This window comes from Cryptomeria japonica, chromosome 3 (genome assembly GCF_030272615.1).
Source record: "Cryptomeria japonica chromosome 3, Sugi_1.0, whole genome shotgun sequence".
NCBI lineage: Eukaryota > Viridiplantae > Streptophyta > Pinopsida > Cupressales > Cupressaceae > Cryptomeria > Cryptomeria japonica.
Genome location: NC_081407.1, coordinates 101,065,384 through 101,353,741, shown reverse-complemented (window position 1 = coordinate 101,353,741; position 288,358 = coordinate 101,065,384).

The following is a 288,358-nucleotide window of genomic DNA, read 5'->3' as shown; positions in this document are numbered from 1 at the left end:
CCTAGGAGACCCTACCTCTTAATTAAAAGAGGTTTCCTATACATTGGTGTAATCACATTGCCATGAAAACACAATTTTGGGATAGGTTGTGGATGGTCTTTGACCAACCTCCTTGTAATAACTTTGAGGTGCCTTTGTATATTTTGAGGAAACTATACTACGAGTCCATCCTCCATGAGATCTCTAATTATTTTGATATGAGAGAGTTCTAGGGAAGAGGTAGAGGCTCTTCCCAATATAGACTAGGGGCTCAACGTGTATAGAATGTTTAGAATCAAGTTCCACATGCTCTAAAATCTTTGGTGCACATAACGGTCCCTATATCCTTGAAGGAGTCTATGGAGATGGAGACTCTTCAGGTAGCTGCATCACTAATTGACACCATTATCCAGCATGGGATGTAGTTCTCACATCCTCTTGGCCTAAATGATGGTACAGGAGCCCATGATGGTGTAGCAATTGACAATCGTGTTGTAGCTATGCCACATATTGGTAGCATGCCCAACAATCACCAGTGCATTATGTGCTTCGAGGTATGCTACAAGGTAGATGACACTACACATGCAAATAGTTCGAGCTACCATCAGTTCACACATTGTGGGGCTAGTTGTGATGTTGGTGGTCCAAATAACGTGGTCCTTATAGATGACCTCATGCAACAAGTCTATGGTAGTCAAGTATGTTGATTTGAATTTATAATAATTTATTTGTAAATAGTTTATATTTTCAATTGTAAATAGATATTTAATTTATATAGCTCAAATTAAACTAATGCAAACATAATGCATATTAGGATGTAGCAAATTTGGGTACGTCATCCACCCCACCTATCACAACTCTTGCACCTGTACCATCATCAGAGGTAAAAAATTTACAATTCATGTCAAAATAGAATAATACCATGAACTCAAATTAATGTTTTATAATTCATATCATTTTTCTAATGTATCTTTGTGTGGGGCTTGACAAGTGTTGATTGTAGACTACCTTTCATAGGTTCATGATGCTATAGCTATGGCCATTTCATTTGGCATAGAAAGCTATACAATATTCTTCTTTGTACATATCTTGTTTATAGTTTTTATTGAATATGCATCTCATTTGAATTTTGATTAGTTAACTTTATGCTAACATTATATGTTTGTGTATATTAATTATGTTACTCTTTTAGGGTATGTCAACTATGGATGATATTTCTCCTTTGCAAAGGACATACTCGAAGACACCCAAGTAGAAAAAGGTAATTGAGCACAATTTTAATCAAGATACAATAGTTTTAAGAGCTTACATGTGTTATTGTAGCATGATTTAGATTTTATTTATTCAAATTATTATGATTATGTACATGTTCATCTAGATTGATCGAGTCTAACATTTTTTATGTTGTACATGTACAACGACGGCTATGATCATTTACGACAATGATGAGTGCACCTAATGACACATTGGAAGAACAAATGCGAGAGGTATATGTTTTCTAAATTTTCTCAATTTCATGATTATATGCATGTGTGAATTCATTGTATTACAATATTATCATTTTACATATATGGGGAATATCGATGCCTATTTCATCAGTGATGACCCCTCCTAGGACAACAGGAGAACCATCAAAGCCTTTGGTACATATTTATTCTAGATTATAAATATTTATTTTAATTTAGAAGTAGATATATATTTATAGTTTACATTGACTTGTATCAATTGTATTTTAATTAGTGCAGCCACCTTCACGATTTGAGCATAGCATGGATCCTCCACCTAGGCGATTTCATAAGACTCCTGTTAGTGAAAGGGGTCAAAGGGGGCCATCATTTCTGAATGAATTTCAGTAAAAAAACCACGATATAAGGTAATCAACAATTCAATTGTAGGGAAATAGTAGTACAGTATAGTTGTTTTGATGTTAATTTGACAACTGTTAATTATTATTGACATAAGCAATCTAACTTGTTGTATGAATTGTTGTTCTGTGGGAATCTACAGAGCCCTGCACTACTTCAAAGAGGCTCGATTTTGATGATCCACTACAACTATAGGATTTTTTTGAGTTATATACTATTAGTGGTGGCCACTGTATATGGATCTTGATATGGCATATATGCCATTGCTTTGTAAAACTTGTATTGATTTGGCACATATGTAATTTTTGTACATTTTATTGAGTTAGCACATATGCCATTTTTTGTACATTTTTTTGAGCTCGCACATATGCCACAATTTTGTAAAACTTTTATTCTATATTTGGATATATAGAAAAGATGATATTCAATCTAATTTGTTCATTGTGTAAATATACATTAAACTATTTATTAACATTTTAAGAATTGTTGTTATGAAGAATGTTAGAGTAATTGGGTCTTTACTTGATTAATTAAACAATATTTGTTTTATTCTTTAAGTTCCCAATTATCTTTTTACATTAGGTGCATATTAATTAATTATTTTATTAATTATTATGTGCAAGCCTAGGGTTTTCCCTTTTTAGGGTTTCTTGACCTATTAGAGTTTATTTTTCTTTTCATTGTATTATCTTTTCACAATACTTTTTTGGTGAATTGGAGCTCTCATCTTTTGAGAATATTTTTCTGTGTTTTATGTGTTCTTCAGATTTTGCTTCATTGCTTCTCCTTGTAACAAGTTATTCAGCTTGTAGAAGATCTTTAGGCTACTATGGGGTTGTATTTCTCAACTCTTATATGGTATCAAAGCTTAGATCTGTAGCTACCTATTCCTGTTTTTTGAGAATTTTGCATTTGAAGCAAATCTGGGGTTTCAGGCATTTATTGTGTGCTTAGGATTAAGGTTTTTTTTTTTTTAGCACTTTGGGCCTAAACAGACCTCACCATCGTGCTCAAAAGGCCCAAAAACCCCTATAGTCATATAAAATTTGTCCATTTTTGACTCCTGAGCATATGGGTGATTTTTTTTCTCCCAACCAGGCCGTACAACCCTGGCACACAAATCGAGAAAAAAATTCGAAGAATTTTTTTTTGCCTTTTTATGGCATGTAGGCTGGATTTTTTTGATTTTAAAAAAAATAAATAAATAAATCACAAAGCATTTCACAAAGGCAAAAAGACAATTTTTTGAGGTTTTTGGGCACCAGACCTGACTGTCGGCATCGTACGATGCCTGCAGACCAATCAGGCCGGCCCCACCAGCCCCGCCGGCCCTCCGGCCACCCTAGCCCTTGATGGCTACACACTCTGGCAGCCCCGCCACCCTTCGTCCACCCCGGCCCCCGCCGGCTGCACACTCCAGTAGCTCCGCCGGCCTCTGGCAGCCCTGTCGGCCGTCCCCTCCAGCAACCCTCTGCCTGGCCAGCGCTCCACTCAGCCCGGGCACACCACCTCCACTCAGTTGCCCCATCCACCTGGGCAGTGCTCCGCTCAGCCCGGCCCGCACCACCTCCGCTTGGACCACCACCAACTCCTCCTCTCTAGTCTTTTTGAGAGGGGGTTGGTTTTTTTAGCCTGGATTGCGCATTCGAAGTCGGATTTTGGCGAACAAATAGGCATCGGAAAGGTGATTTTGAGCTGGACCTTGTGGTGGCATGTTTTTTTTTTGAATCTACTATTTGACTATATTTTTTACCAGTCAAAGTTGGGCTTCCTTTTTTGCACTTCCAGGGTCGTAGAATGAGCAAACGGACTCCATTTTTCGAAAATGAATAGGCATTGGAAAGCTCTCAGAATGCTCTATTCAGATTTGTGATATTTTTTCTCAGAATTTTCACCAGGTATATGAGATATCAGTTTGAATTTTTTTTGCTTATGCACTACTTCCTTCTCATTACTATGTACTAGGGTTTGGGTTTCTCTATTGTGGGGGGGTTTTCTTTTTCTTGCTTTCTGTCATTTATATCAGAAATCAAGATCACCTACACTCTCAAAACAAACAAACCCTTTTGCATCTTCTGTCTATTCTGAAAGATCACATAATAAAAACAACCAACAAGTAGGTGCAGGTGCAGAGTTTTTTTGTTCTCATGGCAGATCTTTTAGTTGAGTTGTTGACTTCACACAACTATCACACCTGGAAGCCCCACATCATGAGGCTTCTCAGAGCTCAAGGGTTGTGGGCTTCTTTGGATGAGGTTCAACCAGTATTGCAGCATCCTTATGAGATTCTTATGCACTGGAACAAACTAGATGAGGCCATGGGTTTGATCTCTTTGCATGTCTCCAACAGTCTTTTGTTTCACCTTGATGAGTTGCTTACTCCTCAGGATATGTGGTTGAAGTTTGATTCTCTCTTCGGGAGGGTCAATGAGATTTGGGCATTACAGATTGAGACAGAGTTGATTTCTTTGTCACCTGATTCCTTTCACACTATTGAGGATTTTTGAACAAATTCAAGACTACTAGATCTATTCTTCAGGGATGTGGAAATAACAAGACTGATACCGAGTACATTCATTTGATTCTTTCAAAGCTTTGGGGTCCCTTTCAGTTTTTTGCCTCTGCTTTCTACTCCACCATGGATGGCTTGGGTACTCATCTCAACATGCCTACCTTTGATGTCTTTTGTGAGTGATTGTCTCATGAGCAGTCTCATCTTTCTCGGCTGGATAAGCTCTCAGGTTCCAAGAACAAAGCATTGGTTGCTCGGTCCTCTAAGGAGAAGGAGAAACAAAAGCAGAAACTGAAGCCCAAGAAGGATTCTGCAAGTAGTGATTCTTACTCCAAGCCACCTCCTAAGTCTGATTCTAAACCTCCATCTACTCCCAAGCAAGGGAAACCTTCACAGTCTAGTGAGTCTTCCTCCAAGACTAAGAAGAAATCAAGAGACACTTGCAATTTTTGTGGCAAGGAAGGACATCCAGTTTCCAGGTGTTGGAAACGATTAGAGGCTTTAGAGGAAGCCATGAAGCAGCATCACATTTCCTCACCTCAGGCGTCTTCTCCTTCCATAGGGAAAGGTCATGCTCTTACTGCTCGAGCTACGACCTATGGGTCCACATGGATTCTAGATTCTGGTGCTTCTCACCATATGACACACACTTAGCAGTTGGTTACTTCTCTAGCCTCTTGTGGTATTTCATAGATTGTAGTGGGTGACTCAGTTCAGCTTTCCATCTTGGGTTCAAGTTCTGTCTCTTTGGATGGGGGTACTCTATAGGATGTTCTAGTTGTCCCTAACATCCTGACGAACCTCCTATCTATTTATCAGATTTGCCACTTTGGCTCTGGTAAGACCGTTGAGTTCTCACCACATGATGTGGTTATTCGGGACCTCGATGACCCTGATTTGGTTGTGGCTACTGGTAATGTGAATTCTGCACCTCGTCTCTATAGATTTGATGAATTTGAGCCCTCTTCGGGTATAGGTTCATCTCTCATAGCACATGCAGATTTAGTGAGTAAGCTTTGGCATGAGCGATTGGGCCATGTCAATTATAGATATCTTCAGTAGATGAGTACATAGGCACTTGTTCTTGGGCTCCCACAGAATTCTTGCACTAATGGTGTTTGTCATGGCTGTGTGCTTGGCAAGCATCACAAAGATCCCTTTCCGAAGGAAAGAGCCTCTCATGCTTTGGCACCCTTGGAGTTGATTCATAGTGACCTCATGTCATTTCCCACTCCTTCTTTTTCAAGGGCCAAGTATGTACTCACTTTCATTGATGACTTCTCTAGACAAACATGGGTGTACTTTCTTAAGTACAAGTCTAATGTTTTTGATTCATTTTTGAATCTTCAAGACATATGAAGAGAAGAAGTCTAGCTATTCTATTTGGCAGATACATACAAATAATGGGGGGGGAGTATGTGAATTAGGCTTTCAGTGATTTTTGTACTGAGCATGGTTTGAAGCATCGGTTTATTGTTCCCTACACCCCTCAGTAGAATGGTGTCGCTAAACGCAAGAATAGAACTTTACGAGAGATGGCAAATTGTATGATTCAGTCTAGGTCCATGGATTCATCTTTTTGGGCTAAGGCCATCAATTGTGCCAACTATATTCAGAATCGGATGTCTCACAAGGCTATTCAACATATGACTCTTGAGGAGGCTTGGTCTCATGACAAGCTTGATGTTTCCTTTTTTCGAGTGTTTGGCAGTGAGGCATGGGCCTTTATTCCTGATGCTTAGAGGAAAGCCATGGAACAGAAAAGCTGACCACTCATTTTTGTTGGCTACTATGAGGATGTTAAGGCATACAGGTTGTTTGATCCTGATTCCTGAGAGGTCCTGTTTTGATGGGATGTTCAGTTTGATGAGCGTCTTCCCATAGTGGATACCCCGACTCCAGTGTCTACTCCTCTACCTACTCCGGCCCCTGCACCCCTTCAGGATATTTTTGAGGATGGTGTTGATGATCCACCATCCCCACCTCCACCATCCCCACCTCCACCTGCTACACCTCAGATTCCCAAGTGGGCTTGCCTTACTATTGAGGCGGCCAGTCCTATGGCTGGTGATCCTTCAGATACTCGTCGCACTCATTCTCATACTATGGGTTCTAGTCTTTTGAGTCATTCTATTTCTGAAGATCCTTAGAAGTTTTTAGAGGTGACAAGTCACCCTGAGTGGGATTGTCCTATGAAGGAGGAGTATTCTTCTTTGATGAAGAATCATACTTGGGATCTTTGTCCTCTTCCTAAGGGCAGAAAGATGGTTAGGTGCCACTGGTTGTATCGCACTAAGTATGTTGCTGATGATTCCATTGATAAGTACAAAGCACGTCTTGTTGCGAAGGGGTTTTCACAGGTTGAGGGTATTGATTACTCTGAGACATTTGCCCCTGTCACCAAGATGAACTCCATTCGCTTTGTACTATCTCTTGCAACTTCTCAGAGTTGGCCTGTTTTTCAGATGGATGTGAAGAGTGCCTTCTTGCATGGGAATCTACAGGAGGAAATCTACATGGAGCAACCTCAGGGATTTATGCAGGACAATTCTTTGGTTTGCAGACTTCAACGTTCATTGTATGGTCTCAAACAGGCCCCTCGAGCTTGGTATGAGAAGATGGATTCTTTCTTACTCTCCACTGGGTTCTCCCACAATCACTCTGATCACACAGCGTACATTCAACTTCGTGAGGGTGACATACCTATTCTTGTGCTATATATTGATGATCTCCTCATCACGGGTAGCTCATCCTCTATGATTCAGCCTATTCTTGTGCTATATATTGATGATCTCCTCATCACATGTAGCTCATCCTCTATGATTCAACATATTCAGTGTGCCTTGATGGATCAGTTTGAGATGATAGATCTCGGTCTTTTGCACTATTTCCTTGGTCTTCAGGTGATTCAGTCTTCTGATGGGATCTCTCTCTACCAATAGAAGTATGCTTTTGACATTCTTCAGCACTTTGGCATGCTTGATTGCAAGCTTGCTCCCACTCCATTTCAGTCAGGGGTTGTTTTGACCACTGCTTGCCCCACTCCTTTGGTAGATTCTACACTTTATAGATAGTTGGTTGGCAGTTTGTTGTACCTGACTCACACCCATCCTGATATTTCCTTTGCGAGGTCTTGTCTCTCGATTCTCCCATGATCCTCATGAGAATCATTGGCAAGCTGCCAAATGTATTTTGAGGTACATTCAAGGCACTAGTTCTCATGGTATTCACTACACATCAGGGGAACCTCACACTGTTGGCTTCACTGACTCAGATTGGGCTGGTGATGTCACTGATCAGCAGTTTACTTCTGGCTTTGTTTTTTGTCTTGGCTCTGGTCCTATCACATGGTCTTGTAAGAAGCAGACTGCTCATGCATTATCATCTACAGGGGCTAAGTACCAAGCTGTTGTGCTCGCTACTCAGGAGATCTTATGGCTTCGACAGTTGATGAATGAGTTTGGTTTTCCTCTTGATAGTCCCACTATTCTTTGGTGTGACAATCAGAGTGCTATTCAGATTTCCCACAACCCGATAGAGCATCAGCAGATGAAGCATATTTAGCTTCACATGCATTTCATCTGCTAGTTGATTCAGGACGGTGTTCTCATTTTGGAGTACATTCCCACTTCCGAGCAGGTTGCAGACATCTTCACGAAACCTTTTGCATTGTCGTGCTATCTTCAGTTGCACTCTATGCTTGGGGTGAAGGAAGTTGTCCTTGGGGGGTCTTTATGAGGCCTTCCTTCCTTCCTTCTTCTCCTTTCAGCATGCTCTTTTATCTCTTTTTGGAGAGGAGTTTTTTCCCACTGGGTTTTCTCCTTTGTCTCCATTTCATAGAGATTTCATTGTATTTGGGTACCTGATCAGGCCTTGTTGTCAGGACCCATCTTTCATGCTTTCAGTAGTTGTTCTAAGTTTTAGCTTCTCCCTAAGTCTAGCTTAAGGGGGGGTGTTAGAGTAATTGGGTCTTTACTTGATTAATTAAACAATATTTGTTTAATTCTTTAAGTTCCCAATTATCTTTTTACACTTAAGCTAACATTAGGTGCATATTAATTAATTATTTTATTAATTATTATGTGCAAGCCTAGGGTTTTCCCTTTTTAGGGTTTCTTGACCTATTAGAGGTTATTTTTCTTTTCATTGTATTATCTTTTCGCAATACTTTTTTGGTGAATTGGAGATCTCATCTTTTGAGAATATTTTTCTGTGTTTTGTGTGTTCTTCAGATTTTGCTTCATTGCTTCTCCTTGTAATAGGTTATTCAGCTTGCAGAAGATCTTCAGGCTACTGTGGGGTTGTATTTCTCAAATCCTATAAAGAATGTATATTGATTTCAATAAGAATGGTTATTTTTGAAATATAGAAATGATATAAGCTAATCTTTTACTTCAGAAAAACAAATGCATTTTGTTGGATTCTACCACATATAAAATACTTACTAATTGCCATCAAGGAATATAAAACATTGCAACTATGGAAAATGATTTGATAAGCTTTCTGAAATATTGAATTACCCATTGAAAACTCCTTGCATCAATCACAATGAAAGCCTCAGATCACTTCAAAATGGATTCCACTTTTACTAAATTCATAACAATAGTTGGCTCTTTGTTCAAGATAAATTTTGATCTCAACTATTTCAAAGAACTAGCTAATCTTTAATCTTAAGACAGAGACAACTATTTGGTGAATTTGGTGACTACGCTTTTAATAAGTTAAATGGACATTTCCCTATGTAATTAGCAATATAAATATAAACAACAAAAAAATATTTTATACAATTCATGGGTTAAATATTTTAAATTTCATATACTCTCTATATATCTATGCTATGGATGTGCACTTAAGTTTTTTTTTTAATTGTGTCTATTTTACCTATTTTTCAAAAAAAATTATACCTTTGGTGTGCCTTTTTTTTCCACAAATAGTTTTTGTTGCTATGATTGGTAAGCATTACAATTGTGGAATATGATTTGATAAGCTTTCTAAAATATTGAATCAATCCTAAAAAACTCCTTGCCTCAATCACAATGAAATTGTTGGATCACTTCAAAATGGCTTCTTGTTTTACTATTTGTTTGTTAACTTTTGATCTCAGTTACTTCATAGACAATTGGTATTATCTAAATTCCTAGTGTTGAATTTGGTTGCCTTGGAAAACTTCACCAAATTTTATGGTCCTTGAGATCAAAAGATGTCAACAATTGTCGATAGTTTTTGATAGTTGTCAATAGTTGTCATTCTCATATTTTGAAGAGACAAAGTCATTCTCTTAGGGCAGCAATTTTTGTGTTGATGCAAATATCATCAGTCACGTGCAATGCAAAGTGGTAAGATAGGGTGAATCTTGATTTTTTTGTCATATTGACCAACCATCAATGCGAGTGCATCAAGGTGGGAATTTTTATTCTAGGAATGGTCTTGGTTGGGTCCCTAGGTCACCCAAACATTCACCGCCCTACCGTCGCAACACCATCTCTTGAGTATCATGAATTGAAAAAATTATTGAATTTTCACGGGATGTTTCTTGGAATTGGGGCCACATACGAGTGATTCGTTTGAGTCCACAAGGTCAAATTAGGCCTCTCTACAATAACCTATCTCATATTCTAAAGAGACAAAGCCATTCACTTAGGGCACCGATTTTTATGTTCATACAAATATCATCAATTGCGTGCACATTTGCAAAGTTGCAAGATAGGGTGAATCTAATTCTGTTTGTTCTATCAACAAATTGTCGACATGAGTGTGTCTAGGTGGGAATTTGTATGCTAGGCATGGTCCTGGTTGGGTCCCTAGGTTGCCCAAACATTCATTTCCCTATTGTCGCAACACCATCTCTTGAGTGCCCTGAGTTCAAAAAAATGTCAAACTTTGACGAGCTATTTCTCAGAATCTGGGCCATGTACACATGACTTTTTTGATACCACAGGGTCATGTTAGGCCCCTCTACAATAACCTATCTTAGATTTTGAAGAGACAAATCCATTATCTCAGGGAAATCATTTTTTATTGATGCAAATATCGTCAGTCGCATGCAATGCAAAGTTGCAAGACAGGGTGAATCTTGTTATGTTTGTCGTATCAATGAACCATCGATGCGAGTACATCCTGGTGGGAATTTTATGTTAGGCATGGTCCTAGTTGGGCCCTGAGGTTGCCCAAACTTTGACGAGTTGTTTCTCAGAAACTGGTCCATGTACGAGCTATCCATTTGGGCCCACGGGGTTGCGTTAAGCTCCTCTTCTATAACCTATCTCATATTTTGAAGAGAGAAAGCCATTCTCTTAGGGCTGTGATTTTTCTGTTGATGCAAATATCATTAGTCGTGTACAATGCAAAGTTATGAGATAGGGTGAATCTCGATATGTTTGTTGTATCAACGAACCATCAACTTGAGCACATCCAAGTGGGTATTTTTATGCTAGGCATGGTCCTGGTTGGGTCTCCAGGTAGCCCGAACATTCACCACCCTACTGTTGTGATGCCATCTCTTGAGTGTCCTGACTGTCATTGTTAGTCGCGTGCAATGCAAACTTGCAAGATAGAATAATGCATGAATTACTTCTTAACAAAAGTATAATGGATGAATTTATCACAAAAAAATATTAAAAATCATAGATAAAAAAATTATCACAAAATTTCATTTATGCATTTATAATCATTTGGTCATTTATATATACAAAATTTGGCCCCTAGATAGGTACAAATTAGCTCATGGCCATCTATATACAAAATTTGGCCTCCGATTACATACAAATCAGTTCATGGCCATCTATATACAAAATTTGGCCTCTGATTACATACAAATCAGCTCATGCATTGTTGGCATTCCAATTACAATGAGAGATTGTAGGCATTTCGATAAGGATATTGAGAAGGTTGTTGATGATTATGGATATAACTGATTAAGGATGTTCACTATCTTAATATTTTGTCATTGATGTCAAGAAATTGATTTTCTGATTTAGTATGATGTTGCCATATATTAAGAAGTATGTTTTGAAAAGAGTTTAGATGTCAGTAAAAGACACAGAAAAGAATGTGATGAATAAGGGGAGGAATAAGTTATTCAATGGGAAACTATTACCGAGTTAGAAAATGATGAGATCATGATGTTTAGATTGTTTTGATATCCTACATATGTTATTGATTGTAAGGTTAATACTATACTATGTTACCAAGCAAAGAACCTAGTTGGTAAACCCTAAGGTTATCGCTATCGGTTAATGAAGGCAGAATGTCTACCGAGTGAAGTTTAGTATTTACAAAGTTGCAACCGAGTAATAACAGAATGCATTAAATGATTGAATGCATTATTTAATGAAGGAAGTTGATGAGATGGAGTTGATTAAATGATTAGTAAGCCGTGCATGAAGTCTGTTAAGGATCTATGGCAATAAAAGATTGGCAAAAAGATCTACAGCTCAGATTGAACTGCCATACCTTAGCACAGGTTCCAAGAAATGTATGCAAGTTCCAAGGCAAGGTAAAACATTTTCAGATCAAAGGATACATTGAACCTGGTCAATATTGAAGATCTGATGGCTATGATTGATCATGGGAAATGCGATCAAGGAGATTAAGCGGTTGGCAAATTGTTTATAAATAAGGAATTGTTGATAAACAATGAATGCGGGAAAGTGTAAGCATAGGGATGCTACATAGTGATTACCGAGCATGGAAGCTTGAAGACTTGTTTTGATAACAGAGTATAGAGCCCAACAGAGAGACAAGATAAGTCCTATGACTAGATTGTATTGAGCAAATAAGAATCTGCTTTAGCATTTTTAGATGTGAAGTTGCAGATATATTTTATTACTGTTATTTTGTGAAGTGACAGAAAATCTCTTAACCAAGTGGACTTAACAGTCTTATTTGTAAAACTCTCTAGCAAGGTGACATTCAGATTGAGTGTTTGAAATCCTTTAACAAGGTGAAGATCCTAACAGATCTGAGGGAAATCCCTTAACCGGGTCACATCTAGCAATGTGTTTGTAATCTTTAATAGGATTTGCTTTTAACTAAGCATACTCTAGAAGAGTATATTTCTTAGTGGGTTTGAAATCCCATAGTGGTTTTTCCCTATTTGAGTTTCCACATTAAATCTGGTGTTATATGTTTTGTGATCTTATCTGTTTATGAGTTTGCATGCTTTACAGTTTTTCTGATAAGGTTACCGAGGTTGAATCTATTGTTTTTATGGAAGATTAAGTTTGTATGATTCACCCCCACCTCTCATCTTGTTAGCTTGGCATCTATACTAAACATTTAGTTTCAGAACTATCAATGCATGCCATCTATACACAAAATTTGGCCTCTACTTACATACAATTCAGCTCATAGCCATCTATATACAAAATTTGGCTTTTGATTACATACAAATCAGCTCATGACCATCTATACAGAAAATTTAGCCTCTGATTACATACAAGTCAGCTCGTGCTTGTCATTTATACACAAAATTTATCCTCTAATTACATACAAATCAGCTCATGGCCATCTATACATAAAATTTGGCCTCTAAATCACTCTACCCTTTTGTAGAATCAATCTAATGAACCTTGTGGATCAGCTCTAACCCTTACTATGTCAAGTATTGCCTTGTGGTCATATTCACAAACTTTTCATTAATTCTTATTGAGCAGTGTACCACAATATTTAATCAAATCAATCTATGTTGCAACAAAAAGGTTAGAGTAATAAATAATATGCCTATGTGTGTGTCGAAGTCCTCAAACAACTAAACATCAATTTGTTTCATACGTTACCTTCAAAGCCAAGTTCCTATTACAACAACAGACCCTATTGGGTACTCAATACCCTCTCCATCAATGATTATGGTTGTCAATTTCTTTTTTGCCTCAATGCAATGACACAAAAAGTAATTTGTCCCTTCTTCATTGTTTTCATCAAAAATAACTGCATACACATGACTTGCATTATTTTAAATGATAAATTAGTACCAAAAATAGTGTAAAATGAGTTAAACTATTCCAATAACTAATTGTAATCCAGCAATACCTAGTTGCACTAAGTCAATTACATGGTCAAAATCCACATAAAATTCCATCTAGTTCAACTATAGTGGTTTGGTAAGTTGATATATATCAATTGGAACTAAAGGTCTACAAGACCATCCATCAACCCACTCATATGATTCACAATCATCACACATTAAATCCATACATGATGAGAAAAAACATACCATTTGTTTAGTATAAATAATTGGTGATCTTGAATCTAAGCTTCTAAATGAGTGCAAGTCACTCAATCATGTAACTATGCAACAATCTATATAGCTTGCAACATCAAATTCATGTATCAACCAAAAATATATAGAAACAATAGAATTACCATGATTACCTAGTCCCATTGTCAAGTTACACCATTGCACAATGGTTGTTGCATCTGTTAAATTGGCACTACCTTCATACTTTAGTTATTCTCTAGCAAGAGATCATTTTACACATGCACCTGCACCATCGTGCTCTCCCTTTCCATGTCCAACCTCAATAAAATTCTAAAAATATTGTACACTAGTCCTCATATGAATCCTACTCAACCAATAGAACATCCTTACATTCTTGAATTATGATGTGCACTTATCTGACCATATGATGTGTTGGTTGTATCTGATATTCCTTTCCCTTAAGTTCTCATAGTAGAGTTGAAAGCATCCTTGCACAAAATCTGTTGAATGACTATGACCATCGCTTATGTAGAAGTGATATTCTCTTACTATCTTTCTATCCTTCTCTGTGATATCATGTGCTTGCATGAATTCTATGCATACAAAAATAGTTACTTGTTGAGAGTGGTAATATTGGGATTGAACTTATTTTGAGGTTGCAACATATAAATCTTTACAAAATCTACAATAGAGACTATGGTATCAAGAGAAAATGTATCCTTATAGATCTTGAATTGCTCATCCAACCATTGTGCTCTATGTGTATGCATTATATAGTCATAAACTAGTTTCTCCTCAAAAAAATGCATAAACTGTGCTACGAGTAAATCTTGACTCACCAACTCACATCTCTTTAACTCTTTCCATCTTTAACCCCTGGTGCAAGAGCACCTAGTTCAGAGCGCACTTTCTAGATTTTGGTGTGTTAGTCTTTATTTTGGTTTAGGTTTGTGAATAATGGACTACTCATAGGTCCACATGTGTGTTGTATATGCAATTGAAGGGTGAAAGTCAACTAGATCATGTATTTACTCAAATTTAGCTTATGAGCCCTTGTAAGCCTAAAATTGTAACACAAACTTGCATTTTGGTGTACAATGTCTTGTAACACCTCATTTGGCATTTAGAAATGTCATTTTAGTGTTTGTAAGTCATTCTAGGTGGTTTAGGATGAGTGGCAATGCATAAAAGGTAAAAATGCACATTTTGGCAAAAGTTGTCATTGTTGCTCGACAACATAAGAGGTGTTTGTGATTGTTTTTAGTGTAGGTTTGAAGTGTGTTATGGATTTTATATTTCTCTTGGCCTAAGCAACGGTTTAATAGCCCAATTATGGTTCCATCTTGAAATCCCTTGAGATTTTCTCAATAACCCTGGGACTCGAGCCATGGAATACTTGTACAATGTAAATAAGTTTTCTTTTGGCTAGGAATTTGTTGAAAGGATATTTGGCATCATTTCCTAGGTGAGCTCAATCATAGCCTAGTTAGGAAAATGAGTGAAATGTTGCATGTGCTTGCAAGGATGATTAGTTATGAAGATGTCAAGTGTTTGGAATAAGTAAGTAATGTGTGGTAGAGCCTATGTGGAAGGTTGGAGGTGTGATAGAGCAGGGAAGATAATAAACCCTTTGAAGAAGACAACAAAGTCCTAAAACCCTTCATAAATGCCATTTTTAGGTTCACTACTTGTACGGACATACATGACTATCTCACCTGATGGATTGAAAATTTCATCCAAAAGGGTACTCGAATCACAAAATAGTTTGGCAGGTTCTTTGAGTGGTTTTTGAACAATTCCTCAAAAACTCGTTAGGTAGGGCTAATTGGGGCTCTAGGGCTATTAGGCCTAGAAAATAGGAGAAAGAAAGAGCGATGAAGAAATGAAGGAAAGCAAATTGTAAAACTAGTTGATTGGCATGGAAATACCTTAAGAACACCTACTACAACCCCTTCATGTATATCTTAGAAGATTTCTTAGTTTGAGGTTGAATTTACCCTTGTGAATCTCAACCATGCCTGAGCAACTATTGAGCATAATTTAATAGGGAGAACTCCTAGAGAGTTTGAGTGTTTTGGTTTGTTGAATGACCAGTGTAGAGTGAAAGGAGCTCACTAACATATCACTCAACTTCATATTAAGAAAGGTGAGACTCTCTTTGAGAACCCCTCCTCATCAAAGTGGTATCAGAGCATCTAAGATTTTGGAAGAAGCCAGTTCATGTCAGGAACTGAGTCAATAAGAGAAAATAGTCTAAGGATGGTGACCAATGCAAAGTTAGCCAAGAAGGTAGAAGATCAAGAGGAAGAGAATAGACTCCTCAGGGTAAGATTACAACAGTTGGATAGCAAACTAGATGAAGTTGAAGACAAGACCGAGAAAGTGACAATCAAGATCAATGAAGGGAAGGGTAAAGAAGTAGTAGAAGAGGATAGCACACCTAAACTAGATCTTATTCTACCTAAAGAACCTTTCCTTAGAGCCATTAAATCCTTATGACAAAAATCCTTAGAAGGAGTGCCAATTTTTTGTGGAAAAATGGAACCAGAAGTAGTCATGGAGTGGATTGAAGGATTGGAGAATCACTTTGAATGTGGTGGGATTAGTGAGGTATAGAAGGTGAAGGTAACCAGATCTAGATTGAGAGGAGAATCCTTGACTTGGTGGAAGTTCATCCAAGAGGAGAGGAAAAAGGAGGGTAAGAACCCAATAGCCACTTGGAAAGGAATTCTAGCCAAGGTGAAAGAGGCATATATCCCTAAAGACTATGAAATCCATGTTAGGCCCAATATAGAAAGCTAATGTACTGAGAGGGGAGGGGTGAATCAGTACTCCAAAACTTTTCTTTTGTAATAACCTTACTGTTATGCATAAACAGAATAGTGCAGTAACATAAAATAAAACTATAATCAACAGATAACAATCATACATGATTCACTCCATAACACATATATTTTGGTCATGCAAAAACTCTTAGTTAGAGAGAAAAACTATAGTGGGGATGGCACCTACAACTTCACTACTGCAATAATAAAGAATGCTCAGTTAAAGCTACATTTAGCTATTTCTAATAGCTTACCCTATTAGGAGTATTAAGATCAGTTAGATCTACCTTACTAAAGGATTTTTACAACACTATATAAGTGTAGCACCTGGTTAAAGGATTTACAATTTGTAGACTTGGTTAGAGTCTTTTACCCTGTTAAAGGTTTCTCTTACAATTTCAAATTATTACAATATAATCATTACAAATATCTGCAACTTTACATCTGAAATGTTAAAGCAGATTCTATGTGCTCTGAATAAGATTACCTAGCTTGTAGCATACCTCGGTAACCCATAATGAAACTTGGTAAACCCTTCTGTTTACTCTGTTCTTTGATTGTTCACTGATAACCTTCTCAGTGACCTCTCTGTGTCTCTGTGATAGTCTTCCTTCATGTATACACACTGCTATCTCATTGCATCTCTTATCACATCATATCATGTCATATATCTAACCCTAGAATCATGTTGTATATATATAGATCTCTTACAATGATGATTTGATTCATTGCTTCGATCTTACAAAAAGATTCTTCGAATGAACAAAATATGTCATAGGTTAGATTGGCCTTGTAATCATACACAATCTCATAGTGCAATTTCCAATGCAAAAACAGTTAGATGTGCCTCGATCTTGTAACATGTTTTCATGTGCATGTCCAGGTTCAATGTATCTAGTAAAATGTTTCACTTGGTGAATATCAACTCGGTGAGTTAACTTTACCACTCAGTAGCCATGAACCTTTACTCGGTAAACAACTCGGTGAATATTGTGTTCTGTGACTGCTTTCTTTAGTAATCGACTAGACTGTTCATACCGACTTCTCTGTGTGTACTGACTGCATGATTCAGTAATACTAACTGACTAGAATATAGTATGACTTTGGATATGAAACTAATGACAATTTGATAAGTAGTAACAATCTCCCCTTTTGACATTAGTTGAGATGTTTGACAAAAACTACTTACAAAGTCATAACTCAAAAAACTATATACTTGACAAAATGACTATACTTGACAATATGTACAATAGTCAATAGTATATGCAGATATACTCCCCTTATCATTATTATGTACATAACTCTGAATTTTGCATGTTCTGTACTATACTTGTGTGCTCTGAATGCTCTGTATATTCTGCTCAGTATACTCCCCTTGTATACAATACTCAAAATTGTGTTATCAAAATTGTACTACTCTCCAAGTGTAGAATTACTCCCCCTTTGCTGGGCTTTCCTCCCCTGTGTAGTAACATAATATTACTCCCCCTTTTTGACAAACATTAAAAACTTAATTTGCATCCGGAGGTGGTAACTGATCAAAAATAGTCTTATACTTGGTTTGGGCGTCAGTGAGGGCGACTGAGAGTGAGTCCTTGAGACTTTCCATTAATGAGTTATGTGCTTGAATATCAGATAAGAGTGATATCAAGCCATCAAGAGTGCTTCCCTCTTGGGTAGTTGATAAGCTTGTAGCTTGGTTAAGCTGCTCTTGGACTGATGAGAGATGAGGAAGGAATAATGTTTGAAGGGTCATTATATCCGTCCTAATTTTATGCTCTTCATTCCTCAGCTCTAACTGTTGAGCCATGAGCTGTTGTAGTTTTTTGTAAAAATTCTGAACTGAATTAGGCTCAGTGGTCAACTTGGATGAGAGATCGGTGATCTCTTTCTCAATTGCATCAGTTTTATTTTTGATGTCATTAATAAATAAAGAAAATGTACACAATTTCTGGAATAAATAAAGAATGTGCTTGAGTTGAGGGGTCAACTCAGCAATGAATTTGACAAGTTTTACCTTGCCAACAGCAATTGATTTTTGGACTTCCTCTATCATTTTTGCTGTGAGCTCTTTATCCTTGAGCTTGCTTAGGTATTCGGATGCATCAACTCTAGATGTTTCAATCTAATTAAGGAGTTCATCCAACTAAATATGGATGGCTGCATCGGTTGACACTATTGCTGATGGTAGCATTTCAGTGAGCAGTGTCCTAACCTTTTGAAGTACCTTGTTCTTTTTCTGTATTGCTAGTTGTTTCTCCTGTTCAACCTTTGCTTTGCATAGTTCATCGAATTTAGTGAGTGCTTCCCCTTTTAATTTGGAGATGTCGACATTGGGCAACACGATCGATTTAGATAAGTCAAATTTAAAACCATGCTTTCTCACCTTTTTCTCTTTTCCTTTTGTCTGGGGCACTAAGACAAGTGCTTGTGAGGCTTGTTGTCCCTCGGTAGGTTGCTCGGTAGATGCAACACTTTGCACTATTCCTGTAGCAGTTGCAGTGTCTTTGGATGGCTCGGTGCTAGGGGTCTCTGTTGTAATATTTGTTGTGCTTGTCTATCCCTGAGACGATTGATCTTTTGTTGTGTCTGTTGCAGCTTTAGACTTGTTACCTGTATCTTCTGCAGCTTCAGATTTGTTACCTTCGGTAACCTGTTCGGTGTCCTTGGGGGCTTCGGTTGGTACTGTTGGCTTCACCGGCGGATAAGGCTAAACTTGTTCTAAGACTGATTCGCTAGACACAAGTTTTGCATAATTGGTTACTTCAATCATTTCTTGCTCTGGTGCAGCTTCAGCCATTACATCTTCATCAATTTGTATTGTGTCAACCGGGTCTGGACCTTGCTCGGTGACATCTGGATCTTGCTCGGTGACATCAACAATTTCAATTTGAGATTGTTCATCGACATCCTTTTGTTTGAAGATCTCCTACCACTTGGCCTTAGTCTCATTTTCCACATCAATATATAGCCCATTCATCAATTTTAAGGCTCTTTGTTTCACAAGAAATTTTGAATTGTATGTGGACAAATGCTCCTTGATTTCAGCTACGAACATGTTAGGAAATAAGTGGACAAGACTTCTTTCTCTTATTTGTCTCTCTGATTCCATTGCATATTTCCATCTGTTATCAATATGTGAGTAGAGTTCACTTGGAAGTGACTTTGCTAGTTCCAATGGTGCTAACCGAAACTTCAGAAGTGTACATATGACAGCTTCTTCAATCTGTCGTTTCTCATCATTGTTCCTAGACTCATACTTAACATATTTGAATCTTGCAAATCCATAGTATTCCTTAAGATTGGCACAAAAGTTTTCAACACTGTGAATGTTTGTCTTTTTTCTCTTCACAATCTGGAATTTGTTAGCATCATCAAACTTTGTATCACTCGACTCTTTTGCCAAGATGAGTCTGGGAGTAGATTTCTTGTAAGTCTTTGTTACCTTAGGAGTGGCAACAGTCTTTTGTTTCTTGCTCAGTGATGCAGCTGATGCTCTGGTGTTGGGACTCGTTGTTGGTGGAGTTGGCAGGACCTTTGTGATGTCCCGTTTCTTTCTTTTTAGAACTTTTCCCTTTGGCAACTCTATGCTCAATGTTATTGCAGCCTCCTGTGCTTTTGATTCTTCCTCGGTAATGGCAAGATTGCCTTTGATAGGTGTAGATGAGGATTCTTCTCCGAATTTCTCAGATAAAGCTTTTATCATCTTTGTAGCTTTCCTTGTAGCCTTAGGAACTACAATGCTCATTTTTACTTTCTCCTTTACCTCTTCATAGGTTCCATACCTTAGTTCAGTTGCATGCCTTGGCAATGATAGGTAGGCATCAATTTGTTGCTGTGTGATGTCATAATCAATTTCATAACCCATTGGTTGCAACGACTGAATCCTTGGTTCAACAACATTTACATGGCAGTAATTAGTGTTGACTTCAAAACAAATATTGTCCTTGTATTTTTCAACTAGTTGTGGTGGGATCCTGTACCTGTTGTACATTTTCTCTTGGAATTTGCTAAAGTAATCATCCATGACATCATTAAAGTTATCTCCTAACTTCTTGATGTAATCATTGATCTGATGGGTGATAGGTCGGTGTGGCTCCCATACTACTTTACCAACTGAGGGAAAGAACTTTTCAAAATAGAAAAACATACAGACAAGTAGTGAACCGAACTTGAGTGTGTTTGCCGAGTTGTTCTTCTTCGGCTTCCTTATTGTGTTCAGGCTCTCAAATAAGTTCTTTAGTAGTACTTCACACAAGTCTACTTTCATTCCCTTATTTACAATTTTGTAGGCCAGGTCCACTGCAGCACATGGCACACTATTTTCCCTTGCATATTGGAAGAAATAGTAACCAATGACTCTGATTGCAAATTTTAGTTCAGCAACAATGACATTGTTCAATTTCAGTCCTCGGTAATTAGATTCTACTCTAGTTAGACTGATTAGCTCCTTTTGTGATATCATTTTCTATGCACGAGCATGATCATAGATGGGATATCTGGTGATCAGGTCAATGACTTCCTTCGTGATCTTGAACGGTTGCTCTTGTAGCCACATGAAATCATCATGTACTCTACTCAATACAAACTTAATCCATTGGGGTTTGAACACATGAGGATAGACTAGGGCTTCAGTTAATCCCTTAATTTTGATATGTTCAAATTTACTATCTAGTTTGCCATCAGTGCATAGTTCATCATATGTGTCACTAATCTCTACATGACTGAGTTCCTCAACACGACACTTGGTAAAGAATGTGACATCTTCTACCAATAAGACTCGATCCAGGATGAGTGAAAATGCAGTTTTATCATTCGGTTCTGAGGCAACTTTAGGAGTTAGGGAATATTTCAGAGATGGCTTCTCCACATTTTGGACAACTACAGGGTCTTGGATCTTGGGCGCCATGGTAGATCTCAAGTAAAAATTCGACGAGTTATCCTTAGGGTTTACAAGTAGCTTACTCTTCACACTCGGTAGACACTAGCAATTTGACTACATCAGAAACCAGCTAAACAGTGTGAATAGATTGATGTAAATACCTTGAAAATTCGCTCTGAATGAAGTTTGGTTGCTTTGATTCGCTCTGCTCTACTTCTCAAAAACTTGGGTGAGTGAAAATGACCACAAAAAAACCTTTTAAGTACTCAAAAATACCTTATCGGGCTCCATGCAAGTTAGGTCATGATATTAAATGCACTCAGTTCACCTTTTACTGATTTACTTCATTTTCTATTTTCACCAAGTATCCAACTTTGATTTGTTAACCGACTTGACAAGTTTCCAGTATAGTATGCAAACTTTTCTAATTGCATCTTAACTATGCAGATTTTGAATTCTGTTCACAATAGGAACTGTTATGATTTAACTTTTAAAGAATGCAGTCCCTTCATACCTTTTCTTGATTAATTTGAAATAGGTACACCTAACTCAGTAGGTAAGGTACTTTCTTCATCTGACATAATTTCTTTCTTTTTCCAAATCATCTTGAATTTTTCTTTTATCTCCTCAGTGTCTCTTCTCGGTTGATCTCTGCAATCTCTAGCTAAATGTCCAGCTTTGTGACAATGAAAACATGACATACCGAGATTTCTCCATGATCTCCGGTTGTTCATTCCAAACCTTATAAAACAGTTGGCACTTATATGTCCATATCTTCCACAACATTCGCACCATATCCTTGTATTGTAATCCCATGGTACTATTGCATATTGTTGGTAAGAATCTGTGTGAGTTCAGTAACCTCCAGTGTTTGCTCGGTGTGGATACTTCATGTAGTTCTTTTGCTTAAACCAACATCTCATGGTACTGTGTCCATATCTATTGCAGTTTTTACAAAACCCTTTGAATTTTGCCTTCTGATGGTTGTTAACAGACTTTGTCCTACATTGATTAGGTATGTGACCATATTTTTTGTAATTATAACAATATCCATTGGACTTAGAGATATTCGATTGCTTACCTTTTCTAATCTGGCATATGTTGGTAGTATGACCTTGATTTCCATAGTAGTAGCAAATAGGCTTCTTCCTTTTGATGTTATTTCTTTTTTCAGCTTGTTTTGATGATTCTCCTCTCTCGGTAGTATTAATTCCTTTCTTGATAGAGTATTTTCCTTTGTAACCGAGTCCTCCATCTTTGTAGAGTCTTCTTGTATTCAGTTGCTCATCCAACATCTTTGATGCTTCATAAATTTTCTCCAATGATTCTTTGGATTTCTTTTTTGTTTCAAGTTCACCAGTCAACCTTGATACTTCAAGTTTCAATGATTGATTTTCATCATTCTTCAGAATTGTTTCATGATGAGCATAACCTAGTTGATCTGTCATATTTTGTTGAATACTAGTTAACCTTATGATTTCATCATCCTTATCAGATACTAGAGCTTCAATTTGTTGTTTCTCTCTTTGTAGATCTCTTGCTTTATCCTCAGCTCTCCTTAATGCATCTAGATTTTCAGTCATTTGTGTATTGAAATGTTCATGTTCTCTTTTCATTGTTTTTAGTTGATCAGCCAATGCTTTGTTCTTTTCTTTCAACATTCCAATCATTTCTTCAGTTTCTTCAGATATACCATTCTCAGATGATGTCTCGATTTGTTCCACTAGCTCTTGAGAATCCTGCAAATCATCAGATAATCTTCTCCTTACTTTCAGTAATTTTTGCATTTGCCTTTGCATGTCTGCAATCACTTGATTGGCATTACCCAGCTCTTCTTGAAGATGCACAATCCTCCGAGATTGTTTGTAGCCTTCCATTGCTAAGATCTTTCTCTTTAGGTGGTTAAACCCTTTTCCAAGATTCAAGCTTTGATACCAATTATTAGGCCCAATATAGAAAGCTAATATACTGAGAGGGGAGGGGTGAATTAGTACTCCAAAACTTTTCTTTTGTAATAACCTTACTGTTATGCATAAACAGAATAGTGCAATAACATACAATAAAACTATAATCAACAGATAACAATCATACATGATTCACTCCATGACACATATATTTTGGTCAAGCAAAAACTCTTGGTTAGAGAGAAAAACTGTAGTGGGGATGGCACCCACAACTTCACTACTGCAATAATAAAGAATGCTCGGTTAGAGATACATTTAGCTATTTTTGATAGCTTACCCTGTTAGGAGTATTAAGATCAGTTAGATCTACCTTACTAAAGGATTTTTACAACACTATATAAGTGTAGCACCTAGTTAAAGGATTTACAATTTATAGACTTGGTTAGAGTCTTTTACCCTGTTAAAGGTTTCTCTTACAACTTCAAATTATTACAATATAATCATTACAAATATCTGCAACTTTACATCTAAAATGTTAAAGCAGATTCTATGTGCTCTGAATAAGATTACCTAGCTTGTAGCATACCTCGGTAACCCATAATGAAACTCGATAAACCCTTTTGTTTACTCTGTTCTTCAACTGTTCACTGATAACCTTCTCGGTGACCTCTTTGTGTCTCTATAACAATCTTCCTTCATGTATACACACTGCTATCTCATTGCATCTCTTATCACATCATATCATGTCATACATCTAACCTTAGAATCATGTTGTATATATATAGATCTCTTACAGTGGTGATTTGATTCATTGCTTTGATCTTACAAAAAGATTCTTTGAATGAATAACTAAACAAAATATCTCATAGGTTAGATTGGCCTTGTAATCATACACAATCTCATAGTGCAATTTCCAATGCAAAAATAGTTAGATGTGCCTCGATCTTGTAACACATTTTCATGTGCATGTCCAGGTTCAATGTATCTAGTAAAATGTTTCACTCGGTGAATATCAACTCGGTGAGTTAACTTTACCACTTGGTAAACAACTCGGTGAATACTGTGTTCTGTGATTGCTTTCTTCAGTAACTGACTAGATTGTTCATACCGACTTCTCTATGTGTACTGATTGTGTGATTCGGTAATACTAACCGACTAGAATATAGTATGACTTTGGATATGAAACTAATGGCAATTTGATAAGTAGCAACAATCCAATTGCAGAAGAGGAGACAAAACTTGAGACAAAGAGACTTAGATGTGAGCAGCTATACTGAGGAATTTCAGAAGTTGTGTCTGAGATCCAAGGTCGTGGAAGATTAAAGCATCAAGGTAGCCAGATACTTGAATGAATTGGGATGGAATAATCAACAAGAGTTGAGTTTGTTATGCCCTAGTACTATTCATAAGTGCTATCAATTGGTACTTAAGGTGGAAGAGAAGAGCAAAAAGAAACAAGAGCAAAGCAACAGAGCCAGAGGTAGGGGATGAGATGGCAGAGGTCATAGAGGTAGCTATGGTGGAAGAAGTGTAGACCAAATATCCCAAGGGGAATTAGAATTGGTAGAGCAAAGTGGGGATTCTAATAGTAAGAGCAGCTATAGAGGAAGGGGGTCTAGCAACTCTAGTAGAGGAAGGTCTAGTGGATTAGGAAGAGGGTCCTATTTCACCACAATGAAGTGCTACAATTGCCATCAACCTGGACACCCAACCTATAGATGTCCTGAGATGTCTTCTTCATCCCAAGGAGGTGAGAGGAGAGTAAATTATGCTCAAGAAGATGCAGCAAACATGAAGGCATTAGAAGTGAGTCTAGATTTAGAGGTTGGAGAAAATCTTATGATAAGATTAGTGTTGATTAAAGAATTGGTTAAGGAGGAACCTAGCCAAAGGATATCCTTGTTTAGGGTAAAATGAAAGATTATGGGAAAAGTATGTAGAGTGGTGGTGGATTCAGGATCCATAGATAACATAGTGTTAGAGGAAGCAGTGAGTAAGCTCAACATAGAAAGAATACCACATAGTGATCCTTATAGGGTTACTTGGCTCAACAAGGGGTAGCATGTTCTTGTGAATGAACAAACTTGGGTGGAGTTCACTATAGGAGGATACAAGGATATAATCTTGTTTGACATCCTTCCAATGGATGCTTTCCACCTACTCGTAGGTAGGGCTTGGCAATTTGACAAAAAAGAAATACACCATGGAGAGAAGAATGCCTATACTTTTCAAAAGGATGGAATCACCTATAAAATTCAGTCCATAGGAGACCAAGAAGAGGGAAGCTCAAAGGGTCCTAATGGGCTACTAGTTGGTGAGAAGGAGTTCATTAACACACTCAAGGAAGGAGAAGGAGTGGGGTTTGCAATTGTTGTAAAACCAAAAGAAGAAAGCAAGGAGAAGAAAGTGTGCATTCCCAATGAAGTGTAGAAGGTCCTAAATCAGTTTAAGGACATTATCAGTGATGGAACACCAGCAACCTTGCCTCCTCAACATGCCATAGGTCACCAAATTGACTTCATACCCAGAGCCTCATTGCCTAATAAGGTAGCCTATAAAATGACACCAGATCAGAACAAGGAGGTAGCTAAGCAAATACAATAACTCTTAGACAATGGTTTGACAAGGAAGAGAATTAGCCCATGTGCACTACCCACCATTTTGGCCCCAAAGAAGGGAGGTACTTGGAGATTTTGCATTGATTCTAGAGCCATAAACCAGATTACAATCAGGTATAGATTTCCCATTCCAAGGATTGTAGATTTACTGGATTATTTAGGAGGTGCTGAATAGTTCACTAAGATAGACCTCAAGAGTGGTTACCACCAAATCAGAATCAAGGAGGGTGATGAATGGAAGACAACATTCAAGACCACAGAAGGACTTTATGAATGGCTTGTTATGCCATTTGGACTCACAAACGCTCCTAGCACATTTGTGAGACTCATGAATGAAGTACTCAAAGACTATATTGATAAATTTTTTGTTGTTTATTTAGATGACATCTTGATTTTTAGCAAGTTTAAAGATGAACATCTCAAGCATATATAGATTGTATTGAGGAAACTATGTGATGAACAACTAACCATCAATTTGGAGAAATGTGAGTTTATGAAATAAGAATTGATATATCTTGGGTTTGTAATCTCAAGTGGTGATTTGAAGATGGATACCTCTAAAGTGGAAGCCACAATCAGCTGGCCTACACCTAAGATAGCAAGTGAAGTAAGGAGTTTTCATGGCTTGGCACAATTCTATAGGAAGTTCATCAAAGGATTTAGTGAGATATGTGCACCCATGCTTGACACAATCAAAGGAGGTGTGAGAACCAAGCTCCAATGGAAAAAGGAAGCACAAAGAGGGTTTGATCTCTTTAATACAAAGGTGACTACTCAACTAGTAATAATTTTTCCAAGCTTTGACAAGATTTTCACCATTGAATGTGATGCAAGCAACATAGTAGTTGGAGCAGTCTTAAGCCAAGACAATAGACCAGTTGCATTTTTCAGTGAGAAGCTCAATGATGCCAAGAAAAGGTATTCCTCTTATGATTTGGAGTTGTATGCACTTTTTCAATCTCTTAGGAAATGGAGGCATTATTGGCTGCCTAAAGAATTTGTGGTTTATACTGATAATCAATCTCTTAGCTTTCTCAATTCACAAGAAAAGTTGAATCATTGGCATATTAAATGGGTAGAGTATTTGTAGTCATATACCTTTACCATTAAAAACAAGAAGGGTCAATGTAATAAAGTTGTTGATGCTTTAAGTAGAAGGTTGCTAATAGTGCAAGAAGTGCAGCTCAAGAGCATTGGAGTGGACAGTTTCAAGGGATTATATCAATATGATGAAGACTTTGTTGTTGCCTACAAGGTTTGTCAAGAGTTTAGAAACCATTTTCATAGTGAATATGTAGATTTCACCTTACAAGATGGTCTTTTGTTTAAGGGAGGACAATTATGTGTACCTAAAGGGTCTACGAGAGAAAATTGATGCAAGACAAGCACAATGGATGCCTAAGTGGACATTTTGGCTTGAATAAGACTTTGGAACTTGTCTAAAGAATCTACTATTGGCCTAAGATGCAAAGAGATATCAGGAAGTATGTGGAACAATGTGTGGTTTTCCAAAGAGCTAAGGGTACCTCTTCCAATGCTGGTCTTTATCAGCCTTTACCTATTCCAAACCGGCCATGGGAGTGTGTAAGTATGGATTTTGTTGTTTGTTTGCCTAAACCCAAATCAGGTTTTGATAGCATCTATGTGGTGGTAGATAGGTTTAGCAAGATGGTACATTTTATTCAATATAAGGTCACTCATGATGCTAGTCATATAGCTCATTTTTTTTTCAAGGAATTTATCATAATTCATGGTTTACCTATCAGCATTGTATCAGATAGAGATGCAAATTTTATTGGTCATTTTTGGAAGACTTTAGGGCAAAGATTGGGTACTAACTTGTCTTTCAATTCAGCCTATCATCCTCAAATGGATGGGCAAAGAGAGGTGGTCAATAGAATACTTGGAAAACTTTTGAGATGTTTGATAAAGGAGTATGGACAAGCTTGGGAATAGATCATCCATCAAGATGAGTTTGCCTATAATGACTGTGAATAGATCAACTGGTAAGAGCCCTTTTGAGATTGTGTATGGCCTTCATCAAAGAGGTGTTTTGGAGCTCAGAGATTTTGGAAAGATGGGACAACATAGTGGAGATGCTATGGACATGGCTCAATCCATGCAAGAGATCCATGAGCAGGTTAGGATAACCCTACTAGACACCTCTCAAATGATCAAAGAAAAGGTAGATGAGAAAAGAAAGGATATACAATTTGTTGTTGGGGACATGGTCATGGTTCATTTGAACAAAGAAATAATTTAGAAAGGTGTCCCTAGTAAACTTTAGATGAGGAGGATTGGACCTTTTAAGGTCTTGGCAAAATATGGCAATAGTGCTTACAAACTAGACCTACCCAAAGATAAGGCTTTATCTCCCATCTCCAATGTTGTAGACTTGGTGCAGTATAAGGGCACACTTCTAGAGTAATGTAGAAGAGTCTCAAAGGTTTCTCAAGCACTTTCAGACCTACCCTTACCACCTACAGCCATGCCACAAGCCGAGAAAGTGTTAGACTCTAGAGTTCTCAAGAAGACTAGGCATACCGCCTATATGGAGCACTTGATCAAATGGCAGTACCTTCCAACATCTAAGGCTACTTAGGTACCTAAAATAGAATTTTATAAGCTTGGAGTTCCCCTTTCTTTTTTTCCTAAAGGAGTCACTTGACTTCTTTCTGATTAAGGGAGTATACTGCAGTAGCACCTAGTTTAGAGTGTATTTTATAGATTTTGGTGTGTTAGTCTTTATTTTGGTTTAGGTTTATGAATAATGGACTACTCCTAGGTCCACATGCATGTTGGATATGCAATTGAAGTATGAATGTCAACTAGATCACGCATTTACTCAAATTTGGCTTATGAGCCCTTGTAAGCCTAAAATGGCACAAACTTGCATTTTGGTGTACAATGTCTTGTAACACCTTATTTGAAATTTAGACATATCGTTTTAGTGTTTTTAAGTCATTCTAGGTGGTTTAGGATGAGTGGCAATGCATAAAAGGTAAAAATGCACATTTTGGCAAAAGTTGTCATTGTTGCTCGACAACATTTTGCAACTTTTGAGCAAATTTTTGCATCTTTGAGCACATCGGTGGCTAGGAAACTAATGGAGAGTTGGTTGGGATCCATATGGAATATAAAATGCTTTGAGAAGGAATGTAAATAGGCTGTCAAAGACCTTGAGCAAGTTTGAATATGTTTTGAAGACTTTTTCTAGATTTTACCTCGCATTTTCTAAATTTTTGAGCAACAATCCGTACTTAATGGACTGATTCTACTACTGTTCTTTCATGATTGCTTTGTACATAGTACTCTAGTTCTCAAGAGGTGTTTGTGATTGTTTTTAGTGGAGGTTTGAAGTGTGTTATTGATGTCTTACCTGTGAAGTGTGCACCTGTTATACCTATAGATGCAACACAAAACACTCAATAGATAATTACAAGCACGGATAATGAATTTAAAGCAAACAAAGATAAAACCATAGCTAAGCGATCTATCACCTCCTCATAAATGCGAGTATAAATTTTGCTCTTAGATCTAATTAGGCAAATTCTAGTGACTTTACTACCTAGATGGAGGATTTAAATGATAAATGATGCATAAGCTAGCAATGATAGCATGATTAAGCTACATGATTTCATGATTATTTTGGAAAATAAGTTAGAATGAAGATGCAATAAACCTAAAATTGAACATGATAACAATGCTAAGAATGATTTGCTAAGAGCTATATGCCTATAGTAACAATTCTTGAATGCAAAATAAGATGGGATGATTAAATCTCCAAAATGGGGTCTATTTATAGGATTTCCAAGGCTAGGGGTGAGGTGGCAGGAATCAATGGTCAAGATTAAGTCTGAAGATATCAATGGTGAAATTGGAGGTTGGAAAAGAGGTTGGATTAAAGGTAACATCTGTCATCTCTATGGTGACAAGTGTCAAGAAGCTTCTAGAAGAGGTTGGATGAAAGGGAACACTTAGTGACAAGTGTCACAAATCTTTTAGAAGAGGTTGGATGAAAGGGAACATGTGGTTAGATGGAATGGGTTACGTTTAGGAATGGTTAGGTTAGGTGGTTAGAAGCTAGGAGAGTTTGAATTTAGAAATTCAAATAATAAGAAAAGGCTAATTAATTTCAATAACTCATAATTGATTTTTAAATTAATTAGGAGATTAGAAGAAATCAATTTGATGGGGAAGAATTAATTAATCAAAGGGGACTATTGAAATGAACCTATTAAATAAATCCTTAGATTTATTAATAAGTAGATGAAAGTGGAAGATTTGATCAAATTGTTGATGAATTCAATTAAAATGGGGAGAGGGATTAATTAAATAATTGCTTATTCAATTAATTATCTTTAGACCATTTTTAGGTGTATACATTTGATTTTATATTGTGCTCAGCCTGAGCAAGGGTTTAAGAGCCCAATTAATGTTCCAGCTTGAAATCCCTTGAGTTTTTCTCAATAACCCTTGGGACTCAAGACATGGAACCATTGTACAGTGTAAATAAGTTCTTTTTTGGCCTGGCAGTCATTGAAAGGCTGTTTGGCATCATTTCCTAGGCGAGCTCAGTCATAGCCCGGTTAGGAAAATGAGTGAAATGTTGCATGTGCTTGCAGGGATGATCAGTTATGAAGATGACAAGTGTTTGGAATAAGTAAGTAATGCGTGGTAGAGCCTATGTGGAAGGTTGGAGGTTTGATAGAGAAGGGAAGACCATAAACCCTTTGAAGAAGACAACAAAGTCCCAAAACCCTACATCAATGCCATTTTTGGGTTCCATACCAGTATGGACAGACCTAACTATCTCACCTGATGGATTCAAAATTCCATCCAAAAGGGTACTCGGATCAAAATATAGTTTGGTAGGTTCTTTGAATGGTTTTTGAACAATTCCCCAAAAACCAGTTAGGTAGTGCTAATTGGGGCTCTAGGGCTACTAGGCCTAGAAAATATGAGAAATAGGGAGCGATGAAGAAATGAAGGAAAGCCAATTGTAAAACTAGTTGATTAGCATGGAAATACCTTAAGAACACCTACTAAAACCCCTACAAGTATATGTTAGAATATTTCTTAGTTTGAGGTTGGATTTACCCTTGTGAATCTCAACCATGCCTAAGCAACTATTGAGCATAATTTGATAGCGAGCACTCCTAGAGAGTTTGAGTGTTTTGGTTTGTTGAATGACTAGTGGAGAGTGAAAGGATCCCACTAACATATCACTAAACTTTATATTGAGCAAGGTGAGACTCTCTTTGAGAACCCCTCCCCATCAACCCCATATGTGATCAGCTTGTATTTTCCATAAGAGACTAGTGTATTTCCAATTTCATGTGTACTCTCTAAATGTATACATTTTTGCAGCTTTTGAAAACCACCACATGTAGAACATGAGCCTTTCAAACACATAATCTTATAAAAGGTGCAACCATCATCTATTTGACATAATACACTTGAAATAAATTCTCTTGATGACTTTGGAGGTGCTTGAATACCACATTCTTGCAAAACATCATTAATGTTCAAAGTACATCATATTTGATGATATATATCATAATACATAGAATTTCAATATGCATTCTACAACAACATGTAGTGTGTGCATGATTTATCTTAACATAAAAGGATTTTTCCATTTTATAAAACCTTTGTTTAATTCTTATTTGAGGATATGTTTGAATGAATTTTTCTCAAAAAATTGTGTTTGAGTCATATCCAAAAAGTGCTTTGGATGTGGCTCATGATTTCTTGATCCGTTTCTCTTTCTAACAACATCTCTTTGATTGGGTAAAACTATTGTGTTTTCATGCCAATTTTTTTTAATTAATTGTCTTAATTCATCGACAACAACTTTGTCTTTTCGTGGAAGTCTACCTAAAAATGCCCAAAGAGAAATATTGTTAGGATCTTCAAGTTTGTCAAGCCTCCCTAAGGCATGGTGTAGTGTTGTTCTACTTATCTTTAATGAGTTACCTGTATTGCTTATTAAACAAGACTTTTTAGTTTGGTTTGTCATTATGGTTGACGAAAGAACACATTGAGTAACATTTGCATCTTTAGAGCATGATGTTGAACCAATTGATTGATATGCATCAAATAGATTTCTTACTATAGTTTTTTCACCATAAATTTTAGATAATCTTAAGCCAATCATTTTCATTTTCTCTCTAAAATTCCTATTTCTTATCATTTCAACAATTAATTGGCATCTCGCAGTTTGATTTAAGCTCTCAAAATATTTTTTTCATAATTTTTGAGTAATTCTATAACAAGGGCATTGGCAAATTTTATTGGGAATTGGCTTCAAAATATTTTCATCGATGTCAATTATATACTTTGGTTTTCTGTGAATAATTCAAGGAGGTGTTAATGTTGTTGCATGTTCTTCGCTTGCGTTAGTACATTCATTTGATCATTGATTATTAGCACTACTTTTTGGTATACATTTGGTTCATTCAATCCATGTAATTGAGTTGGTGTAGATGGTGTACCTTCTCCTCTCAATTTCCTCATTTCACATATTCTTTTCATGCACTCCTGCTGCCTTTCCTTTGCTACCTCTTGTTATTCAATGGTTCCTCGCTTTTTCCTTCCCATTGTGATTATGAATTTGGCACTCAAAAGTATAAATGAAATAAAAAAACATTGAAAATATCAAACTAATAATGAATTTAAATCATTTGAGATCATATAAAATAAAAAGAAATCATATACTATTCGAGAATGTCACGGGTGAAGATAGTTTCAGTGGGTCCTTCACTAGAAATTGTGTTTTTTTGGCCCTTATGAAACCACCTATAATGTGAGAAACTTGTATGCATTCTTATTATAAAAATACCCCATACAAGTTATTGACAATATAGACAAAAGGAGGGGAGAATTGCAATGGTTGTATATAGTGCCAATAACTCGTACATAGTTCTACCACTAGAGACATGGGTGTATAGTGTAGGAAACCCATATGGGGTATTGACACTATAGAAGAGAGGGGAGTAGTGGAACATATTTAGTCACAAAAACCCATATCCGTTATTGACCCTATGCACAACAAGAAAAAAGAAAAAGAGGGAGAGAGGGAGAAAGAGAGAGAGAGGGGGGGCGAGGGAGAGGGAGGGAGATGTGGATAGAGAGAGAGGAAGAGAGAGAGAGAGAGAGAGAGAGAGAGAGAGAGAGAGAGAGAGAGAGAGAGAGAGAGAGAGAGAGAGAGAGAGAGAGAGAGAGAGAGAGAGAGAGAGGTTAGGAGAGTGAGATAGAGAGGGAGAGAAGGAGATAGAGAATGAGGGAGAGAGGGAGATAGATAGAAAAAGAGGGAGATAGAGAGAGGGAGAGAGGGAGATAGATTAATAAAGAGTAAGTGAGGGAGAGAGATGGAAAAAGAGGGAGAGAGAGTGAGAGAGAGAGGGGGGGTGGAGGGAAGGAGAGTGATAGAGAAAGAGGGATAGGGAAAGAGGGAGAGAGATATGTCCCCTTAGAACACCACATGACCCATTAGGACATAATATTGTCCTAAGGGGTCATATGGTGTCATAATGGGTCATGTGTTGGTAATTGACACTCAATTGGTTGGTTTCACTATGTTGTCATTGATGGCAACATGGTAGCTTATTCCAGCTTCATATTTTGGGTCAGTTGTGTACCAGCAATCACTTCACCAGCACTGGTACTGACAGGATGCAAGGATTTCTTTTGTTACTAGCAATGCAGGCCAATATGGTTTAGGTATTGGAGGCCGACATCTCTTGGATCAAACATCAGCAATTGTTTTTTATATTCATGTATTTATGTTATCTAGCCAATATGTATATTCATATTATAAATATCTTTGTAAGTCGACATAAGGCATGATAAATTGTATAGGGTATATAGGTCAGTTGGTTAGATCATTTTTGATATCATCATCAAGTGAATATGTAATTGGAAGGAAATAATGAAGGATATGTGAAATATATCAGAGAGATCATGTATGTGAGGATATTATCGTAAAGGCTTATTCTAGTAAAGGGTTTAGGGTTTTAGACTAGAATAGACAGAGCTTAACTGGAACTGTATTTTGGCATAAGAGATGCTATCTTAGCAATTCACTCATTTCTCCAGATTGTAGTCTAAATTTATATGTAGTCAATGAGGCTCTTTTTATGATTGAGCAATGTGCTCTAGGTTGTAAGCCTTCCTGTAAGTGTAGTCCCCTTATATTTTGTAATATCTCTTCATATGGCCAGTGAATTGATATTGTGGGTCACAAATCCCACCATGGTTTTTCCTCTTTGAGTTTTTCCATGTATAATTATGTGTGTTATGGTGTTCATTTATGTGATTGGCTTATTGGTTGCTTTACTTCTTTCAATTATTTATGTATCGGTATACCGATTGGTGTATGCATGTTTTAATAAGGCTAAAATTGATCATAACGGTAGAACACTGATTCACCCCCCTCTAAGTGTTATTGGATTCCAACATCATGTTATGTACTAGGATTTTAAAATGGGTCATGTCATGTACTATGAATATAGAGAATGATGAAGAGAGGGAGATAGATAGAGAACAAGGGAGAGAGGGAGAGCAAGGAAGAGAGATGGAGAAAGACAGAGAGAGGGAGAGACAAAGAGGGGGGGAGAGAGAGGGAGAGAGAGTGAGAAAGAGGAAGAGAGGGAAAGAGATAGACAAAGAGGGAGAGAGGGCAAGAGAGAGAGAGGCATGGAGTGAAGGAGAGTGAGATAGAGAAAGAGGGAGAGAGGGATAGAGTAAGAGGGAGAGGAGGAGATAGAGAATAATGGAGAGGAGGAGATAGATAATGAGGGAGAGGAGGAGATAGAGAAAGAGGGAGAGGGAGAGAGATAGAGAAAGAGAGAGAGGGAGATATAGAAAGTGCAAGAGAGAGAGAGATAGAGAGAGAGAGAGATCTTATGGGGTACTAAGGGGCCTCACATGTGTTAGAATACCATATGACCCCATAGGACACCATTAAGACATCATATTTTCCTAAGAGGGAGAGGAGGAGATAGAGAATGAAGGAGAGGAGGAGATAGAGAACAAGGGAGAGAGGGAAAGAGATAGAGAACAAGGGAGAGAGGGAGAGTGAGGAAGAGAGATAGAGAACAAGGGAGAGGATGAGATATAGAATGAGGAAGAGAGGGAGAGAGATAGAGAATGAGAGAGAGCGAGAGGGAGGAAGAGAGATAGAGAAAGAGGGAGAGGAGTGTTAGAATCAGAGATCACTTAGAGGGGGGGTGAATCAGTGATCTACCAGAAGTTAAAACCACAAACTTATTATTTATCCACTGTTTAACAATGCATAACAAATATGAACATAAACATGCAAGAATAAAAGCACAAATCCACAACACCATAATTTTTATGTGGAAGCCTAGAAGGGGAAAACCGTGGTGGGGCTGGAACCTACAATATTCATATAGTATGGCCAAGGCTACATAGATATTACATAGATGGGGATTGCAATTGCATTGAATCTCACTTCTTAGAGCTCACTACTCAATTACAATTTCCCAGAGGGCTACAACCCTCAGGGAAGTTTCATTGACTTACAATTTATTTATAATGAGAAAATACAATGTAATGAACTCTTAGAAAGCATCTAATAATGGAAAAATGAGTTTCGGTTAGGCTTTGAATCACTGACTGTCTTTTCTTTACTCAATACCCTATCTCTGTCTCATTCAGCTAATAGTTGATCTGAAACCAAAATGCACACATGAAATTGTGCTTAATCGCACCAAAACTAATCACCACACACATACTAAAAATCAACTGCCAAATCATTCTTATATATCCTATCTTACCGCAAAAACAATCTCCTTCAAGTCGGCTTCAATAAGTGTAATGTGTAGATCAAGGTGGGCATCAATCTTGAATAACCCATATCACTAGACCAAAACATTATAACCAAACACTTCCCAAAGGTCTTTCCAAACACCGTGATTATAAAAATAATTAACAAAACTACCACAATCATAAAAAATCATTCCAGATCAACACGTTACCAAAATACCATGTTTTTGATGATATGATGAATCAATAAGGATCCAGACTACTGAGAGGGGGGGCTGAATTAGTAGATAGAAAACTAACTAAACTTTCACCAAACTCAAAAACAATCTCTCAAGTCAATCTCTGAACTAACTGGTTCAAACATTGAACTACAAACTATAATAGCACTGGCAGTTTTACCAGTTGACTGGCATACCAAAATAATAGCATAAAAACTTTGAAACTCCCAAACCATTTAACCAAAACATCAAAATACTTTACTAACAATAGTAAAATCACATTTTGAATTGCTATCGGTCATCTTATCATAACTAAGTGGATTTAAAAGTTAAGCAAATTAACCATATCAAACATAACCACAAAAACCATTCACCACTTGACACAATGATTTTTGTTGTGGAAACCCAAATGGGAAAAACCATGGTGGGGATGAATAACCAAAAGTATTCTGAACTCTTATGAAGTTCACCCTATTAGGAGCCAAGCTTGTTAAAGCTTTACAAAATGTCCTATTAGGAACAAATCCTGTTAGGGACCACCTAGTTAAGGGATTGACTATAAAGCCCTATTAGAAGCAATAACCTATTAGGAGTAACCTCAATAGAGGATTTGAAATCCAAGCTAATGGATCACTTGGTTAGAGGGTTTAGAAAGCACTAAGCCTGTTAAAGCTTACTTGGTTAAGGGATTTAACTGTTGTAATTGTTAGAGAATAGTAGGGGTTTGTTGATATGGTAAATAGCACTACTCTACTTGATCAGATCCTTTTCATGCTCCTATTTGCCTTCACACATACTGCAGATACTCCTTCTGGTTTGACAATCAATCATATTGACAATTAACCAAAATTTCCAACACTACAACAAAACAACTCATCGACCTTATAAGCAAAACAATAGGTTGGTAACACATCACAAACCTAAGATATCATAGAGATTACAAAAAAATCAGTTCAAGTATGACCGTTAGATTACATAGAAATCATTGCACATTGTTCAAGACAACCTCAACCACTCCTTGATCACCGCTCATCGATTCTTGTAACTCATCATGCAGTTTCCACTTCATGCAATGTATTCACTCATTCCCAAAATAAAGCCGTTATCTCTACATGCCAAAAACCATTTGAAACTTATCACATACAACATGCATACGTGGCATAATCATTACCGATCACCATTTGATCATAAACCAATACAATTGATTCACCAAGCTCCATCAATTAGGGTTTGGCACATCAACAGGTAGGGTTACTAGTTGATCTCATTACTTCTTAAGTAATATCAGTTTCCTTCACTTGCTCAGCTACCAATTGCAAAACAAAATCATTACCAGTTACAATTGACATCAATCACAAAACAATAGTTCATCAATACAATCTTCAATTAAATACCAATAGTTCTACCCTATTTCATTGGTTATCTGTCTACTGGTTAACATCTACTACCATATACAATGAATCATGATCACTAGATTGAAACACCACAAAGAGTTTCCATCAATGACAACCCTAAACAAATAATCAACCATCAGAAGTCTCCTGAAATCACCAGATGAGTGTCAATTGCCAACAATCTCCCCCTTTGGCATTGATGGCAACACCTGTGAAAATGGTCAAGTGTTGAAACCTATTCACATAAGGAAAGAATAAAATAATTCTGAGACTCCCCCTTAGATCAATATTCTACTTCACTGAACTGATTGTACACTCTATATACATTTTAAACCTCATCTCTCCCCCTTTGACAACAATGCCAAAGATGGGATGTTGCCCAAAACTGATACACAAATGAATACTTTATAAATATTTAAATAAATTGACATAGGTATTCTGCAAAAATCCCGAGTCTGCCACCCACTCTTTAGGTTATCCAAAATTGTAATGAATTCATTGAATACTGTGGCATGAATCTCTATCTCTCTTAGGTATGATGGTATAGACTGAGATATTTCCTTCATACAATCCACTTTATTTCTTAACATGGCATCTATCCAGACAACAATCAAGTTCCAGAGCTCACCCACTCTCCTCAAAATTTTCTCCTTATCAACATGAAAACTAGAGATCTGATCATTTAAAGCTATGATGTGTCCTTCAATTCTCTTGGTCAGAGTTACATTGGGATCAAATGATTGTGAAACACTTGCCATCTTACCTTGACAATCACTTATTTTCTTATCAATATCAAAAATAAATGGGCAAAATGAGACATGATTTGTACAGTTTACCGGCTTCTGGCAATGTGTCAAATTTGGTCTATATTCTCTTATAAAATGTTACCCTGTCATCCTCAATCATCTTCAAAAATGTCTACTTCCTAACTTCCTTTCATCTATCCAAAACCTTTTGAATAGTCATCTTCTCCAAAGAATCAAAATTTTTATTTACATTATTAATTAATTGAATCAATTTATCGAAGAGGATGTCTTTTGAATCTAGCTATACCTTTGTATCCACCTTCTGCAAAACATCAATAGACATTAAAATTAACTTTTTATCCTTAATTTTTTACTTCACCACGACTTGGATTGCAACAACAAGCATAAGCTTCTCTGTAGGAGAAAGCTTTCCAAGGTCAACTGATCAATCAAGGTTGACCTGTGGAGAAATTTATGTTACCAGAGGAGTGGGAATTTCCAGATTCTAGATCTTTGTCTAATTCACTCTTCACCGGTTTGCTTCTTTGGGGTCTTCCAGAGGGAGTAGGATCAAATTTTGTCCTCTTGCTAGGCTGCGTTCCACAAAATTGAGGCTTCCTCACCTATCTACCAAATTAACCCTTTTTCTTTTCTCTAGATGTCTCTTCCTCAGACTTAGTCTCTGAGACCATCGGAGAAACTGCAACATAAGTCCTTTTAGGTTTTTCTTTTTGCTTCAACACACCTTTTCCAGATTTGTAGGTTGTGCCAATGGAGCTGGAGAAGACTTAGTTGCCTCCTTCTGTGCATGTTTCTCTTTGGCCTTCTTAACCTCCCCCTTGGTGAAGCCCATCTGAGCAGCTACTTCTTCTGCCATCTTGGTCACCTTTCTCTTCCGGGCAGGGGTAGTAAACTCCTAGTGCAAACTAAGATCTTTCTCCTTGAAAGGACCAGATCTCCCTTCCTTGGGATCCACTGGTTGACTTAGAAGATATTATGCATAATCTTCAAGAGTAATCAAGTCAACTTCATACCTCATGGGAATGATCCAGACAATGTGAGGCTCCACTGCTTCCATTAAACATTTATCCTTCTCAACCATGAAGTAAATGGTTTGCTCATTCTTCTCTACCACATCTTTAGGAATCCTTTCCATGTTTTTCATCGAGGCTTGAAAGGTTTTGAAGTATCCCCAGAGGGGAGATATCCTCATAGTATCATCACCTACTACCTATAGACCTTCCTTAATCTGCATGGCTACTGGTCTGTCATAGGCCCATTGGACCTTGCCATTGATACCAGGTATCTCTTGCAAAAAGTATAATTCCAAGCAAATAAGGAGTGTCTCATACTTGAATGTATTCTTTTTTTCCTGCTTGATTTTCTTCAAATTACTCAATAACTCATTCAAAAGTGATGTGCACAGATCATACCTCTTATCCTCTTTAAGAATCTCATATGCAGAGTATATTGTAGTACCGAAGATGGATTTGTATTGGTTGGACTAGTAGACCTTATAACCCACCACCATAGAGGCAAACTTTACATCATTCTCCAAAATATCCTTTATGGTCATGGCTCTACTATCAAATTTTGATCCAGTTGTAGTAATAATAGTGTCATTTGATACCTTCCTCAGGCTAGACACCATACGGTTTACACCAAACCAGTTACAACATGGATCGCTTGCTTATTAATCTTATGGGGCTTATCCAGCCATATGAAATCATCATGCATGTGGCTCAAAATGTAGTGAATCCATTCTAACTCATCAAACAACGGGAAGTGAACGAATTGCAAGAAACCCTTATCCTGCAGCACCTAATAATCATTTTTTTAGATTTCCCAAATCATCGGCCAAATGATTGTTATAAGATCCAACATATCAGCATTCTTGAGCTCCTCAAGGTCGTAGTGAATGTAAGCCCTGATGTCCTCATTGTGCAGCACACCGTAGGGCACAGATGTAAACACACCTACTAGGTCATCCTCGACCAATTTGAATGGATGTTTCTTGAAGATAGGACGATCCCTCTCCTTGATCTTAACTACCAAAGGAGTCGCAGCACCAGAAACTGAAGCCGCTTGAATTGTAGGGTTTGTAAACACCAAAAAATTTGAACAAATAAGTACCTCGCTTCACAACTAGATGCAAGAAATCACTGTTAAGATTGCCAAGTTTCTTGCTCTCAGTCTACTCTTACTTTCTTGATCGCATTGTGCCAAATGAAGACTTCAAATGCACTTTTATCCTTTGAAAACCTAATTTTCCACTATAATAAATGTAGCAACTAGTTGTTATAATCTTCATGAAATTTCTTAGTAGAGCACAAGATCCATAAAAAAAATTTGGATATCATCTCCACATATGATTTACTCCTTCGAAAATCTTCCAAAATCAATTGCAGACCATCAAAGAGGGGGTTCTTGGAATTTTCATGAAAAGCTCCCCCTAAGCCATAAAGCCCTAGTTACCGAATGAAGATCCTGCACCGGATTTAGGTACAGATCCATTGCTAGCTCTGGATTCATCCTTTCTCATGCACATCTTCTCATGCTTCTCTTTGATCTCTTTTACTTTCACTTTTCCCTTTTCATTTGATTTGTTCTTGTCAACCAAAGCATTGTTATTTCTTTTGTAGTACTTTGCAATGTGACCGGTTTTGTTACATGCATGGCAAACAACATTATTTTTCATAGATCTGAAGTTCATTTGATTCAGTCTCATCTTGCACTATTTAGAAATATGTCCAAACATTCCATAAATATGTCCAAACATTCCACAAGCATAACATCTTTTGTTTCAAAATTTATTAATCACAGCTCTACACGCATATGAAATAATGACTGGTAAAGGTAGAAACATTGTTCATTTTGTTCATCATTCCATTATTCATCCTCTTTCTGCATTGACTTGCCATATGACCAAATTGGTTGCAAGTAAAACATCTACCATTAAATTTGTGAGCATTAGGTTGTCTTACCAGAGAATTCTTGCTCTTCTAATAAGATTCAACATTGCCTTGTCTAGATCTAGAGGATTCACCTTTCTCATATCCTAGACCTCGCATGTCCTTCCCATGTCTCTGACTTTCCAACATCTCATCAAGTCTTGCTGAACTGGCTTTAAATTTGTCTTTGTATTCATTGGTAGTAGCAAGCTCATCACTCATGGTGGCAACCTATCTTTCAAGCTCTTAACGATTATTCCTTGACTGTGTCAGCTCAAGCTTCAACTGATCATTCTCATAGGTAACCCTGAAGCATTCATCAGCTCTTTCCTTCAATGATTGTGCTAGATTTTCTTCATTATTCTTATGCTCCTTAATCTCCTTAGTCAGTCTCATCACAATGGATTGCATCTCATTATTCAAAGCAGCATTTTCTCTCTCAAAGTTTGTTAACCTCATCAGCCTTGTCCTAGAATTCCATGATCTAATCTTCTTTCTCCTTCAATTTGTCCATTAATTGCTTCCTCTTTTCTTTGTAGATCTTTCTTGATCCTTTATCTCACTAATGAATTCATCAGTAGCATTCATATTCTTCTTCAAGGTGCAGACCTCAGTTCTAGTTGCATCAAGATCCTCAAGTTTCACATTGAGTTATCTTTGAAAACCAAAATCCATTGAATCAATCTCCCAGATCTTCCTCAAGTGGTTAATCTTCCTCAGAGGAACTAGGCTTTGATACCAATTGTTAGAATCAAATATCACTAAGAAGGGAGGGTGAATCAGTGATCTAATGGAAGTTAAAACCACAAACTTATTCTTTATCCATAGGTTAACAATGCATAACAGACATGAACATAAACATGCAAGAATAAAAGCACAAATCCACAAAACCAAAAATTTTACATGGAAACCTAGAAAGGGAAAAACTATGGTGGGGATGGAACCCACAATATTCATATACTATGGATAGGAGTACATAAATATTATATAGATGGGGAATGCACTTGCATTCAAGTTGACTACCTAGAGCTCACTACTCAATTACAATTGCCCGAAGGGGTACAACCCTCAAGGAGGTATCATTGACTTACAATTTGTTTATAATGAGAAAAGACAATGTAATGAACTCTTAAAAATTATCTGACAACGCAAAAATAAGTTCGGGTTAGGCTCTAAATCACTAACTGTGTCTGCTCTACTCAATACCCTGTCTTTGTCTCAATCAGCTACCAGTTGATCTAAAACCAAAATGCACACGTGAAATTATGATCAATCGCACCAAAACTAATCACCACACACAAACCAAAAATCAAGCACCAAATCATTCTTATATATCCAACCTTACCATAAAAATAATCTCCTTCAAGTCGACTTCAATAAGTGTAACGTGTACCTCAAGGTCAACATGAATATTGAATAACCCATAGCACTGGACAAAAACATTATAACCACATTCTTCCCAAAGGTCTTTCCAAACATCGAGATTATAAAAATAATCACCAAAAATACCACAATCATCAGAAATCATTTCAGATCATGCACGTTACCAAAATACCCCATTTTGCCCTGTTTCACCAGTTATCTGTCTATCGGTTAACACCAACTACAAGATACAATGAATCATGATCACTAGATCGAATCACCATGAAGAGTTTCAATTAATGAAAACCCTAAACAAATAATCAACCATCAAAAGTCTCTTGAAATCACCGAATGAGTGTCAATTGCCAACAAGGAGATAGAGAAAGAGGGAGAAAATGAGATAGAGAATGAGGGAGAGAGGGAGATCTAGATAGAGAAAGAGAGAGAGAGAGAGAGAGAGGGAGATAGAGAAAGTGGGAGAGAGAATAAGAGAAAGAGAAAGATGGAGAGAGAGAGATAGAAAATGAGGGAGAGAGGGAAAGAGAGGGAGAGAGGGAGAGAGAGAGCGAAAGAGGGAGAGAGGGAGAGAGGGAGAGAGAGATAGAGGGGGATGGAGGGAAGGAGACTAAGATGGAGAAAGAGGGAGAGAGGGATAGATAAAGAGGGAGAGGAGGAGATGGAGAAAGAGAGAGAGAAGGAGATAGAGAACAAGGGAGAGAGGGAGAGAGATAAAGAGGGAGAGAGGGAAAGCGAGGAAGAGAAATAGAAAAAGAGGAAGAGGAGGACATATAGAAAGAGGGAGAGAAGGAGTAGAGAATGAGGGAGAGAGAGAGAGTGTGAGAAAGAGGGAGAGAGGGAGAGAGATCTCCCTGTGTGTATCTCTCTATCAAACTCCCTTCCCCCCTCTATGTGTGTTTATCTCTCTCTATCAACCTCCCTTTCCCCTCTTTTTCCATCTCTCTCCGTCACTCTCCCTCTCTCCCCCTTTCTCTATCTCTCTCCCTCTATCTCTTTCTCTCTCTCTCTCAACCTCCATCCCCCCTCTTTCTCTATGTAGATATATGAATATATGTATGTGTACTTATATGAATATATTCTATGTTAACATATGTGAATTTTAATGAACATAACCCATATGCATTATTATGGAAAAACAATGTGTATGAGTTATTATTACATTCAAAAACCTATACATGTTTTCCTTGTAGTTAGCCTTGGATAATAAGGTTGAGGCTCGGGTGCCTTATTTTCATCCTTTCTATGTGTTTTCTTCTTCCAATTTGGTTTCTCAACTTCATCGCCATCAGGTTTACTCATTATCATGTGGGTATTTGTAAAATTTCCACCATAATTTCATCCATCTTCTGATCTTTCTAACCATATAATTTTTTTTAAAATTGAACAATGTTAACATATTACTCTTGAATTTCTTTTACTAGTGTCTCTAAATTTCTTAGAGACAGACGTGTACCATTTTTTTAATAACTATTTATGTACTTATCCAAATTTGAAAAACAATATATATTGTTGTTCTACACTTCATTCTTTATGCTTTAAAAAAATTGATTTTTTTATTATTTTGGTGCAAGATATGTGACATGCATGAATAGGTACCTCATTTTTAGGATGTGTTCACTTTGAAAAATCATTAAAAAAAAATACTCACCAAAAAACAAAATAAAAATACACAACTTCTAGTGCTCTCTCTTAACTATCTTTCCACCAAAGGGTTTTTTAAAATACTAAATGCAACTATAACTTTTTTTGATGTGCATGTCAGACACTGTTATGTTTTGTTGAAAAAACCAAGGACACTTTTGTGTGCGCACGATATTTGACCCACTTAATCTTATCCAATTTAAAAAACCTTAGTAGTTTGGAAACTAGATTCAGAGTACTACAATCTTTGTTTTTTGAATATCTTCAAATTTTGAGTGGAGAAGTCTCAAATTGCACCTCCAAGTTTAGGTTTAGCTAATTTCAAAAAAAAGGTGTCCACTTAAACCCCCTTTTTGTTCACCATCTTGGTGAAATTACCCGGAAGGCCATAAATACTAAAACAGGGCCTAGATAAGCAATAAATGACATAGGGATGCAATTTACGATGCTACATTTATCCCCCACTTTAGTAGGAGTATGAACCTATGTTCTTACACACAGTAAAGTAGATCAAATCATAAGAAACTCTCATCAAGGTAAAAGAGACAAGGATGATCAAGCCCCTGAGTGACTTGGACCTTATCAATCTAGAACCAAGACAAAAGGAGTAAAACATGAAGAGAGACAGAGAGAGAGAAAGCGTGACTACACTAGCCTAGTATGGTTAAACTTACTTTAAGTCATGTAAAGTGGTGTAAAGGAGATTTGAAATAGTCTAGCAAGTTGTGTTATGCTAGTCAATTCCCCCCAAGGATAAGCAAGTGAAGCATAATACGATTAATAAATATACCAAAGGAATGGTGCAAAGGATATTCAACGAAAGCATTGTATCTAAGGAAATCCACCAAAAGGGAAGACTACAAAGAAAAAGGCACAATTTTTCTTAGTAACCTAAAAAAGACTACAAAAATTCATTGGTGGTGTGTTCATAAAGTGTAACAAAGAGTGGGGTGTATACCCCCATGTTAAAGGAATTGTGTAGGCCTTACTGATGGCATAGCTTTAAGGTAGCATACATGAAGCACGATTCCACTATGATATGCCCCCAACAAATGACAAAATCAAGGGAAATAGAGCACATAAGGGATCCACTAACTTTGGGGTCAATATGTGTATATGATAACTCATGTATATGAAGTATAATTGCATTGATTTGACCTCATCCCCAAAGGTATTGGAACTACAAGCACAATGGAAGAAAAACACATAAGATAAAAAAACAAATATCTTTTTGGGTCAACATAGAATAGACAAAAAGAGATCTCAATACCTTGCATCATCCCCAAGTAGACAACACAAACAATACCACATGTATGACATAACATTGATATGACATATAGAAGAGTTGAGATACAAATAGAGAAATTTCACAATGAATCAATCCATCACCTTGTGTTGACAAAGAAACAAGGGTCGTCTAAATAGAGCCTAACATAACACAAGACATGTCATGCAACACATCATGGAGGAAGTACATTATGAACAAGAAAATACACAAAAGAGAGTCCATGTCACGAATGAAGCTAGTCAAGAAAATCATTTACCAACCAATCTTTCTTAACATCATTTAGGGATGGTGGGAAAGATGCAAGAGGAGCAACATTGAGTATGGTAGATGGAGCTATTTTTGATGAGTTACAAACAAGGACAATGCTATAAAGATGTATTGCTTTGTTTGTCACTTGGAGCTAGGGTTATTGCTTTGGAAAATATTGAAGATATGTCTTAGAATCAACATTATTATAATTTTCATTAACATTATCATCTAAATTAATCACAATAGGATCTTTAATACAAAAAATAAATATCATGCTTAAACACTTTAATTTTCTTAATAGTTTTTCCTCCTTTGAATAGGTCATAGTTTGGTCATATGAAATCAATGCATTAGTAGGTATTTTAGGGGAGAAAATGGTTTGGGAAGTAATCTCACAAGCCTTAACATAGTGTCTTCATCATCAGTCTCAAGCACTATGGTGCTTTTGGTTCATCTTGGAATTTGAGAACACTTGGGATCAATCAACATCGGCTCATTTTCTTCCTTTGTAGGATGAATGAAATGAACCTCACTAGATAGAAAGATAGAGGTTGTTGGATGTTTGTATGATATAAGAGATGGAACTAAAGCATAAATAGTAGGAATGAAAGGTATGTGAAGGATTTGGCTTTAGGATGAGGAGGTGCAACATCTTTAGGTTTTCTCAACTTGGAAACCATTTCATGTTTGAATTTTTGGTAAGTTAAAAATAAAATGTCTTGATGAGGTTGTAATGGTTGAGGTGTTTGAGGCCAAAATAAGTAGAAGAAAACTTTTCCACAACTCGCTAAAGGCTTATAGAGACAATGAATTTTTCATGATAATTTATCCATTGTGAGGAAACTCCAAACACTTAAGGATAAGAGAAACAATAGCTTTCATGGAAGTAAGACAAAGGAGTCCTAATCTTACATGGAATTGGTTAGCGGTTGGGATAACGACAAAGGTGACATCTAAGCACTTCTTACCAACTTCAATGGGAAGAGTTTGATAGAACCATGGGTAGGGCAAGAAAAACCATCCTAAGTCTTAATCATCACATGAGGTTTGTCATAATTTTCTTGGTGAAATTATCTTGTAAAGAGATTTTCTTCAGTTATAAGATTCGCCATACACACAAGGTCAACAAGAACTCCCTAAGATAATTTACCATTAATCCTCACAAAAATGTATAAGGTTTAATTAAGTGCCTTAATAATTTCCTTAGGATAAAAGGTAATGTAAGTTTCATGTTTAGATTTTGGTTTGGGTTTGGGTTGGTCAATAAGATTGAAAACATTGTTGGCCTCAACACAAGTATTATCACTATTCATGATAGTAGGTTTTCTAGACTCAACAATATTGGTAAAAGACAAAGTTAATAAGCTGGTAGGGTCAATGAAGTTGGTAGAATGAGAAGGCAAAGTGTTGGTATAGATGCAAAGCTAGGGGAACTATTTTATACTTGCAATGTCATTAATTAATTCATAAAACTTATTGCAAATGTGAAAAATGGTAATGCAATCAATTAACCAATGATAGCAATGATTCAATTGATTAATCAAATGATTAAACTATGTTATATATCAAAGATATGATTGATTATCCACTAAAATTAAGTATTATATGCTAACAAAATGATGATTAAATAAAGAATGAAAGTACATGAAAGATGAATTTTAAAAATCAATACCTCTAAATCTGAAATTTTTATGAAAACAAACATCAAAATAAAAAATAATTCAAAAATAGTTGAGTGAACACTAATATGAAATGTTGTGGAAATAGATCCTTAGCCTAGAAATACAAACTAGGAAATTTCTCATTCACAATTTTTGATTTAGAAGATGATTTTATTGAGTTTAGGTTCAGCTTCTATCCTCAAGGAGAATTGAACACTTTGAACAATTATTCCTTTTTGATTTGATATGATTGAATATGATTATGATATGAAAATACAAGATCTAGGTTAAATAATAGGAAATTAATAGGATTTAGTTGTAACAAGTAGATATAGAACTAAAAGAAAATACTTATATGTATAGATCTGGAATTAGGAGATAGAGAAGAATTTGTAACTGAAATTCCTAGAGTTGAAAGTGTTAGACTATGAAGATAGGTGTCGTAGTCCTACAATTATCTTCGTCAACTAAGGCTTAACATTCTAGATTAGGATACACTATAGATCTTTCAATCCAAAATTTAGCCAAAACTAGATAGTTAATCTAATTTTGGAGTTGTAGCGTCGTAAATTGTACGCACTTGCTAGGGTGGTACAATTTCACACCTAGTTTAGCTCCCGCCTTGGCACATCTTGCACTTTGCATCGCATTTCCCCTTTGGCACTTAATTAATTAAATTAATTAGGTCTAAGGTTCTATTTTATCATCTTCCACATCATAAAGTTGGGCCCTTTTCATTAAAGAGTGCCCCTTTCATTTTATTCTTCCAATACATCATTTAATCAAAAACCCTAATTAGGTCCTATTTCAAACTTGGGGCCTTGATTTCAGGGGTCAAAACATCTCGAAATCACCTATAACTTTGGGATTCTCCCTAAAATGATCATATCCAATGGCCCTGAAAATTTGGTGAAAAGTTGTCGGGACCATGGCACCCAGAGAGGACCATGGCGCCCGGAGTGCACATGGTCTCGGACATTTTTCCTGAAATTTTAGGAGCACGATCCAATCATAAAATAAAGCTTAACCCCAAGAAATTGGTGGGATATTCAATCTCTAGGTCGGCCAAAAGATGAAATTATGACCTAGGGTTTCATACATAAGAGCTCTCTTTCTTCATTTGAAAGGATCCAGAATTTTGTTTTCAGGACCTCATATGTAGTGAAAGAGCAGATCTTTGAAGACTTCAACAACATTCAACATCCATCCATCAAGCATTCATCAATTTCATTCATCCATTTAGGGCTTTGAAGGCATTGAAGAGCAATAAGGGATCACCGACTGAAGATTGGCTTGTACCCCTCCCTTGGGGTTGGGTATGATTTCATGTTGTTTTCATGTCTTTGCATAAGCCTCATTATATCATTTGTATTCATGCTTTAGATCACTTTGCATCTTGGTTTGGAGCATTTACATTATCATTTACAAGCAATTAGGGTTTACTTTCTAGGTTGCTCTAGTTTGCTTACTTGCATTTTAGGATCTTGCACACACACAAGGTCTACACACACATTACTTTTACAATACAACTTGGCTATTCGTGGAGGTGGAAATCACCGAAGTGGGGGTTTGACTAAGGAAAAACCCTATATAGCCGCCCACCATACCCTTTTTAGATATAAGTGCAGGTTTTGGGATTCGGACGATGCCGCAAGTTGCAGATTTAGGAAAAGCAGGCTGAGACAGAACTTCACACCAAATCTCAGAGCAAAAGACTAGGACAGGGGCATGGGGCGCCCTGGTCCTGCCAGGACAGGGGCACTGGGTGCCCTGGTCCTCCTGACAAATAGCATTTCTGATAGTTTTCTAGAGTGCAAAACAACAGTTTCAGGGGCAGTTTTCGGAACAGTATCAGGACAGTGGCGCCCGTGCCCCCGTCCCGAACATTTTCATTCATATTTTAACACTGGGTATGCATTTACATTCTTGTCTTATCCTTGTGTTTACAGCTTTCCATTGTTTAAGTTCAATTTGCAATCTTGTTATTAGTTCATACTTGCACTTTGGGGTTGGGAATTGAACTTGCGTCATTTCATCTTTCAATTGCAACAAAGGAATAGAAATCCTAATAGGTAGCTCGTGGCTCTCTCTTCCACAAGAAGAAGTAGCCAATTGTGTGATACCTCTAGGCTCTTTCGTATTCCACAGTGTGTGGTTGAAAGTGAGATTAGGGCATGTTTTCTTAGTGTCACTTTTTCTCCTACACATTTTTTGGTGAACCCGACGTGAATTCCAATCTTCTCTAATTCTGATTTATGTTTTCAAAGTTGAGTGTTGATTCAAAAAAATTAAGAGGAAATTTTTGCTAAAACCCTAAAGTTGGACTTGTGGATAGCTTAATTGGGATCAATAATTTCAAATCTGATTTAGGAACTCATTTGAATCATAAATTTCATTTTCTAAATCTACATTCTAAGTGCTTGCATTGGTTAAAATTAAATATCTCCTTCTATTTTGCATGTGTTATCATTTGAAAGAGGAAAATTGTTGTCATGATGCATTCATTTCATAGATGTGATAATGGGTTAGCTTGCCTTGTTTCAATTTTTCCTTCTCCTAAAGAACTTCCCCCTATCTATAACAACATTTTAGTGCCTAAAAGAGTTGTTATCAATCCCTTTGAGACTCTCCCATGCTCTAAGGATGAAGACTTTAAGAGTGATCTTGACAATTCTCCTAAAATGTGCCCTTCCTATTTAGATATCCTAAAGGAAGAGAATGATATCATAAACACCTTTCTTAATGTTACTTCACCTTCCCTACATGATGCCTCTCTAAGTGAAAAGGTATTGATGGACATTGACTTATTTTCTCCTAAAGTTGGTCCTTCCAATGGGGGCATGTTAGTGCAACAAGAGGTTATGAACACTTCTTTCAAAGATCTCCTTCCTAAGCATGAATCTTTGGAGAAATATGTTCATGTTCCTCCTAAAAAACACTCCCTTCATGAGGATCCTTTTGTGCAAGAAGATGACATTATCCCTACATTTCCTAGTGATGGCATTTCCTTTTCCAACAAAATTCCCACTAGAGATGATGAATTAATGATAAATACTTACCCTTCTCCTAAAGTTGGTCTTACCCATAAGCATCCTTTAGAGAAAGAAGATGAAATAATAAGCAATTTCCTTAATTCTCTCTCCCCTAAAGATCATATTGAACATATTTTGAGGAAAGAGGATGAGTTTAACACATCTATTGATGCTCTCCCTCCTAAGGATGAGGAATTAATAAACAATGTTATCTCCTCTCCCGAAATTGACAATACTTCAAACATTCCTTTCAACCACTTCACTATTTGGGATGAACCATTAGAAGAAGGTGTAGATTATTCTCTCTCCCTTGATAATTTCTCACCTTCCTTGAAACTCAATTATTCTCCCTCTCCTCAACTTGGTTCTACTCATAAGGAAATCCTAGTTCAAGGCAAGATGGTTAACATCTCTTTCAAAGATCTCCCTCTCAAGAGTGAGACTTTAGAGAGTAATGTTGATCCTTCTCCTAGAGAGTTTATTCCCCATGTAGATCCTTTGATGATAGAGGATGATATGACCTTTCCTAGTATTACTTTTCCTACTAGAACATCAATGCCTACCCCTTGTCTCTCTCCTAAAATTGATTTAATCCGTGATAAGATTTTAGTGCAAGAGAAGACTATCAATAATTCTTCTAACATTTTTGTTCATTCCTCTAAACCATCCTCAATCAATTTGATACATGTGAATGAGACACCTAACAAACCTCTCTTCACTGTCCAAGGTGCTTGTCCTTCTCAACCTTTAAATAAGCCTATCTTAGTGGTTCAAGGTGGTTATGCTAATGATTCTTTTTGCACTCCTAAGAAACCTGTTATTACTATGCAAGGAGGTTATTCTTCTAAGAGCCCTTATGAGTATGCTAAGCAATTAACTAGAGAGAGTTATAATGCGGTTGCTCATACCTATAACACAAGAAACAATAGGCAACCTAATCCTCCTCCAGTTAGCCCAACTTCACTTCCTCCTTCTCAACCAATTCTTCCGCAAGCTCCACGTATTTCACAAGTTATTGCTAAGGAATATGATCTCATAGAACAACTTAAAGCTACCCCTGCTAAGATATCCCTTTGGGATTTGATCCAAACTTCTTCCGTTCATCATGGAATGTTACAAGATGCCTTGAAAGATTTGAATGTTCCTCCACCTAATACATCTAGTAATATAGTATCTTTGGTTAACTCTGTGATGAATCCTAAAGCTCAAATTGTGTTTACTCAAGATGAGTTGCCTACTAGTGAAATTCAACATCAATATGATCCCTTGATGATTGTGGTTATCATAAATGACACTGTTATAAGACGAACACTGGTAGATAATGGCTCTAGCCTTAATGTGTGTAGCATTAATCTATTGCATAAGATGAATGTGGATACATCTCTTATTGAGCCTGACTCTCATCCCATTCGAGGCTTTGATAATGTGGCTAAGTCTTCATTGGGTATTATCACCTTACCCATCACAGTGGGACCTGTTACTTTGCCTACTCCTATCCATGTTATCTCGAGAAATCTAACATACAACCTGTTATTAGAGAGACCTTGGATTCACGGTATGCAAGCTGTCCCCTCTAAATTGCATAGACAAGTTAAATTCATTTATAACAATAATACATATACCTTGATAGGTGATTGTAAAGCGGAAAATCGCGAGTGAACCCTAAGTGTTCCCCCAACCACTCCGAGGAGAGGGGAAGGAGGTCACTAGGGTTGACGGTTTTCACTTAGGGGAGACTTTACATTCAAAAGAGGGGTTGAAACCCACAAGATCCAATCCCACACAATACAAGATTGGATTCTAAATGAGTTTCAAGGGTTAAGATAGCAAGGCTACCCTCTTTTGTAAAGAATGTAGATAGAAGGATTAAGCTAGGAATGCATGAAAAGTGAGAAAGATTCACTTATAAATAGAGATAGGAATATAGGATGAAGTTGCAGACCTGGAATTAGCAGTAAAATGTCGAGACAGCGTTGTCCTACAAATTTGAGCAAAAGTTGATCGGACGATGGCGCCCGGCGTGCACACGGTCCTCCGAAAAATCCGCAAAACGAAGGGGGATCTATTCGTCTCTGCACAAGGATTCCGGATCTTCAATTACAGCCGTGTACCTGCAACCTACACACAGAAAAGCGAGGATGATTGGGGGGTTAGGGATTAGGGGTTTTCCCTTAGGTCAAACCCTGGTTTTGGAATTAACCAAGAAATGAGAATGCTGTAAATGTAAATGATTGTAATGTAAACAAGTACTTGATACCTTGTTGTAACAATGTTTGTATTCTTACATGCGAAGGTGTAAATGTTGTTGTATGTTATATGTTGTATGTGATCTCCTCTTCAATGGTTGAATCCTTGTCTTGAATGCAACACTTAGCCTTGAATGGAGACTTAGAATGATCAATTGCTTGAAGGAATGCTTGAATGTTTGAATATTGCTTCCGCGTCTTGTACACATATGTCCTTCCTCTTTTCATCTACCTAAATGGGAGAGGAAAATGTAGTTTATATACTGGTCAATTAGGGTTGATAGACTAATTTTTCTGACCTTAGGCCGACCAGGAAAGATTATTTTCCAATGGCAAACATAAAGACCCGAAGCCCCAAAAGAGACCAGGCCCAAAATAGGGCCAGGGACCAGGGCGCTGGGCGCCATGGTCCTGGGGGACCAGGGCACTGGGCGCCATGGTCCTGAAGGACCAGGGCGCTGGGCGCTATGGTCCCACCTCCAGGGACAGCAGGGTGCAAGGAGGATCAGGCCAGGGTGCTGAAAAATGCAGTTTTTGATGTCATGAACAAGTTTCAGGGTCTCCATTCAGGTTCGGTGTTGCGTCGCCATCGTGAAGACCCAAATGTGGTCGAAATTGCAAGTGTCACAATTTTAGGACGCTACATTTAGCCCCCACTTTAGCAGGAGTATAAGCATGCGCTCATACTTCCGGTAAAGTACAAGGAAACAACATTGAAAGACTTTCACCACGTCAAGGAGGCAAGATACACCAAGCCCCCAGTGGACTAAGGATCTTACGACTTCGATTGACAAAGTAAAAGGGAAGATCATGAGGGAGAACCATGACTATCAGTAGTAAGGTTCCCTCACTATGAGTCATGCAAGAGAAATACCAAAAATTTTCAAGGTAAAGCTAAGTTCACCAAGAAATTTTCAAGTATCCTGAAGGGATAGACGGGGTGTATGCCCCCCTAAGTTAAAGTGATCACACATGCCTCAACGGGGGTGATTGCTTTAAGGTAGTGATACACATAAGAAATGAGAAGGGAAAGGAGCACGTTATCACAAAGATTTAGCCCCCAAGTGTGAGATAAACCCAAGGATAATAGACACAAAACACAAAGCACGAGGTGACTTCACTTTCCTCGGGGTCATTATGTTGTATGATAGGTCATGTATATCATATGTATGTATGCATAATTGTTCTTCATTCCCCAATCAAGGAAGGCCACCTAGAAGAAGGGAACACATGTGTCTTTTGAGTCAACATGAGAGAGACCAAAAGAGATCTCAATGCTTTGCATCGTCCTCAAGTAGACAACACTAAGGACAACAAATAGAAGATTGAGAATAACACATAGAAGAAGCAACACAAGAGAGGAGGAGAGAATCTTCTATGCTAATGAAACTAGTCTAGCATGTCATCTACCCCCCGATCTTGCTGATCAATATTTCGGGAAGGCAGGGAACATGCTAGAGGAGGAACATCCAACACAGTAGATGGAGCTATCACAAGATCCAAACAAGGGCTATGTTCATGTTCCAAGCCACGTTGTTCTTGTCTAGGAGATAGGATAAGTGCTTTAGAAAATTCGTTAGATAAATGGTTATCAACATCAACATATTCATATTCACTATCAGAAGCAAGAGAAGTAACATTTTCATCATGAATAACATTTTCATCTATATCATCATCAAGATTTATAAAAATAGGATCTTTAACTCGCACAGGATCAAGATCATCATGTATCTTATGTTTAGGAGATTTTGGAGAAAATGGAATAATGCTTGTCGAAGGTGTTTTTGGGGATTGCAAAGTTTGAGAAGCAGCTGGCTGAGCTCTAAGACGACGCTTTTGTCGGCGTTCACGCGTAGAATGATTTCGTCTAGTCTTAGTAGGAAGTTGAGAAGATTGAGGAGGAGGAATGTTCTCATCCTTATCACTTGGGTGTTTAGGTTGTGGTCTCTTAGGCTGGATAATAGGAGAAGAGGAAGGTCTCTTCTCTCTATAAAAGGAAGGAGGAGGAACTGCTCCGTATAAAGGAGGAATGTTTGGTTTAGGAAGGAGACCAAGTCCATTTTGACGAGGAGGTATAGGTCTACTTTTAGAAAGTTTATTAGACATAGACATAGTCACATCCATAGGGATGGGTTGGGAATCTTCTTGAGGAAAGACATTAGTTTTATCTTTCAAAGGAAGAACTTCCTTCTCAAGAACAATAGGAATATCTAGTTTGGGTGTTCTAGGTTCACTTAGAGATAGGATCATATCTATTTTCCACTTTTGATAAGATTTGAAAAGATGATCACTTCGTGGAGGAAGAGATTGGAATTGTTTAGGCCAAAAATAATCAATAGGAACGCTAGAAGTTCTTTCAGCTGGTTTAAAGAGACTATGATTGACAGTAACAACTTCACCATTATGGGGAAATTTCAAACACTTGTGAATAGGAGAAGCAATATCTTTCATGGAAGATAGCCAAGGATAGCCTAGCTTCACACGAAATTGTTCGGATGAAGGAATAATAGCAAAGTTCACATCAAGGGATTTGTTATGGACCTCAATAGGTAATGTAATAGAACCAATTGCAGGAGAAGAAAATGCATCAAATAATTTCACAACCACATTTGTTTTGTCATAGATCACTTGATTCAATTGTAAAGTAAAGAGAAATTCTTCAGTAATAACATTAACCATACAAGAAGAATCAATAAGCACTCCACGGCAAGGTGTATTCTTGACTTTTGCAACTATATATAAAGGACCATCAGGTGCCCTGATAGTTTCATTAGAATCAAATGTGATGGAAGGTTCTTTGGGGCTTTCTTGCTGCTCTACAAAGTTAATCACATTCGGAGTCATAAACACAAGACCATCAGATGAGAAAGAGGAATCATTAGTCTCAATCACATTAGAGGTATGAGAAGGTAATGGATCAGTAAAAATCTTAAGATTTTGATTAGGAGGAGCTACAGATGTGTTGCTTTTATCATTCACTCCTGAAATAGAGATAGGATTATTATCAATCAAATCTTGAATTTTATCCTTTAAAGCAAAACACTTTTCAGTATCATGCCCAGGTTGACGATGAAATTGACAAAAAGATTTGTTATCAAAATAGGGTGAATTAATCTTTGTAGGATCGATTTTCTTTATAGGAGGGAGAGTAAGCACATTTTATTCCAATAACTTATTCATAATACTATGCAATGATTCATTCAAAGGAGCAAACTTTCTTTCTTTCTTGAAAAACTTAGAAATAGGAGGCACACCTGATGCTGCATTCACATTGTTGTTGATGATGTTTTCATTGAACTTAACGGACTCTCTGTTCGGTTTAAACTTCCCAAATGGTTGTTGACTACTATCACCCTTATCACTCGGAGCCATAGGATTTGCTTGTTCCATTTGACTCACAGTCAGTTGATAATTGTGAAGAGTTGCACACAACTGTTGGAAAGAAGTAAACTCAGAAAACAGAAGTTTTCTCTAATATGTTTTTGTAAATTAGAAATAAAGATTCTTTGAATATCATTGTCAAGCACTGGAAAAGAAATTTGAGTTTACAAATGCTTATATCTACCAATGAAATCAGTCACTTTTTCTTTAACACCTTGTTTACAATGCATTAAATCAATCAAAGTAACTTTAGGACTTATATTGTTTTGAAATTGTTGAATAAAAGCATTTGCAAGTTGTTCGAAAGAAGTAATAGAATAAGAAGGCAATGAGCAATACCATTGTAGGGCCTTATCTCTTAATGTCCTAGTAAACAATTTGGCAAGCAACCTTTGGTCATAAGCAAAATCGGTACATATTGTTTGAAAAGTCTTAACATGTGTTAGAGGATCACCTTTACCATTATAAAGCTCCAAATGTGGGATTTCAACATGTTTAGGAGGGATAGCTTGAACAATGTCAAGAGAAAGTGGGCTCGCAACATTAAATGTGGGCACACTAAACTTAGATTGATTCATAGAGGCAATTTGTTGCTATAAAGAAGAGACAGTTTGTGCAAGATTATTAATGGTCGCTTCAGTCGAAGAGTTCATATTAGACGTGTTAGATTGTGATGGAGGTATTATGTTATTGAAAGAAGGTATTGATTGAGAGTAAGGTGGTGGGACACTATGATAGTTAGTCATAGGAGATGATTGGAAAGGAGGAACACTACAAGGAGGAATGGAATGGTTGAATGAATTGCCCCCTTGTGCCAGGTTCATTTGTGGAGATGTAATAGGAACACTCATTGAAGGAATGAATGAAGAAGTCGGATTGAATGAAGGAAGAGGGTTAATTGAAGAGGAAGGATTGCCCCCATGACTGGTGATCATAGGGGGAATGTCTTGTATAGAAGTAGTCATTATGTTTGATGTAAAGGTAGGTATGCTAGCAATAGAAGTTGTTAAAGGAACATAATGATTGACTTGAGTGGGAGGTTGTGTATAACCTAAAGTTTCGGCACAACTCTTCATAGGCATCACATTCGAATCCACAATGTGTGCAATACCACGCAAAATATCAATTCCATTCTTATCACTTTGAACCATACGTTTTAGACACTCAATTAATGAAAGAGCTTGACTATCGGGGTATTCATGAGACATCCATTGCTGAAAATCATCAAATTGGTTATCCAATTTGGAAAGTTGTTCTACAGAAACCTCATGGAGAGCTTCTTCATCATTAGGAGGATTAGAGGAATTACCCGTGTCCTCGTTAAAAAGGCCATTCAAATTAGGTTCCATCTCCTCGGTAATTAAACCTTGGAAAGACTTAATTCTAAGGCTTCGTCTAACGGGAATAGTGTAAGTAGGGCTTATTGTTGTAAAACTCATGCACTAAAGAGAGAGAGAATATTTTGAATTTTAGAGGTAGCAAATTTCAATAAAATCAGCCAATCTCCTAGATTTAAGCTGTTAAATGCAATCACAACAATCTCCCAAAATTTTGGAAAAAATGTCAGGGACTGTGGCCCTCGGGGTGCACACGGTCCTCGCAACTTTTTTCGAAATTTGCAGGGATGAAAGTTATGATGATTTTAAAGCTAATCTGAAAAAATTGAGTGATTTTACAATCTATAGATAGGCCAAATTAAAGTTGCAATCTCAAAATTGAACCCTACCAAGATTGTTGAAAAATGCAAAATTTGAATTTTGAAAAAGAGAGGGAAACTGAAATTTTGAATTTTATGATTTTAGAGGGAATACCAAAAGCAATGTAAGTTTTGAAAATTAAAAGTTGACTCAATTTCACACAAAATTCAATTTTGAAAGCAGAAATCAAAGTTGTTGTAATTAAACACTTACTTTCAAAAGTCATAAATTGCAAAAAATTTGAATAAAGCACTGAAATTTTGAATGAATGCCGACACACTTTTCAGATTTAGGACAGTAAGAACACAATTTCGACACAAAATTTCAATTTCAACAATTTTTGAATGATTAGAAGCCTCAATCCAAGCAATCACTAGACCAACTTTGACTTTAATTTTGAAAGTGTTGTAATTGATAAAATCAGCCAAAATTCTAGATTTTAGCAAAAAAATACAGTAAGATCTAGCTCCCAAAATTTTGGAAAAAATGTCAGGGACGATGGCGCTCGGGGTGCACACGGTCCTCGCAACTTTTTTCCAAATTTTCAGGGATGAAAGATATTATGATTTTGTTGCGGAATCCAAAGTTACAGCTGATTTGGAGATGTTTTGATCAGTGAAATTGTCAGTCAAAGGTTGAATCAAGAGGGTTTTAAAAATTAGGGTTTTGACACTTAACCACTTAATTTTTAGAATTAAAGCACAAATATGAATTGATGATTTGCAATAGAAGGGTAGATCTGAAACAAGCATTAACAATTACACATTTCGTAAGCTTAATTACTAAAAAGAAAATTTAGGGTTTTTTATGCAATTAACCTCTAAAATTTGCAAAAGATCAAACATGGAAATGTAATCAAGGCATCCAATTTTCAGATCTAACCATGAATAATCAGAAAGGATGTTCACGTCGGGTTCACCAAAATGTAAAGCGGAAAATCGTGAGCGAACCCTAAGTGTTCCCCCCACCACTCCGAGGAGAGGGGAAGGAGGCCACTAGGGTTGACGGTTTTCACTTAGGGGAGACTTTATATTCAAAAGAGGAGTTGAAACCCACAAGATCCAATCCCACACAATACAAGATTGGATTCTAAATGAGTTTCAAGGGTTAAGACAGCAAGGCTACCCTCTTTTGTAAAGAATGTAGATAGAAGGATTAAGCTAGGAATGCATGAAAAGTGAGAAAGATTCACTTATAAACAGAGATAGGAAAATAGGATGAAGCTGCGAACCTGGAATTAGTAGTAAAATGTCGAGATGGCACTGTCCTACAAATTTGAGCAAAAGTTGACAGGACGATGGCGCCCGGCGTGCACACGGTCCTCTGAAAAATCCGCGAAACGAAGGGGGATCTGTTCGTCTCTACACAAGGATTCCGGATCTTCAATTACAGCCGCGTACCTACAACCTACACACAGAAAAGTGAGGACAATTGGGGGGTTAGGGATTAGGGGTTTGCCCTTAGGTCAAACCCCGGTTTTGGAATTAACCAAGAAATGAGAATGCTGTAAATGTAAATGATTGTAATGTAAACAAGTACTTGATACCTTGTTGTAAGAATGTTTGTATTCTTACATGCGAAGGTGTAAATGTTGTTGTATGTTGTATGTTGTATGTGATCTCCTCTTCAATGGTTGAATCCTTGTCTTGAATGCAACACTTAGCCTTGAATGGAGACTTAGAATGATCAATTGCTTGAAGGAATGCTTGAATGTTTGAATATTGCTTCCGCGTCTTGTACACATATGTCCTTCCTCTTTTCATCTACCTAAATGGGAGAGGAAAATGTAGTTTATATACTGGTCAATTAGGGTTGATAGACTGATTTTTCTGACCTTAGGCCGACCAGGAAAGATTATTTTCCAATTGCAAACATAAAGACCCAAAGCCCCAAAAGAGACCGGGCCCAAAATAGGGCCAGGGACCAGGGCGCTAGGCGCCATGGTCTTGGGGGACCAAGGCACTGGGCGCCATGGTCCTGAAGGACCAGGGCGCTGGGCGCTATGGTCCTGAAGGACCAGGGCGCTGGGCGCTATGGTCCTGAAGGACCAGGGCGCTGGGCGCTATGGTCCCACCTCCAGGGACAGCAGGGTGCAAGGAGGATCAGGCCAGGGTGCTGAAAAATGCAGTTTTTGATGTCATGAACAAGTTTCGGGGTCTCCATTCAGGTTCGGTGTTGCGTCGCCATCGTGAAGACCCAAATGCAGTCGAAATTGCAAGTGTCACAATTTTAGGATGCTACAGTGATACTAATTTTCAAGCTTGTTTGCAAACATCTACTTCCAAAGGGAGTTCTTCTAGACCTTCCTCTTCTAGTGATGACTCTTTAAACAAAATACCTATGGATGAATCATCACCCTCTAATAATCAAAATTCTTTGGAGGAGTCTGAAGTTCTTGAAGAAGATCCTTCTCGACTTGAGTCTACACATGAAGAGGCTTTTGATCCTGAGAAGGTTCTCGTAGAAGACGATTGGGGATCTCTTGACTTTAATCCCACCTTTGTAGGTGAGTATAGGGTTCCTCCTAGAGAGCTTAAAGTTACAAAGAAGGAAGAAACTAGAGATCAATCTGTCTTACCTGAACCTATGAGCAATAATTTTGTGGCTACTTCTCAAACTTCTTCTCCTCACATCTCTAATTCTAAAGAATTTGATTCTTTGTCTTATGAAAAACTACCTTCTCTTTCTGAAATGGCTAATCGTTATGGTCATGGTTTTCATATTTTGGCTAAGAGTGGCTATAGTGGAAATGTTTGTGGCACAAATGAACAAGGAATTAAAATTCCGTTAGAACATAACATGCATGAACATTCATTTGGACTTGGATATAATCTTTCTAAGCCCACCAAAGCATCTAAAAGACCATCTCTCAATGTGAATGCTATATTTAGTAGTGATGATGATCTCACTTCAACTAAATCATCCTCTACTTCTATCAACTCTCATTCCCCTCATAAGGAAATCTTGGCGATGAACAAATCTCTTTACGACTCCCCTCAAATTTCTAAATCCACTTATGAATCTTTATCTTCTATTCATCATAAAGTCCTTTCCTCCAGGGATAAGGCTCTAATAAATTACACTCATCCCTCTTCTAAGATTTCTTGTGACTTTTCTTCTTCAATTTTTATAATTTTATACATGTTTTTTATCTCACTTATAGTTGAGCATTTAGCATGTCATATTCAAATACCTCATTCAATCTATCATATCTTTAAATAACATTAATGGCTATTATGTTGCTCATCATTATGTGACATTGGTAGCTCATTTACTGGGGGCTCATTGTCATTCATGATGGTACAATTTCAAGTGCAATCATATTTTTGAAGCAACATGATAGCCTAATTTTCTATGTCATCTCTTGTTCCTATGGGGACAAGAGTGATTTCATACATCTCTTCTTTTTATGGTTAAAATTTCCCTTTGGGGTAATAGTGTGGAAATATTGATCATCTTTTCTTTAGAATCCTCTTTTCCTAGATATGGGAGAGGATGTGTATTCTCTTTCTTATCCTACCCACTTCTTGTGAGGAGCATTTTTACATACACTAATGTCTTGCTTGCATGAACTCATGTGAGTATGTAGTACATTTTGCTTATGTCTAAATCTCTCCCTAGAAGATTGTGTAAGTCCTCATTGTCCTTATCCTTGGGAGGCAATGATCTTTCTTTATTTTTATCTAAGGATCCACTTTTTCCTATTTCATGGATGGTGTGAACTTTATTACTTGATGTTATTCCTCGTATGCATTTGTTGTTGTTTGTTCAAGGATTCTCTCTTACAAGAGGTGTAAGTCCTTGACTACAACCTCTTTTGCACTTGGTAAAATACATCCATAATGAATTCACTCTCCCAATTGGGTTAAAAAGAGCGTCATCCTTCATTAAGAATCACTTTCTCTTTGCTTATGACATAAACATTACACTTTTTGAGCAATAGGTCATTCTCGGAACCAGAGCACAGACTTTTAGAGTGAGATGTCTCCATTTTTCTTTTATGCAAGGTGATTATTCTCAGAACCAGAGCACAAACTCTTAGAGCGAGATGTCACGCTTTTGTACTATACATATACAGGTTGTAGCATACTCGGGCATAGACTCCTATGAGGTGCTTCTAACCTCCCTTACACACACATGCACGAGGTTGAGTGGAACTAGCGGCATAAGGCTAGACTTTCTCACTCTCCTCCCTTACATGGATCACCTAGACAGACTCTAGGGGCTAGTTTTCCATGTCCTTTTTCCCATGGATCACCTAGACAAGATCTAGGGGCGAGAAGTCCATGTTTTCTCTCTCACTATTTTTCTCATGGATCACCAATGTGTGTATTCATTCTTTTTTTCCTTTCTTTTCTTCTCTTTGCATTTTGTTTCCATTTACATCCTTCATCTTGTGTTAGAGAACTCTCAAATCCTAACACTCTTTGTTGTGTTGGAATTGAGATTTAGTCCTCTTTCTTACCAAATGATTCTCCATTAGTTTTTGTTCTCATATCAAATCTTCTTGTGAGCATTTGTCATCAATATTCTTTAACAATTCGAAGTGGTAAACATGATACCCTGTTTCAACTCACTAAAATTAGCAAGCTGAAACAGGGGGGGACATATAGCTACCCTCGAATTTTCATCACCTTCCTTAGTAAGCATTAGGTGATTTTGTGATCTAACATGTGTTTTGTAGGGTGTGGTTCCTAACTGTGTACTGCAGATACCGCTGGGGGCTTCATTCGACAGACTTATGGATATATCCTTTTTCAAATAATGTTTACTTTTCTGTACTTTAGCTTGCATATGCACGCAGTGTTCATATGACCGCTAAAGTGGGGGCTAAATGTAGCGTCGTAAATTGTACGCACTTGCTAGGGTGGTACAATTTCACACCTAGTTTAGCTCCCGCCTTGGCGCATCTTGCACTTTGCATTGCATTTCCCCTTTGGCACTTAATTAATTAAATTAATTAGGTCTAAGGTTCTATTTTATCATCTTCCACATCATAAAGTTGGGCCCTTTTCATTAAAGAGTGCCCCTTTCATTTTATTCTTCCAATACATCATTTAATCAAAAACCTTAATTAGGTCCTATTTCAAACTTGGGGGCTTGATTTCGGGGGTCAAAACATCTCGAAATCACCTGTAACTTCGGGATTCTCCCTAAAATCATCATATCCAACGGCCCTGAAAATTTGGTGAAAAATTGTCGGGACCATGGCACCCAGAGAGGACCATGGCACCCGGAGTGCACATGGTCCCGGACATTTTTCCTGAAATTTTAGGAGGGCGATCCAATCATAAAATAAAGCTTAACCCCAAGAAATTGGTGGGATATTCAATCTCTAGGTCGGCCAAAAGATGAAATTATGACCTAGGGTTTCATACATAAGAGCTCTCTTTCTTCATTTGAAAGGATCCAGAATTTTGTTTTCAGGACCTCATATGCAGTGAAAGAGCAGATCTTTGAAGACTTCAACAACATTCAACATCCATCCATCAAGCATTCATCAATTTCATTCATCCATTTAGGGCTTTGAAGGCATTGAAGAGCAATAAGGGATCACTGACTGAAGATTGGCTTGTACCCCTCCCTTGGGGTTGGGTATGATTTCATGTTGTTTTCATGTCTTTGCATAAGCCTCATTATATCATTTGTATTCATGCTTTAGATCACTTTGCATCTTGATTTGGAGCATTTACATTATCATTTACAAGCAATTAGGGTTTACTTTCTAGGTTGCTCTAGTTTGCTTACTTGCATTTTAGGATCTTGCACACACACAAGGTCTGCACACACATTACTTTTACAATACAACTTGGCTATTCGTGGAGGTGGAAATCACTGAAGCGGGGGTTTGACTAAGGCAAAACCCTATATAGCTGCCCACCATACCCTTTTTAGATATAAGTGCAGGTTTCGGGATTCGGACGATGCCGCAAGTTGCAAATTCGGGAAAAGCAGGCCGAGACAGAACTTCACACCAAATCTCAGAGCAAAAGACTAGGATAGGGGTGTGGGGCGCCCTGGTCCCTGGGACAGGGGCGCTGGGCGCCCTAGTCCTCCGGACAGATAGCATTTCCGACAGTTTTCCATAGTGCAAAACAACAGTTTCAGGGGCAGTTTTCGGAACAGTATCAGGACAGTGGTGCCTGCGCCCCCGTCCCCAACATTTTCATTCATATTTTAACACCGGGTATGCATTTACATTCTTGTCTTATCCTTGTGTTTACAGCTTTCCATTATTTAAGTTCAATTATGCAATCTTGTTATTAGTTCATACTTGCACTTTGGGGTTGGGAATTGAACTTGCATCATTTCATCTTTCAATTGCAACAAAGGAATAGAAATCCTAATAGGTAGCCCGTGGCTCTCTCTTCCACAAGAAGAAGTAGCCAATTGTGTGATACCTCTAGGCTCTTTCGTATTCCACAGTGTGTGGTTGAAATTGAGATTAGGGCATGTTTGCTTAGTGTCACTTTTTCTCCTACATAGGAGTGGCCAAGAACAACCACCTACAAACCACAAAACCTCACAATGCAAATAGAAGAAACTATGAATGATGCTATTTCACCAATAAGAAAAAATCTATTGAGTTGAAGTGAATACAAATATACAAATCTCTTTCTTATAAAAGCAAGAGTCTAAGAGTAGAGATCACAAGATGTGAGCATGTGTCTTAATAGGATGGAAGTGTAGGTACAAACCAACCACTATCCAACTACAAATATTAAATGCAACCTAAAATATTAAATGATCAAAATTAAATTAAAATAGTCCATTACAAATTGAGTAAAATAACTTGTAAATAAATAAAATAGTTTGTTGTACCTAGATATTTTAAATATTAATTGAATTTTTTTTTAAAAGATGTTTAGTTTTGTGTATTTCTTAAAAACTTAAAAAAAAAAAAAACTTTTATTTTCATTAAAAATAAAAATATGTTAAAATTATTTTTTCAACAACTATGAAATTTTTTATCTAGAAGAAAGGTGCATTTAACCAACTATATTAATTTTTAGATTCAGTAGTAGTCACATTTCTTATCGAAAAGAAAGTCATATATGATCAACTATATTAAATTTATTACATTCAATAATCAATTTTTTAATCTAAAAAATGCCATATTCAATTATTAACATAAGATATTTTGTTAAAAAAATAAAGAACTGTCAATTTCTTATCTAAAAGATGAACATGTCTAACAAAATATACTAACCTATAAAAAAATAAATTATAAATCTGAAAATATAATTAAAAATAAATTTTAGAATATATACAATTAAGTTCTTTGCAAATATATTAGAAAGATATTATAAGTTTCATAAATAATAGAACTGTATCATTAAGCATTCCTAATCTAATTGCATCTTTCGAAATTGCCCAAGAGTATTTGACTGAATTTTTAATAATGTTCTTTCTATCTTTAAACATTACCCACTCATGTATTCTTCTCATTCAAAGACTTTGTTTTGTAGCATGTGACATTAACATATATTATTACAAATCCAATAACCAAGATCTGCAATTTTCCCGCTCTTCATTTTTTGTGTCCGCCCCTTTCCCTTGCCGCCATTCCCATGAAACACCTATTTCATCTTCTAACATGGGGATGAATGAGAATTTGGCTAAGTCCACCAATGATAGTTCAACTCACGCTGATACTACCAAAATTAAACTAGTAGACCTAACTTAGGAGGCCATGCCAAAGGAAGAAGACACTCGCCAAGGAGGGAGTATGAGCACCTATGCTAACTGCAAAACTACTACAACAAAATTGGAGGAACTGAAGAATAAGAGAGTGCCAGAGATGGAGAGTAAGATGATTAATATTTCTAGGTTCAACTTGCATGTGATGCACTTGGCCACCTCTATGTGCCTAATGGAAAAGAATTGGGAATAGATGTTGAAAAAGAAGGGAACTATAAGGAGTTTTTTAAGTTCCTTGTTGAAGAATGGAGTAGTGCACTCAAGTAGCCACCGGTTGGCTGATTTTAGATGCTTAGGCTTTTTGTTATATACTTCTAAGCCTCTTTATCATTATATTTATTTTGCTAAGAATCTTATTCTATTTTTGATGTTGTAATTATGTTGTTAGTTGTTAATGCTAGCTTTGGGTTGTTAATGTAAAGGGCCAACACCCTTGTTATGCTTCTTTTATTATCAAAAATAAATTATACACCTAATGTATTTAGAATCTTAATGAAATTTTTTTTGGCTAACAGGGGGTTTTAGCAAACATTGGTCCTTAATATAGGCCATGTTATATTGAACATGTTTGTTATTAAAAAAATTGTGCCCATCATGTTTGATAGAAGATATGTTCAATCGAACCCTAATTTGTTGATCAAACTCCCTTTGATTGAAAATGCTTTCTATGCATCTCCCCCCCAATCTCTCCAAATTTTTGGCCTTCAAAGCTCTAATTAAAGGCTCAAATGGAACAATCTTGACAAACCAAATGCATGACAGTAGTTCTCAAAGCAAAATTTTCAATTATTATAATTTTAATGTATTTTGAGTTTATTATGATTTCTTTTGTTTTTAGTGTAACTAAACATAGGTTTTTCACCAAAGATCAACTTCTCTATTCAATGCTTATGGAAAAATAGTAAACTAATAAAAAAAATTTGAAAAATATCTACGCAATAGGTATTGAAGTTCTCTTTCCAACAAAAAATAATAATTGAATTTTGATACATACACAATAAGTTACGAGTTACCAAATGAACATATTTCTAAATTATAGTTCACTCGACTTCAAAACTTAATAAAATATAAAATACTGAACATAATGTTATAAAACCAATTGCAAACATTAGATATCAATGTTACAAACCTAAACTCAAAAGAATCACATTTTAATCTATTTTAGAAATTAAACTATGCATTACCAAGTGAGTATCACTCTTTAAATATGGCATTTACTATTTAAAACTAGTTTTCGAGGGAGATAGAAAAATGGATACAAATTGATTCAAAAAATAATATTTAGAATCTAAATAAAAAATGTCACAAATCACTAGTTTAGATCATCCACAAATACCTTATAGTTTAGGAGTAATAGTTGTCCAATGTGAAGTTCTTTTTCAAAATGTTTGTTTCAATGTCAAAGTTGGCTAAAAAGTGTAACCCACTATTGTGGGATCACAATCCATTATGCACCATAACTACTTTCATATATGACAATCTATTTATTTATTAATCCAATACAATATAATATCATGTTTATTTTCATTACATCTTAATTTCTTCCATTTTCTATCTCTATATCTCCTTGCCTTACTTCTTACTTCTTTTCTTTCTATATTTCCATTAAAATAGGGACATTTCCTTATAATATTTATAAGGTCTAGATAGTTTCCTAATCAACTATTATAGACCTATTATTTAGGCAATTTGTTGTTATCTAAATAAATTAAAATTAAATTATTATTTTTTCAAAAAATTACTTGAACTTAATGTATTTCTTTGAAAAATTAAATTAAAAAATAAATCTTCCATAAATTCAATATTGTTTTTTAAAAGTTAGAGTGACACAAAATTCATAAGCTAATTTTTAAAAGATAAAAATTGGTTAATAAGATGTAAATATCTGTAATTTTTATATATTTAGATAATTTTACCAATTTTAAATTATAAATTAGAATTATATGATTGAACACAAATTCTATATAGAGATATATTAAAGGTCATGTGGCGTGTTAAATGGATAGCAGTCCGAAAAGAAACGATGATTATTTGTCAAGCATGATTGAGTAGTCCATTGCAAACAAATTCCATTGAAATTGATTAATACGGATGGGATGCACTCATAAATTACAATGCGTATCCGGGACTTTGTAGAAAATAATAGTGTCTAGCCAGATAACCAGAACGAAAACCTTCAAGAGTGTAGAAAACAATGTTCAAAGTCTATTCAAATGTGGAAATTTTTGGAGCGCCGAATAAGAAATATTTTGAGTGAGAAATCTGGTTTCCTTTCAAACTGATTAATACATTGAGCATTATTTTTACTTCTGCAGATTTTCTGCACTGGAAAAGACTCCAAACACTATTTACTTCCGTAGTGAAAAAGACTTCTACGCTTTGAATACCACCATACAAATTTATATTGGTCGGTGGAATTGTCGGTAAGTGTTCGACAATTATATTGATGGTGAGGCATAGTTAGAAAACAAAACTTACGTTTACACCAATTTTTTTAAATGTATCGCAATGCTTGTTGTATATAAAAATCTCATTAATTTTTATTTTTATTTTATTTTTTTGTCTTATTTTTAACTTTCAATTTTCATTGTTGAAGTTAAAGAATTGGAAAAATCTTCTTTTCTGTCATCTATTATATATATATAAAAATATAATTTTTCTTTGGTTTTTTTTCAATTTTTTATATAGATATTCTTTTTAATTTCTTATTTCTTTGTTTTTTGTTTTATTTATCATTTATTTTTTATTTTTGTTTGTTTTATTGATTTTTCCTTTTTTATGACTTTCTCTTTATTTTCTTTTGGTTGCCTTGTTTTTCTTGTAACTAACTCCCTCCCCAGCTTTTCCTCCCTTCTCTCCCTTTTTAGGTTGTTTAATGGTCTGCATCTAACTATTAAATTTCTTATTTAAAAGAGAAACCTATCTAATTAATTATATTAAACTATAAGAAAAAAAATATGTACTCTAAAATATAATAAAAATAATATTTAAATGAGATATCATTAAATTCGTTGCAAATAATATTAATTACAAGTTTAGAATTTCAGAATTCTATTGATTAAAAGAATGGAGATCTTATTATAAGTTTCATAAATATTATTATTATTACTACAGCTATATGGTTATGCATAATCTAATTGCATCTTTCAGATATTGTAATGGACGCCTAGTCCACGCACGGACAGCATTTGACTGACATTTTAATGATGTCATGTCTTGTTTTAATCTTTACTTTGTCGCCGTATGTGACATGATATGACATTGAAGGCCACGGACTTTGTCTTGCGCATTCCCCAACTTTTACTTTTCTTTCACATGTAACGAAGTATTAAAAAAAATCGTACATGGCACTCCATTACAAGACTCTTCCATTTCACATTGAACACGCGAAAATGACATTTCAGTTATTCTGTGAATTTTCCACACTTTTGAACATTATTATTTTCCGATTTTTGCGCCCAATGACACTCCGAAAATTATCTTTCTTGATATTTTCTACACTAAGAAGACTTTGGTTGTAGCTGAGAATTCGAGGAATCGAACGCACAGGGTCAGTGGGTGTTATAAATACTCAACAATTTGCAACCAAATCCATACAAGAGGAATCCAATATTCATAGTGTAGGGGAAGAGCAGTAGTAGCCGTCATAGTTAATTTCGGGCACTCACAGATCCTAAACAATATATCGAATTTCGATTCTTTTTTGGGTTGTCTTTGTATGCGATTTAACTTCTTAAATCTATTGATTTGGCTTTTGGGTAGTAACGATCTGATCTCTATGGGTCGTTATGCGTCGAAAGGTCAAAAAGTGGTCATTTCAAAGTGTCGACCGATACTTGACCTCTTTTGCGCCAATACCCACACACCAAAAGACCAATATCAATTTATAAAATACTTAAAAAGTAATATGTTTTTCACCTTTCTATAAAAAATAATTAACCTAAAAAATTTATCACATGCATATAATTAAAAAAAATGATGAATGTAAAAATGTTTAAATGGGTGGTCAAAAAACATGTTGACCACCCATAACCCCCTTCCTGTGTAGGTATGGTGGCCCCACGTGGCACGAACTCCCGCTATCTTTTTTGCCCTAAAAACTTAGGGAAATAAAGATTTTTTGTCGCATTTTCACTTGCAACTTCACAAGCCTCCGTCAATGGCCTCCTCTGCAACCTCCTCGATGGCTTGCTCCAAGGTAACGATCACTCTTCCTCCTTGCATATTGGATGTCCAATGACGGTTTTGCTCCTTCGCAGCTACATTATGCTTTGTCTATTGATGATTTTTTCGTATGCGATTTAGGGTTTCGTTTCAATGCTCTGTTAATGTCGAAATCCTGACACAGAATGGCAAAACAATTGAATATCTCTTCTTTTACTTCAAAACCCCTTCATTATTTTTCATTTCATTTTTTGGTTGCGCTGTTAAATGGTGTTTCTCTATTTATAATACCGAAATCCTTATAGAGAATGGAAAAACAATTGATTCTTATTCATAATTGTTCGAAACCCCTTCATTATTTATCATTTCTTTTTATGGATGTGTTGTTAAATGGTGTCTCTCTATTTATAATGCCAAAATCATTACAGTGAATGCAAAAAAAATTGATTATTGTTCATAATAGTTTGAAACCCCTTCATTATTTATCATTTCCTTTTATGGGTGTGCTGTTAAATGGTGTCTCTTTGTTTATAATGGAGAAATCATTACAGTGAATGCGAAAAACATTATTATTGTTTATAATTGTTCAAAATCCCTTCATTATTTATCATTTCCTTTTATGGGTGCGTTGTTAAATGGTGTGTCTCTGTTTATAATGCAGAAATCAATACAGTGAATGCGAAAAAAATTGATTATTGTTCATAATAGTTCGAAACCCCTTCATTATTTATCGTTTCCTTGTATGGGTGCGCTGTTAAATGGTGTCTCTCTATTTATAATGCCGAAATCATTACAGTGACTGCAAAAATAATTGATTATTGTTTATAATTGTTCGAAACCCCTTCATTATTTATCATTTCCTTTTATGGGTGCGTTGTTAAATGGTGTGTCTCTGTTTATAATGCATAAATCAGTACAGTGAATGCAAAAATAATTGATTATTGTTCAAAATTGTTCGAAACCCCTTCAATATTTATGATTTCCTTGTATGGGTGTGTTGTTAAATGGTGTCTCTCTATTTATAATGTCGAAATCATTATAGTGCATGCGAAAATAATTGATTATTGTTCATAATTGTTTGAAACCCCTTCATTATTTATCATTTATTTTTATGGGTGCGATGTTAAATGATGTGTCTCTATTTATAATGCCGAAATCATTACAGTAAATACGAACATAATTGACTATTGTTCATAATTGTTTGAAACCCCTTCATTATTTATCATTTCCTTCTATGGTTGCGTTGTTAAATGTTGTCTCTCTGTTTATAATGCCAAAATCATTACAGTGAATGCAAAAATAATTGATTATTATCCATAATTGTTCGAAACCCCTTCACTATTTATCATTTTCTTTTTATGACTGCGTTGTTAAATGTTGTCTCTCTGTTTATATTGTCGAAATCATTACAGTGAATGTGAAAAAAAATGAACTATTGTTCATAATTGTTCAAAACCCCTTTATTATTTATCATTACATGTATGCACACACACACACACACACATGTGTGTGTGTGTGTGTTAAATGGTTAATGTGTGTGCTGTTAAATGGTGTCTCTTTGTTTATTATGCCGAAATCATTACAGTGAATGCAAAAAAAATTGATTATTGTTCATAATTATTTGAAACCCCTTCATTATTTATCATTTCATTTTATGGGTGCGCTGTTAAATGGTGTCTCTCTATTTATAATGCCAAAATCATTACAAAGAATACAAAAAAGAGTGATTATTGTTCATAATTATTCGAAACCCCCTCATTATTTATCATTACACACACACACACACACACACACATGTGTGTGTGTGTGTGTGTGTGTGTGTGTGTGTGTGCACATGGCATGAACTCCCGCTATCCTTTTGGCCTTAAAAACTTAGGGAAATGAAGATTTTTTGTGGCATTTTCATTGTTTGCTCTTCCTTCAATTTGTTAATATACTCACTGTAAATAATATTATTAGGCATACCATACATTACTTCCAATAAATTTCATATGAGAAATACAACATCATTCAACCATTTACTCATTTTATTTTCAGCTATATGGTTATTGTCTATATTATCATGCATACAGAAATAGAGACACAATACCATTTTATTTTGTTCAAAGATGTTCAATGATGAGTTACAAAAATAGATTTGTTTTTCATAATTTATCTCAATGGCATTGAGGGTTTCATTTCAATGATCTATCTCTGTGTATATATTTATACGGTAGCATTTTTGTTGTTGTTGAAAGATGTTCAATGATGAAATTGTTCACTATCTAATAGAATATCAACAATATCTAGTTTTAAATCACATCACAGTTACAAATTTTACTCCTGCATATCATGCTTTTTAGTTTGTCTCCTTGTTATATACAATTTCAAGTTCTCTGCCTATATCATTCAACCATTTACTCATTTGAGAAATGAATCTTCATATTAATACTATATCAACAATATCCACTTTTTAATCACATCACAGTTACATTCTCCATTGATGCATCTCGTGCTTCGAGTTTCTCTCCTTGTTATACAATGTTTCAAGTTCTCTACCTATGTGTGTGTATATATATATATACACACATGACACCATTTTTTTTGTTGAAAGATGTTCAATGATGTAATTGTTCACTATCTAGTAGAATATCAACAGTATCCAATTTTCAATCACGTCACAGTTCACTATCTCGTGCTTCTACTTTCTCTCCTTGTTATATAATGTTTCGAGTTTTGTACCTATATCTGTGTGTATATATATATATATATATACACACACACATCACAGTTACATACTTATAACTCTTGCATGTCTTTTTTGAGTTCTCTGGCTATATGGTTATTGTTATATAATGTTTCAAGTTTTGTACCTATGTATGTGTGTCTACACACACACACACACACACACACACACACACACATCACAGTTACATACTTATAACTCCTGCATGGCTTTTTTGAGTTCTTTGGCTATATGGTTATTGTCTATATTATCATGCATATAGAAATAGAGACACAATACCATTTTATTTTGTTCAAAGATGTTCAATGATGAGTTACAGAAATAGATTTGTTTTTCATAATTTATCTCAATGGCTTTGAGGGTTTCATTTCAATGATCTATCTCTATGTATATATTTATATGGTAGCATTTTTGTTGTTGTTGAAAGATGTTCAATGATGAAATTGTTCACTATCTAATAGAATATCAGCAATATCTAGTTTTAAATCACATCACAGTTACAAATTTTACTCCTGAATATCATGCTTTTTAGTTTGTCTCCTTGTTATATACAATTTCAAGTTCTCTACCTATATCATTCAACCATTTGCTCATTTGTGAAATGAATCTTCATATTAATACTATATCAACAATATCCACTTTTTAATCACATCACAGTTACATTCTCCATTGATGCATCTCATGCTTCGAGTTTCTCTCCTTGTTATACAATGTTTCAAGTTCTTTACCTATGTGTGTGTATATATATATATACACACATGACACCATTTTTTTTGTTGAAAGATGTTCAATGATGTAATTGTTCACTATCTAGTAGAATATCAACAGTATCCAATTTTCAATCATGTCACAGTTCACTATCTCGTGCTTCTAGTTTCTCTCCTCGTTATATAATGTTTCGAGTTTTGTACCTATATCTGTGTGTATATATACACACACACACACACATCACAGTTACATACTTAGAACTCTTGCATGTCTTTTTTGAGTTCTCTGGCTATATGGTTATTGTTATATAATGTTTCAAGTTTTGTACCTCTCTCTCTCTCTCTCTCTCTCTCTCTCTCTCTCTCTCTCTCTCTCTCTCTCTCTCTCTATATATATATATATATATATATATACACACACACATCACAGTTACATACTTATAACTCCTGCATGGCCTTTTTGAGTTCTCTAGCTATATGGTTATTGTCTATATTATCATGCATATAGAAATAGAGACCAATACCATTTTATTTTGTTGAAAGATGTTCAATGATGAATTATAGAAATAGATTTTTTTTTCATCATTTCTCTCAATGGCATTAGGGTTTCATTTCAATGATCTGTCTCTCTCTATATATTTATACGGTACCATTTATTTTTTGTTGAAAGATGTTCAATGATGGAATTATTCACTATCTAATAGAATCTTAGCAATATCTAGTTTTCAATCACATCACAGTTACATATTTTACTCTTGCATCTCATGCTTTTAGTTTGTCTCCTTGTTATATACAGTTTCAAGTTCTTTGCCTATATGGTTATTGTCCATATATATGTATACACACACACACATATATATATACACACATATACATATATATGTATATGTATATATATACATGTGCACATGTATGTACATATATATATGTATATGTATATATACATGTATATATACATGTATATGTATATGTATATATATATACATGTATATGTATACATGAAGAAACACACAATAGCATAATATGTTCTATAATGATGGTTGATGCGAGTTCTCTGGGTATATGGTTATTGTCTATATATATTTTTATATGTATATGGACAATAACCATATAGCCACAGAACTTGCTGTAATCAACAACAGTTTCCTTATTCAAGGGCGGTCATTCAGATTGGTACACATTGAATAACTGAATTCTTTCTACAGTCAATGTTAAATGTTATAAATCTTTCAATTTAAATTATACTGTTTTCAGTAATCTAACATTTCTTTCAATATAGTCACTGTAAATAATATTAACAGCCATGTTGGATGTCCAATGATGGTTTATGCTCCTTCATAGCTGCATTATGCTTCGTATATTGATGATTTCTTTGTATGTGGTTTACAGTTTCATTTCAATGCTCTCTTACAGTTTAGTGTGCCTATATGTTTGTAATCCACACACACACACATACATATATGGTTACTGTCCATACACACATACACACACATATACATGTGTGTGTGTAGAATAAAACTGAACAATTCGAAGCAATGGAGGTCTGCATATTTAATATGACATGAATGACTATTTCCCACAAAATTCAAATTTGAAAATTGCTAGCTACCACAATTGAATGCATTGCACATTCGAATTATATTATAAGACAAAATTTTCCATGTCACTTTGATTACAATCCAATTCATTGCATATTTCTGAGTTTTGCGAATTCCCTTTGCACATTCCTTAGGTAACTATTTATTTGCAATATGTATGTACGTTATACATATGCATATGCATATGTATGTATATGTGCATATGTACATTTCTATGTACATGTGCATATGTATGTAGTTGGATATGTATATGTATGTACTTATGGATTCAATAATGTATGGATGATTTGTTGTTACAACGTTACGCTACCCTCGATTATTGTTGTTTTTTGCAGGCATGCTAGAGAATCAAGCGAAGAACCATACTTGTGGAAGATAATCATATCAATGTAAATGTGTTTATTAACACACTTCAATTCTTTGGAGATTATGCCTTTAATGCTTACATTTTATATTAATTTGTGTAGATATCTTAGGTAGTTATGCATTTCTTATTAAATGTGTTTCTTAACACACCTTAGTTTGTTTTACATTTTGTTGTGATTGTTATGGCAGACAATGATCTAGGACTCACTATGTCAAACACAACAAGCATTCCTCTCAGGTAAAGTCCATATGACTTTACTTTGACAATGATCTAGTAGACAATGCAATTTGTGAATTGTTTATGTTTCAATTTCTGAATTGTTTGTGTTTCAATTTGTTTAAATTTCTCACTTAGTTCATATGTTTCAATCTTCTCTTTGTTGGAATTGTACTTTCGCAATGATCTAGTAGACAATGCAATTTCTGATTTGTTTATGTTTCAATTTCATAATTTTGTTCTTTTTCAATTTGTTTAAATTCCTCACTTAGTTCATATGTTTCAATCTTCTCTTTTTTTGATTTGTACTTTGGCAATGATCTAGTAGACAATGCAATTTCTTATTTGTTTATGTTTCAATTTCTGAATCATTTGTGTTTCAATTTGTTTAAACTCCTCACTTAGTTCATATTAATGCAAGAAACACACTTAGTTCATATTGATCAAAAGGAAGTGCCCTATTTGAGAAAAAAAACCAAATAAAGAATTGTCTTATATTGCCTTAAAAGATGTCTTGTTAGATGCTGCCAAGAAGGATAACTTGGCAGCTAACAAGATATCTTGTAAGGCAGTAGAAAATAGTGCCTTTTTACAAATGGGACACTTCCTTTTATCATTTTGATGCAATGACCTAGTAGACATATTACACATTGCAATTTATATATGATGACTGCAATTTGAATACTTATAATATGATGACTGCAACTTGAATATTTATAAGTGTTCAAATTTCTCACTATCAAAAGAGGACATATCAGTGACATCTGAATAATCAAATGCCATTGATATGGCCTTTTTGATAGAGACTAATTTGAACACTTATGTGGCCTTTTTTGATAGTAAGAAATATATGAGATCAATTCAACTGATATATGAGAAATATCACATCACAAAAAACAATCATATGAGATTTACAACAACACCATCAATTCATTGGAATATCCATCTGAGATATCTGAAAACAACAGAGTTCTGAACACATTACAAAATATGGTAGTATGTCATTCTATAATTACATCACAGTTATATCGAAACTCAAAATCTGCTCTTTGGAGGGCTCACAAAATATAATTCATCATACTCAATCAATTCTCCATTTGGGTATTAAATGGAGGAGGTGTGACAAATCGAACTCCAATGGACTATGGCCTACTAGGGTTTGGCCCACCAAAATTGTTTTCTTCATTGGGAGGGGTTTGTAAGAAACTTGCTATTTGAGCAAGGAATGCCTGGTTTACACCTGAAGTAAGTTGCATGGTGTCTAAGGGTCTAGGTGCAATCCCAACTTGCATAGTTTTAATAGCTGCAAAGGTTGGGGACAAGAGGTTCATCATTTCCATGAGAATTGGGTGTCAGATGGGTAGAGGTTCTGTGACTATGGCCACATCTTTTGTCCTCTTCGCATGCTTGGCTGCCTTTTCAGCTTTCATCCTCTCCTTCTCAAGCTTTGCTTCTGCATCTTTCTTTGCCTTGTCTTGTCTTTGAATGAACTTGTCTTGGGAATCCTGCAATTTTTTGGCCTATTTTTCCACCCTCATAGACTCCTTTTCTCTCGCTTCTACTTCACGTTGTGCCTTCCTCTGTCTCATCTGTTCTTTCTTTTGCTCAGCCAATTCCTCTTCTCTTTTCCTTTCAGCCTCTTTATCTTTTTCCCTTTGAATGTACTCATCAGATGTTAATATTTGTGACTGGCTACTAAGACGTAGAACCCCTTTCTTACCTCCACGTGAAGATTGATTCATTCTTTGCACTGGAAGTCTTAAGAATTGGCTGATTTGCCTTGGCGGTTGCTACCCATCCTCTTGTGTGCATGGCACAAACTCAGGTTCGTCTTCACTTATGTGAACTTCGTCTTCACCATCAGCACCATCTTGTTGCTCCCAGTTGACTGCATTGGTGAAGTAATGAATGACATCTGCTAGATCAATTTCTAGCAGACTTGGCATGGAAAGTGTTACATCATCACAGTTGGCTGCTTCTTAGGTCCACTTTGGTATGTCAGCTTGTGTTGGCAAAGACATGCCTGTTGATGTATTTTCGAAACCCTCATTTGGTTGGTTGGTTGGTTTGTGGGGGCAGACCTGCTTGCTTTGGCAGTTTCAGGTGTAAAACTTGTACCCTCAACCATTTCTTGTGTTCCGCTATGGAGCTCTACAAAATCTTGAATGTGTTCCTCATTAAAACCTGCCAATCGCAAGCACACTTCCACTACCATATACTCTGGTTCTTTATCCCTTGAAGTGGCATCATGTTATGTTCCAACCTCAATTGCCTCACTTTGTCTCATATCATCCTGTAATGCATTTTAGTTAAGTGGCCAAATCCCTATCCTACGGAAGCCACTGATTATATTATCCGGTGTCAATGCTTGGGCAAAGGTCTTGCTTGCAAGAGTTTCCAACTCTTCCCTTCCAATTTCAATTTGTGGGAACTTAGACATCCATATACTCTTTTGGTGTTTGAAATAATTTTTGAAAGGTGAGAATATAGAGACATCAAGTGGCTGGAGTTTGTGGCTTGTATGAGCCGGAAGGGTTACCAAATCAATACCTATCTGCCTTGCTTCTTCAATTGTCTTGAAGGCTACATGGCTACCATGATCATTGAAGATCAGTAAGGCCCTATGTGAGGGTGAAACTCCACTAGGGACTGAACATGAAAAATGTTCCAACCAATTTAAGAACAACTCCTTCGTCATCCATGCATGTTCTTGGACTGCCATGCATGCTCCTAGCTCATAGTTTTCTATGTAGTTTCGGATATGCCTCTTAGATTTGAAAAAATAAAATTCAGGAATGTTGAAACCACATGCACTAACACATGCCAAAATAGTGATCCACTCTCTACTCTTCGAAATTAGGTGCGGTACACACCTCTACCCCAATTTGGCTATCACTCTCATTCCACAATTCCTCCCAGCTTGCATGCCAGTCTCATCACAATTCCAAATCTGATTGCTACCATAGTGATTGAGGTTGTACATTACCTCCAAGTTGTCATAGAAAGAGGCAATAATAGAAGGCCAAAGCATAATAGCCCTATTGGAGTCCACTCCTTTTTCTATTCTCATCATCAAATCAGGGTGTCTTCGTCTAAAACCTACCCACCATGACCTCCTTGGCATCCCATTTTTGAATGGATTAGGCCTATTCTCAGTAATTTGGGCAACATTTGATTGAAGTTGACTGATTTGGAGACCGTGACCAATTTCAGCCATGTCTTTGCACCATTGGACAACTGCATCCTCCTCCTCTGCTGATAAAATGGTGCGTGGACCCCTCAAAGTTGTAGTTGTGGTTCCCATCAGCCATGCCCTCAAAGAGGCAATGGGGATACCATATTTGATTGATGTGCCTCTAAGAGACATGTGCTTATCTTCTATGCATAATATTGCCTCTTTCATGTTAGATATGCTCCATTTTGGTTTGGGATCCTTTGAGGCCACCTGTACTTGTGGTGTTTGTGGAATAGGATTAGAATTTGTAGTAGGATGGTCATGTACAACAATAGTTTCCACATCAATTGCATTGTTAGGTGAATGGTCATCTACAGCAGGAGTCACTGGGTCTTCATTTTGGACAAAATTATCTTCATCAGGGAAGTGCACCCCATGAGTGACTCTAATTGTTCGACGTCTAATAGACCTGTTTCCCTTTCTACCTTGTGCCATTATGTTCAGTGAACTTGTAACAGATCATTGAAATGAAACCCTAAATGCCATTGAGATAAATGATGAAAAACAAATCTATTTCTGTAACTCATCATTGAACATCTTTGAACAAAATAAAATAGTACTGTGCCTCTAGGCTAAGTGCTTCAAGATGGTGAACAAAAAGTGGGGTATAAGTGGCCACTTTTTTTTCTTTTTTTTTCTAAAAACAGGTAAACCTAAACTTCAAAGAGCTATTTGAAGGTCATGCACTCAAAACTAGGAGTTGAAAAAAAAAAAGAATTGTAGTACTCTGAATCTCTCCCTCTCTCCCTCCCCCTCTCCTTCTCTCCCTCTCCCCCTCTCCTTTTCCCAATCTTGCTCTCTCCCTCTCCCTCTCTCCCTCTCCCCCTCTCCTTTCCTCATTCTCCCTCTCTCCCTCCCCCTCTCCTTCTCTCCCTCTCCCCCTCTCCCCCTCTCCTTTCCCCAATCTCTCCTTTTCCCAATCTCCCTCTCTCTCCCTCTCCCTCCCCCTCTACTTTTCCCAATCTATCTATCTCCCTCTCCCTCTCTCCCTCCCCCTCTCCTTCTCTCTCTCTCTCTCCCTATCCCCCTCTCAATCTCCCTCTCTCTCCCTCTCCCTCCCTCTCCTTTCCCCAATCTCCCTTTTCCCAATCTCCCTCTCTCTCCCTCTCCCCCTCTCCTTTCCCCAATCTCCCTCTCTCCCTCTCTCCCTATCCTTTTCCCAATCTCCCTATCTCTCTCTTTCTCCCTCCCTCTCTTCATCTCCCCCTCTCCTTTTCCCAATCTCGCTTTCTCTCCCTCTCCCCCTCTCCTTTCCCCAATCTCCCTCTCTCTCCCTTTCCCTCTCGCACTCTCCTTTTCCCAATCTCGCTATCTACCTCTCCCTCTCTCCCTCCCCCCCTCTCCTTTCCCCAATCTCCCTCTCTCCCTCCCCCTCTCCTTCTCTCCCTCTCCCCCTCTCCCCCTCTCCTTTCCCCAATCCCTCCTTTTCCCAATCTCCCTCTCTCTCCCTCTCCCTCCCTCTCCCTCCCCCTCTCCCTCCCCCTCTCCTTTTCCCAATCTATCTATCTCCCTCTCCCTCTCTACCTCCCCCTCTCCTTCTCTCCCTCTCTCCCTCTCCCCCTCTCAATCTCCTTCTCTCTCCCTCTCCCTCTTTCTCCTTTCCCCAATCTCCCTTTTCCCAATCTCCCTCTCTCTCCCTCTCCCCCTCTCCTTTCCCCAATCTCTCTCTCTCCCTCCCCCTCTTCTTCTTTCCCTCTCTCTCTATCCTTTTCCCAATCTCCCTCTCTCTCCCTCTCCCTCTCCCTTCCTCTCTCCCTATCCACCTCTCTTTTTCCCTCCCTCTCCCTCCCTCCCTCTCTTCATCTCCCCCTCTCCTTTTCCCAATCTCGCTTTCTCTCCCTCTCCCCCTCTCCTTTCCCTAATCTCCCTCTCTCTCCCTCTCCCTCTCCCCATCTCCTTTTCCCTCTCTCTCTCTCTCCCTCTCCCTCTCTACCTCTCCCTCTCCTTCTCTCCCTCTCTCCCTCTCTCCCTCTCCTTTTCCCAATCTCCCTCTCTCTCCCTCTCCCCCTCTCCTTTTCCCAATCTCCCTCTCTCTCCCTCTCCCCTCTCCTTTCCCCAATCTCCCTTTTCCCAATCTCCCTCTCTCTCCCTCTCCCCCTCTCCTTTCCCCAGTCTCCCTCTCTCCCTCCCCTTCTCCTTCTCTCCCTCTCCCTATCTCCCTCTCCCTCCCTCTCTCCCTCTCCCCCTCTCCTTTTCCTAGTTCTACATAGCTCGTACGGGTAGAACTAAGGCCAAAACTTCTAGTTCTACATAACCCGTATGGGTTATGAGAAATTGTGAACATTGACATATAGGTTTCCATAACTTGTACGGGTTATGGGAAAATCTTTATATATTTTAGTCCCAATGGCCTAAAAAATAGCATTACAAGTTGTTTGAAGGCCCCACTGCTTTTGCACATGATTTCCTGGGATAGTAACAGTCAGGTTTTCATATTATTTTGTCACTTTTGCTTTGGAATGATTGATTTTTAAGTTATTTTATAATTGTTACTTTAGATAATAACAAAATCATGATCATTTGTTGTTTTTTTGCTTTGATTATGATTTATTTGTCTTGTATTTTGGTTTTTTTTGAAGTTATTTTATTAATTGTTACTTTAGATTATAACAAAATGATAATCATTTGTTGTTTTTTTGCTATTTGATTGTGGATTGTCATCATGATGTTATGTGTAGGACAATGGGAAAGAATAAGAGAGGAACAAATGAACAAAGAGAGACAGCAAAGGAAAGACAAAGGGAGCGTATGAAGAGATTACGTGAAGGTACATCATCTAATGCACCTAATGAAAGTGATGAACATTCAACAATTGAAATTGATATGATTAATGCACCAAATCAAAATGATCAACATACACCAATTCAAATACTTATGATGAATGCACCTAATGAATGCAATGAACATAGACCATTTGAAAATGATTCGGTGAATGCACATGTTAATGAAATTGAAGAATATTTACCATTTGAATTTGATGTGATCAATGCACATAATGCACCTAATGAAAATGAAGAGCATGCACCAATATTAACACCTCTTAGAATAATTCATAGAAAACCAAAGTTCCTAATAGATATTGATGAAAATATTGTGAAGCCAATGCATGATAAAATTTCTGAAAGAACTTGTAGAAGAATGGTTAGAAGAATTTGGAATAACTATTTTGAAAACTTAAATCAAAGTGGAAGATGCCAGTTAGTTGTTGAAATGATCAAAAATCTGAAATTTAGAGAGACAATGAAAATTTTGGGTTTAAGAACATCTAAAAATAATAGTGAAAGAACAATTGTGAGAAATATTTTTGATGCATACCAAGCCATTGGTTCAAAATCACGCACTAAAGATGCTAATGTTACTCGTTGTGTCCTCACATCAACCATAATGGGAAAGGAAATGAAAAAATCTCGTTTAATAAGCAAAAAAAGCAAGTCATTAAGGATAAGTAGAACCACATTACATATGCCTTAGAGAGGTGAGGGAAAATTGAGGATCCTAACAATAATTCTCTTTGGGAATTCTCCGGTAGACTCCCATGCAAGGACAAGGTTGTTGTTGATGCACTAAGAACGTTAATTGAGAGATTTTGGCATGACAACACAAGGGTTTCACCCAACCAAAGAGATGTTGGTAGAAGGCGAATTGGAATTAGTAATCGTGAGCCACATCCAAAACACTATTTAGATACAACTCAAACATAATTTTATGAAAGGTTTCTTCAAAGCTTTCCTTAGATTAAAATTAGTCAAAGATTTTTTGAGATGACAAAACCATTTTATGTTAAGATTAATCATGCACGTACTACATGTTGTTGTAGGGTCCATGTTGAATTTTTCATGCATTATGGTATTTATCGCTATATCTGTTGTACTTTGCACACTAACGATGTTTTGCAGGAATGTGGTCTACAAGCACCTCCTAAGTCACCGAGAGAATTTATTTCAAGTGTACTATGTAGATGAGATGACAGGTGCATTTATTATAATATGATGTGTTTGAGAGGTTTTTGCCCTACATGTGGTGGTTTGCAACAGTTGCATAGATGCCTACATCTGGATAGCACACATGAAATTGGTAAGGAACTAGTTTCTATTGGAAAATATAAGTCAGTAACATATGGTGTTTAAGATGGAAAAGAATTAAAGAGGTGTGAGTTAGTGAAAAGGGATATATGCGTAGCTGATTTTATGAAGATGTTTCAAGAGAAACTAGTATATGAGTACATAGGTCACACACATAGAGCTAGATGGTTAGATGAGCAATTCAAGTTGTGTAAGGACACTTTCCCCCTCGACACTATTGTCTCTGTCATTGATTTTGCTGAGAATTATACACTAAAGCCGCAAAATGAAGTACAAACTATGTATTACCACTCTACACAAGTTACAGTTTTTGTACACATAGCATTCATGCATGCACATGATAGCACCGAGGAGGACAGAAAGGTTATAAGAGAATATCACTTCTATATCAGTGATGATCATACACATTCCTCAAAGTTTGTGCAAGGATGCTTTACAGTCTTCTATGATATTTTAAGGGAAAGAGATATAAGATACAACCAACACTTAATATGGTCGAACAATTGCACCACACAATTCAAGAATGCAAGGAAGTTCTACTAGTTGACTAGGATGCATGTGACAAGTGGTGTGCAACATTTTTGGAATTTCATTGAGGCATGGCATGGAAAGGGAGAGCATGATGGTGCGGGAGCATGTGTGAAAAGAGCTCTTACCAGAGAGGAATTGAAGTACAAAGGTGGTGCAATGTTAATAGATGCAAAAACAATTATGCAATGGTGTAGCTCTACGATGGGACCAGGTAATGCAGATAAGTCTATGGTTTCTAGATATTTTTGGTTAATAAGTGAATCTAACATTGAAAACTATCTAGATTGTTGTACACTTACTGGATCAAGTGACATGCATTCATTTAGAAGTTCAAATGCAACATCACTAGTTATTTATACTAGACATATTGCATTCTTTTGCTCTTCATGTATGCATTTTTTGTGGGATGAATGTGAATCAAAAGAGTGGGTTGACCAATGGTCTTGTAGACCTTTGCAAACCCTAAATACATATCAACTTCCTAGAGCACTACAAATGAACCGGATTGAAGCATCAGTGGATTTTGACCATGTATCAGACATAGTTGAACCAGGTAACTTAGGTTGCAATGTGCTACAATTTTAAGCTTGATTTATTAGTATTAACTTATGCTAATTTTTTTATTAACTTATATCCTTCTATTAAATGCAGGTCATGTATATGCAGTTATTATGGATGAGAACAACGAAGAAGGAACAAATTACTTTTTGTGTCGTTGTATTGAGGCCAAAAAGAAATTGACTTCTACAGTGGTTGATGGAGAGGGTATTGAGTACCCAATAGGATCCGTTGTTGTGACAGGGACATGACTTAGAAGGTACCACGTTGTTGTGTCGAGTTGTATTGAGACCTCTGAAACTCATTTATTTAGCAGTCATTGTATTGATTTTGGCATTATTCTTCTATAAAATGCAGGTACCCTATCAAAAATTCTAATGCCTGGTTGTTTGAGAACTTTGAGACACATAGATATATTCTTCATTACTCAAACCTTCTTGTTGCAACAAATATTCATTTGATTAAATATCATGGTAGACCTCTTAACAAGGATTTGTGGAAAGTTCGTGAATTAGACCATGAGGCAATACTTGAGACACTAAGGGTTAGAGCTAATCCAAAAGGTTCACTTGATTGATTTTGGGCCATCTACAAGAATAATTCTACAATATGGTAGAATAATTTTGACAATTTTGTATATATCTTTTGCGAAACGTTGTAACTTCACTTTTTTGGATGTGCTCTACATGCATATGAGCTATAATATTCATATGTAGATGCCAAATTTTGTATATAAAAATATCAATGAGTTGTAATGTGCATATCTAGATGCTAAATTTTGTATAAAAAAACAGCAATGAGTTGTAATGTGCATATCTAGATGCTAAGTTTTGTATAAAAAAACAACATCAAGATGTAATTTGCATATTTAGATGCAAAATTTTGTAAATATAAACAACAATGAGCTTGATAGTTTATATAAGATGCCAAATTTTATATATGAAAGTGTCCATGGGGCTGATTTGCAAATTTTCGATATGAATATGCAATTTTTTTTCCAAGTGTTTTGGGAAAGTTTTGAGTTATTATTGAATTACACAATTTGAAGGGCTAGTACGAATAGTCCAAATCTGAGATAGGATTTTGGTAGGCAGTGACAACACAACACCATAGGTTCAAACAGATCATCCATAAGTGCCACGGTCTCCGAATTACGCTACATCAAAGTTTGACCATTTTTTCTGCTTTGAGCGCTCAAGGGAAAACGTCGCTACGAGGTGGCTTGTAATGATCAGACGTCTTGGGGAGAAAGACAAGGGCAGACCTAGCATAAACATGGCCACCTAGATGCACTCACCTTGACGGTTCCTTCCCACGACAAGCAGAACAAAAGATGCACTATTTTACCACCTCTCATTGACAGTTTTGATGCAACAAAAAAAATCTCACCACAAGAAAATGAAATGGAGTTGCCAAAAAATGAGATAAGATTTTGTAGGAAGTGATAACATGACCCCATAGGTTCAAACAGATCATCCATAAGTGCCACGGTCTACGAGTTATGCTACGTCAAAGTTTGACCATTTTTTTTGCTTTGAGCGTTCAAGGGAAAACGTCGCTACAAGGTGGCTCATAATGATTAGACATCTTAGGGAGTGAAAGAATGGAACACCTAGCATAAAAATGGCCACCTAGATGCACTCACGCTGATAGTTCATTCTCACGACAAGCAGAACAAAAGATGCACTATTTTGCCACCTCTCACTAACGGTTTTTGATGCGACAGAAAAAATCTCACCACAAGAAAATGAAATGGAGTTGCCCAAAAACAAGAGAGGATTTTGTAGGCAGTGATAACATGACCCCATAGGTTCAAACAGATCATCCATAAGTGCCACGGTCTCTGAGTTAGGCTACGTCAAAGTTTGACCGTTTTTCCGCTTTGAGCGCTCAAGGGAAAATGTCACTATGAGGTGGCTCATAATGATTGGATGCCTTGGGGAGAAAGAAAAGGGCACACCTAGGATAAACCCAGCCACTCAGATGTGCTTGCACTGACGGTTCGTTCCCACGACAAGCAGAACAAAAGATGCACTATTTTGCCACCTCTCACTGACGATTTTTGATGCGACAGAAAAAATATCACCACAAGAAAATGAAATGTAGTTGCCTGAAACTGAGATAGGATTTTGTAGGCAGCAATAACATGACCCCATAGGTTCAAACAGATCATCCATAAGTGCCACGGTCTCCGAGTTACGCTACATCAAAGTTTGACTATTTTTTCTGCTTTGAGTGCTCAAGGGAAAACGTTGCTACAAAGTGGTTCGTAATGATCAGACACCTTGGGGAGTGAGACAAGGGAACACCTAGCATAAACCCAGCCACCCAGATGCACTCAGACTGATGGTTCATTCCCACGAAAAGTAGAACGAAAGATGCACTATTTTGCCACCTCTCACTGACAGCTTTTGATGGTTTTTTATGCAACAGAAAAAATCTCACCATAAGAAAACGGAATCGAGTTGCCCAAAACTGAGATAGGATTTTGTAGGCAGTGATAACATGACCCCATAGGTTCAAATGAATCATCCATAAGTTCCATGGTCTCCGAGTTACGCTACATCAAAGTTTGACCATTTTTTCCACTTTGAGCGTTCAAGGGAAAACGTCGCTACGAGGTGGCTCGTAACGATCGGACACCTTGGGGAGCGAGACAAGGGCACACCTAGTGTAAACTTGGCCACCCAGACATGTTCACGCTAATGGTTCATTCCCACGATAAGAAGAACGAAAGATGCACTATTTTGCCACCTCCCACTGACAGCGTTTGACAGTTTTTGATGCAACAGAAAAAATCTCACCACAAGAAAATGGAATCGAGTTGCCAAAAACTGAGATAGGATTTTGTAGGCAGCGATAACATGACCTCATAGGTTCAAACGGATCATCCATAAGTGCCACGGTCTCTGAGTTAGGCTATGTCAAAGTTTGACCATTTTTTTCGCTTTGAGCGCTCAAGGGAAAATGTTGTTATGAGGTGGCTCGTAATGATCGAACATCTTAGGGAGTGAGACAAGGGCACACCTAGCATAAACCTAGCCACCTAGACATGCTCATGCTGATGGTTCATTTGCACGACAAGTAGAACGAAAGATGCACTATTTTGCCACCTCCCACTGACAGCTTTTGACTGTTTTTGATGCAACAGAAAAAATCTCACCATAAGAAAATGAAATCGAGTTGCCTGAAACTGAGATAGGATTTTGTAGGAAATGATAATATAACCCCATAGGTTCAAACGGATTGTCCATAAGTGCCATGGTCTCCGAGTTAAGCTACGCCAAAGTTTGACCTTTTTTTCGCTTTGAGCGCTCAAGGGAAAACGTCGCTACGAGGTGGCTCGTAACAATCGGATGCCTTGGAGAGAAAGACAAGGGAACACCTAGCATAAACCTGGCCACCCAGAGGTGCTCGCACTGACGGTTCGTTCCCATGACAAGCAGAATGAAAGATGCACTATTTTGCCACCTCTCACTAACAGCTTTTGACGGTTTTTGATGCAATAGAAAAAATCTCACCATAAGAAAATGGAATCGAGTTGCCTAAAATCGAGATAGAATTTTGTAGGAAGTGATAACATGACCCCATAGGTTCAAACGGATTGTCCATAAGTGCCATGGTCTCCGAGTTAGGCTATGTCAAAGTTTGACTATTTTTTCTACTTTGAGCACTCAAGGGAAAACGTCACTATGAGGTGGCTCATAATAATCAGACACCTTGGGGAGAAAAAAAAGGGCACACCTAGGATAAACCCAACCATCCGGATGCACTTGTGTTGATGGTTCATTCCCACGACAAGCAGAACAAAAGATGCACTATTTTGCCACCTCTCATTAACAACTTTTGACGGTTTTTGATACAACAGAAAAAATCTCACCATAAGAAAACGGAATTGAGTTGCCTGAATCTGAGATAGGATTTTGTAGGAAGTGACAATATGACCCCATAGGTTCAAACAGATTGTCCATAAGTGCCACGGTCTCCGAGTTAGGCTATGTCAAAGTTTGACCATTTTTTCTGCTTTGAGCGCTCAAGGGAAAACGTCACTATGAGGTGGCTCGTAATGATCGAATGCCTTGGGGAGTGAAACAAGGGAACACCTAGCATAAACCCAACCACCTAGATGCACTCATACTAACGGTTCATTCCCACGACAAGCAGAACAAAAGATGCACTATTTTGCCACCTCTCATTAATAGCTTTTGACGGTTTTTGATACAACAGAAAAAATCTCACCATAAGAAAACGGAATTGAGCTACCCAAATCCGAGATAGGATTTTGTAGGAAGCGACAACATGACCACATAGGTTCAAACAAATTGTCCATAAGTGTCATGGTCTCTGAGTTAGGCTACATCAAAGTTTGATCATTTTTTTCGCTTTGAGCGCTCAAGGGAAAACGTCGCTACGAGGTGGCTCGTAATGATCAGATGCCTTGGGGAGTGAGACAAGGGAACACCTAGCGTAATCCCGGCCACCTGGACACACTCGCACTGACGATTCATTCAACTCTTCTTTTATAGTTGATGAAATGATGAACTTCACTCCATAAGCATGAAATGATGAACTTAAGTATGAAATGTCTTAATTGGTTCTTGAAATGATGAACTTCACTCCATAAGCATGAGTTTATGAAATAATAATTTCACTCCAGTTTCTTCATGCATGAAGGACTCAAAGCAAATTCACTCAATCAAAATATAGAATATCAACATTACCGATATCAGTACTTGGGTATACATAATATGAGCAATAGATAGTTTAAAAGTATACACCATATGAATTACAAGTAATGAACAAATTGGATCACATTTCAAGACATATACACAACTAACAAATTTGATCACATTTCAATAGAAAATAACTAAGTTTCAGGAATATCATGTTTCATATATATCAATGAACAAATTGGATCGAATATCAAGTTTCATATATATCAAAATGAACAATAATCATGTACATTTATCAAAATATGGCATAGATGCCAAATCAATAATAGTTACAAAAATGTGGCATGTGCCATGTCTGTCAAAGTCGATATATACATATACAAATGTCGAATATATAAAAAATTGGCCCTTCAATGACCACAACTATAACTATATGTCTCTATCCATATCTATGACTGTGGTGGATCATCAAAATCGAGCCTCTTCGAAGTAGTGCATGGCTGCAAAAGGACAATTCAAATGTCTAATTAGATATATTTTCTCAATATAACATCAAAATAACTAAATACTGAACTCTAAATTGTTTGAAGTTGAAATGTTGATTACCTCATCTTTGTCTTCTACAATTCGGTGAGGCTGAGAATCCGTGGGATGTCCTGCAGGAGGCTGTAATTGGTAAAACAACATTAATACATGTTAATGACATATATGTCAAATAACACATAATAACTAAAAATGAATATACTAAAAAACTAAAGCATATCGGAGCCTTAGATAGATGTGTTGTGGTCATAGAAGGCAAAGTCATAGATGAATCAGTTATGACCATTTCCTATATCCATGGTAAGTGATCCAAAAGGAGTTAACTAGACAGTTTCAACTCCATTGTGCACTTAGTGAAAAGGAGTTGATCTAAGATAGACATACCTTTTGCCTTGGTCGTTTTGGATCCCATAATATATGTGTAGGACTTCTACTGAAATAGAATGGTAGAATAAGAGTAGGAAGTTTGCAAGGGGCCTGTAATAGTTTAAAGACAATCATACAAGTTAATAACCCAAAGTTGTTGACAAACTAGATAAAAAAATATTTTTAACATATGTAGAAAAAATGCACACCGAAGCCTTGTATAGTTTTCCTATAACCTTAGGAGGCCTTGTCAAATCTGATGCAACTATTACCATTTCCTATATAAAAAATGATAACATATGATATAGACATAAAAGGATTTAGTTATTTTGAACAAGCAAGAATGCAATCCAAAGTGAATATGAAGATATCACCTCTTCCCCCTGCTGAACCTCATCAACATCAGGTGCATTCATTAATTTCGTAAACCCCATATGTTTCTATAAATAGAACAAATAAATTAAGTGCATTTATCAATATCTACATATACATGTTTAATCATAATACATTTCCACAATTGAATTTAAATTGTAGTGAATTACCTTCTGTCGTTTGGGTGTCTGAGAGGATATCTTTTTCTACCTCGAAGTGCTAGAGGATGGCTTTCTCACACGAGATGTCCTCGAGGCAGGTGGGGTAAACTAATGGAAAAAAATTAACATAAGGTAAAAGAGCATTTATTTAATATATCACTTAAGTAAAAAATATATAAATCTAAATGGTACTGCATAGCTATCTTGGCCAAAGTCAATGGCTAAAAGCATGATATCATCAAGTTGGGACATCTCAGCCACTGATAAGCCCTACAAAATATCAAGTAATGATACATATAATTAACAAAATATATTTTGAATCCAATGTATTATTATATTTTTAACAAATCTACAAATCTTTACCTCTGGTGGCGAAACTACTTGTGACCGTGGAGTCGGCTGAACAGTATGTGGTGTACTCCCACCACCTATTGCACCTTGCATTGCATTTTATTTATATGTCACTTTAAATTGTTCTAAAAATAAAAATTCATTTCTTTTTATAAGATTTAGTCACTTAATTGATAACATGTCATAAACAGAATTAAATGCACCTATGTCTGATAGAGAGGGTACAACATATTGAGCAGTTCGTCAGTGAGGGCCACATCCTCTACAGTGGAAGCATGGCATCTACTCCCGCAACATGTACACGAATGATATGTCCCACCATCCTTGTCCGCATCAGTGTCTACACCAGAACATACACCCTGGCAGGTGGGGCACATATGCTGAAAGGGCTGGCTCGTGCCAAATGATGCATGAGGTCCTGTTGATGAAGGAGGTGCCGCTGAGGAAGGAGGTGCTACTGATGAAGGAGATGTCACTGATGAAGGAGGTGTTGTAGGTGTTGGTACATCCTCTGCTCTGACCAGTTGTGTCCCATGCTGAATAATGACATTAGTCAATGATGTAGCTCCTTGAAGAGTCTGTAATTCCATAGACTCCTTCAAGGATATAGGGATAGTGACATGAACCATGGGTTTAGGAGTTGTATGCCTCCTATGTTTTGGATCTACCACCCTATGGGCCCCAGGTCTATCATGCATAGAGCCTCTCCCTCTACCTTGAAATTGTCAGATGTCAAAGTAATTCGGCTTCTCGCCGAGGATAAAATCACAATACAACTTCCTCAAAAAATATAGAGGCACCTCCCAATTATTACAAGGTGGTCTGTCAAAGACCATATACCACCTATCCCAAAAAGCATCTTTCAACCTAGCATGGACACACCAATGCATAGGAAACCAAGTCGTATTTAGTTCTACGTTGTTACTGGTAACAGGATCGGTGAAAAGAGCACATATGTCAGCTTTAACTATACCCTTTTTCTTCACTTGATCATATGACAACCCATCCGCATAAAATGTTTGACATCTATCCCTCCATGAACCCCATTTCGTAACCTCCCCAAATACCTCATTTGCACTATTTGCCATTGTTTCTAGTGTTCTGGCAAGGGTTGAGTGGTGCTCAAGCTTAGAGGTCCTCAACCTATTCACCAATATAGAAATTTGGGCACTATTTTGTGTAAGGCGATTGATGAGATCCTCTTGTGTGGCATCTACATGATCTAATGGAGGACATGGAGGGTTTCGAGGTGGTGGTGGTTGTTGAGGAGCAGCATTTTCAAGATTTTGAGGGTTTTCTTGTTGCTCTTGTGCAATGTTAACAGGGTTTTCTTGTGTTGCTTGTGCAGGAGGAGGTCTTTGTTGTCTATTTCATTTTTGGGGGTTGCTTGAAGAATCTGACATCAAATTAATAAAAACAAAACTTAAATCAATTAAAAAACCCTAATTTAATTAAAATACAAAGAAAAATAATCAAACAAATCAAATCTTACCTATTCGACGAGGTGCCATTGTTGAAAATTGCTTTTGATGATGGGAAAATAAAAAATTGTCGCAAACCCGTGCGGGTTCAATGCTTTTTTTGGCTTCTCCTTGCTGTTGTTCCATAGGTTTTGGCATTGAAAATGGCCAAAACCCATGGCCTAAACAAAAGAAATATGTTTTTAGTTTTTTTAATTGTTTTTTCTCTAGGCTTGGTGTTACCAAGCCTAGCACATTTGGTTATGAGTGGAAGATGTAACTGTGATGTGACTAAAAAGTGGATATTGTTGATATAGTATGAAGATGCAAATTCATTTCTCAAATGAGTAAATGGTTGAATGATGTTGTATTTCTCATATAAAATTTATTGGAAGTACTACATGGTATGCCTGATAATATTATTTACAGTGAGTATATTAACAAATTGAAGGCAACGCAAATAATGAAAATGGCACAAAAAATCTTCATTTCCCTATGTTTTTAGGGTAAAAACGATAGCGGGAGTTCATGCAACATGGGCCTATAATGTGTCCATGGGAACGCTGTTATGGGTGTTCAACATATTTTTTGACCACCCATTTTAAACTTTGTAATAAAAGTTGTCTGGCCTGGTGTGTGTGTGTGTGTGTGTGTATATATATATATATATATATATATATATATATATATATATATATATATATATATATAGTCACTGTAAGTAATAGTATCAGGCATACACATTATTGTAATGATAAATAATGAAGGGGTTTCAAACAATTATGAACAATAATCAATTGTTTTCGCATTCACTCTAATGATTTTGACATTATAAACAGAGAGACACCATTTAACAACACACCCATAAAATGAAATGATAAATAATGAAGGGGTTTCGAAGAAAACGAAAAGATATTCAGTTGTTTTTCCATTAACTGTGATGATTTTGGCATTATTAAACATTCTTTGTGAGGATTTTGGCATTATTAAATTGTAAGAGAGCATTGAAATGAAATTGTAAACTGCATACAAACAAATCATCAATAGACAAAGCATAATGCAGCTAGGAAGGAGGTAAACCATCATTGGACATCCAATATGGTTGTTAATATTATTTACAATGACTATATTGAAAGAAATGCTAGTTTATATTATTTATAGTGACTATATTGAAAGAAATGTTGGTTTATTGAAAATATTATAATTTGAATTGAAAGATTTATAGCATTTAACGTTCATTGAACAGAGGGAATTTAGTTATTTTGTGTGTACCAACCTGAATGTGCGCCCTCGAGTAAGAAATGTGCAGAGGGTATTTGTAGAGCTCAGGGATATGCAATGAATTGGATTGTAGTGAAAGTGACATGCAAAATTCTATCTTATAATATAATTCGAATGTGCAATGCATTCGATTGTGGTAGCTAGCTATTTTCAAATTTAAATTTTTGTGGGAAACAGTCGGTCATGTCATATTAAATATGCAGTCCTCCATTGCTTCGAATTGTTGAATTTTCTTCTCTGCTTTGAATGAAACTTGGTATTTTAAATTGGATTTTATGCAAATTCTTGGACATTGGGGAGCCTTACACTAGTTGTTGCAAATGCAGGTACCAAATGCAGACTTATTTAATGTATGAAGTTGTGAAGTGATATTTGGAAGAATGTACACTTGAGTGTCTAAGAAGTTTACAATTGATTGTTTTTATGTCATGTAATGCACCAATAGTTGTGCATATGTAATTGTAATTGGAGTACATTTGTACTCTTAAGCCACTTGCACAAAGTGGCAAATGTAAACATTAAGTTTTTAAAAAAATAAAAATGTTTATTATTTGTGCAAGATGTTTTGTATTAAAATAGCAAATGTACCAATAGTTGTTTATTTTTTTTACTTTTGGGTTTTCAACTACTAATTCATTTGTGAACTTGTATTGGTGTTAAAATAAATATTTACTGGTATTTTTTTATTTATGTACTGACAATTTTTTTTTATGTTTTGGGGGGTCAACATGATATTAAGGTGACAGTTATTGGAACTAGTTCAGCTATTGGTACTCTTCCCCTAGTCCGTATTATTATTATTATTTTTGATATTGAGATTGAGATTGAGATTGAGAGGATCTAAAATAAAGATGGGCAAAGGGATATTGTTGTTCCTGCTGGTGTTGTTGGGCACCTGCTCCTCCTCCTCCTCCTTATGGGGAGGATGCCCTCCTCATGAAAGAAGTTCCCTCATCCTCTTCAAACAACACCTCCATGACCCATATGACCAGCTGAGCTCATGGAAGGGGTTATACTGCTGCTCTTGGAAGGGAATCGCCTGCCACAGGGGCACTACCCACGTGTTTCGTGTGGATCTTATCACCTTGAATTATTACTTATCACCAGTAGTGATGAATTCAAGCAGTCAAATATTCCCTACTTTATTCCACCTGCACCATTTGGAGTACCTCGACCTCACTTATATTGACTTGTCCCCTCTTCCTTTCCCTTCACATCTTCCGAGCCTTAGCAAATTGACACATTTGAACTTGGGAAGATGTGAGCTTACTGGCCAAATTCCAAGTGAGCTTGGCAATATGTGTAGCTTGAAATATTTGGACATCTCCTACAATCTTGATCTTACCGGCCTAATTCCAAGTGAGCTTGGCAACCTGTCTAGCTTAAAAAATCTGCGCATCTCCTACAATCCTGATCTTATCGGCCAAATTCCAAGTGAGCTTGGCAATCTATCTAGCTTGAAAGTTTTGGACATATCAGGCAATTCTCATTTGGAGATGAGGCAATCAGGCTCATGGATTCAAAACTTGTGAGGCTTGGAGGAGCTCTATTTGGATGGTGTGAATGTAACAACGGGAGGTGATGGTGTGGTGGAGAATGTTGCGTCCCTCACCAACCTTACAACACTCAGCATGTCTGGAGTGCCAAGTACAATTCTCTCTTCTCTTGTAAACCTCACCTCCCTCTCCCATCTCAGCCTTTCTGATAGTGACGTCACTCACCAACCCTTTCCCATCTAGATTTCAAACCTTACATCTTTGGTCTCCCTCGATCTGTACAACTATAGTCTCCACGATTCCATCCCTTCCACTATGTTAAGTCTTCCACACTTGAAAAACCTTGACTTGTCCTACAATCTCGATCTCAAAGTAGATCTATCCTTCATTATGCAGCATGCTTCCTAGCTCAGCAGCCTTTCTATTTCTGGTTCAAATGTGGGAGGAGTGATTCCAAATTCTATTGGGAATATGTCCTCGTTGACCTCTTTGGATCTTTCAAGTAACAAATTTGAAGGTGTTCTTCCTCCTGCTATTGGAAATATGACCTCATTGACTCAATTGTAATTTTCTTTTAATTTATTAAGAGGCAACATCCCATGGAGCTCTTTAGATAGACTATCAAAGCTGGCATATCTTAACCTACAATCGAACCAATTAAATGGGAGCTTTCCATCTACTTTTGGTAATCTCTCATCCTTGTTTGGGCTTTTTATCAGCAATAACTATTTGAGTGGAAACTTTTTACTTTCTCAACTAGAAAGTTTCACAAAGCTTAAGGTATTGCACCTTTCCAACAATTTCTTGACAATAGAAATCAACCCCAAATGGATCCCTAAATTTCAGCTCATGTCTTTGCATTTGAGCTCTTGTGATATGCATGGTGATTTCCCTACTTTCATATCCACTCAATACATCATACATGTAATAGACCTATCCGACAATTGTTTGGGTGGAAATATTCCAGAATGGTTGTGGGACCTTACATTCTTGCGGAGTCTCAATCTCTCATATAATCAGTTTGAAGGACCATTGTCCTCTAAGTTCAATGCATTTGATGGTCAATATGTGGACTTACATAGAAATAAGTTACAAGGGAATATTTTTGTGCCTCATCCTAATGTGCAGATTTTTGACATGTCAGAGAATCAATTTGAGGGAATCAGTGAAAAAAGCATGAACAAATTTGGCCCTAGTCAACTCATATATTTGTCACTTGCAAATAATAGCATTGGTGGTGTGTTTCCACATAGTATTTGTGAAGGTCCTTATTTGAAGGTTCTAGATGTGTCAAATAACAAGTTTATAGGTAATTTCTTTGGAAGTTTTAGTAATTGGTCATCAACATTGGAGGTGTTGAATCTTGAAAACAATCAATTGGAAGGTGAGATCAGCAGTATAGTTTGTCTACAAACATTAAAATTAGGAGGTAATAGATTCCAAGGGCCAATTCCAACATCACTTCAAAAGTGCACCTCTTTGGAGATTCTAGATTTGGGATATAATAATATGCAAGGAAAAATCCCAAATTGGATAGATGAATTGGCTAATCTTTGAATTTTAGTATTGAGATCTAATAAATTCAAAGGTGAAATACCATCACAACTAGCAGAACTACAACATCTCCAAGTCTTGATTTTGTTAAATAATATTTTTTTTGGAGTTATTCCAAGTAGTTTAAGTAACTTGAAAGCAATGAAAAATCAAACACAAAGTTCAGATGTCCTTCAATATTCAAATTATTCCAACTCAATATCATATATGGATAAAATAACAATAGTTAGCAAAGACCAAACTCTAGGGTATGTGAAATCTTTGGAATTGGTTCGATGTCTTGATCTATCCAATAACAACTTCTCTGGTGATATTCCTCAAGGAATTGGATTCCTCATTGGCCTAAAATCTCTTAACTTGTCTAGAAATCATCTCAGTGGAAAAATTCCTACTTCTTTTGGAAAGCTTGTGAAATTGGAGTCACTTGATATTTCAAGGAACAAACTTAATGGCGATATTCCTAGAGAACTACAACTTCTCACATTTTTGAATTATCTAAACATATCTTATAATAATTTATCTGGTAGAATACCAATGGGAGATTCCTTACATTCAATGGTGGTTCATTTTCAAACAATGCATATCTGTGTGGATTTCAAATCAACACAAGTTGTTCCTCTTCTCTTTCTCCAAAGTTCATTCATGATGAAGATGCGAGTGAAGAAAAGTGGAATGAAGATGTGTGTTGGGAAGCGAGAATTGGATCAAGCATTGGCGTTGGCTTTTCAGTTGTTATTGGAGTATTATGCTTCAACAAAAATTTTTGTTTTAAATGCTTCAAGATCATGGATGGGATTATTGTCATTCTTGATCAAAATATTGTGAAAAATATATTTTAATAAAGTTAGTTCATTCCCCTTCCCCTTCCCATGACATATTCCCTTCCAATCCCCTTCTCTAAGTGTGAATGCATTTCTATTTTCCTATTATTTTTATCTTGTACTTATTGATAGAGTATTATTTAAGATATCATAATATATAGCACCTTCATGTATGACATGAAATTAAATAGATATTCAAAATTAATTCAATTGTCTATATTCATTTTGTCTCTTGTTTTCCTTAAAGCTTAGTAGTTAACATTATTTTACATAATTATCTATTATGTGATCCTTCTTTAGAATAACATTTGTTGCACATAAACATAGATGTTTCCTTAATTATTCATCATAGTAACAACCAAAAAGTTTGATATACCATGTAAAGAAATACAAAATTAAATCATTTAGATAAATTTAATGACAATAAAATTAAGATGCCTTTTTATGAAAGAAATCAAATGAAATAAGAAATGCACAACATTCAATTTCTTGTTCACAAGAATTAATTTTTATAATGCATAGATATCATCAAAATTTGTTAGTTTCAAATATTTTTTATTCTATAAATTGGTAGATATAATAGTTGAATTATAATGCTACATATTTAATTTCTATATTTGAGATGTGTTATTATCATTGCTTATTTTTAAAAGCTTGGAGGTCGAGGATCACCCTAGTTTGCACAGGTACCCAAGATACCATCTGCTGGTCACTGGACTAGGTCATGGGGATACCTACTACATATTAAAAAAAAAATGCTTATTTTTAAAAAATATTATTTAATATAAATCAAAATGTATTATTAAAAAAAATTAGTTTAAAGATATTTCTGAAAGAAGCTTTTGAATGTGAGATTTTCTTATTAAGAATAAATATGCCTAACATCTAATGTCTATGAACTAATCACAAATCTAGATTAAATATATGCAATATTCATTATGCTGAAGTAAATTACAAACAAGTTAAGTTATAAATTAAGTTAAGTTATTTATTTAAATTATAACTGTAAAATTAATAATAATCTTAATTTCAATTAATAATTATTTAATGAATATTTTAAAATATCATTATTAATAATAGATTTATGATTATATATTTTGGGTAATGTTATAAATATAATTTAGATAAAAAATAAATATGTTAATAATATTAAATTGTTTATTCAAACCTTAATCTCTTATTTTCTTATATTTTAATAATTTAATATATTTAATCTTACTAATATATTATTGTATACATATGCTTTGTTAAAAATTGTTTAGTGGATGTGTAGAATTAACTTTTTATATTCAATATTGGAGTATAAGTAGTTCAGTCTAATTCTTTTGCTACAACTTCTGTGCACTTTTGCAGGAAATTGAAATTATCATCCCTTTATGGACTACTCTTGCAGTAAACATAAGCATGCTTTATCTTTAGACAATAAGCATGGTTCTCTTGCAGTAAACATCTACTCTCACCACTCATGTCTACTATCATAATTTGGCTCTTCTATAATAAAATTTATTACTCCTATTCTCCAATTGAAAACAGGAATATTGCAGAGTGAAGGACTTATGTACAATACAAAATAGGAATTGAAATGGTTCTCTTTATTTGTAATCTATTTGAATGATCCTGCTTATCAAAGATATGGTGCAGAAATTTGTGCTTTTATTTATTTCTTTTAAGCTTTATCTATCAGCTGCTTGATTATGTTCTCTTCGACGAGATTTAATTCCTTATCTGCAAATATGACAGGATTTTTGAAGTGTCATTTTTGACCAAATATTCATTTGTAATTCAACAGTAAGTTAGAAACCATGCATGAAAGTGGATTTATACTTAAGTTTTTATTTAGAAGGACTCAATGTTGGGATTTCAAATATATATCTTATTTTGGATGTTTAATCATAAGTTATATAATCTTTAAAGAATCTTAGTTGTGGGTAAAAAAATTGAATTGCTCAAAAAAGTTGTATATGAGTTGTTGTTTTTTTTTTTTTTCAATAAAAGTGGCATAGCCACTAAACTTTATTATTTTTATTTTTAAATAGTTTTTACAACGGGTTCAAAAAAGGCATACCGGTAGGAAAGAACCCACAAGAAAACCTCTGGTTATCGCCTAAAGAAAAAGAAACTAAACTACCCTTTACAAAATAGCTGGATCCTGATGACCCAAAATCTCCCCCATAATCATATAGTTGCCCTATGTACAGAGATCCTATAGGATATATATCTCAACTAATTAAACACTCGGTTGGTTACAAAATGAAGGGCTGAATCAAAAAAAATTTCAACAAGAAGATCTAGGGGCCCATCAGCTGATATGAGCAGCGAGATACAAAATGTGGAGGAACATGCCGAGGTACCAAGGAGACCAAAGGATATGAACCAAAGGAGGACCGAAACTGAAAAAGGTCGAATATATCCAACTCCAAAAATTTGAGTTAATGAGAATTGCCCAAAAAACCATCTCATGATCAGCCTGCAAAAAATGTGAGATATATGCAAGAAGTGAAATTAGTTAGTCAAAAAACCAATTACTCGAACTTTCCTCCAGAGGAGAATGCAGAGCGTCATAAGGAACCAGAGACTGTATAGGAACTGCGGGGAGAGGAGTAGCAGATGAAGCAAAACAAAAATTGATCAGAGCATGTAGACCAATTAACACACCCCATGCTCTGGCCAAAACCTGGGGAGAAATAAAACCAAACAAACTCTCCACCGCTTTAAGAGCTTCATCAATAGTGTCACAAATTAGGCCCATTCTAATCTCAAAGAGAAAATCTCCATAGTACCCATCTTCCAAAAGATTTTGAAGAGAAAGGAAGCCCCCATAAGGAAGAGTACCCATATCAAAATTGTAACTATCCAAAGCTGACCCAAGATGATGCATATCAAGCATTGGAGGTGCCACAAATTTTGACGCAATAAGTTCGACCAGAGTCTTATCCCACAGAAGGTCATAACATATAGTAAAAAAATGAGACAAAACTTTTGAAAAAGAGATAAAAGAAGGAGAGAGAAACCAACGGTTACCCACCACCCTGCGAATTTCAGACTCCAACTCCAGATTATGCAAAACAAAAACTCTCCCAAGCTTTTCAGAAACATAACCATAATTGTCGACAATGTCTACCTCAGGAAAAGATACTAAAACATGATAAGTCGGAAGAATATTAGACATGAGAAATAGATGCCTTTCCCACAGAGAGAAGTATTCACTAAGTCACCCTCAATGCAGATAAACAAAAATATTCTGCACCAAATTTAATATATAGCCGAAGCAAAAAACCAAGCATAACATAAATTAATTGGCCACCATACACCGTAATGAATGATTCATCCGTGTGAAAAGCCAGGAAAAAACATGCCGAGTGATGCCTCCTGTTCGATCAAATTAAACCAAAGGCCTATAATAATTTAACCACCTTTCATAATAATGAGTGATCCGCTCATGTGAAAAAAGGCAACCATCCAAAAAATCATTTTAAGAGATGCATCTTGGATGAACCACAGTATGCCATTAATGATTAAACCTCATAATCACCTCTGTGAAAAGTACCATAATATCTCCACTGAAGCTGAAAAACAATATGGCAATAATCAATACAAAAGAGGCCATGGCACGTCATAATTAACAAATCATGAAAACAATATCCCTCATATGAGAGAAACCTCAGAAAAAGCTATGAGAGAAAAACGATAAACAAAGCAAGCCGCCACTCTCAAAAACTTTTTGTAGATAAAAAGAACGAACCAGAGCCAATAAACTTAGTCACCCTTAATGCTTATGACAGCTCACAACCAAACTATATATATGATAACAAATTACCACATACAGAGTCAGATTACTAGTTGAGCATAAACAATAAACATGCCTATCCTGACTGACAATAGAGGGTCAATTTATCAAAAGTCAGAGACCAAAAAAAAACCTCATGTTTATTGCAAGAATTCCAAAACTGAAACAGGAATTTCAACAGAGCTTATATCATGAAAAATAGCATTACTATCGATAGCAAGATTAGCTAAAAAATATGCTACTCGATTAATTTCTCTATAACAATGAGTAATGAAGAAAAAATCAAAGAATTCCAATTGTTGAAGAATAAGATCAAGAAGATATTGCAATTGCCAACAATGAGATTTCTTTTTTAACACACTCTGAATGATCACCAACGAGTCCCCTTCAATAATGAGGTCTTTAATTCCTAGGGAAATAGCCAATTCCAGACCTAAAGACAAAGCCTTAAATTTAGCAAAATTATTAGACTGAATACCAATTGCATGACACCTAGCATGAATAATATGAGTGTGATGATCAAAAATCACCATGCCTACCCTAGCCAAACTAGGATTTCCACGAGAGGGACCATCAAAGTTCAACTTAAACTTACCAAGAGGGGGTGGTCTCCAAGATGCCAACTTTCTTTTATTTAAGGCATCACCTTTTATCAAAATTGATCTATGAGAGGGAAGGGCAGATAACATGCTCTAAACTCTAGTCACCCTACTATCCCAATGAGAAAAAGAAGTGAGATTATCCAAGTTCCTACTTATATGCGACAAAGCAACCTCAAATATGGATGATTCAATCTTTAGTAGAACCTTAGAGAGAGAAGAGCTAGTGTTTCTAAAGATCTTGTTATTATGCTCTAACCAAATATTCCATATTAAAATAGATGGAGAAATAATCCATAAACATGCATAAAAGGATGAAGTAAACAAAAGTGGCCAAGAACTAAAGAAGGTAATCAGGTAATTTCCCATAACAAATGTCAGATTCAATTTATCGAACAACCACTACCAACATTGATAAGTAAAGTCACAATGTAAAAAGAGATGGGAGGAGGATTCCAAGTGTTTTTTACATAACACACATGTGAAGGCAACAGTGATACCCAACCTATCCAATCTCATGCCTGTGAGAACCCTATCTTGAACTGCTAGCCAAGAAAAAGCACCGGCTTTTGGCAAACAGGCCGGATGCCAAAAAAGCTTATAAGGCCAAGAAGGGAAATCATTATCTTTCATGAGGGAATTATAACCATCCCTCACCGTATATTTGCCAGAAATATTCTTAGTCCAAACTAGTTTGTCCTCATTATCCGAAAGGATAACCACCCTCTCACTCAAGACCTTGGTATAGTGCAATTTCAGATCCTGATCAATATCCAAAAAGTCAATCGACTTCCATTTAGCCAATCTCACATTTCCACTATATATTATTTTGAAGTAATCTACCATAGAGGTGCCCCAAAGGGAAGAAAGAATGGATATTAGGGGGGACCAATTCCTTAGACTTCGTAAAGGGGGGTGACCATTCCACCTTTCTTCCCAAAATCTAACCTTTGTGCCTTTATGGACAATCCAAGAGAGATTAGGCAAATAACAGATCTACATTTACATATGAAGTTCCACATAACAGATCCTGAAGGTAAATTAGAAATTTGGAAAATATACTCCCTAGGACCATTATTAAGATATTTAGCAAACATAATCTGAGCCCATAAAGAATCAGACTTCTCAAACAAATTCCAAACCAATTTAGCCCCCAAGGCTAAATTTTGCTTTTCCATGTTTTTGATCCCTGTACCCCCTAGGTCCTTTGGTAAGCAAACTTTATCCCATGCCACCAGAGCCAGTTTTTTCCTCCCATCTTTATTGCTACTCCAGAGAAAAGACCTTAGAGTATCCTGTAAGCTTACCAACACATCCTTTGGAGATCATAATACTGACATAAGATAAATAGGAACTGCATTCAGCACAGACTTAATGAGAACAATCTTTCTGGCTAGATTCAACCACCTATGGTTCCAAGAAAGAATTCTCTTTGAGATGGCCGAAATGATTTTATCCCAAAAGCTTGAATTATCCTGTTTAATAAAGAAGGGTATACCCAGATAAGTACATGGTAGTAAGATAGGCTCAAAACCCCAAAAAGACAATAATCTAGATTGGATTAATTGCAGGGTATGAAGAAAGAAGATTTTTGACTTCTCAGAATTTACTTTTTGCCCTGAAAAAGAGGCATAATTTTGTATAACTTCATTTATGACCAAGGCTTCTTGCATAGAGGCTTGACCAAATAACAAGGTATCATCTGCAAAAAGGTAGTGAGATATAGATCCTGGTATGCTTGGGATTTTCACCCCTAGCCAAAGGTCTTTCAATTTCGCAGCCTTAATAGCCCAGCTAAAAGACTCAGCTAAAAGTATAAACAGAAATAGAGAAAGAGGATCTCCTTGTCTTAAACCACTAGAGGAGGAAAAAAAACCACAAGGGGAACCATTTATTATAATCGAGAACCTTGCAGAAGAAATACAAGCAATAATCCATTTTATCCAAGCCCTAGAAAAACCTAACCTTTCCAAAACAAGACCTAAAGCCCTCCATTCCACTCTGTCATAAGCCTTTATCATATCAAGCTTTAAGATCATGGTCAAGGATCTCTGAAGGGAGATATAATGTAGAACCTCATGAGCCACAATAGCTCCCTCCGACGTCTTCCTGTTTGGTACAAAACCACCTTGTTCTACTGAAATTAGTTTAGGAAGGATTTTGGATAGCCGAATGGATATTGCTTTAGTGAAAATCTTATATAAAGTATTACATAGAGAAATAGGATGGAAATCAGCAAAAGATTTAACAATCTCCTTTTTAGGAATAAGAGCCACCATCGTGGTATTAAGTTCCTTTAAAATTGATTTATTTCTCCTACTTTCTTCAAGAGCTAGGAGCATATCTCTACCCACGAAGTCCCAACATTTCTGAAAAAATAAAGGAGTGAACCCATCTGGACCTGGAGCCTTATCATGACTCATAGAAAAAACTACCACTCTTACTTCTTCAAGGGAGAAAGGAGACATCAACATTTTTTTATCCTCGAGCAAAACTAAAGATGGAATGCTAGAAATGAAGTCATTTTGAAAATTACCGCCTTCAGAAGAAAGCAGTGTCTTGAAAAAACTTACTGCCTCCACAACAATCTCCTCAGGTTCTATAAGCAAATTCCCTGAAGAATCCTCTATACAAGAGATCCTGTTCCTACTCCTTTTTAATTTAGTTGAAGAGTGAAAAAACTTAGTATTTCTATCCCCATCAGGCAACCATACCTCTCTAGATTTTTGTCTCCAAAAAATCTCTTCTCTAGCCAGAATTTCTTCAAGTTCTATCCTTAAAGATTTTAACTCATCAAAAACCAGGGGAACCATACCATGATCAAGCACATGCTTATTAAGAGTTTCAATCATATCTTGAATTCTCTGTTTTTCCTGAAAAATATTTTTAAAATGTGAAATATTCCATTCTTTAATGTTCAATTTTAAGAACTTAATCTTATTAATAAGTTGGAACATACGAGAACCTGCATAGAAGGGAGCAGACTCCCACCAATTTCTTAGGAGAGGTAAAGAGGAGGCATCTCTGAACCACATAGGTTCAAATTTAAAAGGAGACCGAAAGGGGGCCTTGTCCTCCAAAATACAAAGAGAAATCAAAAAATGATCAGAACCTGACATAGGCAAAATGGAGGAAAAAAATTCAAGGTCCAACTGCAACCAATTTCTGAAAGTAGGAACTGATCTAATCTTTCTGCTATTTGTGAGAAATCCCTTCTCATATTTGTCCAAGTAAAAATCCCATTTTGAGACTTGCAATAAAAAAGACCCAAGTGTAGGATGAAATTCCCAAAATCCTCCATGATTTTTTTGTTTGGGAAAATCCCTCCACTTTTTTCACTAGGATCCAAAATCACATTAAAGTCCCCTCCAAAGACAACAAGAGACCCCTACCTCAAAGGAGAAGCCACCCTACACAAGTCCCTCCATAACTTCTTTTTACCTTGAATCCCAGAGGGAGCATATATATTGAACAACCAGACTTTCACCTTAGAGACCTTGCTAGTAACCAAGAACAACATCCAATGAATTGCCGAAGAGACCAATTGTACCTCTATATTATAAGCAATCCATAATAAAGCTAACCCCCCAGAAGCACCATTAGAAGAGCAAGAGAGAAAGTTCCATTTTTTCCAAGATGTAAAAAGCACAATAGTAGATTCATCAGACAATTTTGTTTCCTGAAGCATAACCAAATCACACTTGATTAAATCCAATTGCGATTTAATCAAGCGTCTCTTGTTAGGGGAATTTAAGCCCCTAACATTCTAGGATATAAGTTTCATTTCTCTTGAGGGGAGGTCAAAACTCCCCTCTTCTCAATATCAACAGACTTAGTAAAATCTCCAAAGCACTTCTACAAGTTCTTTTTGATAGCCCTCAACCTAGTCATAGGGGGGCTAAGCATTTGAAGCTTATCCTTCTTCCTATTACCTAGGGAAAGCGAAATCTTCCTCTTATCAATCCCAGGAGAAAGGGACAGAGTTTTCTAGATCCCAATAGCAACTTCTAGCTTAGTTCGAGAAGCTTTAGGAGGCCTACCTCTTCTTGGAGATCCAAAAGGAGGGGACAAAACCAAAGAGGTTTGAACAATTGGCAAGTCCTTACCATTATGTGAAGGGGAAATCAGTTTATCCGTCAATCCCTCATCCTTAGAACACAAAATGTCAAAAGGATTTGAAGTTGCAACAATAGGAAGAGACTTAATTTGTCCTAAATCACTATCAATAGAGAAAATAACTCTATCCGACACCTCCATCCCACCAAGGGGGGCATGATTTTCTAGCAGCTCATTCACCTATTGTACTAGCTCTAAGTCAGGCACAACTACCTCAGATAACTCATTAAAACCTAGATTTGATTCCTTGTCTAATGTTTGTGGACCAAGATGAGAAGAATTAGAGGTTAAAAGTTTAATCTGAGCAATTAAGGATGAGTCAAATAGAATCTCTCCTTTAGAACCCTTTCCAAAAGAAACCATTTTAGAAGCATCTAAGGCTACTGGATCAAAAGGAGAAGGCACAATTTTATTTTTTGAATTGTCCATAATATCTAGAGGATTTGAAATAATCTCAGAGTCCTTCCTAATAAAGTTAGAGATGGGATCTGAAATTTTTAATGTTTTGTTCATGGAAGGAGAAACATCAACTTGAATAGAATTCAACTGAACCTCTTTATTCAGGTTTTTCCCATTGGAAGCCATAATCTGTTGAGACTATATTATAATGTTAGGGTTCACATCTATTGCTATTGAATCCATCACCTGATGCTTTTTCTTAAAATCCATAAACAAAGGAGCATCTATAATAAGGGGGGATTTTAAAAGCTTAGATTCCAATTTCTCAATAGTTTGGCACCAAATCCCATCATGAGACTTGATATTACAAGTACGAGGATAAACAGTTTCGGGAATAAGTAAAACACAGATTTTTACCAGAACCTCCCCCTCCACAAAATCCAACTTGGATGTGACAAAGGTACCAAATGAATTACCAATTTGTTGCAGAACATAGGGGTCCATGAATTCAAAGGGAAGCTTAGGAAGACCAAACCAAAAGGGAGAAAAATTACATTTTGACCAAGCAGGAACATAGAAAGGTTTCCAAGTAGTAACAGAAAGAAAATGCTTCCCAAACCAATGGTGAGGGGAATCCAAAACCCTATCCCGAAACATATTAGAATCGAAAACAATAATAAATGAACTTGATGAAAGGAGCTGAAAATAATGAATGTCTGTCCAATGTTTCTATAATTTAGTAAAAAGTTTGGACAAACAAATCTGGTCCCCCCAAAGTTCCCCAATAATAGCATTCGAATGAAGAAAAAAAGCCTTTTTATCAACATAAGAAACAAGGAGATCAATGCAAGGAATAGGTACCCAAGCATGAGATAGAGGAGCAGTAGAATGACAAACCTTATCCTTTTCAGGACTAGGATTGTTAGGATTTGAACTTACTTGACCAACCACTGGAGTCGCAGAGACAAAAACCCTAGTTTCCATCGCATTGGTACCCATTTTGCCAGATGGATTTGCCGAAACCCTAGCTTCATGTTCCACTCGTCGAGAACCAACAACTCGAGCAAATGAACGATTTTTTCCATAAAAGGATCCCCAATGAAAGGAGGGATTCCAACGGCGAGGCCCTTGTTTCCCATGAATTTTAGACCGCCGAGTGTAATTAGCCCTAGAAACTTGCCTTCAAGGAAGATTATGATGTGGATTAGAAAACCCCTGAAAGTAGGTAGACATAGGCCTAAACCATTTAGTGCAAGCTGGTTGATCTGGTTGCGAAGACGAAAGCGCCTTATCCTCCCAACGGCCATTAGTAAAAACCCATTGCGGGGTGTGCGACGGATCATCCCAAGTGACATTTGCCCAAACCCCTAGTCACCGATTGTCCTCCATAGCACTGAAAAATTGTAGAGCTCCTATTAAAAAATATATATTATTTTTTAAAATGTAATTTATTAAAACAATAACGATTTTTTTTGTTAGTTGTATATGAGTTGTTGTTAACATGTTTAAATTTAGATTTTTTAGGAAGTAAAGATAATATGAAATTTACTATTGTGGAGTGAATCAAAATTGAACATATCCCATATTCGTAACATTCTATTTTATGACGTCTCTTTGATGCATTATGTCAAATAGTACATATATACTTTGTCTATCATTACACATTTTGCATACGTGTGCACAGAGGTAGTTGCAACTATAACATCAAATAAATATCCCCCTTTCTTTACGCCTTCATATATTTATGTACCCTGTTCCAAAGCTCCTATTTTGGCATAAGTAGGGATGACTCTAGCCAAGGTAGTTGAATTTGGATTCACACCTAAAATTTGCATTTATTTGAAAGTTTTCAAATCCTTTCAACAAAATTAACCATGCGAATATCATGAAATTATTGTAATTGATGAAACCATATATATTTGAACCATTTTTTCAAATAGTTCATGTCTTTTATTTCTATATTCTTATAAATATCCACCAAGGATATTATAGCTTATCTAACAAAACTATCCCTTCCATTATTCTTAAATAGATGTTCATACCCTACTCAAAATATTCTTACCCAATATATTACCCAAGGCATAATCTTGCTATCGGCGTAATCATTGCACCTTATTGGGGTGAAAGTGCTAGTTATTTGCTATGCAAACATGAGTTGTATGTATATTTAGGTGTATAGGGTTTCAAACGAAAGCTCTACTGACTAGATCTTAATATTACAAGAAGTGTTATTTTAATTCAAAGTTATGCTACTCTACCAGTCTTTGTGTAGTGTTTCGTGTAGTAAATTGCCATTTGATCACATGTTATGGTGTTTTCTTTTGCATACATCATTGGTCAAGTTCAAGGTGTATAAATTGACTAAAAAACTATTTTACCATTATCCATTGATGCATAATATTTAAGTGGTTAGAGACTCGCCAATCGCCATTACAGTAGCAATTTAATACAGGGATTTTTTAATTTCACAAATAAATTTTCTTAGTTAAGCATTTTAGATAATTTCAATGAAATTTTAAATAATTTTTATTTAGAAGGATTCAAAGGTGGGATCTCATTTGAGTTGATGATGTTTTAGAGAAGGGTGAGGGAAAATTTATAATTATATAGGGGATTAAAATTTATAGAGTTTATGAGGCTCTATAATTGGTCATTGTTCTCCATCTGATGAATTGATTTTTTAAGAAATATTTAATAATTTTTTTTGGTATACTTGGATTAATAAAAGTGGGATAGGCTAGTACCATTACATAACCGCAAAGTGACACCTACTATGCATGAGGGATGCACAACTAGCAAAAAAAAATCCACCACGAACAACAAAAACCCAACAGGGTAAATTAAAAACCAACAACTAAACTAAAACACCTACAAATAGAAAAATTGAGATAGCCAAAAAACACATAACAACCACCCAACACAGACACAAAGAGACTATCCATTGCGTGGGGTTACCCTTACCATTTCAATCTTGGTATAAACTAAGAACTTTATCTAAAAAAGAAACTCTTTTACTCGACCTAATGTCAGAGCTAGAGGAAACCATCGTGGATTTAGGTGTTGCTTTGACCACAAAAGTCGAGGGACTAGAGATAGCGACCATGGGTCCATGCACTTTCTTTTTTTTACCTTCCTCTTTTTCATTTTTTCATGAATACCCTGTAGAGAGGTATTTTACTTACTAGTTGCATTCCTATAGGAAAGGTTGAGCTCCTCAATTTTCTTTTAAGGGACTCCTTGGTTTTCTTCATCTCTTCTAGCTCAAGCTTGGCCCCTACCATCTTAATCCTAGAATCCAAATCATCAATCTTGCCACCCATCTTATCCCAATGATCCATAATGCCAATAAGATCATTGGCAATTCTCTAGACTCTATCATCATCCAAATAATCAACCCAAGTGTTAGCCCTCACCTCTACCTTGGTTGCCGCTTCCAACCAATTGATCATTTTTATGGTCACATTCATCTATGCATCTAGAGCCATTTTAATAGACCATCCTATCTTTGCACATCCTCATGCAGGTCCTTAACAGGTTTAGTTAGGAATGAGATAAAGCTCAAGGGTTTGGTATTAGTAGAGGAAGGAGCATTTATGGGGGGAGGGCTAGGGCTAGCATCAATTTTAGTAGGGGACCAATTTGACCTCATGTCTGAAAAGTCTAAATCATTTGAGGAAAGAGACTCAGAGCCATAATTGTTAACAATTTCCACATTTTGTTGCATCTCATGCTAAACATCCATATCGTGGTCCTTTTTAGTGGCAACTATGGCCTTAAATTTGGCCATTCTAGTAGGGTTTTCTCAAGTGAGCATTTTTGAACCCAAAAGAGTAACTTCTCTAGAATTAGAGGGGGTACCAATAAGGTCCATATATAAATTGGGGTCATAAGTGTACACTGAATCTCAAAAAAAGGGAGCCCACTAGAGGGAGTTAAAGCTAGGTGCTAATTAAATACAATCTATGACTGAGGCACTAATGGAAATGGGGTTTACCTTTAACAATGGCTTTAAAAATAGATAGAGACAAAGATGAAATAACCCAGAAATAAAATTCATTCTTTCCCCATGATGGAGATAATTTAACATGGGAAAGATCTGCAAATAGAACCTCATTTTCTTATCGTCTAAGGTGAAGTACCTCATACACAACAAAGTCATGTCTTTCCAAATTCCTCACAACTCCTCCCTGTTGTAACCACTTTGAAGCTTGGAAACCCCTTCATCTGGTTCAAACAACTGATCAAAGTCCTCCTTATAATTCCTTTTAGGTTTCTTGGGAAAAGAAACGTCATCAAGGGTCCACCTGATCACCTCTGTGATAATATCCACCAAAACCATAAAAGTGGCACTACCAATATTCACATTACCATTATCCCAGGCTTGAACAAACATAGTAGAAAGCATAGGATCGTGGTTGGTCATTCCCTCAACATAAGTATCCAAATTGCCTTTAATCTCCCTATCCCAAAGCTACCCATTATTCTTAAATTTGGAGCATTCATCGAGTTCAGTCTGAATCAGATCTCCACCTATATCCATAGAATATAAAACCAGGTAGATACAAAGACAGGTTTGGGGAATACAATGGTAAGTGGTACCAACAAAATTTAAATTATATTGCCTTAAATAGTAAGGAAAGGAAAAGGCGATAAGACAAGTACCAAAAAGGAAATATTGGGTTTATTCATCATTAATAGACAAGTCTTTCAAAATCATGGCATGAGCCTCAATCGGGATTTCATGCAAGTGAATCCAGATTTCAAAATCTTTAGTGTAGGCACCTAACCCCAGCAACATGTCTGCCACATAGTTTCCTTCCAATTGCACATGGCAGAACCTGACATCACCAAGAGTATGAAGAACAGAATGAAACTTGGCAATGTGAGGTATAGATTTCCAATTTGGCTTGGCCACCCCTTTAAGCATCATGATTTTATTTCTAGAATCTCCTTCAATAATAATACAATTAAGCCCCTTATCTCTGGCTGCAATTAGCCCGTGATAGATCTTTTCCACTTCAACAACACTTGAAGTTTGGATTCCAAAATTTGCCACATTGGTGAGGATGAGGCTTCCACATGAGTCTTTGATCACTCCACTCCCTCCCGCCCAACCCAGGTTGCCATGAGAAGACTTATCAAAATTTAGCTTCAACCAGCTAGTTTCGAATTGTATTTGGTATGTTTGATTTAGGATTTTCATTTTAAAATATATTTTAAGAGGAGAATGTTATAGCTTGATTTATTTCAAATCCCCATTGACAAGCAATTGCAGTACACATTGGTGAGGTACGCTTAAATCTTCACGAGATTTTATTTTATTTAAAAAAAAAATCATGTTAGGATTGCATCCGCTTTAATTTTAGGGGTTTGAAGCAAAATTTGTCTGTGTAATCATGAATTAATTGAAATTCAGGCCTGCATCGACTGCAGATTCTTTTATTTGATCAATCATGGAGTCGAACAAAGTTGTTTGATCAAGTATTCGAACTAAGTCGGTATTTCTCTGTGCTTTGACAGGAAGAGAAGATGAAACTTGTGTTGAATGAAAGTCATTGACGTTATACTCTGTATCAGGCTGAAGCGCTTAACCCATCTGTGACGTCACAAGGTCAGAAATTTCCTTTTAGGTTTTGGAAAATTCTCTCTAGACAATGTGTAAACTCAATTACATTAGTTTTAATTTTGATTTGCGCAGGGGATTGGAAGGAAAGCTTCTATATTTGTCCTGAATTTCCAGAAATGAGTGGCGACCAGAAAAACAGATTTTACAGGCAAAACAAGTGGCCCTCAAATGGTATGAGTTGTCCTCACGTCTTCTCTCAATTATATTTTTAGATTTATTAAGATCGGTTGCAACATTACCTAGATCGATTTTTGTGAAGCTATCAATCAAAAGTAAGTCATCTTTGAAGCTTTATTCAAACATTGTGCATTGATTCAGAATATGTATTATTTTTTATGCTAATCAAAACAATTGTATGAAACATGCATCCTTTCAAAAATAATATTATAGATTAAGGGTTCTTTTCAATGCTCTGTATTTTGTCTCTTTATTTTCCATGAGAGAGCATTTCTAACATATTATCAAAATGATTTATTTTGAAGTGATGGTTCTTAATGTAGTTTTGTTAGGTATCTCAAAGTAGACTTGGTTAAAGGTTTATATTAATGTAGCATATCATGAATCTTTGAAGCATTCTTCTCTACAACAACAATTTAACATTCCTCGTAGATTGAAAAGGAAGATGCTTGCATAAATTGCTAGCAAATTGTGTAATATAGCTTCTTTCATTCAACAATGGCTTCACAAGCATCTTCATTACAGGCTATGGTCGACATGAGTATAATTCTAAAGCATCGAAAGTGCTTGTACAAATGCAAAGAGGCAATGTTAAACCTAATCGGTTTATATTTTTAAGTGTTCTTGGAGCATGCGTTGGTGTTGCAACTGTGGAAGAGGGAAAATAAATCCAGGCAATTGTAACAAAAGTAAGATTTAGTTTCAAAGCATTTATTATAGCATTCAAAGTTTAGCATGTCTAATGTACAGATTCATTCCACTGCAATAATCATTCACACGTTAAAAATATTCTCAGGACAGGGTAAGCGTAGTGGAAAATTATCAATTCTATTTATAGAAAACCATTTATTTTTATTGACTTGCTTGCTGCAACTCAGTTTGTCTTTTCAAAATGTTGGAAAGTTTGATGATCAACATGTGCAATTGTTTTTTGAACCATCAAATAGTGTTTCCCCTTTTTTAACCAATTGAAAAAGAACATTAAATTCTTTGTGACAATTGGAATATCAAAATCTGCACCAATTGTTGATCAAATAATATACAAGACTATCTCCTCTCAATAAAACTTCCACCATTGCATAACTCTTTAGATCAATGGAGGAATCTCTGGAGCTGGGTTATAGCTTTGTAGATTTGTCCTTTGAAGAAACGTTTTGTTAGAAGTTACAAATGCATGTGAAGTGGAGAATATCATTTGACAGCTATAAATGCATTAGAAAGTGGAGAATATCAAATGATATCAAATGTATGGAAGTTTAAAATATTTTTGATTTCACTAATTCAAAGCGGTAAATAAATTTCAATTTGAATGGAAGTGTAATAGTTTTTGGTGAAGAGTATCAAAAATTTATGTTTAGTGATGTTTGATTTTGCAATGCAAATATTGAGTAAGTACGGTATAGGAAGTTAGGTTTGAATTTTAAAAGAGGAAAAATCTCATAATACAGTTTGGTGTGTTTTCCATTGTTTGATTACAAAGTTTGGCATGTTTCTCACAATAATGGAATTGGAGGTGCAGTTAGAAAGATATGATATGATGTGTTTATTAGTTGACAAAATTTTGAAGTAAAATGAAAATAATAAAGGAAAGTTTAGATTTTAAAAAAAAGGAAAAATCTTAATTTTCAATTTAGAAAGATGAAAAAGAATTTTAATATTTCTAAATTTTAAACTTAAACTCTAAAAATCAAAGTTCCATGCATACACAAATAGTTGTAAAATAATATATAAATTTTTATTTTCAATTAGAAAGATCAAAAAGAATTTTTTATGTTTCTAAATTTTAAAGTGTCTAAATTAAAAAAATTAAAGTAAAATTAGTATATAAACACTTCCAAAATAATATATAACTTTAAATATATAAAAAATATTTATTATGAAAAGTAATTTCTAATTTATCATATAAATTATTTTTTCTAAGGAAACAATTCTAATTTTCAATTTAGATAGATGACAAATAATTTCTATGTTTCTAAATTTTAAACATAAATTTAAAAAAGTCAAAATTACATGCATACACAAATACTTGCAAAATAATATATAGTTTTTTATTTTCAGTTTGGAAAGATAAAAAAGAATGTTCAATGTTTCTAAATTCAAAAGTCAAAGTAAGATTCAAACACAAATATTTATATCTTATTTATCTCTAAGTTGAGTTTTAAAATTTATTTGTATTAAGTTTTTTTAAATTAGTTCCATTAAAATAGTTTTATATAAATTTTGATTTAAAATTCTTAAAAATATAGAAAATTAAAAGAATGAAAAAATATAATATAATTTTCAATATATGTTTTAATTATTATTTAACTTTTTATTAAATGTTACTAATTATTCTATAATTATGAAAATTAACAAAAATAAATATTTTTTCTAACAAAATAATAAGTTTTTAATTTGAAAATAACTTTAAACATGTAGAATTTATGCTCAAAATACATCTATTTTTTTTAAAAGAAGTATTTGACCTATTTTCTCCTTTTCAATAAACTACCAAATCCAACCAAATCAAACTTGAACCCTAATCATCAACCTAATTGAATTGTAACATTTCTTGAACCATAATCTTTTTTTTTTAACACAAGGTGGTGGTGCCACTTAATATATTTTATTATATAAAGCTGATTCAAAGAGCTCCCAGAGAAAATAACCAGTAAGAAAAACTACAATCCTTGCTCTACAATACATAGAAAGGTTGTGAGATGTAAGTCTCAAATATGCCAAAAAATACAATATCTTATAGTGTCCAGAATACCGAGTGTCATAAAACATCCCCCACTATTGAATGTTTTCTGGAATGTATTGAACAAGATGCAGTCTAAACCAAAACATCACGAGGGCTATGCACATTTACATAGCAGTCCACAAACTGTCTCACTTATGAATTTATCCAACTTACCTTCCAACACACTTCTCAAATCGATATCCCTTCACAATATATAGATGCAACAAAACCACAGGACCCTGCACTTATAATATCACACATACCAATTTATATCATTATGAAAAAGACCACTATATAGCTATATGTAATATTATCCTGTACCCATATCCTCCAAAAAAATTGCCTTAAGAATTGGATAAGAATCAAAATCACAATTCGGACCCATCATATTAAGTTCCTCCTTGGAACTTCCCATATTTGCCAAATGGTCTGCAACCCGGTTCCCTTCTCTATACACATGTGAAATGGTGAAGTTTGTAAATGTTCAATTGGTGTCCATGCTTGTTCAAGTAAATATCTTATCTGCCAATTATCAATATTTCTCTTTATGCAAGCGTTGATAATAATAACTGAATCACCTTCAATGTGTATTTATGAGATGTTCATTTTTTTATTGGTAGAATACCTTCAAGTAAAGCATATGCCTCTGCAAATTTGTTAGTACATGGAGGAATAAAAGCAGCTTTCAAAGCTAAAACACATCCTATGTGATCCCTTATACATACTCCTATCCCTGCATCACTTGGGTTCCCTTTGGAGGAGCCATCAAAATTTAGTTTGAAATGCATTGAGTCCGGAGGACACCATTTCACTTTATTTCTATCAATTTTACTAGTTCTCACTCTCGAAAGACAAGGTGATACAAGAATAGAGATGCCCTTCCAGCAGTTAATAACTTGACCATCCCAAGAAGTAAATTCCCTATTTGAATTGAATTGATTTGAAACTTGAGCATTAACCGGTTATGATACTGATTTTTCAATATAATTGAAAACTTCAAAAAGAGGAGATGTTTGCTTTCTAAAAATACACTTATTTCTATCCCACCAAAGTGACCATACTACTATGGATGGGATCACTTTCCAAATAGATGCAAAAAAAGAGGATGAGTATAAGATTGGCCTTGACTGGAACAAATCCCATATATTATCTGGAAGAGGGGAACCATAATCTTAACACTAACCATAACCCTAATTTTAAACATAAACCTAATCATAAGTCTAATGCTAAACCTTAACCCTAACCCTAACCCTAATCATGGTATAAACCCAAACCATATCCATAATCTTAACGATTACCCCAAATCCTAATCCTCACCATAATCTTAACCTCAACTCCAAATAAGATGATCTAAACTATATCCCTAACCATAATCCTAAGCCATAAATATAACCATGATGTAAATCCTAACCGTAATCTTAACCTTAACTCCAAACAAGATGATCTTAACTATAGACCTAACCATAATCCTAAACTATAAAACTAACCATGATGTAAATCCTAACATTATCCCTAAACCATAATTATAATCCTAACCCTAATCATGATGCAAACAGTAACCCTAGGTGAAATCTAAATGACAACCTTAAACCCTTAGCCTAAACATGAACTCATCTTTGGTCCTTTGCTTTGGAAAACAACCCCAATTAGGCCTATTAGGTCTGTTCCAAACAGAGTTGTTTAGGGGCGCAGGAATATGATCAAGTCTTAATTCCTTGGAGTCTTCTAGAAGTCCCAAAAGGGTGTTTGAATCTATAAGGGGTTTGTAGAGTCCTTTGAAGAAATCTAGAGATATCTAAGGAAAACTAGTTTTGGAGGCCTAATTCCTACTAAGTCTATTTGTGATTCTGAGACCCTAAGACCAGGATGAAGAGTCTAACTTGTGGACTTGGTCAAGATAGGACATCTTGGACCTAGAGTACCACTTTCCACTCTTTGGACAAGGTTGAGGGGATCGGATTGGTGCTTGGCTTGTAAAGCCAAGTGGAGGGTTGAAGAAAGACTTAGGTTCTTGCCGACAACATCCTTTGACTTGGGTTGCACCAGACCTTCTAGTTGCTCACTCTGCATTAGGTGGTATCAAAGCCTAGAAGAATATAAAGAGAATTGAGTTTGGGAAAGATCTTAGAAGGAGATGGTGACAATAATGGACATCCACAAAGAATGACTAATGTGGAATTGGCTAGGATTGTAAAAGAACAGTTGGCCGAGAATAGGGCCATGAAAAGAGAACTAGAACGATTGAAAGGTAAGGTATAAAGAAGGAATAAAGTAGACCCTGATGATGATGATGAAGAGGGGCATGGAGGAGAAGACCCTCAGCATGAAAGAGAAAGGATACTTGTAGACCAAAGAACATTCATTGAAGCCCTTGAAAAGGTAGGGAATAAGAATAATAAGTCCAACTTGCCTGAGTTCACTTGTAAAATGAACCCTTAAGAGGTTGTGGAATGGTTAGAAGCCCTAGAAAGCCATTTTGAATGCAATGAGGTTCCAGAAAACCAGAAGGTGAGGACTACTAAGTCTAGAATGAAGGGTCCTGTATTAAGCTAGTGAAACTTCCTACAAAATGAGAGAGTGGAAGAAGGGAAGAACCCTATATCCTCATGGAAGAGGATGAGTGTAGAGATCAAGAGGCAATTTGTGCCTGGGGAATTTGAGGTGATGATGCATAGGAAGTTGTAGAACTTAAGACAAAAAGACTTGGATGTGAGTACCTATACAAAGGAATTTCATAAATTAACCCTTAGAGAAAGAGTACTTGAATCAGAGAAACAAAAGTTGGCAAGGTATCTAAATGGTCTTAAATACAACATCTAAGATAAGATCAGTCTCTTTAACCCAGAGACAATACACAAATGTTATCAGGTGGCACTAAGAATTGAGGAGAAATTGAAGAGGAGAGGAGAATAGCAAAACAAAAGTGGAGGAGGAAATTTCAGAGGAAGAGGCAGATTTGGTGGAAGAGGAACATCTCCTAAACCATAAGGGGAGTCAAGCAATCAGGAGAATGTAGGGGATTCAAGCCACTGAGGTAATTTTAGGGGAAGGATACCTAATAACAGAGGTAGATTTGGAGGAAGGGGATCCAATGTTTTTACAAGTCGATGCTTTTCATGCAATCAAATTGGTCATCAATCATTTAGATGCCCTGAGAAGCAAGGATCCAATAGTTGAGGGGGAGAAAGAAGAATTCATTTGGCACAAGAGGAGGACACACAAAGTATGAACTCACCCTCAAGACCTGTAGATCCTGAACAAGGAGAATGTGTCATGCTCAATAGAACCCTTTTAAATGTACCAACCACAAAGGAGAACATTGTTTAAACAACCTGCAAGGTAGGTGGAAAAGTGTGTAAGGTAATTGTTGATTCAGGGTCAACTGACAATGTTTCCTCAATAGAAATTGTGAGTAAACTTGGATTATAAAACATCCCTCATCCTTACCCCTACAAGGTCTTTTGGTTGAACAAGGAGCAACAAGAACTCATTAGTGAACAAGTGTGGGTGGAGTTTCCGATTAGGGAATACAAAGATAAAGTATTGTGTGATGTAGCAAAGATGGATGCTTGCCATTTTCTCTTAGGGAGACCTTGGAAATATGATTTAAATTCCCAACATGATCAAAAAAATAACATCTACACTGTGACTAAAGATGGTGTGAGCTACACCATGACTCCACTCCATGATGACAACAAAGACAAACGTTTGGTAGCCTGTGTCATGTTAGTGAATGAGAAGGAGCTTATGAAGACCCTCAAGGAGGAGAATGCTCCATGCTTTGCAAATGTAGTGAAGCCTAAAGCAGTGATGAAGGAGAAGCCAATAGACAAGGTAAAGGAAAGGAGTGTAGGTCCCAAGGAGGTACAAGAATTGTTGAGCAAGTACCAGGGTATAGCTGCAGGAAGTACACCAGATACATTGCCACCTCACAGGGATGTTAGCCACTATATTGACCTCATTCCTGGGTCCACATTGCCCAACAACGCTATCTACAAGATGACCCCAGAGAAAAATGAGGAGGTTGCAAGACAAGTCCAATAATTGTTGGACAAAGGATTCATAAGGAAGAGTATAAGTCCTTGTGTTGTCCCCATAGTCTTAGCCCCAAATAAGGAAGGTACATGGAGGTTATGCACCGACTCTAGGAAAATAAACAAGATCACTATAAGGTATAAGTTTCCTATGCCCCAGATAGAGGATTTGATGGACTATCTAGGAGGATCCAAGTACTATTCTAAGGTGGATTTGAAGAGTGGGTATCACCAAATCAGAATAAGAGGGGAGCTGAGTGGAAAAATACATTTAAAACCAATGAAGGTCTTTATGAGTGGTTGGTCATGCCATTTGGTTTTTATAATTCCCCTAGCACATTCATTAGACTCATTAATGAAGTTCTCAAACCTTTCATCAATCATTTTGTGGTACCTTATTTAGATGATATCTTGGTTTTTAGTAAGGATGGGGGTGAACATTTAATGCATCTTGATTTGGTCTTGAAAAGGTTGCATGAAGTGCAGTTGAAGATAAATTTGGAAAATTGTGTTTTCTTGCAGGAAGAGTTGATATTCCTTGGTTTTGTGATCTCCAAGGATAGGCTAAAGATGGACCCCTCTAAGGTAGATGCCATCCTCAATTGGCCAACACCTAAGAATGCAAGTGAGGTAAAGAGCTTCCATGGTCTTGCAAGTTTTTATAGGATGTTTATTAAAAAATTTAGTGGTATATGCACACCCATGATAGATACTATAAAAGGGGGTAGGAAGTGTTAGTTTGCTTGGACTAGTGAAGTAGATAACTCCTTTGAGTATTTGAAAAAGAGAGTGGTAGACCAAACTATCTTAGTGTTTCCTGATTTTCACAAAGTCTTCACCATTGAGTGTGATGCAAGTAACAAGGCAACAGGGGGTGTCTTAAGTCAGGAAGGCAGACCAGTTGCCTTTTTTAGTGAAAAGCTAAATGAGGCCAAAAAAAAGTATTCAACCTATGAATTGGAATTGCATGCCATGGTTTAGTCTCTAAGGAAATGGAGACACTACTTGTTACCCAAAGAATTTGTAGTCTACACTGACAATCATGCTCTGAGTTTTTTGAACCGGTAGGAGAAGTTGAACCATAAGCACATGAAGTGGATTGAGTACCTTCAAGAACTCACCTTTACAATTAAACAAAAGAAAGGGGTGTCCAACAAGGTGGATGATGCCCTTAGCAGGAGAAAATTGATAGTGAGGGAGATTCAAATGGAGAGAATTGGAGTCAATGCCATGAAATAAATGTACCATTATGATGAAGTTTCAGAGAAGCCTATCAGGTTTGCAAAAAGCTGGGGGAAAGGTAGCACGCTGAATTTTCTGAGTTTATCATACAAGATGATTTTCTATTCAAAGTTAGTCAACTTTGTGTCCCTAAGGGATCCACGAGGGAGAATATTATAAAGGAAAAACACTGTGGAAGCCTAGCCGACCATTTTGGGATTCACAAGACTCTTGACCTAGTTAGGAGATTGTATTTTTGGCCCAAGTTGTAGACAGATGTGAGAAAGTGGAAGGGTGTTTTGTGTGTCAAAAAGCTAAGGGGACTAGTTCAAATGTAGGATTGTACACCCCTTTACCCATTCCCAATAAACCATGGGATTCAGTGAGCATGGATTTTGTCTTAGGACTTCCTAAGACTAACCAAGGTTGTGATAGCATTTATGTTGTGGTGGATAGGTTCCCTAAGATAACCCATTTCCTTCCTTGTAAAACTACTCATGATGCATCTCACATTGCTAGTATATTCTTTAAGGAGGTAGTAAGGCTACATGGTTTGTCATTTTCCATAATCTTAGATAGGGGTTCAAAGTTTATTGGTCACTTTTGGAGGAATTTGTGGAAGAAATTGGGTACACAATTGTCATTCACCTCAACATATCACCCTTGATTAGACGGTCAGATAGAGGTTGTAAGAAAATCACTTGGCAACCTATTGAGGTGGCTTACCAAGGCACATGGAGTGAGTTGGGATTTTATACTTCCACAGGCAGAATTTGCTTACAATGACTCTGTTAACAAGAGTACTGGTCTGAGTCCCTTTCAAATTGTTTATGGGACACACCCAAGGGGTGTTTTAGAGTTGAGATCAATCAAGGAGCTGGATAAGACAAGTGAACAAGCTGAAGATTTTGCAAAAGTAATGAGAGATATACATTAGCAGGTTAAAAATCAATTGGAGCAGACTACTAGTAAGTACAAACAATCAACAGATAAAAGGATGAGAGATCTATAGTTTCAAGTAGGAGATATAATGATGATTTATCTCAAAAAGGAGAGACTTCCTAAGGAGAAGTACACTAAACTCATGATGAAGAAGATAGGTCCTTTTAAGATTCTTAAGAAGTGTGGCAACAATGCCTACAAGATTGATCTTCCTCCTGATATTGGTTTGTCATTTATCTTTAATGTATCTAATATTTATGCCTACAAGTCTCTTGCTAGTGAGGATGCCAATTCAGGTTAAACTGCACCTAGCAATGAGGCCATGATGGTAGGCCTACCCAAACAATCCAAGCTGGAGATAGAATGTCTCCTTGACAAGAGGATCGGTAAGAAGACCCAGAGGCACACATATTATGAGTACCTGGTGAAATGGAAACATCAACCCCTAGAAGATGCCACTTGGATGATAGTTGAGGCCATTGAGAAGATAGGGGTGTAGGTCTTTGATTTGCCAACTCAAGAGACTTGAGTTTTGGTAGCTTGGGAGTATGGTGTAGGGCACCCTAATGGTTCTAGGGTAGGGATAGGTAGATATATAATAGGAATAAGTGTTGAATCTAGTTGGATCAACCATGTGATGTCTTAGACCCATTTTGTAAGGCTAATAGGCTCTTATGTTGTCTTATAAACCTAAGAGACCTAATTAGACCATGTGGTCCTAGTAAGTCTTTGTAAGGTGAATTAGGTGTTAGCAGTGTGTTTTGGTCTTCAATGATATCTTTTAACACCCTTCATGTAGTCATGACCAAGTGGAAGGTCACATGTGTAAAAGTGGCAACCTTGTTACTTGTCAAAAGTTGCTTGGATGTTGCAATTAGAACACCAATGGTCACAACATTTTAAATTCAGTTGCAACCATTGGGATAGACCTTTTAAAGGTTCCTAGAAGTCACCTATGTGGATATGATGGTTCACATTTTGAAATTTGGTGGATTTGAATAAGAAAACCCTAATTTTGCCCAGAATTCTGAATTTTTTCTCTACTATACGAACAACAGGCGATTGGTAAGAATTTCTTTTTGAAGTGGATCATTAGAGGAGTGAGTTGTGATTCATATGCACTTGGTCTAAGTTAATTTGGTTCAGGTTAGCGTAAGTTAGAAGTCTTTTTCTTCAAATTATTCTGAAAACCCTCAATTTGAGAGTTGGTGCAAAGATGGAGCCTTAACTTGCATTTCCATTGCCCAAATTCCATGGTCCTAGGTGGAAGGAAAGATAAGGGAATTTATAATGATATTCCAAAAGGGCAGGAGTAGGGTATGGGTTTTGTTGTTTTTCCCACCAAACCCTAGGCTAAATAAACCCATGTATTTAGCCTAGAACGAAGTGAATTGTGTTAGACAACAACCTTAGGAGTGAAGAGAGTCATTGAGATTGATAAGATAGTATTTGTGTGTAGGATAACCCATCCAAGGATTGGAATTGGTTTTGTGAACCCATCTTTGGACCTTTGCTTTGGAAAACAGCCCTAATTAGGTCTATTAGGTTTGTGCCAAATGGAGTTGTTTAGGGGTGTAGGAATAGGATCAAGTCTTAATTCCTTGGAGTCTTCTAGAAGTCCCAAAAGGGTATTTGAATCTATAAGGGGTTTTTTGGAGTCCTTTGAAGAAATCTAGAGATATCTAAGGAAAACCAGTTTTGGAGGCCTAATTCCTACTAGGTCTATTTGTGATTCTGAGACCCTAAGACTTGGGTGAAGAGTTTAACTTGTGGAGTTGGTCAAGGTAGGACATCTTGGACCTATAGTACAACTTTCCACTACTTGGAGAAGGTTGAAGGAATCAGATTGGTGTTTGGTTTGTAAAGCCAAGTGGAGGGTTGAAGGAAGACTTAGGTTCCTACCAAGAAGGTCCTTTGACTTGGGTTGCACCAGACCTTCTAGTTGCTCACTTTGCATCATAGACAAATTCCTTTTACAAGAATTTAGAACCCAAAGTTTTATATTTGTCTCTGAAACTAGACCTCAAGGATTGGATTTTAAGTTGTTTGTTTGCAATCACCATTCCTTATGTTGCCTTCATCCTTCCAATCTATTGGATGAAACAAGGAGAAATCCCATATTAAACATGGTAAGGGGTCATTAGTGGTAAGGCTTGTGCCTCACAATACAAGAAACTAGCCAACTATTGACTCTTCCCATGGAGACCAATACTCAATGTGTGAGCACTACGGATACCGCGGTATTATAAATCTAGAATAGGTTGTATCAATTTGTGAAGAGGAGGAAATTTCCTATATCAAAACAATTAGTTATCCTTGTTGCATGTGTGGTGACAATAGAAAGCTAATTTGAGCATAACTCCATAGCTACGCATTGGGCATTCAGTTATAGAAGATATTAGGCGATTCAAGGAAATCAGTATGAGTCGCTCACATTTTCCTATTTGTATTTGTAACTTTAATTATGGTTCCTGTACCCTTTAGAAGTAATAAGACCTTCTCTGATTATGCATGTGGGGCACATTAATATTATGAATCAAGTGACTGGTTATATTATTTTAGTGTCAAGTTCCTGAGTATATAAATTTGAAGATTAATTTGTGTCTAAGAAATATGCTTTCTTACACATTAGAATAGTGTAAAATGTTTATTGCTAAGCTTCTTTATCTAGTATACTTCATCTTGATGGAAAATCAAGCACTAAAATATACCAAATCTCAAGACAAATTATTCCATAACAATGTCAAATAGATCTCCTTTTACAAAGATGTATTTGTGGTACAACACGTGAGCGGCAAAAATAACGTGGTGGCTTATGCTTCAAGTATGAGTTGTCACCTACTTGTCTCAATAAGTAATTAGATTGTTGAGTTTGAGATGGTTTTGATGTAGACGTAGCTTTTTATCCTTGTCCATCAAAGCTACTTATCTATAGGCAGGACCAGAGTGTTCTCTAATCTATGTTTGTTCTTTCGTTGTACCCAAATCCTACATAGTTAGGCCTCTGCTCAAGAAAAATGGGATTAAGCTTTCCTTTCCTATCCTTGCCAAGATTTTTCCTAATATTTTCAACAATTTCCAAAGATCTCACTCAATAAATTCTTGGAAGAAATTAGGTGATAAAATGACTAGCTAGCATGCCTCTATGCAGACCAACCAACATGTCTGTGATTGATGGTTTTTCCTCTACTAAATGATTTCCACGAGCTCTATGAGTGTGAAAAGTTATTGACATTCTCATGTTAGACAATATGATGTGGTGATCAATTAAATAAACTATGAGAATAACAACAACAATGATCACAACCACACATAACTTAGAGGGGAAAAAAAACCTAGCAAAAAAAACAATGATCACAACCACTAACAATTTATTGAGTAAAGCTAGAAATTGAGCTTACACCATAATTGCTCATGGCTTCAAATCTTTGATCAATTTTTTCTATATTCAAGATGAAGTTTTTTTATATTTTAGTGTTTTCTGTTTAATTACAAATTAAATGCTAGTTACTTGTACTTTTCATTAGTTAACAAAGTTTTATGTCATTGGTTCATAGTTGTACTCTATAAATAATTCTAGATTCGGATGTATGTCCTAATTCATATTTACAAGTCCAAGCAATTTCAAAACAGTTTAGTTCATTTCTTAATTTACATTTAGGTGATCTAGATATAAAAGCCTTTTTCCAGATTCAAAATTTCTTCTTCCCCGACATAGTAGGGTTTACAAACTTCCTTACTCTATTTTGTAGACTCTAACAAACTTATGTTCAATAGTGTATGTAGTGGTATAAAATGTGATTTGGTTATAATACAAAAAGATCTCACATCATGTGCCTCAAATATTTAGAAGACATATCTGTCTTTGATCCTGGTTTATGTTTCTCTTCTAGACTACTTTATGTTTCTCTTCTAAATTAACTTTGAGTTGCAGATGATATTGAAGCATGACAACCTAAATAAGGTGCTTTACCTTAAGATTTTCCTCATGCCCTAGTATCTTGTAGTTGTTATTTGGGAAAGTTCTGCTTACTCTATATGTTAAAGAAATGAGACTTCAAATTGATTTTATTACAATTTACTTCATGTTTTCTTAGAGTTCTCTGCTAATTTTCCTCAATATTTTCTATTTGAACCTTTTTTTCTCCTGAAGACATATGCACAAGTGATTTGAAATTTGAATATGCTACATTTGATCTATTCTATCTTTCCTATTTCCATTGAATAATCACCCTTCTATGTAGATAAGCGGATCAAGCACTGTGTGAGAAAAAATTAAAATAGATATCAGAAACATAAATAGTAAGCTTCAAGCTTAAAACCAACATTAAATATAGGATATGGATGTATATATACTTCAAAGTTAACCACCATGATTACTCTTTATTTGGCCTTATAAGTCCACTTTTTGTGGGTTTTTATCGCAACCAAAGAACTCCTAGATTTTCAGGCTTGTGGATATTGTAGTTCAGTTTAAGACAGATTAACACTCAAAATCTAACTGTACAATCTAAAGGTCTATCAAATACCAATACATCAAGATCAAGTGATTATTGTTAATATCATAATTTAAAAAAAATAATCTGCCCTTTCAAGGATAGGGGCATGCTATTATTATATTAATGTCTGTTATAACTAGAGTAATACCTCTAATTCTCAGACAAACTTATACGAATTCTATTCTACTTGTTTGTATTTTTTTTTGTTTCTATATGTTCATTATGTTAAAAAGCACAAATCTATATGAGAGTATGATGAACACTACAAGCAAACCCTATTTTAGTTTAGCCTATTTCATGAAGATAAATTGATAAACAATAAATTAGAACAATAGTAGAAAATCCAATTACAAGAGATTTACAAATGACCAGATTTGTATCTAAATTTATCAAAAATCACATTTCATTAAAATATGTAGGCTAACACTTAGTTTGTTTCATAATAGTTTCTACTTGAACTGGACTGAATTTGTCTGGGCCATGAAACCTTTGTGTGCAATATAGATTAATTTACCTAAATTAATAAATTACTTTGTAAATAAAATTTATTTATTGAATATCGCATATTGCACTTGTTTATAGTCTTATGTCTTATGCATTAATTTAGGCAACAAAGCCAGTCATTTAAGTAAGCCAGCTCTTATTAGATTTCAAGTGACCCATTTAAGTACACATTGCCAATTTGTTAGCTCTATTTCCTATTTTACAACATAAAAGTTGAGATGTCAAAGCCAATTTACAATTGTGCATTTTTCTTATGAAGAAATAGCTAAACATTTAAACATTTTTCTATCCCAATACTTTATGCTTTGATTCAAACAGAAAGTGCACTGAAAAAGTTTGTGCAGTCTACATCTACATCTGATGATATTCTCTACTCTTTTCAACAAATCTAATTTGTGTCTAACCTGCATATTCTACACAACACTTGATGATATTCTACTCTATCAAGATACTAATGTAAACTCTTCTACAAACATAGTCCTTCCATTCTTTGGCAGGAACTTCTTATACATGGTTTTAATGCAATTTTGAAATAGTGATTAGGGTTACATTTGCTGGATATTTTAGCCCTACGTCTATCCAAGAATGAGTAGAGGTGCTTTTATGCCCTAGCCTCATGAATTCAATGCAAAGAATTAAATCTTAGAGAGGTCAATTTTTCATGTCATTTTGAGCTATCTATTATTAAATTTCACAGGGTGTTTATCAATGCACAATTTTATTGGGCAGGGTGTAAATAATACATTACTCTGCTGCTTCATCTACTACCACATATATGTAAAAATAAAAATAAAAATAAAGATAAACTCTACAAAAAATTACCTAGAAGAAGGAATTTGATCTCATTTGGTTGCTAATTTTTGATCCTCCGTTTTGCCTCTTCATCTTTTACCAGCCAGAATGTGAAAAACTGAAAAACAAATATTAGATAAAAAACATGAACAAATGGACTAGGGAGTTTTCAGAGTTAAATATTATTCATAAACGTGATTAACACATTTTGGCTGAACAAATCAAAACAATAACTAATTTATGACAGTAAATAAATTATGTATTAGCTTACAAATTTTAATTCTAGGGTTTGATCCTTAAGTCACATGTTCGAATCTCCATATGGCTGAAGAATTCAGAGAAGAGAAACTTGAGGATTTACTTCCAACGCCCACTACTCCGCTGGATCGGCAAGCTTTAAAACAATTAAAAGAGACAAGTTAATTAATATTTAATAAATCTTTCAATCTTTTTGAATAAATTATATTCATAACAGATCACTTTAGAAAGTATGAGATATTCTAAAAATATGTGAAGCTTAAAAGTTAAGAAATTATTTCATTTACATTTGGCCACATATCCTCTTCAAACTATTCATTATGATATCCTATATCTAATAGCTAGCATTTATTTAAGTGATTATGGGGTATTACAAAGCTAAACCAAAACTTATACTCAATTATTCATTTTTTTGAGACCAATAAAGTTATTCCATAAAATTTAATAAATTATTTCATTTACATTTGGCCACATGTCCTCTTCAAATTATTCATTATGATATCCTATATCTAGTAGCTAGCATTTATTTAAGTGATTCTCCAGTATCACAAAGCTAAACCAAAACTAATATTCAATTGTTCATTTTTTTGAGACCAATAAAATCATTCCATAAAATTTAAGAAATTATTTCATTTCCATTTGGCCACATGTCCTCTTCAAACTATTCATTGTGATATCCTATATCCAGTAGCTATCATTTATTTAAGTGATTTTGGAGTATGACAAACCAAAACTTATATTCAATTGTTCATTTTTTTGAGACCAATAAAGTCATTCCATAAAGTTAAGGGTAAAGCATATAGCATAATTAATATTTATCAATTTATATTTAGTTGATGACTCATTTTGTCTAAATTTTGGTATCTCATCTTTGGATGCTATATGTGGTCACAAAAAATAATCCCTCTACAATTTTTAGAAAGAATAAGTTGCACAAATATAAAGTAAAAAATACACATTTGAATGTGAATTGCATGTGTAATTATCTTTCTCCAAATTAAAATTAAAAAATCTAAAAAATTAATAAAAATAGAAACAAATAATAGCAATCAAATTATATAAGTATGATTAAAAATGCCAACAAAAAAGATACAAGCAAGTGGCTAATTAATGAGTGATGCATAATAAAATAGATGACCCAACTAACCTATTGAATTCATATTAAAAGACCCCACTATTTAAATGAGACCTAAAAATTTGAAGGAGTCGATTAATAAATGGTAGATAACATTGTGGCTATGTAGTAAGGATTATCCCAAAGGAAGAGAAGGGCTGCAGTAAAGGGAGATTTGAGGAGTTGTAAAGTTTGAAAACTAAGAATGTGAAGATTAGACAGGTAAATAATATAGAGGGAGGGAGGCCTTTGAAAGGCCATGTGATCATAGTTTTTTTTGTGCATGTCCATGTGATTGATTTGGAAATAAACTACTTTTGTTTTTAGTCTGCAATTAGCAATTGAATGGAAATAGAGAGTCTTTGTTTTATGTTGTGTTTTTTAATTTCTAAGTTGGTAGGTAGATTGGGAGAACCATATCTTGCATCAATAAGGTTTACTTAACCATAAAAAAAAAATAAACTATTTGCAAAGTGAAATCTATTGGGAAAATGTAGGTCACATATTTAGTGTGGCTAATGCCATGTAATGTCGCTTTACTAGGAGTAAGCATGTTTCCCATAATTAAACATACATTATCATCCCTTATCATTCATTTATTTAGATTATTGAAACTAGCGAATAATTAATTATTCATAATACACTTAAGAATTATTAAATTTAGACCTCATCCTTACTTCTTTCCTAACCTTGAAGGAGGACGAGGATAATTTGTTGTCATAGTGCACTGGGAAACCAGTCTACAAGTAGGCTCCCTCAAGGTTTCAAGACTTCATCCATACCCCATCTTGGGCTTACCTATCTTGTGAAGATTTACTCCGCCTCTCCCTACACACACCAACCTATCTTCTTGAAGGAAATAGCGAATGATTAAATACCATACCATTCTAATATAATAATATTTCATTTATTATGAATGCATATATACATAAATACAATTAAGTATAAATCTAATCTCCCTATTATTAACAAGTGCAAATATTATTGACAATACTTCTTTATACATATTGATACTCAAACAAATATAATAATTTATATTATAGTTATATATATTTGATCATTATTCCTAATAGATTGCAAACATAACATATCATAAATTGGCATGGTCAGGCATTGGGCAAAATCTTGTTGGAAGCTTAAAGGAAGCCTAGAGATTTCAGCTATGTCGGGGGGACTCTTTCTCTTCAAGTTCAACACTGATGAGGATCTGATCTATGTCCTTTCAGGGTCTTGGGCTTATGGAAAACACTTCCTAACCATGGCTAAATGTAAGCCTGGTTTTGACCCCTCTGCAGAATTAAACCGCATGGCTCCAGTTTGGGTTAGGCTCCCTGGACTCCCTCTGGAATTCTAGGATGAACAAATCTTCCATTGGATTGGAAACTCATTTGGTAGCTTCATTGCAGTGGACTCGATCACCCTCAACAAATCTCGATTGGTGTATGCTTATTTTTGTGTCAATGTCACTATTAACAAGGCTCTCCCAAACTTTATCTCCCTCAAATCAAAATGGGGAAAATGGTCCCAAGCTATTGTGTATGAAAACGCCACCTTGTATTGCTAGAAATGCAATAACTAGGGGCATTCATATACCAATTGCAAAGCCCCCATGGTTGCGGAACCAAAGCTCAAAAATAAAGCCATCTAGGCTGAACCCATCAACTCTGGTGACCAATCATCCTCAGCTCCCCTTGACCTGACCACTACGAATGAAGTTTCTGATGATTACCCACACACAGACAAGATTCTTGAGATCTTAAAATCCCCAGCAGACCCAGTCAAAAACTCATGCTTGCCCCTGGAAGAGGGGGAAATCCTGCAGGAGAGGGCCATCATCTTGACCTTGGCCAAGCCCCTTTTGACTGAAAATAGGCTACCCACCTCTTCAACCCCTCTCTCCCCTATAACAGGGGATAGAGATGCATGCCCTGGAAATTCCTTGGTAACTCTGCTGAAAGTGTCCCCCCCGGGCTCCCCCTGGATGGATAATGAAGAATGGATAACCTAGAAGAAGAAAACCAAGGCCAAGAAAGTTGTTGTGGGGGGTAACAAAAAAAAGTAGGAAAACCCTCAGAAAGAGTTCTGAGGCACAAGGTTATGGCAAGGGACATTGCAAAGGGTAGACAAATGACCCTAGATGGACTTAACAAAAGCAAGAAATGAAGTTCCTCTCTTGGAACATAAGGGGTCTGAACAGCCCCCAGAAGCAGTTCGCCATAAAACAACTCATTCTTGAGATGAAAATTGACATTTGCCTCATTCAAGAAGTCAAGATGCCCTTTCAAACTTTTGTTGCACTTGCTGGTAAACTTTGGCCTAGAGCGGATTATCTGTATGTTGATGCCCTAGGTGCTTCTAGGGGTATTGCTACCCTCTGGGACCCCACTAAAATGAAAGGCAAGCTCCTCGCTAGCCTCCTTGCTAGCACCCAAAATTTCCTAGTGGTTTCCCTCCATTATGGGGAATAATGCTGGCAGATGTTCAATATCTATGCTCCCAACTCTAGATCGGGGAGATGGCTCCTGTGGGAGGAAATGTCTAAAATCATTATGACTAACCAGAAGGACCATTTTATGCTTGCAGGAGATTTTAACTCCCCCCTATACCCATCTGAAAAATGTGGTGGCTTGGAAGATCTCTCTGACAGCATGGGCGACCTAGCTAGTTTCATCAATGCTATAAGCCTTATGGATATTGATCTGCAGGGTGCCCCCTTCACCTGGTCGAATAATAGGAAAGGTAAACATCTTATTCAAGTTAGGCTGGACAAATTCCTAATTTCCATCAATTGGGTCATTGGAAATAGCTCTTACTTGAAAACCCTCCCAAGGACTACATCTGACCACAACCCCCTTCTTCTCCACTAGAATGATAGACCCTGCTAGGGTTCCCCCCCTTTCGCTATGAGATCATGTGGGCCTCCCACCTGGACTTTAGGGAAATGGTTAGACGTTGGTGGACCACCCCGATCCATAGGACTGCCATGTTTAGAATTATGGAGAAACTAAAGTTAATTAGCAGGGAAGTCAAAGGGTGGAATAAGATCACTTTTGGAGATATCTTCAAAGGAAAGAAGGACCTGTGAGCCAGACTAGAACAATTCTAGAATATTATGGCTACCAGTAACCCCTTGGATCCCATCTTGAAGGAGGAGGAAAATTGCTGCAAGACCTAGAAAGATACCCTCTCTAGGGAAGAAGTGTACTGGAAGCAAAGATCCAAGATCCAGTGGTTGAAAGAAGGGGACAAAATTTTTGCCTTCTTCCATAGATCAACCTCAATCCACAAGAGGAGGAACTATATCAAAAGCATTAAGGATGATTCTGGCCAGGAGATCTCAGAGGACTCTCTGCTTGGATAGAAGGCAGTGGAATTTTTCACCAGACTGTATGCGCATGGTAGAAGAGATTCTCCGCTCCAGGACTGCCTAGTTAGTAAGTTGCCGATGGCCATCAATGAGGATGATAACTAACAACTTTTGGCACCCATCTCGATCGATGAAGTCCACAGGGCTATCTTTGCTATGGGAGCCTACAAGACTCTCGACCTAGATGGTTTCCCCCTAGCGTTCTTCCAGGACTTTTGGGACATTGTCAGTTACGATGTCACCAAAGTTGTTCAAGATTTCTTCAAAATAGGGAGACTGCTGAAAAAGATCAACAACACCTTCATTGTCCTCATCCCCAAGACCACTAATCCTAGCTGCTTGAAGGAGTATCGGCCCATAAGCCTCTGCAATACCATCTATAAAATACTCTCCAAGGTCCTTGTGAATAGGATTAAACCCTTGCTGCAAAAATTTATCAGATCGTCTCAGAAAGGCTTCATCCCGGGATGCCAAATCTTGGATGTTGCCACTGCAACTCATGAGATAATCCACCCCATGGATAGGAGTAAACTGCTAGGTATGGCCTTTAAACTTGATATATCAAATGCTTGTGATAAGGTTAATTGGGAGTTTCTTTTCAAAGTGCTTCTAAAACTGGGATTTAACCAAAAAATGGTGAATATGATTTGAGAATGTGTGACCACGGTTCAATTCTCAGTTCTGATTAATGGGACCCCTAGGGGATGCTTCAAAGCTGAGAAAGGTATCTGGCAAGGCGATCCTCTATCTCCTTATCTATTTATCATGATTACTGAAGTCTTAAACAAAAATGTGACCCACCTGGTCACCAATGGTAGGCTCCAAGGATTCAAAGCTGCCTCCACACTCCCCCCCTCTAATATTCAATAGTTCATGGATGAAACTTTCCTCTTTGGTAGGACTTCTATCATGGAAGCTAAAGGATGTAAGATCCTTTTGACAGACTATGTTGAGGCATCAGGACAATACATCAACTATGAGAAGAGCAATCTCTACTTCTTCAACACTCCAAATGACCTCCAACTCAAAGTTCTCTCCATCTTCTAATGCAAAGTGGCAGCTCTCCTGAGGACCTACCTGGGTCTCCCCCTCACAGTCAAGGAAGTTACCCCCACTTTTTAGAATTCTATCTTGGAATGAATGTAGAAAAAGCTTGTGGGATGGAAAAGGAAGTTCCTCAATAGTGCGAGGAAACTCCAACTTCTTGTAGCCTCCCTACAGGGAATTCTAGTGTACTTCCTCTCCATGTTTAAAATTTCAGGGTCCATGGGAGAAAAACTTGAAAAAATCCAAAGGAATTTTTTATGGACTGGCCTAGAGGAAAAAAAATGCCTTGCTCTGGTCAATTGGGATACTGTGTGTCTTCCCAAATTGTTGGGAGGATTGGGCATAAGAAAGATTAATACCCTCAATAAGGCACGTATAGCCAAGATTGGATGGACCCTAGCTAAAGGTGAGGTAGACTAGTGCAACATCATCAAAGCTAAGTACTTGAATCGGGAGCCTTTCTTTTACAATTTGAATACAACAGACTTCCCCCAAGGTTCTAAGCTGTGGAACAATATCCTGAAGAATAGAGTGATGGTTAGAGAGGGTCTGAAGTGGCAGCTAGGTGACAGTAAAAAGGTAAGATTCTGGGAGGATTTTTGGACGGAGGACAAGCCCTTGGCCAACACTTGCTTCCATCAAATCATGAATCACCTTAAAGGTATCCTAGGGGATTTTGTTGTGGATTATTTGGTCCCAGGAAGGGGCTGTAAGGACATTGCTCTCATATGTTGCAATAACTTTAATCTAGTCCCCTTGGCTTAGGATCTGCAACTCATATTGTCGAAAACTAGAATCCCCCTGGCCCTAACTGAAGATACCTTCTTCTGGAAAGAGACACAATCGGGCTATTTCTCGGTCAACTCTACATACAATCAGCTCCTTAAGCACCCTGTGGATGCAGAATGTTGGAAGAAAGTCTAGAACCCTCAACTAATCCCCAAAATTAATTTTTTCTGGTGGGCCATCATGCATGGTAAAACCCTTACACTTGATAACCTGAAAAAAGGGGATTCCATCTCCCCAATAGATGCATCTTGTGCAAAGCTGATGAGGAATCTATCGACCACCTTTTTGTGCTCCGTCCCTTTGCAACTCATATTTGGTCCATCACCCTTCAGAAATGCGGTCTTTGTTGGGTCTTTTAGAAGAATTTAAATTTTTTTGCTTTCGATTGGACCCCCCCTCCCATCATCCCCTCATCATTCAACTCTGGAAACAAATTCCACCGCACATCTATTGGGCCTTATGGAAATAAAGAAATAACAGAATTTTCAGACACTGAGACCCCCTCGGACTCTGTGGCTCACATTTGCTTCAAGATGATTACTGAAAGTTTAGAAGTCATGAAATGGAAAATCCCCCCCTATCCTCCTAATGAGGTGGACAAGAAGATCATTGTTTGCTGGAAGCTCCCCCTGGCTTTGATCACTTTGACAATAGCACCAAGAATAAGAGACGGATGACTATATGGTCAACCCCCAGACTTCACTAGTTTAAACTGAATTTTGATGGCTCTTCTCAACGCAACTGTCAGGCAGGTGGTGGAGTCATAAGGGATCATCTTAGGAACATGGTTGCAGCCTATGCTAGCAAGTTGAGGGATAATACAGTCACTCAAGCTGAAGGAATGGCCCTCCTTTAGGGTCTGAAAATGGCTAACTCCATAGGAATAAAATATCTTGAAATCGAAGGAGATTCTCAAATCATTATTGATTCTATCAAAGGAAACGCTTCAGCGGGATGGAGGGTGGAACCTATTCTGAGGGACATCAGGTTCTTACTAGTTAAAATGGAGGACTTCACTATATGCCACATATTCAGAGAAGGAAATAGAGTTGCCGATTCCATGGGGGCTAAAGGAAGACTACAGAATGGCTTATGATGCTGGAGGGACTCCAATTTGCTGCCAATCACTATTAGCGAAATCTTGGAAAAGGAAAAGGCCTTTTTTAAGGAAAAGACAACACCTTTCGCTCAATGAGGAAGGAAACCTTTTTGTATTTTTTAAATTTGCGCGGAGATCCTACCAATTTCTACCCTAGACAACCATGTATCAAGGGTAGGCTGAGTCACCACTACCACATGGAATGGATTCATGATGAAAGTACAAACATTGGGAATGATTACGCTCTAATTATTACCTGGACGGAGCCAACTGGCGATGGTAAAGGCGGCGTTGGAAATCTGACAACTCATACTGGCTGGAGTAAAGGCTTGCACGCTCTGAGTAGATCTTCAACAATTGATATCTACAGGATCTTAAGGGATAATAATCACTCTGATTATTATGACCATTTATTTCAAGTCTGGCACTCCTTTCTCAACCATTTCGTCTCAAGTTTGCTTCGGCTATGTGTTCTGGTTTTTCAAACTATGAAACTGGAGAACTCAAGAATGGGGGGGATAGGCTCAAACTGGAACCCAACAAAGTGGATGAGTTCAAAGCCAAACCGGTAGCTTGGTTTGTGTGCACCGAAGGTGGTATTGAAAAATTCATGGAAAATATGAAGGGCAATGATGGGAGACTCTCCAAACAATTCATGACTTCCTGGGAGGATAGAAGGGTGACCGTGGGGGGAATCTCTTTCGAGATCAATGAAGAGGTTATTGCTTAGGCGACGGGCCTTTCAATGGAGGGCAGAAAATGGAAAAAGCAGAGCTGAATCACGGACTCTACCAGCCTCAACCAATTTGTTCGCCAAGGAGAGAACCCTATCAAGAGGGCTGGTGGATTTAACAGGGAGGAGCTTCCCCACCCATGGGACGAAGTCTGCTACATTGTGATGAAATATTTTACACTGGAGGGTAGGTATGGCATTTTTTACTACTACCATATCTTGTTCCTGAACCATTTGAGGAACAAAGACCTCATTTCCATTCCTTTCTTTTTACTGCATTCAATGGATGCTAGCATTAAGGATATAGACGAAGCTAAGAAGAAAGGGAAATATTTTCCCATCCTACATCAGGGCCTCATGCTTTGCCTGTATAACATCCACCTTGCCCTCTGCCCACCTCTTCCATTTTTGTGCAGAATGTTAGCCCCTTGACCCAACCCCCGACCAATATTGACTCAATCCCTCAGTGCCCAAAATTTGGATCCTCTAGCAAGAAAACCAATACTGACTCCTCGGAGGAGGTTAGAACCCCTAAAAGAGTCAAAATCTAGGAGATTGACTTGGACTTGGACATTACTAAAGAAGCCAATAGCCCTCGCTGCTCTAGCAGGTTGGCCTCTAAACCCTCAGAGAAATCCCTACGTGATCCCTCCTCCTCGCATGACACTGGCAACTCCATTCCAAATGTTAAAGTGCCCCTATCCCAGGACAATCAGACCCCCCATTTCATGAGCTCCACCCAGATTTCTGAAAGCCTCATCTCCTCTATGAATCTGGAGCCAGCCAATTTCTCTTCGCTGACCTTTAGGATTGAAAAAATGCTAGTTGTTGAAGAGGCTAGTAGCATGAAGGAAAAAGAGCCCAACTTGACTGAGCTTGAAAAAAAGATAGAGGCCCTCTCTGACACTATGCAAGTGATCACCAACAGACTGAAGGTGGCAGATTCCAAGATGCACAATGTGTCCAAGTTCATGCTGAATGTCATGAGATGCTCGACTACTATGTTGTGCCTATTGTAGGATGCCACAGCCAAAGGGAAAGGCAAGGAGGATGATGACTACAAAGGCTTGTTCAAATTCCTCACGAAGGAATGGGCTCGAAAGCTGCTCCCTAAGAAGAGCTAAGGGAAAAATAAATAACTATCTGCATGTGGTGGAGTTTTTTGTTTATGTTGTGTAGTTGTGGGTTGGATAAGCCCAGTTTAGGCTTATGTATATATTTTGCTAGTTATAGCCCTACGTGGCATATGAATTATACTCTGACTAGTAGTTTTTTATTGCTGATAAACTCTCGTAGTATGGTTTTTGTTTTTGATAGAAGTAAAAGGCTGCTACTTTGCTGATTGTGTGCGAACAATGGTCCTGCCACTATTCTCTTAATTGTACCTATGGGTCAGCCCCCTCGTTTTTGGCTGCTATTATTATCAAAAACATATCATAAATGTAAATAAGAATATGATCATAAGTAAGCTATGATATACCAATATGTTGTTATGGTAATGATAGTATTTAAGTTTGATTTCTTCTTTGATACGAACTTAATGTAGTTTTCCCTAATCTCCTTTAATGCTTGACAATAGTTGTTATTATAAAGTGAAGGTATATTTATTTGAGTTCCTTTTTATGATTCCCTCTTCTTAAATGCATAACCATTATATATCCTTGAAGTCGATATGTACAGTCATCCTTACTTACAAAGGAGGTGGTCATGTTTCATAAGGAGGTGTCTCTTTCTTACTGGTCGTTGTCCCTTCAAGTCTTCCAATAAAATTGTTAATTATTATTAATCTAATTATATCAATTTCATAATCATTCCTCTTTACTCAATTTTATTCCATGATTATTGTCAAGATGGTGATCACTGCTTTTACTAAATGAAATTATTTCTTTATTAATACCCTAATCACAATCTCATGACATTATTCATTGTGTCAATGTTTAGTAAACTAATGTTTGTTTCTTCCTAATAGACCATCGATCCTATGCTCCTTCATTTGTCTATTTCAGTCTTACTGATCTTCATTTCTATTGTAATCATATTAGATCATTATCATAATGGGATTATTTCTTATAGCACACCCTGATATAATTACATGAGGTCAAGCTTATTTTTTTAATTAGTTCCTTAATCATGTGTGTGCATCACATCTTATCAATGAGTATATATCACTCTAGCTTTAGGTTTTGAATCAAGTGCTTAATATTTGATGGAGCAGAATCACTACTTCTTTTTTTCGTTTACTTGTCTAACAAAGGTTATAAAAAATTGTGAAATCTTAAAATTAAGATAATTTTCTAAGTCTATCACCTAGTCAACATCCTACTGGTGTTGGCAGTCCCACTATGGGGATTCCTCATGCTCCCCCTTGTGTTGGTGTTCCAAATGATATAGTATTGTGTGGATTATTGTTTGTCAATAAAGGAAAGATCGCTCTTCCTCGAGTTGTGGGTGAAACTTCCACCCACCCTTGATGTGGATTATAAGTTTCTCTACTAATGTGTTGCAAGTGGGTTGTTTTGGCCCTTATTGTTAGAGATTTCTTCTTGATCAGTTGTTTGTAGCCTTTTTGGCTTGTCTTTGTATAGGCTCAACACCCTTATTTCTTGCTTTATTATTCAAAAACACCTCTAAAATAAAATATTAGATAATTCATTCTAGTAACCCCTCAATATCACCATTCCATAAGAGAATTATCATAATATGATTTCTTAAATAATATCATCAAATAGTATTAGCTCATAGATGTATTACAAATGAAATGTTACTAATATTAATTATTTCTTTGCTAATTTTTTTACCACTTTTTCAAGGGTGCACTAAAATTTATTTTCCTAATCTTTGCTATGATAAATATGATTATATGATTACTCTTTAGTAATATTGCTAAAAATACAATTTTAATTAATGAATAAGATTAGAGGGAGTCACATCTTTATTTAAATAATGAAAGCAAGAAATTGAATGTAGATCATCTAGACACTATATAAGATAGACATTAAACCAATAAAACTATGACATGCAAGGCAATCATTTATACCTCACACATAGGCCATAAAATATTAGAGCCATTGTAACATAGTAATGATAAAGCATATTGTCTAGATCAAAACCATATTTGATTGTATCTATTTTTTTTCTTTTGTTTTCATAATAATCTATTGTGCTTTATTTCACTCATCATCAGGAGCTATAAGAGGTAGTTAGGATCTTTCATATTTCAAAGAGATGTGGCCCAAAATAACCCCCATAGAAGGTGAGTTTGATTCACATTTAATAAAGGATGAATCTTTCTACACAGTAGGAGGTTATAACAAATTTTCTTATAGTTCAATGATATAGAGTTAGCATTCAAACCATCAAGTAACTCAAAGAAGGAAATAATAGACTATTAATAATAAAATTTTAGGGAACAACATCTTTTCTCCATAAATTTTGATTATCTAAATTTCATCTATACTTGTGCATTTTATAGTATTTTAAACTAAAATCTAATACTTCTAGTAATGCAATAGCATACCATTAGAATAAATACCATGTTTAGGTATGGTCTACTAATTTAAAAGAAATGTCAATGTAAAACTCATACAAAATATCAAAATCAACAAGGATGCAAGCAATTTTTTTATGTGTTAATTAGATGTATTTATGTTTGTAATTAGGAAGTATCCCAATAAATTAACAATTTCTTGAAACCATGAATAAATCCAAAACTAAAAGGAAATTTAAAAGTTGAACCTAAATATGCAAACAATAAAAGAATTCATACTATGATTGAAATCAAACTAACATAGATTGTACATAAAAATTATTATTTGTATATCAAAAAAATCTATAGAGGACTACATCCAACCTTTGATAGAATTAAAAAAAACATGAAATTTCTAGGTTATCTTTAGTAAGGGACCACCAAGTTTTAAATAAATATTTATATTAATAAAAAATGGTATGTTAGCAACTATAAAAACAATAGAATAAGTAAATAAACAAATGGTACATAGACATAAATATATACAAATACATACATACATAAATGTGTGAAAAAGATTTCCCTCTTAAATTAAAATTAAAATATTTTTTAATAAATTATTATTTTATTAATTTAATAATACTTAATAATTATTAATAATAGTAAATGTATATAGAAATAGTTATTCAAAAGATGGGAGCCAGTGGAGGAGGAGGAGACGGTCGAGCAAGAATTTCCTTTTCAAAAAATAATCAATGGAGGGCAGATGTAGATCGACAGTCAAGAGAAGGTTTAAATTTAATCTTCAGTCGTTTAATAGACCAGGGTAGAAGAGAGGGTATTCCAATCACGATAGGAATGGTTGGGTCAGAAATTAGAATATCAAAAACTATGCTTAATCAAAGGCTCTCCATGAGAATCAGGGTTTCTTTTCATCCTCCCTCCCTCATCAGACCAAGGGCAAGCAACCTATCTTTGACATTTGCCTAGATGAAAGGTCTGGTAGGTATCATCCCCTTGCATCTCGAGACTTCCAAATCAGATAGTAGGAGTATCATTCAATTTATCTCGATAATTTTTATTTAGATCAAAAGCTCCCCAAGGAGCAATGCTTAACTTTTTCGAACAATATCCTGATTGGAAAACATAAGGACTTAAAGGGCATTTCAGCTTATGGATTCTCTTCCTCAGGGCCAGTTATCTCATCCCCCAATGACATCCTCTTGGGACCTCTCTATATACCTAAAATCTTTTATCATAAGTAGTCAGAGAGCAACTTTTATCACATCAGGCATCAACAGCATCTCAGGGGTAATCAGGGTAACTATCTTCATCGCCCTTTAAAGAGACAATGACAACTTAAAAAGCCTTTAAGGGAATTGGAAGTAGATAAAACCAAGTTTTTTCATACAAAAGAGAAAGAGAAGGAAGAGTGCATTAAGATATCTCTCCCAGATTCCATGTTAGAGCTCCAGGTTTGGAATGAGGAATTATGCACTGATTGGTAAGTTCTGGTCATTTTCCCCCAACTCTGAGCATTTAAATTTATGGGCCCTGAAGTATTGGCCGAGTATGGATTAAATCTTTTATTGTAACCAAGCTTCAGGTTTTTTCATGCTACACTTCACTCAAACTCTGACAGAGACTTAGCTCATAAAAATAAAGGTTTGGTTTTTTAAGGGGTATGGTTTATTCACTATGTTATGGTATCCAAATTTTGATCCAAAAAATGCCGACATCAAGTATGTCCCTTTCTGGATTTCTCTCCCAGACCTTCCTCTTGAATGCAGGGACTGAGACCTAATAGAGATCTTGGCTAACAGATTGGGAATCTTTATTAGACATGATCTTATTGTTAGGCCCAATATGGAAAGCTAATGTACTAAGAGGGGAGGGGTGAATCAGTACTTCAAATCTTTTCTTCAACAATAACTTTACTGTTATGCATAAACCAAAAACTATTGTAACATAATATAATGCTAAAACAAATAAATAACAATCATACATGATTCACTCCATAACACATATATTTTGGCTACACAGAAACTCCTTGTTAGAGAGAAAAACTGCGGTGGGGATGGCACCCACAACTTCACTACTACAATAATAAAGGTTGCTCTATTAGAGCTACATATTTAGCTATTTCTGATAGCTTACCCTGTTAGGAGTATCAATATCTTTAGATCTACCTTGCTAAAGGATTTTACAACACTTATTCTAAATGTTGCACCTGGTTAAAGGCTTTATAATTTATAGACTTTGTTAGAGTCTTTTACCTTGTTAAAGGTTTCTCTTACAACTCAAAATATTACAATCAAAATCTTACAAAATATCTACAACTTCACATCTGACATGTTATAGCAGATTCTATGTGCTCAAAATGATATTACCTTGCTTATAGCATACCTCAGTAAACCATAAATTAACTCGGTAAACCTTTCTATTTAATCTATTCCTTGACTATTCTCTGATATCCTTCTCGGTGACCTCTGTGTATCTCTATCAATCGTAATAGTCATAACACTCAGTGCTTTCCCATGATTTTTCTTTTCACATATGTCTTGCTTCACACACATGCACACACATATATTTAATCCTCAATTCATGTTGTATAAATAGATCTTTTGTAACAGTGATCTTGTCCATGCTTCAATCTTACAAACATGATTCATTAAATGAATAAACATACAAAATTATTTCATTGGATAGATGACCTCAAAATCATATAAAATCTATAAGTGCAATTTCCAATGTGATAACAGTTACTTGTTCCTCGATCTTTGTAACATGTTTCCCATATGTGTCTAGGTTCAATGAATCTGGTAACACATTTCACTCGGTGTGTATTAACTCGGTATACCATCTTTGCTGCTCGATAGTCATAGAACGTTACTCGGTAGACTGCTCAGTGTATACTAGACTTTGTGACTTGTTACTTCTGTAACCGACTGCTCTGTGCTTACCGACTGAATATTTCGGTGGTATTAACCAACTTAGAGTATATAGAATGACTTTGGACATAAAACTAATGACAACTTAGTAAATAGTAACACTTATCCCATTTGAGAAACCTCAACTCCCTATAAGGGTTTGTCTTCTCTTCAAGCTGTCAAAATCATTGGCCAAATCAATTCTTATATCTTCCTCCTTTGGAAGATGTTCACAGTAAATCCATTTTGATGATCTAGATACAATTAATGTTCACTCAGAGTGCTTAGGGTAGTTGACATCTGAATGTAAGGGGGAGGATTGTCAAATCAATATGGTCTGTGAGAACCAATCCTCTGAGGCCTGAAAATGCAAAGCTCATCCATCTATTTCACCCCCTCAACAGTGTATACTCCAATCCATATTGCACCAATCAAAGAATTTTCACTCAGAGGATGGGCTTGGGATCTGAAACAGAGCTCTAGACAATAAGGGGGAGTGTATTCAAGAATTGTTATTATAGGCAGGAGAGAATTTAGTGGTAACATGTAGACTAAAAGATCATAAGGAGACACTCTTTTCAACTTAACAAGTTGTTTCAATTGTACTAAAATGAGTCATCAGTGGGATAGATACCATAAAAGTATAGGGAACAAAAAGTTTAACTTCAAATTTCAGACAATGGCTTACCCTTTGAACTAAGCACAGTCTCAATGTTAAAGAGATTGATGGCAAGGGATCATAATAGTAACTGACACAAAAGGGAAAATGATGGATTATTTTCCTTATCAATAGACAAGTAAATTATGTTGAATAGAGCAAAAGTTCAAGCCTGTTATTCTAATAACACATTATTGGGGAAAAGGTCTCAAGAGGATGATCAAATACAAGACTAGGTAGTCATTCAGTACTCAGCTAAAGGAGGGCCCATCAAGGTTACAAATTGGATTGGTAGGCAGAAAATATAGTCAATAACAATTGTGTCAAATTATCCAAGATACCTTCCCATGACCCCTAGTGATATCAAGCTTTCTCCACTGGACAGTAATAGAGATTTTCTATTGCACCTTAAAGCACCATTATTGTGGGGATCCCAAAGTAAAATCATTGAAGAACATATTTTCAAAGCTTGTTCATTGTTCTTAGATGAACAATTGGCCCAAGTAGTATATACTCTAGATATTGAGGACCTTTTCCAAATTTATGACCAAATCACAAAAAAGGACAAGCTTAAGCTAGAATTTAAAAGATCCTCTCCAGTAATGAAAGATAATGGAACTATGGAGCATAATTAGGATCAAACTTCATCAGAACACATCACTAACCTCCATCGAGAGCAACAAGACAATCCATCCATAGTGTCCTCTATGTACCAAACAAGATCAAAAATCCCAAAAACAAGTACTGAAAACAAAAGGAAAGGTGGGAAGGCCTCCAAAAAAGAAGATGCCTGCAAAAAAGACGTCTGAGGAAATTAAAGTAGGTTTACAATCCACCCTAGAGGACAAGCTAGGACTGAGGAGAATGATTCACTCTTTGAGTCCCCAATGAGGATAATTACCTGGAATGTCAGGGGTATTAATGCCCCCGACAAAAGATGCCACATTAAATCTCAATTTGAGAATTGTGGGGCAGATATTATTCTATCCAAGAAATAAAATTATTAGATAGTAAAGAAGAATAGTTATTCAAAAGGTGGCAACATTGGAATTATAGAGCTTCTCAAGCCATTGGTGCTTCCGAAGGGTTGGTCATTTTATGGAAACCAAATGTAGGTAGTATATTAGTCATAGAAACAAAGACAAATATCATACATATTTTAGTCCAATCAACCAAAGGGTTTTTTCATCTCATAGCAGTTTATGGCCCAACTTGAACAACAGGTAAGAAGGCAGTTTGGGACAGCATTGCCCAAATTTTGTTTAGCTTTCCCCTAGACCCCTTTGTTATAGGTGGGGACTTTAATGCAATGTTGTCTTCTCAAGATAAGTCTAGGGGTATCATCCCTCCTCTAAAAAGTATGCAAGATTTCAATAATTTTGTCTCTAACTTTGCATTAAAGGATTGCATCCCCATCAATGGCTCTTTTACTTGGACAAATAGAAGGTAGGGATTTACCCATGTAGAAGAGTGTCTTAACAGATTTTTTGTTAACCCCAACTGGATGTCAGCATTTGGAATTCCAAATTCCATTATTTTTCCACTTTCTGGGTTGAATTACTTTGCTCTTTAGATTGAAGGTCCATTAATTCCCATTTTGAGGAAAGGCAGGCCAACTTTTAGATTTCAGAAGATGTGGTTTAGAGATTTTTCCTTTCTACAGCTCCTATAGAAATGGTGGAAAGAAGCACCTTTTTTCAAGGAAGTAGGATGTTTCAGTTTTGTAAAAAGCTTCAATGGATAGAAATAAAAATTATAGTGGAACATATCCTCTTTCCAAAACATCTTCCAAGCCAAAAGTCAAATAGAAAACAAGATCAAAGATTTAAATGTACTCATTATTCAAGATGGAATAGATGAGAACACCTACAAGATGCAAAATGACCCAAATGCCCAGCTTCAAGAAATCTTGGCAAGAGAGGAGCTATATTGGAAACAAAAGTCTAGAGAAATGTGGTTACAAGAAGGAGACAAAAACACAAAATATTTCCATGCTTGGGTAAAAATGAGGAGAGCTAGCAATCAAATACGCTAAATAAAGAATGAGGATGGTGATATCATAGTGGATGTAGAAAAGATTCATTAAGAAGAAGTTTCCTTATTTTCCACACTATTCAAAAATGGGGTTCCAAATGGAGAAGATATCAGGCAAAAATTAGAGGTTATCCTCTAGCATATCCCCCAGTTAATCAATTATCAAGACAATTTTCTCCTCTTGAAACTATTTTCTTTAGAAGAAATCAGACATACATTTTTCTCTATGCATCCAGACAAGTCTCTAGGGCCTAATGGTGTTCCTGCCCTCTTCTTCCAAAAATTCTAGAGTTTTTTGGGATCAGACATTTGAAGTGTAGTTGATGAATCAAGAAAACATGGCAAAGTGTTAGCACAATTCAATAATACTCTTATAGTTCTCATCCCTAAGATTCCCAATCCTTCAACCTTTGCATATTTCAGACCGATATTGCTATGTAACACGATTTATAAAATCATCTCAAAAGCCTTTTCTTTGAGGTTGGCACAATTCATTCTTGGGATCATCTCAAAGCAGCAAGGGGTTTTTTTTCATGGTAGGGAAACTACAGAAGGGGCATTGGTGGTTCATGAAAAAGTTCACACATTCATGGAGCACAAAATAGAAGCAATGATGATCAAACTAGACATGCTAAAGGCATATGATCAAGTAAGTTGTAACTTCTTACATCAATTTCTTATTAGATTTGGGTTCTCAATATCTTGGAGCAAATGGATTCTTTCTTGCATCTTGGGTGCAAAGTTCTCAGTTTTGTTGAATGGATCTTCACTGGGTTTTTTCTCATCATCTCAAGGTGTGAGACAAGGAGATCCTTTGTCTCCATCTCTCTTCATCATTATGGTTGAAGCCCTAATCATACTGATATCAGAAAGTTAGGAGTCCTCAATATGGAGGGTGATTCATATTCCTCAATCTCAAGTAGTCCTCACTCACTGCCTATTCGCTGATGATACTATTCTGTTTGGAGAAGCTTCAGTTAAGGTAGCCAAGAACATCAAGAAAGTACTCCAGTCTTATTGTGAAGTGTATGGTCAAAAAGTGAGCAAGGCAAAATCCAAAGTTTTCTTATTTCATTGCTCTCCCATCTTGGCAAAGAATTTGATGAGTACCATAGGATTCAAATAGGCCAAGCTTCCCTATAAATATTTGGGTATCCCTTTGTTCTCTGGTGTGAACAAAAATCAATATTGGGAATCAATCATTTCAACTATTAAAAACAAGATGGATTCTTGGAAGAATAATTGGTTATCACTTGCTAGTAGGATATTACTAATCAAGTTAGCGTTGTCTTCTATCCCCAATTATATCATGTCAATTTTACCTATGCCTTCAAAAACAAGAGATGATCTTGAGTCTCATCTTAAGAAATTATTGTGGAAAGGAAATAGAGACCCCAAAAATAAAATGCACCTTCTAGCTTGGGAAAAGGTGTGTGCTCCTAAAAGGCACAGGGAAGCAGGCATTCCAAATTTTGAAGATAGGAATATTGCTCTTGATGCAAAGCTAGTATGGAAACTTAAATTCCTCATCCATCTGGGCTTCTATTATTAGAAGAAAATACCTTGATTCCAATGAACTTGAAAGGATCTTTACTCTATCTAATCCTCCCAAAGGATCAAAAATGTTGAATTTTATTGTTAGTTGTAGAGAGTACATGTTAGCAAATCTAGCTTGGGTAGTACATAATTGAAGACTAGCAAGATCTTGGGAGAATCTATGGAACAATTACCCAGCCTTGATTAACATCCAAAGATTAGAGGACATTAAAATTTTTTTTGCAAAATACTTGGGGTTGTTCGGTAAGAGATTACTTTAATGTCACCTCTATTAAAGGCAAGTTGAAAGCAAAATGGAAATCCTTTACACAATTACCAGTTCCCCAAATCCAAATATAGAAACTTGATTCAGAACTAGAGTTTAGATGGGTCTTTTACAATCATGACTCCACTCCCTCACAGAGAAAGTTTTCTCTAATCATGACTCCACTCCCTCACTGAGAAAGTTTTCCTTATGTTGGAATGATTGTGGCTTGCAAAAGGCTAGAGCTTTTACGTGGTTTGCTTTAAAAGAGTGTATCTTGACTAGTGACAAATTGACTTTACTAAGAATAGTGCCACCTTTCAAATGCATATTATGCAATACAAATATTGAGACTACAAATAATCTTCTCTTACGATGTGAAGTAGCTCAAGAATGTTGGAAGTGGCCTCTCCTCAAATTAGACTAGCATTCCCCCCTATAGCAGCCAGTCTCAGAAGTTTTCGAAGCCTGGCCTGGACATTATAAAGAGTCCTTTTTTGTAGTCATTTGGGAAATATCCTCAGTAGTCTTGATCTGGAATATTTGGTGGGAAAGGAACAAACATATTTTTAGAAAGGAGAAAAATAAGATATCTGATATGAATCTCATAATAGAGTCGTCAATTTTAGAGGTAGTTAATGCATGCACAACCAGAAAGAAGAAGTTAAACTCACTCTTGTCCTCTTGGGATGATAACATATTCCAAAAATAGAAATTCATGAAGCTTCCATTCAAGGGGAGTCTAATGTGGAATCAGGAATTCAGAATTGACAAAAAAGAAATTAGATGGAAACCCCCGAATGATAGGTTTTCAAAACTGAACTTTGATGGTGCAGCTCGAGGGAACCCAAGAATTTCAGGAATTGGTTATGTTATCAGAGATAAAGAGGGCAAAATCCTAGTAGCAGGTTCTGGGAGGATCCCAAATGGTTCTAATAACATTACAGAAGAAAAGGCACTCCTTCTTGGCATCAAATTAACAATCAAATATAAGGCCAACAATCTAATAATAGAAGGGGATTCTTAAAATATCATATGTGCACTCCTTAAGAAGCAAACTCCCAATTGTCAGTTAGACTATATTATTCAGGAAGTAAGAGAATGGATTCCTTCTCTAGTTCCTTATCAAATAGTACACTCTTACAAAGAAGCTAATAGGTTGGCAGATATTTTGGCAAACTTGGGATGTGACCAAGAATCAAAAAAGGTGATGCTATCTCAGAGGGAATTCCTTGAAATCAAAACACTAAGGGACCAAGCAAATAGGGATTTGTTTTAAATTTATTAATCCTCTCTTTAACCTTATTTTGTGTTGCTTGCAGAATGGGAATAGTGTGATTTAATTCCTAAGGGTCAATTACAAATATCCTTCAAAAATGGGAATGACTTTACTCGTAATTATTACTAATCTCACTAGGGGCTCTGCCCAGGTGCACATATAAGAGTGTTGGCACGAGCTTGCTTAATTTCCTCTCTTTCGATAGAATATAATTTTGGTAGGCTGAAGTGCAGTTGTCATCATATCAAACATCTTTGTAAACCCATCTAGATATGACAACTGAAAGGTACCATGTGGGTAATCAATCCAAGGAGTCCTTTGCACTAATAGTGTATAAAATCTAGAGATCTTCATCCATATTTTATGGGAAAGTCATTTCATTGCATTTTAGAGCACATGACAGAGGATTAAGTGGCAACAATTTATCAGATGAATGGTACATTGACAAGCTGGAGTACTGAGCCTTAAATCAATTATCGTAAGCTTACACAAGCTATAGACAAGTCTCTTATTATCTATGGATTTTCTCCCACATTTATACTGAATTGGCGGCTTTAAGGGTTATCAATAAATAATGAATTTTACTATTGATTATCTATGAATCGAGGGCAGGGTTTATCGTATAGTACAATATCGCCAAGTGAAGGTCATTCCAAGCTTCAGATTTCAGACCGATCATATGATAATGTGGATATCTGAGGTTTTTCACATGGGAAAGTCCTTGAAATATGAGGCCAAAGGGAAGTTGGGCACTTCTATATTTAGGCTCATCGGGTCCTACAAGGTGGATGGTTTTTTATTAATTCAAAACAACTTCTTTCCATTTGTGGAAGTTTTCTATTGAGGGTGGTTTGCAAGAGTCCATGGTGGTTTGAGGTTAGTTTCGGGTGGGAGTAGTGAGTGCTTCTAGGCTCTGTCAGCTTCTTTGGTTCATGGCTCAATGAACTCATTTGTAAGGGAGTTCCAATGAACCAATGCGGTTTGCATGTGTCCATTCAAACATCAAGGCTGATAATTTTGCAACCTCGAGTGGTTCAATAGAATGGGCGGTAAGGACTATCATTGGAGAAGAGTGGATAGCTGCAAACCCACTGGCACCACCTAACATTGTCGCTTCCATCTTTGCATCTAATATCATGGACTTAACTTAGTCGAGTGAGCTCACTAAGTTGGTAATGGGAGCTTTCGCTCATTCTTTTGCCTATACATGGGAGGAATTGAATCTCCAATTGGACAAATATAATTTGTTCAGTGGAGATATATGGTGGGGTGGCTTCTTGAATAGGGATTAGTTTCTATTTTATTCCATCCCTGGGGCAATGTGTGTCTCCTTCATCCACGGTTTAAATTACCCTTCTCCAAACCCCTCCCTATCTTGGGTTCATTAGTTTGCATGGTTAATTGGAGAACCACTAATGTCAATAGTGCTAGAAAAATTCACTAAGGTATAGATCTTGAGGGAGTTCGCATCGATTTATTTTTTTGGGCTTTCAAGCTCCTTCCCTCAACCATGTGAAGCAACTTCTTCACATGAATCTAGAATTGCACATTTGTCAGTGATCGTAGAGTTTTGGGGCTAGGGCTTTCTCAAAAGGATCATGCTGGGAAATATAAAATGACTACAAGTTGTGATCAAATATTTATGAACATCCACCAAAATTTAGGTGGGATAAATGTTTAAATTTGAAAGTTCATGGAAATGGAAATGGAAACGAACAGAAGCAAAACTTGACAAAGGTAATGGGCCCACAATTGCCACATAAGCAAGGTCAAAGGCTTAGTGTGTGATGTTTAAGTCATCCCGGTTAGTTTTGAACATTCTCTCAATGCTAGGTATTTTAGTACATATTTAAACAGATTAGTATATATTTAAACAAATTAGTACATACTTAAAAAAATTAGGTATTAATTTTTTTAATATTTTTGATTAATTTGGGTGTAATTTGATCATTATATTAATATTTTTATATAATAGTAATTAATATTAATATTTTTAGATGTGTGATGAATTTGTTATAATAATTTATTTTTTGTATGTATGTTTGTACAATTCATTAAAAAAATTCACTTGTAAGAGTAGTAGTAGAGAAAACACTAAATCTTAGAAACAACATATAATGGTGGCATGATGCTCTATGATTTGATAGATAAATATTAGTGATAACATGTTACAATTACATAAACTTAAAAAAATCATTTAACTTAATCAAAACTTTTAGAAATATTATCAACATTGTTCCAACCAAAAATAAATAAAAATCATCAATTAGTGTTCATTATGTAATATAAGTAAACTAAGGAAAATATTCCTAGCAATTCAAATAGAACACAATTAATTTTTAACAATACAAAGTTATTTTGGATTCAAATGTGTTTATGCTCACCATTTCTTATCTTACCTAGTAATTTTGGTGAGAAGTGAATATCAATGACCATAGTAACTTTCAAAAGATTATAAAATCCATGTGCATGCTCTTACTTAAGTTATAGCTAACAATTTAATTCCTTGCAAGGCACCCACTTCCTTTACCCTCTCCACATCTCTTCCTTGCATGCTATTTTTTTGTTCATCTTTCTATGTACTTGTTATATTTTATTATTTAGTAATAGGAATTATCCTAATTTTTAGTATTTCATCTTTAAAAAAAAAGAGTCTCTATTGATACCTTTATTATTATTAAATTAAATAGGCATTTGTTTTTCTTTTCTTTTCTTTTCTTTTTTGGAAATGAGATAAATAAGATTCTTTAAAATTCACTTTCAAGACATTTTACAATAAATTTATGATTCCCTCAATCAAATAGGCATTGATCCTTTAGTGAGCTATTCTACCCTCCACCTAGCCTACTTTTCTCTAGGGGCAAGTCATGAAATGTCACACTTCCCACCATATTCTAGGAGTTTCTAGATTATTGGACCATTAACTATCCTCTCCAAGAGGATTCCCATGTGCATAAAATATTGTTGTTCTACAAGATTCCTATATTTTAAAAGGAGTTGAAAACTCAACTAGACAAAGAGGTCCCCATGACTTGGAAGGTGTTCCACATAGCATACTTCTACATCCCTAATAGAACAAAGAAATTTTAAACTTACCTCATCTATAAATTTATAAGATCCAAACTTGGAATAAAGTTGTAAAGAATCATGAAGATATTAAGCCTAGGGGAAGACATGAAAAAGTGTATTGTAGCATTTATGACTTGGTGAAGATGATTGAAGAGGTAGAGGTTAAATTTTTGGGCATGTCGCATGGCTTAAGAGGACCCTTTATTTCATGTGAGTAACATCCTCTTCTCTCTCATATGCCTTTATGCATCATATCATTCCTTGTTTTACATCACCAAATCATCCCTATCACAAGTGGTAGGATTTTTTCACTTCAACTACCATCCCCACCTTCAACTTTCCTCTTCCACCTTCCTTCATTAGACTCAATGATTGAACTATTGTAAACCTACTCGAGCTCCACTTGTCTTTGAAAGATTTAGAAATTTTGGTTTATTTTTCTCCTTGTACCTACATTTAAATTCTCATTTTTCTTACTCCTTAAAAGCTCAAACTATCAACTCAATTTTTATAGAAATCTATCTAGGTTAGAGTTCCAAATTATCTACAAAAGATAGGATGAGGATTTTTTGTGAAGGTATTGAAATCGTCTTTTTTGTAATGTTTTTTATAACTATGATATTTTTAGATAGCCACCAAGGTCATGGCAAAAAATAAATGGAGAAAGTGGTGGAGGGAGAAATGAGCAATTCCAATTTCTTTCATGTTCCTATATGATTCATTAATGGCATCTTGGTGTATAAGTAGCATTTTTTCTTTATTATTTGTCACTGATTCTAATCTTTTTGAAAAATTCAATTTTTAGGGAGTTATATCTAGTTGTTAAATTTATGATCGAGGTCTATCCAAGTTGATAAGAGATTTTATTTTTTCTTAGTAAATCTTGGTGAGGCTATGAGCAATCTTCAATAATGTGTTGCAGTTTATGATCAAAGTATTTTTAGTAAGGATGAGAATTTATAGCCTAACAAATACGTTTACATTCTTGATAGACTCATTTAATGGTGGTACATACATTAGCCCATTCAACTTTTTTATTATGATATGCAAGTGTTTCTTGATTTTTATTTAAATGATTTTTAATATAGTGGTTTATATAAAAATGACTTTTGTGCCTTGTGATTTGGTGTGAACGATTTGTTTGATAAGTGACATGTTTCGAGTGCAAAAATATGTTTATATATGATAATAAACATATAAAATATATAGAATGTCCTATATAAACTAAAGTGCAATTGGGTCAATAGAAAAGCCTACTATTTAATAAGAGGTTTTTAAAAATGTTATTTCTTGCTAATTTAAGATAAAGTTTTAAAATTAAATAATATTATTTGGATATTTTCTAAACAAGAGTCATGATGATCCCCTTTTAGATTTTCATGTCATCCCCTTCCAACTCAAGAACAAGGTATCCTTCCAAGTACCACTCATAATCCCCTTCCTAAGAAAGATCATGGTATCATTTCCATCCTTTCCATTAATCATATTGAAAATCAAAATAAAATCACCCCTTTCATGCCCATGAATGATCCTCTTCCATGTCAAGATAAAAGTATCCCTTCATCTACTTGTCATAATCCTTCATATCCTCCTCAAGATCCTATCATCTCTCCTGATCCTAATCCTCCTCAAGATCTAATCAACCCTATCCAAGCTATTCATGGACCCCTTACTTATCAACTTGGTTTATCCACTTTCATAGAATCTAGTTTACTCCATGAAATTATCATTCCCTTCATACAATATCCTCCTCAAAATGAACTTACATCATATTTAAAAAACAACAAGTATCTCATTGCTAAAAATATTTGTCAAAGCAAGCATTATCGAGGAAAAGGATTAGGCATCCATGACCAAGGTATATTGGAACCCCTTGATATAAAATGAAATCCAAATTGTCAAGGCCTTGGCTACATAGATTACCCTCAAGATGTTGGTATCCATGATAAGCCTCACATTCCTCCATCTAAATCCAAACATACACATTCCCCTTCATTGCTTCCATCCATCTTAGGTCCTTGCACTGCAAAACCAAATCCTTCATTCCTTCCATCTATTTTGGGTCCTTAGATCTCTCCATCCACTATTCATATCACCCCTAACTCAAAATCCACTTACCCTACCATAAATCAATTAAAAGACATGCAAAAATAAAAGCCACAAAGGTTTAGGAATCAATGATTGCTAAGAGGGGGGTGAATCAGTGTTATGCCATTTTTAACTTTATCAATCTGATCTTTGAACCACTTAATGCATGTGAAAGAAAGTAAAGTGCAGAAACATAAAGCATAGAACAACAACACCATAACACCAATATTCTTACGTGGAAACTTGGTTAAGGGAAAAACCATAGTGGGATTCTAACCCACAATATTAGTATACTCCGCTAGAAGTATAAAAATATTACATGAGAGGAATACACATGCATTTAGGCATACTGCCTAGAGCTCATTACTTCAATTACAAATGAGTGAAACAACCTCTTAAAGGTCACTGCCTTACAAATTATTGTAAGAGATTACAATTTTGAACTATCAAATAACATCTATAAATGGTTGGATATAGTTTTGGTTAAGTACAAAACATGTGTTCTTACTCAATTTTGCAACACTGCTTTGTTCTGATACTCTGTTGTATACCGGAGCACAAATCTTCACAATTTGCATGTGAAACTATGCATATTCACTCATACATACATCCCACACAATCATCAATCCCCAAAATGATCAAATTAACTTGCTTTATATATCTGCATTACCAAATTATGAACCATTTCATGTCGGCTTCAAGAACACACCATAAAAGATGAAACTTGTAAATAAGTTGGCTCAAATCCAACTCCACTGCACATTTGGACCAAAATAAAATGTCCACATGCTTCCCATATGATATCTCATCAACCTTGAACACACAAACAATCACCAAAGTCAATCTATAAGATCTACAAAGTGGATCACCACACGTTACCATAGGAATACATTGTCTACCAAAAACATGTTTACCATATCTTCTAACTGACACCAAAATTAACATCGGAGGCCATAAACTTATAACAAGATGAATTACATGACCTCAAACCTTCTCTAAAATCCACATAGAAAAATACACAACCAAGATAGTCCACTAAGAAAAACTATACACTACCATATCTATTGTACTGCTTACCGGACCTCAGTGGACTCAATCAATCTCAACTCAATCTTCCGAAATAATGAAAAAATGAGGTGTGGATACCAAAAATGGTACAAGTTACCATCAATGACAACATCTCAACATGCATGCAGTGTCTCTTGCCAACAATCTCCGCCTTTGGCATTGATGGCAATACTTAGTGAAAAATGACTAAGTGTCGAACCAAAACCAAAATATGTACATTGCAACCAAAATCTAACCACCAGATTTCAAAGAATCAAAAGAATCAAATATCTCCCCCTTACATTAATATTTTCATTCATTTAATCTCCCCCTTTGACATCAATGGCAAAGGTATAGTTCTAGAAATAAAAAGTGTTATGTACATATTTACTTATCTCACAAAAAAATGAACAATATCTATATAGATGTTCTTTAATGTGTCTAGATGAGTTACCCAACCTTTCTACAGATTCTCAAAAATGGTTATAAAGCCACTAAAAGAATAATATTTCTCTTCTATAGTCTTCAATTTTTTTGATTAGTCTTCCTTGAGAGCATTTTGAGCATCTTGAATAGTAGTAACCATTATATCCAACTTAGGAGTTATGAGACTCTTGAACTCTCTAACTTTGCTAATCATCCTTTCCTTATCATATCTCAAACTTTCAATCTTTTCAAGCAGTAAAATAACTTGGTTTTCATGATTGCTCAATGAATTTTTCAAAGGGTCAACTAGTTGAGTTATGCTTTCCAACTGAACCTTGAGTTCCTGAGACTTCTCAATATCATCATTAAATTTATTCAAAGGTAAACATGATTTATACAAATTACCACCTTCAATTATTATATCCTTTATGCTCTTTATACAATCTTCTAATGTGGCTCTATCCTTCAAAATCATCTTCTTCAAGGTGCAGAGCCTTTTGGCATTAAACTCATTTATGATTTTTCCTCTGCAACCTTCTCAAAAGATTCAAAATGGGAATCAACATAATTAATCAAACTCTTCAAATTATTTGATAGGGAGATAGATGGATATTTATGAAATGATGGTATAAGCTTCTCCAAAATATCTGTTGCCATACCCAATAATGTAAACTATCCTTGGTGTGAGACTTTAATAGATCCTCACTAGCCTTTGCCTGCACAAAAGATGCAAGTTGAAGCCTTTGAATGGAAGACAAGGAGGAAAGATTGATTGGTCCTTGAATGAATCTAGAATTATCTATTTCTTTTCCCTTTGATGCCTCAGCAGTGTCTCTTTCTTCGATCTTAACTTCAAATTCACCTCTGGCCTACACCTTATCTGATTCAACATTCTTTGCAAGTTCTTTCAAATAATTTATTGAGGGAATCTTAGACATGTCTCCTACTTATGCTCTTGTGTCCTCATTCTCTTTCGGTTCAATTGATTGCACATCTGAAACTTCAATCTATACTTCTAAATGGAAGTATCATCCTGTATTTACACTTTCAGATTGGTGTCATCATTCACTGGATTCACTTCATACTGGTTCTCAATCAACATTTTCTTCAAAATTGTCTTAGTTTCCTGAACTACCTCATTAATATTCCCAAACATAATCTTATTAACTTGATGCTTGATTTCAAATTTATTCTTTGCTATCTTTAGAATTCTATCAATTTTTGCCTTAGAAATTACTTAGTATAATTTAACTAATACATACTCTTTCAATCTCTCATCTTATTTATTAGTCACGTGTCTTCTAGCATCCAAAATTTCATATAGATTCTTCAGAATTGCTGATGATAACTCTATCAAGTCTTTATTGTACACATTTGTATACTCAACTACAACTTCTTCCAATGTTCTCTTTTTATTGTCATCATCATTTTCATACCATTCAGATAGACATTTCAAATTTCCTTCCTTAACAACTATATTAACAAACTAATTTAATGTAATGGGAGGAACAATAGTGTAATTACCTTGAAGTTCTCCAATCTTCAATGCCTCATCAAGCTCAGATTTGGGCTTCTTGCTTGGTCTAGATCTATTGGATTGTTTCTTAGAAACCTTAGGAGCTTTTGCCTTAACCTCTTTGACTATCTCATTAGATTTTGTCTCCCCATCATCAATAACTACAAACCTGACTTATTTTGTTTTTTACACATCACCAGATGGCTTAGCTGATGATCTTATTGCTGGCTCGGGAGGGCAAGAAATAGGAGCATTACTTCTAGTTCTGACTTTGGGCTTAGAAATTGTTGTCGGTTCCTTCCTAGCTTTCTTCTACATAACCAGTTTCTACATAGGTAATCTTAGGCTCTTCTCCTTATAGATTCAAACCTTGCTTCATTGGGATCCACTAGTTGACTCAATAGATATTGAGCATAAAGTTCAAAAACTTGTCCATCAACCTCATAAACCATTAGTAATATCCATGGTTCTATAGCTTCCATTATGCACTCATCAGTGTCAACCATGAAACACATTGCGTCAGCATACTTCTCAACAATAGCTATAGGAATCCTTTTCCTGTTATGAATCTCCTTTTGAAAATTCCTGAAATATCCCCATAAGTTTGCATTTTGGGCTTTGGAATCACCAGAGCTATAGAGATACTCCTAGATCTGAACTCCAACTAGTTTGTTGAATCCCCACTAAAGAGAACCAACTCCCAGAATCTCATTCTTAAAATAGAAGAACATACAAAAGAGTAGATATCCATACTTGAAATAATTCTTCTTATTTTCTTTGATTTTCTTGAGATTATTAATGAGATCACTGCACAGCAACTCGCAAAAATCATACTTCTTATCTTCTCTTAGCATCTCATATGCAACATGAATGGCAGTACCAGAGATAGAGTTCATTCAGCTTGAGTAGTAAAATCTATATACAATTACCATTGATGCAAAGCGGATGTCATTCTCCAAGATATCATCAATTGTCATCGCTTTTCTATTGAGATGTGACCCAATTGTATTTGTTACATCATCATTCATCGTAACCTTAAAGGATGGTAGTTGTCTAGATGCACATAACCTTATGATGGCCTGAATCACACCCTTCATGATCTTATGTGGCTTATCCAACCACATGAATTTTTAATGAATACGACTTGGAATATACCTGTATGCTCAGATCTTTGCACCTACAAAAGAGACACAAACAACACAAACACACCAATGGGATATTGCATTAAAAATCAAAGTCAACAAAGCATGTTAGTTAATCTAAACTTCTCAAAATCATCTCATTGTCCTCTATCTCCAAGCATCTTCAAGATTCAAGGTGGCCCTCACTTCGAAGAACATTTGATCTTTAATATTACAACCTAAAGAACGAGATTTGAATGATGAACTAGAATCTAAATGGATGCAACTAAGATCCTAGTTGATTAGATGATCAAAACTATTGATATGAAGCTGATATACAAAATGGAGGTGTGTTTCCAAATTGAAGGATTAAATGATCTAATTAAGCTAAGATGAAGATGAAAATAATATGGAAATGATATGCAATTAAGATAAATGATTAATCTAGCACATGATATAATCTAAACTTGATGCAATTAGGATGGCCCAAATGCTCGAGAGAGGAACAATGAGAGCTCCTTGATAACCTACAAAAAAAACTATAATAAGGATGCATAAAGTGGATGGATCCTAAGATTGAAGAAATGGGCTCTATTTATAGAGAAAATAGAGAAATGGATGGTTGAGATTGAGTATTCTCAACAAGGGCTAGGGTTGAAAGTTATCAATCCGTGAGGGGGATTCAATCCAATAGCAAGTTGACAAATGTCACCTTGAGATGGCTTGAGAGGATGCTAAGAAAGCATTAGATGCTAAGTAAGCATTAGGGGTAACCTCAAGAGATGACATCATTGGATAATGCCATTATCCAAGGGATCATGCTATTGTCCAAGAGGTAAACTCTTGTGAAAAATTGAGGGATGGACAAAGGGACAACCATCATGGGCTAGGATGATGTCTTGTAAGAGGCATTAAATGCTCTTTGGAGACTTTGGAGGTTAACTTGTTGAAAGTTAGATAACCTTACAAGTTTGGAAGACTCAACAAGTTAACTTGTTGGAGAAGGTAAAGTCTTCAACACATTTGAAAGACATTCTTCTAAATTTGACAAGTGACTCCCCAAAATTCAGGGATGTGACATGATTAGAAGAATTAGGCAAATTAATGAGGGGTTAGAGAGGTTCTAGAAGAATTTTAGCATGGTAATGAAAAATGTAGGAGAATGCAAGTGGAGGAAAATAGGTATTTTAGATAAAATAAAGATTTATTTTAGTCAAAAGGGATGTAACTTGCATTTGTATGATTTTGCAAGTGGGGAGGACTATTCACAAATACATAATGATTTATTTAAATGCAAATGGATTTTTAATCAAATGTAAATTCAATTAAAGGGGAAAGGGATTTTAATTAAATAAATATGATTTATTCAATTAAATGGCTAAAGGGGATTTAATCAAACTTTAGTTTAATTAATAGGTTAGGCTAGAAGAAATGGATTTTAATCAAGTGTTTAATTTGATTAATAGGTTGATTGGGAGAATAGGGATATTAGTTAAATCTTAGTCTAATTAATAGATGAATAAATGATGATTAAATGAATAAAATATATTTAATTAGTTGTGCAAGTTTTAGGTGTCTACATTTTTCCCCTCTTTGAAGCAACGTGTGACCACATGTTGATTCAAAGAAAAACGCTCGATATGTCATCAAAATTCTCATCATTGTGTTGTCGTCAAAATTGTCGATATGAAGCCCTGGATATGAAAAATCAATTCGATATGAAAAGTCGATATGTGACTGATGTAAAATTGACATTGATATGACACTAATATGAAATTGATGTCGATATGCCCCCTCAGGAGATAAATTGATTAAATTTATGATTTTTGGGCACAGTCGTGATGCCTAATATTTTTTAAATTTTTGGATGATTTTTTTTTTAATTTTTGATATTTATCTACCGATATATTTTATTAAAAAAGGATACTGAAAATTGGTGAAGAACTAATGTGAGCATAGTGCATACATGCCCCACATGTCCACCGAGGTAGCACAACCACCTACGTTAGAATAGGCTATATAACCCTCAAGGGGCCCATTTCCACCTCATTTGTGCACTTGTCATTTGGAGATTGGAACTTGGAGAGGAGAGAACAAATGGAGCCCCCCTACCACAAACATCGTTTTGAGCAATTTCGATGATTCCAATGACCACCTGAGTATGACCCACCAGTAAGTTTGATTTTCTAACCTTGTGAAATTTTTAGCTAGATTTCCTTGTTTTTAGGCTAGATTTTCCAATTTTTTGCATGTACAAATATGGTTTTCTTATTTTATTTTATTTTTTGATCTTTTAGCACATACATCATATTTCAAAGTGCATATGTCGTACAACATAGTGAATATGATTTTTGTCATAGTGCATTTGTTCGATTAAATAGCGCATATGTTGTACGACTTAGTGCACACGCTAAATCGTACAATGCATACGTTGACTATTTTAGCGCATACATGAAAATTTTGAGTTTTTGATTTTTTTTGAAAATTATGACGTGCAAATTTGATGTTTAGGATTTTTATGATGTTTGCAACCTTTTCTATGTGTTGTTAGGTGTTGATTTTGTCCATTGAGATGCGTGGTATCGAAACATCTATCTAAAGTTGATATGAGTCATTGTTTCATATGAATTGGATCGATATGGATCAAATTTTGATATAGGTCATGTTGGTATGAGTCTTCATTGTCGATATGGGTCAAGTGTTGATATGTTTCAAAGGTCGATATGAGTCAAAATTATTGTTGATATGGATCAATAGGTCAATATGGGTCAAACTTGACTGTCGATATGGGTCAATTATTGATATGGGTCAGTTTTTGATTGTCAATATGAGTCTTGATTGCGATATGAGACTTGGTTTTGATATGGGTCAAACTGTTGTCGATATGGGTCTTTATTCAATATGGGTCAATTGTTGATATTAGTCTTGATTTGATATGGGTCAATTATCAATATGGGTCCTAATTCGATATGGGTCAATTGTCATTGGTAGGATGCTTCATATGCATCCTTGATTGACTGATTGTGATATGATTTTGATATGTTGCTTGATTTTGATATGAATCCCAATTTTGATATGAGACTTTGATTGTGATATGATTCCTGATTTTGATATGAGACTTGATTTTGGTATGATTCAAACTGTCGTTGATATGGATGAATTATCGATATGGGTCCTAATTTGATATGAGACTTGGTTTGGTTGATAGATAGGTCAAGTTGAAACCACCTAATTGTCAAGAGTGTCTGATTTGGAACTCTTTGTGTGATATTGTGACCATCATCACTTTGATAGGTGCCCCTTGTTTAGTGAGATTTGATGTTTGATTTCTTAGAATAGGTGAAACGGATATGGTACTCGTGTTTTGATATAGGCAGACTTAGGTATCATATAGCTTGGAGAGGGATATTTGAAGACACTCTCCCTACACAGTCGATTGATTGGTGATGATCGACAAGTGATTGAGGATTGTGGTCTGATTTACCTATCATGCATGCCTTCCTATCAGAAGAATAAAGAACTTATGATAGCTTTAGCGAAGTGGCGACACAATGAGCATAACACATTTCACTTACCGACATAAGAGATAATTGTAACTCATGAGGATGTCTATCAGATTCTATAGATTCCAATCATAGGTGAGATGGTTGTATATGATATGGAGGAGACTAGAGGGAAAATGTACTTCGAGAGATTTTTGGTGATCCACATATTGCTGGGTATTCAATGGGTTGGTAGGAGATGGTAGATAGATATGCCACACTTCCATCAGTGCTAGCAGGATTAGTTGACAGTTTCCTCCTACCTAATAGGAGATCACATGGATTATTAGTTGGATGGGGATGTGTGTTGCAATGGATGGTACAAGAGAGGACCCACTATGCATGGGGTATATGTGTTTTGGCCCATCTCTATTACAAGATACATCAGATAGTATGTGATAGGGATTAGGGGTCTAGTTTAGCAACAGGATGGAAATTGCTTCAAATTTGGGCTTGGGAGTATATAGTCATTACGTTCCCTATTGTATAGAGATCTTGACCAGCTGGATATCCTTATTTGTATATGTATAGATAGGTATCTTCCCAGCCTATGATAGGGAAGCTAGAGTATTGGAGGTGCATTTTAGATGATATGGATGCAGTGGTTTGGCACCCATATTTGGATAGCGAGCCTTGTCCTAAGGATGAGATAGACGTGTCAATTTTGTTATAGAGTTGATACTTGATTGGGAAAATGCCCTATGTGGTGGAGAGATTCCTTTTGTCATGGGTATACCGACAATTTTGTCAGTGACAACCGATGCCACAGGGGACAACCTTGTACATGAGAGTGTACAAGGAGAGAGCAGAGTGAGGACCACCCTTGGATTACACCACTGCCTGTGTAGAGTTTGACTCTCTTCCTATTGTTGTGTGGGATATGAGGCCTAAAGTGATAGATGTATGCATACACCAAGATTATGTCCTTTATTTTGTGAGCCATCATTTTCCTTGATTGATAAGGCCAAGAGAGTCGATACCACCACTAGATGTGTTTGATTGTGATGATGATGATGGTAGCAATGGGGGACAATGAGTGGGCCAACAGGGCCAAGGTATAGAGAGGGTGATGAGAGGTCAAGGGGGAGATTGGGGAGTGGTACAGGGCTGAGGACAGTTGGGTCAAGGTAGGGATTTTGGTGGGGATGGTGGTGGAGATTAGAGAGGAGGTAGAGAAGGATCTAGTGGGTGAGGGCTAGAGGTGGTGGATGGAGGCAGATGCTAGGTCATGGGGGCCTTGTATAGGAAAAGGATATAGCAACCATAGGAGGTGGAGATGAGGAGGAGAGTTCTAATGATGGATCCGATGAGGAGACAGAGTCAAAGGAGCTAGGTGGTGGGAGAGTAGGATTGGGCGACATGGGATTTGATGATGATGATGAGGAGGAGGATGTGCAACCCTTGGTACATTAGAGGAGGTTGGATATGCCCCCGCCAACCACAAGATATGCGAGAACACCATAGGTACCATTAGTACAAGTCCCTCAGGAACCACGACCACCCTCAGTTTAGATCACAGTATCATCACATCAGCAACAGACATAGATAGAAGGATGACAGTCATTAGTGGAGAGACTATAGGCACAACTAACATAGGCACATAGATAGATTTCTTAGCTGCAGGCACAGGTAGCACAAGTGACTGCTGAGAGAGACACAAAGATAGAGTAGAAAGGCCATGTAGAGGAGATAGTGTGATCATTACTGTAGGTAGCCTCACATGGTATTACTAAGGATACTATCATGGATCTCATAAATCAGACGACGTGAGTTGAGTACTACTGGACTTTGTACCTTCAGGTTGTGCCACTAGATCATCATGCCCCTAGTTATGTCATCATTTCTCTATGCGGGGCTCTCAGAGACATAGAGGGAGTGAGGGTGTGATGGGTCCTAGGAGAGATCCTCCTAGTGGTAGTGTAGGCGCAAGTGCAGGTGGCTTTGGGGCCAAGCAGTCGGAGTCAGGAGGAAAACACTCTTATCCTCCTACATGATGATGATGTACCATTTTTTTTATTATACACAAAGAATTGTTTCTCTGATGATTCCTGCGAGATGGATATTGTTGTATTTTTATTGATCTCTTTGATATTATACACATTGATTCATTGATAGATGTTAATGTTGCTTGATTTATAGACTTTGTTATTGATATGATATCTAGGGACTTTAGAAATTTATTGTTTCACTGATGATTCTTCTAACTTATATCTTTGATTTTCTTTTAGATCAGCATGGGTCACACATGTGCATGATGAAATTATACTAGATATGCTTCTATATATTATAGATTCCTTTATGAGCTATATGATATGCATGATCTATATGATTTTTACTTTGATAATGTAGATGATTTCCTAGGTGATGTGTGTGATGATGTGATGTTACGATCTATATATTTTGCAGGTGATATGCTCAAGATGTTTTGATGATCATGCTTAACTATATGTTTTTGCAAGTGATATGAATGAATGCATTTTTGTCATTTTTTTGTTAAATGCAATGCATGTATGTCCATGGATGTAAATGTGTTTAACATGTTTTGGGACTTTTTGTATGATTTTGATGGTGTCATTTATCATGCAAAATGTTCTTTTGATATGATATGTAATGCTCATGTATGTGAATGTACATTGACATGAGATGCAATGATGATGCAAGATGAATGCAATATGATTAGGATATGATATGGTGTGAGATGTATCTTGAAAATGAGATGTGTGATTGAAAATGATAATGATAATGCTATGAGATGTATCTTGAAAATAAGATGTAAATGATAATGATATGAGATGTATCTTGAAAATGAGATGTAAATGATAATGATATGAGATGTATCTTGAAAATAATGATATGAGATGTATTTTGAGATGTGTGATGAAAATGATAATGATATGAGATGTATCTTGAAAATGAGATGTACAATGATATGAGATGTATTTTGAAAATGTGATGTGCAATGATATGAGATGTATTTTGAAAATGTGATGTGCAATGAAATGATAATGATATGCTTATAATGCAACTAATGCACTCGTAAATGAAATGAGATGAGCTATGATAATGTAATATAATGCAACTTAACCATGATGAAAATCAACATCATATGATAATGCACCTTAATGTAGATTAAAATGACAATGAAAATGATAATGCAATGTAAATGCAACCTTAATCTGATATGATGATGATAGTTATAGTGCACTTATTGCAGATTAGTTATAGTGCACTTATAATGATAATTTAATTTAATGAAAATTAACATGATATGAAAATGATAATGATAGTGAAACTAATGCATATTAAAATGATAATGAAAATGATAATGCAATCTGAATATGATATGCATTCTCATTCTCAATGTTGTCATTTGTTTTGATCAAATTGCCAGTGCTTCCATTTTTTCATCATCGAGCCTTGATTTGTTGAAAGTTTATACAAGTGTCATGGTATAATTGACTCATAATGGCCTGAGTGTAACTTACATGGATTTTGATATTGCAAGACAACACAAGCATCGAGGTATAATTGAACCAAGTTGACCTGAGTGTTGCTTGTGTAAAATAGACAAGAGTTAACCTTAGTCCTATAAAAATCTGAAATGTCTTCAGTGACATGCCACCGGATCATGTCGTTAAACAAATTTGCATAGTAGAAGGCTTCACTCCCAAACAACAGACAAATAAAACATCACATTCCTTCCTTGCTTCTCTAGTATTGGAGACATCCTTGAGTTTCTTAGGAGATATGATAAGAAAAAATTAACAACCATAATTAAGTATGCATGCTATCCGAAATGTATTCTTGTCAAATAAAAATATTGCAAATAGATCTTTTGTTCAGTTGAAATCAGTTCATGTCCTTGATGCCTAACCTTCTTGCATTTCTATGGTCATTGTTGGTTGTTCTGATCCTTGTTGTCTTACTATGTGTTTGGTTTATTGTTTAATCCCACAAGGCGAGATGCCCCCAGCAAGGTTAAAATTTTGCCCCTTACTGTCGATACTACTCCGATATGGATATGTACACTAATCATCAAGCCATCATGGGATATGATTTAGATAACTAATTCAGATAATCAGGGACAACGACTATGCTAAATATGTCCAAGATAATGTTGAATGTATAAGTGTTATGCGATGGCTATGGGCTTAGATTAGATGGAGCCAAAGATATGATGCAAGTACCGATAGATAGAGGGGCTGCTCTATCACAAATAGAGCCTATTGTTGGGTTTCACTTGTTTTTATTGCACTTTTTTATTTGTTTTTCAATTTTTTTGGGTATTTTCTTTATTTTTTAATTTTTATTTTATGTGCCATAGGGCACCTATTTACCAGGTTTTCACCCTAGTGATGATTTTTTTAATTTATTTTTTGGTTTTTTGCTTGATTCGTGCATTGGACGACTCAAGTGTAGAATTTTTTTAGATGGATGTTGTTGGTTAGCTTATCAAGAATGTCCCCCTCTAAAGTTGATAACTAATATGCCCTTGATTCATAAGTCGATATGATGACAAAGGGTTGCAACCAATTGGGTTCAAATTTTCCCTTCTTTTCTCAATCTTGTTGATTTCGAGGATTTTCCTTTAGGACTAGGTCACTAACTTTGAATGCCCTTGGGATGACCTTGTGATTGTAGATTTGACACATTCATTGCTGATATGCCTTGAGATGATCAATGGAATGTTGTCGGCATTCATCTAGTAGCTCTCACTCTTGTAGTTTGTTGAATCGATACTCCTCATCTGGAATGAGGCCTTTCAATGATACCCAAAGTGATGGAATCTCTACATCAATAGGTAGGATAGCTTTTGATCCATACACCAATGAGTATGGTGTAGCTCCTATAGGTGTGAGAATACTCATTCTATAGGCCCAAAGTTCAGGATTAAGTTGGACATGCCAATCTTTACTAGCATCATTCACTATCTTCTTGAGGATCTTCAAGATTATTTTGTTTGAGGCCTCTGCTTGGGCATTCCCTTGTGGATAGTAAGGTGTTGAAAAGTGATGCTAGATATGGAATCGCTCACAAAGTTCATCTACATCTTGATTTTTGAAAGGTCATCCATTATCTGTGACAATAGAACTAGGGATGTTGTAGCGACATATGAGGTAGTTTAGAATGAAGGAAGCTATCTGCTTACCAGTCACTATAGTCAATGGAACTGCCTCAATCTACTTGGTGAAGTACTCAATGCCTGTGATGATAAATTTGTATCCATTTGAGGAGGAAGGATGAATCTTTCCTACTAGGTTGAGTCCCCATTAGAAAAAAGGCTATGATGTATTGAATGGTTGTAGCTACTATGCTGGTGCATGTATAAGATTTCCATGAATATGACATTTAGGATATTTCCTAGAAAACTAGTAGAACTCTTTTTCCATTTTCAGCCAATAATATCTAATCCTCAGAAGTTTCTTGGCAAGAGTAGGACCACTGGAATGTGTTCCATAAATACCTTCATGAAGCTCATGTAAGATAGAGCTAGATTCATTTTGATCAAGGCATCGAAGAAGAGTACCATCAAGACCTCTGCAATAAAGCATATCAGTGGTTAAGGTATAGCAGGTTGCTTGTCATATAAAGATGCATTTTTTGTTATGAGATAAGTCTCATGGAAGGGTATTGTCTTTCAAGAGGGTATATATCTTTCCATAAAGGGGTGAATTAGAACCATTCAGTGAACAGATGACTTGGGATTCTAGATTGTCATATGCAGGGGAAAACAATTACTCCACCAAGAATTTATAATGATTATTTCTATTTGGAATTTGTAGGAGTGAGGAAATGGTGGCCATTGCGTCAACAGCTCTATTGTCTACCCTTGGAATCTTCTCAAATGTGATGTGTACAAAGTATTTCTTAAAATCATCCACCATGCATTTGTAGGGCATTAACTTATTGCCCTTTATTTTATAGTCATCATTGATCTGATTGATAACTAATTGAGAGTCCCCATAAACTTTCAATTATGTGATTTTCCACTCCATGGATATCTTGATACCTGTCACTAGAGCTTCATACTCAGTGATATTATTGGTGCATGGGAACATCAACCTATAGGATCTCAAAATTGTGTGTCTTTCTAGAGTAACAAACAAGATGCTAGCACCCAATCCATGCTACATATAGGATCCATAAAAGTATAGGGTCCATTAATTTGGTGTAATAGTGAGTACATCTATATCTATAAATTCCACCTATAGTGGATGTTTATTTGGTAGGGGTGCTTCAGCTAGTTGATCTTCTATTGCTTGTCCTTTGATAGCCCTTTGTTCCATGTACTGAATGTCGAACTCACTTAGGATCATGACCCATTTTGCTAACCTCCTTGTGAGAGCAGCTTTACTGAGTAAGTATTTTAGTGGGTCAATCTTTGCTACTAGCTTGATAGTATGAGCTAACATATAGTGTTGCAACTTTTGGGAAGAAAACACCATAGATAAACAAGCTTTTTCGATGAACATGTATTTGATTTTGTAGTCATTAAGTGTCCTACTTATGTAATAGATGGCTCTTTCCTTTCTTGTTGATTTGTTCTAGTAATGCCCCCAATGACACTTTTGTTGCTAATATGTAGAGAATGAGTGGTTTACTCGCTATAGGTGGCACCAAAATGGGTGGATTCATTAGATATTTCTTCAGTTGATGGAATGATTTTGCACACTTGTCCTCCCATCTAAAAGGTACATTTTTATGAATTAGATGGTTGAATGGGAGACATTTGTCTGCCAATTGACCAATGAACCTTCTAATATATTGTAGCCTACCTTGAAGAGATCATAGCTAACTAATGTTATTTGGAGGTGGCATTCCCATGATAGCTTGGACCTTCGTGGGATCCACCTCGATGCCTTTTTCTGATACAATGTAGCCCAATATTTTTTTGGATGTGACCCCGAAAACACACTTTTTAGTATTTAATTTGACATTGAATTGCTTGTCTCTAAAATATTTTATCAAGAATGTCCAAGTCGCCTACTCTTGTGAATAATTTGGCTAGCAATTCATCGACATAATCCTCCATAAAAGTATGCATCATGTCATGGAAGATTGTTGTCATTGCTCTTTGATAGGCCGCACCAACATTTTTCAAACCAAAAGGCATGGCATTCCAACAATATGTACCCCACAGACATGTGAATACAATTTTATCCTAATCCTCTGGAGCTATCTTGATTTGGTTGTAGCTTGAAAAACCATTCATGAGTGATAGAATTGTATGTCCTATCATGAGATCCACAATTGTATCGATGCTTGGTAGAGGAAAAACATCTTTTGGATAGGCCTTGTTGAGGTCCTTGAAGTCTATACAAATCCTGATGCTTTTATTTGGTTTAGATACTGACACAATGTTAGAGTTCCATTTGGTATAGTTTATAGGTCAGATAAAATTGACATCTAGTAACTTCTTCAGCTCCGCTTTAACCAATATGGCGACAAGTGGGTTCATCTTTCTTAGTTTTTGTTTGACAGGTTTAGCTCTAGTAGATATAGATAAGTGATGCATGATAAGATCTGGATCAACCCTTGGCATATTTGCATAAGACCAAGCAAAATTGGTTTTCTTCTCCTTCAAGGATTTGACAAAGTTAAGTCTTTCTTGTTCCGTTAATGATTCTGCTAGATGTATGGTTCTTGCTACTATCTCAGTGCCGATATTGATTGATTGAGTTGGATCAATCAAAATTGGAGATCTATCCTGATAATGTTTAGGAAGAGTGTTAAGTATCACATCCTCAGGCACCTGAAAGATGTTTTCACCATTGGATACATCCTTTGTTTTTACCTTTTTATGATCTAATACTGCCATTAAATGGTTTTTGCCATTAGATCAATTTTTGATGTTCATTTTGCAACTAAGAGACTTGGCACTCTACTGATTGCATACATCATTATGGGATTCACTGGTGGAGCATGTTTTTGGGTTGACTAAGGAAAGGTATTGGATAATGGCATCATCATTTTGAAAGGTTGGTATCTCAATGTGTTCAGGTGGTTCCCAATCTATAAGTTCAAGATATATGAGAGGTATGAAATCATTTGGTGGGTCAAGGTCTGCTGCTTTAAGAGTCATGATGGAGACATTGTCATAGTTGTCATTGGATGTATCAAATTCTATGACTGTATCAAGGTTTTCAATGGTACTCTCTTTGATGTTTTCTATTTTGTATTGATGTTTCTCGTTCTCACTAGCCTCATAGATATGTAGTGGTCCAAATTTAAATAATCTAGGCCTCAAACCTTGTCCTTCGGAAGGTATGGGTGTATATGTTTGATATTGCATGAAGATTGCATTATGAAGTTTAAGTATTGTTATTGATTTCAATTGTAACTGGCAATGATGTTGTTTTGGAATCGGTAGTTATGCAAGTGATAGAAACTAGTATTCCTTAAGAAGTAAGGAGATCAACCGGTAACCCTACCTATTGATGTGCCAAACCCTAACCGATGGAGCTTGGTGAATCAGTTGTGTTGATTTGTGTTGATCTATGAACAAATGGTGATAGGTGATAGTTATGCCACATATGCATGGTTGCATGTGATGAGTTTCAAAGTGTTTTTGGCACATAGAGATAACTATTTTATCTTGGGAAAGTGGAAACCGCGTGATTAGTTACAGGTATTGATGAGTTGTGATCAAGGAGCGGTTGAGGTTGTCTTGGATAATGTGCAATGATTGCTATGTAATCCAACGGTCATGTTTGAACTGATTTTTATTTGTAATCTCTATTAGATCTTAGGTTTTGTGATGTATTATCGACCTATTGTTTTTCCTATAAGGTTGATGAGTTGTTTTGTTGTAGTGTTGAAAAGGATCTGATCAAGCAGATAGTGCTATTTACCAGATTAGCATAAACCCTGTTGTTCTCTAACAATTAAAACAGTTAAATCCCTTAATAGGGTAAGATTTCACAGGCTTGGTGTTTTCTAAATCCTCCAACCAAGTGATCCATTAGCTTGGATTTTTAAATCCTCTACCGAGGTTACTCCTAATAGGGTATTGCTTCTAATAGGGCATTATAGTCAATCCCTTGATAGGGCATTCTATAACAGGATCTATTCCTAACAGGACATTTTGTAAAGCTTTAATAGGCTTGGCTCCTAAAAGGGTGAACATGAGAAGAGTTTAGAATACTTGTGGGTATTCATCCCCATAGTGGTTTTTCCCATTTGGGTTTCCACGTCAAAATCATTGTGTCAAGTGGTGAATGGTTTTTGTGGTTATATTTTTGATATGGTTAATTTACTTAAGTGATAAAGCCACTTAGCTATGTTAAGATGGCCAATAGTAATATGAAATGTTCTTTTACTATTGTTAGTAAAGTGGTTTCATGTTTTGGTAAAATGGTTTGATGTTTTATATTTGTTATATTGTTATTTTGTTATATTAGTTAACTCGTAAACTTGTAAGTGCAGTTATAGTTTATTGTTTAGTGTTTGAACTGATTAGTTAAGGAATTGTTTTATGAGTTGGTTTTTAATTTTGGTGAAAGATTAGTTTGTTTTCTATCTATTGATTCACCCCCTCTCTTAGTAGTTGTCTGGATCCTTATTAATTCATCATACCATCAGTATATGTATGGATTGGATCCACCTCAATGTCTTCAATGACATCAAAACAAGTATCACATTCATACTCATTGGAATCTATTTCAGAATCACCATCTAAAGTTACCCCACTGAATCTAACATGAATGTTGTATGGTAAGAAGAGGTCACTGATAATCAATACAAGTTTTTTGGCTTGTATTGATTCAGGTTCTATTCTTGTTTGTACTCTTTAGATTTATTCATAAGAAGTCTCCTCCCTTTGAATAATAGGTTCCTCTTCATGTTGTGGCTCAGATTTAGCTTTATCAAGTCTTGTTACATGATGTATCCATTTATAGGAAGCTTCCTCTCTTTGAATAGTGAGCTCCTCTTCTTGTTTCTCATATTCTTCATCCTCTTGTTATTTGTTTGTCTTCTTAGCTGATTGGTGTATTACCTCTCTCCATAATTCCTCGTTATATGTCTCATTTATTTTCCTTTGGGAATTTTAATGATCTTGATTTTGTACAAGTTGGATATGTTGGCCATATCCTAGTCCTGATTCATCTTTTGCAAGTTGAGAATGAGGATGTATTAGTTCTGTGATAACCTCTTGATGCTTGCCAATAGGTCCTTTTGTTGGAATTTGCATGAAGATTGCATTAATGAGATGTAATATTGTCATTGATGTCAATTAAACCGGTAATGATATTATTGTAATGTTGTTTTGTAACTGGTAGGAAGAGCTAGTGAAAGGAAACTATAACCAGTAGGTAAGTTTTTGGAGTGAACTGGTATTGCTAAGTATTGGAGTGTTAAACAGGTAAACCCTACCTATTATTTTGATAAACCCTAACCCATTAAGTTTGTTGAATTGGTTATATTAGTTTATGATATGATGGTGAACGGTAATGATTATGACATGTATGCATATTGTATGAAGAGAGTTTCAAAGTGTATTTGGCACATTGAGGTAACATTTTTTGTCTTGGGAATGATCAAGTATACTGCATGTAATGCAAAGTGCATGATGAGTTAGTAAGCTCGATGAAACGATGATCAAGGAGCGGTCGACGCTTTCTTGAATGATGTGTAGAGATTGTTATGTAATCCAATGGTCATACTTGAACCGACTTGTTTGTAAACATTATGTGAATTAGGTTTTTTGTTGTGTTACCGATCTAGTTGATTTGTTTATAAGGTTGATGAGTTGTTTAGTTTCAGAGTAAGCAAAGTTTTAGTTGAGTGTGTGGTTTCCGAACCGGATGATGTATCTACAATATGAGTAAAGGCAGATAAGAGCATGAAAAGGATCTGAACAAGCAAGTCTAGTGCTATTCAAATAGATCAACAAACTCCTATTATTTTCTAACAATTACAATAGATTGAAATCCACTAACCGGGTAAGCTCTAATAAGCTTGGTGCTATTCAAATCCTCTAACAAGATGATACATTAGCTTGGATTCTAAATCCTTTAAAAAGGTTACTCCTCATAGGTTATTGCTTCTAACAAGGCATTATAGTCAATTCCTTAATCGGGTGGTCCCTAACATGATCTGTTCTTAATAGGACTTTTTGTAAAAGATTTAATAGGCTTGGCTCCTAATAGGGTAAACTTCAGAAGAGTTCAGATAGTTATCTTATGATTATCATCTCAGCATATTTTTTCCCATTTGGGTTTCCATGTCAAAAATATTGTGTCAAGTGGTGAATATTTTTATGGTTATGTTCTCTATGGTTGATTTTCTTAACTACTTAATCCACTTTGATAAGTCATGATAACTGACAACAATATTAAATGAAGTTTTACTTACGTCAAGTAAAAGTACTTGGATTTTTGTGAGTTTCAAGTTTTTACTGTTAATTTGTTGTAACAGTCAACCGGTTTAGCTTGACAATTTTATCTTGATAGTGATATTGCATTGATAGTTCTAAGTTTACTTTTGAGAGATTAATTTTGAGATTGGTGAATTTTATCAATTTTTCTATCTACTGATTCAACCCCCCTCTTAGTAGTTGACTGGATCCTTGTTCTTTCATCATACCATCAATTGGTATCAGAGATTCTTAGGTCCTCTAAGGTCTAAGCCTAACAGTTTGAGGTAAAGATCTTGTAGAACATGATGAAGAAGGAAGGTCCGAAGTTTAATAGAGAGAACTATAGGATATGGAGTGATAGAATGAAAATTTATATCAAGAGTCTTGGAAATCAATACTCAGAACATGTTAATACTTAGTATGCTACACCTAGTGGGATTATGACTGGTGATTAGAAAAAAAAAGCAACAAGATAATAATCGAGCACTGGATGCTATTATCAATCCTTTGTTTGATGTAGAGTATGTAGATGTCCATGGTCTAGAGACTGCATATGAGGTATAGAGGAAACTTGAAGAGATTGCCAAGGAAGAAAGTCTAAGAGGAAAGTTTGATGACATGTGGATGGTTGAAGGTGAGAATATCCAACAATATGGTCAAAGGATAAAAGAGATAGTAGGTAAGATCAAGAGTGTTTGTGGTAAAGTGGAAGATGCCACAGTGGTTAGTAAGGTATTGAGAACCCTTCTACCGGTCTATGCTATCCAAGTTGCAGTCATTTAGGATTTGGAATCTATTGACAAAACCAAGGTAACCCTTGACTCCATCATTGGTAGGCTTACTGCTTTTGAATTAAATGGTTATGATGGTAGTGTTCAAAAATCTAAATCAACATTTATAGATTTTGTTTCTAACCCATTTATGAGGAAAAGTAGAGATGTTAGTCACTGTCATGAATCTAGATCTAGCAGAGAAGTTGATGATGAAGACAGTTTGGTTGAGCTTGAAGCATTGTTGGCCAAGCAGTTGCCCAGAGGTATCGACAAATATAGAGGTAAATTACCTTCAAAATATTTTGCATGCAACAAGATTGGACACATAGCTACCAACTGTCCTAATGGTGATAATGAGCACAAGCAAGAGAAATTCAAGAAGTACAAGGGAAAAGGCAAAAGAGATTGTTTTATTGTAGTTGATGGTGGTATCACTGATGAGGAATCTGATGGTGATGCTAATGAAGACATTGTTTTTGTAGCCACTAAAGAGGAAACATCTAATCAGAAGGCTTTAGTTTCATGAATGGATAATTATGATGATTGGATCATTGATAGTGGTTGTCCACATCACATGATCGGTGATTGGAGCAAATTTCTTTCTTTGAAGGAATTTGATGGTGGAGTTGTAAGATTTGGTAATGACTCACCCTACATGGTTAAAGGTAAGGGAACTATTTCTCTTAATGGAAAGAGTAGTGCAGATGATGTCTACTGGGTTGAAGGTCTAAAGCATAATCTATTGAGTGTTGCCCAACTCAATGACAGAGGATACTCATTGGAGTTTAAGAATGGTATGTGAAAAATGTATGGAAGCAAAGGTGAACTGATTGCAACTAGAAATTAGACTAAAGGTAACTTGTTTCACCTGAATCCTAAAATAAACAACTATTTAATTGCTAAAGTAGATGATAGTTGGATTTGGCATAGGATATTTTGTCATATAAATTTTGATAACATTTTTAAAGTGAGTAATTTAAAGACAGTGAGAAGTTTATCTTAGTTGGACAAACCAGTTAATTCTCTATGTAAGGAATGTCAATTGGGAAAGATGACATCCTCAACTTTCAAGAAAATATTTTTTAGTGGAACATCTATTAGATTTGGTTCATACAAACCTCTATGGACCAATAAGGACTAAAAGTATTCAAGGTGATAGATATTTCATGATCTTCACTGATGATTGCTCAAGGATGATGTGGGTCACATTCTTGAAGGATAAAACAAAGGCATTTAGTAAGTTCAAGGCATTCAGGGCCTTAGCTAAAAAGGAGAGTGGTAAGAAGATAAAGTGTCTGAGGACTGATCAAGGTGGAGAATTTACTTTTAAGGATTTCACTAGATATTGTGAAGAAAATGGTATCAAATGACAAATTTATGCAATGAGGAAACTAAAACAGAATGGTATTGTAGAGAGAAACAACCATTCAGTTGTTGAAGTTGCTAGGACAATGTTGATAAAAGGAGGTGTAGCGAAGACTTTTTGGAGAGAAGCTGTCAACACAACTGTCTACACAATGAACAAGATTTTGGTAAAAAGAGGTAAGGACAAGACTCCTTATGAATACTAGTGTGGTAGATCACCTAATGTTAGTTATTTCAATATATTTGGTAGCAAATTTTTTATTAAGAAAGGTGACTATATTAGCAAGTTTGAGGCTAAAAGTGATGAAGGTATATTTCTTGGTTATTCCACCAAGAGTAAGGACTACAAATGTTATAACAAATGGACATAGAGAATCATTGAGAGTGTTGATGTTCAAGTGAATGAGTATCCTGAAGTCTCAGGGAAAACTAGTGTGGAGAAAAAGGATGAAGATCCTTGAATTTTATTTTTGAAACCAGAACCTATGAAACCTAAAACTGATAAAGAGAATATTGTTGTACCAATTCAACCGAAATAGGTAGATTCAGAAGAAGATGATGTTAACAATGGAGAAGAGCCTGAAGATAATGATTATGTTATTCTGAGGTATATGAGATTCAATCACAATCCTAAGAAAATTATTGGAGATAAGGATGCTGGAGTATTGACCAGAAAAACAATCAAAGAGAATTTTTGCATGATCTCCACTATTGAGCCTAGAACTGCTAAGGAAGCATTTGGAGATGATCATTGGGTTAAAGCTATGAAGGAGGAGCTTTAACAAATTGAGAAGAACAACACTTGGACTCTAGTACCCTGATCGGTAAATAAAAATGTGGTACTAAGTGGTTTTTTCAAGAACAAGCTAAATGAAGATGGTGTTGTAGTTCACAATAAAGCTAGATTGGTTTGAAAAGGTTATGCACAAGAAGAAGGAGAAGATTATGGTGAGACTTTTGCACCAGTGGCTAGACTAGAAGGTGTCATAAATTTACTTGCATTTGCAACACACAAGGGATTCAAAGTATACCAAATGGATGAAAAGTCAACATTTTTGAATGGAATACTAAAATAAGAAGTATACATTGAGCAACTAGAGGGTTATGCTCTAACTGATGAGAAAGACATGGTATGTAAGTTGCATAAGGCATTATATGGATTAAAGAAAGCACCGAGAGCATGGTATGATAGGATTCATTCACACTTGATGAAGATAAGTTTGTTGGCATATGTGTAGAGCTTGATGACATGATGATAATGTATGTTGTCATTGATGTCAATATGCTGAAGTATGAACTGGTATATTGAAGAAATCAAACTGGCATGAGAATCGGTATGTTGATGTGAGTACCAGTATGATGATGTGAACTGGTATTTGTGAAAAGGTGAAGCAGTATGTTGGAATGAGAACTGGTATATGCAAAGTTTTCTATTGGGGTTTTCATTTGATATGACTACCCATTGGTAGTCTCAGCTTTAGGGTTTTCGGTTGATGCATTTCAAGTTTGTGATTCAACCAATGATATCTTGTGATGAGTTAGCATTTTTATGAAGATCAAACCATGTTGCCACGTCAACGTTGTGCGTGTGAAGTATTTCCTTGAGGATCTTGCATGGAGAAGACTGATCCTATCTACCTTGGGAATGTGCGAAGTCTCTGTAAATGGTGGAGAGCACATGATGAGTTATCATCTTCCTGAAGTGGCAAAGAATAAATGTTGGAGAATGTCTTGAGATCTGTTCAAGACTATTGTATTCAATGAAATATGATTAATGGTTAGGGTTGAACCGACTGAACTAATAAACCTAAATGTTTAGGGTTTAGGGTTTATGCTACCGACCTATCTATTTCCTATAAGGTCGATGATGTTTTTCATTTTGAAGTTGTTGGCAAATGTTATGTGTGTATCCAAGTGAAGAGATACCTGATTATTGCCAGACTAGAGAAGTGTGTGGATACCTGTAGAGTGTGATTACAAAAGCAAAGGAGCTAAAGAGGATCTATCCTGGCATTGTGTGTTGTTATCAGATCAGTGATTTACCTGTTGACTTCTAACCATTTCAACAGTTGGAAAATCCCTTAACTGGGTAGCTTTTACAGGCTTTTGTGTAAATCCTTTAACAGGGTGACCCAATTCAATGAGTTCTTCAAATCCTCTTATGAGGTAACCTTTAATAAGGTTCTAACCTTTAACCGAGTATTTAGCCATCCCTTACCCAGGTGATTCCTAGCAAGAACGGTTCCTAGCAAAACCTATTGTAAAGTCTTTAACCAAACTAGGCTCCTAACATAGCGGACTTCAAAAGAGTTCAAAGAACAACTTGTGGGTATTCTTCCCCACTGTGGTTTTTCCCAGTTGGGTTTCCACGTGAAAAATCTATGTCATGTGTGATGTTTTCATATGATGCTTTAATATTTTTTGTTAAGTGGTAATTCATGTTGGTCTAGTAGTCATTAGATTTATGATGATGTATTAATTGTTTATGCATATGGGTGAAGTGGAAATGAGATATTAGATGTTGTGAATATCCAAGTGTTACCAGTTTATGTCTTTCACATTCTCACTGTGTTTTACCAATAGTGTCCTGATCACAACCGGTGATACTGTTCACCAATTAAAGTGTAGTCTTTGTAGTCAAACTGGTTCAAAGTAAGTTTTTGTCTATACTGATTCACCCCCACCTCTCAGTACCAGTTTGGTACTAATTGTTCATCATTATTCATCAAGATTTTTAGAGAACTAGTGAAGATAGCAACATATATCTCAAATCTGAAGGAGATAAGATACTAGTTAGTGAAGTGTTTGTAGATGATATCATATTTGAAGGGAATGATTGCATGAGCAATGACTATGCAAATGAAATAAAAAATGAGTTTAAAATGTCTCTAGTTGGAGAGATAAAAAATTCATAGGTTTGCAAATATAGCAAATGAAGAGTGGTATTTTCATTATAGTCTAAGTATGTGAAGGAGGTATTATAGACATTTGGTATGAGTCGGTGTAAACTAGTTGGGACACTAATGGTTATAGGTTGTATGTTTTCTAAGGAAGATGAGACCACATCTGTTGATGAGAAGGAGTATAGGTCAATGAGTGGAGAATTACACTATGTTGTTCACAATAGACCAGATATAGCTCATGTAGTTAGTCTAGTTGCAAGATTTCAAAAGAAACCAAAGGAAACACATTTGATAGAAACTAAGAGGATATTCAAATATTTGAAAGGCACTATTGACTATGGATTATGGTATCCATATGAAGGAAACTTTGATTTGAAGGTGTACATAGATGTAGACTGGGTAGGTAACGTTGATCATAGGAAAAGCACAACTAGTGGAGCATCATTTTTTGGAGGAAGACTTGTTTCATGGAGTAGCAAGAAGCAGAGTTGTATTTCATAGTCTACTGTTGAAGTTGAGTATGTTGCAACTTATATGAATTGTACCTAGGCTATATGGATGAGGCACATTTTAGAAGGTTTCAAGATGAAGTTTACAAAACCTGTAAAGATATTATGTGAAAATACCAATGCCATAAATATTTCAAAGAAACCCATCTTGTATGCATGAACCAAGCATATTAAATTGAAGTATCATTTCTTGAGGGAAAACATACAGAGTAAAGATGTGATCTTGGAGCATGTTTCTACCAAGGAGCAGCTTGTAGATATCTTCACTAAACCTCAACCTAAAACTACTTTTAAGTATCTTAGAAGTCAGTTAGGGGTTGTAGCCCTTCATGAGGTAATTTGGACATGATGTAGAGTACATCAGTCTTGGAGATACTTGCAGAATTTAATAGAAGGATTGGTGTAGGAGTGGAGTTATTCCACAAGAGGAGCATCAAGTTGCAGATTGTTGATGTTGAATAGTGAAGTTTTACATTGCATGTTTTACTTTCAATTTGGCATTATTGTCAAAGGGGGAGAAGAACTATGTTATTATGGGAGGCGAACCAATGACAAGATGAAGACATGGTAAAATATATACAAGGATTCCTATTCACAATCACAACAGTCAATGGTATTGATATTTGTATTGCCATCAATGCCAAAGGAGGAGATTGTTGGAATTTGCATGAAGATTGAATAAATGAAATGTTATGTTATCATTGATGTCAATTAAACTGGTAATGATATTTTTGTAATGTTGTTTTCTAATCGGTAGGAAGAGATAGTGAAAGGAAACTGTAACTAGTAGGTAAGTTTGTGGAGTGAACTAGTATTGCTAAGTATTGGAGTGTTGAACCGGTAAACTCTACCTGTTGTTTTGATATACCCTAACCTATTAAGTTTGGTGAATTGGTTATATTGGTTTATGATCTGATGATGGATGGTAGTGATTATGACAAGTATGCATATTGTATGAAGAGAGTTTCAAAGTGTATTTGGCACCTTGAGGTAACGGTTTTTCTCTTGGGAATGAGCAAGTATATTGCATGTAAAGAAAAGTGTGTGATGAATTACTAAGCTCGATGAAGCGATGATCAAGGAGCAGTCAAGGATTTCTTGAATGATATGTAGAGATTGTTATGTAATCCAATGATCATACTTGAACTGACTTTTTGTAATCTCTATGTTAATTAGGTTTTTGTTGTGTTACCAACCTAATTTATTTGTTTATAAGGTTGATGAGTTGTTTAGTTTCAGAGTTGGAAAAGTTTTAGTTGAGTGTCTGATTACCTAACTAGATGATGTATCTGTAGTTTGAGTAAAGGCAAATAGGAGCATGAAAAGTATTAGAACAATCAAGTGTAGTGCTATTCAAATAGATCAGCAAATGCCTATTGTTTTCTAACAATTACAGTAGATTGAAATCCCCTAACCGGGTAAGCTCTAACAAGCTTGGTGCTATTCAAATCCTCTAACAAGGTGATCCATTAGCTTGGATTCTAAATCCTTTAAAAAGGTTACTCCTCATAGGGTATTGCTTCTAACAAGGCATTATAGTCAATCCCTTAACCAAGTGGTCCCTAACAGGATTTGTTCTTAATAGGGATTTTTGTAAAAGCTTTAATAGACTTGGCTCCTAACAGGGTGAACTTCAAAAGAGTTCAGATAGTTATCCTGTGAGTCTCATCTCACCATGGTTTTTCCCATTTAGGTTTCCACATCAAGAATATTGTGTCAAGTGGTGAATGTTTTTGTGGTTATATTTTCTATGGTTGATTTGCTTAACTACTTAATCCACTTTGATAAGTCATGATAACTAGTAGCAATATGAAATGAAATTTTACTTATGTTAAGTAAAAGTATTTGGATTTTTGTGAGTTTCAAGTTGTTTACTGTTAATCTATTGTAACATTCAACTAGTTTAGCTTGACAATTTTATCTTGATAGTGATATTGCATTGATAGTTCTAAGTTTACTTTGAGCGATTGATTTTGAGATCGGTGAAGTTTATCAATTTTTCTATCTACTGATTCACCCGCCTCTTAGTAGTTGACCGTATCCTTGTTCTTTCATCATACCATCACCTTTTCTTTTGTACACCATTCGTTGCATGATTCTGAACACCTTACCATATTATTATGTGGGGTAGGTAACTCCTAGAGAAATGACTCTTATTTCTTCATCATCCTTGTATAGCCAGTTGAGGGTATTCTCATCTTCTAATTGTTCTGCAAGTGTGACGATTTGGATAAATTTTCCATCAAACTTTTTGATGGGTTGTGTTTCTTGGTTCCTTGATATTGAAGGTTTTTCATGGGATCTTGGAAATATGGGCAATTTCGATAGACATAAGGGTTTAAAAGAATAATCCCCCATGCCTTCATCCTTATCTTCATCTTCTTCTAAAAGTCTATGGATAAAGACTTGACTTTTTCTTGATTATTTGATGATGAGGAAGCTTGGGCTTCCCTGTTGTGCGATACTAGAACATTTTGGGTTCCCCAATTAGTGTTGCAATATTGAATGGGGTTAGTGTCTACTAGTATTCTGATCTCCTATCTGTTGTAAAGGAACTTGAGACATTGATGATATGTGGAAGGTATCGCTGTCATTTCATGGATCCAAGGATGACCCATGAGTATGTTATATGTCAAGTCTATGTCTTAAACTTGACACATTGCATCTTTTTACACAGGTCCTACCTGAATGAGTGACACCATTGTTCCTTTGAATGACCTTTCTTCATCATCATAGGCTTTGATAGTGATCTTATTTTTGGGATCAATAGCTTGTTTGGAGAAACCCAATTCATGAATAAGCTTTAATGTGCATATATTTAGGCCAGCTCCTCCATCTATTATCACTCTTTTCATTCGATGCTTGTAGACTAGGAGTTCAATATGGAGTGGAGTGTTATGCGGATGACTCAAAGAGACATAATTATATAGTGAAAATGATAAGTTATGTGGCACCATCATATGTGCCACCATCGCTTGGAATCAGTCAACTTATAGGTCATTGGGGACCATATTTTCTACAAGAGCTTGCTCTAAGATATCCTTATATTTTGGTGAGAGTTTGAGCAACTCTAATATTGATATCTGGGCAAGTGTCCTTTGTAGTTGATCAACCAATCTATATTGAGTCTTGAGAAGATTTGTTGCTTTAGATGTGCTCTCTTTGAAGACATATTTATGGGCCCTTGTTGTCACATTCACCAACACATGTTCTTGTTTGTCCTTGATATTTATGATATTTACTTGATTTTCATATAAATTTGATTGAGGATGTTGCCATATATGTGGTTGATGTGGGATCCTTTGTTGTTGTTTGATGTTGATGTTCCCCCCTTGTCATAATTAAGAATTGGATTTTTGAATGCTTTGTGATCACTATTGGTTTTATGACTAGAAACTCTTATGTCTCCCTTATCTATCATGTATTGAACTAGGTTTTTCAACCTCATGCAATCATTTGTTCTATGCCCCTTGTTTCGATGATAATCATAATAATGCAAGTCATTCCACCATGGTTGTTTTACTTGGGGCTCAAAATTGCTTATGATTGACAATGTGATGAGTTTTTTTGTCAATATTTCTTGAAATCTAGATTCTAGGGTTTGTCCCAATGGTGTATAGGTTCTTTGATATTGGGGAGGTGGAGTGGTTGTGTTACTCCCTTGATTGTTGTTGTTCCCTCGGTAGTTGTTGCTCCCTTCGTTGTTGGTATGTTGGTAGTTATTAGTTCCTTGATTGGAACTTCTTTGATTATTGTTGGATGGTGTGTTACCTGATAAAGTCAGCACTTGTTGCTTATACTTTACATTGTTGTCATCAACTACACCATCATTAGCAATATTTTTTTTTCTAGTCCAAAACTTGGACTTGTCTGAGTTGTTGTTGTTGTATTGATTGCTATAGGTGTTGTTTCTTGATGAACTAACACCTTCCTTGGAGAACTTCAAGGTTCCCTTCTTGATTGAGGCTTCCTCTACTTGGATGCCATTCTCAATTAATTTTTGAAAAGTAGGTAGACATTGTATTTTGAGTTGATAACTCATTTCATCATTTAAATTATCTATGAAGATTTCCATTTTTTATTTTTTGAGTACATCATGTGGGTACCATGAGACCATGTGTCTCCATTGTTGTAAGAACACCATCAATGTTTCATTTTTCTTTTGCTTCATATGCATATGTCAAGCATGGTGACCTCATGTTGGATATTATACAAGTATTGTGTAATGAATTTATTCACCAACTCATCAAAATATTTGATAGGAGGTGTGAGTTCTTACAACCACTCCATTGTTTGTCCTCCCAAACTTCTTGGGAATAGCCTCATCATGTATGTATCCTTATGGGAAAACTCCAAGCTCATACAACATAACTCCTATCTTATTACAAGAGAAAGATTTCAAAGTTAACTTTCCATCATACTTACCGGCTCCCTTAGGCAATCTCCAAGCAATAAGTGCTTCAAGCTCACCCAACTCCCTTTCTTGTTCTTCCATCTCTCTCATTTCTCTTTCATATCTAGAAACCCCACATGAACTCTCTCTCAGATCATACTTCTACTTCCCGAATATAGAGTCTTTAAATGCAATCTCATATTTTCCATGTGATTCTCCAAATTCACTCAACTCAAATGCAACAAGATTACCAACCACCATGTCCCTAGTCTCAATATTCACACTTCAGATCTCATTAATAGCAACCACTTTAGGCTTATAAGAAGGAGGCAAGGATCTCAACACCTTAACAAAAATCTCATCCTCTTCAAGAGTTCCACTGGGACATTTGATGTTTATGACAAGTTCATTCACTTTACCCATAAGGAATTTTATATTCTCATCTTCTCCCATCTTCAACATCTCGTATTTCCCTTTCAAACTCTAAAACTTAGCAACTTTGACTTGTGAATCTCCTTCATACAAGGTCTCCAACTTTTCCTAGATCTCATGTACAGTTTGTAGTCCCATCACATTGGTCAAGGCACTCAACAATACTTTCTTAAATTTATGTTATGTTCAACATCCTTGATCTCAATAGTAGTAAATGAAACATTTTGAGGAACATTATAGACATTCTTTGTAATCTTCCAATAATCATCTCCAAAACATTTCAAGTGAACTTTCATCCAATCCTTCCATACAGTATAATTTTTTTTATCAAATCTTGGACTCTCTTTCTTGAAAACATAGGTTTCCATCATGGATCTCCTCAAGCAGTCAAACTTCTTCTAGAGGATCTAGATTTGATACAAATTGTTGGCAACAATAATGAAGGAAAACTAAGAGCGGGGGTGAATTAGTTTTAACTGGATTAAACAATTTAAGCACAGTATCAGATCTAATCAACTGTAGTAAGAATGAAGATAAACACAATAATAAAAGCACACATAACACTAATATTTTTGACGTGGAAAACTTGGTTAAGGGAAAAACCACTATGGGAACCTACCCACAATAAGATGATACTCTACAGTAGTATGTGTAAATATTACAATGGGGAATGAATGTGCATTCAGGCACATTGCCTAGACCTCACTGCTCAAAATATAATGACCTAGAAGGCTTCAACCCTCACAAAAGGTTCACTACCTTACAATAACATTTAGACTATAATCTGGTTAAGATGAACTGAAAGAATAGCATCTGTTAATGCCTAATGGCAGTTTCAGTTAAGCTCATTTAGCTATCCTGCAACAATCTCTTCTCAATACACCATACCGAAAGATGAATTTAATTGTTCACACATATGCTACTCTCCTGTAATGTACACACAATGTCGACACATCAATTACATGAATATAACACCTATTTATACAAATCATCAACCTTGACTACAAGGTCGACTCAACCCTTACACCTAATTACAAAATTACATCACATGATACATAAATAAACCACTAGACCAATACAATGCCATAGACAACATAGAATGAACCCAAATAAAATCCTCAAGCTCACAATACCACTAGAAGTCTCGCCAAGATCAACCACAACATGCTACACCATCAAAAATCCCATATAACACGAAGAATATCACCAGACCCAAAATATCTTCAATAACACACACAATTATCAATGCGGACCACCAAAACAAATAGGACACAATTAGGAAACACCAACAAGCATGTTAGAATCATCCGCAATAGTTGCACCAACACCACTTATTCAAATCTTCATCGATCAACACACTAACACTCAAGAACACTCAACAACAACAACTAGGACTAGAAAAATAACTTGCAGAGAACCAAATCATGAACCATTTGAAATGAAGATACACATGAACATCCCAAACACTCTCCCAAATCCATAACTCAAAATCATATCACATCGGAGCATAATGGATCAAATACCAAATTATACCAACAGTGAGCTGAAAAACCAAACCTCAATCTAGATCAAATGATATGATCAAGTAAACTTTAAGATCATTGAAACCAATAAAGAATGAAGTATCTCTAGTTGATTCAACATCCCAAACAGATAAACCAACCAGATCAACTCTCTGTAATGACCAAAGCATGGGAATATGTTGACATCAATGACAACAACATATCATAGCAGCAGTAATATATAGCATGAAAGTCTTCAAACAGAAAGCCATGAAGCTAAGGAGGAATCTGAGGAGAAAGATCCTCAAAGGGTGACAAAAAAATTATTTTAGGATTTAAAAGCTGAAATGACTAAAATACAAACAGAGAATCAGACTTTACATGAGTTGTTACAAGAAGCTCATTCCATTATCAATTCACAAACAAAAGAGATAGATGAACTCAAGGCTGAAATTAACAAAGTAACAGTTTCTCAAATGTCCATTCAAGAGCACAAGCAGAAAATTTATGCAATGCAACAACAATGGGTCAATGAGATCAATGGAACTCTATATAAGCTCATATATCTTCCTATTTTGTAGCTTATATCCCTTTGCATGAGAAGACACAAATTGTTTAGCTGGGGGTCGGGGAGTTGATGAGTGTAGAATATTTCATTATTTTTGTCTTACATTTTCCTCTTTACCTTTGTCTCTATCCATATTCCTATCACCATTTGTTGAAGGAACCTTAATATTAATAAAATATGGAAAATAAATTATGATTAACAAATTGCTGATTATTATGATAATTATGATTATTTTGTGTCTGAAATAGCAAGAGATGGTTAGGGAGGAAGTTGAAGTTGTTACAAGCATGTGGACCATGGGAGATCAATGGGATGAAATTAGCAAGACTTTGGTAGTGACCGATCATTTTGATTTAGGATATTTAGTTTTAACATTATAAGTGGCATGTAATCCTTTGTCATTTTCATAGACTCTTGGTTGTGAGTGGCTAATAGGCCAAATGAACAAACAAACTTAAGAACTTATTGTTAGTATGTATTGTCGATATATATGTATGCCTATTTGAACTTAATCATCCTTAACACATATTTTCAATTCAAACCTTAAATTGTGTGAATGTGTGTCTACTCATTATGAAAAACTGATATGAGTAACAAGTTACATTCATAATTCATCACTTGGTTACAAAGGATGCAAGACCCACTCTAAGGTTACCTAGTGATTTGTGATTGAGTTGTGTTTAAGTTTCATGTTCACATTTGATCAGTCTGTAAGTTGTTCTAGTTTCAATTTTGTGCATTTGATTTGATTCAAGAGAAATCTGTTGAATAAAATTACTTTTAGATAACTAATTCTTTATATTATAATAGATTTTGTGATTGTGTTATGGTCATTTCAGATTATATTCAACATTTATTATAGTTAAAAATTTATTCAATCACAAAAAGAGAAACAAAACAAGAAGGGCCACACGCCTAGCAAAGAAAAAAATATAGAATTATTTCAGTCTCCACTAAGTGGTCCAACAATTGAGACATTTCCAGAGATAATTGCCCCCTATTCACTATATTCCAACCCTTCCTATGATCAAGGAAAACACACATTTAATTTTATGGAACAAGATTCTACTCTTTCTTCTTCAAGGTAAAAAAGGACAAAGATTTGTTGTTTACAAGTGACTGATAATTTATTGGAGCAAAGTAATTATTTTTTAACCATTTGTGTTTGACCAATACCCAAAACAATGGATAATTGGATCAATTTCCATTAGAAACCCTTGTTGAAGATTAGAATAAGTATTTGATCATATAGAAGACGAATCTCTATTTTTTTCTTTGAGTTAAAGGAGGACAAATATTTGATATTCAAAAGCTCCCATATTTTGTGGCCACAAAATATTTATATATGAATCATTAGTCCAAGGATTTTAATCTAACAAAAAATACAGCAATGCAATACCTATTTGAGTAAAACTTTCATATCTTTATTTGCTGATGTGGAATTGAGTAGATTTTTTTTAATTAAAACTGCAACCTTTACTAGTTTGTGATAGTTTCTATCACAATTCCTAGCACATAGATTGACAGGAAGTAAAATATTTAATCTAGACATCTAATTTAGAGAGTGTGAAGTGTGAGTTAGTTTAATTTGAAGTTTGTCTAATTTTTGATGTGTAATTCAGTTTCTTACATCAGATAATTGCGTCTCATTCTTCCTTAAGTCACTATCTTCATCCCTTTGGCAAACAACCACAATATCTTTCATTAGTCTATGGCCCCAGATTGATACATTTAGGTACAACTGATGACATCTATACAAGCCCAATTTTATTCAAAATAAGAATTAATCTAGTCACTGTTTTACCCAATCAATCTGATTGCAAACAATTGAAACATAGAGTTGTACAATTGAGTCCTGCTAGAGTTATCTTGTATTAGCTAATAATTATTTATTTAATTATTAGTCTATTATATTGTACACATAAGCTAAACTTAGGCATTTAATAATATTGTAGGTATTTAATAATTATTCTAATTATTAAATACACTTTATCCCTTTAGGGTTTCTTTATGGTTGTGCATCTTTAGGGTTTCTTATTCTCATTTCATAAAGACTGTATTGTAATTTTCTATTCTATTCCCTCTCTGAATGATTATTTTTTTCTTCAGAGCCATTATTGTGTTTCTGTCTCCAATCTTCTCTTGTGATAGTTATTTTGCTTGCAAGGACTCTTGGGATCTCAGAGGAAGTATTTTCTCAACTTCTTCATGGTATCAAAGCATACATCTACTGTTGCTTGTTCCTAATTTTTTTCAAAAGATTTTCTTTGGAGGCAAAGGTTTTAGTTTTTTTCGGAGTTATTATTATTATTTTGGATTTGGGGTACCTCTTTGTTTCTGGGCACTTTGAGCTCAAAACACCCCAAAAACCTCATTTTCATATAAAATTTGTCCAATTTGGACAACATTGACTCTGCGAATTTTTTATTTTATTTTGGCCCTTCTAGGGCACATTTTTTGAGAAAAAATAAAAAATAAAATTGTTTTGGGCGGTTTAACAGATTGCCCAAGCTAGAACTATCACCAGTGACCTCTGACAATCTATTAACCATCAGGGCCAACCCTCATGGTTCCTACCAGCAGCCACCATCAGCTAGGGAGCTACCAACAAACTAGGAGCTACTAGCAGCTGCACCTAGGACTCGCCCTCTGCCAGTAGCTCCGGAGCAAGCTGCCCAGCCCGAGATCTGCTTGCCAACAGCTCTGTCGGGGACCTGCCCACGAGAAGATTCATCGCTCAACAACCCTATCGCCGCCTGCTGCCTACTTCCCCTGACCGCCGCCACCTAGCCAGAGAGCCACCTCTGCCTACTCACCTCCTCTTGCTCCTCTTTGAAAACTTTTTGACATGGGGGAGGTTTTTTTTGTCATAACTTGGGCAAACAAAGTCAGATTTTTAAAAATGAATAGGCATTGAAAATCTCTTTTTTAGCTCTATTAAGATCTAGAAGTTAGATTTACTGATTTTTTCATTTAGTACCTATTTTTTTGTTGTTAAAGTCAGAGCTCTCTTCTGCACTCCAGGAGCCATAACTTGGGCAAACAAACTCCATTTTCGGAAAATGAATAGGCAATAGAAAGGTCTTGGAGAGCCCTATTAAGATTTGGGGTTAAGTTTTTCCAGAAAAGTCACTAGGTACACAAGATATTGTTTGAAACATTTTTATCTCTTGTCTTCTTTTTTGGCTTTCAGATTGTACTGGTTTTTTGGTTTTACATCTTGTGGGGGGTGTTATTTTACTACTTTTTGTAATTTACTTAAGAAAATCAAAACACCTAAAAATCCAAAAAAAAACCCCTTCGACATCCTTTGTCTAGTCTAAAAGATCACTTAATTAAAATAATCAAGAGCAAGTCCAAGTACAAGTATAGGTACACATGGCAGATTCTTCAGTTGAGCTTCTTACATCCCAGAACTATCACCTCTGGAAGCTCATATGATGAGGCTTCTCAAATCTCAAGGGTTTTGGTCCTATTTGGATGTAGTTTAACCTTAGTTGCAGTGTCCTTTTGAGATTCTTCAACATAGGAATAAGATGGATGAGGCTATGGGTGTCATCTCCTTACATGTTTCAGACAACTTGCTCTTTTATCTTGATGGTTTTCTCACTCCTCGGGTTATGTGGTCCAAATTGAATACACTCTTTGGTACTATCAATGAGTTCAGAGCATTATAGATTGAGGCAAAGCTCTCTTCCTTTTTACCTAAGTTCTTTCCTCACATACAAGACTTTCTGAACAAGTTTAAAACCACCAGATCTATGCTACAATTATGGTAAAAATAAGACAGACACAGAGTGTATCTACTTTATTCTCTTTAAGATTTGAGGTCCCTATCAGATATTTGCTTCCATATTTTATTCTACTATGGATTCCTTGGGTACATGCTTCACCATGCCTACTTTTGATGTGTTCAGTGATCGCTTGACTCAAGAGCAAGCTCACCTATCTCAGTTGGACAGCTCATAGGATCAAAGAACAAAGCATTGGTTGCTTAGACATCTAAAGAGAATAAGAAATAGAAACCAAAGCCTAAGAAGGATTCAGCCAATAGTGAGTGTTCCTCCAAGACACCATCTAAGTCTGATTATAAACCAAATTCCTATCCCAAACAGGAGCAATCTTCTAAGTTTGGTGAGTCTTCCTCCAAGACTAAGAAGAAATTAGATGAACTTTATAGTTTCTGTGGCAAGGAAGGTCATCTAGTTTCCTAATGTTGGAAATGATTAGAGGCTTTGGAGGAAGCCATGCAAGAGCATCATGTTTCTTCTCCCCATCCTTCATCTTCCTCTTCTACAGGGAAAGGATGTACTCTTTCTACATGAGCTATTCCTTCTGAATCCACTTGGATTATTGATTTAGGGGCTTCTCACCACATGACACACTCACATAAACTTCTTACCTCACTTGCTCACAATAAATACTTTACAAATTGCAGTTGGTGACTCAGCACAACTTTCAGTTTCAATTTTTAGGTTTTGTTCCATTAATAGGTGGTTTTTTTCAGGATGTTCTTTTGGTTCCTCAAATTTCAACGTACCTCCTCTCTGTTTATCAGATTCATCATTCTAGCTTTGGTAAAATTGTTGAGTTCTCACCAAATGATGTGGTTATTAAAGAGCTCCATGATCCCAATTTGGTTGTGGCTATTGGCAGTGTTGATCCAGATTCTCAGTTATATTGGTTTGATGGCTTTGAGAGTCTAGATGATTCAGGTGTTTCTCTTGTAACGCATGTAGATTCAATAAGAAGACTTTGGCATGAGCATTTTGGCTATGTCAATTATAGATACTTATAATAGATGAGCACATAGACACTTGTGATTGGGCTCCCTCAGATATCCTATACTGATGGTATCTGTCGAGGTTGTCCTCCTAGAAAGCATCACCGTGATCCTTTTCCTACATGCAGAGCCACATGTGCTAAGGCACACTTAGATTTGATACATAATTATCTTAGGTCATTTCTGACTCCATCTTTTCCTGGGTCCAAGTATGTGCTCACATTTATTTATGACTTCTCTAGACGTACATGAGTGTACTTTCTTAAGTACAAGTCCGATGTCTTTGATTCATTTCAAGTCTTTAAGAAATTTGTAGAGAAGCAGTCTGGTCTTTCTATAAAGAGGATACACATAGATAATGGGAGAGAATATGTGAATTAGGCTTTTATAGATTTCTATACAAAGCATGGTTTGTAGCATTAGTTATTAGTTCCTCACAATCCTTAGTAGAATGGTGTTGCTAAGAGAAAGAACAAAACACTATGGGAGATGGCCAATTGTATGCTTCAGTCACATTCTATGCAGCCTTCTTTTTGAGTTGAGGCAGTTAATTGTGCCACTTATATTTAGAATCGGATGCCTCATAAGGCATTGTGCCAGATGACTCCTGAGGAGGCTTGGTCCCATGTCAAGCCTGATGTTTCATCATTATTTTTTTTGGTAGTGAGGTTTTGGAATTTATTCCAGATGCTCAGAGGAAAGCCATCGAGAGGAAGAGCCAACCACTTATTTTTGTTAGCTATTATGAGGATGTTAAGGTGTATAGGTTGTTTGATCTTGATTCTTGAGATGTCTTATTTAGGTGGTATGTCAAGTTTGATGAGCGCCTTCCTCAGATAGATTCTCCATCACTAGTTTCTCCCTCACTGCCTCCTCCTCCCTCTTCATCTTTTGAAGATTCCTTCTTCTTTAAGGATGATGCATATTATGGTCCACTATCCCCCCACCATCTCAACCACCCACAAGTCAGCCTTTGCCCAAGTGGGCCCGGTTTATTCTATGACAAGTGATCCTTTTGACTTTCATCATACTCATGCATAGACATCTGGTTATAGTCTTTTGAGTCATGCCATTTTGGATGATCCCCAAAAATTCTCAAAGGTGATAGGTCACCCAAAGTGGGATAGGGCCATGGATGAGGAGTATTCTTCTTTGATGAAGAATCATACTTGAGATCTTTGTACTCTTCTAAAAGGAAGAAATTTGGTTCGGTGCAAGTGGGTGTACCATACCAAGTATGTTGTAGATGGTCCTATTAATAAGTATAAGGCTCATCTTTTTGTGGAGGGGTGTTCTTAGGTGGAGAGTATTGATTACTCCAAGACCTTTCCTCCTATTGCCAAGATGAATTCTATTCACTTTGTACTTTCTCTGGCAGCTTCATAGGGATGAAATTTTTTTTAAGTGCATGTGAAGAGTGCTTTCTTGCATGGAGACCTTCATGAGGAGATCTATATGGATAAGCCTTAGGGATTTGTGCAAGATTCCTCTTTGGTTTGCAGACTTTAACATTTATTATATGTTCTCAAGCAGGCTCCTCGAGCCTGGTATGAGAATATGGACTCTTTATTGCTCTCCACCCTCTTTACACATTTGCATTCTGATCCCACAATATATATTCAATGTCAATGGGATGATATAGTTGTCCTTGTGCTCTATGTTGATGATCTTATCATTACCGATAGCTCATCCTCCTTGATTCAAGATATTTAGAGAGCCTTGATGGAGCAGTTTGAGATGACAAATCTTGGCCTTCTGCACTATTTTTGGGCCTACAGGTTATTCAGTCTTCCGATGGGATTTCCATACTTTAGCAGAAGTATGCTCTTGATATGCTTCACAGATTTGGCATGCTTACTTGCAATCCTGCACCCACACCATTTTAGTCAGGTGTTGTTTTGTTTGCCACTTGTTCAACACCTTCTATGGATACTCCCTTATACAAGCAGTTGGTTGGTAGTTTGTTGTACCTAACACATACATGCCTAGATCTTTCTTTTGTGGTTGGTCTTGTCTCTCAGTTCTCCCATGATCCTCATGAGAGCCATTGGCAAGAAGCCAAATGTATTTTGAAGTACATTCAGGGAACTACACAGTTTGGCATTCACTATACTTCAAGATCCCCTCATATTGTTGGCTTCACTGACTCAAATTGGGCTGGTGATGCTCATGATCAAAAGTCTAATTATGGCTTTGTTTTTTGCCTTGGTTCCAGTCCTATAACATGGTCTTGCAAGAAGTAGTCTTCTATTGCAGTATCGAGCAGCAATGTTATCTAGTTAGGAGGTTCTATGGCTTCGACAATTGATGATTGAGTTTGGGTTCCCTCCTGATAGTCCCACTATTCTTTGGTATGACAATCAGAGTTCCATTCACATTTTCTACAACCCAGTGGAGCACCAGAGGACTAAACACATTGTGCTTCACATGCACTTTATCAAACAGTTGATTCAGGATGGCTTTGTCATCTTGGACTACATTCGTATAGAAGAGCAAGTTGTTGACATCTTCAATAAACCTTTTTCATCTCCATTCTACCTTCACTTGTGCTGTATGCTTGGGGTGAAGGAAGTTGTCCTTGGGGGCTCTCATTGAGGCCTTCCTTCCTTCATGGTTTTTTTAGCATGCTTTTCCCATCTCTTTTTGGAGTAGAGTTTTTTCCCATGTGGTTTTCTCTATTTCTCTAGTTCATAGAGATTTAGTTGTGATTGGGTACCTCATCAGGCCTTTTTGCTAGGACCCAAATTTGCCTTCTTCATGTAGTTTCATTTTTCTTTCTTGCATTTAGTTTTTTAGCTACTCGCTAAGTTCATCTTAAGGGGGGGGTGAGAGTTATCTTGTATTAGCTAATAATTATTTATTTAATTATTAGTCTATTATACTCTATAGTTAAGCTAAAATTGGGCATTTAATAATATTATAGGTATTTAATAATTATTCTAATTATTAAATACACTTTATCCCTTTAGGGTTGCACATCTTTAGGGTTTCTTATTCTCCTTTCATAATGATTGTATTATAATTTTTTATTCTATTCCCTCTCTGAATGATAAATTTTTTCTTCTGAGCCATTATTATGTTTTTATCTCCAATCTTCTTTTGTGATAGGCATTTTTCTTGCAGGTGCTCTTGGGATCTCAGAAGTTGTATTTTCTCAACTTCTTCAAGTCCAATATTTTACGCAATTGAGTCCAATTTATTGTGCTTTTGAAATAAGGACTACAATCAAAATTATGACAAAGACCCATTTGAAAAGGGTTTGATATCCTCCCAAAAACATATAAAAACCAAACAAATGGTTTAACATATTAATTTTAATCAAGCACAAAGCAAAATAGAACAACTACAACACTAAATCCCCACACTCGATTTCTGCAAAATGTAATCTTTTCAAAACATGAATTAAATAATTGATTTCAAATAATAAAACCAAAAAAATACACATTCCCAAATCCCCCTAATAATCCATTCTAATCAATAGTGTAAACTAAATTGAAATAAAAAATGGGAAATAGGAACCTACTTGGAAACCTGTGAAGAAGACAAAGAAGAGAGAGAATTCATAGATGAATTCTGAAACACAAACCTTTTCCAATCAGCAAAAAAATCCACCAATCACACTCAAGAAATCAAATCCATGCTTCAAACAAATTCAAAAAGACAATCTTCAATCAACACTAAAAAATTACAAACCCTTCTCTAATCCTATAATACAAAGTTCTCCTTCAAAAATTCTCCACAAATTATAGTAATAATTCTTCCCCCAAAATTCATAAAAGGTCCCTTCCCAAAATATACTCTCATAAAGAATAAATAAAAATCAATTATCACCTAAATAAATCTCACAAAAATATGCTCAAAAACCGTAATTTCAAAACCATAAAAACTTGTATTAAAAGAATAATATTAAATTAAATTTGAAAAATAAAAATTCCCACAAAATAATTAAACAATACTAATTAAATATTAAATCACCAAATAAAAATCCCCTAAAAATAGTTAACTCCCACTGAACAACCAAGCAAATAATAAATAATTAATTCCAACTAAAATATAATTATCCATAAAAATAGGACAACTAGTTCCACCAAGAAGAACAATTAGTTCCCTAATTAAATATAAAATATTCACAATAAAATAATCACACTCAATACTAAATTACTCAATAAATAATATCCAATAATAGAATATATTTATTATTTTAAAAATACAATTAAAACAACAATAAACAATAACTAATTTATAATACTCAAATTATAATTAATATCAATAATTAAAACAACATAAAATCCCACACACTCAAATAAATCATACAATAATGTTGATATCAGAAAACGACTCATCGCTAGCAATAAGGTGATCACGTATTTTCTAGATGACACATCTAACAGGAAAAAATATAGACTAGATAATTGTCCCGAGGTTAGGACAATGGATAGGTTTAGATACATTTTTGGCCTTGTACTATCTCTTGTACCACCATTGGGATTTAAAGACACATTTAGACCTATGGGACAAGGTGGATTTGATGTTTGGTATCTACAACCTACACAAACTATGTTGCATACATACATACATACATACATACATAATCTCATACAGTGAAAGGAAATCGTGACATCATATGGAGCTCATGAATGAGTAATAAGAAATCATTCCTTTCACCCTAATCCCAAACAAAAAATGCAGTAAAGATCTATTCTACACATAAAATCCTTAAGCATCAATAATCAAATCCAAATAATATCTGATCATAGATTAATATATCATAATAAATCACTAATATATAATCAAAGTCATAAGTATACCATCACTAACATCTATATTTCCATCTCAACTAATGTATAGCAATAATAATGTCTTGAAACATATAAGCATCATAAAGTAGTCCAATGACATGGATCACATGAATGTATCCACACACATACACACACACACACACACCAATGTAATGAACCACACATAAATAGTCAAAAATAGTCTAACAAGTCAAAGTAATAAGTATCAAAAGCAAAGCATGGGTGGCTACTACACCAATGTTGATGTAGTCAAAACCCCACTACCATGAGAGTTGCGATATGAATTATGAATATCTCATTGGCATTTTAATTTCTTTTGAGCATTTTATACTTGTACTATAACATACACAAAATGATGGTCTACTCAACCACATAAGCCTTCTTGTGTCTCAGTGACTATTCAACAATGAGTATGACACATCTAAATTAATGTCCAACAATACTAACCTCACTTTGCTCAATGTTATTGGTACTAGAAAATCCAATCAACTTATATAATCACCTTTAGGTGCATGGCACACTACCTTGATTCCCAACAATATTGACCTTTCTTTGTTCAACTTGTATAATCATGTATATCAAATTGATGGCCAATACAGTCTCCTTCCTTTATCAAGAAAAAGGTCAAAATTCATTGCAATAGGAAACAAATCCAAACAACCTAGTCTACTCCTCATCAAATCTCAAAAATAGAAATAAAAAATGAATGAACATACCAATTACAACAACACATAAAAAATTAAGATGTTACAATTTATTTATTATATGAAACATGCAAATCGCTAAAAGCCTTGTCACTAGTTTTGATATTAGGGCCTATTAGTAGGTAAGTGTGTTTACAATCCTATTTTATCACTTCACTTAAGATATTTTTGTTGGCAATTGACACTCATTTGGGTTTTAGGTATTGTCCTTTATGGCAACACACCTCATGGAAGATCTGGTAATCATGGTAACCAACATTTAGAGAATCAACAAACTTGGAACTGGTATTCTAAGGCCAACATAGGAGATTGATTCAACAAACATGGAAGCAACAATGGTCATATAGTTTTATGTTTATATTTTGTCTAGGGTGACACGTCTCTTATTTTTTGAAATATGATTGTAAACCAACATAAGGAATTTATGTTCATGCATGTAAATGGGTATAAAGTCAGTCAAGTTAGGTCATTTTGGATGTATAGAGATGCGATAGGTTATGTGATGTTATGCAAGCTAGATGTTGATCGACAAAATGCGAATGTAAAGATATGTAGTTGGTGTTGGTTATTTTTCTAGAGGATTGGAGAGTGATCTAAGTTACCAGTAAGGGAGTTTACAATATGAACCGGTATAGATAGTGTATAAATCGGATCTCATCGAGCATGTCAGATGCACATTCAAAGTTCAAATTTTATTTGTAATTAAGTATTTCATATCTGTAGTCAGTGAGGCTCCTTTGTGATGAGCAATGTGCTCTAGGAAGTGTGCCTTCCTGCATGTGCATGCCCCTCTTGTAATATTTATTCATTTGGCCAATGGATAGATATTCTTGTCACCAATCCCACCATGGTTTTTCCTCTTTGAGGTTTTCCACGTATAAATCTCTGTGATATGGTGTTGATTCTTGTGGTTGCGTTGCCATTACTTGTTGTTGCTTTCTTTTATGCATATCGGTTAATAAGTGGATTTGTTAATGAGCTTAAAAATATTCTAATTGGAAGAACACTGATTCACGCACCCCTCTTCATGTTCTTGGATCCCAACAATTAGTATCAGAGCTTGGTTCCTTAGAATAAGTCTAATAGCTTGAGGAAGATCCTAAATCCAGAATCCATGAAGATGAGTATAAAGAAAGAACTTGAAGTAGCACTTGAAGACTATGATGTTGAAAGGTTGAAGAAATTGAAGCTACAAGATGAGTTGAATTTTGCAAAGGAATTTATCCTTACCCAACAAGAGAGTTTATCACTTGCTCAAGCTAAAAGGAAGGAACTCTTACAAATTTTGGATGATGAAGAGAAGAATGCCCTTAAGGAATTATGTCAAGAGATGAGCTAGGAGAATGGTGTCATGAAGAATGAAGTGCAAGCCATAACCATGAGGATGTCCAAGGAGATTGAAGACTAGAAGAAGATTGAAGAAAATCCTGATATATCTCTGAAAGATAGATCTGAGGAATGCATTAGGTTGGCACATGAGGATGATGTGTTGAGAAATGGATTGGTGCAATCACAAAACAATGAGCAAGAGTTTGAAATAATGATAACAATCCTAAGAGGAGATCTAGATTCTTCAAATGAATACAAATACAAGTTTAAGGCCAATTCTGCAAAGCTTGATGAAGTATTGAAGGATCAAAGAGACACTGGAGACACTAGAGGTATTGGATTCGAGCATGGAGAAAGGTCTGGTATTGCAAATTAGGATGATACATCCAATCAGAAGGTCAACCAAAATCATAAATCATCGGTAAGACAACCCAATGCACATAAATTTAATGGTAGATTCTTTGTTTGCAATAAGTTTGGTCATAGAGAAAGTCAATGCGGAAATAAAGAAAATTAGAATAATAATTCAGTTCCCGATCAGTGTTCAAATTGTAAAAAGTATGGTCATAGGATATAAGATTGTAGAATGAATGTAGAATTACATTCATGTGGAAATTTTGGACATGTGGCTAATCAATGTAGGTCAAGGAATGATCAAGGATACAACTTCGGAAGAATAATGTTACTTACTATGCATGCAACAAAATAGGACACATTGCCAAATATTGTAGAAGCAAGAATACTCCAGAAAGGAATGACACATCCAATGAGAAGAGAAAGAAAAAGGTTGATGAAGTCCAACAAGGTCATGTAAAACAACGGGTTAGGAAGTCTGCAGATCAATCGACAAAGGCAAATGTAGGTCCTGGGGACAACTGAGAGGGGGGGGGTGAATTAGTTGTCTAATAAATTCACACCAAAATCTTATTAACCAACTTAATGCTTAGTACCAGTAAGATAGTTAAGTATGCCGGTAAACAATGTTAAGAAAAAATTGCTATACCGGTAAGAATTAATGCATGAAACATAAACATGAAGTCATCCACAACACATGACACAAATATTTGTACATGGAAACCCTGTAAGGGGAAAAACCACGGTGGGAAACCTTACCCACAATCAGATGTTACTACTGCAAATAGTAAGTGTACAAAAGGGGTCTGCACATGCAGAAAGGCCAATAGCCTAGAGCTCACTGCTCAAACACAAATGGGAGTCACACTGACTATAGTTGGATGGTTAAATCCAATGAGAATGTACTGCACAAAATAGCATCTTCATATGCTAGATTCAGTACCGGTGTAATGCTGATATGCTTCTACAAAAACCTAACTTCACCTTCAAATGGTGTCTTCATGTGTATCTCTGCTTGATTTTGCATATATCCTTCCTTAAATCTTTTTTCGCATTCCACGCATGATCTTACAAATAAGATCTTACATTTATACCATACCCTAAGACCAATTTTAGTAGGTCATCTCTACAAGATATTACAATAAAACATTTACAAATAATATAATATCCGATGCAATAACCATTTGAACATGTCGGCTTAATGCATTTACAACAATAATAAATCATCTCCATAGCGTGCCATGCTGATCTGGAAAAGATAAACCTATCGATGTAACCCTAGATAACCTGGACCTATTTGCCGGTAGAAGCAAATATGCAAATAAGAATATGTCAATGATTATTACTTCAAAGAAAGGTGTCCACATGATGTCTTCGATATTACCAGGTGTCTTCCATGTCAATGCAGGTATCGGTGAACATTATATCCTGCCAGTTAACCATATACCGGTGACTGTTTTGAACAGTTTACTGATTGCCGATGAATGTTGCTAGATCTCCAAAGTAGGTGTATTTAGTAGGTGTTGACATCAATGACAAAACCATACCAAAATACCAACAATCTACCCCTTTGGCATTGATGGAAACACAAGATGGAAAAACCATCAAAGTGCCAAAACAGAAATGCCAAGTACAGAAACCAATTCTCCCCCCGGGAGTAATTATACCAAATTCTCATGCCAATCTCTCCTCAAAAAGATAATGCATTTTTCAATATATCTTTCCTTAATTTTTTTCCATATATTTCCATATATCTCTCCCCCTTTGACATCAAATGCTGAAGTCACAAAAGGTCAAGTTCATACAAAATACCAATCAATTCAATATACCAACTACTCCCCCTGAGAAGTAGCTTTCCTCATCAAATAATAGAAAAAAAGATTTGTCCATTTAATTCTGTCGGTTGATGACAATCATCAACTATCTAAGTCTCTACCAGTCGAGGTAAGACTCTGAGCTGATCTCTGAGATACTCAAAAGTTTCCTTAGGCAAAGGTTTTGTAAAAATATCTGCAAGTTGTTCTTTAGTATTCACATAAACCAGTTTTATTTCCTTTTCTTCAACTTTTTCCCTTAGAAAATTTAGTTTGATAGAAACATGTTTTGTTTTAGAATGTAATACTGGATTCTTAGATATATCAATTGCTACAGTGTTATCACAATATATCGTAATAGGTTCCTTGCATTTTACCTTTATGTCTTTCAACATTTGCTTAAGCCAAAGTACCTGTGTACTGTTTGTTGCTGCTGCAACATATTCTGATTCTGCTGTTGATCAAGATGTACAACTCGGTTTCTTACTTAGCCAAGAAACTAATCTCTTTCCAAGAAAGAATGCTCCTCCAGTGGTGCTTTTCCTATCATCCACATCTCCTGCCCAATTTGCATCTGTGTATGCATATAGATCAAAATTTTCATCTTTAGGATACCATAATCCAAGATTTGTTGTGCCTTGTAAGTACCGAAAAATCCTTTTTACTGCTGATTCATGATTTTCCCTAGGATTACTCTGAAATCTAGAAACTATACATACTGCATTCATAATATCAGGTCTGGTTTGTGTCAAATACAGTAAACTTCCTATCATAGATTTGTATCTAGTTGGATTGACAGGTGTAGATTCATCCCTTTGAGATAATTTATCATTTGTAGTGATAGGTGTGCTTACTAGTTTAGAGGTTTCCATCCCAAATTTCTTAAGTAGTTCTTTCAAGTACTTAGATTGACTAAAAATTATGCCTTTATTAGTCTGTAAAATCTGCAATCCTAAAAAGAATTTTATTTCTCCAATCATAGACATTTCAAATTCATGTTGCATTTAAAGAGAAAATTCTTTTCATAATCCATCTTCTCCTCCAAAGATTATATCATCAACAAATACTTCCATAATCAAGATGTCATCATTAGTTACTTTGTAATATAAATTGCTATCTGCATTTCCTTTAGTAAAACCAATTTTTAAAAGATACTTATCCAATCTTGCATACTAGGCTCTTGGAGCTTGTTTTAGTTCATACAGAGCTTTTCTTAATCTGCAAACCATATCATTGTTATCTGTCAAAGAAAATCCATCAGGTTGTTCAATATAAACTTCTTCTTCAAGATCTCCATTCAAAAATGCACATTTAATATCCATTTGATAAACTCTGTAACCCTTGTGAGCTGCAAAGGCCAAGAATAATCTAACTACCTCAATTTTGGCCACTGGTGCAAAGGTTTCATTGTAATCAACTCCCTCTTTCTGAGAATATCCCTTACACACTAGTCATTCTTTATTCCTGACAACCTTACCATCTTCATTGAGTTTGTTTTTAAATACCCATTTGGTTCCAATTACATTTTTATTTTCAGGCCGGGGGACTAATGTCCAAGTATTATTTTTCTCAATTTGTCCTAATTCTTCTTCCATAGCTTTAATCCAGAATTTATCTTCACATGCCTCATTGATAGATAATGGTTCAATTTGAGAAATAAGATATACCTCTTCATTTTCCAATCTTCCTCTTGTCATGACTCCTTTAAATTTGCTTCCAATTATCTGATCTTTAGAATGATTCAGTCTTACATACCAGGGTGTCTTAGTCTGTTCTTCTTCTTCAATTATTGTGGTATCCTCTGATGATACCGGAGTAACTGGATCATCATTCTATATCGGTGGATTTACTATTGGTTCATTTGTCATAATTTTTGTTATCGGTTCAGAGTCTATATACCTTGAAGTTTCTCTGAATTGTTCATCAATCTTTACATTTGTACTCTCAACAATTTTTTGTAGTTGTTTATTAAAACATCTATAAGCTTTACTCTTAGATGAATAACCAAGAAATATTCCTTCATCACTTCTAGTATCAAACTTGCCAATATACTCATCTCTTCTAATATAACATTTACTTCCAAAAATTCTGAAATACTTAAGAGTAGGAGTATTACCAAACCATAGTTCATGAGGGGTCTTACCGGTTTCACCTTTGATGTGAACTTTGTTGAATGTATAGACAACAGTGCTTACTGCCTCTCTCCAGTACACATGTGGTAGATTTGCTTCTGATAACATACTTCTTGCTGCATCCAAAATAGTTCTATTTTTTCTTTCAACAACTCCATTCTGTTGTGGTGTCCGAGGTGCTGATAACTATCTTTTGATTCCATTTACTTCACAGAATGTATTAAAATCTCTGGATGTGAATTCTCCTCCTTGATCCGATCTTAAACATTTAATTTTCTTACCGGTTTCATTTTCAACCATTGCTTTGAATAGTTTGAACTTCCCAAGTGCTTCTGATTTTTCTCTGAGAAAAGTAACCCAACACATTCTAGAATAATCATCAATAATTAGCATAAAATATCTATCACCTTGTAAGCTTTTAGTTCTAGTTGGACCACATAAATCAGTGTGAATTAAATCAAGACCATTATTGGATTTTTCTGGAATACTTTTGAAACTAGCTCTAACTTGTTTTCCAAATTGACATTCCTTGCAAATTGTATTCTGAGGTTTACCATGCAATCAAAATTTACATGACATAGTCTTTTATGCCATAGCCAACTTTCATCTATATGAGCAATTAAGCATGCCTTTTCACTGTTATTCAAATGAAAGATATTACCTCTAGTCTGATTACCCGTTGCAATTTCCAAACCAGTTTTATTCATGATTTTGCATTTTCCATTTTTAAATTGTAACTGAAAACCTTTCTCAACTAATTGACCAACACTAAAAATATTATGTTTTAATCCTTCAACATAGTACACATTGTCAGTGTTATGTTTACCATCAAGCGATATTGAACCCTTACCTTTGATTGAACAGGCTTTTTCATCTCCGAATCTTACTAAACCTCCATTGTATTCTTGAAAGTTCAAGAATTTACCATTGTCTCCAGTCATGTGATGTGAGCATCCTAAGTCAATAATCCATTCATCCTTTGATTCCACTTTAGCTGCTAGGGCTTGTTCTATCAGTTGAGCAATAGGTACCGGTTGATCTTCTGTTATAGCAATAAAGACCCATCCGTTGTCTACTGAATCTTCATCAGAATCATCAGTCACACCTTCATCAGCAATGTAATAAGATTTATCTTTGTTTTTCTTAGATCTGTATCTCTGATATTCAGGATTAGGTTTGTATGTCCTTCTAGCTTCTTCTCTTAGTCTAACATGTCTATCAGGGCATCTTGAAGCCATATGACCAATCTTATTGCAGTTGAAACATTTAAAGGGTGCTTTACCTTCATACTTACTTCCAATTGGACCTTTTGGCATTTTCCTTGCAAATAGTGCTTCAAGTTCTTCAAGCTCTTCATTCTCCTTCCTGGTTTCTTCAAGTTCTCTTGCATAAAAGGCTCTCCAGTCTGATTTATCAAAAGATGGAGCAGATGATGTTGATGCTTTGAAGGCCAAATCAGTTTTTATAGTAGCAACAAGACCAAATTCCTTAATTTCAAAAGCTGAAAGTTTTCCAATCAATGTATCCCTAGTTACTGATGTATTAAGCATTGTTGTCAACTCATTAATAGCAGTAACCTTCATTTTATATGCCGGTGGCAAACCTCTTAAGATTTTTGAAACAATCTCATCTTCACTCAAGGTTCCTCCACAACATTTGATACCTAAAACAATTTCATTTACTCTTTCCATAAAAGAAAAAATTCTTTCATCTTCTTCCATTTTTAGATGTTCATACCTGACTCAGAAGCTTTCAAGTTTTGCAATTTTGACTGTGGAATCCCCTTCATTCAGTGTTTCCAAATGATCCCAAATAGCTTTTGTAGTAGATCTATCTGATAACCCCATGATTTGTTGATCTGATAATGTGCTCAAGAGTGCTTCTCTTGCTTTGCAATCATTTTCTTCATCTTTAGTTAAAGTAATAGGAGTAGTCTGACCAGCTACAGCAGCAATATAACCATTCTTAGTAACCTCCCAAATGTCTTTACCAATGCAATTCAGATGTGTCTCCATTCTGATTTTCCATATTCCATAGTTGGTTCCATCAAGTTTAGGACTATCCTTTCTGAAATAATTAGTAGACATTGGATCTCCTCAAGTTGCTAAACTTCTACAAAAAGAGGACTAAGCTCTGATACCAATTGTAGGTCCTGGGGACAACTGAGAGGGGGGGGGGTGGGTGAATCAGTTGTCTAATAAATTCACACCAAAATCTCATTAACCAACTTAATGCTTAGTACCAGTAAGAAAGTTAAGTATGCTGGTAAATAATGTTAACAGAAAATTGCTATACCAGTAAGAATTAATGCATGAAACATAAACATGAAGTCATCCACAACATATGACACAAATATTTGTACGTGGAAACCCTGTAAGGGTAAAAACCATGGTGGGAAACCTTACCCACAATCAGATGTTACTACTGCAGATAGTAAGTGTACAAAAGGGGTCTGCACATGCAGAAAGGCCAATAGCCTAGAGTTCACTGCTCAAACACAAATGGGAGTCACACTGACTACAGTTGGATGGATAAATCCAATGAGAATGTACTGCACAAAATAGCATCTTCATATGCTGGATTCAGTATCGGTGTAATGCTGATATGCTTCTACAAAAACCTAACTTCACCTTCAAATGATGTCTTCGTGTGTATCTCTGCTTGATTTTGCATATATCCTTAAATCTTTTTTCGCATTCCACGCATGATCTTACAAATAAGATCTTACATTTAGACCATACCCTAAGACCAATTTTAGTAGGTTGGCTCTACAAGATATTACAATAAAACATTTACAAATAATATAATATCCGATGCAATAACTGATTGAACATGTTAGCTTAATGCATTTACAACAATAATAAATCATCTCCATAGCATGCCATGCTTATCTAGAAAAGATAAACCTGCCGGTGTAACCCTCGATAACCTAGACCTATTTGCCGATAAAAGCAAATATGCAAATAAGAATATGTCAATGACTATTACTTCAAAGAAAGGTGTCCACATGATGTCTTCGACATTACCAGGTGTCTTCCATGTCAATGTAGGTACCAATGAACATTATATCCTACCAATTAACCATATACCAGTGACTATTTTGAATAGTTTACTGATTGCCTCTGAATGTTGCTGGATCTCCAAAGTAGGTGTATTTAGTAGGTGTTGACATCAATGACAAAACCATACCAAAATACCAATAGCAAATTCTCTGGTTACTTAACTGACAGAGCAAAATGTTTCTGCACCAACAGGAAACTCATCTGGTAACTAAGGCATTAGCCTTAGGGGGAGGAAAATTAATGACACATCCTACATTACCCCTGGTAGTGGTCTGAAAGATTGTTTTAGATCTTGGAGAAGTCAGTCTGAAGGATAACCGATGCTCAGATAATGGATTTTGTATCCGGTATGATATGTCGGCATACATTAATGTCAACAAGAAATTAGGTTTTAGTAGAATAAAAGGTAAAAGTTGCTTCATTTGATCACACAACACTCAGAGCAAAGAAAAGCAAGTTTAAAGCAATTAAGAGCATTTTCTAGCTATTTCCAGTATTTTCACAACAGATTTTCTATGGTTTTCAACGGCATAGATTGAGAGGTATTTTCTGTGTTTTCAAGCTACTTTTCTGAAATCAAAATGGCTTCTGGATTTTATCCCTCTTTAATAGATGTGGCTACCCATGTTGTGGTGGATATTAAGGATTGTCCACATCTAGAATTCAAGAAATGCTCCCAAATTGCAAAGGTCGATGTGAGAGCCTATATTCACTATAGTCTTAAGGATCTAGGATAATCAAATTTTTCTATGCGGAAGATGTGAGAGACTATATTCATTGTACTCTGGAGGATCTGGGATCATCAAAGATTAAGTCAGTATATATGTCCACTTTGTTGAACAAAGATGGGTTGATCAAACCAGGATTTCAAATTCTGAAGGATCAAGGTTTCACCAATATTCTAGAGACGCCCGAGTTTAAGGATGAGATGTTTTGATATGTGCTGAGCCAAGTCCATGGCGAGTTAATGTGGCTTGACCGACCCTAGAAAATCACCAAGGATGAGATTCGTGCTATCACTGGTTTACCCCAGGTTGGACAGACATCGGGAAAAAGGAATATTTTCAAGAATGAAGTGAACAAGCTGATTGGTGCCACCTTTGACAACCAATCACTAAGGATTAGCAACATCAGGGACAAAGATGTTTAATTTGAAAGCATGGTAATCAGATAAAAAGTAACTTAATCCAACCGGTTGAACTCTGTTTTTAGTTCATGTATCTACTGTGCACACAACATGGTAAAAGAAAATGAGAAATATGATCTATGTTAATGGATGTGCGATGAATTGATTTTGAATTTGGGAAAGATTAGGGGAGAAAAGAAAGGTACATTTTGGTATGGAAATCTCATTATCTGTTTAATGCTTTTCTTTCAGAATGAGATATTGGGATCCAGTAAGAGGCAATGGGCCTTTGATATACTAGTGGGAAAACAAATTAACATTGCCTTAAGGAATTTGGGACCAAACAGAGACTCCATTATGTGGTGTTATTTCAAAGCATTCCAGAAAGAAATGAAGAAGAGGGAAAAGATTCCTAAGCATATAGTTGATAAATACTCTACCGATATATGCTTCATGGTAAAAAAGAATGAAACTTTAATGGAGCCAGTGTAACCTAGAACAACCTAGGCTATAGAAATGGGCTATGAGGTTGATGCACATGTCCTGGACCTTTATGCCAAGATGCTTATAAATGTCTTAGTTGATGAGAAGGAGAAAATGTTTGGAACTACAAAGCAGAAGGAATCAAAAGAGCATATATGTTTTAGCAAGAAGAAAAGGGAAGGACATATAAAGAAGGTTGGACAGGTTGTCCAGAAGATTTCCTCTGAGATTAAACAAATCATTGATCTAGTAGAGACATCTCCTCTTGTAGCACTATAGGCTTCTCTGGAAGCAGGAACTGACGAGGGTATAATCAAGAGGAAGAAACTGGAGACCTTCATTGCCCCTATTGAATATGGTTCTGAGACTGAGGAAGAACCTTTGAAGATTTCTAAGATTTATATGAGAAGTCAGAGGAAGAAACCCAAGGAAGGGAAGCTGCAGAAAACCAAAGTCAATCCTTCGCTAGCTCAGAAGAAAATTTTGAAGGAGAGGAAGCCTACTAAGAAAAGAAAAGTGATCAAGGGGTTTTCTCCCACCCTCGGTAAGAAGAAGAAATTAGATCAAGTACAACTCTTGAATCTAGCAAAAGTATTAAGGTGATTGGTCTTGTTTCTATTGTTGAATTAATTGATCAAATTACAAAGGATGGTGTTTTGAGTAATATACAAAATTATTATGTCAATATGGATGACAAAGAAAAAAAGGAGATAGAAGAAGGAGTTTTGTTATACTAATATATATATAAGAAATCTTTACTTGAGATTGAAAAGAAAATACCGATAGATTTATAGAATAAGTTAGATGCTAGGAGACTATCTTCTATTGAGGAAGATAAACATACGGGTATGTGCACAAAGATGGTGGTCCAAAAAGTGGACACCACCCAAAAAAAATAGGGAAAAACAAGCAGCGCGTACACGGTTTTAAAATTTGAAATTCCCGCATACGCACTTAGGTTTGTTCTTCCCGAGCCTAGAGAAGATAGTGCGTACACGCTAATTTTAGGATAATGAGCATGTATGCACTATGATTAGGAAAATGATCACATACGTGCTACTCATAGGAAAATAAGTGCGTACGCGCTAATAATCCAAATATAATTGCGTACGCAGTGCTTGGGAAAAAAAGTTGTTAAAAAAAAACTAGGTCTCATTTACCCATGAATAGCACATTTTTAACTTCATTTTTTCCCCATTTCCTCTCCTAAACCGCGAACGGGGTGCTAGATTTGTCCTCCAAGCTATGGATCAAGGTTATTTTTTGTTTATTTTTGTCTTTCTTTCCCGTTTATGCAATTTGTTTTATATTTTAAATTTAATTTCATTAATTTTGGTTAGGTTTTTTCATTTTTTGTTTCAAAAACTAGATTCTTCTAATCCAGAACAAGAACAACCAAATGAACCTCCTAAAAACTCACAAGAACAACCAAATGCACCTCCTAAAAACTCACAAGAACAACCAAATGCACCTCCTAAAAACACACAAGAACAACCCCCAATTCCTCCTTTTGACTGCACACCCAAAACATAGGAGCAATTAATTAATCATTTAGGACAAAACACATCTAAAATCAATAGACTGATTGTTAAATTGAAAACTTATGAAATTGACCATCATCAATCCCTCTCCAGTAGCCTAGAAACATTAGCTAGTGGTGCCATAGTTGTTTCCACACAAATTACCAAATGGGGAAGCTTTAGGGATAGGTGTAGTCAATTTTATGCCAATGGGTTATCATACGATGGAGTAAAAAACAAAAATATTACTAAACAACAAATATGTGCCCTTTTTGTTGATCCCAAAACTGGTCAGTCATTACCTCTTAATGCAAAGAGGTTTCCCATACATTGGTGTACCAATGTGCAGATGAAGAATCTTTTTGGCAAAGGTGGTGGATGGTCTTTAATGATCCACCTTGTAATAATTATGAGGTGCCATTATATTTTTTGAGAAAAATATATTGTGAGTTTGTGCTCAATGTGCACCCAAACTATTTTGACATGAGAGAGCTTCATGGTAGAGGTGGTGGCTTTTCCCAAGATAGACCTAGAGCCCATAGGCGATTACCTGCAGAGAGTCGCTGCCCCCTAGCACCCAAACCCAAGGTGCATCAGGTTGTCCCAGTAGAGCTGAAAGAGTCGATGGAGCTACAAACTCTTCAAGCAGCCACAACATTGACTGGTGCCATCATCCAATGTGGGATGTCATTAGCACACCCTATTGTATTGGATGATGAGCCATTAGAGGATGACAGAGAGCCCATCTACCATATGTGTGTTAGTTGCTCAGGGATAGATGATACAACTAGTGCAGATGGATCCTCATCTCATTTGTGCATGATTTGTGGTTGTAAATGTCAGGCCCACATGGTTGAGGATTTCACGCTGACAGATGAGTCAATGGACATGGTGTTTGCCCATGAGCCATAGACACGGGTGTGTTGATTTGAATTCATAGCATTTTATTTATCAGTCACTTTAAATTTGTAATTACATAAATGAATTTTCATTTATACATCGATTTAAATTGAGACACATAATATGTATTTAAGGATGCAGAAGTGGTATCCCATACTCCTCCCCCAGTTACTATAGCCGCAACTTCGATGCTTGTGGTATAAATTTTTTAACATGTTAAAATAGAATAGTACATTTTAAATTCAAAAAATACAAGATGTACTAACTATCTTTAAGGCTTGGTCCAATTTCTAGTTTGTAGGTGTTGATAGGGGACAAAATGTCCTAGATTGATGACATCACACTCTTAGCGATCGATTTTGGCCTACAAGGATATACGGTATCATATTTTGTACAACTCTTTTTATGTATTGTTTTGATGGAATATGCAAGTCATTTCATTTTAGATTTTTAAAATTATGTTTAATTTATTATCTATACTAATATCTCATGTTAATTTTGTTTTTTAGGCTACCCCCTCCGCGTCTAGGGCTCATCCTAAGAAAAAGAATTCCTCAAAGATGCCAAAATGTGGGAAGAAGGTAATTGAACACATTTTTAGTTTTAAAATTGTTTGAAAATGTTGAAATCAAGTATTAGTTGGGGTTTGTAGATTGATTAGTGTTTTTTGTCTATTTTACATGTACAATAGCCATTGAGATTTGTGGATTTGTTGAATGCACCTGATTCACCCGCGGATCAAGAGAGGGCAGAGGTATGTATCTCTACTTTATTTTCTTGATTTCATGCGTACATGTGTACTTGTGATATATTATAATCTTATAATTTTTTCATACAGGAAATATCCATGCCTATTTCATCAATGGAAAACCCTCCTCCTTGCACTAGAGAAGCATCTCAAGATCCGGTACACTTTTGTTTGATATGTAAAATTAATTGTTTTTAACCTTCAATACTTATAATTATATTAATTATATTTAATCTTTGAATATTTTTTGTATAGGTGATAGCGATAGTTTCTACATTGATGGTGAGCCATCCTCAGTCCATTGGAGAAGCATCTCAGGCATAGGTACATCATTGTTCTCTATATTATAGCTTTTAAGTGTTTTTGATATATTTATGTTAGTACATTGTATTAATTGTACATTTAATCTACAATAGACCCCTCTGCGGTATGACCATAACGTGGATCCATTTAAGTATGTCTTCAAGAAAACTCCTAAGAGTGACAAGGAGAGGAGAGCGAAGACATTAGCTCCTAGATCAGCCAATGAGGTAATTTACATTTCAATTGCAAAGGAATTGAAGTTAAATGCATAGTTATGTTGTTAATTGTGAACTATTTTCTACAAAAGAATTTAACTTGGCTTTTGAATTGTGGTTTTGCAACCATCTACAAAGCCGCGTACTACATCAAAGAGGCTTGATTTTGATGATCCACCACAAGTTTAGGATCATATAGTGTTAGTTTTGGTTAGAGAATGATCAATACATGTAGATATATTCTACATTTTTATTGTATATCGATTTGGACATGGCATATACCACATTTTTGTAATACTTGTATTGACTTGGTAGACATGCCTTTATATATATATATATATATATATATATATATATATATATATATATATATATATATATATATATATATATATATATATATATATATATATATATATTCGATCCAATAAATGTGTACTGAGTTCATTATTTTGTATTCGTTGTATTTTGTGGTTCTCCTTTTATAAATTTAAATGAATATTTGCTTATGTAATCAATAATATGAATATAAACAACAAAAATATATGATATAAACATTGCAATTGTGGAATATGATTTGATAAAATTTCTAAAATGTTGAATTAACCCTACAAAACTCCTTGTATTAAGTTCATTATTGTGTATTCACTGCATTTGGTGGCTGCCCTTTTATAAATTTAAATGAATATTTGCATATCTAATTAACAATATGAATATAAACAACAAAAATTGATAATATGAATATAAACAATAATGTGTTTGGTGTGAGAGCACCCTCACGCTCGCAATGGTCAAATTTTTTTCATCGTGTGTACAAACCAACATCGCGAGCGCATTTGAGTGGGTAGGTTTATGCTAGGCATGCCCTTGTCATGCATCCCAAAGCGCCAAAATGTCGAGAGTCATACCGTACCGGTGCTATCTCTCAAGTGCCCTGAGTCCAAAAAATTGTCAAAATTTGACGGATTGTTTCTTCAAATCCAGGACACATATGGTCGGTCTGTTTGAACTCATGGGGTTGTGTGAGGCTCCTCTACAATGGAATATCTCAGTTTTTGACAACTCGGAGCCATTTTCAATTATTAGCATTTTTTCACCTATTGCAAAAACCGTCAGTTGCATGCAATGCAAAGTTGCAAGATTGGCTAGAATTGATTTGGTTTGTCATGTGCACAAGCTGACATTGTGAGTGCATCTGGGTGGGTAGGTTTATGCTAGGCATGCCCCTGTCGTGCATCCCAAAGCACCAGAACGTTAAGAGTCATACCATACTGGTGCGATCTCTCAAGTGCCTTGAGTCCAAAAAATTATCAAAATTTGATGGACTGTTTCTTCAAATCCAGGACACATATGGTCGATCCGTTTGAACCCATGGGGTTGCATGAGGCTCCTCTACAATGGCCTATCTCATTTTTTGACAACTCAGAGTCATTTTCAATTATTAGCATTTTTTGCCTGCTGCAAAAACCGTCAGTTGCATGCAATGCAAAGTTGCAAGATTGGCTAGAATTGTTTCGGTTTGTCCTGTGCACAAACTGATGTCACGAGAACATTTGGGTGGACAATTTTACACTAGGCATGCCCCTATCGTGCATCCCAAAGTGCTAGAATGTCGAGAGTCATACCGTACCGGTGTGATCTCTCAAGTGCCCTGAGTCCAAAAAATTGTCAAAATTTGATAGACTGTTTCTTCAAATCCAAGACACATATGGTCAATCTATTTGAACCCATGGGCTTGCGTGAGGCTCCTCTACAATGGCCTATGTCATTTTTCAACAACTCAGAACCATTTTCAATTATTATCCTTTTTTCACCTGTTGAAAAAACTGTCAGTTGCATGCAATGCAAAGTTGCAAGATTGGCTATAATTGATTTGGTTCATCTTGTGCACAAACCGACATCGCAAATTCATCCGCGTGGGAATTTTTACACTAGGCATGCCCCTATCATGTATCCCAAAGTACCAGAACATCGAGAGTCATACCGTACCGGTGCGATCTCTCAAGTGCCTTGAGTCAAAAAATTGTCAAAATTTGACAAAGTGTTTCTTCAAATCTAGGACACATATGGTCGATCCGTTTGAACTCGTGGGGTTGTGTGAGGATCCTCTACAATAGCTTGTCTCATTTTTTGATGAGTCAAAGCCATTTTCAATTGGTAGCATTTTTTCACATGCTGCAAAAACCATCAGTTGCATGTAATGAAAAGTTGCAAGATTGGCTAGAATTGATTTGGTTCATTGTGTGCACAAACCGACATCATGAGCATGTCTGGGTAGGTAGGTTTATGCTAGGCATGTCCCTGTCATGCATCCCAAATTATCAGAACATCGAGATTCATACCATACCGACGCAATGTAGAAGTTGCTTGACAACTTTTTTGACAATTTTTTTGACAACAATGACAATTTTTGCTCAAATTATATCTAGTCTCAATCTATGACCCCTATGACCCAATAATGACTCAAATAATTATCCATGATTATACAAGAATCAAGAATGCTCATGATTGACCAGGGACACATCAAATATACTCAAAACATAGTCACAAAACATTGACACACAAAATAGTCACAAAACATTGTCACATATTATTCAAAAATTTGCCTCTAAATATGGTCAAATCAGCTCTTCGCTATTTGATTATACAAAAAATATCTTACAAATCTTCTCATGGGCTTTTATACAAATTTTGGCATTACAATATGTGCGATTCAACTTATCGCCATTTTAATATACAAATCATCTCATGGGCTTTTATACAAAATTTGGCATTACAATGTGTGTGATTCAGCTCATCGCCATTTTAATATACAAAATTTGGCATGTACATATGTACAAATCAGCTCATTTCCATTTAAATATACAAAATTATGCCCCTAAACATGTAAAAATTAGCTCATGGGCATTTATATATACAAAAAATGAATATAGAACAATTTGTCGATAATTTATACAAAATTCTCAAAATCATTCTACTCTGAACCATAGAATCAATCAAGTGAGCCTTCAAGATCGGCTCTAACCCATATTGTGTCAAGTATTGCCTCATGGTTAGATTCATGAGCTTTCCATAAAATCTTGTTATGAGCTCTACCATGATACTTAATCAAATGAATATTTGTTGCAACAACAAGGTTAGAGAAATGAAGAATATGTATGTGTGTTTCAAAGTCCTCGAACAACCAAACATTAGAATTCTTGATAGGGTATCTCTGAAGCCATGTTCCTATCATGACAACAGACCCTATTGGGTACTCAATACCCTCTCCATAAATGATTGTGGTTGTCAATTTTCTTTTTGGCTCAACACAATGATACAAATAGTAATTTGTTCCTTCTTCATTGCTCTCTTCTGCAACAGCTACATACACATGACCTGCATTTTATAAAGTGTTAATTAATACCAAAAATAAAGTATGATGTACAACAAAATGAACCAAAAAGAATACTTACAAAAAGATTAACTCAAAAAATCACCTAAATCCACTAAGTTAGATACATGGTAAAAATCCACTGATGTCTCCATCTGGCTCAATTGTAGTGCTTTGGGAATTTGATATGAATCAATGGGAACCAACGATCTACAAGACCATTTGTCAACCCACTCTTGTGATTCACATTCTTCCCACAAACAATACATGCATGAAGAGAAAAAACATACCATCTGTCTCATATAAATTACCAGTGAACTTGAATTTGAACTCATAAATGAGTGCATGTCACTTGATCCTGTAATTGTACAACAATCTAGATAGTTTTCAATGTTAGATTCAGTGATCAACCAAAAATATCTATGAACCATTGACGTACTTGGATTACTTGGACCCATCGTAGACTTACACCATCACACAATTGTTTCTACATCTACCAACTCAGCACCACCTTCATACTTCAATTCTTCCCTAGCTAGGGCTCTTTTCACACATTTCACCTTAACTTCAATGAAAATGGAGTTCATTTACATTTTAGGCAACAATTTCTTGCCTTTTCCTCCTAATCTACTCTAATTGCTATTCTATTTTCTATTAATAATTAGCTATTCTAACCTCTATGAACTAACTATTAACCTCTACAAATGATGAGCCAAGGCTTTATATAGGGTGCCCTTTACAAACAAATGACTCTAATTGATTTAGAATCAATGGCCAAGATTATAAGATAAAAACCCTAATTAGGGTTTGTTACAACAAACTTCCTCTAGACAATGAGAAAATTACAATCCGAGGCTGAGGACCAATAAGAAGCTGGGGTAGGTACATCGAAGTTTGTGCCACCTCCAATAAATTAGGTACATTGAATCTGGTCATGCTGAGGTGGACCAATCCGACTGGAGGAATGATGAATGTGATGCCACCTTGTCTAGTACTTGCTCGTTCCTCTTTTAATACTTAATTTGATGATGCTAAAAAGTTAGCTTTGATTAACTCTTCTGATGAGGTTTCTTGACCATCAAGTCATCCTTCTTTGGAAGTACACCTCCCCTTGAAGTGCTGGCAAAGCCTTTCTTTGTTATCTTGTGGTAGAATGAGGTCTTGAGGCTAAATTGAACTCCTTGAACACTCCTAGTCATCCAATGCCTCAAAGCACCTTGAGTCATCCCCTTTTGCTTGTGGAACATCCTTGATGATGATGGACTGGAAGTGGTCATCCATGCCTTGGCCTAGTCTTCTTCCATCTGGAAAATAAACCAAGGATGATTAAGGACACATAATAAATTCATTCAACATAGCATTTTCTACCTTAAATCATCAACAAGAGTTATCAAAATGAAGCTCACTCAAGAGTATCCCCAAGGACAAGCCCTATAAGAATTTCACCTTGGACCCTAGCCAAGGACAAGACCTATTTGGGATTTTTGCCCTGGACCCTTTAGGAGGGTCAGGAGAAATATTTGTATTCCATGAAAATTATATCACTCCTTTACTCCAAAATTCCTCCCAAGGAAAGCGTATGCTTATTTTTCTCTTCTCCAAAGCCTAGGTATCCATGCCCTGACCTTGGTTATGGGTAAGTTAGGTGAAATTAAGAATTTTTCTTTGGACCCTTTGGAAGGGTCAGGAGTGAAATTCAAGCTTTAGACTCATTTCTTGACTTCCTTTACTTCAATTCACCTAACAAGGTAGGAATACCCCACTCCACCTTCAACCATGCCATAGGAGTCAATGTTTTAGCTTCACTCAAGGAGAAAATGGTTGATTTGGAGAATTTCACTCTCAACCCTTTGGAAATGTCAGGAGCAAATTTCTCTCTTTTCTTGTTTTCCCTCACTCAACTCCATTTCTTCCACTTTGTTATTACTTGATTCTCGATTTGAATCCTTCTCTTAACTTGACAGCACTTACTTGGCCTCAAAAATGTTTAATAAGGAGAATTTCACCAAAAACCATGGCTAGGGACCTAACCTATTTAGGATTTTGCCCTGGACCCTCTGGAAGGGTCAGGAGAAAAATTTCACATTCTTGATTCATTTTTCACTTCTTTTATCCAATTCATCTTCAAAATTGATCCAACTCACCCTCCTCTCACCATATTCAAGTCCACTTGCTATCCACTTGGCTCAAAAAATCTTCATTTTCAATGCCTTAGGCCAAAATTGAGGGTCAAATGAGAATTTCACTTTGGACCCTTTGGAAGGGTCAGGAGCGAAATTCTCATTTTGAGCTAATTTCTTACTTCCTTTCTCCTTTTCATGCCTTGGACACACTTTGTTAGGCTTCCTTCCACCATGACCATGCAAATTGCTCTTTAAGGTGACACATAGCTCAAGATTTTATGAAAAATAGGGTTTTATATGAATTTTGCTCTGGACCATTTGGAAGGGTCAGGAGTGAAAATCATCCTTGGGCTCAAATCTAGAGTTCATTTTCACATTTCTTCACTTCAAATAAGTGTTTTGCCTTCAAAAATGCTTGGGAATGAGCTAGTTCATGATTTTGGGCAATGTAGAGTGTCTTACAAAGGAATTCACTCTAGACCCTTTAGAAGTGTCAGGAGAAAAAATTAACATTTTAGCCTCTCCATCAGGATTCATTTATGGAATATAACATTTAAGTATAAGTGACATTTCCTTATATCTTTCTTCTTTCTTATACTTTAAGTTATATTCCATATATACTGTCAAGATGTTTGAGAGTGGTTTCAGACCTCCAGGAGTTATAATGCAAAATCTAGTTCTTGGAGGATTCTTCAATTTTCTAGATAGTCAAATTTCAAGATCAGGAAGACATTCCAGACTTAGCCAAATTTCAGGGTATTTGAAGATTAGTATGACATTGTAGACTTCATCACTCACCAACTTGACCTAGCTCAGACCTTCAAAGAGGATATTAACTCACCAAGCAAGACACAATTAGCAATAAGAGCAAAACCAGGCCCTTAGGAAGACTTTCAAAGAAACCCTAACCCAGAGCATCCACTGACTCACTTTTAGCTCAAGCAAAGCCTACCATCCTAGTGATCCCCCTTGCGATACTCAAAATGCAAATGCTAACAAACAAACCCTAAAAACCTAGGAAGCAAACCCCAGAAAGAAAAATAGTAGGGGTCCTCATTTATAATGGGGCGATGTGAAAATACATCACAACATCTAGCGCTACCTTGAATAAATGTTCTTGAACATTTCAGAGATAAAGACTCAATTAATACTTAGAACCTCTGAAAAATTCAACCTAGCTTATCAAGAGATTAGAAAATGCACTCATAGTGGAAGGAAAATCCTTAACTAGATCTAGACACTTAGTCTTTGATTACCCAGGTGTGTGCAAGTGTATTCATTCTTCCCTACAAGACAACTATGACTTTCAGGTTCCCCTATGATTGGCTACATAGTATATCTAAACTTCACAAGCATCCTAGATAGAGCCTCATTTCCAGTCAGATGTCTATAGTCACGAAGAGTTTATCATCACAATCTCAAGAACATTGCTCCATTGCCAATCGGGTGTCCATAGCCCCGATGGAGTTACTCGCATATTCCCATTAGCCAATTTTGATATTTCATTTCATTTTTTCTTGATTTTTCTCTTTCATTTTCTCATTTTTTTCCTTTTGATATGGATTTTAATTTCGTCAATTCCTTTGGCTCGTAAGCAGTGAAGCTTACTATGGTTTGAGGATTGTGGTGGCGCTGAAGCCAGATTTTAGATTTTTCACTAATCACAGCTTTGCCTAAAAACCATAATGACTCAGAGTTTATTAATGTGTGAAGATATAGTAATCAATAGATGTCGACATCAAAATATAGAAAGTGGTTCCCTTCCAAGTCAAGTACAAGTCTTGAACAGATGATAAAGCTAGAGAGGAATAACTTTGGATTCAAAGAACTTCATGAATAGATATCTAAGAAATGAATCTAGCATAAGATCTAAGATATTGCCAAAATGTGAGAAACAACACATACGCCTTTCTCATGAATGGAGGCTCCTACCCTAGACGCTTAATTTAAATAGATAATTGACCCAAAAGAAAACTAAGCTAAAGTGCACACCAAAAGAAAACTATCTAAAGAAAGAAAACAACTGAACTAACTAAGCCACTAAGGATCATGAGTCAAATGACTTAAAGCAGACTAAGAACATGGCTCAAAACACCTCTAATCTAAAATAAACGAAAGGAAAACCTACTCTAAACCTATATACAAGACTCCTAGACTCGACACGACTCAAAGAAGTGAAATATGTACATGTCTTTACATGGTTTCTTAGGTAGTGCAATAGAATCATGGCAAACATGATGGTTCTCAGTCGGGCAAATTCATCCTTAAACACAGAAAAGCAAGCTCTCACCATGCATCTCTCATATTCAGGCAAGTTCTCACTTAAAATGATCAACTGGAGTAATTCATTAGGACCATGATCAATCTAGATGCAAGTTGTTTTCCCAAAATCCCCATAATTAAAATCATAATAACTTTCAAGGCTAGGATTAAGGAAAGAGACAACCTGGCATATTTCAGGCTCAGGTGGAACTGCACTTTCAGAAGTGAGGTCACAAGCTGCTTTAGGAGGTCGCCATTGATGATGGACCATTCCACGAGAATCCACAACATGTTGATCTTTACATACATGTTCTTCTTTGAATAAGCTTAGCGCCCCTTCGAATAGCTCAACATTATTTGTTTTCATTGAGACATCTTGCATAAACCAAGCATCTTCATGAAATTCTGCTAGAATATCTTCAAAAATGAGTCTCCTTGAGGGATTGAGCTTCAAAAATCTCCTCCAGTTGATCAAATATAATCTCTAGTGGCATTTCATCTTCAAGCATGGTCTTGGGAGGTTAGAGCTGATGATGAACCACCTCACTCACCATAACTTGTTTGTTTTGAGAAAATTTTGACTGTGATTCCATTTTTACTTGTTCCATGAGATCTTTCAATGCTTCCTCAAATAGCATGATGGTGATGAAATCTTTAAGTGCCCCTTTGAATTGTTCTTCATACCTAGGATCACTTATGATGATCTATAATTCTTCATTCAATATGTCAACTTGATTGTCCTCTTTAAGAATTTCATTTGAGACCTCTTGCAATTCACTCTCAAGGATTTCCTTTTGTAGCATAAATGAGAATTCTTCAAGGAATGAGTCATCTTCTCCTTTAATTTCTTGTTCATCTCTTGGATCTTCCTTTATCACTACCTGAGCATTCTCAACTACATCTTCAAATTTTGTTTCATGGTATTCTTCTTCAGGTGCAAGCCATGGTGAGCTATCCATGCATTGATCATCAGGTGTATTTGTATCATCAACCTGCAACTGGTTCTTCTCATAATTAGGTGCTGGAGCAATGTCTTTTTCATAGGTTCTCCTAAATTCAACTAGAAGATGTGCACCCCAAGATTTTTTCACAATACACTCTTCCTCAGACAAAGTTGGCATTCCAAACTGATTTCTAACTTGATTGATGGCCATTTCACATACTGAGCAAATAAATTTAGAGTGAGGTGAATTGTGAATCCTACACCACAATGGAATTAATATGTTCTCTAGATGCATTTCACCATTGAAAACAAGATGACTCTCGATCATCCACATGAAGCTCAGAAGAGGATCTTTGGTTTCTAGGACACTGAAATTGCTTTCTTCTACCTCTAGTTTGGGGACATACCAAAAGAAGATCTTTCCTTGCGCTGCCAATTCTATCCTTGATAAGTATTTCAAGCAATGCATTTCATCATGATCCTCTGTCTCATGGACTCGACACTTCCCTGGCCTTACAAACTCAGACAATCTGCATGGATAAAGCTATGTATTCAATCTCCACCAAAGTTGAGGAAAATCAAGTTTTTGCTCCTCGTGAAACTATTGCTACTCCATTGAGAAATAATTCTTTTTTTTTTTTTTTGATTTTTTGATTTTTTGGGATTTTCACTATTTCACTTTTTTTGGATTTTCTATTTTTCACTTTTATGGATTTTCTATTTTTCACTTTTATTTGGATTTTCTGGAATAAGAGAGATCTTGAATATCTCAAATTCAATTTGAAAGCTCAATTGGTTCCATCTCGCTTCCTTCTTTCATAAGTCCATCTAACAATCCAACAATCACCTTCCTTCCTCTCCACCACTTTCATTGAGCGTTGAAGATGGTTTTCCATTGATCTTCCTTGAATTCAATATTTCACATTCATTGTCAAGCACTCCTAATTCTATCAGTTGTTCAAGCATTTATCATGATCATGCCCTCCTTCTAGCACCAATTCTGTTGAGCATGGAGGAGGGTAAAAAGCTCTGGATATCTTCTCTAAATATGACTTGATAAGTTCCACTGATCATGGCTTGACAATGATCAGCCCTACTTCTAGCGCCAACTTTGTTGATGTGTCTTTTGTACATGACCAAACACAGAATAAAATACCTAAAGGTACCTTATCCTCACTTGAACAAAGTTTCCCAATTGCTAAAGATCTCACCGAAGGATCAGTTGGAGTAACTCTAAGGTTCTGATATGTAGGTTCTCTACGTGTGGAAAAGTTCTTTGCGGTACGATGTGATTTTGATGGAATCACAAGGGGACTTACATTCGATGACCTAAACATTTGATTTGCTAGAACTTGAATCCTATTTTCTAGTTAGAAGATAAAGAAATGGAAAAAGATACAGGGTTTGGAGAATTTAATCTAAGACCTAGAATGCAAGAAGATGGATGAACGATTAGGTGGAGTCCTACTGGGCTAGGTCTCACCATTAGGTTGAACAATTCGACACCAACTTAGTGCGATCTTCTAAGGGAATTTTAAGATGTTCATATTGTTACACCATCAGACACTGATCTCCATTCAAGTTAATGCATGAACAATAGATGTGTAACAACTCGAGATTAAAATCATTCATGCTAGTTGACCACATAAGGTGCAATTACAATCAGAAAGAGGCTAGTGGTTTAGACTAGGCGGACTCCACACGAGTGCATTCAACAATTTTCTCCATTCAATCTAATTATCTACCATCTAAAATTGAAGATTCAAAAAGAAACCATGCATATTGCAAGAAAGAACATATTTCACCTTAACTTCAGTGAAAATGGAGTTCATTTACAATTTAGGCAACAATTTCTTGCCTTCTCCTCCTAATCTACTCTAATTGCTATTCTATTTGCCATTAATCATTAGCTATTCTAACCTCTATGAACTAACTATTAACCTCTACAAATGATGAGCCAAGGTTTTATATAGAGAGCCCTTTACAAATAGATGACTCTGATTGATTTAGAATCAATGGCTAGGATTACAAGATAAAAACCCTAATTAGGGTTTATTACAACAAACTTCCTCTAGCCAATGAGAAAATTACAATCCAAGGCTAAGGACCAATAAGAAGCTGAGGTAGGTACATCAAAGTTTGTGCCACCTCTAGTAAATTAGGTACATTGAATCTGGTCATGCTAAGGTGGACCAATCTGACTGGAGGAATGATGACTGGGATGCCACCTTGTCTAGTAATTGCTTGTTCCTCTTTTAATACTCAATTTGATGATGCTGAAAAGTTAACTTTGATTAACTCTTCTGATGAGGTTTCCTGACTGTCAAGTCTTCCTTCTTCGGAAGTACACCTCGCCTTGAAGTGCTGGCAAAGCCTTTCTTTGTTATCTTGTGGTAGAATGAGGTCTTGAGGCTAAATTGAAATCCTTGAATACTCCTGGTCATCTGATTCCTCAAAGCACCTTGAGTCATCCCCTTTTTCTTGTGGAACGTCCTTGATGATGATGGACTGGAAGTGGTCGTCCATGCCCTGGCCTGGTCTTCTTCCATTTGCAAAATAAACCAAGGATGATTAAGGACACATAATAAATTCATTCAACATAGAATTTTCTACCTTAAAACATTTACAAGAGTTATCAAAATAAAGCTCACTCAAGATTCTCCCCAAGGATAGGCCCTATAAGAATTTTGCCCTGGACCCTGGCCAAGGACAAGACCTATTGGGGATTTTCGCCCTGGACCCTTTAGGAGGGTTAGGAGCGAAATTAGCATTCCAGGATAATTATATCACTCCTTTACTCCAAAATTCCTCCCAAGGAAAGCATATGCTTAGTTTTCTCTTCTCCAAAGCCTAGGGATCCATGTCCTCACCTTGGTTATGGGCAAGTTAGGTGAAATTAAGAATTTTGCTCTCAACCCTTTGGAAGGGTCTGGAGTGAAATTCAAGATTTAGACTTATTTCTTGACTTCCTTTATTTCAATTCACCTAAAAAGGAAGGAATACCCTACTCCACCTTCAACCATGCCATAGGAATTAATTTTTTGGCTTCACTCAAGGAGAAAATGGTTGATTTGGAGAATTTCGCTCTGGACCCTTTGGAAGGGTCAGGAGCGAATTTCTCTCTTTTCTTGTTTTCCCTCACTCAACTCCATTTTTTCCACTTTTTTATTACTTGATTCTCCATTTGAATCCTTCTCTCAACTTGACAACACTTTCTTGGCCTAAAAAATGTTTAATAAGGATAATTTCACCAAAAACCATGGCTAGGGACCTGACCTATTTAGGATTTCTTCCTGGACCCTCTAGAAGGGTCAGGAGAAAAATTTCACATTCTTGATTGATTTCTCACTTCTTTCATCAAAATCATCTTCAAAATTGATCAAACTCAACCTCCTCTTGCCATATTCAAGTCTAATTGCTATCCACTTGGCTCAAAAAATCTTCATTTTCAATGCCTTAGGCCAAAATTGAGGGTCAAATGAGGATTTCGCTCTAGACCCTTTGGAAGGGTCAAGAGAGAAATTATCATTTTGAGCTAATATCTTACTTCCTTTCTCCTTTTCATGCCTTGGACACACTTTATTAGGCTTCCTTCCACCATGACCATGCAAATTTATCTTTAAGGTGACACATAGCTCTAGATTTTGTGAAAAATAGGGTTTTATATGAATTTTGCTCTGGACCCTTTGGAAGGGTCATGAGAGAAAATCATCCTTGGGTTCAAATCCTAACTTCATTTTCACATTTCTTCACTCCAAATAAGAGTTTTGCCTTCACAAATTCCTAGGAATGAGCTAGTTCATGATTTTGGGCAATGTAGAGTGTCTTACAAAGGAATTCACTCCGAGCCCTTTGGAAGGGTTAGGAGCGAAATTGAAATTCACTCTGGACCCTTTGGAAGGGTCAAAAGAAGAATTTGGCATTTTAGCCTCTCTGTCAGGATTCATTTATGCAATATAAAATTTAAGTATAACTTTAAGTTATATTTCATATATACTATCAGGATGTTTGAGAGTGGTTTCAGACCTCTAGGAGTTATAATGCAAAATCTAGTTCTTCGAGGATTCTTCAATTTTCCAGACTTAGTCAAATTTCAGGATCCAGAAGACATTCCAGACTTAGCCAAATTTAAGGGTATTTGAAGTTTAGAATGACATTCCAGACTTCATCACTCACCAACTTGACCTAACTCAGACCTTCAAAAAGGATATTCACTCACCAAGCAAGACACAATTAGCAACAAGAGCAAGACTAGGCCCTAAGAAAGACTTTCAAAGAAACCCTAACCCGGAGCATCCACTGACTCACTTTGTGTGAGGCCTCACCTCGACTAAGTCTGACATTCAATGGATTTTATATTTTCGACTATTATGGATACTTTATTTTGATGCATTTTGAGACTTAGAACTTATATGATTTCAGGATTTGGATAACATTGCTATGATTTGATGATTTACTTACATGCTTTATGAGATAGAACACTACATGATTGTTAGATAGGATGATATTGCAATGATAGATGTCATTATTGAATATGCAAGACTTTACTCTGAATATAGAACTATGATGTATGTTTAGTTTATGTGAATTGGGATGAAATTGCTTATGTGAAATTGCTTGATAAAAGATGTATTCAACCTGTGCAGATGAAAATTGTATGCAAGTAATGATGTGTATTGTTATATTATTGAATTATATTATATATGGATATTTGGAAGTACTAATGTGTAATTTGAGATGCGCAGGAAATTTACCATGTGACCATGGAAAATTACAGAGAATCAAACCTAGACTTATGTATGTTCGTAAGCCAGGGTTTGTCTATTTGGAGAGACAACACCCCATTTGTGTTGTATTTTATTTGTATCAGTATATGCTGCATGAGTGTTAAGTGTTAATTAAATTTAATGTGTAAAAAACCACGAGAGACAATCTCATGTTTTATTTTTGTAAAAGTGTTTTATTAGTGTCACTTGACACGTGTGGATTTAAATTTAAATGTTTTATTTTGTCTCTTGGTGGGAAAGTGTTTAATTTTAGTTTTCTTAAATAAATTAATGTGTTGTCATAAATACTTTGGGAATATAATATTTGGAGTGGTCAACTTATGTTTGACCCGAAAATAAACTTCAGAGGGGTTTAAAATGGGTTAAATGAACACCTAGGGGTAGTTTAATAGGGTTTCCTAAAGCCCATAAGGTATACCTAGGGGTTAGGGGTAATTTTATGCAAGTTTCTACTTTATAATGATCTTTTTAACGCTTTAAAAATTGGCTTTTTTGAGTTGAGGACGAAAATTGAAAATTAGAAGTTAAATCTAATCAAGATTTTTCCTTTTGGAATGAGAGTCTTTTTGCATTTTTGCTTTCTTTCTTCTTTTTGTTTTTTTTTAGAATCCTGTGAGAACTCAGAGAGTGAGCTTCATAAGGAAGATTTTTGGGAATAGCAGGGTAATCACCCACTCTCCATTTTTGGAGACAGAAGAAAATTTGAAAAGAAAATAATGTTATGGAATAGAGAAATTGAATAAGGGTAGAAGGAAAAAGATTTGTGGATTGGGCAGCTCTTCATCAAATATCATAATAACCTTTGGGCAGATTAAGGTTGGTTTCAGTTATTCTTTTAATGTCTTCTTCTTGTTTATGTCTGGAAGTTTGTTGGTGTATGAAATCTGTGTTCTTGAATATTTATGTTAGAAAATCTTTTGGTATTTTTGCTTTATGACTTGTTTGTGTTTTGGGAGTTTTCTCAAGATCTCTTACTCTTGGGAGAGGAGAGGATCTTGAGGGTGGTAGCAGTGACAACCCTCGAGTGAGAGACTCTCTTTTGAGAGTGATCACAAGGGATCTTTGTGTGACCCTTGCTGCATGGCCTGTTTGTGCAATGGGGGTCATAAGGAGGGATATAAGGCTAGAATGCCTTTGGGGGGCATAAGGAATAAGGGGTTGAGATTCTTGATAATATTATTGTGCCATGAGGTGGCTTCTTGTTTATTTCATACTTGCAGTTCTCCTCAGGGTATTGGTCCACTACCACCCTTTGAAAATGTTCATCACCAAAGAGTGGTGTTGTGAAAGCCAAGTTGGGAATGTGTCTGAAAAAAAAAGTCTGTATGCATTGCTTTCTATGTGTTTGCTTGTTTGTTACCCATCTAGGAATTGGTTCTCCGAGCTCGGGGGTGGCTACCAGTTAGCCTAGGCTGGGAGATGAGCACTCCGTGGTCATATTTGTGTTTATCTATTATGTAGGAAAGTCAGGAGAAAGAAAATAGGAACCATGAAAGAGACACAGAAGATTATTATTGAAGATTCTTAAATTCAGTTGCAGATATTTGTTTAAATTTGTTATAGAAGTAGGCCTTATTCATAGAAAAGAGAAGCAAGATGTAATTTTTTGAAAATAGATTTGAAGCTTTATTGTTGTGGCTATTCAAAGAAACATCCTGAACAATTTTGCAGAATATCCTAGAGTTGTAAAAAGAAAAGCTTGTTTTATTTCTAATTCTGGTTTTTAGTAAAAGAAGAGTTATTTTGTGTTGCATGCAAAAGTTTCTTGTATTATGGAAAGAAAAAAAAAAGAATAGATTTTATTTAAATTTTATCTATATTTTACTTGTGGCAAAATAGAAGTTTATTGATGCTGAAAGATTTTAAGTATTTTAATGAAAAAAGATGTTTTATGTAAATATTTTATTAGAGGAAAAAAATCAATGAGATTCTTTTATTTCCAGAAAAGTATATTGTATTTTTTAAAAAGTATTCTAAATTGTATTTTAGTTAGCATTGATTTAAAAGCTTATATATATATATATATATATATATATATATATATATATATATATATATATATATATATATATATATATATATATATATATATATATATATATATATATATATATATATATATATATATATATATATATTTCTGAATAAACTTAATGCTTTTCCCTTTATTATATTAGTTTAAAAATTTTGCATGTAAATCTCTTTTAAAAAAATATATATATATATTTATATTGAAATAATTTTCGCCCTTTTTAACTATGATTATAAATTTATATAAATATAAATATATATATATAAATATATATATATATATATATATAATATATATATATATATTTTTTTAAAATTAAAAAAAAAGGAATGTTTTTGGGTCCACGCAGACCCCACTGTGTGTGTACGCACAGTGGAGGGCCGCACGGCGCCCACTGTGTGCACACACAATGGATCCGTTTCGGCTCCCACTGTGTGGACACACAGTGGACGGCCACGGCCACCACTGTGTGGCCACACAGTGGGGAGCCGCTAGCGGCGCCCACTGTGTGGACACACAGTGGTGCCACGGTGCCCACTATGCGCCCACACAGTGGCGCCACAGCCATACCCGCCTTCAAACTCCCGTAACCTGCAACAAAAAAAAAAGGAGAATTCATGGCCGCCAAGAGTTTCGGCCTAGCAAAATAATTCCCTGTTAAAAAAAAATATGGGTTAAACCCTAGCCCGGGTGGGGCTAGGGCAAAGAAATTTAGAAGTAATATGATAAATTAGATTTGAAAATATATATATAAGAAAATGGAACCCTAAATAGGGTTGGGGAAAATATGGATTAATATATAGAAGGTTAATGTGCTTTTGAAATTAGAATTAAAATATTTAACATATATGTAATATATATATATATATATATATATATATATATATATATATATATATGTATCTATATATATATATATATGGATATATATATATATATATATATTTTGATCATAATTTGGATTAAGTATCTAATTATAAATATATATATATATGTATATATATATATATATATTTATTTAAATAATTCTGGTTATAATTTGGAGCAAGTAATAAAGAGAAAAAAAAATTAAAAGGTTGATTAGACTATATAGTCATATTGGAGATTGAATTAATTTTCCTCTCCTATTTCCTTTAGCTTGATTAATTTAATAAACCTAATAACTAGGTATCTCTTGGAGATAAAATTAAACCAGTTAGTTTTCCGCAATTAAAATTAAACAATCTATCGATGCTTAGTTCATTTCAGAATTAGCTCGAATTTAATAATGGAAATTTAATTAACGCTTGTCGTGAGAGTGAACTTGTTAATTAATTTAGTATGTTTTAAAAAAATAAATTTGTTCTATTTTTGCCCTAAATTTTGGGCATGACATTTTGGTATCAGAGCAAGGTTTCCACACTAGGAGCCTTACTTACGTTTCACCTTAGAATATTTTAAATTATTTTGTTAAATGGAATTTTTAATTTAATTGAATTTAATTCTAAAAGAAATAAATTAATTGTTTTGTCTTATTTCCTCTTAGGATGCCTCCGTTGACGCGACAAGCTCGCAAGCGCGGATGGGGTCCTAGACGTGTGCGCATAGCACGCGATGAGGTAGAGAGGGAGGCATCGGTTCCAAAGGAGAACCCAGGAGCACCTCCCGAATAGCCAAATGAACTTAACCGTGACATTTTAGCAGCCATTCAGAATCTTATTGGCATTTTTCAGGAAAGGATCCCAGCAGAGAACCCTCAGGGTAGGAGTCATGACTCTGGGAGTCATAGGTCTGTTGATAGAGAATGAAGCAGGAGCCCAGCTCCGATTCTTGTAGAGAGTCAGGGTGGTAATGAGCCAGAGTCAGTGCATATGCCAAGACCACCTCCAGCGGTGGAACCAGTTTATTTTGAGAGAGGTCGTCGAGATCCAGGGGATCTCATCAGGGAGGTCATGCGCCTCCAACCACCATCCTTCGGAGGTTCTATAGATGGAGTAGAGGCCGAGGCATGGCTTCTGAGTCTTGAGAGGTGCTTTGCGTTGCGTTCATATGAGAGCAACTTGAAAGCACGTGTTGCAGTTCATCTTCTGAGAGGGACAACCTCCACCTGGTGGAGACAGGAAGAGTACAAATGCGGATTAATTCCTGATACACTCACTTGGGAGATATTCATAGAGAGGTTCTATGAGAGGTACCTATCAGAGCACTTCAGGCAGCGTTGTATAGACGAATTTCATGATCTCCAACAAAAAGGCTTGTCAGTAACACAATATGAGAGTAAATTCTTCGAGTTGTTGCCATATGTAGATTATCTAAAGGATGAGAAACTTCTTGTAAACCGCTTCATCAGGGGATTGAATGCCAGTATAGTTGGGCCTGTTAGGATGTTCGCTCCAGAGAGCCTTCAGGTTGCTGTAAAGAAGGCACTAATTGCCGAAGAAATTCAGGTTAGACCATAGGACAATAGGGATCAGTTTCAGAACCGAAATCCTGCACCTCAGACTTATGGATTCCAGAAACTACATTGGAAAGGGAACAACCAAAATTCTTAGGGGTACTCCAAACCCCCTCCTCCACATTAAACACCACAGAACTAGAGGCAAAAGCCTCCACAGTATCTGCAGGGCTCCAAGCCCAAGCAGTGGCAGACTCACGGACAAAAACATGATCAGAGAGCACAGGGGCAGTACACACAGCCAGCGGGGACTCAGCAGTCCTCCAGGGGTGGGTATAGCGGATCCAGTAGGACAGGAGGTTAGGCTTTTTCTAGGCCTCAGGGTGCCTAGTTCCAGGCACGGGGTGCTTGCTTTACATATGGAGCCATGGGGCATATGGCGAGGGAATGCCCTCAGGGACAGGTAGCAGGGAGTCAGCGGATGGCCGCTTTAGAGCCGACAGTTGGTGATATGGGCAAGTCCCATAGAGTATTCGCAGTGGTTGACAATTGCCAGGTTGAGCATCAGGCCACGGTTATCGACTCTATAGGTATAATCAAAGATAACAATGTATCTATTTTGTTTGATTCAAGAGCTACTGACTCCTTTATATCTCCATCGGTTGTGGAGCGTTGCGAGCTAGTGGCAACTAGACAGGGTGTCAGTTGGGAAGTGGAATTAGCTTCAGGGGCTAGAGTGTCAGTGGAATCAGAGGTTAGGGCATGTCAGCTGCAGATTGGCAAGACCACCACTTTAGTAGACCTTAGAGTGACTCCACTTGGATCTTACAGAATCATACTTGGCATGGATTGGCTTTATGCCCACAGAGCCAAGATGGATTGCCGCTTGAAAAGAATCGAGTGTGAGGATGATCATGGTTCACCCATAGTTATCACCAGAATTCAAAGGCCTATGTCTCTTCATATGATCTTCGCAATGCAGCTTAAGCGGAGCATGCGGAAGGGATGTCAGCTTTTTGCTATCACTATCAGTGACAGAGAGGAAGAGGAGGAAAAAGAAACATCACTTGATGACCATCCTATCCTTAAGGGATATTCAGATGTTTTTCCTTCAAAGTTACCGGGAATGCCTCCCCGCAGAGAGATTGATTTTAATATAGACCTAGTACCAAGAGCCGAGCCAGTTTCCAGAGCACCTTATAGAATGACCACAAATGAGCTTAATGAACTTAAAATTCAGCTTGAGGAACTTCTTGAGAAGGGTCATATCCGTCCTAGTGTATCCCCTTGGGGTGCACCAGTCATCTTCGTTAAGAAGAAGGATGGATCTCTCCGATTGTGTATGGATTATCGGCAGCTAAATAAAGTAACCATCAAGAACCGATATCCCTTGCCCAGAATTGATGATTTATTTGACCAGATTCAGGGTGCCAAAGTCTTTTCCAAAATAGATTTGAAGTCAGGATACCATCAGTTGAGAATAGTGGAAAGTGATATCCACAAGACCGCATTTCGCACTAGATATGGTCACTATGAGTTTACCGTAGTCCCCTTTGGACTTACGAATGCCCCAGCAGTTTTTATGAGCCTCATGAATGGGGTGTTTCGTACCTTTCTGGACCGTTTTGTTATTGTGTTCCTTGATGATATACTGATATATTCTTGAAATGAGAAGGAGCATGAGGAGCACCTGAAATAGGTATTGTAGTGTTTGCGGGATAACCAGTTGTTTGGCATCTTATCAAAGTGTGCTTTCTTTCGATCTGAGGTCAAGTACCTTGGACACGTTATTTTCGGTGATGGGATCTCAGTTGACCCATCAAAGATTAGGGCTATTATGGATTGGCCAATGCCTACCAGTGTGATAGAGGTCAGGAGTTTCATGGGTTTAGCAGGGTATTACCGACATTTTGTCGAGGGTTTCTCCAGAGTCGCACACCCTATTACCTCTCTTCAGTGTAAAGGGAAGAAATTTGAGTGGATAGAGAAGTGCGAGAAGGCCTTTCAGGAACTCAAGAAGGCACTTACTAGCGCTCCTATCCTTGTTGTACCAGATCCTTTAGCTGATTTTATGGTTTGTACAGATGCTTCCCTAGAGGGTTTAGGGGCAGTTCTTATGCAGGGTGGTAGGGCCATAGCTTTCGAGTCTAGGAAACTTAAGACTCATGAACTTAATTATCCCACCCATGACCTTGAGCTCATAGCAGTAGTGCATGCACTTGTGAGGTGGAGACACTTCCTTTTAGGACATCACTTCAAGTTTCATTCAGACCATCAGAGTCTTCAGTACATCTTCACTCAGCCGAACCTTAATGCACGACAGAGGAGATGGATGGAGTTCTTGTGCAAATATGATTTCGACGTTCACTACATCAAAGGAAAGGAAAATGTAGTTGCAGATGCTTTGAGTAGGAGACGTCATGAGGTTTACACCATATCCATGGGCACAGACTTGAGAGACCGTATACTTTGGCACTTGTCAGAGGATGGATGGTATGTAGAGGTTTGTCAGGTATTACATTCTCAGGTTACTCTAGAAGGGAAATATGTGGATTATTCTTTGGAGTCCGATGGACTGTTACGCCACAGAGGGCACATTTATGTACCTTCCTCCAGAGGGTTGCGAGAGTTCATTGTCTCAAAAGATCATAGAGCTCCTTATGCAGTGCATCCCGGGGTTAAGAAGTTGCATGCTGACTTGAGGCAGTTGTATCATTGGCTTCGAATGCGGCAGCTCATTGCCGAGATAGTAGCTCGATGTCTTGAGTGTCAGAGGGTCAAGGCAGAGCACCGCCATCCAGGTGGGTTGCTTCAGTCTCATGCTATACCAGAGTGGAAGTGGGATACTATATCCATGGATTTCATCATTGGTCTTCCTATGTCTTCTCGTTGCCATGATGCTATCTTGGTGACAGTTGACAAGTTGACCAAAGTAGCTCACTTTTCACCAATTCGTACTACATTCATAGCTCTAGCAGTAGCATAGGTGTTCTTGCGAGACATTGTTAGGCTTCATGGCATACCCTGCAAGATTATATTTGATAGGGATTCTCTTTTCACTTCTACCTTTTGGAAGTCATTACAGGCAGCTATGGGCACTAAGCTCAATTTTAGTACAGCCTATCACCCAGAGACAGATGGTTAGACAGAGAGGGTCAATCAGGTGTTAGAGGATATGCTTCGTATGTACGTCATGGATCATCAGACCCAGTGGGAGGAGTACCTTTCCTTAGTGGCATTTGCCTATAACAATGGGCATCACACTTCTTTGGGGATGCCACCCTACCAGGCATTATACGGCAGGCCTTGCAGGACGCCCTTGAGTTGGGATCGCATAGAGGATAGAGTTGCTATTGGTCCTGAGTTAGTTCGGGATATGGAACAGTAGGTGGATTTGATTAGGCAGCGTCTTAGAGAGGCTCAAGATAGACAGAAGAAGTATGCCAATGCAAAGAGGATAGATCATAGTTACTTGGTTGGAGACAGAGTTTTCTTGAGAGTGCGACTGCATAAGAGTCCAATCCGTTACGGAAAGGGTTCTAAGCTCACACCTCGCTTTGTAGGACCTTTTGAGATTTTGGAGAGGATAAGCCTAGTTGCCTACCGTTTAGCTTTGCCACCTAGCCTGTCACGCATCCACGATGTGTTTCATGTTTCAGTTTTGAGAAAATATATCTATGATGAGTCTCACCTTGTAGATTGGGATGCCTTGCAGGTGGAGTCGGACGGGCAGCTAGCTTTGGAGCCCATTCGCATTTTGGCACGCCGGACATTGGCCCTTTGAGGTTGAGAGTTGGACCAGGTTAGGGTCTAGTGGGATTGTTATGATGAGGTTACGACTTCATGGGAGGACACAACACATATGAGATTAGAGTACCCTCACCTCTTCGATGAACTCCAGGAGGAAGTTCATGCCTAGAGGGGGAGGATGTGAGGCCTCACCTCGACTCAGTCTGACATTCAGTGGATTTTATATTTTAGACTATTATGGATACATTATTTTGATGCATTTTGAGACTTAGAACTTATATGATTTCAGGATTTGGATAACATTGCTATGATTTGATGATTTACTTACATGCTTTATGAGATAGAACACTACATGATTGTTAAATAGGATGATATTGCAATGATAGATGTTGTTATTGAATTTGTAGGACTTTACTCTGAATATAGAACTATGATGTATGTTTAGTTTATGTGAATTGGGATGAAATTGCTTATGTGAAATTGCTTGATAAAATATGTATTCAACCTGTGTAGATGAAAATTGTATGCAAGTAATGATGTGTATTGTTATATTATTGAATTATATTATATATGGATATTTGGAAGTACTAATGTGTAATTTGAGATGCGCAGGAAATTTACCATGTGACCATGGAAAATTACAGAGAATCAAACCTAGACTTATGTATGTTCGTAAGCCAGGGTTTTTCTATTTGGAGAGACAACACCCCGTTTGTGTTGTATTTTATTCATATCAGTATATGCTGCATGAGTGTTAAGTGTTAATTAAATTTAATGTGTAAAAAACCACGAGAGACAATCTCATGTTTTATTTTTGTAAAAGTGTTTTATTAGTGTCACTTGACACGTGTGGATTTAAATTTAAATGTTTTATTTTGTCTCTTGGTGGGAAAGTGTTTAATTTTAGTTTTCTTAAATAAATTAATGTGTTGTCATAAATACTTTGGGAATATAATATTTGGAGTGGTCAACTTATGTTTGACCCGAAAATAAACTTCAGAGGGGTTTAAAATGGGTTAAATGAACACCTAGGGGTAGTTTAATAGGGTTTCCTAAAGCCCATAAGGTATACCTAGGGGTTAGGGGTAATTTTAGGCAAGTTTCTACTTTATAATGATCTTTTTAACGCTTTAAAAATTGGCTTTTTTGAGTTGAGCGAAAATTGAAAATTAGAAGTTAAATCTAATCAAGATTTTTCCTTTTGGAATGAGAGTCTTTTTGCATTTTTGCTTTCTTTCTTCTTTTTATTTTTTTTTAGAATCCTGTGAGAACTCAGAGAGTGAGCTTCATAAGGAAGATTTTTGGGAATAGCAGGGTAATCACCCACTCTCCATTTTTGGAGACAGAAGAAAATTTGAAAAGAAAATAATGTTATGGAATAGAGAAATTGAATAAGGGTAGAAGGAAAAAGATTTGTGGATTGGGCAGCTCTTCATCAAATATCATAATAACCTTTGGGCAGATTAAGGTTGGTTTCAGTTATTCTTTTAATGTCTTCTTCTTGTTTATGTCTGGAAGTTTGTTGGTGTAAGAAATCTGTGTTCTTGAATATTTATGTTAGAAAATCTTTTGGTATTTTTGCTTTATGACTTGTTTGTGTTTTGGGAGTTTTCTCAAGATCTCTTACTCTTGGGCGAGGAGAGGATCTTGAGGGTGGTAGCAGTGACAACCCTCAAGTGAAAGACTCTCTTTTGAGAGCGATCACAAGGGATCTTTGTGTGACCCTTGCTGCATGGCCTGTTTGTGCAATGGGGGTCATAAGGAGGGATATAAGGCTAGAATGCCTTTGGGGGGCATAAGGAATAAGGGGTTGAGATTCTTGATAATATTATTGTGCCATGAGGTGGCTTCTTGTTTATTTCATACTTGCAGTTCTCCTCAGGGTATTGGTCCACTACCACCCTTTGAAAATGTTCATCACCAAAGAGTGGTGCTGTGAAAGCCAATTTGGGAATGTGTCTGAAAAAAAAAGTCTGTATGCATTGCTTTCTATGTGTTTGCCTGTTTGTTACCCGTCTAGGAATTGATTCTCCGAGCTCGGGGGTGGCTACCAGTTAGCCTAGGCTGGGAGGTGAGCACTCCATGGTCATATTTGTGTTTATCTATTATGCAGGAAAGTCAAGAGAAATAAAATAGGAACCATGAAAGAGACACAAAAGATTATTATTGAAGATTCTTAAATTCAGTTGCAGATATTTGTTTAAATTTGTTATAGAAGTAGGCCTTATTCATAGAAAAGAGAAGCAAGATGTAATTTTTTGAAAATAGATTTGAAGCTTTATTGTTGTGGCTATTCAAAGAAACACCCTGAACAATTTTCCATAATATCCTAGAGTTGTAAAAAGAAAAGCTTGTTTTATTTCTACTTCTGGTTTTTAGTAAAAAAAGAGTTATTTTGTGTTGCATGCAAAAGTTTCCTGTATTATGGAAAGAAAAAAAAAAGAATAGATTTTATTTAAATTTTATCTATATTTTACTTGTGGCAAAATAGAAGTTTATTGATGCTGAAAGATTTTAAGTATTTTAATGAAAAAAGATGTTTTATGTAAATATTTTATTAGAGGAAAAAAATCAATGAAATTCTTTTATTTCCAGAAAAGTATATTGTATTTTTTTAAAGTATTCTAAATTGTATTTTAGTTAGCATTGATTTAAAAGCTTATTTATATATGTATATAAATATATATATATATATATATATATATATATATATATATATTTCTGAATAAACTTAATGCTTTTCCCTTTATTATATTAGTTTAAAAATTTTGCATGTAAATCTCTTTTAAAAATATATATATATATATTTATATATAATATATATATATTTTTTTTTAAATTGAAAAAAAAAAGGAATGTTTTTGGGTCCACGCGGACCCCACTATGTGTACGCACAGTGGAGAGCCGCGCGGCGCCCACTGTGTGCACACACAGTGGAGCCGTTTCAGCTCCCACTGTGTGGACACACAGTGGACGGCCGCGGCCGCCACTGTGTGGCCACACAGTGGGGAGCCGCTAGCGGCGCCCACTGTGTGGACACACAGTGGTGCCGCGGCACCCACTGTGCACCCACATAGTGGCGCCACAGCCATAACCGCCTTCAAACTCTCGTAACCTGCAACAAAAAAAAGGAGAATTCATGGCCGCCAAGGGTTTCGGCCCAACAAAATAATTCCTTGTTAAAAAAAAATATGGGTTAAACCCTAGCCCGGGTGGGGCTAGGGCAAAGAAATTTAGAAGTAATATGATAAATTAGATTTGAAAATATATATATAAGAAAATGGAACCCTAAATAGGGTTGGGGAAAATATGGATTAATATATAGAAGGTTAATGTGCTTTTGAAATTAGAATTAAAATATTTAACATATATGTAATATATATATAAATATATGTATCTATATATATATATGGATATATATATATATATATATGTATATATATAAATTTTGATCATAATTTGGATTAAGTATCTAATTATAAATATATATATATATATATATATGCATATATAAATATATATATATATTTAAATAATTCTGGTTATAATTTGGAGCAAGTAATAAAGAGAAAAAAAAATTAAAAGGTTGATTAGACTATATAGTCATATTGGAGATTGAATTAATTTTCCTCTCCTATTTCCTTTAGCTTGATTAATTTAATAAACCTAATAACTAGGTATCTCTTGGAGATAAAATTAAACCAGTTAGTTTTCCACAATTAAAATTAAACAATTTATCGATGCTTAGTTCATTTCAGAATTAGCTCGAATTTAATAATGGAAATTTCATTAACGCTTGTCATGAGAGTGAACTTGTTAATTAATTTAGTATGTTTTTAAAAAAAGAATTTGTTCCGTTTTTTCCCTAAATTTTGGGCATGACACTTTGAGCTCAAGCAAAGCCTACCATCCTAGTGATCCCCCTAGAGATACTCAAAATGCAAAGGCTAATAGACAAACCCTAAAAACCTAGAAAGAAAACCCGAGAAAGAAGAAAAGTAGGGGTCCTCATTTATAATGGGGCGATGTGTGAATACATCACAACAATATGGAGGAAGTAAGAGGGAGAGTAGGGGGAGGGAGGGAGAGGAGAGGGGAGAGGAGAGGGAGAGAGAGAGAGGGGGGGGAGGGTGAGGGAGAGAGAGGGAGAGAGGGAAGGAGGGAGAGGGAGAGAGAGGGAGAGAGGGGGGAGGGAAGGTAGAGAGAGGGAGAGAGGTAGAGGGAGGGAGAGAGGGAGAGAGAGAGAGGGAGAGGGGGGAGAGTAGGGGGGAGGGAGAGAGGAGGGGGTGGAAGGGAAGGAGGGAGGGAGAGAGGGAGAGAAGAGGGGGGATGGTCGGAGAGAAGAAGGGGTATGGAGGAAGGGAGAGGGAGAGTAGGGGGGAGGGAGGGAGAGGAGAGGGGAGAGGGAGAGAGAGAGGGAACACCATATGGTGTTGTTATGGGTCATTGGTGTCCCGAGGGGTCTTAAGGGCTCACAGGACACCATATGACCTCTTAGGAAACAATACGACCTCTAATGACACCTAAGGGTTCATATGGTGGGCTAATAAAATGATATATTAAATTTAAATTTATGAATAGAACATCATACAATGAGACTCCAAGCGAACAAACAATGAGGCTTCACTAAAAAGCAAGTGTAATAGCTTGGCCTAACCCTAAGAGTACTGCCTAAGTTCTAAAACATATTATGCTATTAAATTTGCAAGGTTATAATACTGATCTCGATTGTGACTATAGGAATTACACACTTGATTTCTTTCATGGGTATGTACCATTCCAAGTTGTTTGACAAGTGATGGTCATCATATACTACCACTACCTTGCATACAACAAACTTTAATTTCTTTAGGTGACAGGCGTCGTGTAACAACATAGGAACTCTCGCATACCCACCACTATCATTCTAGAGGACATCATCTGTGTTACTCTCCCTCTTTCTCTTCCTACCTATTGTTTCCTTCTGAAAAACATATTGCAGGTACTCTGACTCATCATGTTTCTTTGTTGACACTATTTTCCACATCTGCTCTACTCATTAAAAACACATTCGAGAAGAATATTGCTACAGGTTTCCTTGTTTGCCATGGTAATACACTTGTGGTTCAATTTCAAACCCTATTCCTCCTATTCAATATACACACACAAATCCATCAATCATCGAGACTCCAAGCGAACAAACAACGAGGCTTCACTAAAAAGCAAGTGTAAGAGCTTGACCTAACCCTAAGAGTATTGCCTAAGTTCTAAAACATATGATGCTATTAAATTTGCAAGGTTATAAGACTAATCTTGATTGTGACCATAGGAATTACACACTTGATTTCTTTCATGGGAATGTACCATTCCAAGTTGTTTGACAAGTGATAATCATCATATACTACCAGTGCCATGCATACAACAAACTTTAATTTCTTTAGGTGACAAGCATTGTGTAACAACATGGTAACTCTCGCATACCCACCACTAGCATTATATAGGACATTATCTGTGTTACTCTCCCTCTTTCTCTTCCTACCTATTGTTTCCTTTTGAAAAACATATTGTAGGTACTCTGACTCATCATGTTGCTTTGTTGACACTATTTTCCACATCTGCTCTGTTCATTAAAAACACATTTGAGAAGAATATTGCTAGAGGTTTCCTTGTTTGTCACGGTAATACACTTGTAGTTCAATTTCAAACCCTATTCCTCCTATTCAATATACAGACACAAATCCACTAGTCAATTTTATTAGGAGAGCATACATGATAAAAATCAAAGAGGAAGTTGCAGATAAGAAATAAATTCACTTACTTCTATAGAAGTGCAAACATAGTTGCAGTGGGGTATGGAGGGAGGGAGGGAGGGAGAGAAGAAGAGAAAGAGGGATGGGGTATGGAGGAAGGGAGAAGGGGAGAGAGGGAGGAGAGAGAGAGAGAGAGAGAGAGAGAGAGAGGCACCTTGTATGCATTTGAGAGGGGGAGACAATACACTTACATGTGTATATATATGTTTAATATATTATATATTATATGTATATAAACATATTATATATACAATATCATATTATACACATATTATATATTACATATATTATATGTATATACACATATTATATATCATATCATATTATACAATAGCACATACGCATTTTTTATAGTAAAGATAGTGCGTACGCACTGTTTATAGTAAAGATAGCGTGTACACGTTGTTTATAGGGAAACAAGCGCATACGCGCTTCTTACACCATAAGTACCCCATACACGCTTTTTAAACCATTAGTACCTGGTATGTGCTTTTGACTGTTTAGGCTTGGAAATAGGCCTGGATGACAAAGATATGGTTTGGAAGTTTGATTTCCCTCCATTTCTTTCATTTTTGATGTGTTTCATTTTATCAGCTTGGTTTATCGACTATGTCATCATCAGGTTTACACTTCATCAAGTGGGTATTTCCAAAATTGCCACCATATTTTCACCCATCTTTTGAGCTTTCTAACCATATAATTTGTTTTTCAATTTGAACAACAATAACATATTATTATTGGATTTCTTTTACCAGTGTCTCCATAGTTCTCACAAACATAGGTGCACCATTTTTTGAATAAATTTTGATATACTTATCCAAATTTAAAAAAATTTATATATTATTGTAGTGAAATTGATTCTTTACAATTTGAAAAAAATAATTTGTATTTACAATTTGTTTAGTGCAACTTATACTTCGTGCTCAAATAGGTACGTAATTTTTCAAGATGTGCTCGATTGAAAAAATCATAAAAAAAACATACTCAACAAAAAATTATAAACAATTACATAGCTTCTAGCTCTCACTCTTAAATATCTTTTTGCCAAAGGATTTATCAAAATACTAAATCTAACTATGACTTTTTTGATGCGCACGTCAAACACTATGTTATGTTTTTCAGAAAAAATCAAGGTTAGTTTTTTGTGCGCGAAGGATTTGACCCCCTTAATCTTATCCAATTTTGAAAAAGCTTAGTATTTTGGAAACTAGATTCAGAGTACTACAATATTTGTTCTTTGATTATCTCTATATCTTGAGTGGATGACTTTCAAATTTTGCCTCCAAGTTTAGGTTCACCTAATTTCAGAAAAAAAGTGTAAACTTATAACCCCCTTTTTGACCACCATTTTGTGCACTTACCCATATAAAGGTTTAGGAATTGTTGACTATTTGTGGTGCTATTACTAGAGATAACATGCAACAGTATCAATATTTTGCTAATAAAACAATTTTCCAGAGTAGACACAGGCATATAAGTCTTATGGTGGGTAGAGTAAATGAAATAGTCAAGGAAACCCATGAGGCATGGATTAAATTATTTGTTGCTAAACCAGGTTTCTTTGCATCACTGGATACACCTCCTAAGTCTGACATTCCAGACATCACGGTTGATGTTAAGGGTAAAGTCATACTGGTTGAAGATCCATAGGTTTTGAAATAGAAAAATAACTGGAGATATTCCTTCGGTAGTAACACATGTACAAGATGTAGAGATCAATAAACTGGTAGAGAATATTGAGGACAATCCTCCTCCACTAATTGTTATTGATACAATTGAAATTCATGAGGTAGAAGAAGCATAAATAACTACACCAAGTGGCGAAGTCACCGGTGTTGAGGAGAAGGTAAAGCATAAAGTAGAACATAAGGAAGAGGAGAAAGAACAAGTTGAACAAACTAAAGTCGGGGTACCGAAACCTTCACCAACTATTGGCTCCTAATTGTTGGCACTTCACTCATCCAGTCAAGAATATTTTGGTCATTTTGAGAAAATGAATATTGAGTAGTTGAGAAGTTTTGAATTAATGTTTGTTGCAGCTCATAAATTGAAGAAAGAAGGATCGAAAGATAAGCAAGTTATTGAGAAAGCAATTCCAATTTTGCAGTAGCTTGCACCAGAATGCAAGATAGATCAGGTTGCAAGTCCCTCTAGTAAGTTAAAAGATTTGACTAAGAACATTGCAAAAGAGTACAAAACTCTTCAACAAGTGTCAAACCGGTAGTTGGTAGAAAGATATAATGTAGCTAGGAAGGTCACCTGTGATAATATGATCACATCAAACAAAGCTAAGTTGATAGAAGAAATTACAAGGATTGATGAAGCACTTCACCAATGTAGTCATATATACTGATCTTGCACTAACACAACCAAACTAACAAGAGACCTGGATAATAAAATTAAGGTAGATAAGGACAAGTTGGAACAACTTGTAGTCAGTTTTGATGGTATTGAGTCATTGACCAACTCTATTGATGGTCAAATTTTTCTTTTAGAGTCAAAAATTTCAGCCTTGGAGAAGGAAAAGGACAAGTTAATCTGGTGGGCTAGAGAATTAAGAGGCTTGGTAAGTCCCCAACTTAATACTTTGTTACCTCATAAGCAGGAATGTATGGATCAGATGAACATGCCCTAACAGAAGAATAATTGTACACTTACATTCTAAATGGGTTTGTATCAATTTTGGGAACTCTAAAGACTGGTCAGGATACTTATTTGGCATTTTTGAAGGGTTCTTATTCGGATATTTTCAAGTACATCTAGATATGATAGTCATAATTTTTATTTGTACATAATTTCATTCATTCCTTATTCTTTGCCCCGACCTTTGGCATTGTTTTCAAAGGAGGAGAGGTTGGATGTGAAAAAATATTAAGGGACATAAGAAGTAATGTATATCTCAGGGGAAGCATCCTTCTGAGACCAACTTTGGGAGACCAAATTTTGTACTGGAACCGGTACAACACTTCAACGATCCATTTTTCACATGAGTGTTGCCAGCAATGCCAAAGGGGGAGATTGATGACAATTGACACTCATCCGGGTTCTAGGTTTTGTCATTGATGGCAACACAATTCATGGAAGATCTAGTAATCATGATAACAACATTCATATCACCGATATTCAGGGAATCGACAGGCATGTAACTAGAAAACTTGGAACTGATATTCTAAGGCCAACATAGGGGATTGATCCGGCAAACATGGAAGTGGCAACGGTCATATAGTTTTATGTTTATGTTTTGTCTAGGCCGACATATCTCTTATCTTTTGAAATATGATTTTAAGCCAACATAAGGCATTTATGTTTATGCATGTAAATGGGTATAAAGTTAGACTAGTTAGGTCATTTTGGATATATAGAGATACGAAAGGCTATGTGATGTTATGCAAATGAGAGCTTGATCGACAAAATGTGAATGTAAAGATTTGTAGTCAGTCTTGGTTATTTGTCTATTGGAGAGTAATCTAGGTTACTGATAAGGGAGGTTACAGTATAAACCGGTACAAATATTGCATAAACTAGAACTCATATAGCATGTCAGATGCACATTCAGAGTTTAGATTTTGTTTGTAATTCAGTATTTCATATTTGTAGTCAGTGAGGATCCTTTGTGATGAGTAGTGTGCTCTAGGCAGTGTTCCTTCCTTCATGTGTAGGTCCCTCTTATAATATTTATTCATTTGGCCAATGGATATATATTGTGGGTCACCAATCCCAGCATGGTTTTTCCTCTTTGAGGTTTTCCACGTATAAATCTTTGTGTTATGGTGTTGATTCTTGTGGTTGCATTGCTATTACTTGTTACTTTATTTTATGCATACCGATTAATAAATGGATTTGTTAATAAGGTTAAAAATATTCTAACTGGCAGAACACTGATTCACCCCCTCCCCCTCTTAATGTTCTTGGATCTCACCAATTTTTTCTCAAGAAAATAAATTAATTTGATTTACATTATTGTTTAACACAATATATACTTCAATCAAATATTTTTTGGTAATTTTTTAAAATTGGTTATTAAACTTATCTTGATTGTAATTGTGTGCGGGAAATGAGGGCGACAAAAATGTAAAAGTCCAATTGAAAATGGCCCACACACCAATAAGATTCTTGGTGCAAGTTATAGGAACTATATTGAAATAGCTCAACTTCCCAAGGGGTGTCCCATTGCTCTCTATCTCACATGATCCCTAAAGTCAATGTCTTTACTCTCAGATCACTGAGCAAAGTGACTTAGGAATGACAACTCCAAGAACGAGTGATATTTGATTATTATCCATGAATAAATTCCTAGATATGTATGCTATTGAATCTATTATGATTAAGCTAGCATAAATATATACTATTCTAACATGGATATTCTATGATATTAGAATGCTTCTAAATGCTTATTAAGATGATTTTTCAAAAAGAAGCTAAAATGCTTAGTAATTAGAATATAAGTTTGATGCATGAAACTTCTATATCACTAGCAAAATGACTTCAAGTTTGATACACAAAGACTTCTATATCCAAATGAGAGAATGAGAGCTCTATTTATAGGAAAAATAGGGCAACAAATGGTCAAGATTGAATAATCTTAACAAGGGTTAGGATTGAAAGTTAATCAATCCATGTTTAGAATTCTCACCAATGAAATGGTGACAAATGTCAACAAGAGGTTGCTTGAGAGGAGATGAAAGAATAATTAAATGCTTGAGAAGACATGAAGGTTACCCTAGGAGGTAAGGGTTAAGGTTAGGTTAGGGTTATCCATTGGATAAAGCTTTTATCCAAGGGGTAAACTCTTGTGCAAGGGTTAAAGAGATAACCAAGGTTAAAGCCATGAATGCTTGGTGAGACCCTTGGGTTAGATGAAGGTTGCGTTAGAGAGAAAGTCTCTAATCATGCAAGAAGGTTGATTTAACCATTAATGGTTATGTAAGAGCCTTAAATGGTTTGGAAGACTTTGAGGGTTAACTTGTTGAGGACATAAAGCCTTTAATGGTTTTCAAAGACTTTGGAGCTTTGAGAAGTGAGTTATCTTTGCTTAGGATTGTGACAATATTTAGGAGATGGATTGCGATAAATTGGAAATGATTATAAGAATCTAGAAGGGCTTAAAGAGGCAAGTAGGAGATGTAGGAAAACACAAGTGGATGGAAAAGGATTTTAATTAAAATAAAATTACTTTATTTCAACTAAATAAATGCAACTTGCATAAATACAAGTGGAGCATTTAAATATATAAATTAGATTTATTTATTTGTAGGGATCAATTTAATTAAATATAAATTAAATTAAAAAGGGAGAAAGGGGAATTAATTAAATAAAGTCATTTATTTAATCAAAGTCTAGAAAAGGCTTAGGTGAACTTAATTAAAAAAATTGAGTAATTCATTTAATCAAATAGATGAATATGAAGAAATTAAATAAATAAAAAAATAATTAATAGGAAGAATGGGGTTAAAATAAATATTAAATATTAACTTAGGAAAGTGGTCAGATTTATACATCTACATTTTGCTCCTCTTTGAAGTGACGTGTCTGCACATGTTGATTCAAAGAAAATTTGACAGATATGCTATCAAAATTTGTCAATATGATGCCCCATATTTGATGAACGATATTGATGATGGCCCCTTGGGAGATGAATCAAGGGTGTAGTGAAATTTGTCAAGTTTATGAGCGTTCTTGGATTAATTGCATTTTGAAAATTTTGACTGTGTTGAATGCACATTATTGATTCATCTCCTGAAAATGATGTGGATAAGATTAAAAATGAAAAAGTGAGGAAAATGCATGCCCCACTTATTAACCTTGTTGATTTTACCCTATAAAAAGGTAAAAAGTGATTGTGAAAAATCATTTTCACACTTGTCTCTTTGCGATTGTGACATTTGAGCTCTGACGAAGATATCGGTTCCATATGCTTCACACCGATTTGAGCACATCAAGAGACATCAGAGACCCACCGCCTATGGCCCACCAGTAAGTGGTCAATCTCTCCTCATTTGTTATTGATTTTATTTATTTTGAGCACGTTTTTCTATTTTTTGGTCAAAATTTGTTAGGTTAGTGCATAGGTTATGTTGCATAGCACATACGATAGACATGTTAGTGCATAGGGTTAACCTAGGTAGTTTAGCATCTGAGTAGCATTTGTTAGTGCACAAGGAAGATAGATTAGCATGTAGAGAGTTCTAGCACATAGGGTTAGCAGAAAGGAGCATGGGGTAGGTTAGGTAGTGCATCGGGTCTGTCAGCACATAGGGTTGATAGGGTAGTGCTTAGGAGGTACCAGTTAGCGCGTGGGGAGATTTAGCATGTAGAGTGTGATTTCTAGTGCATTGATGAAAAATAATAGCACATGCATGGCAGCGTAGTGCTTAGGAGCCTCAGTTTAGCGCATAGGGTCCAAAGTTGATGAAAAAGGGATGATGAAGAAATCATCATGAGTCGAATAGATTAGATAGATGTCGTAGATGTCGATATGTGTTTGTTGATTGTCTATTATGGTTTTTGAGCCAATGTGAGTACCGCTTTGTGATGATGTTTGATTTCTAATATGCTAGTGTAGGATGATTTGAGTCTTCTACTATCAATATGCTTTGTTGTCAAGCTGTTTGATTTTTGATGTGGATCCTGATTTTGAGTTTGATATGGATCTTTGATGTTTTACTTTTGAGTTAATGTTTGATATGAGTCCCAATTTTTTATTTTTGATATGATTCCTAAATTGATGATTTTGATATGGATCTTTGATTGCTTGCATTATGAGTCCTGATTTGATGCTTGCATTATGAATTTTTGATGTTGCTTGCACTATGGATCTTTGATTACTTGCGTTATCAGTCCTAATTTGATTCTTGCGATATGGATCTTTGATTGCTTGCATTATGAGTCTGGATTTGATGCTTGTGATATGGATCTTTGATTTCTTTCTCGATATGGGTCTTGATTTTCGATATGGGTCAGATTTTTGATATGTTTTTGATTTTTGATATGGTTTAGATCTGTGATTTCTCGATATGGGTCTGATTTGATGTTGGCGATATGGGTCTTGGATCCTTCTTTTGATATGGGTCTTTGATTGATGTTGTGTTCTTGAGATGTTTCATTATTTCAAGTTGATTTTGCTTTGAGTGGATATATCAGATAGATTTGGGAACTGATGATGGACACTTGTTTCTTTACACGTAGAGCTTGGCGTGCTTTAGTCTCGAGAGTGGTTTCTAAGACCATGTTCATTGATTCCATGCTTATCATAGGCTAATAGAGATATGATTGAGAGATGTAGGTTGTCCTCTTTACTAGACATGCCTTAGTATATCATTAATCTAGGTTTGTTGACAAATTTGGCAAAGAGGTGGCATAGTGATACGAACACATTCCACTTGGCTATGAGTGAGATAATAGTCAAACCAGAGAGCTATTATTGGATTCTATGGATTCCTATAATTGGGGCCCTATTGATACATGAGAAGACTGAGGAGGGTGGGACAGAGGCTCTCCATCGCATCTTCCAGGATGATCAGACCAGTGGGTATGAGATCCCATGGTAGGGGTTTCTATATTTTAGCTATGCTCCACTGCCATTTCTACTAGCAGGGTTCATTGGTGGATTTCTGTGAGCCAGCCATAGGTGGAAAGGAGTAGTCATGGGATGGGTATTGATGCTAGAGGATATGGTGATGCAGGGACACAGGTTTACATAGGGGTCCTATATGTTGGCCCATCTTTATAAAGAGATTCACCAGGTGGTATATCTAGGATAGACTAGTTTATCAACTTGGGTGACATTGTTATAGGTGTGGGTCTAGGAGCATATTCCTATGTCGAGACTGCTTGCAGATAGGGATAGGCTAGTTGGTCAGGCTTATGTTTATGGTTATACAGGTTTAGTTGTCCGGTGTAAGATGGGAAAACTAGAGCATTGGCAAAGAGCATTGGATAACATTGATGTGGTCATTTGGAGACCGTATATGGATTGTGAGGTGTGGGAAGAGGACAGGCTATAGATTCCCTATGTTTATATATTGAGGTACCTAATCAGGTAGATGCCCTTTATTATTGAGTGATTCTTGCACAACCGTGTTTAGTGGCAGTATGGTAGACAATAGGGGATGCCACAGGGAGCATGTATATATGCTCATTGATGATAGGATGTGCTAGAGTGAGGACCTACTTTAGATATCATAGCAACGGTGGAGGAGTATATGACACTGGTAGGATAGATCTGGGATTATGGGGCTGGGGTTGTGGATGCTGGGATGACAGAGGAGTTTGCAATGTACTTCATGGCACATGTAGTGACACATATATCTAATTTGATAGAGATGCTACCTTCCTTTGATGATGAGGATGAGTAGCCATAGAGGTGAGAGGGAGCCAGACAAAGAGATGAGGAGGGAGAGAAGGTAGGATAGAGAGGCAAAGATGATGGAGGAGGTGGTGGAGGTGGATTAGATAGAGGGAGAGGGGGAGATAGAGGTGGTGGTGGATTAGATAGAGGATGAGGGTTAGTTCTTGGTGTTGGTGGGGTTGGTAGGGTAGGTGCAATGCTAGCAGTGGTGGGTGGTATAGAGAATGTTATGTGACCTGCTCAAAGGAGGAGATCTGATGTGCTACCTCCACTAGCACCTCAGATAGGGATAGGTGTGGGTGGGACCATGACATAGGTACCTATTCAGATTAGGGTACCCACCCATTGACATAATTCATAGATCATAGCACTATAGGTCAAAGTGAAAGAGATGTAGGCATAGGTGTTAGCACAACAATGCCAGATTATGCAAATTATGGTAGAGTGAGATACAGAAAGAGAGCATTAGACCTGGGTAGAGGATCTTACTAATAGATTGGAGAGAGCGATGACTGGTGCCTTGATGTAGGACACACTGAGGGAGATACTCTACACGGCTAAGGAGATCGAGTATTATAGGTGTTTATACGAGGAGGTGGTTCCTAGAGATCACATAGCTCCTAGCTATGCTGCAGTGGCATCTAGTCAATTCGGCCGCAATCATACGAGGACAAACATAAGAGGTGTTACAGGGCCTACTCAACATGATCCACCTAGTGGAGATCCATGGGTTGGGACATCCACCGCAAGACCGTCAGCCTTAGGAGATAGGCATACCTGAGAGACCTGTCTCTATTGTATTTTGATCATTTTGTTGTATTTTGACATACATGATATCGCTTGTACATTTAGACCATTTTTGAGATATAATACATGGCACTGATTTTCTCTGATCCGCATGTGTTATTGATGATGATTGATGATATGCAGTAATATGATGATTCTATGATGATGATGTGATTCTTAGATAATAATGCTCTTGATTTTGATGATGATGTATGCTTCATGATAAGATGAGAATGTGATGATGTATTTGCATTGATTACTATGAGTTATGAGATATATCTTAAAAATGAGATGTATGATAATGATAATGATGTGGTATGTATCTTAAAAATGAGATGTATGATAATGATAATGATGTGAGATGTATCTTAAAAATGAGATGTATGATAATGATAATGATTAATGCAAGATTTAAAATGATATGCAGCGAAATGATATGCAACTAAATGCAAGATTAAAATGATATACAACTAAATGATATGCAACCAAATGCAAGATTAAAATGATATGCAACTAAATGATCACTTTAATTTTGTCATTTTCATTCCTGTTTAGTCACTTGTTTGTGCTCTATTTTGTATTTGTCATCATTGAGCCTTTGATATGTTGGAACTTAATACAAGAATATTGGTATAATTGAACCATAATGCCCTGAGTAAAACTTACATGGATGTTTGATATTGCAAGATGACACAAGCATCGAGGTATAATTGAACTAAGATGACTTGAGTGTTGCTTGCATAAAATAGACAAGAGTTAATCATTTTCATCTAAAAAGTGGAAAAATGTCTTTAATGATATGTTTCCAATCATGTCTCGAGACAAATTTGCACCGTATGAATGAGGGCCTCACAGACAGAAAACCAAAAAAATCAGATTTCTTTGTTGCTTTCTTTAGCTCAATGCATCCTCGAATAGCTCAGGAGATCTAATGATTCAAAATTTAAGATACAAAATAGTCAAAACTTTCATGCTAGATGTAAACAAATTATAATTCAAAAAATCATCCATCATGTGTGTGTTAAAGTGGCAGGTGGATAATGGTCTTCTTTTCTAGCTTGATGAGCACTTGTTGACATTAGTTTCTTAGCACGTTGTGATCCTTGTTGTTTGTTGTCAGAATGCTTAAAGTGAGAGGAATGTTTCCCCTAGTCACATATATCTATCGATGTGGACATATATGTTGATTACCAAGCCATGGTGAGATATGATATGGATAAGCATTTTTGGATAATCAAGGACAATGACTACACTAAGTATGTCTGGGATAATGCTACGTGAATAAGTATTTTGGCGATGGGTTTTAGTTGAGACTAGATGGATCAAAGATATTAGCACTGATAGATAGAGGAGCCGATCTCTCATAAATAGTGCCTATTGCCAAGTTTTCACTACTTGTTTTTATTGCACTTTTTTTATTTGTTTTTTTAATATTTTTTCTGAATTTTTTTTTTTTTTTGTATTTTTTGCTTTTTTTGTGCATTGGATGACTCAAGTGTATAATTTCTTTAGATGGATGTTGTTGGTTAGTTCATCGAGCACGTCCCCTTTTGAAGTTATTAACTGATAGGCACCTGATCTGTAGGCTAATATAATGATAAAAGGACCCAACCAGTTAGGTTCAAACTTCCCCTTTTTTTCTTGATCTTGTTGATTTCTGGAATTTTCTTTTAGTACAAAATCACCGAATTCAAAAGCCCTTGGGATGAATTATGATTATAGCTTTTGCACATTCGCTATTGGTATTCCTTGAGATGGTCCTAGGCATGTTGGCATTTTTCATCAAGAAGCTCTAGTTCATGCAACATGTTGACTTGATATTCCTCATCTGGTATGAGGCCCTTCAAAGATACTCTGAGAGATGGAATTTCTACCTCAAGAGGTAGAATTGATTTTGATCCATACACCAATGAATATGGCACAACCCCTGTAGGTGTCTAGATACTAGTCCTATATGCCCAAAGTGTTTTATTGAGTTGTACATGCCAATCCTTGTTCGCATAATTTACTACTTTCTTAACAATTTTTAGAATTGTTCTATTTGATGCCTCTGGTTGACCATTCTCTTGTGGGTAGTAAGCTGTGGAGAAGCAATGTTGTATTTTTAGTCACTCACATAGCTCTCATACATCTTGATTTTTGAAAGGATTCCCATTGTCTATGATAATGGAACTGGAAATGCCATATCTGCAAATGAGATAATTGAGAATAAATGAGGCGATCCATTTTCCAGTTACAGTGGTCATTGGGACTGCTTCAATCCACTTTGTGAAATACTCTATTATAATGATAATGAACTTATGTCCATTTAAAGAAGAAGGATGAATTTTCCCTACTTAATCAAGTCCCCACTAATAGAAAGGCCAAGATGTGGTAAACTCCTGCAGCTCCTATGCTAGTGCATGGATACGATTGTCATGAATTTGGCACTTAGGACATTTCTTTGCAAATTGATAACTCTTTCTCCATTGTCAGCTAGTAATATCCTATTCTTAGAATTTTCTTGATGAGAGTAGGACCACTTGAATGCATACCATAGATACCCTCTTGAAGCTCATGTAAGGTAGAGTTAGATTCATTACAATCGAGGCATCGAAGAAGAGTACCATCTAGACCTTGATGGTAAAGGGTGTCAGTAGTTAAGGTATAATGGGTGGCTTGCCACATGAAGCTGTATTTTTGGTTGCGAGATAGGCTGAGTGGAAGGTTATTGTTCTTAAGATAATCATAGATTGTCTCATATAGAGGTGAGTCTGAACCGGTTAAGGCATAGATGACTTGGAATACGGAATTGTCATAGGATAGGGAAAACAATTGATCTACTAGGAACTCATAGCAACTCTGTTTCTCTAGAATTTGTAGCAGTGAAGCAATAGTGGTCATTGCATTGGTAGCTCTATTGTCCAATCTTGGTATTTTCTCAAAGGTGATTAGTACAAAGTATTGTTTGAAATCATCCACCATTCTCTTATAGGGCATTAGCTTGTCATCCTTTGTCTGATATTGATCGTTGATTTGATTGATAACTAATTGAGAATATCCATAGACTCATCAATTCTACGATTCTCCATTCCATAAACATTTTGATTCCTGTTACCAAGGTGTCATATTCAGTGATGTTGTTGGTACATGGAAACATTAGTCTATTAGATCGTGGAATTGTGTGCCCTTCTGGAGTGATGAACAAGAAGCTGACACCCAATCCATCTTGTGTATAGGATCCATCAAAGTACAGGGTCCATTGTCTGGGTATGATAGTGAGTACATCCATGTCTAGAAATTCTACCTACATTGGTTGTTGATCTAGTAACGGTGCTTCAGCTAGTTGATCTGCAATTACCTGTCCTTTGATAGCTCAATGTTCTATGTACTGGATATCAAAATCACTAAGAATCATGACCCACTTACCCAATCGGCCTATAAGAGCTTCTTTGCTAAGTAAATACTTCAGAGGATAAACTTTTGCTACTAGCTTGATTGTATGAGTTAGCATGTAGTGGCAGAACTTTTGAGAGGCAAACACCACAGCTAAGCAAGCCTTCTCAATGAATGTATAGTTTAGCTCATATCTGTTCAAAGTTATGTTGATATAATAAATAGCTCATTCCTTACCTTTCAGATCCTCTTATGCTAGAAATGCCCCCAATGATACTTCAGTTGTTGATATGTAGAGAATGAGCAACTTGCCTGCTATTGGTGGTACTAAAACTGGAGGATTCATTGGATATTGCTTGAGCTAGTGGAATGATTCTGAAAACTTATCTTCCCATCTGATAGGTATGTTCTTATGGATTAGATGATTGAATGGTAGACATTTATCTACTAGTTGGCCAATGAATCACCTGATAGACTACAACTATCCCTGCAAAGATCTAAGTTGGCTAATGTTTTTGGGAGATGGCATCTCCATGATGGCTTGTACCTTCATGGGATCTACTTCAATGCCCTTTTTTGACACAATGTAGCCTAATAGTTTGCCTAATGTGACCCCAAAGACACACTTCTTAGGGTTTAGTCTAACCTTGAATTGCTCTTTTCTTTGAAAGATTTTATCTAATATGCCCAGATGTTCTAGTGAGGTGAATGATTTAGCTAGTAAATCATCCACATAGTCTTCCATGAAGCTATGCATCATATTGTGGAAGATTGTTGTCATGGCTCTTTGATAAGTTGCTCCCGCATTTTTCAAGCTGAAAGGCATAACGTTCCAACAATACGTTCCCCATGGATAGGTGAATGCAGTTTTCTCTTGATCCTCTGGAGCTATCTTGATTTGATTATAGCCAGAGAAACCATCCATTAATGATAACATTGCATGGCCTACTGTTAGATCCACAATTATATCAATACTTGGCAAAGGAAAGTCATGCTTTGGACATGCATTGTTGACATCTCTAAAATCTATGCATATTTTGATGCTTCCATTAGGTTTTAAAATGTACAATGTTTGAGATCCATGTAGAAGTTGAGAAAGCCAACTTCACAGACCCCGAAGATCCCCTGCATGCAAATAACCTGTCACAGAAAGAAGAGATGGAGACAAACAAGCAAGGGTGCTCTGAAAGCTGAAAAATGTATTCATCCAAAAGAGAGATAAATTACAATGATGAATCCTTATAAAAGGATATTGTGCAACCCTAAAAGAAACCCTAATAGGTAGACATTTAATAATTAATATAATTATTAAATGTCACAAATGCAAACTAAAGTGAAATCTTAAGAGAGGAATAAAGGTAATTTAATCAACATGATTAAATTAAAACCTTTACTCTAACACCCCCCCTTAAGATGAGCAAAAGTGCAGTTACAAACATGTGCAAGAAAGCAAAGGTAACTACAATGCAAGAAAGTAAACTTGGGTCCCGGCAACAAGGCCTGATCAGGTACCCAATTACAACCAAATCTCTGTGAAGTGGAGAAATAGAGAAAACCTCATGGGAAAAACTCTACTCCAAAAAGAGATGAAAGAAATAAATGCACTAATAACATAAGGATAGGAGGTGGATAACATGATACCCCCCATAGACAACTTCTATCATATAAGTACATATACAATGGTCTCCATAGGAGAAAAAGAAAGAGACTAGAAGCCCCCCCCACAATGAAGAAACTCCTGTCGCACATATGGATGCCTGAGGTAGAATCCAAAAAGAGATCCTGAAGCGGCATATAATATTCCTCCCCTTGGGAAGAAATGGATCCAAAGGACGAAGATGAAGAAACCCTGTGAAGAGAGAAGAATCAATCTGTCTCAAGATGTGTGCCATAATAGGATGCTGAAGAATCCCTCTGTCTGAACTGAAACAAAAGATGTCAAATCCAAACTGAACTGAAGACTCAAAAACTGCAACCTCTGAATGCACAGATGATGGTGGGCTAACAGCTGGAATATGGCTGTCAACAAAGAGGAGCTGAAAATCCTCAAAGTAATCCTCCAAGTCTGCAATATAGGACTCTACAAACAAAGACGAAATGCCTGCAAGATAAGAATCCCAAGTAGCCATGTCTGAAAGATGTATGATGTCCTGCTTAGCTGAATCAATAGGAGCCAAAGAAGAGGCAATATCAAACTGATTAGGAACAAAAGGAGATGATTTTGATGCATATATAATCTCAGTCTGAAGAGTAGGAACTGTGAGACAATCCTCTGATTCATCGGAATATGTAAGGGTGTCTAAATATTGAAGTTCCTTCAAAGTAGCATGATCAAAAGGTGTGTTATCTCTCCAACCAATGGGTACAAGACAATCTAAAGCAGGATCCTTTGGGAATGGAGAAAGACTGGGGTCTCCATAGATCTCCCAAAGACGTGTCCAAAGTGAGTGAGGACAATCAATGCCCGATATAGCCCACACAGTGTCAGAATCAACACTAGACAAAATAACTCCTACTATGTGATTTCTAATGATATCCCAAGCTAGTTTTCCCTCTAAAGTTGCTGGTTCAGGTATGAGATCATACAAATAAGGCAAAATATTAAGCCACCTACAGTGTGTAAGTATGCCCTTTGCCCATGACTCATAATTACCCCGTTCTAGAAATACAACTGAAGGGTGAGTAGAAAAACCCATGATAACTCTTCAAATTAACAAATCTGAGACTAAATGACTTTAATACTGATAAAGCAGATCAAATGAAGCCATCCCATGCAAACAAATTATTTCCAAGTCTGAAACGTCCAAGTAAGTGACAGATGTGTTAAAACACAAAGTACTGAATAAAATGTACCTGGTGCAGATTCTGGAAAAATACATGATAGATCTGGAAAGAGCACAGAACCACCTTTCCGACGCCTATTCGCTTTCGAAAAATGGAGTCCGTATGCAAAAGATATGGCTCCTGGAGTGCAAAAAACTTGTTCTAGACTTCGACTGGCAAAAAACACTACAAAACGGAAAAATCAGAAAAAAAGATCTGCATCTTTTAGATCGGGCTCGGAACCAACTTTCCAACGCCTATTTTCATTCGAAAATCCAAGCTAAAATGCCCGAGTTATACCCGATTTAGTAAAACTGCTCCAAAAAAGCCCAAATAGGCCCTTTAAGCCCTCAAGGGCTTAAAAAAAATAAGCCCCTGGTCCTCTGGGCGACCAGGGGCAGGCGCAGGGGGCGGCGGCGTAGGGGCGGCGCTGTGGTGGTGGGCGGCGCACTAGCTGGGCGGTGGAGGGCGGGCTGCGCGCGGGTTGGGAGCACGGGCAGCGGAGCACGGGCGGCGCGGCGGCTGCGGGCGTCGCCTGCGGCGCGGCGGGAGCTGCCTGGCCTCGGCCGGTGGTGACCGCCGGCGGCGGCAGGCAGGCAGTGGCCGCTGGGCGACGCTGCGTTTTAAACTGGCTGTGCCTTCCTCAAAACAAAAAACCGCTTTTTTTTATATATATTTTTTTTTATTTTGCCTCGGTCTGCGTGCCCTGGGGCCGTACGGCCTTGGGGCATAAAAAATTTTGCCTTCTAGAGTAACTGTGTCCAAATCGGACAAATTTTATATGGAAATAGGGGTTTTGGGGCGCTACAAGCTCAACGGTGAGGTCCGTTTGGGCTCAAAGTGCACCGAAAAAAAATACCCCCTATTCCAAAATAAAAAATAGAAGACAAACACAGATCTGATGCAACCAAAACCTGAAAGTCAGATCTAATCCTCGTAGCTCCAAATTTTTCAGAAGACGAACAGGAAGCAGCAGGTCTGGAGCTCTGATACCATGTAGGAGTTGAGAAAGCCAACTTCACAGACCCCGAAGATCCCCTGCATGCAAATAACCTGTCACAGAAAGAAGAGATGGAGACAAACAAGCAAGGGTGCTCTGAAAGCTGAAAAATGTATTCATCCAAAAGAGAGATAAATTACAATGATGAATCCTTATAAAAGGATATTGTGCAACCCTAAAAGAAACCCTAATAGGTAGACATTTAATAATTAATATAATTATTAAATGTCACAAATGCAAACTAAAGTGAAATCTTAAGAGAGGAATAAAGGTAATTTAATCAACATGATTAAATTAAAACCTTTACTCTAACAATCCATTCAACATAGTCTATAGGTCAGATAAATCCGATGCCTAATAACTTCTTTAGTTCTTCTTTGACCAACAATGCTACATGCAGATTCATTTTTCTTAATTTCTGTTTGACTAGCTTAGCTCTTGGAGCAATGGATAAATGATGCATGATCAGGTTTGGATCTATTCTAGGAATATTAGCATAGGACCAAGAAAAATTGATTTTCTTTTCCTTGAAGAATTTGATAAAATATGGTTGCTCTTCTTCTGTCAATGATTCTGTTAGGTGTATGATTTTGACTACTACTTCAGTACCGATGTTTATTGATTGAGTTGGCTCAATCAATATGGGTGACATCTCTTGATAATGTTTAGGAAGAGTGTCAAGTCTCCCATCTTTAGGTGCCTCAAAATGGTTTTCACTGCAGATGTGTCCTTTATTTTTACTTTTTTGTGATCTAATGCTGCCATTGATTGGTTTTCAGTATTAGATCCTTTGTTTCTTTCATTTTTGCAATTGAGAAACTTGGCACTCCCCTGATTGTAGATATTGTTATTATGTTCACTGGTAGATCATATTTTTGGGTTGACTGAACATAGATACTCAACAATGGATTCATCATTTGGGAAAATTGATATATCATGGTGTTTAGGTTCTTCCCAGTCTATGAGATCAGGATATATGAGTGATAAGGAGTCATTTGGTGGGTTGAGATCGGCTACGGTAAGTGTCATGATATAGGCATCATTATAGTTGTTTGGGATGCTGGTTAGGTTAATGATATTGTCAAGGTCTTCGATGGTATTATCTTCAATGTAGCCTTGTTCATATTGTTGTTGATCATTCTCATTAGCCTCGTAGATATGTCATGGTCCAAATTCGAGTGGTTGAGATTCTGCGCCTTGTCCCTCCTAAGAAAGGGGTGTGTATGAATGGATGCTATCTACCTCAATATCTTCTATAACATTGGAGCAACTACCCTATTTATATTCATTAGAATCAGTTTCAAAATTACTGTCCCAGAGTATCTCGTTGCTTCTAGTAGGTATGTTGTATAGTGAGAAAAGATCTCTAACAGTTGATACCAGTCTTGTAGTTTTTTCTAATTCGGAATTGAAGCCTGCATGTACTCTTTGCATTTGTTCATACTATGTTTCTCTTTGGTGAATAGTAATTTCTTTGGGTGGTGGCTCTGCCTTGGTTTGATCAGGTTCTTGCACATGATGCACTTTCTTATAAGAGGCTTCTTCCCTTTGAATGACTAGTTCCTCTTGTCATTTCTCTTTTTCCTTGTGTTCTTGCTCTTTCCTTGTCATTTCTATTGCTTGGTGTAGTGCCTCTTGCAATGAGTTTTCATTATATTTCTTCTTTGCTTTCCACTTAGGTTTTTGATATTTATTTTTCTTTTGCATAGGTGGTACATGTTGTCCATATCCTAGTCCTGTTTTGTCTCATGCCAATTTTGAAGGAAGTTGTAGAGGTTCCTGTAATGCCTTCTTGACGCTTGCCTATAGGTCCTTTGTCATTGTATCCCATCTCTTGCATGATCCCAAATCCTTTTCCATATTGTTGTGTAGGTATGGCCACCTCTATGGTAGCAGCTCTAACTTCTTCTTCATCCTTGTATAGCCAGCTAAGGATGTCTTTCTCTTCTGATTCATTGGCTGGTGTGCCCAATTGGATAAATTCACCATCAAACTTGGTGATGGGCTATGTTTCTTGATGTGTTGATGTAGAAGGTTGTCCATATGATTTTGGTGATGTTGGTAGTTTTGATAGACACAGGGATTCAAAAGAGTATTCCCCCATGCCTTGATCTTTGATTTTCATCTTTTGTTTGAAGTCTATGAATAAAGACTTGAGTTCTTCTTGATGATGATTGTATGTTGAGGAAACTTGGGCCTCCTTGTTGTGTGGAACCAGGATGTCTTGAGCTACCCCCATAGCATTACAATGTTGAAAAGGGTTATTATCTGGGGATATGGAAATTTCCTATCCCTGGTACGAGAACTTGATACACTGATGATATGTCGAAGGCACTGCTTGGATTTCATGTATCCAAGGATGACCCAATAGAATATTGTATGTTAAGTCTATGTCTAATACTTGGCACATGGTGTCCTTTTGTATTGGTCCTACCTGAATAGGTAGTTGTAGCATTGTAAAATTGTGACACTTGTAATTTCGACTACATTTGGCTCTTCACGATGGCGGCACAACGTTGAACCTGAATGGAGACCCCGAAACCTGTTTACGACATCAAAAACTGCATCTTTCTGCACCTTGGCCTGATCCTCCTTGCACCCTATTGTCCCGAGAGGTGGGACCATAGCGCTTAGTGCCCTGGTCCTTCAGGACCATGGTGCCTAGTGCCATAGTCCCTCAGGACCATGGTGCCCAGTGCCCTAGTCCCTAGCCCTATTTTGGGCCCAGTCTCTTGTTGGGCATCGAATCTTCAAGTTTGCAATTTGGAAAATAATGCTCCTAGGTCGGCCTAAGGTCAGAAAAATCAGTCTCCTAACCCTAATTGACAAGTATATAAACTACATTTCCCCTCCTAGAAAAGGAGGAGGAAAAAAATGTGTGCAAGAGGTGGAAGCGATAGGCAAACATTCAAACATTCAAACGTTCAAGCATTCCTTCAAGCAATTGAGCATTCTAGGTCTCCATTCAAGGCTAGGTGTTGCATTCAAGACAAGGATTCAACCATTGAAGAGGAGATCACCTACAACACACAACATACAACATCATTACACCTTCGCATGTAAGAATACAAACATTCTTACAACAAGGTATCAGTACTTGATTACATTACAAACATTCACATTTACAACATTCTCATTTCTTGGTTAATTCCAAAACTGGGGTTTGACCTGAAGGCAAACCCCTAATCCCTAACCCCCCAATCATCCTCTCTTTTCTATGTGTAGGTTGCAGGTACACGGCTATAATTGAAGATCTGGAATCCTTGTGCAGAGACGAATAGATCCCCCTTCATTTCGCGGAGTTTTCGGAGGACCGTGTGCACTCTGAGTGCCATCGTCCCATAAAATTTCACTCAAACTTGCAGGACAGCATCGTCTCAACATTTTATTGCTAATTTTAGGTCCGCAGCTTCATCCCGTGTCTCTATCTCCGTCTACAAGCTAATCTTTCCTACTTTTACATACACTCCTAGTTCAATCCTTCTATCTACATTCTTTACAAAAGAGGGTATCCTTGCTGTCTCAACCCTTGAAACTCATTGAGAATTCAATCTTGCATTGTGTGGGATTGGATCTTGTGAGTTTCAACCCTTCTTTTGAATGTAAAGTCTCTCCTAAGTGAAAACCGTCAATCCTAGTGACCTCCTTTCTCTCTCCTTGGAGTGGGGGAACACCTAGGGTTCGATTTTTCGCTTTACATTCTGCTGAACCCGACGTGAACATCCTAATTCTGATTATTCATGGTTAGATCTTAAAAATTTTGCTTCCTTAATTACATTTCCATGTTTGATCTTTTGCAAATTTTAGAGGTTAATTGCATAAAAAACCTTAAATTTTCTTTTTAGTAATTGAGCTTGTGAAATGTTTAATTGTTAATGCTTATTTGAGATCTACCCTTCTATTGCAAATTATCAATTCATATTTGTGCCTTAATTCTGAAAATTAAGTGGTTAAGTGTCAAAACCCTAATTTTTAACCCTCTTGATTCAACCTTTGACCGATGATTTCACTGATCAAAACACCTCCAAATCGGCTGTAACTTTGGATTCCGCAACAAAATCATAATATCTCTCATCCTTGAAAATTTTGAAAAAATTTGCGAGGACCGTGTGCGCCCTGAGCGCCATTGTCCCCGACATTTTTTCCAAAATTTCGGGAGCTAGATCTTACTATATTTTTTCTGCTAGAATCCAGAATCTTGGCTGATTTCATCAATTCTAACACTTTCAAAATTAAAGTCAAAGTTGGTCTAGTGATTGCTTGGATTAAGGCTTCTAATCATTCAAAAATTGTTGAAATTGAAATTTTGTGTTAAAATTGTGTTTCTTACTATCCTAAATCTGAAAAGTGTGTTGGCATTCATTCAAAGTTTCAGTGCTTTATTCAAATTTTTGCAATTTGTGACTTTTGAAATTAAGTGATTGATTGCAACAACTTTGATTTCCGCTTTCAAAATTGAATTTTGCATGAAATTGAGTCAACTTTTAAATTTCAAAGCTTGCATTGCTTTTAGTATTCTCTCTAAAATCATAAAATTCAAAATTTCAGTTTCCCTCTCTTTTTCAAAATTCAAATTTTGCATTTTTCAACAATCTTGGTAGGATTCAATTTTGAGATTGCAACTTTAATTTGGCCTATCTACAGATCGTAAAATCACTCAATTTTTTCAGATTAGCTTTAAAATCATCATAACCTTCATCCCTGAAAATTTTGAAAAAAGTTGCAAGGACCGTGTGCACTCCGTTCGCCATGGTCCCCAACATTTTTTTTGAAATTTCAGGAGATTGTCATGATTGCATTTAACAGCTTAAATCTAGGAGATTGGCTGATTTTATTGAAATTTGCTACTTCTAAATTCAAAAATAAATTCAAAATTCAAGATTTCAATTTTCAAGATAACAATTAAAATTAAGAGCTACCCCCCGTGGCCCTAATTTTTCAATTGTGCCTACCTTTCTTGGAAGTTGTGTTTCCCTCTTCTTTCACAAAGTTCAAATTGGATAATCATTATCTCATTGTTCAATTTTGCCAACTTTATTTTTCAAAATTCAAAATCTTCTCTCTCTCTCTAGTGCATGAGTTTTACAACAATAAGCCCTACTTACACTATTCCCATTAGACGAAGCCTTAGAATTAAGTCTTTCCAAGGTTTAATTACCGAGGAGATGAAACCTAATTTGAATGGCCTTTTAAACGAGGACATGGGTAATTCCTCTAATCCTCTTAATGATGAAGAAGCTCTCAATGAGGTTTTTGTAGAACAACTTTCGAAATTGGATAACCAATTTGATGATTTTCAGCAATGGATGTCTCAAGAATACCCCAATAGTCAAGCTCTTTCATTAATTGAGGGTCTAAAACGTATGGTTCAAAGTGATAAGAATGGAATTGATATTTTGCGTAGAATTGCACACATCATGGATTCGAATGTGATGCCTATGAAGAGTTGTACCAAAACTTTAGGTTATACACAACCTCCTACTCATGTCAATCATTCTATCCCTTTGACAACTTCTATTGCTAGTATACCTACTTTTACATCAAACATAATGACTACTTCAATACAAAACATTCCACCTATGATCACTAGTCATGGGGGCAATCCTTCCTCTTCAATCAACCCTCTTCCTTCATTCAATCCAACTTCTTCATTCATTCCTTCAATGAGTGTCCCTATTACATCTCCACAAATGAACATGACGCAAGGGGGAAATTCATTTCAACCATTCCATTCCTCCTTGTAGTGTTCCTTCTTTCCAGTCATCTCCTATGACTAACTATCATAGTGTCCCGCCACCTTACTCTCAATCAATACCTTCTTTCAATAACATAATACCTCCATCACAATCTAACATGTCTAATATGAACTCTTCGAATGAAGTGACCATTAACAATCTTGCACAAACTGTCTCTTCGTTACAACAACAAATTGCCTTTATGAATCAGTCTAAGTTTAGTGTGCCCACATTTGATGTTGCGAGCCCACTTTCTCTTGACATTGTTTGAGCTATCCCCCCTAAGCATGTTGAAATCCTGTAGTTGGAGCTTTATGATGGTAAAGGTGATCCTCTAACACATGGTAAGACCTTTCAAACAATATGTACTGATTTTGCTCATGACCAAAGGTTGCTTGCAAAACTGTTTACTAGAACATTAAGAGATAAGGCTCTACAATGGTATTGCTCATTGCCTTCCTATTCTATTACTTCTTTCCAACAACTTGCAAATGCTTTTATTCAACAATTTCAAAACAATATAAGTCCTAAAGTTACTTTGATTGATTTAATGCATTGTAAACAAGGTGTTAAAGAAAAAGTGACTGATTTCATTGGTAGATATAAGCATTTGTGTGCTCAAATTTCTTTTCCAATACCTGACAATGATATTCAAAGAATCTTTATTTCTAATTTACAAAAAGATATTAGAGAAAAACTTTTGTTTTCTGAGTTTACTTCTTTCCAACAATTGTGTGCAACTCTTCACAATTATCAACTGACTGTGAGTCAAATGGAACAAGCAAATCATATGGCTCCGAGTGATAAGGGTGATAGTAGTCAACAACCATTTGGGAAGTTTAAACTGAACAGAGGGTTCGTTAAGTTCAATGAAAACATCACCAACAACAATGTGAATGCAGCATCAGGTGTGCCTCCTATTTCTAAATTTTTCAAGAAAGAAAGAGAGTTTACTCCTTTGAATAAATCATTGCATAGTATTATGAATAAGTTATTGGAACAAAATGTGCTTACTCTCCCTCCTATAAAGCAAATAGATCTTGCAAAGATTAATTCACCCTATTATCAATTTCATCATCAACCTAGGCATGATACTGAAAAATGTTTTGCTTTAAAAGGTAAAATTCAAGATTTGATTGATAATAATACTATCTCTATTTCAGGTGTGAATGATAAAGGCAACACATCTATAGCTCTTCCTAACCAAAATCTTAAGATTTTTATTGATCCATTACCTTCTCATACCTCTAATGTGATTGAGATAATGGTTCCTCTTTCTCACCTAATGGTCTTGTGTCTATGACTCCGAATGTGATTAACTTTGTAGAGCAGCAGAAAATCCCTAAAGAACCTTCCATCACATTTGATTCCAGTGAAACTATCAGGGCACCTAATGGTCCTTTATATATAGTTGCAAAAGTCAAGAATACACCTTTCCGTGGAGTGCTTATCGATCCTTCTTGCATGGTTAATGTTATTACTGAAGAATTTATTTTTACTTTGCAATTGAATCAAGTGATCTATGACAAAACAAATGTGGTTGTGAAATTATTTGATGCATTTTCTTCTCCTACAATTGGTTCTATTACATTACCTATTGAGGTCCATAACAAATCCCTTGATGTGAGCTTTGCTATTATTCCATCATCTGAACAATTTCATGTGAAGCTAGGCTATCCTTGGCTATCTTCCATGAAAGCTATTGCTTCTCCTATTCACAAGTGTTTGAAATTTCCCCATAATGGTGAAGTTGTTACTGTCAATCATAGTCTCTTTAAACCAGCTGAAAGAACTCCTAGCGTTCCTATTGATTATTTTTGGTCTAAACAATTCCAATCTCTTCCACCGCGAAGTGATCATCTTTTCAAATCTTATCAAAAGTGGAAAAAAGATATGATCCTATCTCTAAGTGAACCTTGAACACCCAAACTTGATATTCCTATCATTCTTGAGAAGGAAGTTCTTCCTTTGATAGATAAAACTAATGTCTTTCCTCAAGAAGATTCCCAACCCATTCCTATGGATGTGACTATTTCTATGTCTAATAAACTTTCTAAAAGTAGACCTATACCTCCTCGTCATGATGGACTTGGTCTCCTTCCTAAACCAAATATTCCTCCTTTATATGGAGCAGTTCCTCCTCCTTCCTCTTATAAAGAGAAGAGACCTTCCTCTTCTCCTATTATCCAACCTAAGAGACCACAACCTAAACACCCAAGTGATAAGGATGAGAACATTCCTCCTCCTCAATCTTCTCAACTTCCTACTAAGACTAGACGAAATCGTTTTGCGCGTGAACGCTGATGAAAGCATCATCTTAGAGCTCGTGCAGCTGCTTCTCAAACTTTGCAATCCCCAAAAACACCTTCAGCTAGTATTATTCCATTTTCTCCTCAACCAAAAATTGAGCCAAAATCTCCTAAGCATAAGATGCATGATGGTTTTTATCCTGTGCGAGTTAAAGATTTTATTTTTATAAATCTTGATGATGATATATATGAAAATGTTATTCATGATGAAAATGTTATTTCTCTTGCTTCTAATAGTGAATATGAATATCTTGATATTGATAACCATTTATCTAATGAATTTTCTAAAGCACTTATCTTAGCTCCTAGACAAGAACAATGTGGCTTGGAACATGAACATAGCCCTTGTTTGGATCTTGTGATAGCTCCATCTGCTGTGTTGGATGTTCCTCCTCTAGCGTGTTTCTTGCCTTCCCGAAATATTGATCAGCAAGATCGGGGGGTGGATGACGTGCTAGACTAGTTCATTAGCACAACAAACTCTCTCCTCCTCTCTTGATATCTTTTGTTACTTCTTCTATGTGTTATTCTCATTCTTCTATTTGTTGTCCTTAGTGTTGTCTACTTGAGGATGATGCAAAGCATTGAGATCTCTTTTGGTCTCTCTCATGTTGACTCAAAAGACACATGTGTTCCCTTCTTCTAGGTGACCTTCCTTGATTGGGGAATGAAGAACAATTATGCATACATACATATGATATACATGAATTATCATACAACATACTAACCCCAAGGAAAGTGAAGTCACCTCGTGATTTGTGTTTTATGTCTATTATCCTTGGGTTTATCTCACACTTGGGGGCTAAATCTTTGTGATAACATGCTCCTTTCCCTTCTCATTTCTTATGTGTATCACTACCTTAAAGCAATCACCCCCGATGAGGCATGTGTGATCGGTTTAACGCAGGGGGCATATACTCCATCCATATCTCTTCAAGATTCTTAAAAATTTCTTGGCGAACTTAGCTTTGCCTTGAATATTTTTGGTATTATTCTTGCATGACTCATAGTGAGGGAACCTTACTACTATTAGTCATGGTTCTCCCTCGTGATCTTCCCTTTTACTTTGTCAATCAAATTCATAAGATCCTTAGTCCACTGGGGGCTTTGTGTATATTGCCTCCTTGACGTGGTGAAAGTCTTTCAATGTTGTTTCCTTGTACTTTACCAGAAGTATGGGCGTACGCTTATAATCCCACTAAAGTGGGGGCTAAATGTAGCGTCGTAAAATTGTGACACTTGTAATTTCAATTGCATTGGGGTCTTCACGATGGTAGCGCAACGTTGAACCTGAATGGAGACCTCGAAACCTATTTACGACATCAAAAACTACATCTTTCTGCACCTTGGCCTGATCCTCCGTGCACCCTGCTGTCCCGAGAGGTGAGACCATGGTGCCCAACGCCCTGGTCCTTCAAGACCATGGTGCCTAGCACCCTGGTCCCTCAGGACCATGGTGCCCAATGCCCTAGTCCCTGGCCCTATTTTGTGCCTGGTCTCTTATTGGGCATTGGGTCTTCAAGTTTGCAATTTGGAAAATAATGCTCCTAGGTTGGCCTAAGGTCAGAAAAATCAATCTCCTAACCCTAATTGACAAGTATATAAACTACATTTCCCTCCCAGAAAAGGAGGAAAAACATATGTGTGCAAGAGGCGGAAGTGATAGGCAAACATTCAAACATTCAAATATTCAAACATTCAAGCATTCCTTCAAGAAATTGAGCATTCTAGGTCTCCATTCAAGGCTAGGTGTTGCATTCAAGACAAGGATTCAACCATTGAAGAGGAGATCACCTACAACACACAACATACAACATCATTACACCTTCGCATGTAAGAATACAAATATTCTTACAACAAGGTATCAGTACTTGATTACATTGCAAACATTCACATTTACAGCATTCTCATTTCTTAGTTAATTCCAAAACCAGGGTTTGACCTAAAGGAAAACCCCTAATCCCTAACCCCCCAATCATCCTCTCTTTTCTGTGTGTAGGTTGTAAGTACGTGGCTGTAATTGAAGATCTGGAATCCTTGTGCAGAGACAAATAGATCCCCCTTCGTTTCACAGATTTTTCGGAGGACTGTGTGCACTTTGGGTGCCATCGTCCCATCAACGTTTGCTCAAACTTGCAGGACAGCATCGTCTCAACATTTTATTGCTAATTTTAGGTCCGCAACTTCATCTCGTGTCTCTATCTCTGTCTACAAGCGAATCTTTCCTACTTTTACATACACTCCTAGTTCAATCGTTCTATCTACATTCTTTACAAAAGAGGGTATCCTTGCTGTCTCAACCCTTGAAACTCATTTAGAATTCAATCTTGCATTGTGTGGGATTGGATCCTATGAGTTTCAACCCCTCTTTTGAATGTAAAGTCTCTCCTAAGTGAAAACCGTCAATCCGAGTGACCTCCTTTCTCTCTCCTTGGAGTGGGGGAACACCTAGGGTTCGATTTTCCGCTTTACAGTAGTATCAATGTTCCTTTGGATGACCTTTCTTCATCATCATAGGCCTTGATGGTGATCTTCTTGTTTGGATCAATAAATTGCTCAGAGAAGCCCAATGCATAGATAAGTTTTAAAGTACAGATATTGAGACCAACTCCTCCATCTATTAACACTCTTTTTACTCGATGTTTATAGACTAAGACTTTTATATGGAGCATAGTGTTATGAGAATGGATCAAGGAGACATCATCTTGTTTGGAAAAGGTAAGATTATGAGGCCCTGTCGTATGAGCCACCATGGCTTGGAATCGATCAATGTCTAGATCTTTAGGAACGTTTATTTCAATAAGTGCTTGCTCTAAGATATCTTTGTGTTTTGGAAAGAGTTTGAGAAACTCAAGTATGGATATCTAAGCAGGAGTTCTCTGTAGTTGATCAACCAAGTTATATTGAGTCTTGGGGATAGTTGTGGATGTTGATGTATTCCCTTTCAAGATGTATTTTTGTGTTCTGGTTGTCATATCGATCAACACATGTTCTTGTTTGTCCTTGATATTTATGACATTTATTTGGTTGTCATCTATCAATATGTGATTGATGGTGTTATTATATGTTATTTATATGAGCTCCTCCGGTATCGTTTGATGTTGAAGCTACTCCCTTGTAATTTGGAAGAGGGGTTTTAAAGGTATCATGGCCACCCTTTGTTTTGTGACCATCAACTATTAAATCGCCTCTATCGATCATGTCCTAAATGATGTTCTTAAGCCTCATGCAATCATTTGTGTGATGTCCTTTATTTCAATGAAAATCACATAAATGCAACTCATTACACCAAGGTGGTTTGACTTGGGGTTCAAATTTGTTTATGGCTGGCAATGTAATAATCTTATTCTCCAAGAGTTCTCAAAACACTGACTCTAAGGTTCTCCCTAATTATGTGTAGATGCATCTATATAGAAAAGAATTGGTGTTGCCTCTTTGGTTTGCATTATTCCCCCAGTTAGTATTGTTTCCTTGGATATTGTTGTTGCCTTAGTTAGTGTTGTTGGTGTTTGATGTTGAAGTGCCTTTATTGGTATTTTGTGGATAAGTGTTAGTGACTTGATTAACACTTTTTTTTTGGGGGGGGGGGGGGGATGGTGGGTTACTCGATAAATCCAACACTGGTTGTTTGGATTTTACATTATTAGCATAAACCTCATCATTATCAACATTTTTGTACCTTGTCCAAAATCTATATTTGTCTAAAGTGTTGTTGTTATTTTGATTGTTAAAGGGTTTAGTGTTTGACGAGTTAACTCCTTTCTTAAATAACTTCAATGTTCCTTTCTTGATGTAGGCTTCTTCCACTTGGATTTCATTTTCTATGAACTTGGCAAAAGATGGTATGCATTGGAGTTTGAGTTGATAACTCATCTAACTATTTATATTATCAATAAATATCTCCATCTTTTCTTTTTCAGGCATGTCTCAAGGATATCTTGAAACCATGTGTCTCCACCATTGAAGAAACACCATGAATGTTTCATTGTTCTTTTGTTTGGTGTTACACACATCCAGCATGGTGATTGCATGTTGAATGTTATAGGAGTATTACATGATAGATTTATTTACCAACTCATCAAATGATCTAATGGGAGGTGTAAGTTTAGACAACCACTCCATGGTTTTCCCTCCCAAACTTCTTGGGAATAGTCTCATTAAGTAAGTGTCACCATGAGAAAAATCTAGGCTTATAGTACAAAATTCTTGAACATGATCAAGAGGATCACTTTTACCATCGTACTTATCATACTTTTATATTTGAATTTGGGGGAAAAGGTACCATGTTCAATCTCCTGTCAAAAGGATAAGGACAGATCTCGTCCAAGCAGTATCACACCATGGTTCCTTATTGCATGTCCTGCATTTGTCTTTGCAGTGTTTGGATTTATTGTGTAAGAGCAACCATGGGTGCATTTGTACTTTGAGGGAGAGATTCCTCTCTCTCATTAAGATTATCCTAATTGTAGGCATGGTTGTGTTCATGGGTTTTGTCTTTCTCATGTATGTTTTCTGGGTCATGTGTTTCTTCTCTTTGTTGGTCTTGATAGGCATGATTTCTAGACCTTGTTCTTAAAATTATTTCATCTATATTCCTTAAGTTTTTGATATCAAAATCTTCAGGAAGTTTAACTCTTTTGCTAGTTAGCATGAGTATAAATTTTTCCTTGTCTGCTTCAATAAGTCTTTCCATGAGCCTTTGGAGTGATGGGTTTTGTTGACACTCATGGAGAAATTCCTCAGTGATCTTTGTTTCACCCATATTGGCATACTCATCAAAAGGGTTGGATAATATATGACCCATACTTGATTCTAGTTGTGATTCTCTTTCTTTCCTTCTCTGAGATCGAGTGACAATGGGAATTTAGTAAATTTCTACCATGATGAATTCTTCATCTTCTATGGGAGTTCTAGGTGGTGTTGGCGGTTTAGGTTGAGCTTCGTTATATGTGATATAGAACTATGGGAATAAAGAAAGGTTGATCCTTCCTCCATGATTTAGGCATTGGTTAAATGCCGCTTTCTAAATGTAAGCCCTCCTTCTCAAAGGTTCCTTGTCAAACTCATTTATTTTGCCTTGGATATGCAATCGCATGTGATGCAAGAATGCACAATGTGATGCAAAGAGTTGACGATCGATGTAGACAAATTTATTCCTTCTCGCAAGTTCCTTAGAACTAGGTTGTCTCTTCTTCAACTTAGTTTTGTGATGAAGACTTGTTCTTCTCAAAATATGAGGAGTGGTCATACATGAATGATCAAATGTTGATGTTGATGTTGGATTTGGATACTTCATTTGAATACTCAAGTTTTCTTTATCAAGTAGAGGTTTAGTTAGATTCGTTGTGTCAAATGATATGGAAACTTGATTTAACAACTTAAGGATTAAACTAGGTATTTGTTTTTGATAGAATCCATTGGATGGTGAAACTTTGATAATTGTTTCTGATACTTCCTGATTTTGTTGGATGAAGTCTTATCTCAATCTAGTTGATGATTTGAAAAACTCATTCTAAGAGCATTTTGTTGAGTTTGGAATTTTTATTACTGATGATTGGATTTGAAATTTGGCAACTGAGTTTGCTAAAGGACCTGAAAGGGTATGTGAAACTGTCGATAAAATTTTCTCAAGGTGCTTGATTTTCTCTCTATTTTTCTAAGTTTTGATCATGCGCTAAGAGGGGGACTAAATGCGCTAAAGAATGTTCAATATGCACAACAAAAATCTCTCTATGTGATATGCTACCTCTCCTACACGTTGTCTTGGAATGTTTGAAAATGACTGCTCTGGATGGGTTATGCGCTAATATGTCTCGATTATGCATTGTTGTTTGGACTAAAAGTGCTATGATATGTCTTGAATGCGCTATGCTGATGTCTAAATGTGCTAGATTGATGCTATAAAATGCTACTGGAAATTTCACTAGTATGATACTGGTTATGCGCTAATTTGATTGATGAAAGCGCTAAGGTTTAGTTCAAACGCGCTATGGAATGGTTGCTATGCACTAGGATGTTGCTCATATGCATCAACTTTCTTGATTTCTTTGTTTTTGTTGTTTCGAAAACTAACACTTATGATTTTGATGGATGGAAGAGATAACAATTTTTGCCTATGCTAAACAAGTAGTGTATGTTCCATGAGGATGTGTTCAAATCCTCAATGTTTTCACTGGTTTAGATAACAAATAAGACAAATCAAGTAGACTCTTTATTCAAGGGTCATGAACAATATCATACACCACTAGTCTCGATACTCTGTCAACTCAAACAACCTTGTCACCCCCTAGAGGGCGCTTATTTGTTTGCCTTTTGCCAAAAATTAACTCAAAGTGAATTTCTTCACAATTTAGTAGTTATCTTGGGAGATATATGGTGAGTGATCTTGGGGGCGGATTCTTTCCCACCCTTGCACTATGATATTGAAGATGTCTGGTTACTGACTCGGCTCAAAGCTTCTAATGCTAAGATTTTTTAATTAGGCTTTCATTCGATCTTCAGTGATAAACTCCCTCAAAAGGCTTCCCAATCTTTAGAACAAAGACTTTACGTATCTTGAAGATACTGGGGGAAGGATAATAGCTGAGAAAAAACATTGAAGGGGAATTTTGTCAGCCTCCACATTTGATTATAGTGGGTTGGAACACTTGCCGATAAAGTCATTTCCCACTTAGGTCATTCCCCTTGCACTGGCCATTAATGGCTCTCTAAGAGCAACTCAGGAGGGAAAGCCTGCTAAAGGATTTAAAATGCTTGAAGTAAAGAAATATTTTAAGAGTGGTTTGGCTTTTTGATCACCCAATTAAGGGGAGAGCATATACCTTCCACTTTTGAGACAAAGAAAATAAGTGTTGTTTTTAACCTTCAAAGCAATGATTTTCTAACTTTCTATTTGGAGATACTGCTCCAAAAGGCATGGTGTTATTTTTAACTCTTCATAGAAAAATGTTTTCTATCTAAGAAAGTGAAATCCTGGTCAACAAAATAAATCATGATGTTGGTCAACAAAAGGAAAGTCGCGAAATGAAAAACTCCTTTGCTTTGCAGAAAATAATAAGTGAGGTTCTTTTTATCCTTTGCAAAATGAAAATGAGTTTGTTTTATGCACCAAAGGAAAATGTGATCTTTTTACCCTTTGCAAACTAAAAAGCAAGTTTTTTGTTCTTTTTAACCAGCCAAAGGAAGTGAGTTTGTAGTTCTTTTTAACTAGCAAAAAGGAAGTGAGTTTGTAATTCCTTTTAACGAGAAAAAAGGAAGTGAGTTTGTAGTTCTTTTTAGCCAACATGAAAATGAACTATTTTTAAACTAACCAAAAGGCTAGAAACAAAAATAATTAAATGCCTAAGTAAACTCCTTCAACATGCAAACAAAGATTAGTAACCTACGACAAACAGTTAGTGAAAAATTTTAACTCTGAGGTGAGCTTATCCAAGCCTAATCTATACTTCTATTACAAATTATGTTTTTCTAGTTTCTAATAGGGTCACATACTGAGCTTTTGCATAGAAGCACTACAGAAAGTCATAGATTCGCTACAGAATGCTCCCTAAGTGCTACACTGATCACCGAATGTGGTACACTATTATCCCGATGCACATGAAAGAAATCTGAAGTAGTATGCACTAACAAAGAGTTTGAATGCACTAGAAAAAGGGTTTGATGCACTAAACAATACATCAAAATCGCTATTGTTTTCCCCAAATGCGCCAATGAAAGTTCCTCATTCGCTAAAAAAACATTCCCACGTGAATCCAATCTTGATCCTGCATAAAAAATGATATGATTTATGGGGATGGGCCCCATGGTGGGTGCCTAAAATGTGTGCGGGAAATGAGGGCGACAGAAACATAAAAGTTTGATTCAAAAAGGCCCACACCAATGGGACTCTTGGTGCAAGTTATAGGAACTATATTGGAATAGATCAACTTCCCAAGGGGTGTCCCATTGTTCTCTATCTCACAGGATCCCTAAACTCAATGTATTTGCTTTCACATCACTGAGCAAAGTGACTTAAGAATGACAACTCCAAGAACGAGTGATGTTTGATTATTATGCATGAATACATTCCTAGATATGTATGCTATTAAATCTATGATGATTAAGCTAGCATAAAGATGATGATAAGATTAGCTAATTATCCTAGCAATGATATACTAGTCTAACATGGATATTCTATGATATTAGAATGCTTCTAAATGCTTAGTAATTAGACTTCTATATCCAAATGAGAGAATACGAGCTCTATTTATAGGAAAAATAGGGCAATGGATGGTCAAGATTGAATAATCTTCACAAGGGTCCAGATTGAAAGTTAATCAATCTATGTTTACAATTCTCACCAATAAAATGGTCACAAATATCAACAAGAGGTTGCTTGAAAGGAGATGAAAGAAGCATTAAATGCTTGAGAAGACATGAAGGTTACCCTAGGAGGTAAGGGTTAAGGTTAGGTTAGGGTTATCCATTGGATAAAGCTTTTACCCAAGGGGTAAACTCTTATGCAAGGGTTAAAGAGATAACCTGGGTTAAAGCCATGAATTCTTGATGAGACCTTTGGGTTAGATGAGGGTTGAGTTAGAGAGAAAGTATCTAATCATGCAAGAAGGTTGAGTTAACCATTAAGGGTTATGTAAGAGCCTTAAATGGTTTGGAAGACTTTGAGGGTTAAGTTGTTGAGGACATAAAGCCTTTAATGGTTTTCAAGGACTTTGGAGGCTTTGAGAAGTGACTTCTCTTTTCTTAGGATTGTGACAATATTTAGGAGATGGATTAGGCTAAATTGGAAGTGATTAGAAGAATCTGGAAGGGGATAAAGAGGCAAGTGGGAGATGTAGGAAAATGCAAGTGGAGGGAAAAGGATTTTAATTAAAATAAAATTACTTTATTTCAACTAAATAAATGCAACTTGCATAAATACAAGTGGGGGATTTAAATAAATAAATTAGATTTATTTATTTGCAAGGATAAATTTAATTAAATGTAAATTTAATTAAAAAGGGAGAAAGGGGAATTAATTAAATAAAGTGATTTATTTAATCAAAGGCTAGAAAAGGCTTAGGTGAACTTAATTAAACAAATTGAGTAATTCATTTAATCAAATAGATGAATATGAAGAAATTAATTCAATAAAATTTAATTAATAGAAAGAATGGGGTTAAAATGAATATTAAATATTCACTTAGGAAAGTGGTTAGATTTATACGTCTACATTTTGCCCGTCTTTGAAGTGACATGTGTGCACATGTTGAATCAAAGAAAATTTGTTGGATATGCAGTCAAAATTTGTTTATATGATTTATTGTGTTGAAATGTTGATATGATGCCCTAGATTTGTTGAACGCTATTGATGATGCCCCCTCGGGAGATGAATCAAGGGTGTAGTGAAAAATTGTCAAGTTGATGAGAGTTCTTGGACAAATCGTAGTACAGGATACAAACAATTCTTACAACACAAATATAAGATCCACAAATCATCCACATATAAGATCAACCTTTGGAAACAGTCTATTGGTTCTACCCTAATCCGGACCTCAGTCCTTTCAGCTTTAGTCCACTGGACCAGAATTTGGTTGGTTCTACATCTTCGCTCGATCTCTAAACTCCACCTTCTATCTTCTAACTTTTATCTTCTCAAATGATTCACAACTTCCATTTATACCATCTGCAAATAATGATAACTTAATCAATTCAGCCCAAAGACCAACTGGTTCATGAAACATGCTAATGGTAACATGTCGGCTCAAATCACTAAGAATGACTTTAAATCATGGAACGATGCGTAGACCTCTAGAAATACCAGCCAAAGCCAAAAACAACATCTCCAATGATCTACAAGTCATGGAGATCAACCGCAACCTGATCCAACTTCGTTCAACACACTGCTAGACTAACCGGTAAGAATATATCAACCAGGCCAATACCAGAATCGATAAGTCACCAAGATCAAATCCAAATGCCATAAAACTTGAACACAACAAAGACCACAAACTCAAGGGAATAAACCCAAATCCACAATGCTAAACTCTCAAACAAGAAGAAATGCCACGATCTCCAAGCAATTCCACTGAAAACTGCTAATCGATAAGAACTACACTGGTGCTCCTACATCACATCGCAAACCTTTCCTAAAATAACAAAGATTTTACTTTGAAGTTTTCAACAAAATTACTAGTATAAAGTGGTTTTTTAGAAACTCTTTTCAATAAAACCCCTTTCAAATGCCACATTTAGTACTACTCATACCAACACACACATTTGTAATTTTTGACACCATTCAATGTAAAAGTTCAATGCTTAATATTAATTTTCAATTTAAAATGCCTTTCTAGTATGTTATAAACAATCCTTGCAAAGCCTCTATTACCCTCATATCAACAAATAATTTACATTTAAATTATGAAATCAACACCTCACTATTAATACTTTCAACATGTATTTTGGTAGTAGATTTGTAATAAATTCAATTTACTTTCTACTCGAAGATATCAACATTAACCTATGTTGACATGTTAGGGGGGGGGGGGGGCACCCACACTGCTCCTTTGTACTATACTTCTCTCATGCATTGAACAATGGGACATTCTTGGAACCAGAGAGAAACCTCTTAGAGCAAGATGTCATCACTTTTTGTATAGTGGGTCATTCTCAGAACCAGAGCATGGTCTCTTAGAGCGAGATGTCTTCACTTCTTCTTGTCTTGTACAGTGAGACATTCTTGGAACCAGAGGGGAACCTCTTAGAGAAAGATGTCATCACTTTTTGTATAGTGGGTCATTCTTGGAAACAAAGCATGGTCTCTTAGAGTGAGATGATGCCACTTTTCTTTTATGTGGGGTGATTATTCTCAGAACCAAAGCATGGTCTCTTAGATCAAGATATCACACCTTTCTTGACACTTGTACTATACATTCTATATAGGTTGTACGTACTCAAGCATAGACTACTATGAGGCACTTTGAACCTCACTTGCACACACACACACATGAGGTTGAGTGGAATTAGTGGTGTTCTCACTTCTCTCTCTCTCTCTCTCTCTCTCTCTCTCTCTCTCTCTCTCTCTCTCTCTCTCTCTCTTTACGTGGATCACCTAGACAAGCTCTAGGGGCGAGATTTTCCATGTCCTTCTCTCCATGGATCACCTAGTTTTAGGGTCAAGATGTCCATGGTTTCTTTCTTCTTCGCTTTTCTTCTCTTGGATCACCAAAGTGTGTATTCATGATCTCTCTCTTCTTCCTCTCATGAATTCATAGTTTTACTATTAGTAATTCATGGATGATCTCATGTTTGATCTTTTTTGTGATTGCTTGAGTTTATGTGATGTCAATTGTCTTTGTGTCCTGATTAGTTGTTGAGACATCTGATTTCGAGATCTCTTCGGCTAGTTATTTTGTCATCTTGTGTCTTGTTCTTGTCGTGTTTCTTTTTGTGCTTTGTCTTTGTTTTGCGTGTCTTGTGCCTTGTTTGTGTGCTCTTGCATATGTTGGCATGAGTTGAGACCCTAAGATTGGGGCCTTTTTTCTCCTCAATATTAGTGGTGTCTTATACTCCTTGTGGTATTTCTCTGCATCTCTCATCTTCATCTCTCTCTTTCTTCTACTTTACTAGCAGTAGTGGCGTAAGCCATACTCCTACTAAAGTGGGGGCTAAATGTAGTGTCATAAAATTGTGACCCATGCAATTTTAACCACATTTTGGGTCCTCACCTTGGTGACAACATCTCCTTCCCTAACCGAGACCTATTTCTATATTTCCACCCCTTTACTCTTTCTCCTTCATGTCCTATGTCTACTCTAGACCTTGTCCAAGCCCCAAAATAGGGCAAGATAGGAGCATGGTGCCCCTATCATCCCTAGGATAGGGGCATCGCACCCTTTTCCCCACCCCTTAGGGTGGCCCTATGTTAGGTCTGTCCAATCTCCTATGCACAATTTGTCTTCGCAGTTTGCAAATCCTCTTTGTCGTCCTTCGATGGTTGAAAATTAATCCGTAAGGCATGTATAAAAGGAATTCAATACACTCATTCATGGATGGATGGAAGATGAATGGACAATGGATAGACAAATGATAAGGGATAAGGAGCATAAGGAGAAGATATAAGATTTCAAGATCATGATCAAGCATTTAAGCATTCAAGTCTTCTTCATTCATCCATTGCAGCAACATTACAACATTCATTTGCAAGCATGTATGTGTGTTAGGAGTTTTTCATGTTACATGCCATTTCGGAAAACATTTGTGGTTACATTCAAGAAGCAAAGAAATCATCATCAACAAGTTGCAAATCTACAAGGTATACATCTCCATTGCTTACATTCAAGCATTTGCAATTACTTTCTTTCAAGGTTGATTCTTCAACGAGTGTCTGACTGAGGCAAACCCCTATCCACAACCACTCTCCCTCTCTTTTTTGTGTGTAGGTTGTAGGTGTGCAATTGTAATTGCAGGTTTGGGCTTCATTTGCAGAGATGGAAGAACCCATTTTGTTTTGCGGATTTTGTGGCAGACCATGTACATTCTTGCCATGGTCCGGATGACTTTTCTCCAAATCTGTAGGGCAGATTTGTATCAGTCTAATTAGCTCAAATCCGAAGTTACAATGCAATCTCGAACTGGTAGCACCTTGTTTCACTCATTTTATCTCTTTTCCATATAGTCAACAAGTCAACTTTCTCATTTACAAAAGAGGGTAAATCGTACTCCAACCACTTGCAATCCACTCAGAATTCGCATCCTTGTTTCCCTTGGATTTGGATCTAGTGAAGTCAACCCCTCTTTTGAATGTAAATTTCCTCCCAAGTGAAAATCATCCTAGTGGCTTTCTTTCTCTCTCCTAGGTGGGGAGTCACTAGGATCCAATTTTCCACTTTATAGGTGAATATTGACAGAAAAGCAATGGATTGATTTTCCTTGTGAAAAAGATGGAATTCGACGGTGTCTTGGGTCTGACATGCATGATTTCCCAAGTTCACAGCTGGCATGGTGAATAGATAGAAGCGAGCATTTAGGAAGATTGTTTTTGCATGAACAAATACCGCTAAGTGAATTGATTTTGATTATAAATATAATAAGGTGGTAGTTTAGTTGGTAGAAGAGAAAAGAAGCCTCTTTTCTTTTTGAAGAGAGGTTTTTCATCACTGAAGAAGGTGATGTTTGAGTAGTATCATGCATGCAGTTGTTATGTTCTTGTTGATACCAGATTGTTATGTTCTCTCGTGTGAGTTTTCTTATTGTCAGAGGGGTTGTGAAATTTCAAAGGATTGTTAGAGGGGGTGTGAAAGCCATTTCTTATAAAAAAATGCCACTCATGATACACCCTCTACTTGCACTCTGCCACTATTTGGCAAGGGGTTTGATAAAGTATCCCAAAGGGGAATGAAAGAAGGATTTGTTTGAGTGGGGAACATCAACTAGTCATCTTTGTAGCCCCTCCCCAACATATTATGTCTCCCTATAAGCTTCTCCTTCCACTTTCTTTGATCTTGGGCATAAAGGTTGGACATCTTCCTCTAGTTTGGGGGTGATTTTAGTTCTTGCCAAGATCTAGTTTCCAAACCAGGAAGGTAAATGTTGTGTAGGATAGAATGAATCATCTCATAATCTAATTGAAGACATCAAGATGATAATGGCATGACTCAAGTACTTTTGTTTCTACCAATGTTTAGTTACAAATTATGATTATGTTTTGTCACAGGTGTCAGCGTATGGGTAGTTTTAAGTGTTAGGACATGGGAGGCAACTAAGAGGGGGGGGGGGGTTGAATCAGTTGTCTATTAATTTCAACAAAAATATAACTTAATCAAACATAATACTTAATACTAGTAAACCAAACTTAATGCTAGTTGACAAATTAGCAGTTAATATTAATACCGGTGAAACTTAATGCATAAAACAGAAAGAGAAACAACATCCACAACTCATAACACAGATATTTTTTCATGGAAACCCTGTAAGGGGAAAAACCATGATGGGAAACCTTACCCACAATCAGATGATACTACTATAGATAGTATGTGTATACAAATGGGGTCTGCACATGCAGAAAGGCCAACCGCCTAGAGCATACTGCTCAAATGGGAGTCATAATGACCAGAGTAGGATGGCTAAATCCTAGAATAATGTATTGCACTAATAACATCTCCAATGCTAGATTCAGTACCGATTAAGCTCTGATAATCACCTTCAAACCTTCCTTGAACCTTCTCTATGGTCTTCTCATATGATCTTCAATATTCGCATATACCATGCTACAATACCATAACCTGACATACCATATACCATCACATGTCATCTCATAAATTAGATCTTACATATATACCAAAACCTAAGACCAAATGTGTAGGTCATCTCACTAAGAATATTATAATTAAATCAATTACAAAAAAGTCAAGATGTGATGCATCATGTCGGCTCAATACAATTATAACAATATCCAATCAATAAATCACCTCCATAATGTGTTGTGCTGATCTAGAATAGATAATGCATACTGGTCCATAACCTAGACCAATTTGCTGGTAACAACAAATATGTCAACCTGATTAGACCAATAACCAAAACACCAAAACCAAGTATCCAAACCATGTCTACAACATATCCAAGTGATCTCCAGATGATAACAAGTCATCATCAGTGTTAGTGAACAATATAATGGTGATTGTGCATAAGTCACTAAACTTGCCGGTGAACACAATATGTCGGTTCAACATAACCATAGATCTCCAAAAGGATAAGTGCTGACATCAATGACAAAACTAATGCAACACATCCATAATACCAACAATCTCCCCCTTTAGCATTGATGGAAACACTAGATGGAAAAACATCTAAGTGCAAAAAATAGAATGCCAAAAACCAAAAACCAACAATCTCCAGAATAGATCAATACCATAAATCAAAACCAAAATATAGAGAGTATATATCTCTCCCCCAATGAATAATCTCTCTTCCTAGGATAATGTTTCCTAAATACAAATTTTTTCTATAAATATCTCTCCCCCTTTGACATCAAATGCCAAAGCAATACAAATATCAGAGAACACAACCAACTCATATAACCAACTACTCCCCCTGAGAAGTAGCTCTCCTCCATCAAAGCCGGAAAAAGGTTTCTTTGTTAATTTCTGTCGGTTTGATGCCAATCTTCAACTATCTAAGTCTCTACCAATGAGGGATTACCCCAAGCTGGTCTCTGAGATATTCAAAAGTTTCCTTAGGCAAAGGCTTAGTAAAGATTTTTGCAATTTGCTCTTTAGTATTCACATTAACCAATCTTACTTCTTTTGCTTCAACATTCTCTTTCAAAAAATTATATTTGATAGAAACATGTTTAGACTTAGATTGTAATACTCGATTCTTTGATATGTCAATTGTTGTTGAATTATCACAATAAATGATTATAGGTTCTTTGCATTTTACCTTTATTTCCTTCAACATTTGCTTAATCCATAATACCTGAGTACAATTAGTTGTTGCTGCAACATATTCTAATTTTGTTGTTGATAATGATGTACAACTATGTTTCTTGCTTAACCATGAAAGCAATCTTCTACCAAGAAAGAGTGCTCTGCCAATGGTTCTCTTTCTTTCATCTACATCTCCTACCCAATTTGCATCAGTGTATGCACATAAATCAAAATTTTTATCTTAGGATACCATAAACCAAGATTTGTTGTGCCTTGTAGATACCAAAAAAATCCTTTTTACTGCCAATTCATGACTTTTTAAGGATTGCTCTGAGATCTTGAAATAATACATAATGCATTCATTATATCAGGTCTTGTTTGTGTCAAATACAATAAACCTCCAATCATAGATTTATATTTTGTCAGATTAACAGAAGTTGAATCATCCTTCAATGTCAATTTATCAGTTGTAGTCATAGGAGTACTTACTAGTTTAGAATTTTCCACACCAAATTTCTTTAGTAATTCCTTCAAGTATTTTATTTGACATATGAATATACCTTTATCAGTCTGTGAAATCTGCAATCCTAAAAAGAATTGTATCTCCCCAATCATAGACATTTCAAATTCTTCCTGCATCTTATTAGCAAAGTCTTTACACAATCCATCTTCTCCTCCAAAAATGATATCATCAACAAAAAATTCAATACCCAAGATGTCATCATTAGTCACTTTGAAATATAAGTTGTTGTCAGCATACCTTTAGTGTAACCTAGCTTCAAAATCTATTTGTCCAATCTAGCATACCAAGCTCTAGGAGCTTGCTTCAATCCATACAAAGCTTTCCTTAATCTGAAAACCACATCTTCATTATTTGTGAATGAAAATCCATCAGGTTGTTCAATGTAAACTCCCTCTTCAAGATCACCATTCAGAAATGCACATTTTACATCCATTTGATATACTTTGTAGTTCTTATGAGCTGCAAATACAAGAAATAATCTGGCTGCCTCAATTCTAGCTACCGATGCAAAGGTTTCATTGTAGTCAATTCCCTCTTTCTATGAATATCATTTACACACTAATCATTCTTTGTTTCTGATTACCTTACCATATTTATTAAGTTTATTTCTAAATACCCATTTATTTCCAATTACATTTTTGTCTTTAGGCTGGGGAACTAATGTCCATGTATTGTTCTTTTCAATTGGTTCTAATTCATCTTCCATTGCTTTAATCCAATGTTCATCTTCACATGCCCCAATAATAGATGTTGATTCAATTTGAGAAATTAAACATACCTCTTCATTTGGTAGTCTTCCTCTTGTCATAACACCTTGATACTTATTCCCAATTATCTGACTTTCAGAGTGATTCAGTCTTACATACTTGGGTTTATTCACTTGTTGTTGTTCTTTAGTCACTGTGGAATTCTCTCATGATGTCGGTGTGACTAGATCCACATTCTGTATCGGTGCACTCTATATTGGTTCAGAATCTACAGACCTTGAATTTCCTCTAAAGTGTTCATCTATCTTCACATTAGCACTCTCAATAATCTTCTACAATCTTTTATTAAAACATCTATGTGCCTTGCTCTTAGATGAATAACCAAGAAATATTCCTTCATTACTTCTAGGATCAAAATTACCAACATACTCATCTCTCCTAATATAACATTTTCTTCCAAATATTCTAAAGTATTTAAGAGTAGGAGTATTACCAAACCATAGTTCATAATGGGTCTTACCAGTTTCACCTTTGATGTGAACTCTGTTGAAAGTGTAAACCGTTGTATTCACTGCTTCTCTCTAGTACACATGAGGTAGATTTGCTTCCAATATCATGCTTCTAGCTGCATCCAGAATAGTTTTGTTCTTCCTTTCCATAATTCCATTCTAGTGAGGTGTCTGAGGCGCTGATAGTTGTCTTTTGATTCCATTCACTTCATAGAATGTATTAAACCCCTTAGATGTAAATTCTCCTCCTTGATCTGATCTCAAACATTTGATTTTCTTACTAGTTTCATTCTCTACCATTGCCTTGAATAAATTGAATTTTCCAAAAGCTTCTGATTTCTCCCTAAGAAAAGTAACCCAACACATTCTAGAATAATCATCAATAATTAGCATAAAGTATCTATCTCCCTGTAGACTTCTTGTTCTTGCTGAACCACACAAGTTAATATGAATTAAATCAAGAACATTATTAGATTTCTCAAAAATACTCTTAAAAGTTGTTCTAACATGCTTTCCCATTTGACATTCCTTACATACCAGATTATGAGGTTTAACAATCTTAGGTAAAGCCCTTACAACCTTAGTTGAACTTATCTTTATAATGAAATCAAAATTCACATGACAACGTCTCTTATGCCATAACCAACTTTCATCAATATGTGTAATTAAGCATGTCTTATCATTGCTATTCAAATGAAAGATATTACCTTTAGTCTAATTATCGGATGCAATCTCCAATCAAGTTCTATTAATGATTTTGCATTTACCATTCTTGAATTGTAAATGAAATCCCTTTTCAGCTAATTGACCAACACTCAAAAGATTATGCTTCAAACCTTAACATAGTAAATGTTGTCAGTATTGTGCTTACCATCCAAAGATATAGTGCCTTTTTCTTTGATTAAACAACCTTTATCATCGCCAAATCTTACTAGACCTCCATTGTATTCCTGAAAAGATAAGAATTTACTTTTATCACCAGTCATATGATGTGAACATCCGGAATCTATAATATATTCATCTTTTTCTTCAATTTTAGCTACCAGGGCCTGCTCTACCGATGGAATAGTAGGTGCCGGTTGATCTTCTTTTATTGTAACAAAATCCCATCCATTGTTTGTTGTTTCTTCATCAGAATCATCAGTAACTCCTTCATCAACATAGTAACATGATTTATCTATGTTCTTCTTAAATTTGTATCTCTGATATTCAGGGTTAGGCTTCTATGTCCTTTTAGCTTCCTCTCTCAATCTTGCATGTCTATCAGGACATCTAGATGTCATATGACCAACTTTATTGCAATTAAAACATTTAAACGATGCTTTACCTTCATACTTACTTCCAACTAGACCTTTAGGCATTTTACTTGCAAATAGTGCTTCAAGTTCTTCCAGTTCTTCATTTTCCCTCTTGATATCTTCAAGTTCTTTTGCATAAAGTGCTTTCCAATCAGATTTGTTAGATGATGATGATGATGCTTTGAAGGCTAAATTTGTCTTAATTTTAGCAACAAGACCAAATTCTTCAAGCTCAAATGCTGAAAGTTTTCCAACCAAGGCATCTCTAAATACCGATGTATTAGGCATTGTTCTCAACTCATTAATAGAAGTTACTTTCATTTTATATGCCAGTGGAAAAGCTCTTAAAACTTCAAAAAAAAATTTATGTTCACTTAAGGATCCTCCACAATATTGTATTCCCAAAACAATTTCATTAACCCTTTCCATAAAAGCAAAAATTGTTTCATCTTCTTGCATTTTTAGATTTTCATACCTGACCTGGAAGCATTCCATTTTAGCAATTTTAACAGTGGTATCTCCTTCATTCAATGTCTCTAATTTATCTCAAATGGCTTTAGCAGTAGATTGATATGATAATCCCATGATTTGCTGATCTGAGAATGCGCTCAAAAGTGCTTCTCTTGCTTTGCAATCATTCTCTTGATCCTTACCCAATGTTGGTGGATTAGGTTGATTCGGTGTAGGACCAACATAGAGATTCTTTGTAACTTCCCATATGTCTCTTCCAATGTAATTCAGATGTGTCTCCATTCTAATCTTCCATATACCATAGTTAGTTCCACCAAGTTTTGGACTATCCTTCCTGAAAAAATTTGTTGCCATAGGATCTCCTCAAGTTGTTAAATCCTAGAATAATGTATTGCACAAAATAACATCTCCAATGCTAGATTTAGTACTGGTTAAGCTCTGATAATCACCTTCAAACCTTCCTTGAACCTTCTCTATGGTCTGCTCATATGATCTTCAATATTCACACATACCATGTTACAATACCATAACCTTACATACCATATACCATCACATGTCATCTCACAAATGAGATCTTACATATATACCAAAACCGAAGACAAAATGTGTAGGCCGGCTCATTAAGAATATTACAATTAAATCAATTACAAATAAGTCAAGATGTGATGCATCATGTCGACTCAATACATTTACAATAATATCCAATCAATAAATCACCTCCATAACATGTCGTGCTGATCTGGAATAGATAATGCATACCGGTCCATAACCTAGACCAATTTGTTGGTAACAGCAAATATGTCAACCCGATTAGACAAATAACTAAAACACCAAAACCAATCATCCAAACCATGTCTTCGACATAACTAAGTGATCTCTAGATGATAACAAGTCATCATCAGTGTTGGTGAATAATATACCGGTGATTGTGCATATGTCACTGAACTTACGGCTGAACACAATGTGTCGGTTCAACATAACCATAGATCTCCAAAAGGATAAGTGTTGACATCAATGATAAAACTAATGCAACACATCCATAATACCAACATTAAGGAATATTTTGTAACAAAATTACGTATGGCTTTCTTGGCTTGTTCATTCTAGATGACATGTGTCTCTTGGCCTCAAGATTTTTGCTCCCTTATTTTCTATAAAAGGGAAATCAAGGCCATTAGAAAGGGTTCCAAAATCTCTTAATAGGGTCTCTTGTGTAGGTCCAGTCTACAGGATTAGGTTCTAGTTTTGAGAAGTCATGAGTAAATAACAGAGAATTGTAATGTCATTTTGTAGAGCAAAATAGAAGATAGTCATAAGTTTGAAATTTCAAATGGGTTCTTCTGTAAATGAAACTTATTCAGTTATTTGATAGAAGATAGCTTTTGAAGTTAATACATATATAATTTCAAAATCCTTACTCTCTTGTGTATGATTTTATCTTCTTTTGATTTAATGGAATCAAGGGTTTCATTTGCTTGTTGCATTGTTATGATGTATGTAATTTTTCATTTCATGCTTTAATCCAAGGGGTTAATTAAAATGCTTGAATGAGATTACAAAGGGATAAAGCTTGTACTAGGATTTGATAAGTAGTTCAAGTAAGAAATTGCAAACAAAATGATACTGTAGTTGCTAAAACCTAGCTTATTATTAAACCAATCCAATATTGGTGTAAAGAGAAAGCAAGCAAATAATAAATGGTTTCTATAGGGTGTATTGACTTATACCTGTTGATCCATGAGAAAAATCATCACCTTGCCTTTATATAGACTGTGCAAGATCCTTGTCAAAGGGGTTCAGGTTCCTGCATATGCAATTCATTTATCTTATGTTAGCTTACATCTTATAGGAAGGTCAATCATAATCAGATTTACATAAGTCACATGATACGTATACTAAAAATTACATAGTAGACAACATGAATAGATTTATTTCTTGTTACAATATGCAATCATCATAGTTTATACAAATACTGAAATGAATGGTAAAGAGTATTCTTCAGGACTGTAAAAAATAAATCATTTCATCACACTACATAATACACAATTAGGGTCAGGTAAAAGTAACTTATTTACTGATTAGAATCAGGTACATACAACTAAATACATGTTTGTCTTAAGCATTTTATCAAATGGTTCACTACCTTGCATAGACAAAGCAACGAACTGTTTGAAAAAATGTCTCAAAGGAATGTGTTCTCATGGTGATGGAATGCCATGACAATCCATAGTAATTTGACTGTCATGGCATTCCATCACCATCATTGCATTCCATCACCATGAAACCACATTTCTTTAAGGCATTTTTTTTTACAATTCACTGCCTTGTCTATGTTACCATATTTTCATACATTTCTTATATTTTTCTTTAAATGTTTAATATCCCATAGGTCAATTTTAATTTTTACATATAATTATAGTATCCCATTTAATTATAATTACCCATTTAATTATATAATTGAAATATCCCATTTACATATAATTATAATATCCATAGGTAAATTTCAATTTCAAATTACTCTGCAAAGCAAAAGACTTCGAAAATTTTGATTCCTGCAAGGCAAAGCAGAAGACCATTGGTGCACATAGGAGAGGAGTTTGTAGGGTTAGAGATGGTGGTGAATGAAGACATCATTCGTGCACACAGGAGGAGGAAATTAGTTTACAGGTGAGCAATCACTTAGCTTCATCTTATGTGCATTTTATAATATATATGGGATATTATATGGAATATTTCAATTTCATAGACATATGTAAATGGGATATTATATAGGATATTATAATTATAAGTAAATGTGATATTATAATTATATGTAAATGGGATATTTCAATTTCAATTTTTATGTATAATTATAATATCCCATATAATAGTTCTTAATATAAATAGCACCCTTTTGAAAGAGTGCAACTCTTCATTATTTTTCCTTTTGAAATGGACATAAACTTTCATAATCAGGTCTGCACTTCTTATTTAAATTAGATGTACACTTCTCATTTCCATTCAGGACTAGACACCAAGGAACTAGAAAAATGCATTCAGGAACAAAATATTTAAGGACAAAGGATGAGTGGGTTTTTGAGGCAATCCCGAGTGAGGATTTGGAATAGATTCTAGTGGATGACTAAGGGAGGGTACTAATCTGGATTCCAAACCACAAATTTGGATCCGTACTGACAGAGGTGATCATGATAGATGAAAATAAGGCTTCGATTACCGTGAATGAAGGGACATTGGGAGAAGGTGGCAAGAGATTTAGACACTTCAAATCCAAAAATGGATTTGGTTTTTATGAGATATTAGATTTCTTTGTCATTTAGATAGAGCCCATTGTTTGATAAGGATAGGAAATATGGATCTTGAAAATAGTAGGATCTAATTAGTCTTTTTTGAGATTGTTGCCATTTCAAGGGATCATAAGGCTGACGTTAAATAGGAAGGCAGATCGAGCAATGAATGTAGGAGGAGAACTAAGGGAAAATGGTCCATCACTTTGGGTTGAGCTGCTTATGTGTGGAGGAGACATTGAGGCAGCACTGCAGGAGACTTTTTAACTCAAATGACCTTACTTGAGATGCATTGTGGCATCTGACCAGGGTTATTTTGGGTGAGGAAAGGCACTGGTGTGATGGTTTTATCTATGAGGTGATTCTATGCCCAATGGTTGATATCCTTGATTCCAAGGAAGCATGCATACATATGATCGATGGCTTCATAAAATCAAACGATGGGCAGGTGGTAGCAAGTGCTATTCTGGACTTGGATTCAGGTGGATGGACTAGTGTTCTGGATGTGCACTTCAATCTAGAACATAAAATACTGGATCCACCAGAAGAAGAGTCTGAGTCAGAGGAAGAGTCTGAGTCAGAGAAAGAGTCTGAGTCAGAGGATGAGGATGCTCTGGAGGCCAGGGTTGTGCGAGAAAGGAAGAAGAATTTCATGGAAACTATTTTACATTTCATTGGTGGTGTTGGATTTGGTTTATGGAGACCTATTTTGGGTCCAGTGTTATCTAGGTTATGGACCGATTTATGTAACATGTTGGAGGATGTTCCTGATGCGTTACCAGTGGGATTTAATGATTGGTTTACATTTTTTTTGGCCTAAGCTGACTTGGTTGATCATTGGATTGAGGGTTTATGTTATGAACTTATTGTATTATCTTTTAGGTGGCCGACTTAATTGTTTAGGTCCCTGGTTGGTATAAATATGATGTAAGATCTCTTTGTAGATCATGGTAATGGTAATGATAATGGGCATATGGGATTAATGTTATGGGATTATCTGTGTGCGAATAATGTTGTAATCATATGCAAAAGGTTTGGTTGATCATAAGTGATCGAATTGGGTTGGTAAGAGAGGTTTAAGGCCTTTGGTAATGAGCTTAAACAGAACTGTACTCAAGCATAGGAGATGCTATCTTTGCTGTTCACTCTTCTTTCAGGATTGTAGTCTAAATTTAGTTTGTAGTCAGTGAGGCTCCTTTTTGTGATGAGAAGTTTTCTCTAGGTTGTTGGCCTTCCTGCATGTGTGGGCCCCTCATATTGTAATCACATAATTACTATAGAAGTATTATCTGACTGTGGGTAGGTTTCCCACCATGGTTTTTGCCTTTACAGAGTTTTCCACATACAAATCTTGGTGTCATATGTTATGGATGGATGGTAACTATTTTGGTATTTGGTTTATGCATTCCGATATTGATTTTATGTTTTCTAGTAATAATGTTCTAAATGCTTAAAGTTCTATAATCTAGTGACAACTAATTCACCCCCCCCTTTCAAATGTCCTCTAATTATTTGAGTTGTCTAACAATTGGTATCAGAACTTGGTCCTCTTTGTAGAAGCTTAACCACTTGAGGAAGATCCTATGGCATCTAGGAGTTCAAGTTCATCAAGTTCATGTGTTTCTATTTTCCGAAGAGAAATTCCTAGGCTTGATGGAACAAATTATAAAGTATGGAAGATTCAGATGGAGACTCATCTGAGATATCTTGGAAAGGAAATTTGGGAGATCACTAAGAGTGTCTATACACCTCATAATACAACATATGGAAATCCTCCTCTAGAGGGCTTGGATAAAGACATTGAAAATGATAGTAGAGCTAGAGAAGCCCTTTTGTGTGCACTTTCTGATCTACAAATAATGGGTTTAACTGACAAATCGACTGCAAAGGTTATATGCGACAAATTGCAGACTCTGAATGAAGGTGACCCTACTATTAAAATTGTTGAACTTGATGGTTATCAGGTAAGGTATGAGAACCTGAAGATGGAAGAATATGAAAGGATTACTGCTTTCATGGAGAGAGTTAATGAGATTGTTTTAGGAATTCAATGTTGTGGTGGATCTCTTAGCGAAGATGAAATAGTTTCTAAAGTACTCAAAGATTTGCCACAGACTTATAAGATGAAGGCTACTACAATTAATGAGTTGAGAACTATGGAAAACATGTTTGTTAATATGGATACCTTGGTTGGAAGTTATTTGCTTTTGATCTTGAGGAATTCAGACCTTCTGGAGCCATAAAATTTGAACCTTCTTTTCATGCATCTACATCATCTATTGACAAGAGTGATTGGAAAGCTTTATATGTGAAGGAAATAGAGGATATGAAGAAAGAAGATGAATATTTTGAGAAACTTGAAGCCTTATTTACTAGAAGAGAACCTAAATGACCGACAAGAAGTAAGTATGAAGGAAAATCACTTTTTAAATGTTTTGCATGTAATAAGATAAGTCATTTTGCATCTAGATGTCCTGAAAGGAATTCAAGATTTAAAGAAAGATCTAGAAGATCTTTTAGGCCTAACCATGATTATCAGAACAAGCATAAGTGCAGGAAGAACAAAGACAAATCATGTTACTATGCGGATGAGGAAGGTGTGATTGATTCTAATGATGAATCGAAACAAGTTTTAGCTAGTGGATCCAGCATTGGAAAGGAATGGGTATTTTTGGCTATCAAGGAAGATGATCTGGTACCTGAAGAGAAGTCCCTTGCTACTAAATTTGAAGACAAAGATGAATGGGAAATTGACATTAGATGTTCACATCATATGACTAGAGATAAAAGGAAGTTATTATCTATGAAATTTTTTTATTTTGGTCTGGTTAGATTTGGAGATGACAAAGCAAGCACAATCAAGGGAAGAGGAACAATATCATTAGATGGTAAGCAGAACACTGATAATGTTTATTATGTTGAAGGTTAAGGAATAATCTTTTGAGTGTGGTATAGTTGGTGGATAAGGGATTTCAGTTACAGTTCAAGGATGGAAAATGTAAGATTATCAGTCCAAGGGGTTGAGCTTAGTTGGTTAAAGCATTGAGTTCTCAATGTGGAGACCCAAGTTCAACTCCCATGAGGGACACCTTTGTGTAGAATTCTAAGTTGTGACTCTTGGTCTTCCATTGGTTGTTTAAAGTGGATTTCTAAGTTGTGACCCTTGGTCTTCCAATTGTTGTTTCTAGTTTGGTGCTCAAAAGGAGCTATTATTTGTAATAAGTTTGCTTGAATGAGCAAAAAATGAGCTTTGTGATTCTATGATACTTAATACAAAAAAAAAATGTAAGATTATCAATAGATCTGAATTGGAGATTGCAACCAGTACACAAACTAAAGGTAACATATTTCATTTGAACTCTGGTGAGAAGACATGTTTGATTGCACAAATTGATGAGAGTTGGCTATGGTATAAGAGGTTGTGTCATGTGAATTTTGACTGTATGGTGAAGATCAGTTCTACTAAGGAAATTAAAGATATACCTAAGATTATAAAGCCCTATAATCTGGTATGTAAGGAATGTCAAATGGGAAAGCAAGTCAGAACTTCTTTTAAGAGTTTACAAGCCAAATCTAATGATGTTCTTGATCTTATTCATACCGCTTTGTGTGGTCGTGCTAGAATCAAAAGTTTTCAAGGTGATAGACATTTCATGCTAATAATTGATGACTATTCAAGAATGATGTGTGTTACTTTTATAAGGGAGAAGTTTGAAGCATTTGCAAAGTTTAAAATATTTAAAGCTAAAGTTGAGATAGAGATAGGATTGAAGATTAAATGTTTAAGGTCGGATCAGGGTGGAGAATTCACATTTGGTGAATTTAACAACTATTGTGAGAAGAATGGGATAAGGAGACAGTTGTCTACACCCCAAACACCTCAGTAGAATGGAGTTGTGGAAAGGAAGAACAAAACTATCTTGGATGCAGCTAGAACTATGATGATGGAAGCTAATCTTCCTCATGTCTACTAGAGAGAAGATGTGTGTAGGGGAAAAAGCGAGACTAGGTTAACATGCCCTAATCCTACCTTTTGACACACATTACAGAATACGAAAGAGCCTAGAGATATCGCACAATTGGCTACTTCTTTTTGTGAAAGAGAGAGCCACGGGATATCTATTAGGATTTCTATTCCCTTGTTGAAATTGAAAGCTAAAATGATACAAGTTCAAACCCTAACCTCAAAATGTAAGTATGAACTAGTAACAAGTTTGCAGAATTGAGATTAAACAATGAACAGCTGTAAATGTAAGGATAAAATAAGAATGCAGATATGTACCTGGAGTCGAAATCAGACTGAAAATGTTTGGGACAGGGGCGCGGGCGCCACTGTCCTGAAAACTGCACCGGAAACCACTGTTTTGCACCCTGAAACACTGTCTGGAAACTGTCGGAAAGCTGTCTGTCCGGAGGACCAGGGCGCCCAGCGCCTCTGTCCCAGGGACCAGGGTGCCCAGCGCCCCTGTCTTGGCAGGACCAGGGCGCCCAGCGCCCCTGTCCCAGTCTTCTGAGCTGCAATTGCACACAGAGTTCTGTCTCAGTCTCCTCTTTCCGGATCTGTGTCCTACGGCGTCGTCCGAATCCCGAAACCTGCAATAATATCTGAAAAGGGGGAAGGGCGGCTATATAGGGTTTTGCCTTAGTCAAACCCCCACTTTGGTGATTTCCACCTCCATGAATAGCCAAGTTGTTTTGTAAAATGTATTGTGTGTGCAGACCTAGTGTGTGTGCAAGGTCCAAAATGCAAGAAAGCAAACTAGAGCAACCTAGAAAGTAAACCCTAATTTCTTGTAAATGATAATGTAAATGCTCTAAATCAAGGTGCAAAGTGATCTAAAGCATGAATAAATGATATATTGAAGCTTATGCAAAGACATGAAAACAACATGAAATCATACCCAACCCTCAAGGGAGGAGTACAAGCCAATCTTCAATCGGTAATCTCCTATTGTTCTTCAATGTCTTCCAAGCCCTAAATGAATGAATGAAATTGATGGATACTTGATAGATGGATGTTGAATGTTGTTGAAGTCTTCCAAGATCTGCTCTTTCGCTGCATATGAGGTCCTGAAAATCCAAAAATCCGATCCTTTCCAATGAGGAAAGATAGCTTTTATGTATGAAACCCTAGGTTGTAAATTCGTATTTTGGCCGACCTAGAGATTGAATATCCCGCCAATTTCTTGGGGTTAAGCTTTATTTTATGATTGGATCATGCTCCCAAAATTTCGGGAAAAATGTCCAGGACCATGTTGCATGGGCGCCATGGTCCCAACAACTTTTCACCAAATTTTCAAGGCCGTCAGATATGATGATTTTAGAGAGAATCTCGAAGTTACAGGTGATTTCGAGATGTTTTGACCCCCGAAATCAAGCCCCCAAGTTCGAAATAGGACCTAATTAGGGTTTTTGATTAAATGATGTATTGGAGGAATAAAATGAAAAGGGGCACACTTTAATGAAAGGGGCCCAACTTTATGATATGGGAGATGATAAAATAGAACCTTAGACCTAATTAATTTGATTAATTAAGTGCTAAAGGGGAAATGCAATGCAAAATGCAAAATGCGCCAAGGCGGGTGCTAAACTAGGTGTGAAATTGTACCACCCTAGCAAGTGCGTACAATTTACGACGCTACATTTAGCCCCCACTTTAGCGGTCATATGAACACTACGTGCATATGCAAGCTAAAGTACAGAAAAATAAACATTATTTGAAAAAGGATATATCCATAAGTCTGTCGGACGAATCCCCCAGTGGTATCTGCAGTACACAGTTAGGAACCGCACCCTACAAAACACACGTTAGATCACAAAATCACCTAATGCTTACTAAGGAAGGTGATGAAAATTCGAGGGTAGCTATATGCCCCCCCCTGTTTCGGCTTGCTAATTTTAGTGAGTTGAAACAGGGTATCATGTTTACCACTTCGAATTGTTAAAGAATATTGATGACAAATGCTCACAAAAAGATTTGATATGAGATCAAAAACTAATGGAGAATCATTTGGTAAGAAAGAGGACTAAATCTCAATTCCAACACGACAAAGAGTGTGAGGATTTGAGATTTCTCTAACACAAGATGAGGGATGTACATGGAAACAAAATGAAAAGAGAAAGAAAGGAAAAAAAAAGCATGAATACACACATTGGTGATCCATGAGTTAGACAAATATAACATCTTCTAGAATAAGACAAAGAAGAGAATAAGAATGCAATACTTCCTTCTTTTGCGAGGTGAAAGTGATTCTTAATGAAGGATGACGCTCCTTTTAACGCAATTAGGAGAGTGAATTCATTATAGATGTATTTTACCAAGTGCAAAAGAGGTTGTAGTCAAGGACTTACACCTCTTGTAAGAGAGAATCCTTGAACAAACAACAATGAATGCATACAAGGAATAACATCAAGTAATAAAGTTCACACCATCCACAAAATAGGACAAAGTGGATCCTTAGATAAAAATAAGGAAAGATCATTGCCTCAATGAGGACTTACACAATCTTCTAGGGAGAGATTTGGACATAAGAAAAATAAGAGATGTATGAAATCACTCTTGTCCCCATAGGAACAAGAAAATTAGGCTATTATGTTGCTTCAAAAAAATATGATTGCACTTGAAATTGTACCATCACGAATGACAATGAGCCCCCAGTAAATGAGCTACCAATGTCACATAATGATGAGCAACATAATAGCCATTAATGTTATTTAAAGACATGATAGATTGAATGAGGTATTTGAATATGACATGCTAAATGCTCAACTATAAGTGAGATCAAAAACATGTATAAAATGATAAAAATTGAAGAAGAAAAATCACAAGAAATCTTAGAAGAGGGATGAGTGTAATTTATTAGAGCCTTATCCCTGGAGGAAAGGACTTTATGATGAATAGGAGATAAAGATTCATAAGTGGATTTAGAAATTTGAGGGGATTCATAAAGAGATTTGTTCATCGCCAAGATTTCCTTGTGAAGGGAATGAGAGTTGATAGAAGTAGAAGATGATTCGTCACTACTAAATATAGCATTCACATTAAGAGGTGGTCTTT